Source organism: Hemiscyllium ocellatum, chromosome 9 (genome assembly GCF_020745735.1).
Source record: "Hemiscyllium ocellatum isolate sHemOce1 chromosome 9, sHemOce1.pat.X.cur, whole genome shotgun sequence".
NCBI classification, from domain to species: Eukaryota; Metazoa; Chordata; class Chondrichthyes; order Orectolobiformes; family Hemiscylliidae; genus Hemiscyllium; species Hemiscyllium ocellatum.
Window position 1 is genome coordinate 98,274,370 of NC_083409.1, and position 285,286 is coordinate 98,559,655.

The 285,286-nt window shown below is 40.9% G+C and overlaps 1 protein-coding gene across 1 annotated transcript; it reads right to left on the minus strand.

Moving 5' to 3' along the window:
* Window positions 1–39,502: 39,502 nt before the first annotated feature.
* Window positions 39,503–231,507, minus strand: hfm1 (helicase for meiosis 1). Its single transcript, XM_060829604.1, has 33 exons — window positions 231,418–231,507; window positions 229,117–229,217; window positions 195,218–195,453; window positions 183,124–183,171; window positions 182,494–182,564; window positions 178,542–178,674; window positions 170,871–171,022; window positions 168,456–168,533; window positions 168,101–168,259; window positions 167,798–167,998; window positions 167,616–167,704; window positions 163,853–163,896; window positions 163,655–163,756; window positions 162,234–162,379; window positions 157,104–157,198; window positions 147,536–147,669; window positions 142,298–142,345; window positions 120,999–121,079; window positions 120,794–120,885; window positions 103,628–103,734; window positions 77,718–77,765; window positions 74,317–74,414; window positions 73,628–73,762; window positions 65,158–65,243; window positions 62,881–62,964; window positions 62,418–62,575; window positions 58,925–59,028; window positions 50,235–50,396; window positions 44,783–44,872; window positions 42,127–42,254; window positions 41,960–42,042; window positions 41,762–41,868; window positions 39,503–39,789 (listed from the first exon to the last, which is right to left on the minus strand). The coding sequence occupies exons 1-33, from the start codon at window positions 231,505–231,507 to the stop codon at window positions 39,503–39,505; spliced, it is 3,777 nt and encodes a 1,258-aa protein (XP_060685587.1).
* Window positions 231,508–285,286: the final 53,779 nt, after the last annotated feature.

Consider the following 285,286-nt stretch of genomic DNA (forward strand, 5'->3'; position numbering starts at 1 on the left):
GGGTAGAGCAGGGACAGGAATGGTTATTGCAGGTTCCAGGATTTAGATGTTTCAGTAAGAACAGAGAGGATGGTAAAAGAGAGGGTGGTGCGGCATTGTTAATCAAGGACAGTGTTATGGTTGCAGCAAAGATGTTTGAAGATTCATCTAACGAGATAGTATGGGTTCAGGCAGGAAAAAGGAAAGGAGAGGTCACCCTCTGGGGAGTTTTCTGTAGGCCTCTGAATAGTTCCAGAGATGTACAAAAAAGGATTGCAAAGATGATTTTGGATAGGAGCGAGAATGACAGGATAGTTGTTATGGGGTCTTCAACTTTTCAAATATTGACTGGGAATACTATAGTTCAAGTACTTTAGATAGACCAGTTTTTGTTCAATGTGTGCAGGAGGGTTTCCTGACACAGTATGTAGACAGGCCAACAAGGGGCGATGCTGTATTGGATTTGGTACTGGGTCATGAACCCAGCCAGGTGTTAGATTTGGAGGTAGGTGAGCACTTTGGTGATAGTGACCACAATTCAGTTATGTTTACTTTAGTGATGGAAAGATAAAGGTATATGCCACAGGGCAAGAGTTATAGCTGGGGGAAAGGCAATAATGATGTGATTAGGCAAGATTTGAGATGCATAGGATGGTGAAGGAGACTGCAGGGGATGGGCACAATTGAAATGTGGTGTTTATTCAAGGAACAGCTACTGCGGATCCTTGATAAGTAGGTACCTGTCAGGTGGGGAGGAAGTGGTCGAGCACGGGAGCCGTGGTTTACTAAGGAAGTTGAATCTCTTGTCAAGAGGAAGAAGAAGGCTTCTGTTAGGATGAGATGTGATGGCTCAGTTGGGGCACTTGAGAGTTAAAATTTAGCCAGGAAAGACCTAAAGAGAGAGCTAAGAAGAGCCAAGAGGGGACATGAGAAATCATTGGCAAATAGGATCAAGGAAAACCCCAAAGCTTTCTATCAGTATATCAAGAATAAAAGAATGACCAGACTAAGATTTGGGCCAATCAAGGGATTGTTGTGTGTGGAGTCAGACAAGGTAGAGGAAGTGCTAAATGAATACTTTTTGTCAGTATTGACACTAGTAAAAGACAATGTTGTCGAGGAGAATACTAAGGTACAGGCTACTAGACTAGATGGGATTGAGGTTCACAAGGAGGAGGTGTTAGCAATTCTGGAAAGTGTAAAAATAGATAAGTCCCCTGGGCCAGATGGGATTTATCCTAGGATTCTCTGGGAAGCCAGGGAGGAGATTGCAGAGTCTTCGACTTTGATCTTTATATCATCATTGTCGACAAGAATAGTGCCAGAAGACTGGAGGATAGCAAATGTTGTTCCCTTGTTCAAGAAGGGGAGTAGAGACAATGATGGTAATTATAGACCAGTGAGCCTTACTTCGGTTGTGAGTAAAGTGTTGGAAAGGATTATAAGAGATAGGAATTAAAATGATCTCAAAAGGAATAAGTTAGTTAGGGATAATCAACACTGTTTTGTGAAGTGTAGGTCGTGCCTCACAAACTTTATTGAGTTCTTTGAGAAGATGACTAACAGGTAGATGAGGGTAAAGCAGTTGATGTGGTATATATGGATTTTGGTAAGGCATTTGATAAGGTTCCCTATGGTAGGCCATTGCACAAAATACAGAGGTATGGGTTGAGGGTGATTTAGCGGTTTGGATCAGAAATTGACTTACTGAAAGAAGACAGTTACTAGTGGTGCACTGCAAGGATCTGTTTTGAGTCCACTATTGTTTGTCATTTTTATAAATGATCTGAATTTGCAAGTGACACTAAGGTCAGTAGAGTTGTGTATAGTGATGAAGGAATTTGCAGGTTACAGGGGGATATAGATAAGCTGCAGAACTGGGCTGAGAGGTGGTAAATGGAGTTTAATGCAGAAAAGTGTGAGATGATTCACTTTGGAAGGACTAACAGAAATGCAGAGCACTGGACTAATGGTAAGAGTCTTGGTAGTGTAGATGAGCAGAGAGCTCTCAGAGTCCAGGTACATAGATCCTTGAAAGTTGCCACCCAGGTTGACAGGGTTGTTAAGAAAACATACAGTGTGTTAGCTTTTATTAGTAGAGGGATTGAGTTTTGGGACCATGAGGTCATGCTGCAGCTGTACAAAACTCTGGTGCAATTGCACTTGGAGTATTGCATACCGTTCTGGTCACCACATTGTAGGAAGGATGCAGAAGCTTTGGAAAAGGTTCAGAGGAGATTTACGAGGATGTTGCCTGGTGTGGAGGGAAGGTCTTACGAGGAAAGGCTGAGGGGCTTGAGGCTGTTTTCATCAGAGAGAAGAAGGTTGAGAGGTGACTTAATTGAGACATATAAGATAATCAGAGGGTTAGATAGGGTGAACAGTGGGAGCCTGTTTCTTTCGATGGTGATGGCTAGCACAACAGGACATTTAAATTGAGGGGTGATAGATATAGGACAGATGTCAGAGGTAGTTTCTTTACTTAGAGAGTAGTAGGGTTGTGGAACAGCCTGCCTGCAACAGTAGTAGACTCGCCAACTTTAAGGCCATTTAAATGGTCATTGGATAGACATATGGATGAGAATGGAACAGTGCAGTCGATGGGCTTCAGATTGGTTTCACATGGTGGCACAACATTGAGGGCCGAAGGGCTTGGAATGTATTGTAATGTTCTATGTTCTATGTTGTAATGTTCTAACTCCATCATCACTTCTCATTACCTCCTTAAAAATAAAAGGCATGAAGTCAAACTTCTGTGAACAAATCCTTGCTGTTTATCTTTGATCTATGCTTCATTAATGTAAAGTATATATTATCCCTCAGAATTTTTCCAAGAACATTCCCATCACCAGGTTAGGCTGACTAGTCTGTCATTACTCAGGTTATCCAACTTCAAATGACAATCGAACTTTATTGGTCCTCCTGCCCTCCACCTGTAGCTCGAGAAATTTGTAAAAAAGATATTCAGAGTCTCCATCATTTCCTCCTTAATTATCTCTTACTGGTATGAGATATATTTCAACTGGACCGAGTGGTTAATTCACTTGTAAAGACCATAAATGCCTTCATTTCCATTGTGTGCCATTACCATCCATCATTTCACTCTCCTTGCTCAATGCCTTCTTTTATCTCCCTTTACATGAAAACAGGCATAAGGGACTTGATTTTCAAACTGGGATCGGGGAATACAAGCTGGAATGTTGTCTATCCCCGAGTGCAGTGTCTATGTCACTTATTCATTGTTATCTTCAACTGCAACTTCTCTGATTGGGGTGACCTCAACATCCCATTAGTGACATGGAGTTCAATGAGGAACTGAAGGCTGTGGATAAGCCTGAAAGGTAGATGGCTGCCATGATGGGACTTGTTGATCCTTTATAGAATCGAAGGAGCAAGAGAGCAGGGGCAGGTGGCCACATGGTACAGAAAATTGGCCAAATGGTAAACGAAAGAGTATAGAGGGTGGTGAATCTGTGGAACTCATTGCCATAGAAGGCTGCAGAGGCCAAGTCATTAAGTGTAGTTAAGACCGAGATAGGTAAGCTCTTGATTAATAAGAGGATCAAGGAATGTGTGGAGAAGCAAAAGAATGGAGTTGAGAAACATGTCAGCCATTTTCCATCACAAATGGATGTAAATGGATGTCCAATATTCCGAAAGCATCTCTGCTGTACAGGGCTGGAAATTGATCACAAACAGTTATAATGCACAATGTTGTTGTGAAATACCTCTTTGTTTTGGGAGGAGTTGTAAAACATGGTTTTAGAGTATCTGCAGTTTAATCAGTAGGCCGAAAGCCAAACAAAATCAAACCAGGAAGCTTACTAGCCAACAGAGTAAATTATCAAGAACTGGTGAAGGATAATTCTGCTTTTAATGCTGTTCGTGAAAAATTATTTGGCTATTTTCTGGAAGCAAATAATGTTCATCCAGCACTAATCACCGGATGTGCTTAATTAACATACACAAAGAATTTAATCATTTTTTATTATCGGCACTAAATTACAGAGTTTTGGCAATGTAATTATGAAACTAAGATTGCAAAGAATATTAGTAACATTGGGCAGAATCTTGTATTGGGGGTCTAGGTCCAGAGGTAGGCCTGAAAGTAGGATTTACCTCTACTCAGGGACAGTTCAGGTTTTCACATGCGAACAACAGGATTTCAGCTCATTGTACAGGTCGGTGTGTTTGTGTGTAAGTACAATGATGAATCTGATGGAGAGGCAAGAAATTCTTTTTGCCGCCATGACCTTCTTGGCCGAAGATCTACTTGCTGTATTTAAGGGCCACCCAGACAGGCATTCAGTTACTGCAAGGGAGACCACGCAGACTGTCTTGGTCAACTCCTCCCCAAGAGTACTCAAGCCAGGGTAGAACCTGGCCTTGTCATTTAGTGATACCTTGCTAAAGGTTCTGCATCAGGATGTCAAGAAAGACTGCAGGGAATAATTTCGGCTTTCATAACATTGAATGGACTGTATCAGTTTAAAGTCAAGAGTGTGGTGCTGGAAAAGCACAGCAGGTCAGGCAGCATCCGAGGAGTAGGAGAATCAGATGCTGCCTGAGCTGCTGTGCTTTTCCAGCACCACACTCTCGACTCTGATCCAGCAACTGCAGTCCCCACTTTCTCCCTGTAACAGTTTAAAGTCGTGCCATTTGTTATGAAAAATGCACCAGCCACGTTTCAGAGGCTAACCAATAAGGTCATTGACGGTTTACCAAATTGTGTAGTTTATATTGACGATGTGGTGATTTTTAGTCACACATGGAAGGAACATTTGTAATGTTTATTGAACTTGTTCGATCTACTTCAAAAGGCAGGCTTGATGATAAACCTGGCTAAAAGTGAATTTGCCAAAGACCAAGTCACCTTTGTGAGCCATGTTATTGGACATGGAGAAATGGCCCATGAATGCAAAAACAAAGGTAACTGGGGAGTTTTCCATACCATTGACAAAAAAAAAGCAATACTACAATTCCTGGGATTGAGTGGATTTTATCAAAAACGTCATTTTTTCAGCAGTCTATTTGGGAATTTAAAACAGTGGGAATGGAGGTTAGGGCAGTTGAATGTTCCTCCTGCAGTATGTGGGAGTACACCCAACTCCAGCTCCTTGGGAACCGTGTTAGGGAACTGGAGCTGGAGCTGGATGAACTTCAGATCATTTGGGAGGCGGAGGGGATTATTGAGAGGGGTTATAGGGAGGTAGTTACTCCACAACCACGTGAAGAAGGTAGATGGATTATTGTCAGGAGTAGAAAAGGGAACTGACAGGCAGTGCAGGGATCTCCTGTGGTGGTTCCCTCAACAAGTATTTGGTTTTGGATACAGTTGTGGGGGACAAATCTGCAGGGGATGGGAAACTGAATTGTAGATCCAGTGTACAGGAGGTTGAGGGTAGTGAGGTCAGGGATAGGTTTTCGACGTTTCGAGCATAAGCCCTTCATCAGGAATAAGAGAGAGAGAGCCAAGCCGGCTGAGATAAAAGGTAGGGAGGAGGGACTAGGGGGAGGGGCGATGGAGGTGGGATAGGTGGAAGGAGGTCAAGGTGAGGGTGATAGGCCGGAGTGGGGTGGGGGCGGAGAGGTCAGGAAGAGGATTGCAGGTTAGGAGGGCGGTGCTGAGTTGAGGGAACCGACTGAGACAAGGTGGGGGGAGGGGAAATGAGGAAGCTGGAGAAATCTGAATTCATACCTTGTGGTTGGAGGGTTCCCAGGCGGAAGATGAGGCGCTCCTCCTCCAGCCGTCGTGTAGTTGTGTTCTGCCGGTGGAGGAGTCCAAGGACCTGCATGTCCTTGGTGGAGTGGGAGGGGGAGTTAAAGTGTTGAGCCACGGGGTGATTGGGTTGGTTGGTTCGGGCGGCCCAGAGGTGTTCTCTGAAGCGTTCCGCAAGTAAGCGGCCTGTCTCACCAATATAGAGGAGGCCACATCGGGTGCAGCGGATGCAATAGATGATGTGTGTGGAGGTACAGGTGAACTTGTGGCGGATATGGAAGGATCCCTTGGGGCCTTGGAGGGAAGTGAGTGTGGAGGTGTGGGCGCAAGTTTTACATTTCCTGCGGTTGCAGGGGAAGGTGCCGGGGGTGGAGGTTGGGTTGGTGGGGGGTGTGGTTCTGACAAGGGAGTCACGAAGGGAGTGGTCCTTGCGGAACGCTGATAGGGGAGGGGAGGGAAATATATCCTTGGTGGTGGGGTCCGTTTGGAGGTGGCGGAAATGGCGGCGGATAATACGTTGTATGCGCAGGTTGGTGGGGTGGTAGGTGAGAACCAGTGGGGTTCTGTCTTGGTGGCGGTTGGAGGAGCGGGGCTCAAGGGCGGAGGAGCGGGAAGTGGAGGAGATGCGGTGGAGGGCATCGTCGATCACGTCTGGGGGGAATCTGCGGTCCTTGAAGAAGGAGGCCATCTGGGTTGTGCGGTGTTGGAATTGGTCCTCCTGGGAGCAGATGCGGCGGAGACGAAGGAATTGGGAATATGGGATGGCGTTTTTACAGGGGGCAGGGTGGGAGGAGGTGTAGTCCAGGTAGCTGTGGGAGTCAGTCGGTTTATAATAGATGTCTGTGTTGAGTCGGTCGCCCGAGATAGAAATGGAAAGGTCTAGGAAGGGGAGGGAGGAGTCTGAGACAGTCCAGGTGAATTTCAGGTCGGGATGGAAGGTGTTAGTAAAGTTGATGAACTGTTCAACCTCCTCGTGGGAGCACGAGGCAGCGCCGATACAGTCATCGATGTAGCGGAGGAAAAGGTGGGGGGTGGTGCCAGTGTAGTTGCGGAAGATGGACTGTTCCACATATCCTACGAAGAGGCAGGCATAGCTGGGGCCCATGCGGGTGCCCATGGCAACTCCTTTAGTTTGGAGGAAGTGGGAGGATTGAAAAGAGAAGTTATTCAGGGTGAGGACCAGTCGACTGACTGAACTGGTCCTCACCCTGAATAACTTCTCTTTTCAATCCTCCCACTTCCTCCAAACTAAAGGAGTTGCCATGGGCACCCGCATGGGCCCCAGCTATGCCTGCCTCTTCGTAGGATATGTGGAACAGTCCATCTTCCGCAACTACACTGGCACCACCCCCCACCTTTTCCTCCGCTACATCGATGACTGTATCGGCGCTGCCTCGTGCTCCCACGAGGAGGTTGAACAGTTCATCAACTTTACTAACACCTTCCATCCCGACCTGAAATTCACCTGGACTGTCTCAGACTCCTCCCTCCCCTTCCTAGACCTTTCCATTTCTATCTCGGGCGACCGACTCAACACAGACATCTATTATAAACCGACTGACTCCCACAGCTACCTGGACTACACCTCCTCCCACCCTGCCCCCTGTAAAAACGCCATCCCATATTCCCAATTCCTTCGTCTCCGCCGCATCTGCTCCCAGGAGGACCAATTCCAACACCGCACAACCCAGATGGCCTCCTTCTTCAAGGACCGCAGATTCCCCCCAGACGTGATCGACGATGCCCTCCACCGCATCTCCTCCACTTCCCGCTCCTCCGCCCTTGAGCCCCGCTCCTCCAACCGCCACCAAGACAGAACCCCACTGGTTCTCACCTACCACCCCACCAACCTGTGCATACAACGTATTATCCGCCGCCATTTCCGCCACCTCCAAACGGACCCCACCACCAAGGATATATTTCCCTCCCCTCCCCTATCAGCGTTCCGCAAGGACCACTCCCTTCGTGACTCCCTTGTCAGATCCACACCCCCCACCAACCCAACCTCCACCCCCGGCACCTTCCCCTGCAACCGCAGGAAATGTAAAACTTGCGCCCACACCTCCACACTCACTTCCCTCCAAGGCCCCAAGGGATCCTTCCATATCCGCCACAAGTTCACCTGTACCTCCACACACATCATCTATTGCATCCGCTGCACCCGATGTGGCCTCCTCTATATTGGTGAGACAGGCCGCTTACTTGCGGAACGCTTCAGAGAACACCTCTGGGCCGCCCGAACCAACCAACCCAATCACCCCGTGGCTCAACACTTTAACTCCCCCTCCCACTCCACCAAGGACATGCAGGTCCTTGGACTCCTCCACCGGCAGAACACAACTACACGACGGCTGGAGGAGGAGCGCCTCATCTTCCGCCTGGGAACCCTCCAACCACAAGGTATGAATTCAGATTTCTCCAGCTTCCTCATTTCCCCTCCCCCCACCTTGTCTCAGTCGGTTCCCTCAACTCAGCACCGCCCTCCTAACCTGCAATCCTCTTCCTGACCTCTCCGCCCCCACCCCACTCCGGCCTATCACCCTCACCTTGACCTCCTTCCACCTATCCCACCTCCATCGCCCCTCCCCCTAGTCCCTCCTCCCTACCTTTTATCTCAGCCGGCTTGGCTCTCTCTCTCTTATTCCTGATGAAGGGCTTATGCTCGAAACGTCGAATTCTCTATTCCTGAGATGCTGCCTAACCTGCTGTGCTTTGACCAGCAACACATTTGCAGCTGTGATCTCCAGCATCTGCAGACCTCATTTTTTACTCAGGGATAGGTTTACAAAGTAATGAGAGGGCAGCGGCAATCAGGATGTTAATTTGAAATGTGTGTACTTCAATGCCAGGAGTATCTGGAATAAGGTGGGTGAACTTGCAGTATGGATTGGTACCTGGGATTTCAATGTTGTGGCCATTTAGAGACATGGGTAGAGGAAGGACAGGAATGTTGTTGTGGATTCCAGGAATTAGATGTTTCAGCAAGAACAGAAATGATGGTAAAAGGGGGTGGTGTGGCATTGTTAATCAAGGGTAGTATTACAGCAGCTGAGAGAACATTTGAGGACTCATCCGCTGAGGTAGTTTGGGTTGACGTTAGAAACAGGAAAGGAAAGGTCACCCTGTTGGGAGTTTTCTATAGGCCTCCGAATTGTTCCAGGGATGTAGGGGAAAGGATAGCAAAGATGATTCTTGATAGGAGTGAAAGTAACAGAGTAGTTGATTATGGGGGCCATTAACTTCCCAAATATTGACTGGGAATACTATAATTCAAGTAGTTTAGATGGGCCAGTTTTTGTTCAATGAGTGCAGGAGGGTTCCTGACACGGTCTGTAGACAGGCCAACAAGAGGTGAGACCACATTGGATGTGATACAGGGGAATGAACCAGGCCAGGTATTAGATTTGGAGGTAGGTGAGCACTTTAGCAATAGTGACCATAATTTGATTATATTTACAATAGCAATGGGCAGGGATAGGTATTTACTGCAGGGAAGGAGGTATAACTGGAGGAAATTATGATGGGATGAGGCAAGATTTAGGATGCACAGGATGGGGAAGTAAACTGCAGGGGATGGACATACTTGAAATGTGGAGCTTATAGAACATTACAGCGCAGTACAGGCCCTTCGGCCCTCGATGTTGCACCGACCTGTCATACCAATCTGACACCCATCTAACCTACACTATTCTATTCAAGGAACAGCTACCGTGGGCCCTTGATAAGTTTACAGGCAAAAGTGAGGACTGCAGATGCTGGAAACCAGAGTTTAGATTAGAGTGGTGCTGATGAAGGCTTTTGCCCGAAATGTTGATTTTCCTGCTCCTTGGATGCTGCCTGACCTGCTGTGCTTTTCCAGCATCACTCTGACCAAAACCTTGATAAATGTATACCTATCAGGCAGGGAGGGAGTTGTTGACAAAGGGAGCCATGGTTTACGAAAGAAGTTGAAGCTCTTGTCAAGAGGAAGAAGAAAGTTCATGTGAAAATGAGGCGTGAAGGCTCAGTTAGGGGGCTTGAGAGTTATAAGTTAGCCAGAAAAGATCTAAAGAGAGGGCTAAGAAGAGCCAGAGGGGACATGAGAAGTTGTTGGCAGATAGGAGCGAGGAAAACCTTAAGGCCTTCTATAGGTATGTCAGGAATAAAAGAATGACTAGAGTAAGATTAGGGCCAATCAAAGATAGTAGTGGAAAATTGTATGTGGAATCTGTGGGCATGGGGAAGCGCTTAATGAATAATTTTCATTAATATTCACATTGGAAAAGGGCAATGTTAGTGAGAATACAGAGATACAGGCGACAAGATTAGATAGGATTGAGGTCAACAAAGAGGAGATTTTAGTAATTCTGAAAGATCTGAAAATAGATAAGATCCCTGTGCCAGATGGGATTTATCCTCGGATTCTCTGAGAAGCCAGGAGGAGATTGTAGAGCCTTTGACTTTGATCTTTATGTCATCATTGGCAACAGGAGTTGTGCCAGAAGACTGGAGGATAGCAAAGTTGTTCCTTTGTTTAAGACAACCCTGGTAAATATAGGCCAGTGAGCCTTACTTCAGTTGTGGGTAAGGTGTTGGAAAAGGTGATAAGAGATAGGATTTATAATCAGCTGGAAAGGAATAATTTGATAGGGATAGTCAACACGGTTTTGTGAAGGGTAGATCATTCCTCATTAACCTTATTGAGTTCTTTGAGAAGGCGACAAAACAGCTGGATGAAGTGGTTGATGTGGTGTATGTGGACTTCAGTAAGGCATTTGATAAGGTTCCACACAGTAGGCTATTGCACAAAATACAGAGTTTCGGGATTGAAGGTGATTTAGTGGTTTGGATCAGAAATTGGCTTACTGAAAGAAGACAGAGGGTGATGGTTGATGGGAGCTCCTGGAGCTCAGTTACCAGTGGTGTGTCACTGCTGTTTGTCATTTTTATAAATGATCTGGAAGTGGAATAAAAGGATGGGTTAGTAAATTTGTGGATGATACTAAGATAGGCAGAGTTATGGATAGTGCCGAAGGATGCTGTGGGTTACAGAGGGACATAGATAAGATGCAGAGCTGGGCTGAGAAGTGCTAAATGGAGTTTAATGCAGAAAAGTGTGAGGTAGCTCATTTTGGAAGAAGTAACAGGGATGCAGAGTACTGGGCTAATGGTAAAATTCTTGGCAGTGTAGATGAACAGAAAAATCTTGGTGCCCTGGTGCATAAATCCCTGAGAGTTGCCACCCAGATTGGTAGGGTTGTTAAGAAGGCATGTGGTGTGTTGGCAAATATTGGTCGGGGGATTGAGTTTCAGAGCCACAAGATCATGCTTCAACTGTACAAGACACTGGTACGGCTGCACATGGAGTATTGTGTGCAATTCTGGCGACTGGATTACAGGAAGGATGTGGCAGCTTTGGAAAGGGTTCAGAGGAGATTTACTGGGATGTTGCCTAGTAAGGAGGGAAGGTCTTATGAGGAAAGGCTGAGGGAACTGAGGCTGTTTTCACTGGAGGGAAGAAGGTTGTATAAGATAATCAGAGGGTTGGATAGAGTGGACTGTGAGAGCCTTTTTCCTCAGATGGTGAAGGCTAGCATGAGGGGACATAGCTTTAAATTGAGGGGTGATAGACTTAGGATAGATATTAGAGGTAGTTTCTTCACTCAGAGTAGTAGGGGGATGGAACAGCCTGCCTGCAACAGAAGTAGACTCACCGACGTTAAGGGCATTTAAATGGGCATTGGACATACATATGGATAATAACGGAATGGTGTAGGTAAAATGGGCATCAGATTATTTTCACAGGTTGGAGCAACATCAAAGGCTGAAGGGCTTGTACTGCACTGTAACATTCTATGTTCTCTGTTGTATGTTCCTATCAAATTTTAGCAGTGTGGCTGCTCCACTCACTGAATTGCTAAAGAAAGGCAAGAGGTGGATAGCAGACTGTCAGAAGGCATTTGACAGTCGGAAAGCTGGTGTTAACCCCTGCCCTAGTGTTAGCCATTCTAATTACACAAACCCATTCAATGTGGCTATTGATGCGGGTGATGTGGGTGTCGGTGCTGTGCTTTTGCAGAAAGATGACGAGATGATAGAAAAACCTATTGGGTATTTGTCCAGGAAACTGAACATTCATCAGCAGAAAAATTCAACAGATGAGAACGAAACTTTGAACTTGGTGTTGGCATTGCAACATTTCAATATTTACGTTCCCAGTAATCTAAATTGATCATAACCCATTGGAGTAATTCAAGGACAAAAAGGCCATGCAAATTAGGTGGGGCTTTTTGTTACAGCCATTCAATCTGAAAATTGTGTATGTGGCAGGACGAGAAAACATGATTGCAGATGTATTGTTGAGACTTGAATGAAAAACAGAGGCGTTAGTTAGCAGAAGTGAAACAGACTGAAACAAAATGTAGTAGTGAATGTTTACATGATTATTGTCAATGTAATGTAATGTGTTGTAGTGTACTAACAATTTAAGATTGAGGGGCTTTAAAATGAAGCCATCTTTGGATATTGATGGTTCATTTTCTTTAAGGGGGTAGGTGTGATGATGCTGCTCCTTTAACAATGTTATGTTGTCCTTGTTTTTTTTCCAGAGAGGTTTAAAAAACACAGGCTCTGAAAAGTCTAAGTTTGAAGGGTTTTATGGCCAATTTGATTATAGCTAACAGATACTGCCCCAGGCAACAGGTTTTCAAGGTTTTAGAGGGAAAAAAACACTTGTACAATAAAAAGGGAGTGTCCAGTTCTCCCAGCTCAACTTTTCTCTGGTTTGGTTTTTTTTGGCAGTCTGGCAGTTTTGAAGCTGCTGGACCCACAGAAGCAGGTCTATGCTGACCTTCCCTCTCTCTGACATCTCTCCTGTAAGAACCTGTGTTTTATTTTACCTTTTGCACCAAGGGGTGTTTCTGGGGATTGTTGCAAGTATTGGGAACAGCATCATTAAGTTGGCATAATCTGTTGGTTTTCGGATAGGTTAAATTATTCTGTATTCTGTTTTCTTTTGCTTTGTGTTTCATTCAGTAATCTTGTAAATAGATTCTGTTTTGTTTAAAGCAAAGTGGTTTGACCAGCTTCATCCCTTCTGGAATATCCACATTACACCTGCTTAAAACAACTAGCAAAGTTTGGGTCTGGGCTACTTTCTTGAAATATTTTGATGGGATCTGGCCTGGTCCATAACACCTACCATTCAATACAATCACAGCTGATTGAACACTTCGATGCCTTTCACTTACCCCATCATCTCTTTTTTTGGACACCCCTTCTCTTTGCCCCACATCCAGAATAACAACATCCACTCTGGATAATACTATTGTCAATTATCATATCATCAACAAATGTCTTAATCATCTCTGTTATATTTAAGTTAAAAATCACTGAAAATCAAGGGAGTCAGCATTGAGCCCAACACAACACCAACTGGAGGTACAAGCACAGTTTTCCCAATCTCTCTTCATTAGGTAGTCCTGCCATTCTGGGAACATGTCTGGTGAATCTTCGTTACTCGCCCTCTATGGAAATAATATCTTTCCTTAATTAAGGAGACTAAAACTGTATGTTGTATTCCAGATGCAGTCTAATCAAGCTCCTCTTGCAACATGTATGAGGTGAGGGATGCCATGGTCGTCCCTGCTGATTACACTTGCAGGAAGTGCACCCATCTCCAGCTCCTCCAAGACCGTGTTAGGGAACTGGAGCTGGAGTTGGATGAACTTAGGATCATTCGGGAGGCAGAGGGGGGTCATAGATCGGAGCTTTAGGGAAGTAGTAACTCCAAAGATTGTAGACAGATAGGTGACAGTGAGGGGGACTGGGAGGAAGCAGGCAGTGCAGAGACCCCCTGCAGCCATTCCCCTCAAGAACAAGTATACCGTTTTGGATACTTGTGGGGGGGACGACTTACCAGGGATAAGCAATGGGGTTCAGGCCTCTGGCAGGGAGCCTATCCCCATTGCTTAGAAGGGAAGGGTGGAGAAGAGCAGAGCAATAGTTATTGGAGACTCGATAGTTCGGGGCACAGATAGGCGGTTTTGTGAGGGCAAGAGAGACTCACGTTTGGTATGTTGCCTCCCAGGTGCAAGGGTACGTGATGTCTCTGATCATGTTTTCCAGGTCCTTAAGGGGGAGGGGGAGCAGCCCGAAGTCGTGGTCCACATTGGCACCAACGACATAGGTAGGAAGAGGGATGACGATGTTAGACAGGCTTTCAAGGAGCTAGGTTGGAAGCTCAGAGTTAGAACAAACAGAGTTGTTGTCTCTGGTTTGTTACCCCTGCCACGTGATAGAGAGTCAAGGAATAGGGAGAGAGAGCAGTTAAATGCATGGCTACAGGGATGGTGCAGGAGGGAGGGATTCCAGTTTCTGGATAACTGGGGTTCTTTCTGGGGAAGGTGGGACCTCTATAAACATAATGGTCTACACCTGAACCTGAGGGGCACCAGTATCCTTGGGGGGAGGTTTGCTAGTGCTCTTTCAGGAGGTTTAAACTAACTCTGCAGGGGCATGGGAACCTAGACTGTAGTTTTAGGGTGCAGGACCTGGAGTGTAGGGAGGTTAGGAACATGGCATCAATCTTGAAGGAGGGTGCCTGTAAACAGGAAGGTGGCTTGAAGTGTGTATACTTCAATGCGAGAAGTATACGAAATAAGGTAGGTGAACTTGCAGCGTGGGTTGGTACTTGGGAGTTCGATGTTGTGGCTATTACGAAGACATGGGTAGAACAGGGACAAGATTGGTTGTTGCAGGTTCCAGGGTTTAAATGTTTTAGTAGGGTCAGAGGTGGGAGTAAAAGAGGGGGAGGTGTGGCATTGCTTGTCAAAGATAGTATTACAGCAGTGGAAAGGACGATGGAGGAAGACTCGCCATCTGAGGTAGTTTGGGCTGAGCTTAGAAATAGGAAAGGTAAGGTCACCCTGTCAGGAGTTTTCTACAGGCCTCCTAATAGTCCTAGAGACGTAGAAGAAAGGATTGCGAGGATGATTCAGGAGAAGAGTGAAAGTAATAGGGTGGTTGTTATGGGGGACTTTAACTTTCCAGATATTGACTGGGAAAGCTATAGCTCGAGTACGTTAGATGGGTCGGTGTTTGCCCAATGTGTGCAGGAGGGTTTCCTGACACAATATGTAGACAGGCCAACAAGAGGTGAGGCCATACTGGATTTGGTTCTGGGTAACGAACCAGGCCAGGTGTTAGAATTGGAGGTAGGTGAGCACTTTGGGGACAGTGACCACAATTCAGTGACTTTTACTCTAGTGATGGAGAGGGATAAGTGTGCACTACAGGGCAAGAATTATAGCTAGGGGCAGGGAAATTATGATGCGGTGAGGCATGACTTAGGATGCGTGGCTTGGAAAAGTAGGCTTCAAGGGAAGGGTGCAATCGATATGTGGAGCTTGTTCAAGGAACAACTACAGAGTGTCCTTGATAAGTATGTACCTGTCAGGCAGGGAGGAAAGAGTCATGTGAGGGAGCCGTGGTTTAATAAGGAATTGGAATCCCTTCTTAAAGGGAAGAGGGCGGCCTATGTAAAGATGAGGCGTGAACGTTTAATTGGGGCGATTGAGAGTTATAAGGTAGCCAGGAAGGATCTAAAGAGAGAGCTAAGAGCAGCAAGGTGGGGACATGAAAAGTCCTTGGTTGATAGGATTAGGGAAAACCCAAAGGCTTTCTATAGGTATGTCAAGAATAAAAGGATGACTAGGGTAAGAATAGGTCCCGTCAAGGATAGTAGTGGGAAGTTGCGTGTGGAGGCTGAAGAAATTGGGGAGACACTGAATGAATACTTTTCATCAGTTTTCACTCAGGAACAGGACATTGTTGCCGATGTGAATATTGAGTCACAATTAATTAGAATGGATGGCTTTGAGATATGTAGGGAAGAGGTGTTGGAAATTCTGGAAAGGGTGAATGTAGATAAGTCCCCTGGGCCTGATGGCATTTATCCTAGGATTCTCTGGGAAGCAATGGAGTTCAATGTAGCTAAATGTGAAGTCATTCACTTTGGTAGGAGTAACAAGAAGATGGAGTACTGGGCTAATTGTCGGATACTTGGTAGTGTGGATGAGCAGAGGGATGTTGGTGTCCATGTACACAGATCTCTGAAAGTTGCCACCCAGGTAAATAGTGCTGTGAAGAAGGCATATGGTGTACTGGCTTTTATTGGTAGAGGAAGTGAGTTCCAGTTTTGGTTGCCATACTATAGGAAGGATGTGGAGGCACTGGAACGGGTGCAGAGGAGGTTTACCAGGATGTTGCCTGGTATGGTAGGAAGATCATATGAGGAAAGGCTGAGGCACTTGGGGCTATTTTCATTGGAGAAAAGAAGGTTTAGGGGTGACTTGATAGAGGTGTACAAGATGATTAGGGGTTTAGATAGGGTTGACCATGAGAACCTTTTTCCACGTGTGGAGTCAGATATTACAAGGGGGCATAGCTTTAAATTAAGGGGTGGTAGGTATAGGACAGATGTTAGGGGTAAGTTCTTTACTCAGCGAGTCGTGAGTTCATGGAATGCCCTGCCAGTAACAGTGGTGGACTCTCCCTCTTTATGGGCATTTAAACAGGCATTGGATAGACATATGGAGGAAAGTGGGCTAGTGTAGGTTAGGTGGGCTTGGATCGGCGCAACATCGAGGGCCGAAGGGCCTGTACTGCGCTGTATTTTTCTATGTTCTATGTTCTATACAACTGAAGTAAGACTTCACTATATTAGTATGCAAATCCATAAAGGAGGCCCTAGCATCCTGATGAGATGACCTGGACAGAGGTGATAGCTTAGATCTGTATGTGAGATGTGCACTTTGGAAAGAATTTGGTAAGGTCCTGAGGAGTGTTGTGAAACAGAGGCACTTAGGAATACAAATACATTGTTCTTTGAAAGCAGCACCACAGATGGACAGGGTGGTGAAGAAGGCATTTAGTATGCTGGCCTTGATTGATCGGGGCATTGACTATAGCTGTTGGGACGTTATGTTGCTGTTGTATTAGTCATTGGTGTGACCACACTTGGTGAAGGGCTTATGCTCGAAACGTCGAATTCTCTATTCCTGAGATGCTGCCCAACCTGCTGTGCTTTGACCAGCAACACATTTGCAGCTACAGCTTTGGTCACCCTGTAATAGGAAAGACATAGTTGAGCTGGAACGAGTGCAAAGAAGATTTTTGAGGATGTTGCTGGAATGAGTCGGCCTGAGTTATAGGGAGATGCCAGGGTAGGACTCTATTCCTTGGAACTTAGGAGAATGAGAGGTGATCTTATTGAGGTGCATGAAATCATGAGAGGCACAAATAGGATGAATGCATATTTTTTTTTCCCAGGCTGGGGAATTGAAAACTCGAGGGCATAGGTTCAAGGTGAGAGGGGAAAGATTTAAGAACAATCTGAGGGAAAACTTCTTCATGCAGAGAGTAATGTCTATGTGAAATGGGCTGCCAGAGAAAGTGGTTGAGGCAGGTACAACAGCAACATTTTAAAAACATTTGGATAGGTATATGGCAGGGAAGAGTTTTAGAGGGATATGGACCAAATGCAGGCAATTGGAACTAGCTGAGTGAGTACAATGGTCAGCATGGACCAGCTTGGGCCAAAGGGCAAGTTTCCATGCTATATTACTCTTTGACTCTATGGCTCCTTGATTCTATCTGTACTTGGGTTCCCCACAACCTGGATCAAGTGGATGAACAACCTGCTTCATTCTGCAAAGGTAACCACTATCATTATGATCCAGCAATACTGAAAGAACGGTGATATATTTCCAAGTCAGGATGGTGAGTGGCTGGGAGGGGAACTTGCAGGTTTTTCCCTGTCTGTTTTACTGTCTGTCTGTGTGCGTGTAAGGAGATGTTTCTAAGGGAATCAGAGTTTTAAATTATAGTGCTGTATGTCAACAGTTTATAAAGGTTTACTTGTATCTGGAGTCTAATTACTTGGAATAAATGTTATTTCCAATTTAGCCCATGTTTTCTATTTACTGGGTCTCAAAATGTAGCTAATTGATGACTTATTCTAAAAATCTTATTTTAAGATCTTTAACTTTTGTAAAAATTCCAGGAATAGTGGGGCTTGATGCCCAGGGCACTCCCACAGTGGGTCATGATGGCAGTGATGTCTGCAATTTCTGTTTTGAGCTCACTCTCAGCTTCGCTATCGCCCATGGTTTCCTCGATCTTGTGCCAACACATCCTGGTCTGAGTTCTTGTGCCTGCTCTTGCTGCTCCTGTGTTCTTCTTTGTTTTAATTGCCTTCACAGGACATGGGTGTCACTGGCTAGGCCAGTATTTATTGACCATCCCTAATTGCCCAGAAAGCATTTTAGAGTCAACCACATTGCTATGGGTCTGGAGTCATACATTGGCCAGTCCAGGTAAGGATGGCAGATTTCATTTCCCGAGGCCATTAGTGAACCAAATGAGATTTTCCTACAATCATCAACAGTTTCGTGGTCATCATTAACTTCTCAATCCCAGGTTTGTTATTATTGAATTTAAGTTGTACCATCTACCATGGCAAGCTTTGAACCTGGGTCTGCGGATCATTAGCTAGGGTCTCTGGATTAATAGTCCAATGATAATACTGCAGGCCGCCACCTCCCCACCTCCCCTCCATACTGCAGCCAGAAGAAGGCCAGGGTTGCTCTGGGCCATGGCTGGATTCAGGCGACCTGTGAGTAGGGTTTATTGATCCAAACAGTGTTTATTTAAGGTTTATTCTTTATCCTGTTAAGCTTTCACCTAGCAAATGTCCTTCCCAGGCTCATTCTCCACAATTTCTGGAAACCCAGACATCTATCATCAGAGTACTGTTAAAACAATGGCTGGGGCCTTACTGTGATCTTTGGCTGATAGTTAACATGTTTCCCAAGAGTGGGTGAGCTGCTAGCTTTTTACATTGTCTCTCTCAAAACCAGAAATGGGTAATTTTGCTCCTTGTTCCAGAGTCCTTGCATTTTAACTTCTGTCATGACCCTAACTGACCCATTTTTGGGAGTTAAGGTTCAATGCAGCCTCTCACCATCTCTCCTACCAAGGTCTCTAAAATATGTATACTTTTCAATTAGATCTCCTCATATTCTTCAAAATGCAATTGGTCATTATTCTTGATTTTTCTTCACAGAACATGCCCTCCATCCTGGAAATATAATGAACTTTCATTGCACCCTGTTTAAGGCAAGTAGATCCTTCCTCAGTGACGAAAGATAAACATGCAAAATTAATTTTTGTAAACCTTACTAAATACACAAATATCCTCATTTTTCAAGAAAGCCACTGTGGAGTTAAATAAGCAGCAGCTGTCGGGCAAAACAATCAAAGTCTACAATGATTATAAAGCAGACAACTTTCCAGTTTAGCAGCTAAACATATAAAACCCTTACAAGTCAGTTGCGGGCCACATACAAAAAACATTACACTTATCATAAATAATAAAATGAGGAAAATAAACAATTAAAAACTTATATTTAATGGTGCCAAGAATTGAAAAACATAAGAAATTTGAGTAAGTATTGAGCTTCCATGCAGTATAACCATTTTAACCTTTGTACTGTCCCATGTCTGGTTGAAATCCTGATATCACGGCTTTGTCTCAGCACTCCAGAAGAAACTGTAGGGAAACTTAGAAAATAAAGCTCTTGGCCCTTGGAGGCAGTGCAAGGATAAAATGGAATATTGGACAGGAAAAACCCACTGCTTACTGCAGCTTTTACAATTTAACCTAATTTGTTTCATTTCCTGAAGGATGTTGTTAACCAAAGGTAAAATTCCCACAAAGAGATGACTCTGAAATGACCCTGACCCAGAAAAGTAATTGAGACCCAAAAGAAACACATATGGGTAAAAGCTACTCGACTATTTGAATCTCACTCTTCTATTGGCTAGAACGTCAAGTAATGAAGTTGGTATGCAAACTTGTTTCATTGTGCACTATTTTAAAACAGGAATTTACTTCTGTAAAAGCAATATAAGAGACATCTTGCAGGATTGCATTAGAAAATTATTCAAGTATAATATCAATTGAAAATTCAATTCTCTAGCTGGAGAATACTGAACTTACAAAAAATTTCTTACAGGTCAGATTACATTTTGATAGAAAAAAAATCATCCTCAGGTAAAGTACAAAAACTTAAGCATAGTTGAGTAAAAGCTTACTTACCCTCAATCACAAATATTTTTTCATTCCACAAAAAATAGTGGTGATGCTCAAGTTCATTGCACAATACTACAGTTTATATCACATTTCCAATAATTGAAATCCATCTGTCAGTAATATTCACACTACACAGGGGCCAGGCATTAACCATTGCCACTTGATGTTCAACATAATTGCCATTGCAGAATCCACACTATCAACATCCTGGGGTTTGTCTTTGACAAGAAATATAAATGGATCAGTAATATAAATATTATCTATGCATGAGCAGGTCAGAGGATGGAAGTAGTGGGGCATATAACTCATCGCCTATCCACCATCTGCAAGGCACAAGTCAGGAATGTAGTGGAATTCTCCCCACTTGCCTGGATGATGCCTGGAATCAACCACACTGAAAAAGAGTTCAGCACCATTCCAGGCAAACTAGACCGCTTGATTGGGACCTAGTCTAACAGTTTTATTCAATTCTGATGCCCAGTGGTAGTAATGGGACACATCTGCAAGTTAAGCAGTGAAGCCTCATGAAGATTCCTTCAGCAGTAACTTTCAAACCCGTCAAATCCATCACCGAGGACAAGGGCAGCGGATTCAGAGGGACACCACCAACGGGAAGATTGACTCCACATTACAACTTACACACAAGCATAAATAGAAATTGCTGGAAAATCTCAGCAGGTCTGGAAGCATTTATGGAGAGAAAACTGAGTTAATGTTTCAGGTCCAGTAACCCCTCTGCTTCACATCCTCCACACATCTTGATTTGGAACTATTTTGCCATTCCTTCACTTGAAATCCTGGAATTCCATTTTAACAGTATCAGAATATTCTCCCTGACTTCAACTTTATGAACATTAAAATAACAAGGAATATCTGGAGGTCAGGTATTTTGGCAAACCACTGAATATTTGCGATCCTTCTGTGTGTTGTTCTCTGAAGCATGTTGTTGTAATACATTCCAACAATGCAGAACAATAAAGCTTTCTTTTTAAAAATATTGGAATAGTACTTCTATAGCAACTGTTGCAATGCCAAAAGAAGATGAATTGCTGCACTCTGCAAAAGGAAGTGGCACTGTATAGTCGTTCATAGGAGCATTAAGCAGTGTAACTGTAAAACTGCACATAGATATCAGATAGGAAGATCACATGTAAGCCTTAGCAGCAGATAGAATATATGGACTGAAGTGTGTCAGCCACTTTACATTGTGAATTGATATGTTCTAATCAATCTGTTCAGGAAAGTTATTGCATACCTAGAGCAAGTGGGACTTGAATTTGGGTCTCCTGTCTCAGGGTAGAGTCACTACCACCATACCATGAGCCCTTATGTTTTGAGTATTGTATCAGTTGTAGGTCATCACAGTCATTAGTCACTGACTGGGTAGGACTGAAGAGTAGTTGTTGACATGCATGCTCAGAAACCATTCATGCACCCACTGAGATGATATACCCTTCCATATGAGTACAGCAGAAAAATTCAATGGGCCGAATGGTCTAATTCTGCTTCTATAACTTATGGCTTACATCACAGACATGGGTCCAGAGTTGATGGAAGTTTAAGAGTTGAGGTTCCTGGAGCAATGGAGAAGTTGAGGCCAATGGCTGAGCCCCTTGCAAGTGACACATCTCTGGATCTGGGCTGAAGGAACCTGTTGGAAATGCAGAGAAAGCCATGCACCCCAGGTCTCTCCCAAGGTGGCCTTCCATTCCACGTTCCCACTCCAAGTGACCTCATCACCTCCAGCAAATTAAACCAATGAGTATTAACCTGCACATGTGCAGAAAACTCTCAGGAGACAGGGCCCCTCTTGACCTCAGAGCAGCAGAGGATGCTCATTAAAGTCAACAAGGCAGAGCAGTCAATAGGTTGCCTCCACTTTGGGTGTCAGTCTTGGGTTGTGCCCGGATGTGCACAAAAAAGAAAGAAATATTAAAGTCACATCAGTGGCACAGGTATACATAATCATGGTATACATAAATCTCATTTGTAAATTGTGCTTCATTTATGTATGTTGTTGTTTGTTTCTAGTTGCTACAATAATGATGTACATGGATAATGATATTTCATTTTGTTCACTATCATTCTCAGTAGATATATGCCTTTGATGAACCATTTATTGGTGCCACATCCTCAGCAGTGACATCTGAGTTTTCTGCTATGTGCCATACTAAATATCAGATATCATTTGAGAATTGTAGGCGTGGGAACCCATAAACTAATCCTTAGGGTTGTGTTCACCCCATTTTCATTCCTGTGAGGCTGTTTCCTCTTGCTGCTCTGCTGTTTATTGTACTTGGCCAATGGCCAGATGCTAGTTAGGAAAAGTTAATATTTATTTGTCTCTACCAAGACAGAGATCAATGAAAACATTTCAGGGATCAATCTGTTCAGCATAGTGTGTGAAGCTTTTTGTTCATCCCTGATCACTTCAGCTAATGGGCAGCCATGTAAAGTAGCATCAAAACACCCCTAACCTCCCTCAACTCACTATGGGGAGACATATCACATTGACAAGGCCATATCTACACACTCTCCTTTAAGACACAACTCTGCTTTCTCCATCACCCTTGAGAAACATACAAGAGGCCCTTGACCTGCCATCACAGACATACTACCCATCCCCTCATCAACAATGACATCCATCCATGAAGTTCTAAACCAACATGTCATTGCTGTCCCTCACCCAGATCCCATGGAGCTTCATAGCCCCTCCCTCACTCCCACCATCCCTGACTCAACCAACATGATGCCCTTTTGCTCAAACTTCATTGCAGCTCCTGACCTTGCTGAGATCTTTATATAATAATGCTGTATGGAGTATAACTGCTGTCCAGTCCTCTTCACCACAGAGGGAAGAGTACATTTTAGGATGATTCTTAACTAGTTGAATCATTACTATTAGTGTTTATCTAATGTTGGCCAATGGAGCACACCAGTAACTCCATCCATGTTGAAAAGCCCTGCTCTCAAGTTGACTATTCACTATTAACAAAGAACTGTGATCTCTGCTAGTGATGAGAAAGATGCTCACCCACTTCCTATCTGCCCTGTCACCCACCAACCATCCTCCTATATCACTGGACCCCATTATAATAACTGTCCACATTGCTGCTCTTCCTCCTGAGCCTACACCTATCACTATTCCCAAGTCCACTTACACTGAGCCCCTGCATTGTCAAAGCCATCTGATCTGCCATCTTTGGAGAGATCCCCATTTTCTGCATGATGCTGTACTCCCATGTTAATGTGTCGTCCACCTGACATTACTAGGTAAAAACAATGACTGCAGATGCTGGAAACCAGATTCTGGATCAGTGGTGCTAGAAGAGCACAGCAGTTCAGGCAGCATCCAACGAGCAGCGAAATCAACGTTTTGGGCAAAAGCCCTTCATCAGGAATCACCTGACATTACTGTCATTTTCCCATCTGCTTCTCACTACCCTCAGTTTAATCCCCAGTAGTCCATCAACCCTGCTCTTCAGGTTCAATCCTCAACCACGATCCTTGCCTGTGAAACCCCTCTCACACATATCAGTACCACTCTCATTATCTAAAATCCTTCGATCCTTCCTTGGTTAGCACGCCTTTCTTCCCTCGACAGACTTCCACTCTTGGCTAACCTGTGCCCAGTCTCTGAACCCCATGTACCTGCCGCCACCTGATCTCAATCATGTTGTGGCAAAGATGCCCACTACCAAAAGAGGCCAAAACAATAGCTGCTCATTACAAAGTCCAGAAAGGTGACTACCATGCCTGGTGCACACCACCTATATGCAGTTGTGCATCTGAAGGTACAGACTGCTTGGTTATGAAAGACATAATTGGAAAGGGAAACTTTATTCTTGGTGAGCTGGCTTTCTGGTGACTATGCAAAACATAGCAAATACAGACATAAGGGCTTCCTGATGCTTTTCATGGGGAAGCTTTAGAGTTTGGAATCATAATTTCAAACTTTCATCCTGTCATCATAATTCTGATTTTGGGCCTCTTGTGCAATTTTTAATTTTTCTCCCTCATTCCAGCCTTCTTCCCACCTTCAGCAACAGCATAAGACTCTGCTCCCGGGGTTGACCCAAAAAAAATCTTAAAAGAATTTTATCCTTCTCAAATTTTCATTGAAACTTCGAATTGGAGTTGGGCTTTGATGAAAACACGCTCCAGCTGTGTACACTGCAAAAGCAATATTATTTTAGAAAAAGTAAAATAAACTTCCTAGCGGTTATCCTCTTGGGTAATCAAAACTTCACCGCTCTTTTGCAAGCCTTCTACATTGAAACCATGAGTTGAAAATTATGAACAATGGTGCAAAAACAATGTTCAGAGCCAATAAAAACAAGGAATGCCAGAAATGCAAAGAAAACCAACAGCATCGGGAAAAATACAGGTTGAAGTTTTGGGTTTTGTCAAAACTGGATTTCACCTGGAACATTAACTCATCTTCCTCTTTAAAATGCTGTTTTATTTCAGATTTATAGCATTTCAAAAATGTCTGCTTTTATATTATTGAATCAAATTTGAAATGGTAGATGAAATAACTCCATGAAGTCCGGTATCCCGTCACCAAGTCACCCTTTATTTACGTATGGATAGTATATGACACTGACCCAACCAGCTCAGAGTGAACAGAACCCCTTACACCCCTGTTTATAAGTGTCATCCAGGACTCCCTGGATTGGACCAGATTAACAGCCCCAATCAGGGAACTTATCTTCAATGAGATTCACTTGGCTGACCTCGTTACAATCATGACAGTATCGATTCTAAAGGTTTAAGGAATGCAGGATAAATATTTGGGAGGCTACTACCATCTTAAAATCAATTGACATAACTCCCACCTTAACTGTTGCATTTTGAGTAAAACTTCTCTTGCTAATTCCGCAGTAATTTTAGGATTAAGCAACGATTGAGCAAAGATTAAGCAGGATTAAGCAAAGATTGAAGATCTGAAAGCAACTGAATTATAGTGTTACATCATGTACAGACTCTACATAACAGGATGATTTTGCAGTTTATTGGTTTTCTACGATAATCAGTATTTTACTGCTAAGAGAAATTAAATTATATCTCATATAGTTATGTGCATTTTTCTTCCTTCCTTCCTTTAAGAGAAATAGCGAGTTCACGCCAACTACTTCCCCAAATGTTCATTTCTGATTCTTATTTGTGAATGATTCATGGTAGAGAGGATGAAGGTGAGTTACACAGGATACCACTTACTAACTGAAGGCCTTGGACAAGGGTAAATGGCTGGAGAAAATTCCAGAAATAGGGTGGGGCAAAGTAAAGATGGATTTATATTTGTGCCTCCTTAATGTCCTGAGGAGGTTGGTGGTTCTTGAACTGCTGCAATCCTTGGGCTGTTGGGACATCCATGGGGGCTGTTCAAGAGTCAAGTGTAGCTTTATTTGTCATTTCTACTATATATAACTGATACAGTAAAAACAAGACAGTATTCCTCCAGGAATAAGGTGCTACATGGACAGCACAAACTACACGATCATATGCAAGGTGGCATAAAGTACATAAGAAATAAAAAACATACAAGACAGCACAGTAATTTCTGAGATGTTAAGACAATAGACACAGTAGTGTACAAATTACACTGTAATAAAAGAATGATCATTAATAAAACATTGTTCTAGCAGCAATTCAAAGTCGTGCAAAGAGTTTCAGATGGAATAGAGTCTGATCATAAGTGTTAAGTAGCGTGATGGCTCAGGGGAAGAAACTGTTGCACAGTCTGGCTGTGAAAGACCAAATGTTCTGGTGTCTTCTGCCAGATGGCAGGAGGGAGAAAAGTTTGAGTGAGGGATGTATGGGGTCTTCCACAATGCTCTATCCTTTTGGATGTAGCTTGTGGTGTAAATCCATGTGTTAGGTTTGGATTTTCAAGATTTTGACTCAGTGACACATGATAGTGAGTGGCTTGGAGGAGAACTTGCACGTGGTGGTATTCCCACACATCTGATGCCTTTGTCTTTCCAGGTGAGAAATGCAGTGGGTTTGGAAGATGTCATGTAATGAGCAAAGATGAATTTCTGCAGTGTACCTTGTAGGATGGTGTGCACTGCTGCCACTCTGCATTGATGGTGGAGGGAGTGAATGTTGAAGATGACAGTTTGGACTGCTTTTTCTTGAACTGTGTCAGGCATCTTTGTTGTCATTGGAGCTGCTCTCAATCAGACAAGTGGAGAATACTTCATGATATTTGACTTGTGCCTTGTAGATGGTGAATAGGCTTCGGAGAGACAGGAGGTAGGTTAGGCACTGTTATATTCCTCACCTCTAACTTGCTCCCATAGCCACAATATTAATATGGGTTGGCCTGATGAAGGGCTTATGCCCAAAACATCGAATTTCCTGTTCCTTGGATGCTGCCTGACCTGCTGCGCTTTTCCAGCAACACATTTTCAGCTCTGTACGGTTTTTGGTCAACAGTAATCCTCATGATGTTGATAATGGGGACTCACTTCTGCTAATGGAATTGAACATCAAGGGCAAGAATTATATTCTCTCTTTTTGGAGATGATCGTTGTCTGGCACTTGTATGGCACAATTCTTACTTGATACTTATCATCTCAAGTGAGGATATTGTCAAGGTCTTGCTGCATATGGAATGGACTGCTTCAGTACAGTATCTGATGAGTCTAGAATGGTGTTGAACATCTTGCAGTGAAACCTCACTCTTCTGACCATATGATGGAAGGAAGGTCATTGGTGATACAGTTCAGGATTGTTGGACCTAAGACACTACTCTGAAGAACCATGGGGCTCTTTTGGTGTAGTGGTAGTGTCCTTACCTCTGACCCAGGAGACCTAGGTTCAAGCCCTATCTGCTCCAGAGCAAGTTTAATGACATCTCAAATCTGGTTGATTAGCAAATATTTACTTGAGGGAATTCCTGCGGAAATAATTGACTTCATCCACAACCATCTTCCCTTGTGCTAGGTATGATTTTAACCAGAAACATAAGATTTTGGGGCGCATTTAGGCCATTCAGCCAATCAAGACTGCTCTGCCATTCAATCATGGCTGATATTTCTCAAATTGATTCTCCTGTCTTCTCCCCATAAACTTTGATACTCTTACCAATTACGAACAAATTTTCTCGGTCTTAAATATCTTCAATGACTGGGCCTCCACAGCCGTTTTTCGTAATGAGTTCCACAAATTCACTACCTTCTGGCTGAAGAAATTCCTCGTCTCAATTCTAAATGATCATCCCTTCACTCTGAGGCGAGGCACTTGGGTCCTAGTATCCGAGAAGCATCTTCTCTACATCCATTCTATCCAGACTTCTTAGAATTCTGTTAATTCTCAATCAGGTCCCTCCTCATCCTTCTAAACTCTGAGCACAGACACAAAGACCTCAACAGCATCTTATATGACAAGCCCTTCATCCTCAGGATCATACTTGTAAACCTCACCTGGAGCCCCCTCCAAGGCCAGCAGGTCCTTCCTTTTTTACAGGGCCCAAAACTGCTCACAATATTCTACATATGGTCTGACCAGAGCTTTATACAATCTCAACAGTACATCTCTGCTCTGTATTCTAACCCTCCTGAAATGAATGCTAAAATTGCACTCGGCTTCCTAACTGCCAACTGAACCTGCATGCTAACCTTAAGAGGATCTCTAACTAAGACTCCCAAGACTCTTTATGTTTCAGATTGCCAAAGCCTTCCCCCAAGTTGAATTCCACTGCCACTTCTTTGCCAATTTATCCAAGCTCTTCTGCAGCTTCCCTACTTCCTCAACACTACCTGTCACTCCACCTATCTTTATGTGATCTACAAACTTAGCAACAATGTCTTCAGTTTGTTCATCCAAATTGTTAATGTATAACGTGAATAGTTGTAGTCCACATCACTGACCCCTGCAGAACTCCACTAGGCACCGGCTGACATCCCGAGAAAGATTCCTTTATCCTGCTCTCTGCCTTCTACCAGTCAGCCAATCTTCAATCCATGTCAGTATCTTGCCCCTAACACCATGGGCTCTTATCTTATTTTGCACTGTCCTTATCAAAGACTTCTGGAAATCTAAGTCTATCACATCTGCTGGCTCTGCTTTTCTAACTTGTTCATTATCTCAAAGAATTCAAATAGATTTGTAACCTCCCCTTGATGAAGCCATGCTGCTCTACCCTATTTTACTATGTATTTCCAAGTCCTCACCAATCTCATGCTTAATAGTGTTACAACACGGGGTAAGCCCTTCTGCTTAATTGACGAGCAATACAGAAAAGCTTTATACCATGCAGTAATCTGAAAAAAATTTGAGTGGCCAAGAAATATTTAAAGTAAAAATCAACAACTTTATTTCTTAAAGTATAACAGAGAATAATTAACTAACAACTATTTACATCTCCTTCCTCTAACCTACCTTTTACCTTCACCTTCCACAATTCTAGTCCAATAAAACTCTCAATTAAGATTTACAAAGCAAAACTTCTTATCTCAAAACCAGGCAGCTTTCGGTTCTTCTTTTCTTCTCCTTGGGGATTCTGCTTTACAGGTTATTGGTCGATAAAGGCGCCCTTAAGAGATATATCATCCAGGCGGTCTTTACATGCTGGTGGCTTGACAGTTCTCCTCTCAATTGTTCAATTCAAGCATTGGATGTGTCATTGGCTTTTAAGATTGTCAATATACTTAATTCAAACTAGATTGGAGATGGATATTTTGGGGTATAATTTAAATTGATTGGCTGATTTGTTTTTGTTTTTGTCTCCAGGCAACCAGTTAATTGAGTTGTTTGACCAAATGTTACATTATATCTTTGTTCAGAACACTTGGTGCTGTCAGGTAAGTTTTGTTAGCTTTTAACTCTCTTGAAAGGTACAGTACACCCATATCTTCATAACAATAGTGAACACTAAAATCACACCAACAATCGAGGTCAGGCTAACTGACCGATTGTTTCCTGTCTTCTGACTCCCTCCCTTCATAAACAGGGATGTTACATTAACAACTTTGTCCTCTATTACTCTCCCTGACTCCAGTGATTCTTGAAAGATCACTACCAATGTTTCCACAAATACCTCAGCTGGCTCCTTCAAAACCCTGGGATATAGTCCTTCTAGTTCAGGTAATTTATCTACCTTTCAGCTTCCCCAGCACCTTAGTGATGACCACTACATTTATCTCAACCCCCAACTCTCTTGAAGTTCTGGCATGCTACTGGTATCTTCCATCATGAAGATTGATGCAAAATACCTATTCATTTCCTCCATCATTTTTTGTTCACCAGTACTACTTCTTGAGTCTTATTTTCTAGTGGTCCAATGTTTACTCTTGCATCGTGTTTACCTTTTATATATTGAAAAACAACTTTTGCAATCTTCTTTTATATTACTAACTAGCTTACCCTCATGTTTCAACTTTTCTCCCTTTTTTTAGATGTTCTCTGCTGGGTTTTTAAAGGCTTCCCAATCCTTTGGACTCCCAGTAATCTTCACCATATTGCATGCTTTTTCTTTTGCTTTCATGCTGTCCCTGACTTCTGTTATCAACGATAGTTGCCTCATCCTCCCCTTAGCATGTTTCTTTGTCCTTGGAATGAATTTCTACTGTGCCTCCTGAATTATCATGAGAAACTCTTGCCATTGCTCCTCCATGGTCTTCCCTGCCAGGCTTGCATTCTACTCAACTCAGGCAGCTCCTTCCCCATGTCTATGTAGTGCCTTTATTCATGTTTTTACTCAATTGTAATACCTTTGATTCCAGATTCTACCTTTCAAATTGCAGGGTAAATTCTATCATATTGTGGTCACAGTCCCAGACGGGTTCCTTCACTTTAAGCTTCATTACACATCTGAAATCCAGAACTGCCTGTTCCCTTGTGGGCTCAATCACAAACTGCTCCAAAACAAAATCTCAGATATCCCACAAATTCCTGTTCATGGATCCACTACCAACTGATTTTTCCCAGTCTATCTACATATTGAAGTCCCCATGATTATTGTAATAGTGTCTGTCTTACATGCCTTTCCATCTCCTGATTTATTTTCTGCCCCACATCCTGAGGGGCCTGTAAATATCTTGCACCAGGGATTTTTCCCCTTTGTGGTTCCTCAACTCTGTCCTCATGGATTCTACACTCTTAGACTCTATATCATTTCTTGCTATTGATTTAATTTCATCTCTTACTAGACTACTCCCTTTGGCCATTTCCCCGTCTTTTGATGGGACACATATCCTTGAATATTTAGTTCCCAGCCTTGAGCCCCTTGCAGCCAGTCTGTGATGCCCACAAAACCTCCAATTTCAATCTGTGCTACAAGCTCATTTACCATGTATTGCACACAGCACATATTTACATACAATACCCTCAGTCCTGCACTGACCACTCTCCTTCTCATAGTTGTCCCCTTATCTGCTGTGCCTAAAGTTAGACTTCTGACCTTTTCCATACTTTATGTCCTATTACTTGTTCTGGAAACTTTAATAACCTCTCTGACCTCCAGTATCTGCAATTCTCTCTTTCACTTAGACCCTCCCCTCCTTTAACTAGTTTAAAATCCTTGTGACCATTCTATTTATCCTTTCCATACAGATCCTGGTTCAGGTGGAGCCTGTCCAATCCTGACATCAGTGCCACAAGAAATGGAACCCTTCTTTCCTGCACCATTCTTTTGAGCTTTGACTCAGTTTTGAGTTATTAATCTCAGAACCAGCAACAAAAAAGAAAACTATATAAATAAAAAAAGGAAGTGTAAGTGAGGGTAACATTATTTAGTGTAAGATATTGGTGGATAGAAAACAATGGAGGACAATGAGGAAGCAGTATTGTGCATGCAGGACTGAGCATGGGATAGGTTGTGGGTGGAGGAATTTTGGGCAGGTTAGAACCCAAAACCATTGAGGATAGTGCTTGAGAGCAAAGAGAAAACAGGTGATGATAGGATTTTTACTTTGCTGGCTTGTGTAGAAAGTGAAACTGTTGTGTGTAGTATACAAGTCATGAAAATGTCCCCAGAATTCCCATGATGAACAAACATTGCATGTAACTGATTCATATAGTTTGAAAATATGTGCTCAGTGGTTCCAGTCATTGTGATTTGATTCTCTAACTAAATCAATTACTATCAGCTGTGACAGTAATAGCACTGTTAAAATTGGCCCTCAAATCCTCTGGTCGAAGGTAAAAAAGTCTAATAATCAGTGCTTTTGCTTCAAATCTTCTAATCTTTGCTTTAAGTGAACCCCAACTATCCAGAAATTAAGTGTATGTAGAATTCGGATGAGGACTACATTGGATTCAGCTGTGACCCCCTAGGAGAATGTCAGTTAGCGTTCTGTGCCACTCATACATGGCAAACAGTTACTTGAGTAAAGTACTTTGTCAGGGTGCCTAGAACTTGTGCAACCAACACCCTCTAGAGAGGGGTAGAACTAAGGGACACAGGCAGAGAAAAAATTCCTTAAAAAAAGCCAATTTCCAATAAAGAGCATCTGCAGCAATTATAGTATTATCTAGTCCAATGACTCAAATAAACAAACTGAGACTATATACTGGACCTTTGTAGGAACACACAACTTTATTCATACAAACAATCACATCTATGGAAATTGGTTTCATATTCCATTCAAATTACTATCGGTAAGATGAAGTAACTGGGCTATAATAATTAAATAATCAACTCTTTAAAAAAACTTGTAAACAACTGTTGTCTATTTAATATGTGTATGGAAATTTCCTCCTCATCTTAGCTTCTTTCATGCCATACACAATCACTATTCTACATTTGCAAAGGATGGTGAGCTGTTGAGATCTTGAGCTTCTAATAAAATTACTTATTAATTAGTCAACAGGAACAACTATGGCCAATTCAATATTGTCCAACGAATATGCATACTCAAGTTAGCCAGCAGCTAAGTTTGTTAACTCAGGGAAATACTTTACACCGTCAGTTAAACATGAGGTGAATCCTGGGTCTCAACCATGAATTCATTTAACAAAAGCAAAACACTACAGCTGCTGGAAATTCAAAATTAGAACAAAAGATAGTTGCAAATATGCACCAGGTCAGTCAGCCTCTGTGGGGCAAGAAATAGAGTTGACGTTCAGGTCATTGATCTTTCATAAGGACTGGAAAGAGCTGCAACTGGCAGGGAAAAGAAGGGGAGGGTTGTAGCATTAAAAATGGGAAGGTCTGTGATACAGTGGTTTGCAGTGTCACATCTTTCCTGTCTTTCCTGTCCTCCCCTGCTAAGTATTTCCAACAGTTCTGTTATTGTATTAGATATTTATGTAAAGTTGATCATTCACAAAACAGAGCTGAGACCGTTTTTAATTGTAAAGAAATATAATCGCATTTCTTGACAGCAAATCATATTGGTTCAGCTCTGAAATTCAAACATGGAATACCAGAAAACACTTAACATCTTCATCCAGTACTATTTTATGAGAAGTCCTAATGTATCAAAACAATCAAGATTAACATCTCTGTTTAAATGACAAGGAGAGAACGTGTAGATATTTTAACATTGCCCACTAGAATCCTAGGACATCAGTTCAGATGGATCATACTTAGTGATTTGCTTTAAACATCAAATAAAACCAATTTCTATTATAATGAGCAAAAGATTCATACAAAAATTGTCATTTATATACCGTTTGTAAATCATTTTCGATCTGGCATTATGTAACCAAACAGTTAGCAAACTGAGAACATTTGCAATTTGTTGATGGATTGCCGATATGTTCATTGTACCACAAGTACATGGAATTTAAAATATACCATCAAAAATGCCAAGCAGAGCATCACATTCTTCCTCGGAAGCATGTCTGAAATAGACAAAATTGCAGTCAAATAGAAATAATCTATAGCGTACACAACAAAATAAGTAACTTAAGATTTATCATAAAATATTGATGTTTGCATTTTCACCATGTAAAATCCTGAAGTTCAGAAATACATGCTCTCACCTGGATTCTCTTTCAGTGCTTGTACCATCCTGACGGAAACAATCCAAAGGTCCAATGCTTTTGAAACACTTCACTGTGTTTAGTTCAGAAGTTGCAGAGTTCAATCCAGAAGATGCAGAGTTCAGTCCTTCCTCAGAACCTTGCACAACATTTGAGTTCCAAGTTCCAAGAATTTTAGGCTGCAATATAAATTGACCAATTTTCAAAAATATCCCAAGGACAATGTCTTTGTTTTTTAATTAGTTATGCATACAATCAAGGCATATTTTATAATTTACTTAAAAATAAGAGAACAGAATATTATGAGAATTTAGCTATCAGAATGTTTAAATACCATAAAAAACTTGCTGCATTTCCCTTGTGCTAAATGCTGTTTAATGTCCTGCAGTATTGAAATTGCAACATTTAATGCCATTGTATAAACAATGGGAATTTATGTCCCTCTATTACAGTGGATGTTTTAAATTATCAACTTCAAACAGGCTTAAAACCCTGCTAAAGTAAAGATGGGTTGAAATACTTATACCTCTTAGTATCATAAAAGTAACTTCAAAGCACATGCTGTTCCGAACATATTTTATTATATAAGATATGGAATATACAACGGCTCAGTGGTTAGCACTGTCACCTCACAGCGCCAGGGACCCGGGTTTGATTCCAGCCTCAGGTGACTGTGTGGAGTTTACATATTCTCCCCGTGTCTGTGTGGGTTTCCTCTGGGTGCTCCAGTTTCTTCTCAAAATCCAAATATGTGCAGATTAGGTGAATTAGAAATTGCCCACAGTGTACAGGAATGTGTAGGTTAGGGGCAAATGTGGAGCAATAGGGTAGGGGAATGGGTTTGGATGGGATACTCTTCAGAGACAGTGTGGACTTGTTTGGCTGAAGGGCCTATTTCCACACTGTAGGGATTCTATTCTGTTCTGTTCTATATTTTTATCTTCAATATTGATAACACATTACTTAAAAAAAGTACAGATTTTATGTTGAACTTATGCTGGCATTAGTACGAATTTAACACTGAATTTAGCAGAGAAGCACACTTTTTTTTACCAGTTGAAATACACAAACTCTGAAAATGCTGCACTAAATTCCTTGCCAAGAATTGATAAAGGTATCAGATTCTTAACCAGCAAATTTGAGAGACAGTTCTGAGACTAAAACTTGAAACCTTCCAAAAATATTTGCTTGTTATACGTGATAAACGTCTTTATGTTACTACAGTGTACTTACTTTTCCTTGCACTGTTGAATTAAATGACAATTTAGAATTCAAGGAACTAGGCTGTTCTCTTGTTGGCAGACATCCAACACTAAGAACAAGGAAAATAAGTTGAGCAAAAACTATTCATTACTTACAGCAGCAACATCAAATTATTAGAATTTGGAGTTTATATCAAAAAGCAAGACAATGTTTTAAAAATGAGCACTTATGATGTTCTTAATTATAATGTTATTCTTAGGGTGAGCTGTATTTGAGAGAACATTGTTTTAAACACCTTATAACAACTTATTTATAGTTGTTAGACTATGAGGAGGTGATGGCATAGTGTATTGTCACTAGACTGTTCATCCAAAATCACAGATAATGTGGAGACCATCTCGGACACCTCCCTCACCTTCCTGGACATCTCCATATCCGTCAATGGTGACCGACTCAACACAGACATCTTCTACAAATCCACTGACTCCCACAGCTACCTGGACTACACCTCCTCCCACCCTACCTCCCATAAAAATGCTATCCCTTATTCCCAATTCCTTTGTCTCTGCTGCATCTGCTTCCAGGAGGACGAATTTCACACAGAACACACAAGATGGCCTCCTTCTTCAAAGACTGCAATTTCCCCTCACACGTGGTCGATGATGTCCTACAGCGCATCTCAACCACTTCCTGCACCTCCACCATCGAACCTCACCCCTCCAACCGCAACAAGGATAGAACACCCCTTGTCCTCACCTTCCACCCCACCAATCTCCATACACATCACATCATCCTCCGCCATTTCTGCCACCTACAAAACAGACCCCACCACCAGAGAGGTATTTCCATTCCCACCTCGATCCACATTCTGAAAGACCATTCCCTCCTTCCCAAAGGAGCCTTCCACATAGAGTCATAGAGATGTACAGCATGGAAACAGGCCCTTCAGTCCAACCCGTCTACGCCGACCAGATATCCCAACCCAATCTAGTCCCACCTGCCAGCACCCGGCCCATATCCCTCCAAACCCTTCCTATTCATATACCCGCCCAAATGCCTCTTAAATGTTGCAATTGTGCCAGCCTCCACCACATCCTCTGGCAGCTTATTCCATACACTTACCACCCTCTGCATGAAAAAGTTGCCCCTTAGGTCTCTTTTATACCTTTCCCCTCTCACCCTAAACCTATGCCCTCAGGTTCTGGACTCCCCGACCCCAGGGAAAAGACTTTATCTATTTATCCTATCCATGCCCCTCATTATTTTGTAAACCTCTATAAGGACACCCCTTATCCTCTGACGCTCCAGGGAAAACAGCCCCAGCCTGTTCAGCCTCTCCCTGTATCTCAGATCCTCCAATTCTGGCAAAATCCTTGTAAATCTTTTCTGAACCCTTTCAAGTTTCACAACATCTTTCCGATAGGAAGAGACCAGAATTGCACGCAATATTCCAACAGTGGCCTAACCAATGTCCTGTACAGCTGCAACATGACCTCCCAACTCCTGCACTCAATACTCTGACCAGTAAAAGAAAGGATACCAAACGCCTTCTTCACTATCCTATCTACTCCACTTTCAAGGAGCTATGAACCTGCACTCCAAGGTGTCTTTGTTCAGCAACACTCCCTAGGACCTTACCATTAAGTGCATAAGTCCTGCTAAGATTTGCTTTCCCAAAATGCAGCACCTTGCATTTATCTGAATTCAAACTCCATCTGCCACTTCTCAGCCCATTGGCCCATCTGGTCAAGATCCTGTTGTAATCTGAGGTAACCCTCTTCGCTGTCATCTATCAGAATTTTACCTTCACTTCCACACATGTCATTTACTGTATCAGTTGCTCCCGATGCGGTCTCCTCTACACTGGGGAGACAGGACGCCTACTCACAGGGTGCTTCAGAGAACATCTCCAGGACACCCGCATCAACTAAATCCACCGCCCCGTGGCCAAACATTTCAACTCCCCCTCCCACTCTACCAAGGACATATAGATCCTGGGCCTCCTCCATCGCCACATCCTTGGGACCCTCCAACCTCATGGCATCAACGTGGATTTCACAAGTTTCCTCATTTCCCCTTCCCCCCACCTTATCCCAGTTTCAACCTCCCAAAGTTGACCACGTCCTCATGACCTGTTCTACTTGTCCATCTTCCTTCCTACCTATCCACTCCATCCTCTTCTTTGACCTATCACCATTACCCCCACCTCCACCTATCTATTGCTCTCTCAGCTACCTTCCTCCCGACCCATCTGCCTCCCATTTTTAAGAAAAGCTCAAGATGGCGCCGGATATGGTTGACTCCTTGCCAGCTCCTGCATGCAGATACAAGTTTCCTATTTCCTACAATTGTTTTACACTCTTTAAAGTTAATAGCATGATTTTTAAAAAAATACTAATAACTTTGTTTTAGCTACCCTATTGTTCTTAGAATACTGAATAGACTCACAAACTCTTAACATTCACCTGTACCTGTGTTTTTGTTTTTGCTGCTGTTTTCCTATTATTTACTTAGCTATGCTACTTAACAATGTGATCTGCCTGTATTGCCTCCAATCCTCTTCCTTTGTGCTCGGCATAACTGCAACTTGTGAAAAAAACTTTCCTCTCAATTCTCACAAGATTTCTACGTACCAGAAATCTTAGATGTCATTTTATTCTAAATACTGCCTACAGGTTAGGGGCATTCAGACTTAACTCACCATTGGCTTTTGGTTATTTTGTCTATCTTTGTACCAAGGATGTAATGAGATCTAGAGCTAGGAGAAGCTTGGTAGTCCTGGTGGAAACCAAACTGAGCACTGGTTTGCAGGTTATTGATGAGTAATGCTGCCTGGTGGCACCATCAATTACACTTTCTACCACTTAGTCGATGATTGAATGTAGACTGATGGGACAGGCAATATTTCACTTTGTCAGGTCGAGCCAGAGTTGCTGCTGTACTGGAACTGCTTGGTTAAGGATGTGACTACTGCTGGGGAATTCAGTACTCAGCTGGGATGTTGTCAAGCGGAAAATATGGAATTTCAAAAGGACAGAAACAAGTTGGTGGAGTAGGCAGACAAGCAACATATGACACCATTTGGGGAAGTATCCAGTGCTCTCAACCATTTCTTGATATTGCGAAGAGACCTCAGGAAGACACCAAAATAAACCATTCTCTAAGAACTTCCAGGTGAATATGGGAACATTCACATCAAACTTTCAACATTATTTTAAAAGAACATTCATGTATTATTTCACACTTGACACTCTGGTCGGAGATATCTTTACCAGAAACTGAGTTGTTAAAATATCAAAATCTTAACATAAATTTAAGAGATTTTGAGACATCCTGGGTGGTTAAGCAGTAGCACCCAAAAATGACTGGGAAGAATTTACTGCCCCATTCTCAGGGTCAGTGAGTTCAATAGCACTCTGACAAAGAATTCAGAATAGATTGTTGCATGGTTGTTTAAAGCAAGTTCACAGTTAAGTGGATATTTAAGATGGAGTCCTTTGAAAGCCATCACAAAAAAAGTTCAAAGATAAGCAGTTATTTATGTTGTGGTGTTGGAAGAAGTACACAAAAGTACACACAGGTTTCTATTTCACTTGCCATACAGAGAACAGATACCTTCACCACTCTTTCAAACTATCTTTCTACTGGTCCAGAGGCAGCAGCCAAATACTGAAGTGAGCTGGAACTACAAAATTGCACAAGACAGTTTATTTATTTATTGCCTGCAACTTGCTGTCCCTACATTATCAAAGTTAGGCTCTCAAAATGGATCTTTTTTCCATTATCACTGTAGATTAGCTGCAGTGACTATTAGCCAGTGTGGAAAAAAACAAACTTGGAAAATTTTCACACAGACTGAAAATCTACACCATTTATCTTAAAATAGGGAACAAAAGAATTTGAGATAAATATGTTAAACATAGATACAATAACATTGTTCCTAGGCTCCCATCATGTCAAGAATAATCACATTGTAAAGCTCACCTTTTATGTTTGTCGTTCATTATTTGGTTTTGAAACTTGTTCAAAGGACATTCAGACAACTGATTGTACTCTGTTAAGTTTGGATATATGCCAAAAAAAGAATCAGTTTAGATAATACAAAATTGAACACTTTTAGATTTGATTGACTTTTTAATCATTCCCAAGTATATAAAAGTTACTTCTCTGAGCAAAAATGCTGAACTTTTAATGTTGCCTCTTAGAAATTATAATACTTGTTTATCAGAATGCAAAAGCATTCAAACATTACAATTTTGAAACAAAGCCAATTAAAGCTGACTTCAAAATCCACTACATGGAGAAAGAAATATTTCTAAGTTTGGTAAGTTTCTTATTATTTGCATATTAATTTAAAATAGGATGAAATTGAGAACATTGCAAGTGTGGTGTTTTCAAGAAATGTCCTCCTGTCGACCATGGCTCCATTGGTAGCATTCTCAACTCTGAGTCACAAGGTTCCAGCTCAAATCCCACTTCAGACCTGGACCTGAAAAATCAAGGCTGATACTCATTGCAGTGCTAAGAGAGAGCTACACTGTGAAAGGTGCTATCTTTCAGATGAGAGTTTAAGTACTTAGGCTTATCTGCCTCATTGGTTGGTTGGAAAGAACCCATGGTATTATTTTGAAAAAGGGCAGTGAATTATCCCCAGTCTCCAAACGAATACTTACCCGTCAATCAACTTCATAAGAAACAAGTCATCTGGCTGTTATAACTTCTGTTTGTGAGAGATTGCTGTACAAAACACTGACTCTCATGTTTCCTACATTATAATAGTGGCCATACTTCAATAATATCTTGGCTGTAAAGCACTTTGAGACATCTGGTGGTTGTGAAAAATGCATTTAAATTCAATACTCTCTCTTTCAGCCAATCAAAAGAATTGTACAGATATATTTAGAGACACACAATAAAAGAATATCAGCAATACATATGGGACAGCTCTCAAGGCTGGAGGTTTATACCAAGTGGGAATATTGCAGAATATTGCACTGGCAGTGTGAGTCCAAATGGATGTTGCACTGCTGCTTGCTTGTTTTGGATCTTGGAATTTTAGCCAGCTTCTGCATGGAGTTGGCTGAAATATAAATCCTGAGGAGGAATCAAAAGGACAGGTTGGTTTTCTTTTGCTGCTGTGAAGATCTTAGAAAAGGATGCAATTTTGGATTTCCCTCCAATAGTCCTTTTAAAGACCATATGTTAAGCCTTTCAACAGCTGGAGAAAGTAGAATTGGATACATTTGCTTCATCTGCCCATTCCTCCTATACAAGATCCTACACCAGGCCCCGATTTCAACATTTATTGGACCTACGACTGCTTTCACACTCTTGTCAGTTAAGTGGCCATTGAATGGTATAATTAAAATTTGAGTCGGACAAGGAAATGATTGTATCATTGTATCAATGTACAATTTGATTTTCCTCTGCTCATCACCATTTTTTCAGGCAAGAAAAGATGACTGGCAGTTGAAAAGTTTTGTTACTATCAATCAAAACTTCCAATCACTGAAATTTCATGAAGAGATTAACTATTGCTTAAGAGATTTGAAAAGAATAGAATAATTCAAAAGATCAGCATAAATACCTGTTTGATAATGTTCATTAATGTTAATTTCCTCTGAACAAATAGAATTGCTTGCATTTACTAACTTCTCATCATCAAAGTCATTCCATAAGTCATCTCCTAGGTCAAAATTCACATTCATCTCTTCTGGTGACCAATAGTCACTCTCATTTGCATCAGTAGAGTTGAAACTGAAAGATTCTACAGAAGTTTCGTGTGATGGAAACACAGTTGAATTCTGTTGTGAAGAAGCTGCAGGATATTTTCAGAAAAAATTATTTAAATAATTTTGACAAAATATTTTATAGAAAATGGTCTTCTCCACACCACATGCCAATCACCAACTAAGATAGTGAAAGTTTCTTCTGGACTTTCATTTGTGTCAGCCTTGAATTGTCTGCTGTATGTGTGAATGCTAAACCCTCAACTCTGGGCTGAAATAACTGGCAATGTCTAGGTGCTTTAGCTAATTTCAGCAGCTTGTGAGTTCAAATCTGCTCCAGTGAAGTTCTGCACCAACCTGCTCCACTACCGTGACACCATAGTCACCATATTTATATCCATATACATCAAGGAAATCTGATTTTATAAGATGGAACAATCACAGAAAGTAACATCATTAGATAAGATCTCTTCACCATGAAAAATCACATCATTGAGGGAAGTTCATCAAGGGAATTACAGAGCTTAGTGTCTAAACACATAAAGACACTTCTAATGGCAGAAGAATTAAAATAAGAGATGCTCAAGAAATAGGGCTGGAAACCCATATGTAAAGGGAGGGTGAAGCCATGAAGTGATTGAAAAACAAGGATAAAAATTTTAAAACTGATGTGTTGGTTGGCTATGTGTGGTAAAGACAAAAATATAACCCTACAGTATATTGGGAATGTTGTCCACAATTCACTGTGCTTACATTTGAATGTTACTGAATAGAAATATAAATGTTTGGTCAATTCCCTTGGTAACACTAAAGATTTCCTTTAAAAATCACGAATTATTCATTTTAAAGAAGATTATAAAGTATAGTCAGGGCAAACAACAAAGACCTTCCAAACAATCTAATGGATGATAATGTCATTGACATTGTATGGATATTTTAATCAATGTAAATAGCACTACACATTTCTAAATATCATACTGGTGCATACTAATCTAACACTATTACAATACTAAAATATCCTTCGTTCCTGCAAAGGGGTATTGCCCAAAACATTACTTTAGACTTTCTTTCCTTTTTAGATGGTGAATAATCTGCTGTACATTGAGCATTTTGGACACCATATTATGCAATTTAGTCTACATTTAGAATCCTTAATTGTTAATTAGATTAGAATAGATTACTTACAGTGTGGAAACAGGCCCTTCGGCCCAACAAGTCCACACCGACCCGCCGAAGCGCAACCCACCCCTTACCTAATACTACGGGCAATTTAGCATTGCCAATTCACCTGACCCGCACATCTTTGGATCGTGGGAGGAAACCGGAGCACCCGGAGGAAACCCACGCACACACAGGGAGAACGTGCAAACTCCACACAGTCAGTCGCCTGAGTCGGGAATTGAACCCGGGTCTCAAGCGCTGTGAGGCAGCAGTGCTAACCACTGTGCTAAAATTAGATCATTTGAACATTAACATATTGACGGTTAATGTTTTTATATTCTCTCTACTATTTCAATAACATCACATAACTATTCAAAAATAAACAGACCAAAACCTTTGTTAATATAATGCAGAAAAAAGTGTTATACAAATGAGGCAATTCCAAATAAAATGCTGAAGATCAAATGCAGAATATTGGAAGATTTGTTGTTGTCATTTTAAAATAAGGATGATGATGATGTTAAAAGCAAATTACTGCAGATGCTGGAATCTGAAACCAAAAGAGAAAATGCTGGAAAATCTCAGCAGGTCTGGCAGCATCTGTAAGGAGAGAAAAGAGCTGACCGTTTCGAGTCTAACTGACCCTTTGTCAAAGCTTTGATAAAGGGTCAGTTAGACTCGAAACGTCAGCTCTTTTCTCTCCTTACAGGTGCTGCCAGACATGATGATGATGTTGTCTCAAGCATTGTGTATTACTGTCAATGGCATAATAATATGTAAGCAGTACTATTGATATTGCTAACAATAACACTCAAACTTGAATCCCATTCTTGGACATACAAAGTAGGACTGAAGACAGAGATAGCAGAAGTGCAAAAGAAAATTCCCCAACTAACCCACCTTCATTGTAATATTGTGGCTGGTGTTTGTGACAGCTTCTTACGTTGATGTCTAAATTATTCTGGTTTTGTACCTGAGCTTCTGGATTGAGGTTTGTTTCATAGTACCTTGAAAGTAATTGAACATGAAAAATAATGTGATAAACCTTAATTCCAATCTCAAATGAAATAACATCATTGACTGTAAGTATTCCATTACCTAGGTAATGTTGACAATGGAGCTTTCTTTGTGTAAGCAAAGTGTTGAAGATTTACTGGCCCTATTTCATTCATTGTCTGTATCTATTAGACAAAATGCAATCCTTTCGTTAGTTACATCTTTGTAAAATGATATTTTGAATGTTTACTATGGTACAGTAAAGTTACCTTTAATCGTTTAATTGATGGAGCTGAAAAAGTCTCGCTTCTACTTTTAAGATCATTGAGATAGGAAGAAAAATTTGTTGTTGGTTGAGGTGTTGTGGAGCTCCTACCAACCAATACTCCAAATTTACCTAAAGAAAAGAAAATAAGATTTTAGTAGGAAACATCACTGTGGTTCTTATTTAACAGAAATCAGTTAATCTAAAAGACAACAAGTTGATCTAATCGAATATATTGAAATCCTAAGGAAAACAGGGGAAGAAATCATACATAACAAAAACAGAAGTTGCTGGAAAAGCTCAGCTGGTCTGGCAGCATCTATGAAGAGAAGTTAGAGTTTCGGGTACGTGATCCTTTCTCAGAATTGACAGTAATTAGGAAAATGTTGGTTTATATGCAGTTTATATGGGCGGCACGGTGGCTAGCACTGTTGCCTCACAGCGCCAGAAACCCGGGTTCAATTCCCGCCTCAAGCGACTGTCTGTGTGGAGTTTGCACATTCTCCCCGTGTCTGCGTGGGTTTCCTCCGGGTGCTCCGGTTTCCTCACACAATCCAAAAATGTGCAGGTTAGGTGAATTGGCTGTGCTAAATTGCCCATAGTGTTAGGTGAAGGGATAAATGTAGGGGAATGGGTCTGGGTGGGTTGCGCTTCGGTGTGTCGGTGTGGACTTGTTGGGCCGAAGGGCCTGTTTCCACATTGTAAGTATTCTAATCTAAAATAAGGTGGGGGAATAGGATAGAGTCCAAAGACAGAGAAGAAAAGTTGGACAAAGGAGTGGATAACGATCTGACTAGGAGGCTGAATAAGTGTTAATGGAGATTGTTAGTGGCTTACAATGGGTAGTATGTAATGGCAGACTATGTGATAACAATTGGTATGAGAGGTTGGAGGATAGGACATGGGAGAGTTCAAGCCCTAAAATTATTGAACTCAATATTGTGTCCAGAAGGCTACAGGGTCCCGAAATGGAAAATGAGGGGTGTTCTTCCAGTTTGCACTGAGCTTCGCTGGAGCACCGCAGCAAGACTGACACAGAGATGTTGGCCAAGGAGCAAGTGGTATGTTAAAGTGGCAGATAACTGGAAGCTCAGCATCATTTTTGTGGGCAGAACATAGGTGTTCTGCGAAGCAGTCAGCTTGTTTCCCCATGTAGAGGAGATCTTTTTGTGAGCAGGAAATGCAATAGACAAGATTGTGAGAAATGCAGGTAAAGGACTGCTTCACCTGGAAGGTATGTTTAGGCCCTTGGATACTGAGGAGGTAAGAGATAAATGGGCAGGTGCTACACCTTCAGCAATTACAGAGGAAGATGTCATGGGGCTGTGGGGTGGTGTTGGGGGTGAAGGAAGAGAGGGGTAGGCTGTCATGGAGGGACCGGTCTCTACGGAATGTGGACATGGGAGGGGAGAAGTGATGACATTCAGCTGGAGGTGGTGGAAATGGCAGCTGATGATATTCTGGATGTGGATGCTGGTTAGATGGTAAGCAAAGACAAGAAGAATCCTATCACTGTTGCAGGAGGAAGAGAGGAGCTAAAGGCAGAAGTGCGGGTGATGAGTTGGACACGGTTGAAAGTTCTGTCGATAACGGTGCTGGGGAATCATCGTTTGAGGAAGAAGGTGAATATTTTGGATGTTTCCTTGTTGAAGATGGCCTCACTGGGACAAATGCGATGGAGATAGATTAACTGGGAGAAATCATAGTCTTGATAGTAACTTGGATTGGCAGTTAGATATACAGACACTGAAATAGCTGATATATTTTGCAATATTAACTGTATGACTCCTAGGAAATTTGAGCTCCTCTGAAGCCTCACTCAAATTCCTCAATAAAACTTGTCGGAAGTGGCAACTGGCTGTCAAAAGCAATGCCAAGTCGTAGGAGGCTGGGAACTAAATTTTATGGCTCTCAACTAAGTTTTAGAATATGGAGATTTTGGGGGCAGGAAGAAGAAACCAAACTCAGGAGAGAATAAGGTGCATTTCTCAGCTTCCTTCGGCAACTGTTTTAACACAAAGCAAATTGGCGTGCAGGCAAGGTTATTAGTACTTTAAGGTGAATTTCCTGCTCCCTATGGCCCAGGGTAAAAATAGTACCAAGCATTTATGGATTACACTAAAATGGAAATAGAGTCATAGAGATGTACAGCGTGGAAACAGACCCTTTGGTCCAACCCGTCCATGCCGGCCAGATATCCTAACCCAATCTAGTCCCACCTGCCAGCACCTGACCTATATCCCTCTAAACCCTTCCTCTTCATATACCTATCCAAATGCCTTTTAAATGTTTGTATCAGCCTCCACTACTTCCTCTATCTTTCCCCTCTCACCCTAAATCTATGCCCTCTAGTTCTGGACTCCCCGACCCCAGGGAAAAGACTTTGCCTATTTATCCTATCCATGCCCCTCATGATTTTGTAAACCTCTATAAGTTCACCCCTCAGCCTCCGACACTCCAGGGAAAACGGCCCCAGCCTGTTGAGTCTCTCCCTATAGCTCAGATCCTCCAACCCTGGCAACATCCTTGTAAATCTTTTCTGAACCCTTTCAAGTTTCACAACATCTTTCCAATAGTGATGAAATATTTGACAAAATATGTGTTAAAACATTTTAAAACTTAATTAAATAAATTGCCAATGTTGGTTTATTAGCACTTACAACATTCATGACCACACTTGTCTTTATTTTTGCAGTAATGATTACAATGTCTTTTTCCAGGTTCTGTGTAGCTTCGTTCATTGGTAGAACCTGAATTTACAATGTAAGACACAATGGGGATAAAGAAGCAGTATGTGAAACTTATCTTCAAATATCAATTGTTTATTTTAAGAAATTTTAAACAGAACCATTGCACTAGCACAAACCTAGAAAGTATTGAAGGTTATTTGCTGAAATGAAATTGCAATATGCTGACATTTTACTGTTAAGATGTTTTGTTATATAATTGATTAAAAAGGCTGCCAGCATCATTAAAAACCCATCACATCTTGGTAATGATCTCCTACAATTTCATCCATCAGGCAGAAGATTCAGTAGCCTGAACAACTTCTTCCCAGCTATCATTAGAGTGATGAATGAACTCTCTAGTCTCAAACAATGCTGATCTTGCTGAGGCTGATCTCGTCTAGTACATGCCCTGTGCAATGTAACCTGTATGCCTCGATATCTTTTTGCTCTGTACACCCTTGCTAACTATGATCGCATAAACAAATATTTTCTCTGTACCTTGGTACACATGACAATATATCAATCATTCAGCATTCCAGAGTCCCTTTTTGCTCTCTGATTAATTGGTTAGGAAGTGGGTGGAAGGAAAAAAGTGGCAACTATAAAGCTATCAGTTTAAATTAATTGTGGGGACAATCTCCAGGAAAGAGACTGAGCACTTAGTCAACTATAAACAGATCAAACACAACACAAATTTGTAAAGCTGATCAATCCAGAAGATTTTTTGAGGCAGTCACAGCATGGTTGATAGTGTGGTTTCAATTAATGATGTCTATTTGATCTTTTATAATTTATTTGATAACATTCTACAAAGAGATTATAATAAAAAAATTAAAATGCTCAGAATTGGAAGCATTATTGAGTTGTTGGATGGCAATTAAAAGTGAAAGGTAAAAGATAGGGATAAAGGGGGCATTCTCTAACCGGAAGATGTGACGAGTGGTGGTATTCTCCAAGGATTTGAACTGTGGCCTGAGCTTTATAACTTACATATAGCAATGATTTAAATGAAAGAATAAGGAATTATATGCCCAAGTTTGCAGGTGAAATAAAGTTAGCAGGTACAGTAAGTTGTGCAGACAGGAGTCGAATAGAACATAAATTGAGAGTCCTAAACTACGATGGGGAAGTTCAATGTTGGAAATGTATCATTAGTTATTTTGGTTCAGGGCTGAAGAAGGGCTCATGCTCGAAATGTCGATTCTCTTGCTCCTTGGATGCTGCTTGACCTGCTGCACTTTTCCAGCAACACATTTTCAGCTCTGATCTCCAGCATCTGCAGTCCTCACTTTCTCCTATTTTGGTTCAGGGAAAATATTCAAAATATTTTCTTCAGAACAGACAAAGAGCTATGGAGGAGCGAACGGATTTCAGAGTACACTAAAAATTAAGGCGCAGGTTTAAAAGTCAATGAAAAAAAATCATCAGTGATCTCAGACAGAATCATAGAATTACAGACCATAAAAGGATGCCATTTGGCCCATTGTGCATGCATAGATATTTGAAAGAAGTATGGAATGGGCACATTACATTTTCTACATAATCCTGAAAGTTTTTATTTTTTAGGACATGTATTAAATCTGCTTCTATATCCTTGCACACAATGCCTTCCAGACCATAACAACAACCTAAAATTTTCTCTTCACTGTTATGGACTAGGTCAGATCACTCAAAACCTTCTTAAGCAGGCAGCCCAGGTCGTAACTTTGCTATTTGTTTTGCTAAGTGTACAGTGAAAATTACCTGGAGTAAGTTAGCTAGGTTGACTACCAGGATTTAAAACAGAGAAACATTTATTCACAAAATTATGGGATGAAACACAAAGAACAGAATATTGAATATCTATTGAACTCAGTCTTATCCAAACTAGACTTAATTATGTTGTTCTCAAAATACACAACAGTCCCAATAAACAAACCCCTTAAACACAGAGCAAAAATGGGACAAAGACTTACAGGGCGAAGTCAGAAGGGCAGAAGAAGAGAGAGTATAGCAGCCTGTTTCCACACAGCCCACAGCTGAACTGACTCAAACAAGACTTTAGCTTCCAGGACTGACCACTCCCCTTTCATTATACAGGTTACTCCTAAAACATGAAAGCTTTGGCCTCAAGTCTCATCTGTTTATGTATCAACAAAAAGGCCTCTCAGTAAACCCTTTCATCTCCATACCAAACCAGTTGTTTCGGAGCCCGGACTGTTTTACGACCCCTCTGAAAAAAACCAAGGACACAGTATCCTTGAGTAAAGGTACAGCTTTTAGAATAAAGAACCAGCTTTGCAGCATCACCCCTTTGGCTTTTAGGGAATTAGATACCCACCTGGTTATGGATCTTCTTTTCAATGTTTCTTCCTGTGTAATCGTATAAAATCACTTAAAATTTTGAACATCTTAAAAATCTTTTAAATTTTCCCTTAATCTATCTTCTCTAAAAATAATCCCAACTTTGAGTATATCCATATAACTGAATAATAATGAGTTGGAATACAAAAGCACTAAATAATGCATCAGTAGCTCAGGAGCTTTATTAGACACTATCTGGAATACTATCCAGAATTCAGTACATTTTACCTTGGAGGAAGTCCAGCACTAATTTGCCAGAATGATTTGGTAACAGGTTATTAAATAATTTGTACAGTTAGGTAGTAATATGCATACGCTAAGTAGATTTTTTTTGCTGGGTATTTGTGGAATTAGGACATTGCGTCTTTGGAGGAGAACAAGAGACAGCTTTTGGGATTTGCTGTGGTACTTAGGTGGCTAATTGAGAAACAATTGGGTTTTCTGCTGCTCTTAATCTATTACGATAAAGTAAATTTAGGAATAGTTGAAATGTAGTGGAAAAATCCTACTTTGTACTTCTTAATTTCAAGGTTAAAAAAGGAGGTACATATCCACAGATGACATTTTTCTCGACCTCACAACGGCAGGGTTTGAATTGTAGCATACTTGAGGTGTGTATTTCCTGCCAGTCAGTAGTGATCATTTGACCACTAAATTGGAGTTTAATGTGGAGGCATCATCGTGAAGTAAACATAAGTGATACTCTTAATCACATCTTTCCAACAGACAGAATTGGATATAATTTGTGGTGTTTCTATTTAATTAACTAAATTTGAAGTAAATTAATTTATGCTTGCTCACCCTCACTTAACTGCACTTAACTGGAGGTCCGAGCAGTATCTCACGGCAAGCTTTGAATTCATTTTTAGTGAGTACAATTGGGCAATCCAAGATGCACCATTGCTAGATGTGGGCTTACAACTTCCAGCGTGGCCATTTCTCTAGACTGTGTTGAGAGTATTATGATGTGTACTTTAAATCCTTAAATCATAAGACTCAACTGCCCAGTGCAAAATTAATAAATAATTCTCCTCAGTATGTGTGTCTGAACAGATGGAACAAAGGGGCTGAAAATCTATAAGCTGCGATCTGAAAGTGCATTCACCTCCCCAGAGTTAGTGGTAAGCCTGGCAACAAGCTATCATGGAAATATCCAGGCCTACCTCCCTGATTCAATTTAGCTTATGATAAGGAGATCAAAGAAAATAATATTGAAGGAAAAAGAAACCCTGTGGTGATAGGCTGTTTTGGTGATGAGATGGTAATCTAATGATAATGCCAAAGTAATTCAGTTCTGGTCATACCCATTTCACCATTGTGAAAAGTGAGTGTAATGACTGTGCAGGGGAGGTCTTGTCTCACAAGTTTGATTTTTTTTTCAGAAAGTGACGAAGATAATTGAGGGTAGGGCAATGTATGTTGTTTATGTGGACTTTACTAAAGCATTTGACAAGGTCCTTCATTATAGGCTGATCTAGAAGATTAAGTCAAGTGGGATCAACAATGAGTTGGTAAATTGGATACAAAATTGGTTTGGTTACAGAAGATAGAGCGTAGTTGCAGAGGGGTGTTTTTCTGACTGGAGGTCTATGACCAGTGGTGATCTGCAAGGATCAGTGCTGTGACCTCTGTTGTTTGTAATATATATGAATGATTTGGATGAAAATGAAAACAGTTGGACGAGTAGACTTTCAGATGACACAAAAATTGGTGGATTTGTGGATACTGGGGAAGGTGGTTAAAGGATAAAGCACGACATACAGTGGAACCTCGATTATCCAGCATTCGATTATCTGAATATTGGATTATCTGGCAAGATTGCAATGTTCCGGTGCTGAGCTAAACTATGTTATCCGGCATTTGATTATCTGGAATTCAATTAACCGGACAAAATACTCCCCACCCATGTCCTTCAGATAATTGAGGTTCCTCTGTACAGTTGTAAAGTTTGGTGAAGAAACAGGAGATGGTGTTTAATCTGGACAATTCTGATGTGATGCATTTTGGAGAGCAAATTTGAGAGCAAAGTAAACAGTAAATGGCAGAGCCATTAGGAATATTAATACACAGAGGGATTTTGGGATACGATTACAAGTAGATAAGATGGTAAAGAAGGCATATGACATGCTTACCTTCATTAGTCAGGGCATTGAATATAACAGTCGGGAAGTCATGTTGCAGCTCTATAAAACTTTAATTCGATAACATTTGGAGTATTACATGTAATTCTGGTCACCACACTACAGGAAAGATGTGGAGGCTTTGGTGGAGGGCGTAAAAGATGTTTACCAGGATGTTGCCTGAATTAGAGTGCATTACCTATAAGGAGAGGTTGGACAAAGATGGATTATTTCCGCTAGAGTATTGGAGGCTGAGGGACAACCTGATGCAAGTATATAAAACTTTGAGTGGCATGCATAGGATGAAAATAGAAATACTAAGGGACACAGATTTAAAGTGAGAGGGGGAAAGATGTGTGAGACAAGTTATTTTATGCAGAGGGTGGTAGGAATGTGCTGCCAGATGAGGTGGTAGAAGCAGGGACGATTGTAACATTTAAGAGGTATTTAGACAGACACATGGAGAGGCATGGAATAGAGGGATACGGACTATTGCAGGCAGATAGGATTCATTTAGAATTACATCCTGGTCGACGCAGACATATTGGGCTGAAGGGACTGTACCTGTGCTATATTTTTCTATGTTCTTGAATTATATTTCCCTCTGCCAGATAAAACGTAGCTGCCTTCACTCTTTGGAATGCTCTTATAAGCATTGCTCCAGATGTCTCCAGGCAACAAAGAGAAAGTAACTATTAAACAACTTCAATGACTCAAATGGAGAACATACTAACTGTTCAAAAAATTAATTATTAGCACAGTTTTGAAGGAATAATTCTCTGCAGAGTCTTGTCAACAGACAATCCTGCTCTCAGCCCTCGCAACCCGAACAATTAGACATAAAAGGATATCCTCCCCGCCATAGAAATTCATTATTTATATCATTTTTACAATGATTCAAAGAATTAATCAAAACATACCCTGAACTGCATTAATAGTGGGAAACATTAATGGACTTGCTGTCCTTTTCTGTTTAGCTGATTGCGACTGCTGTAGATCAGACTTTTCATGAATAATATGAGTTCCAAACCTCTTTGGCCCTGAATAAAAGACTGAATACTTCTGCTGAATGTCCAAACCAACTAGATGGAAAATTGAAAACAAATGAAAACAGTGTCAACAGTCACAAACAGGAATTAGATAAATTAGATGCAACATCTGGAAATGTCCCAACTCCTAATTCTTGTCTCAAAGATGAAAATCCAGCCTCATTCCATAACATCTCTTTGACATCTCCATACTTTGCAATTTTACAGGGTCAATATATTACTGTGGGCAACATATTCGGGTTCTGTTCTTAACGTTGACAATTCTGGAGGCATAAGTTCCTTTAGTAATGCTTTAGAGGACTTGACGGGGTGAATACTGACAAGCTGTTTCCCTTGACTGGAAAATCTAGAACTGGGATTCAAAGTCTCAGGATGAACCATTTAGGATTGAGATTAGGAGAAACTTTTTCAGTTAAGGATTTGTAGAGTTTTCTATCTCAGAGAACTGTGGGATTGTTCAATCATTGAATAGATTCGATTGAGACTGATAGATTTCAGACACTAATAAATTCAAGAGATTGAGAGTTGGGTATGTGGAATTGAAGTGGAAGATTAGTGACAATTTTTTGAAAGGTACAGGAGGTTTGATGGGTCAAATGGTCTACTCCTGCTATGATTTATCATGTTGTTATGGACCAATGAGTTATGTGACAAATGTCCCAAGATTTTTGTTTTGTTTACAATAAGTAGGATTCCTTGCACCTAATTGAAAAAGAACAAAAGATTTTTGTTGTTTCCAATTAAAAAAAGTCTTAACTGAAGATATAATTATGGTATTTTAAAAATCTGATTTATCAGTGCTTATATATAACTACTTCTAATTTGGCAGCTTTTGCATTTTTTCTAGATGTTTTTAAAATCATGAGAAGTATGGATACAGTAAGTAGACAAAGTCTTTTCCCTGGGGTGGGGGAGTCCAGACCTAGAGGGCACAGGTTTAAGGTGAGAGGGAAAAGATTTTAAAGGGATCTTCGGGACAACTTTCTTATGCAAAGGATGTTCTATGTATGGAATGAACTGCCAGAGGAAGTGGTGGAGGCTGGTGCAATTACAATATTTAAAAGGCATTTGGATGAGTATATGAATAGGAAGGTTTTCGAGGGAGATGGGCCAAGTGCTGGCAAATGGGACTAGATTAATTTAGGATATCTAGTGGACATGGGTGAGTTGGACTGAAAGATCTGTTTCCCTGTTGCACATCTCTATGACTCTATGACTCTATAAGTACAGCAGAAATTGAATAGAATAGATTCCATTTAAAGCATCCTCCTATTAAAAGCAGGATTAATTTTCATCTTTGTCAACGCTATCACTGGTAATTTGTGCTGAAAGCCAAAGTTTGTAGAATGAACATCCCTATGATATTACACTATTTTGTTGAGCACAAGTGAATTGCTCTAAGAAGAACTGCATGCAATGCAAAAGGCATGCCGATAATTGATGGAAATAGCATTTTGCTTCGTAACTACCCAGTTCTGATTTCATATGTTAACCAGGAATCAAGTGTATTTATTATCCTTCACTTTTTATTACACATTCTAGAAAGCAAAATAAATGATTCATATATACAAATGGGATTAAGGTTGAAACTGAAATATTAAAAAGAAATTTTACAAACTTTCTTTAAAAAGTTGAATTGTTTTACCTAATGGAGAAATTCAACATTTCACCAATATGAAATCAGTTTCAGAAACAAAGATTTTAGATAAGTAATTTTGAACTTAGCGTGCCTTTAATAGACCAGTTATGCCTCATTTAACATGGCATAACTTTTTACAGTCAGACAAACAGCATAATAGGGCAAATTCTCATCAGTTCAGTGATTTCAGTTTGGTTGAAATGTGTAGGGTATGCACCCTTTAGAGAAGCACAGACTTTTGGACAGCAACTTCTGCATTTTCATGTTTAACTGGCAAAGTTAAAAAATCATAGAACACCAGGTTATAGTCCAACAGGTTTATTTGGAAGCACTAGCTTTTGGACCGCTGCTCCTTCATCAGGTAGCTTTGGAACAGGATCATAAGAGACAGAATTTATAGCAAAAGATGACAGTGTCATACAACTAAAATGATATATTGAACAAACCTAGATTGCTATTAAGTCTTTAATATTTTAGAATGGGTTGCAGGTTTTGCTTCATCAATATGTAAATCCCAGAACTTCTTTTAAGTCAAATTTAAGACAGCTTAAGGTTTTCTAAAAGAAAAGGTGACATCTCAGCTCAGACAATGCATTGAAGGTATGAGGTTAGATCTGTCTGTGTCCCAATCTTGAGTCAGACTGATTCTATTTCCAAAGTAGGAATTTATAAAATATTACATGGATTGACTACCTACATTGTTTGAGCTGAGATGTCACTTTTTTTTATAAAGCCTTGAGTCTGAAAGCTGGTATTTCCAAATAAACTTGTCGCACTATAACCTGGTGTTGTGTGATTTTAACTTTGTCACCCCAGTCTAATAGCGGCACCCCCACATCACAGATTGGCAAAAACCTGGAGTTCTGTTCATCTTTTTTATGACTCATTTTAACTTGAGTATGGACATAAAAACTCCACAGATTTTATTTTGGAATTATTCTTTTCTCTTTAAATGGTTTAACTCTCTTTTTATGCTGCAGCATATGTCACTGGGAATCTGGGTTAGGAACATAGCAGAGTTAGAAGGACAAGTAAAATTCCTGATCTAAACACTTTCTGACAGGAGAAAGGAAATTTGACTCAAAGAATTGGATTTTTTAGTCCTATTGAGTGTGCGCATGCGACAAGTGGGCTCAGAATATCAAGCCACCAACCAGGAAGTCAACAACCAGACGATTATCACAGTGGTTGCACAGAGAGAATTAATTCAGTTTCCCTAAAGACCTATCAAGACCTATTCTCAGAAGTCACCTGAAACTCTCAGTCTTTCAGGGACTAGGGTAACAGCTGGGATTCCATTTCCTGGTAATAGATCAGGTGCTCAGAGCTCCAGGCAAACTTCAAAGCTCATCACATGAACCTGTTTCAGTTGCAGCTGCAGAACATGCTTTGAAGGATTCCTTCTCTTCAATTATTGGTTGCTAAGGACTGTTTTTATTTGAAGGCATAAATATTTGTAGCTCATGTGCCGATTTCTGTAGTTGTGGGTACGTTCACCTGGGAAGTTGATTTACAGATGTTTTGTCCCCTATCTCGGTGGTATCTTCAGTCCTTTGGAACCTCCTGTGAAGCTCTGTTGTATTGTGTCTTCTGGAACTTATTTAGTTCCGTTCCTGCTTCCGGTTGTTTGTTGTCGTGGTTGGTACATTGGGTCTAGGTCCATAGAGTCTGTGAATGAGTGCCTTGTTTCTAGAAATTCTCTGGCTGTCCTCTGCTTAGCTTGTCCTGTGGTTGTTGTGTTGTCCCAATCAAATTTGTGGTCCTTGTCATCTGTGTCTATGGCTACCAGGGACAGCTAGTCATGGCGTTTAATGGCTAGTTGGTGTTTCTGGATGTGGTTTGCTCATTGTCAGTCAGTTGGTCCTATATAGTGTTTTGTGTAGTCTTTACATAGAATCTTGTAAATTACATTAGCCTTGTGCATGATGGGTGTAGGGTCTTTTGCTCTGGTGAGTTGTTGTCTGAGTGTGGCTGTCAGTTTATGGGTTGTCATGAATCTGAGTGGGCAGAGAAGTCTGGCTGTTAGTTCTGAGATGTTTTTTATATAAGGTAGTATGGCTCGTGTGTTGGGTTGTGGCACGTCCTTGTTGCATTGTTTGTTAAGCATCTGCAGATATAGTTCAGGATCTGGTCTATTCAACAATCAAATATATGAACAGATCAATGGGACACCTATGGGCTCACTCATCTCCAGGATGGTAGCAAAAGCAGTTATGCAAAGTGGGAACAAACTACCCTCCCACAAACCCAAACTTTGGATCAGATATGTGGGTGACATTTTTGTAATTATTAAGAGATCAGAGATCCAGAACATGTATCAGATTATCAACACCACATTCACAGGGATCAAATTTATGAGAAAGGAGGAAATCAACAGCAAACTCCCATTCCTGGATGTGATGGTGGGTAGGACACAGAATGGTGAATGCACTACAAGAGTGTACACAAAAGCCACACACACACGGACCAGATCCTAATCTACAAATTCAACTACCCGAATACACACAAGAGAAGCTGCATTAGGACCCTGTTCAAAAGAGATACAACACACTGCAGCACTTCTGATCTGCACCTCTACATAGCTTTCACCAAGTAGGGCAGCACGGTGGCTCAGTGGTTAGCACTGCTGCCTTACAGCACCAGGGTCCCAAGTTCGATTCCACCCTTGGGTGACTGTTTGTGTGTGGAGTTTGCACATTCTCCCTGTGTCTGTGCAGGTTTCCTCCCACAATCACAAAGATGTGCAGGCTAGGTGAACTGGCCATGCTAAATTGCCCATAGTGTTAGGTGCATTAGACAGAGGGAAATGGGTCTGGGTGGGTTACTCTGGGGAATCTATAGTGTGGACTGGTTGGGCTGAAGGGCCTATTTCCACACTGTAGGGAATCTAATCTAAACGGATATTCCCAGCAACTTCAACCGCAGATGCCTAACAGCCAAACAATGCAACGAGAACTATGGTCATGCTAAATTGCACATAGTGATAGGTGCATTAGTAAGGAGTAGGGGAATGGGTCTGGGTGGGTTACTCTTCGGAGGGATGGTGTGGACTCGTTGGGCTGGAAGGGCCTATTTCCACACTGTAGGGAATCTAATCTTCCCAGCTCAGCAAACATAGCCACAACTACAGTAAACCATAAATTGGTGGAGAGAGATGCCTCAAAATTCCACCCTTCCCTTACCTGAAAAAGGAGCATGCACTTTCTTCAATGCTGAAGGGCCTATTATTGGTCCTCCAGTAATGCGAGCTTGCCTTAATTAGGTGGCAAGTCTTTCCTCCAGCCACTCATTGTCAAATTGGGGTCACAGAATACAGCAGGAAAACAGATCCTTTGGTTCAACTCGTCCATGCCCACCAGATATCCTAAATTAATCCAGTCTCATCTGCCAGCACTTGGCCCATATCCGTCTAAACCCTTCCAAGTTATATAACCGTCCAAATGCCTTTGAAGTGTTGTAATTGGCCCAAGTCTCCTCTGGCAGCTCATTCCAAACACGCTCCACCCTGTGCATAAAAATATTGCCCTTTAGGTCCTTTTTAAATTTGCCACTCTCACCCTAAACCTATGCCCTCTAGTTCTGGACTCCACCACTGTAGGGAAAAGACCTTGTCTATTTACTCTGTCCATGCCCTTCATTATTTTATAAACCTCCATAACCTTGAATTGAATTGAATTGAATTTATTGTCACGTGTACCGAGGCACAGTGAAAAGCTTTGTCTTGTGAGCAGTACAGGCAGATCACAGAGTTAAGTAGCATAGATAGTACATAATAGGTAAACAGCGACGAAAAGAAAAACACAGGTAAAGGCGAATGTTAAGAGTTTGTGAGTCCATTCAGTATTCTAACAACAGTCGGGTGGAAACTGTTATGAAACCGGCTGGTGCATGTGTTCAGGCTTCTGTATCTTCTCCCCAATGGTAGAGGTTGTAGAAAAACATTGCCAGGGTGGGATGGATCTTTGAGATTGCTGGCAGCCTTTTCTTGACAGCGGGCCTGGTAGATGGATTCTGTCAATGAGAGGTTGGCCTTTGTGATTGTCCAGGCCGAGTTCACCACTTTCTGTAACCATCTCTGATCTTGAATGATACAGTTGCCATACCAGGTAGTGATACATCCAGATAGAATGCTCTAGATGGCACACCTATAAAAGTTTGCAAGGGCATTCACCACCATGCCAAATTTCCTCAGCTGTCTGAGGAAGATGAGACATTGTTGCATCCACATGAAGAGTTCAAGAAAGCTTGTTGTGGATGATGCTCCCAGGAGCTTGACACTCTCCACTCGTTCCACCTCTGTGCTGTTAATGTGTCGAGAGGCATGAGTAACATTCCGCAAAAAATCCTTGGTTTTGCCAACACTGAGAGCTAGGTTCTTCTCAGTGCACTATTTTTCCATGTCTTCCACCTCCCACCTGTAGTCTGTTTTGTCGTCATCGAGATTCGACTGACTATGGTGGTGTCATCAGCGAACTTGTAAATTGATTAGTCTGGTATCTGGTGATGCAGTCATGGGTATACAGTGACTACAGTAGGGGGCTGAGTATACACCCTTGAAGGGCTCCAGTGTGGAGTGTTAGTGAGGATGAAATATTGTCCCCAATCTTCACTGATTGTGGCCTGTAGGTCAGGAAACTGAGGATCCAGTTGCAGAGAGTGAGGCTCAGCCTCCAACACGCCAGCCTATTCAGCCTGTCCCTATAGCTCAAATCCCCCAATCCCAGCAATATCCTTGTAAATCTTTTCAGAATTCTTTCAAGTTTCACAACATCCATCCTATGGGAGGGAGACCAGAACTGCACACAATATTCCAAAAGTAGCCTAACCAATATCCTGTTCAGCCACAACATGACCTCCTAACTCATATACTCAATGTTCTGACCAACAAAGCCAAGCATACCAAAAGCCTTCCTCATTACCCTAACTACCTGCAACTCTACATTCAAGGAACTATGAAGCTGCACCCCAAGGTCTCTTTGTTCGACAACACTCCCCATGATCTTACCAGTAAGTGTATAAATCCTGTCCTGATTTGCCTTTCCAAAATGCAGCGCTTCACATTTATCTAAATTAAACTCCATCTGCCACTCACAGATTGGCCCATCTAATCAAAATCCCGCTGTATTCTGAGGTAACCTTCTTCGCTGTCCACTACACTGCCAATTTTGATGTCACTTGCAAACTTACTAACTATACCTCCTATGTTTACATCAAAATCATTTATATAAATGATGAAAAGCAGTGGACCCCAGTACCGATCCTTGCGGTGCACTGGTCAGTCTGAAAAGCAACCCTCCACCATCACCCTCTGTCTTCTACCTTCGAGCCACTTCTGTATCCAAATGGCTAGCTGTCCCCGTATTACATGTCATCTAACCTAGTTAACGAGTCTACCATGGGGAACCTTGTCAAATACCTTACTAAAGTCCATGCAGGTCAATCACTGCTGAGTAATTATTTCCACAACAGTGGAAGGTTCTGATGTCAGGGTCCAACAGGGCACAATCCTGTCAAGGTCAGCACATAATTTTATTTCTCCTGGCTAAAAATCTTAAGGATGTTCTTAATGCTCATGTCAGCCAGGTGTCAAGTGGGAGCACTCACTGCGAAGTCATAGGGTATGGCTAAAATCCAACTCCAAGACATGGGCAATTCAGAAGAAGTGCTACACAGTCAGTGGGGCTCTCCTTTTACTGATATACCCATTCTTGGTTTGTGAACATCGAAGGCATGTCCAACATTTATTGCTGACCCCTCATTGCCCTCAAGAAGGCTGTGGTTAGTTTGACTTATGAGTGGACAATTTCCATGTCATCAACTAGTCTGTGCCATAGCCATTAGGCTAGTGTGGGGCACAAGTCTTTAGTACTACTGCTAGCATGTTGTCAGGGCTCATAGACATTTGTATCCAATGTTATCTGCAGTTTCTTCCTATCATGTGCAACATTCAATGAAATGCTAAATGAAGCATGGTCTGCCTTTGCAAGTAGATGTAGAAGATCCCCTAGCACAGCTTTGAAGAACAGCATGGGAGTTATCGCTTGTGACCTGGCCAATATTTATTGATCAACTTCAAAAAAGGCTTTCCTGGTCACTACCTCATTTCTGTTTGTTTATTCACTCACGGATGTGGGTCAGCATTTAATGCCTAGTTGTCCTAAATAAGGTGGTGATGAGGTGCATTCTTGTACCAGTGCAAGTTGTATAGGTACAATCACAAATTTTTAAACTTGATACAACTAAGTGATTTGCCATACCACTTTAGGGGGCAATTATGAGTCAACTACATTGCTGTGGTTCTAGAATCACAGTTAAGGATGGCATTTTTTTTTCCCAAAAGAACATCAGTGAGTCAGATGTTCGCAATGATTTGATGGCAATCATCAACATTTTAATTCCAGATTATGACTGAATCTAAAATCTACCATGGTAGGATTTGAACCTAGTCCCCAGAAAGTTGGTCTCTGGATTACCAGTCTAGCAACTGTCTAGGCTATTGGTTCCCGTTATCGTGTTTTGGAATGTTCTGAAGTTGTGAAAAGTGCCAGAAATGTAAGCTAGTAACTTTTCTTGTATGTTCTGAAGTTATTTTGTTGCTGATGCAGGTCTTCATCTTTAGATTTTAAGAAACAGAGATTGCAAACTTTCCAGAATGCATTAAAAAAAGATGCATGGAATAATGTGAAACAGCTAAACAAAGGCAAAACTGGTCAGAAGAATAACTGCAGAAACTGAACTACTCGAGGTAATGACATACAATTTACAACTGTCAGTATTATATTAAACAGAGCTCTTTTATAAACTGGTAAAGGAGATATCACAGCAGTTGGAAACTGTCAAAGGGTTCTGTCCTCAGTTGTTGAAATTGTTGTTCTTTAAATATAGATTAAAAAATTACACTGACAGCATAAACTTGACTTACCATATTCAGAACTTATAAGATTAACACTTAATTCTTCACCTTTGAAGGCCCTTTTAACTTCAATTTTCTTCATCCAGCTTCCTGATTTCAGCAGGGCTGAATCTCTAATGATAGGACAAAATCAGGATTAGTACCCTGGTGCATTATTCAGAAGTGCACTAATCGAATTGGTGCTTAGGTATTTAGAACAGAAATATTCTTTTCTCATTTCTTGGCTTGGATCATGAAGGAGAATCTCACTTCACATTGGGTGAGACAGCATCTGAATTTCCTGCATATGCTTGGAGTGTCTTAACTGTTTCTTCCCCACCTGATTCATACATGTGGTATTTAAGGGTCTGGGGCTCCTGGATGATAATGGTAATAGCCCAAAAAGACAGGATCTGCTGGAAGCCTACTCTGACTCTACTCTACCACTTGAATGTCTTTGTAAAATTCCCAGGCTGTTCCAAGGGCTTCTTAAGCACATCAATTATAACACTTCAATCACATTAGCAATGCTCACAGCTCTTCTAATCTTACTGCAACATTGGTAGAATTTCCCGAAAACAACAAATGCTGAAGATCACAGCATGGCCAACAGCATCCATTGAGAGAAAGCAAGCTAACGTTCCAAGGCTAGATGACTTTTCATCAGAGCTCTGATGAAGAATCGTTTCGACTTGAAATACTAGTTGTTTTTTTTCCCATGGATGCTGTCTGACCCGCTGTGATCTCCAGCACTTGTTATTTTCAATACAGATTCTAGCATCTGCTGTAATTTGCTTCTACATTGGTAGAATTTCCTATTCTGTGAGATAGGATTACCATCATGTTGCAGCCTTTCAGGAGACTGCTCTGCAAACTATATGACATCTCAGTTCAGGAGATTGCTGCAATTGTTTGTGCTTTTCCAGCACCAACTCTTGACTCTGATCTCCAGCATCTGCAGTCCTCACTTTCTCCTGCAATTGTTTATGGTCCAGTTGATATTAGCCCAGCAACAGCATGGATTCTACACTGGGGTATTCATGGAAATAAAATTATTCTTGGCTGTGGTAACTACTAAAAAGCCCACAGGGATTCACAATTAATCTCCCTATGGAGCTCATTGAGTGTGAGTTCCCTTGATTCCAGGCAGCTGCCTGCCCAGCTGGAACTCATTGCCTGAATCCCTTACAAAGGAGACCCTCTTCTCTGCTAATTGCCCTTCTTCTGCAGTAATGTTTGTGTCTAGGTATTATTGGAGAAGGTGATGCTCTCAATACCTTTAGAGATGAGTGGGCACCATGGGGCACAGTGCTTTATATCACCCTGCAACTTCATTTTGATTTAGTCCCTTTTTGTGCTCCCTGGCCCCTTTCTCATTTTTGATGCTTTTTTTAAATTCAGGATGTGAGTGTCAATGACTGGGTCAGCATTTGTTGCTCATCCCTCATTGTCCAGAGGGCAGCTGAGAGTCAATTACATTGTTGTGGGTGTGCAACAATATTTAAGCCAGACCAGGTAAGGCTGGAAGATTTCCTTCCCTGAAGGATGTTAGTGAACCAAATTGGTTCTTTTCTGGCAATTGACAACTGTTTCATGATCAAAAAATGAAGTGCTGGAAAAGTGTAGCATCCAAGAAGCTTATGCTTGTTGACTGTCCTCCTAAGATGCTGCCTGAGCTTTTCCACTATCTGGGTGTTTTACTGGTGGTGGTGGTTAGTAGTTAACAAAACAGTCATGGGGATTTGGTGGTGGGAAGGTTGTTCAGTTGTGTGTGATAGCATTTCTAAGTATGAAAACAATAAGGCAGACCCTATTCCCAATGGAGAGCTCTTTATGTGGGACCTGGGTGAAGGATGAAGCTGTCCCTTTTATAATAGCAGATTTTTGTTCTTCATGGATTGTCATCCCAACTATTTATTTTGTGGTGCTGAGGAGACTGTGGATCAAATGTATTTTGGTTTCATTCCCTGTTCAGTTATTTGAAACATTTTTTTTTATTATTGTGTTTTTGTTTGCACGTCAGCCCTATGCTCCTGATCTTTTTGGGTATCCGGTGTGGTCAGATCGGAGGACCTCCTTGTGGGTCTGCTCCTGTGCCTGACTAGACTTGCTATAAATAGCTCCACGTGGTGAGGTATGAAGGCCAACTGTCTGCATCTCTTCCATGATTACATTGGTGCCTGGGTTTGCCTGGAGAGGGAGCACACAGCATCCATTAATGCTCTCAATGTCTTGAGAGGTGGGCACCATGGGAGATGCATTTATTTCCCCCTCCAACTCCATTTTGAGTTAGTTCCTCCTCAATCTCCCAACACAATCTCACTTTTAATGGTTTGCATTGCCCAGAACAGGCTTTGCATGTAAACTTCTAATTGGATGCATGGGTGATTACTGGTGGTGGTGGTTTATAGTTAAAAACAAAACCAAAGTCATGGAGATATGGTGATTTCATGGAAGTGATGAAATTTTGCATGAGAACACTTCCAGATATAAAAAAGACAGATCCGGTGCCTGTAACTTTGCAATTAAATACCTAATTGGCTGCATAGGTAATTTAGTTATTGGATCAGTTAGTGGAAAAAAAAATCAGTGATCTGATGGCGGGAAAGTCATTCAATTGTGTATAATCAATGGTCTCGAAAGTAAAGCAGACCCTATTCCCTATTTTGGATATGAAAGAAAATGAATGGGTCTAGAGAACTGTCTGTCCTGGGATGGCATTAGCCTCTGTACATCATGAGTAGTGGTGGTATTTTGGTGTGCAACAATAAATTTCCAGATGGGTTTCCTGAGTTATTAAGGCTTAATACAGTTATTAAAAGTAATATAATATTTCTACATTCCATAGTTTTGCTCTCCTCAAGCCACATACATCTACCAACCAAAAAGTTAAATATAATGATCATGTTCAGACCTAAACTGAGCAATTTAGTCAATAGGAAAACAATAATATTGTCAACTTAAAAACAGGTCAGCAGCAAAATATTTTGTGAATCATCTTTTCAGGATCAGTGGGCAAATTCAAAGCCACTGACATATTTTTATTCCCCTCAATTTCAGCACTAACATCTTTTTGTGGGATTATTCTACCATTGCAGTCTTCTGCTACCTAATGCATCTGCACTAGTATCCCAAAGCTCTGGACGAAATATCATGCTGTACTACATTGCCATTTGCTAGTGGCCCCAAAAATGGAATTTTGCCTGAATAAGATTAATAATTCTAAATCCAAATCATCAGTGTCATCACATAAGGGTTAATTATTTCAGCTCACGCAGTAAAACAGGTCTGATGCACAACCAAGGGGAATTCAGACTGATTTCTTGGATGGGATTACTGCATATGTATTAAAAAAATCGAGAAATGGTTTCTGACAAAAAAACAGGTAGTTTTAATACCAATGTAGATTGAATGCAGACACACAGTTGAGGTTTTAAACCTGACAAATAAGTTTTGAAAAATTAACTATTTCCATTTGCAAGCTTCCAGATGATGCTGCACCTTAATAGATTTAGATACTTGCGTGATTTTTTGTTTATAAACAACTTGGTTGTCTGCATCTCCTATGATTAGAGAAACGTGGTGATTGTCAGGTGCTGTTCTCTTTTCCCATAGTTGTTGGTAATTTGTTAAGGTAATTTTCACAATGATTTCTGCCACTGAATCATGGTATCTTGCAAGCTTCAAAAGAAAAAAAAATCCAAATTAATGAATGCATAATCTATTTTCTAATAATCAAAGAGCTTAAAAACATCAATGAAGGAAATATTCTATTTGTGATTTGTAGCATTATTTTAAACACGAAGAATACTTGATTTAACTATCATGAATCATCAAAAGTTTTCCTTGTATAAAGAATTTAAGTCATAAATAATTACAATTATAACAAGCAAAAATATGAACAAATCACTTTTTTCTTGTAAATACTATTGGGCATCCATTTGACTACAAAGGAAATCCCACAGTACCAATAATCCAAAGATTACCTGTTCAACACTGAGTTCATACTTTGGGAGATGAAGAACAGATTCTCTTATTTGGTTTCCAAAAGGAGGATGTCTGTTTACAATCTACAAAAATAACAATGACCATGATTCTCCCCTTTCATAGAACCTTTATGTATTGACTATAATGCAATAAAAAGTATTTGAATCTAAACTGAGTCATTGTGTAAAAATGTGACAAATATTTCAACACATGGTAAACAGATCTATACAGTGTGGTGAAAATATACTCAATCTCATCCTCACCAGTCTGCCTGTTGCATACACACCTGTCCACAGTGCCCACCCCAGAGAGCTTGTAGAGACAAAGTCATGTCTTCACATTGACAACCTCTCTATTTTGAGCACTACCACTGAGCCAAACGTGATAGATTTTAATCAGATGCAGCAAGTCAGGATTGGGTATCATGTTGCATCACAGCGTATCAGGAACAGCAGAATTATGGTCCAATAAATTCTGCAATCTCATGACCCAGCATATCCTTCCTCTACCATTATCATTAAGCCAGGAGATCAACTCTGTTTCAATGAAAAGCACAGGAGCGCATGCCAGGAACAGCACTGGGCAAACCTAAAATGAGAGGTCACCCTGATGAAGCTATAAAACAGGACAATTTATATGCCAAACAGCATAAGCAACAAGTAATAAGCAAGGCTAAGCAAATCCACAAACAACAGACCTAGTCTAAGCTTTGCAGTCCTGCCACATACAGTTGTGAACGGTGGTGGGCAATTGAACAGCTGATTGGAGGAGGAAACGGCTTCACATGTATCCCCACTCCCAATAACATGGGAGCTCTCCAATTCAGTGCAAAGCACTAGGATGAAGCATTTACAATAATCTTCAGCTACAATGACAAGTGAAAGAGCCATTTCAGCTTCCTCCAGAGGTTCCAAGCATCACAAATGTCAGTTTTCAGGGAATTTGATTCATTGTACTTATCAAGAAATGGCTGAAGATATTGGATACTGCAAAGGCTATGGGCATCAAACAACATTCTGGCAATAACATTGAAGACATGTGCTTCACAACTCTCTATTCTCCAAGCTAATCTGTTGAAGTACAGCCACAACACTGGCATCTACCCAACTATGTAGAAACTTGTCCAGGTATGTCCTGTGCATAAAAAGGAGGACAAATCCAACCCAACTAATTGTTGCCCTTTTGATCACCAGTAAAGTTATAGAAAGTGTCATCAACAGTCTGATCAAGCATTATTTGCTTGGTAATAATCTGAAGCTCACTGAAGCTCAGAGTATTATGCAAGGACCATTAAACTCCTGACTTCATTAAAGCCATAGTTCATACATTGACAAATTAGCTCACTTCCAAGGTATGGTATGAGTGACTGCCCTTGACATTGGAAAATATCATTAGTGTCGCATTAAAAAACCTAGCAAAATTAAAGTCAATGCAAATCAGGAAAAAATCTCCCTGGTTGAAGTCATACTTGGTACAAAGGGAAATGTGGGATGTCAGTCATCTCAGTTCCAGGAAATGTCTGCAAGAATTCTTCAGGGTAGTGTCCAGAGTCGAACCATTATCAGCTGCTTCATCAATGACCTTCCTTCCTTTATAAGGTCAGAAGTTAGTTCGCCGTTGATTACACAATGTTCAGTACCATTTGTGATTCCTCAAATATTTAAGAGGTCCAAATGCAGCAAGACCTGGACAATACCCAGGTTTGGGCCAAAATTGGCAAGTAACATGTGCATCATACAAGTATCAGGAAATGTTCATCTCCACTAAGCAGGAATCTAACTATTACCTCTTGACATTCAATGGCATGTGGAGTCATGGTGGTGTGGTTGTAATGCCATCTGACAAGCAATCTAGAGGATTAGGCATGGGTTCAACTCCCACTATGACAGGTGGTGAAACCAGGTTCAATAAAAATGTAAAATCTGTGAAATTTATTGCCACAAGAGGCTATGGAGGCCAAAACTGTGAGTGTATTTAAGACAGAGATAGACAACTTCTTGCTTAGCGAGGGGATCAAGGAGTATGGGGAGAAGGCAGGGGAATGGGGGTGGCTGACTTGATGGGCTGAATGGTGTAATTCTGCTCCTATATTTTATGGTCTTATTCCATAAACAGGACTTAATGATGCTTCATGAAACTTGTAATAACCAAATAATACCCGAGAGACAAATGATCAGAAACACACGGAGCAAGAGGAAAAATGATAAAAGATGCACAGAACATTCCATGAAAAAATGTTATGGAAGATTTATTAATATGGATTAATAAATTAATACCAGCTCTAATTCTCTTGCATTTGTGTCTTCTATCTTCTGGAATGTAGTAAGGCCTGCATTTACCATCGCATTGGACAAAGTAGGACCTGTAAATAGAATGACAATGGGGAATTACATTGTACATCTCATTTAAACTTTAGTAATGTTTTAGATGATAAAATCTATATGATACATTAATAATCAGGGGTACATTTTACAAGACTTTGAAGGGAACAGGAGTGAGTATAAGTGAAGGATAGTGTTCACAGAAGATTAATTCCTCTGGATATGTACTTTGAATACAGGACTACGAAATATTTAAAATGTGTGTTGATCTTTACTTGAAGCATCAATATTGATGGGTTCCAGGTGTTGTCCATATGTTTATTGTTGTCAACCAAGGAACTTGTACTTAGAATGCTTCGGGTATGTGAGGCTAAAGGTAAGGGCTGGTGGTGGTTGTGGAATGAAATAATTTGAAATAAGAAATCAGTCCTTGAATAATTTACTGCAGATTTTGAAATGAAATCTTTTTTTGCAATAGGCAAAGCAGCAAGCTGTGAAAGTTATAACATTTAGGGAACCGAATGTTCCAATGTGTTGCTACATTTGAATGCTACTGAGTAATAAATTTTAGGCAGCTTGATGGAGGTAGTCAGAGGAGAAGATTGCTACCTTCAGGCTGCTAGTCAGTCAAATATTTGGTGCACCAAGAAGAGACTTTATCTCGAAAAGGTGGTACTGCAATAGGCTCTGAGTCATTTGGACTTGGAAAATTTGGGAAGCTGGAAAGTGCACCTAAGTATTCTGATGAGGGAACAAGAAAAACCCTGGGATCAGTGGGCATCTTAAAAGAATTAAAAGTGCCAGTAATAGTTCAGTGTAACTCAGAGCAAGGATGAAGATACACACAAATTATTTTTGCTTTGTGAAGTTGAGAAACATTGGAACTTTAAGAAATGCGAGGACAGCACCAGTTTGGTGAAGCTAGTTGAAAAAGCTGGAGTTGTGCCAGTGAGTAGGTGCTTGATGTGTAGTACACCTCTGGGGAAGAGGAAGAAACAGCCAGATTCTGAACAATCTTTGAGGAAGTTCTGAAATTAGTTCTTCAACAGTAAAGAATTGGAATTCCTTGCAAAGGTTGTAATGACTAGGTGAGGAATGAATTGGCTCTCCTGTTTTAACCCCCTGGGTTTGTTGCAACAAAATGTTAAATTAATTTTATCATACAAGTTAATTAAAATGGAGTCACGAGATTATAATTAAGGAGTCACTTACAAAGTTTTTTTGTGAAAGCAAGAAATTTTAGTATTTATTAACCCTGAGAAACACACATCATCCAACAAACTTAACAGTTGTAAAGTTTAAAAGGGGAGAGAGTGTCTAATACAATAGGAAGACAAAGAGTATGCAGATTAAAAAGTTCTTAGAGTCTTCAGGTTGATACAGTGGAATCTGAGCCTACAGCTATTTAATTGGTGTCCTATATGCTCAGCAGCAGTGAAATTTGTAGAATTCTTGATTTCTCAGTGAATGGATATTTTTCCAATTTGAGGATGTGACAAAACACGTTGATGAAGGTAGAGAAGTTGATGTGGTGTACATGGATTTTAGCAAGGCATTTGATAAGGTTCCCTATGGTAGGCTCATTCAGAAAGTAAGGATGCACGGGATGCAGGGAAACCTGTCTGTCTGGATACAGAATTGGCTGGCCCATGAAAGACAGAGGGCTGTGTTAGATGGACAGTATTCAGCTTGGAGCTCGGTGACCAGTGGTGTTCCGCAGGGATCAGTTTTAGGACCTCTGCTCTGAGTGAATTTTATAAATGACTTGGATGAGGAAGTGGAAGGGTGGGTTAGTAAGTTTGCTGATGGCACAAAGGTTGGTGCAGTTGTGGATAGTGTGGAGGGCTGCAACGAGATATTAACAGGATGCAGAACTGGGTTGATAAGTGGTAGGTGGAGTTCAAGGTGGAGTGTAAAGACATTCACTTTGGAAGATTGAATTTGCATGTAGAATACAGGGTTAAAGGCAGGATTCTTGGCGGTGTGGAGGAACAGAGGGATCTTGGGGTCCACGTCCATCGATCTCTCAAAGATGCCACCCGAGTTCATAGGCTATTAAGAAGGTGTATGCTGTGTTGGCTTTCATTAGCAGGGAAATTCAGTTTAAGAGCCGCGACATTATGCTGCATTTCTATAGAGTCCTGGTTGGACCACATTTGAAATATTATGTACAGTTCTGGTTGCCTAATTGTAGGAAAGATGTGGAAGCTTTAGAGAGGGTGCAGAGAAGATTTACCAGGATGTTGCCTGGACTGGAGGGCATATCTTATGAAGAAAGGTTGAAGGATCGAGGGCTTTTCATCTTCGGAGTGAAGAAGGATGAGCAGTGACTCGATAGAGGTATACGAGATGTTGAGAGGCATAGATAGAATGGATAAGCCAGAGACTTTTTCCCATAGCAGCAATGTCTATCATGAAGAGGCATAATTTTAAGGTAAATGGAGGAAGGTTTAGGGGAGATGTCTGAGGTAGGTTCTTTACATTGAGAGTGGTGGGTGCATGGCATGCACTACCAGCTGTTGTTGTAGAGTTAGATACATTAGGGATATTTAAGTGATTCTTGGACAGGCACATTGAAGTTAGTAGAATGAGAGGAATGTAGGTCAGTCTGATCTTAGAGTAGGATGAAAGGCCAGCATCGGGGGCCTGTGCTGTAGTGTTCTATGTTCCTCTGTTCTATCACTCATAATGAGCATCTGTAAACAAAATGTGTATGCCTGGAAGCTCAGGATTGATGGAAGAATAATTACAATCTTACAAACTAAATATTAAGAATTATGAAATGACTGCATTAACATCAAAACTAATGCAACTTGGATTTAATAATGTCTGTCTGGAGAGTAAGTAGCTAAATAATCTGAGGCCTTCGACTAACTTGAATTTCTCCTTGAGAAATTTGTAATCAAATGTTATCACTTATACAAGCCCATGTTCTGAAAAGTCTGACCTGCAGAAGAATTAAACTGTTAATTTCTATTCAAGAGGACGTGAAATTGGAATAGTTCCTGGTCTACGCTGGGAAATGTGCCATTTACTGCCTTAAAAGGCATCATAGTTCTTGCCAGCTCCCGCAGAGGTAACAGATTACCTTTCTTAAGAGAGATGTGTGTTCCAGTGGAGCCAGAAAATTGAAGAAATTTAAATTTAAGTTGCCTCCTTTCCAGATTTTTTTTGATTGTTATATGGAATGGCGTGTGGCCTTTAGCTGGAATTAGTACGTGGGCCTCTAGCCTCTCACTCATTTGTTAATGGACTGAGGCTTAATTATTTACTCTGTTCCGACATTTCTGTGCAGTACCAATAGAATCCCACCATTGTTAGAAGCAAGATCATTCAGCTGAGATATAAACTGATCTCTTATTCCATTGCTATATGCCATTTTTAGCAAATGTACAGAAGTTGAAGGACTTGAGTTTTTCCGATGTCCTGGTAAACATTTCTTCTTAACTATCATCAGGAATTAAATTAACTACAATTTATCATGATATTGCCACACTGAAATTGTGTGTCCGTTTGTCTATGTCACTAAAGAGGTTATAATTTACATTAATGTGAAATGCTTTAAATGTCTCAAGAATATCAAAGACAATTGTAGAAAAAAAACTATTCATAACTGTATGATGAGACATTGTGGATGGGGCAAAATCTTATTTGAAAAATAATCTGCTGTGACAGGGGTTCTGAGCAAGGATGCTGCTGTACAGTGGTTGAAGCAAAATAAAAAATTGTGTAGAAACAGAAAGAGTCTCATTGATCATTGTTCAGGCCCAGCCCAGATGTTTAAAAGTTCCTTGGCATCCACATCTTTTAACTTCTCTAACAAAATCCTGAAATATCGGCAGGTACCTTGCGAAGTGAAGAAGTTAATGATAACTTTTGTATTGTCCTTCAGGGTGAAGGAGTTCAGAACTATTAGTTGCGTTATTGGAGTTAGCGAATAATGGAAGTAAACACTGAATACTTTAAGTCTGACAAGCTACGTCCTTTGTGCCTTGCCAAAGGTGGACAGGATCTTTGGTTAGGTGGTGAGTTACTTGTTGCACAATTCCCAGCCTCTGACCTACTCTTATGGCTACAGAATCTATATACTGCTCCGATTTGGTTTCTGATCAGTGGTAACTACCAGGATGTTGATAGCTAGGGATTCTGTGATGTCATATCATTGAATGTCATGGGGAGATGGTTACATTCTCTGTGTCTGGTTATGGTCATTGATTGGCAATGTGTGGCACAAATGGTCATTTCCAGTTATCAGATCACGCTGAATGATGTCCAAGTCTTGCTATATGGACATGGAGAATTTCAGTATCTGAGTAACTGTGAATGGAATGGAATATTGTGCAATTAACAATGAAAGCCTCCACTTCCGACCTTATGTTGGTGGGAAGATCACTGATGAAACAGTTGAAGTTGGTTAGGCCTACAATACCACATACGCAGGGCTGATTATAACTCCCAGTAAAGAATCTTCCGGATTCCCATCAACCTGAATATCGCTAGGAATCCTTGATGCCATATTTGCTCTTTGTTATAAAATAAATCACTCTCACTCTCTCGCTTCAGCTTGATGTTTGCTCATGTTTGGACAAAACAAGGCTGTAATGAGGTCGAGAGCACAGTGGCTCTGGCAGATCCCAAATGAGCATCAGTGAGTAGGTTATTACTATGGGAGTGCACTACATAGGCCTCTCAATAACACTTTTCATCACTTGACCAATGATCAAGAACAGACTAATGGAAAGCAATAATGAGTTGGATTAATTTTTGTTCTGCATTTTTGAAGATAGATCCTTGCTGAGGGGTTTTCTACATTGTCAAGTAAATATCAATATTGTAGCGATATTGGAACAGTTCTGCTATGGTATGGCTAATTCTCAACATAAATCTTTAATACTATGTTAGGATATTCTCAAACTTTACATCCTTATTAGTATCCAGTGTCCAGTGTTTCTTGATGTCTCATGAAATAAATCCAATTGGCTAAAAACTGGTATCTTTGATTTCTCATTGAAGATAGGTGCAATTGCTTCAGCTTTGATTCTTATATCGATGTTCTGGGATCCCTCATCATTGAGAATGGATATATTGGAGTCTCCTCTGCCTGTCAATTGTTTAATATTCACCATTTCCCAAATTGGTATGGCAGGACCATACCATTCATGGAATGCTTACAGGATGGCTTTTTGGAACAGCTTGTCATGGAGCCCACAAGGGAGCAGGCTATTCTGGACCTAGTGCTTTGCAAGAACCAGACTCTATAAAAGATCTTAAAGTAAGGGAACCCTGAGGAAGTAGCGATCATAATATGGTAGAGTTCAGTCTGGAGTTTGAAAGAGAGAAGGCAAAATCGGATGTAATGGTGTTACAGTTAAATAAAGGTAATTATGAGGGCATGAGAGAGGAACTGACAAAAATAGACTGGAAGCAGAGGCTAACCGGGAAGACAGTAGAGCAAAAATGGCAGGTGTCTGTGGGTATAATTGAGGACACTATACAGAGGTTCATCCCCAAGAAAAGAAAGATTATCCGGGGAGGGATCAGACAACCATGGCTGACAAAGGAAGTCAGGAAATGTATTCAAGAAAAAGAGAGATCCTATAAAGTGGCCAAGAATAGTGGGAAATCAGAAGATTGGGAAGGCTACAAAAACAAACAGAGGATAACAAAGAGTGTAATAAGAAATGAGAGGATCAAATATGAAGGTAGGCTAGCCAGTAATATTAGAAATGATAGTAAAAGTTTCTTTCAGTACATAAGAAACAAACGACAGGCAAAAGTAGACATTGGGCCACTTCAAACTGATGCAGGAAGCCTAGTGATGGGAGATAAGGAAATAGCAGGAGAACTTAACAAGTACTTTGCGTCAGTTTTCACAGTGGAAGACATGAGTAATATCGCAATAATTAAAGAGAGTCAGGGGGCTGAATTGAGTATGGTTGCCATTACAAAAGAGATAGTGCTAGAAAAGTTAAAAAGTCTTAAAATTGATAAATTTCCTGGCCCCGATGGGATACACCCTAGAGTTCTGAGAGAGGTGGCTGAGGAAATAGTGGAGGCATTGGTTGAAATCTTTCAAGAGTCACTGGAGTCAGGAAAGGTCCCGGATGATTGGAAGATGGCTGTTGTAACCCCCTTGTTCAAGAAAGGATCAAGACAAAAGATGGAAAATTATAGGCCAATTAGCTTAACCTCGGTTGTTGGTAAAATTCTAGAATCCATCATTGAGGATGAGGTTTCTAAATTCTTAGAAGAGCAGAGTCTGATTAGAACAAGTCAACATGGATTTAGTAAGGGGAGGTCATGTCTGACAAACCTGTTGGAATTCTTTGAAGAGGTGACAAGTACGTTAGACCAGGGAAACCCAGTGGATGTGGTCTATCTAGACTTTCAAAAGGCCGTTGATAAGGTGCCACACGGGAGGCTGCTGAGCAAGGTGAGGGCCCATGGTGTTCGAGGTGAGCTGCTGGGATGGATTGAGGATTGGCTGTCTAACAGAAGGCAGAGAGTTGGGATAAAAGGTTCTTTTTCGGAATGGCAGCCAGTGATGAACGGTGTCCCGCAGGGTTCAGTGTTGGGGCCACAGCTATTCACATTATATATTAATGATTTGGATGAAGGGACTGGGGGAATTCTAGCGGAGTTTGCAGATGATATGAAGTTAGGTGGACAGGCAGGTAGTACTGAGGAAGTGGGGAGGCTACAGAAGGATCTAGACAGTTTGGGAGAGTGGTCCAGGAAATGGCTGATGGAATTCAATGTGAGCAAGTGTGAGGTCTTGCATTTTGGCAAAAAGAATAAAAGCCTAGACTACTTTCTAAATGGTGAGAAATTTAGTAAAGCCAAACTACAAAGGGATCTGGGAATGCTAGTCGAGGATTCTCTAAAGGTAAACATCCAGGTTGAGTCTGTGATTAAGAAAGCGAATGCAATGTTGTCATTTATCTCAAGAGGGTTGTAATATAAAAGCAGAGATGTGCTACTGAGACTTTATAAAGCTCTGGTTAGGCCCCATTTGGAGTACTGTGTTCAGTTTTGGTCCCCACACCTCAGGAAGGACATACTGGCACTGGAACGTGTCCAGCGGAGATTCACACAGATGATCCCTGGATTGGTAGGTCTAACATATGAGGAACGGCTGAGGATCCAGGGATTGTATTCATTGGAGTTTAGAAGATTAAGGGGAGACTTAATAGAGACGTACAAGATAATACATGGCTTGGAAAGGGTGGACGCTAGGAAATTGTTTCCATTAGGCGAGGAGACTAGGACCCGTGGACACAGCCTTAGAATTAGAGGGGGTCAATTCAGAACAGAAATGCGGAGACATTTCTTCAGCCAGAGAATGGTGGGCCTGTGGAATTCATTGCCACGGAGTGCAGTGGAGGCCAGGACGCTAAATGTCTTCAAGGCCGAGATTGTTAGATTCTTGATGTCTCGAGGAATTAAGGGCTACGGGGAGAATGCTGGTAAGTGGAGTTGAAATGCCCATCAGCCATGATTGAATAGCGGAGTGGACTCGATGGGCCGAATGGCCTTACTTCCACTCCTATGTCTTATGGTCGTATGGACCATGGAGCTTAGGTCTGGTCCTTTGGTTTTGGGATCACTTAGCTCTTTTTATTGCATATGCTTCTGCTTTTTGACATGGAAAGAATTCTGTGTTGAAACTTCACCTGGTGCTACTCCTGGCATGCTTTACTGCTTCTTCACTAAACCCCTTGGTCTGATGGCAATGATAGAGTGAGGGATATGCTCGGTGGTAAGGTTACAGAGTTGGCTGGGTGGGTGGTTTGCTAAGCAGTATGTGGCTAATAGCATACATTCAATTCCTAAGGATTGTCCTTCTCAACTTCTCCCCTTGCCTGACATATGGTGACCCTGAGGTTAAATCACCACCAGTTATCTCTCTCTTATGACAGAACACTCCATGGTCTTTGTTCCTTTTGACATTTTTTGCAGCTGTTTTGTACAACTGAATGGTTTCCAAGGTTGTTTCAGGGAGCAGTTAAGAGTTAACTGCATTATTGTGGGTCTGGACAACATTGTTGTTAGCCAACTAGATGGGCATTTATGACAATTTATGATAATTTCATTGTCAGCATTAGTGGGTCTAGTTGTCAATTACAAATTTAAAGAATTTTTAACTTATTGATTATTTGCATTTAAATTCCACTAACTGTAATGGTAGGATTCAAACCTATGAGTTCAGTCTTTAGCCTATATATATGGATTTCCAGTCCAGGGATATCTTATTCTTATTTGTTCACAGGATGTTAGTGTTGCTGGTCGGTCAGCATTTAATTGTTCATCCCTCATTAATTACCACCATGCCATTGTCTCCCCTTATGAAATACATACTATAAATCATCAAAAGAATAATATCAAATAGCCATCCTAAAAAGATTTGATGTACTGATACTCTTACCAATCTTCTCAAGTTGTCTGGAGATATATATAGAGTTCTCCCAAAGTTTAGCCCTAAAACATTTGGCTAAGATCACTGCATTCAATAGTGCCATAAAGTTCTGTTTTTCTTGTTGCATAAGCAATTCCGAAAGGCCTATTGATTAAATGTTACAGAAGATTGAGTTAGAAGACAAAGTTCCCTTCTGATAAACTTAAAATTCTATCAATCATAATACTGTCAGTTGCAAGAATGCAGAAAAGAAATTTATTTTTCATTTTGAATATCTAATTTTTACTTACACTGGACAATCATTTAGAGCTAGTAAATGAACTTATTCAATGAAGAAAAATGACCTAGTTTAAAAGATTGCTATTTAAAAGTCATCTAGGAGAAAGTGAGGACTGCAGATGCTGGAGATTAGAGCTTAAAAATGTGTTGCTGGAAAGGGCTTATGCCCGAAATGTCGATTCTCCTGTTCCTTTGATGCTGCTTGACCTGCTGCGCTTTTCCAGTAACACATTTTTAAGTATTTAAAAGTCATCACTAACTTGGACATTTTCATTATATTTTGTATAACACCAGTTTTACTAATTACTTTTTCTGCTTAATGATATGAAATTCCAATATTTTTGTGTTTAATCTCTATTCATTCAGCTAGTAGGACAAATGCCATGCATTGCTGAAAGTAATATTTCATTTTTACATACATTTTGTAACTCTCACACCACACTTAAAAATCTTGGCTATGTCTTGAGTCAATGTAAATTCTTGAACTGGAATGCATCCTAGTTGGGCTTGAATTAGGCTGTAAAAGAGGAAGCATATTCTATACACAGTAGAAATTTAAAAAAGGCATTTTAAAAGGATACAAGTATAATAGTCAAACAATAACAATGTACACCATGCACTCTAAAGAAGTCACTGAACTCAAATTCAGTTTCTTTTTCTGCAAATACTGCAAGACCTGCAGAGATTTTTTTATTAACTCACAAGATGTGGGCTTCTCTGGCAAGGCCAGCATTTACTGCCCAACAATAGTTGCCCAGTTAAGTGTCAACCACATTGCTGTAGGTCTGGAGTCACATGTAGGCCAGACCAGGTTGACAGATTTCCTTCCATAAAGGACATTAGTGAACCAGATGGGATTTTCTGAAAATCATCAATTGTTTCATGGTCATCATTCAAATTCAATCAAATTTGGCTGTATCAAATTCAAATTCCATTGTCTGCCATGGTGGTATTCGAACCCGGGTCCCCAGAACATTAGCTGAGGCTCTGGATTAGTAGTCTATCAATAATACAGATAGTTCCTCTATAACCAGATGGTTGCGTTCTTGTGCAACCCCGCATTATAGAAAAATCGCACTTTAGAAACAGTGTTGACAATGTGATTGCATTATAGCCAACACATGTTTTAAAAGCTCACGCTATAGAAACATTGTCCCCAATTTGTCAATCGGATTACAGCAAATTTGCATTAACAGAACACACTTTATAGCACGACGAACTGTACCAGGAGGGCATTGCCTTCATAGTGGCGGTGTTGACATCGGAGTCCGGAGTCTAAAGCATGGCAGCAGCTGGGCCAGCAGGACTTTGATGGTCAGTGGAGGAAAAGCTGACAAGCCTGTTGGCAGTCAGCTACGAGGTGGGTGGTGAGCACGAAGTATGGTTGGTGAAAAAGTGACTGGCGAGCCCAGATGTTATTCACTGGCAAAGTGGATGGCGACCCTGGATGGCGATAGGTGGTGAGGCTGTTTGCAAACCGGGATGTTGTTTGCCGGCGATGCAGATGGCACGCCTGAATGACAGTCGGTGGACAGACTCAGCCCAGTGCTGGGGAGAGTGAGCCCTCATGAAAAAAGGCCAGCATGGACCGATTGCAGGCACATGGCTTTAGAAGGATCGTATTGTTGAACTTTTAATAGTTTTCTATATTTTTCTGTTCCATACTGAGAAGGATTGCAATGTTGAACTTTTAACTCATTTCTTTCCTTTTTCTACTTTGTACTGAAAATTTTGTACCTGAGATGGTGCTGGGAATGGTGACTTTGTACACTTTTCACTGTACTCCAATACTTGCGTACTTGAATATATGTGACAATAATCTAATTCTAATTTGTTTTCATTTAGTTTTTCCACCCATTTGTTTTTATTCCATATCTTTAGCATCTGCAGCATTCTGCTTTCACTAGAATACGTTGCTGACTGAATGGGAGATTTTAATAATTTATTCAGTAAGTATATGGTTCTTGAATTTACAGATTCCTGCTGGCCCCAACTGCTGCCATGCTCTGGACTTCGATGCATTTGCCGCAAAGCCTTGTGGTATTATTGCTAGATTATTAATCCAGGAAGTCAGCTAATGTTCTGGCGACCAAGGTTCAAATCCCACCATGGCAGGTGGTGGAATTTCTATTTAATAAAGATGACTTGAATTTGATGGAAACCACTGTTGATTGTGATTATGTGCAGCCTTGACTTATTTCATTTATAAAGCCAATATAAACAGAAAGTTACCAACTTAAAAGTGTTTTTGTAATTTTGCATGAATAATCCACTATTGGTTCCTCATTGAAAGAATATTTCAAGTCTCATCAAGTATAATATCAACATTATAGATTTCTTTTAAACCAATTAATCATTAGGTTAATTAACCTTCTATTTCTTTCATACTTTTGTAACTAGGTAAAGAAATTTGATGCTTTTGTTGTTTAGTGAGAATTTAAGTGTCTTTCCCACTGCTCATTTCAAAGTCAAAGTTACATCTTAATCACCCAATATGGAATTGCAAAAAATTGAGGTACACATCCCTTTAGAACTAAACCAGACTATGAGTAAAGGCGAGATGTTTCCTGATGTTCTTGATGGAAAAATTATAGGAACAATTATTCATGGGCTGCCTGCATTGACTCTTATGCTTGGTTCATAGGAGTGAAGCTCTGGAAACACAGTGGACTGTTTTGTTTTTGCAATGCAAAGAATCAAAAATTAAAGTTCCACCAAAGAACAAATAAATACAGACTTATTACACATTTTGATTTGATACACCAATTACAAGGATAAATCATTAACAGATAAATTTATAGGGTTGATCCTTGTTTGAGTACTTTCAATGAGATTGCTTCATTAAGAAATTAGCCTTATTATATACCTGGTAATGAATAGAAATATTGAATTTGGCAGGAATTCAACAAAAAAATACAAAAATCAGATCTGGCATTTCAAAGAATGGTGTTGCAATGAGAAATACTGACAATGCCAGAAATTACATAAATAAAGTGCTGAAAATACAAAGCAAAGAATTGAGAATTGATATTTAGATAAGGCACATCCAAAAGACCATAAAGTGGGCTAAAACATGTGGTCACCATTTTTTGCTGGGGATGGGACAGTGCAGGAGAAAGGAGTCAATGTAATAGGGGACAGGATAGGGTGGGGTATGCTGACAGTGGAAACAAATCAATTACAAAGAAGGATATTGTCTCAGAGCAGACATGGCTGGGAATTTATTCGAGGGTTAGTAGGATTTTCAGCTAGCGGAAAAAAAACTCATTTGGATTTTGGACCCATGAGCATTTTGAAAATATTTCTTTTCAGGTATTTTTTCATGATAAGGATTGTAGTTAAGAGATCAGAAACCCAAGTTTTGGATATATGGTTAGCTTTCGTTGCAACTAATAGCCTCCCTGTTCTGCAGATGCATAAGAAGCTACAGTTGTGATGCATACAGCTTCCAGTGATATTGTAGCTCAATAAGTTGCCTTGTATCTGGTTAGATCAAGTCACTGGCTGTCACGTCCAGATTTCAGTCTGCCACGGAAGATGGGAAACTAAATTGACAGTTCACCAAGAAACTGCCGTGAATTAAATCCACCATAATATATCCTCTGACTGACTATAGGCATTGACACAAGTTGCCAGTTTGGTCCAAATCTTACATTGTCAACTGACAACTTTAAGCTGAAAGCCTAAAGTGGTAATTTTTAAGACAGTAGATATGGCAATTTTGAATTCAAGTAAGTGATTTAATAGGTTGTGAACATTTATATCTAAACAATATGATTAAAGTTGTTCGTAAAGCAAACATAATTTTAGGGTGTCTTACCAATTTACTTTCATTTCATTTGTTTTTACCTTTCCTTCTAAAGGGAACCTGTTTTAATTGAATCAAAGGAAATGTTAGTAAAGCCATGGGACAGTTTTTTATAATTACAAAATGTCAATTGACCATGGGGAGACATGACTACAGACTATTATAGAAAGCTAGAATGGTTTCAGCACAGAAGGAGGGCATTCAGTTCAGCATGCAGCAGAAATTTAGGTGATCCTACTCCCTCATCGTTTTCTCGTAGCCCTGTTCATCTTCTTTCTTTTGGGTATTCATCCAATTGCCTTTCAAACACCACGATTGAATTACTTGCTTCATATTCTCATGCAGTGCATTCCAGATGCCAACAATTGAATGCATATATTGCCATTGCCTCTTTTGCCAATTACCTTGAGTTGCTGTCCTCTTGTTCTCAACTCATCTGTCAACAAATATAGTTTCTCCCAACAAATATAGTTTCTCCCTATATATTTTGCAGAAATTATTTGTGATTTTGAACACCCTCAAACAGATCTCCTCAAAACCTTCTATTCACTGAAGAGAACAACCAATCTATTGAAATAACTGGACCTTCATCCCTGAATAAATTCCTGAAGGCTTTGCTGCACACACTCGAAAACTTCCTATCCTTTCTAAAGTGTTGCATCTAAAATTGGATAATATCTCAGTTGAGGACAAATTAGTTGTTTCATAATGTTCAACATAGCACAAGGTACCAGAAGAATGGGGATTTTCAAACATCACACGATTGTTCAAACAAGGTTATAAGGTTAAAACCCATAAATAAAGACATCATTATAACTTTAGTAATGGGGAAGCTTCTTGGAACTATCATTTCCGATAGAAGTTATATGGAAAAGGTGGTTTGCTTAATTAGAATCAAGTAAAAAGTGAGGTCTGCAGATGCTGGAGATCAGAGCTGAAAATGTGTTGCTGGTTAAAGCACAGCAGGTTAGGCAGCATCCAAGGAACAGGAAATTCGATGTTTCAGGCCAGAGCCCTTCATCAGGAATTAAAACAGAAATTGTGCTTAACTAACTTGCTGGAGTTTTTTGAAGAGGTAACAGAAATGTCAATGAGAGCACTATTTACAAGGATTGTAAAAAGGCATTCGATACCCGGTCACATCTGGGAAGAGTGTGACCTCCTCAAGAGGGACTGTCTTCACCCAAACAGTGATGGGGACCAATATTTAGTGGGTGTTTTGCTAGCTCTATTGGGTGGACTTTAAACTAGCTTGGCAGGGGAATGGGAGTCAGAAAGCTTGGCACTGGAAAAGCGCAGCAGGTCAGGCAGCACCCGAGGAGCAGGTGAATTGATGTTTCGGGCATAAGCCCGTTATCAGAATGGGAACCCAAGGGGAGGCTCTGAGTTAGCTAGAGTGGATGAGGGCATAAGGAAAAATATAATCAAGATGGTAAATACAAAGCAAGCAGCAGCTGAGCAGTGTAGCACTAAGGTGAGTGGAAACCAGGTACTGACAGAAAAAGTGAGAATGTTTGAAAACAAAGCTTCTTCTGGTAGGGGTGCTAAGTTTCAAAAAGCAGATATATATACTAGCATGACGATACTTTACCTGAATGCTCATAGCATTCAAAACAATTGGTTGATTGCAGCGGTGAAAGGGTTAGCTTTTGAGGAGTGATTGAGTACACTGGGACTATACTCATTGGAATTTAGAAGAGTGGAGTGGGATCTTATAGACACATATAACATTTTGAAGGAAATAAATAAGATAGAAGCAGGGAGGTTATTCCCACTGGCGGGTGAAACTAGAATCAGGGGACATATTCTCAAAATAAGAGGGGGTAGATTTAGGACTGAATTGAGGAGGAACTTCTTCACCCAAGTGATTCTGAAACTATGGACTTCCCTGCCCAATGAAATAGTTGAGGCTACCTCACTGAATGTATTTAAAGCAAAAGTAGATAGATTTTTGAACAGTAAGGGGATTAAGGGTTATGGTGAGCAGATGGGTAAGTGGAGCTGAGTCCACAAAAAGAGAAGCCATAATCTTATTAAATGGTGTAGCAGGCTCAACAGGTTACATGACTTACTTCTCCTCTGGTTTCTTATATTCTTATGTTCACACAACAGACATGCAAGAAAATCATGGAAGCAATGTGGATAAAAATTGAATGAGTAGTGGAACAGGAGGTAATGGTTAATAAATGTTTTTTCAGGCTGAAGGAAGGTTTGTCAGGGAGTTCACAGGGTTGGTACTGGAATTCCAGAATTATGACCTAGCTTGAGTGAAGGAACGATGATATATTTCCAAGTCAGGATGGTGAGTGGTTTGGAAGGGAACTTGCAGATGGTGGTGTTCCCATGTATCTGCTGCCTTTGACTTTCTGGATGGATGTAGTCATGGGTTTGCAAGGTACTATGAATTTCTGCAGTGCAAGTTGTAGGTAATACACACTGCTGCTGCTAAACATCGGTGATGGATGGAGAGGATACTTGTGATGTGCTGCCAATCAAGTGATTTATTTTGTTCTGAATGGTGTCAATTTTTTTAAAACATTGTTGGAGCTACACTTAGCAATAATCTGCTCAGTGATGCTCAGTTTGCGTTCTGCCAGGGCCACTCAGCTCCTGACCTCTTAACTGCCTTGGTTCAACCATGGACAAAAGAGCTGAATTCCAGAGGTGAGGTGAAATTGACAGCCCTTGATATCAAGGTTGCATTCAACTGAGTGTGGCATCAAGCATCCCAAGCAAACTTGGAATCAATAGGGATTGGGGCTAAATCTCTATTGGTTGCAATCTACCTAGCGCATAGGAAGATGGTTGAGGTTGTTGGTGGTCAGTCACCACAGTTCCAGAACGTCTCTGCAGGAGTTCATTAAGGTCATGTCCTAACCATCTTCAGCTACTCCATCAATGATCTTTCCTCATCATAAAGTCTGAAATGGAGATGTTTGCCAATGACTGCACAATGTCCAGCACCATTTGCAACTCCTCAGATACTGAAGTTGTCCGTGATCAAATGTAACAAGATATGTACAATATCAAGGCTTGGGCCGACAAGTGGCAAATAGCAGTTGTACCATAGATACCAAACAATGACCATTTCCAATCAGAGACAATGTAATCACTACCCCTTGAAATTCAATGGTGTTACCATCACTGGACATTGAAATTCCCCACCCAGAGTACATTTGCACTCTTGCAATCATCAGTGCTTCCTCCAAGTATCATTCAACATGGAAGAGTACCGATTCATTAGCCGAGGGCGAAAGATACATGGTAATCAGCAGGAGGTTTGCTTGCCAATATTTAACATTGAAGCCATGAGACTTCATTGAGTCCAGAGTCAATGCTGAGGACTTACCGGGCAACTTCCTCCTGACTGTATAAAAAAGTGCTGCCACCTCTGCTGGGTCTGTCCTGCAGTGAGACAGGACATATCCAGGGATGGTGATGGCAGTGTCTGGGTCATTTCATTGTCTGCCAGGTATGATTCTGTGAGTATGACTATATTAGGCTGTTGCTTGACTAGTCCATGAGACAGGGAGCAAGTGAGGACTGCAGATGCTAAAGATCAGAGTCGAAAAGTGTGGCTCTGGAAAAGCACAGCAGGTCAGGCAGCATCCAAGGAGCAGGAGAGTTGACCTTTCCGGCATAAGCCCTTGATGAAGATGATCCTGCTCCTTGGATGCAGCCTGACCTGCCGTGCTTTTCCAGAGCCACGTTTTTTGACTAGTCTATGAGACAGCTCTCCCAATTTTGGCACTATCCCCCAGATGTTAGCAAGGGGAACCTTCAGGGTCAACAGGACTGTTACTTACATTGTCTTTTCTAGTCCCTAAGTTGCTGCCAGCTGATCGTCCAGTTCCATGTCTTTGTTGAGACTTCATAAGCAATTGATACAACTGAATGACCTGCGAGGCCATTTCAGAGACCAGTTAAGAATCAACTACTTTGCTGCGGCTCTGGAGGCACGTATAGGCCAAACTAGGTGTGGAATGGTAGATTTTCCTCCCTGAAGGACACTATAGAGTATCACAGCATGGGAAGAGATCATTTACTCCAACTTGTCGACACTGACCATGTTTCCCAAACTAAACTAGTCCCTTTTACCTGCATTTATTCCATATCCTGTTAAACCTGTCCTAATGATGTACCTATCCAAACATCTTTTAAAGGTTTTAATTCTATCTGCATCTACCACTTTCTCAGTGACTCATTCCAAGTACAAACCACTGTGTGAAAACATTGCTACTCAGTCTCTTTTAAATCATTCCCCCACTCACCTTAAAATTATGCCTTCTTGTTTTGAACTCTCCAACCCTCATGAAAAGACCTTTGCTATTTACCTTATCTATGATTTGGAGATACAGTGTTGGACATGGGGCGTACAAAGTTAAAAATCACACAACACCAGGTTATAGTCCAGCAGGTTTAATTGGAAGCACACTAGCTTTCGAAGCGACGCTCCTTCATCAATCACCTGATGAAGGAGCATTGCTCCGAAAGCTAGTGTGTTTCCAAGTAAACCTGTTGGACTATAACCTGGTGTTGTGTGATTTTTAACTTTGTACACCTTATCTATGGCCTTCATGATGTCATAAACTTCTGTAAGGCACCCTTCAACTTCTTACACTCCAGTGAAAAAAAGTCCCAGCTTATCCAGTCTCTTCCTCAAACTCTCCAGTCCCGGTAACACTCTTGTGAATCTTTTCTGCACCCTGTCCAGTTTAATAATATGCTTCCTATAGCAAGGCAACCAGAACTGTACACAATACTCCACAAGCGGCCTCACTAATGTCCTGTACAGCTGCAACATGACGTCCCAACTCCTATCTTCAAGGCACTGATCAATATAGGCAAACATACCAAATGCCCTCTTCACCAGCTCTGTCTACCTGCAACACCATTTTCAAGGAATTATGTACCTGCACCCCGAGATCTCTCTATTCTACAACTCTTCCCAGGGCCCTACCATTACCTGTGTAAGTCCTGTCCTTGTTTGTCTTACCAAAATGCAACACATTGCATTTATCTAAATTAAACTCCACTGCCACTCCTCAGCCCAACTGATCAAGATCCCTTTGTATTTTTAAATAACCTTCCTCACTATCTACTATACCACCAATTTTGGTATCATCCACAAACTTACTAACCATGCTTCCTATATTCTCATCCAAATTGTTTAGATAAATGACAAACAATCGTGAACTCAGCACTGATCCTTGCAGAACACTGCTGGTCACAGACCTCCAGTCTGAAAAACAACCGTCTACTACCACCCTCTGTATCCTACTGCCAAGCCAATTTTGTATCCAACTGACAAGCTCTACTGTGCAGAATCTTGTCAAAGGTCTCACTAAAGTCTGTGTAGACAATGTCTACTGCTCTGCCCTCATCTATCTTCTTGGTCATATCCACAAAAATGTCAATCAAATTTGACAGACGCGATTTCCCATGCACAAAGCCATGCTGATGATCCCTAATTGGTCCTTGCCTTTCCAAATTCATGTAGATCCTGTCTCTCAAAATCCCCTCCAACAACTTACCACTGACATCAGACTCACCGGTCTATAGTCCCTAGGACTCTCCTTGCTCCTTTCTCCTTCTTTCCTAAATAAAGGTACATTCACCATCTTCTAGTCTTCTGGCATCCAACCCGTGGCTCTAGATGATATACATATCTCTGCTAGGCAATTGCTTCCCTAGCATCCCACAATGTCCAACAATACACTTGATTAGATCCTGAAGATTTATCTATCTATCTGCTTTTTTAAGAGCTTCGGCACCTCCTCTTTTGTTTTGCAGACAGTTTACAAAACATCAATATTTATTTCCCCAAGTTCTCTTTCTCCATGTCTTTCTCCAATTTTTTTTTGTAACTCTCCCATGTCCTATGGTTCCATACGTAGATGACCTCATTGAAATCTAAGGGGCCCTATTCTCTCTATAGTTGCTCTGCTGCCCTTAATATACTTGTTGAATCTCTTTGGATTATCCTTAACCTTATCTGCACAGACTATCTCATATACCCTTTTATCCCATGATTTCCCTCTTAAGAATGCTCCTACTTCCCTTTATACTCTTCAAGAGATTCACTTGATCCCAGTTGTCTACATTTAACATATGCCTCCTTCTTTTTCTTGATCAGAGTTTCAATATTTCCATTCATCCATTGTTCCCCATTCCTACCAGTCTTCTCTTTCACTCGAAAAGGAATATACTGCCTCTGATCTCTCGATATATCACTTATGAAAGTCTCCCACTTGCCTGTTGTCATTAGTGTGCCTGATGGATTTTTCTAGATTAGAGTGGTGCTGGAAAAGCACAGCAGGTCAGGCAGCATCCAAGGAGTAAGAAAAGCAACGTTTCGGGCAAAAGCCCTTCATCAGGACTGAAGCCTTCAGTCCTTCACACCTTCAGTCCTGATGAAGGGCTTTTGCCCAAAATGTCAATTTTCCTACTCCTCGGATGTTGTCTGACCTACTGTGCTTTTCCAGCACCACTCGAATCTCGACTCTGATTTGAGCATCTGCAGTCCTCACTTTTACCTAGTTGGATTTTTCTGACAATCGACAATGGTTTCATGGTCAGAAGTAGATTCTTAATTCAAGATTTTTTTTGTTGAATTTAAATTTCACCACATTAGCTGATTTTCTGGATTAACAATCTAGCAAATATACCATTAAGCCATTGCCTCCCACCTGCATCCACAAGCATCCATTCCCTCCACCAGTGATGCTCAGTAGCAGTAGTGTGTACAGTACAATATACAAGATACACTGCAGAAATTCACCAATGATCCTTCGACAGCATTTTCCAAGCCCATGATCATTTCCATTTAGAAGGCCAAAGGCCACAGATACGTGGGAACACCAATACCTGAACATCCCCAACAAGCCACTCACAATCCTGACCTGGGAATATATCACATTCTTCACTTTCACTGGGTTAAAATCCTGGAATTCCCTTCCTAAGGGTATTGTCGGTGAACCAACAGCACATGGATTGCAGCAGTTCAAGAAGGCAGCTCACCACCATCCTCTCAAGGGCAAGTCGATACAGGCAATAAATGCTGACCAGCCAGAAATGCTCATACCCCATGAATGAAAAATAAATGGCAGTGGTCCTGGTATTTATCCACGGGGAAACCCAATGTACTATCTTCCTCTAGTCTGAAAAACAGCTATTTACCACCACTTACCATTTCCCTTCACTCAGCCAACATCATCAATCCTGTTCTCTCATCAGAAAATGAAATCAAACTTAAAAAAGTGAAAATCTATGATTACATTCTGGAAAGTGGATTTTAAAAGGCTTGCTCAGTCAGCCAAAATATCAAGTTCTTAAGATCTGCATCCTGTATTCACACTGCACATAATCTTGACCATGGAATAGCTTAAGTCATTCTGCATGCCCACCTAAAATAGACAATAACTCTCAAAAACCTTTTCCAGAGCCATTTCCAAAACAGATTTGATAAGATTGTAATTACAATTGAGAAGTAATTCATATGATATAAAAGCTGTGGACATTTGTCTAAGGCTTGCAAAAATGAAACCAATGAATCTTAAAGGAATTTCTGGATATTATTTCAAAAATCAAAGTTTACTTATTGACACATAGTGCTTGGGAGGTAGGGTCTTCCTCACAAATCTGCTTTAACACTGCAGGCTGCTTGTCCCACCTTCTAATAATTCCTAGCCCCACCAGGGTCTTGTGCTGCCTTTGCACTGCACTGCTTCACCTGCTTTAATTGATGCATTGTCTCCTTGGGAACAAATGCCATCTGTAGAACATTGATCATATCCTTATAATACAGGAGTACTGCTGCTGTGTGGTTCTGTTTAACATCAGTTTTGGTAAAGTAGATTGTATATCTGCTAGGTTCAAACCTGACACTGGGAGGAACCATATTCTCGGCTCTAGTGAAACAAAATGTAGTACATTGTGACAATTGCAGGGTCAGTGTCAGTGAAAGATTACTAATTGAGTTGAATGGTGGAGCAGAGTTGTTGAACCGAATTGGCCTACTCTGTTCCCACACCTTATGATTTTGTAGCACTTTTTGTCAAGATGTCACTTTCACCAGATCACAAGACCCTTGCTTTTTTTTTCTCATTTCCCCTTTCAACACTATGTTGCATAATTTTGCATTTGAAATCTTAGAAATAAAGTTCAAAAACTGGACAAAAACTGTACTGTTTGGTGGTTTTTTGACCATTGCATATGCAATGGGATGAAGAGTCTTTTTCTGTGCAGTAGATCTCTATGACTTTAAAACACCATTTAATAAAGTAGTCAGAAACTGAGTACAATGAATTCCATATTGCATAAAATATGAAACCTAACCTCATTCTATATAAAACAGACTGCAATTGATTATATATTTTTTTCTCTTTCAAAGGTCAACCATATATCAAAGCAGTGAACGAGACTCCAAACTTTCCAATATGTGTCAGATTAGTTTTTAGGAGTTTGTAATAAATACCAAATGGCATGTTCTCAAAACTTGTAAAATCTCAATTAAATTGTTTTTTCAAACTCCATCTGGAGATTCCTCTGCAAGCCAGCATGGGTATCAGGAACGTTTTTATTCCAGATTTAACAACATTGCAAAAATCAACTGCTGCGATGATGGTCCACATTCACTTCATCTGCCAAGATCTTAACTTTCAATGAAAAATCATCCTTGCCTAATCAGAAAATAGTTCAACATAAGGTGGCCACCACTCTCTCTCCATGGATGCTGCCTGACCCACTGTGATCTCCAGCATTTGTTGGTTTCAATTCAGTTTGTTTAGTCTTGTTGGCCCTTTTGAGGAGCAATCTGGTTATTCCAACTCTTTTCTCATGTCCCTGCAATTATTTTCCTTTGAATACTTATCCAATTTTGTTTTGAAGAATATCAGGCAGTGCATTATGAATGTATATTGTTTAGGATATTTTTTCCCCAAATCATTTGATTCTTCTGCCGTTCATCTTGGATTGTGCCCTCTAGTTATTAAGCTGTCAGCCATTGGAAATAATTTCTCTCAATAACTCTAATTAAATCCTTCATGATTTTAAACACCACTATTATGTCTCTTTCGAGCAACGAACACTAAGAGAACAACTTCAGCTTCTCCACCCTACTTATGTAACTAATTTGTCATCTTCCAAACAATCTACCATCTCTCTAAATGTCTTGGTGAGGAAAATAAATGTGCTCTGGCCAAGATGACTCAAAAATGGGTGGGGAGGGCAAGTGGTGAGGATGACACAAAAGATGTATACTGAATAGACTGTGTCTTTTTATTTTTCTGTATTTTTAATGGTGGACTGAAACGAGAAAATGGCTTTTAAAACCAATTATTGCTGAAGGATTGCGGCATGCTTTTAAAAGTAAATAACCTGTCAGTCATTGTAAATACTGTTCACACAGCTGCTGTTTGTGTAGTTGTATAGTTTGTGAAATAACTTCTCAGAGGTGTGCATCCCATCACCAAGTCACCCTCTATTTATATGTGGAGAGTCTTCAACACTGATCCCTCAAGCCAGCTGCCAGAAAGAACAGGATGTCTGACAGTCCTGTTCTTTTTGCTTTCTTTTTTTTTCTTTTTCTTTCTTTTATTAACCCCCACACTACTACATAACTGCGGTAGTGCTTATTTTTTCCCCAGCACCCATGTTGTGTGTGTGCAGGTGTGAGACACAGTGAGAGACACAAGGTGTATGAATTTTTATTCAATTTCCACCACCAGGAAAAAAGGAAACACCCGAGTGGCCAGTGACAAGCAGTGCCCTTCACAAAAGGCAATGCTGTGTGATCAAACAGTGAAGGGGAGGGCAGGGATTAAAACAAAATAGAGTTGGAGGCGCAATAATGCACTCCACTAACTGCGGCGCCCACCTCTCCCTGAAAAACTCCAGGGTGTTGGTGGAGACTGCGTGCTCCTTCTCCAAGGACACCTGGGCTCTAACATAAACACAGAAGAGGGGCAGGCAGTCGGCCCTAATGACCCCCTCCACGGCCCGCTGTCTGGACCTGTTTATGGCCAGTTTGGCCAGGCCCAGGAGCAGACCCACGAGGAGGTCTTCAGACCTGCCCTCCCTCCTTTGTACCGAGTGCCCGAAGATCAGGAGCGTGGGACTGAAGTGCAACCAAAAGCAGAGGAGGAGGTTTTTAAGAAAATCAAAAAGAAAGTGCAAATGCCCACACCCAATATACACATGGTCCACGGACTCCACAGTGCCACAGAACAAGATAGTCCTGTTCTTATCTGTCAGCCAGGGCACCCTGATTGGAAGAGATTAACAGCCAAATCAGGAGACCCATTTTCTATGAGGTCCACTTGGCTGATCTCATTACAATCATTACAGCTTGCAGACAAATTGAAGCTGAAAGGTTGTCCACAAATGGAGCTTTGGTTGGTAACGAGTACAAAGAATAAAGAAAATTACAGCACAGGAATAGGCCCTTCAGCCCTCCAAGCCTGCGCTAATCCAGATCCCCTATCTAAACCTGTCAACTATTTCCCAATGATATGTATTCCTCTGCTCCCTGCCCATTCTGTATCTGTCTAGATACATCTTAAATGACGCTATCGTGTCCACTTCTACAACCTCTGCTGGCAACATGTTCCAGGCATCCATCACCCTCTGCATAAAGAACTTTTCAGGCATATCTCCTTTCAACTTTTCCCCTCTCACCTTGAACACGTGTACCTGTAGTAATTGAGTCCTCCACTCTGGGAAAAAGCTTCTTGACATCCACCTTCAGAAATGAGATAACAAGAATCCAGAGAAAGTATATTCCTGTCAGGGTGAAAGGGAAGGCTGGTAGGTTAAGGGAATGCTGGATGACTAAAGAAATTGAGGGTTTTGTTAAGAAAAAAAGGGAGCACATGTCAGGTATAGACAGGATAGATCAAGTGAATCCTCAGAAGGGTATAAAGGAAGTAGGAGTATACTTAAGAGGGAGATCAGGAGGGCAAAACAGGGACATGAGATAGATTTGGCAAATAGAATTAAGGAGAATCCAAAGTGTTTTTACAAATATATTAAGGACAAAAGGGTAACTAGGGAGAGAATAGGGCCCCATAAAGATCAGCAAGGCAGCCTTTGTGTGGAGCCACAGAAAATGGGGGAGATACTAAATGGTTATTTTGCATCAATATTTACTGTGGAAAAGGATATGGAAGATATAGACTGTAGGGAAATAGATGGTGACATCTTGCAAAATGTCCATATTACAGAGAAGGAAGTGCTAGATGTCTTGAAACGGTTAAAATTGGATAACTTCCCAGGACCTGATCAGGTGTACCCGAGAACTCTGTGGGAAGCTAGAAAAGTGATTGCTGGGCCTCTTGCTGAGATATTTGTATCATCGATAGTCAGAGGTGAGGTGCCGGAAGACTGGAGGTTGGCAAACGTGGTGCCACTGTTTAAGAAGGGCGGTAAAGACAAGCCAGGGAACTATAGACCGGTGAGCCTGACCTCGGTGGTGGGCACGTTGTTGGAGGGAATCCTGAGGTACAGGATGTACAAGTATTTGGAAATACTGATGAAGGGCTCTGGCCCGAAACGTCGAATTTCCTGTTCCTTGGATGCTGCCTAACCTGCTGTGCTTTAACCAGCAACACATTTTCAGCTCCGATCTCCAGCATCTGCAGACCTCACTTTTTACTCAAGTATTTGGAAAGGCAAGGACTGAATAGGGATAGTCAACATAGCTTTGTGCATGGGAAATCATATCTCACAAACTTGATTGAGTTTTTTGAAGACGTAACAAAGTCGATTGATGAGGGCAGAGCAGTAAATGTGATCTATATGGATTCAGTAAGGCGTTTGACAAGGTTCCCCATGGGAGACTGATTAGCAAGGTTAGATCTCATGAAATACAGGGAGAACTAGCCATTTAGATACAGAACTGGCTCAAAGGAGAAGACAGAGGGTGATGGTGGAAGGTTGTTTTTCAAACTGGAGGCCTGTGACCAGGGGAGTGTCACAAGGATTGGTGCTGGGCCCTCTACGTTTTGTCATTTACATAAATGATTTGGATGCGGGCATAAGAGGTACAGTTAGTAAGTTTGCAGATGACACCAAAATTGGAGGTGTAGTGGACAGCGAAGAGGGTTACCTCAGATTACAACAGGATTTGGACCAGATGGACCAATGGGCTGAGAAGTGGCAGATGGAGTTTAATTCAGATAAATGTGAGGTGCTGCATTTTGGGAAAGTAAATCTTAGCAGGACTTATACACTTAATGGCAAGGTCTTAGGGAGTGTTGCTGAACAAAGAGACCTTGGAGTGCAGGTTCATAGCTCCTTGAAAGTGGAGTCGCAGGTAGATAGAATAGTGAAGAAGGTGTTTGGTATGATCAGAGTATTGAGTACAGGAGTTGGGAGGTCATGTTGCGGCTGTACAGGACATTGGTTAGACCACTGATGGAAATTTGCATGCAATTCTGGTCTCCTTCCTATCGGAAAGATGTTGTGAAACTTGAAAGGGTTCAGAAAAGATTTACAAGGATGTTGCCAGGGTTGGAGGAACTGAGCTACAGGGAGAGGCTGAACAGGCTGGGTCTGTTTTCCCTACAGTGTCAGAGGCTGAGGGGTATGGATAGGATAAATAGACAAAGTCTTTTCTCTGGGGTTGGGGAGTCCAGAACTAGAGGGCATAGGTCTAGGGTGAGAGGGGAAAGATATAAAAGAGACCTAAGGGGCAACGTTTTCACACAGAGGGTGGTACGTGTATGGAATGAGCTGCCAGAGGATGTAGTGGAGGCTGGTACAATTGCAACATTTAAGAGGCATTTAGATGGGTATATGAAAAGGAAGGGTTTGGAGGGATATGGGCCAGGTGCTGGCAGGTGGGACTAGATTGGGTTGGAACATCTGGTCGGCATAGACGGGTTGGACCGAAGGGTCTGTTTCCATGATGTACATCTCTATGACTCTACGACTCTTTTGATTTAGTAGAGCTCAATCAGGTTTGACCATTCCCTTCCCCCCACCAAACCAATCTCCGTCTTTCTAAAGAAAATAATCCTAATCTATTTAACCTCTCTTCACAGCGAGTGCCCTCCATATCAGGCAACATTCTGGTGAACCTCCTCTGCATCCTCTCCAAAGCATCCACATCCTTTTGGTAATGTGGCAACCAGAATTGTATGTAGTACTCCAAATATGGCCGAACCAAAGTCCTAAACAACAGTAACATGACCTGCCAACTCTCAATACCCTGCCCGATGAAGGAAAGCATGCCATATGCCTTCTTGACCACTCTATTGACCTGCATTCCCACCTTCAGGGTACAATGGACCTGAACATCCAGATCTGTCTGTACATCAATTTTCCCCAGAGCTTTTCATTTACTTTATAGTTCTCTCTTGAATGGGATCTTCCATAATGCTTCACCTCGCATTTGCCTGGAATGAACTCCATCAGCCATTTATCTGCCCAACTCTCCAATCTATCTATATTCTGCTGCATTCTCTGACAGTCTCCTTCACTATCTGCTACTCCACCAATCTTAGTGTCATCTGCAAACTTGCAAATCAGACCACCTATACCTTCTTCCAGATCATGTATGTATTTCACAAACAAAGGTGGTCCTAGCACAGATCCCTGCGGAATATGTCTGGTCACAGTTCTCCACTTCGAGAAACTCCCTTCCATTACTACTCTCTGTCTCCTGTTGCCCAGCCAGTTCTTTATCCATCTAGCTAGTACACCCTGGACCCCATGCAACTTCACTTTCTCTATCAGTCTACAAACGCCTTACTAAAGTTCACGTACATGACATCTACAGCCCTTCCCTCATCAATCAACTTTGTCACCTCCTCAAAGAATTCGATCAAGTTGGTAAGACATGACCTTCTCTGCACAAAACAATGTTGCTTATCACTTATAAGCCCATTTTCTTCCAAATGTAAATAGATCCTACCCCTCATTATCTTTTCCCACAGCTTCCCTAGCACTGATGTCAGACTTACTGGTCTATAATTACCTGGATTATCCTTGCTACCCTTCTTAAACATGGGGATAACATTAGCAATTCTCCAGTCCTCTGGGACCTCACCCATGTTCAAAGATGCTGCAAAGATATGTTAAGGCCCTACCTATTTCCTCTCTCCCTTCTCTCAATAACCTGGGATAGATCCCATCTGGACCTGGGGACTTATCAACCTTAATGCTTTTTAGAACAGCCAACACTTCCTCCCTCCTTATGCCAACTCGACCTAGAGTAATCAAACACCTATCCCTAACCTCAACACACGTCATGTCCCTCTCTTCAGTGAATACTGACACAAAATACTCATTAAGAATCTCTCTCATTTTCTCTGACTCGATGCATAACTTCTCTCCTTTGTCCTTGAGTTGGCTAACCCTTGCTCCAGTTACCCTCTTGCTCCTTATACATGAATAAAAGGCTTTGGGATTTTCCTTAACCCAGTTTGCTAAAGATATTTCATGACCCCTTTTAGCCCTCTTAATTCCTCGTTTCAGATTGGTCCTACTTTCCCCATATTCTTCCAAAACTTTGTCTGTTTTCAGTCACCTAGACCTTATGAATGCTTCCTTTTTCCTCTTAGCTAGTCTCATAATTTCACCTGTTATCCATAGTTCCCTAATCTTGCCATTTCTATCCCTCACTTTCACAGTGACATGTCTATCTTGCACTCTAATCAACCTCTCTTTAAAAGCCTTCCACATATCAAATGTGGATTTACTATCAAACAGATACTCCCAATCTACATTTCCCAACTCCTATTGAATTTTGCTTTCGTTGGCCTTTCTCCAGTTTGGCACTCTTCCTTCAGGACCACTCTCGTCTTTGTCGATGGGATTCTAAAACTTACGAAATTGTGATCATTATTCCCAAAGTAATCCCCTACTGAAACTTCAACCACCTGGCCGGGCTCATTCCCCAACGCTAGGCCCAGTGTGGCCCCTTCCTGATTCAGACTATTTACATACTGCTCTATAAACCCTCTTGGATGCTCCTTACAAATTCTGCTCCACCTAAACTTCTAACACTAAGTGAATCATGCCAATGTTGGGAAAACTAAAATCTCCCACCCTGTTGCTCCGACATCTTCCCATAAACTGTCGACATATTTGTACCTCTATTTCATACTCACTGTTGGGCGGACTGTAGTAAAGCTCCAACATTGTTACTGCACTCTTCCTATTTCTGAGCTCGGCCCACATTGCCTTACTGCTTGAGTCCTCTATAGTGCCCTTCTTCAACACAGCTGTGATATCCTCTCTGACCAGTAATGCAACTCCTCCACCTGTTTTACCTCCATCTTTATTCTGCCTGAAACATCCATATCCTGGGATATAAAGTTGCCAATCTTGCCCTTCCCTCAACCAAGTCTCAGTAATAGCAATAACATCATACTCCCAGGTACTAATCCAAGTACTAAGTTCATCTGTCTTACCTACTACACTTCTCACATTAAAACAAATGCACCTCAGACCACCTGTCTTTTTTGCGTTCACCTGTTCCCTGCCTACTCTTCCCCTTAGTCACACTGACTTCATTATCTAGTTCCTTTTAGGCTTCAGTTACTACCTCCTTACTGTCCACTAACCTCCTCATTTGATTCCATCCCCCGCCACATTAGTTTAAACCCTCCCCAAGAGTATTAGCAAAAGCACCTCTGAGGACATTGGTTCTAGTCTTGCCCAGGTGTCGACCGTCCAATCTGTAATAGTCCCACTTTCCCCCGGAACCAGTCCCAATGTCCCAAAAATCTGAACCCCTCCCTCCTGCACCATCTCTCAAGCCACTCATTCATTCTACCTATTCTTTCATTTCTACTCTGATTAGTACATGGCACTGGTAGCAATCCTGAGATTGCTGCCCTTGGGGTCCTACTTTTTAATTTGGCACTAAACTGCCTAAATTTTGCTTGTCAGACCTCATCCCATTTATTACCGATATCATTAGTGCCTATAGGCACAACAACAGCTGGCTGTTCATCACTGCACCCCCCTACCCTTTCAGAATATCCTGCAGCTGATCTGAGACATCACTGACCTGGGAGGCAAGATACCATTCTGGAGTCTCATTTTCGACCACAGAACTGCCTATCTACTCCCCTTACAATTGAATCCCCTATGACTGTAGCCTTTCCACACTTTTTTCTGCTCTTCGGTATGGCAGAGCCAGCCATAGTGCCATGAACCTAGCTACTGCTGCCTTCCCCCAGTGAGCCATCCCAATCAACAGTATCTAAAATGGTATACCTGTTTTGGATGGAGATGACTGCAGGGGACACCTGCACTGCCTTCCTGCCCTTTCTCTGCCTTTTGGTCAGCCATCCCCTTTCTCCCTCAGCAATCCTAATTTGCGGTGTGACCAAATCGCTAAACATGATATCCAAAACCTCCTCAGCATCGTGGATGCTCCAAAGTGAGTCCATCCGCAGCTCCAGAGGTGTCATGTGGTCTAACAAGAGCTGCAGCTGGACACACTTCTGGCAAGTGAAGGCATCAAGGACATCAGCCGCATCGCTGAACTCCCATATTGACCAAGAGTAGCATAACACGGGTCTGGGATTTCCTGCCATTTTGACTCTTAAGCTTAACTTAGTCCAACTACAATATCAAATAATAGATAAATGAAATGAAAAAAAAATTACCAATCACACTACTTGCCAGCACATGATAAAAAAGAAAAAGAAAATCCTTACCTTATCAACACACCACAGAGCTTTGTTTTTGTTTGGAGGAGGAGGGTGGGTGGGAGACACTACACATGTTGTGTCTCGGTATTAGCCACTGCCCAAATATATTAGTTCCCTCACCCTCCCAGAGCACAATTTGACCACTCCCACTTAGCTCCACTGCTGAAATCAGGGCCCAACGTCCCAATGTTAAGTATTTATAGCCTTTACTCATCTTCCCATAGCGCAATTTGACCGCTCCCACTTAGCTCCGCTGCTGAAATGCTGAGTAGGAAATTGATCTGTGGCTAGTTATAAAGTCATAGAGTCATACAGCATGGAAACAAACCCTTCAGGCCAACTTGTCCACATTGACCATGTTCCCAAACTAGACTAGTCCCACATGCCTGCATTTGTCCCATATCCTTCTAAACCCTTCCTATTCATATGCTTATCTGGATGTCCTTTAAATGTGGTAACTATACCTGCATTGACTGCTTCCTCTGGCAGCTCATACACCACTAACTGCTCTCTGTGTAAAAATGTTGTCTCTCATGTCCTTTTAAACCTTCCTCCTTTCACCTTAAAAATATGCCCTTAGTTTTGAATACCCCCACCTTAGGGAAAAGGCCTTTGCTATTCACCTTACCTGTGCCCCTCATGAATTTATAAACCTGTATAAGGTCAACTGTCAACCTCCTATGCTCCAGTGAAAAAAGGTCCCAGATTATCAGCCTATTTTTATAACTCAAACCCTCTATTCCCAGCAACATCCTGGTAAATCTTTTCAGAACCCTCTCTAGTTTAATAATATCCTTCTGAGAACAGGGAGAACAGAACTGCACACAGTGCTCCAGAAAAGGCCTCACCAACGTCCAGAACAACCTCATCATGATGTCCCAACTCCGATAAATCCATGGTCTCAGCAATGAAGGCAAGTGTGCTAAACACCATCTTAACCACCCTGTCCACCTGTGAAACAAATTTTAAAGAATTATGTACATGAACCCTGAGGTCTCTCTGTTCTACAATATGACCCAGGGCCCCGCCATTAATTGTCTAAGTTCTGCCCTTGTTTATTTTACCAAAATGCAGTACGTCACATTTATCCAAATTAAACTCCACTTGCCACTCCTCAGCCTACTGACTCAATTGATCAAGATCCCTTTGTAATTATAGATAACCTTCTTCACTGTCCACTATACACAGATTTTGGTGTCATCCGCAAAATTACTAATCATGCCTCCTACATTCTTATCCAAGTCATCTATATAAATGATAAACAAAATGGATCAGTATTGATCCCTGTGAAACATTGCTGGTCACAAGTCTCTAGTGTGAAAAAGAGCCCTCCACCACCACCACCCTGTTTCCAATGGAAAGCAATTTTGTATTCAATTGGCAAACTCACCCTGAATCCCGTGTGATCGAACTTCACTATTTAGTCTACCATGCAGAACCTCATCAAAGGTTTCATTAAAGTCCAAGTAAACAATGCCTCTACACTCAATTTTTTTGGTTACTTTCTCAAAAAATTCAATCAAGCTTGTGAGACATAATTTGCCTTGCACAAAGCCATGTTGACTATTCCTGATGAAGGGCTTATGCCTGAAACGTCGAATTTCCTATTCCTTGGATGCTGCCTGACCTGCTGTGCTTTAACCAGCAACACATTTTCAACTGTGATCTCCAGCATCTGCAGACCTCATTTTTTATCCCAAATCATTCCTTATCTCTCTAAATGCATGTAAACCTTATCTTTCAGAATCACCTCCAACAACTTATACGCCACCAATGTCAGGCTCACTGACTTCTTTTTACAGTCTTTCTGAAATAAAGGCACCACAGTAGCCACTCTGCAGTTCTCCAGCACCATACCTGTGATTATAGGTAGTGAAAATATTTCTGCTAAGGTCCACGCAATTTCCTTCCTAACTTCCCATAAGGTCCTGGGATACGCTTGATCAGGTCCTGGATATTTATCTACCATTATGCTTTCTAAGACCACCAGCACCTCCTCTTCTGTCACATGAACTGTTTTCAAAGCATCAATATTTATTTCCTTGACTTCTCTAGCCTCCACTTCTTTCTCCACAGTAAAAACTGTTGCTAAATATTCATTTAAAATCTCTCCCATCTCTTGAGGTTCAATACAAAGACAATCTCACAGATCTTTCAGGGGCCCTACTCTCTCTCTCTCTCTCTCTCTCTCTAGATGCTCTTTTGCTTTTAATGTACTTGTAGAATCTCTTTGGCTTATCCTTAACATTATCTGCCAAGACTATCCCATATCCCCTCGGCCTTCCTGATTTCACTCTTACAAATGTCCCTACACTCTTTATGCTCTTCAAGAGATTCATTTGATCCCCGTTGTCTAAATATAAATATGATCCTTTTTGTATTCTTGACGAAAACCTCAATATCTTTATTCATCAATTGTTCCTTATTCTTACTGGCCTTACCTTTCACTCTAACACTAATAGAATGCATCTGAATTCTCATCATCACAATTTTGAAAGCCTCTCCCACTTATCAGTCGTCCCTTTACCTCTGAACAGTCTACTCCCATTGATTTTTGAAAGCTCTTGATCTATGAAAGTTCTCATACTATTAAAATTTACCTTACTCCAATTAAGAACTTTAACTGAAAAGCTTCACCTGATGAAGGAACAGCGCTCTGAAAGTTTGTCGTTTCAACTAAACCTGTTGGACCATAACCTGGTGTCATGTGAGTTCTGGCGTTATCAACCCCAGTCCCACACCGGCATTTTGACATCATATTTTAAAATTAATAGAATCGTAGTCCTAGTCTTAAAGTGTTCTCCTACTAACACTATTGTCACTTGCCCTTCCTTAATTCCCAAGAGGTCAAGTTTTGTTCCTTATCTAGTAGGAACATTCACATATTAATAAAAATAAATTTCTTGAACACATTTATAAATTTACAAACATTTACAAACTTTTAACACTATGGCAGTCCCAGTCAGTGTTTGGAAAATTAAAATCCGTTACTATGACAATCCTATCGTTCTTATATATCTGAGATCTTTGCACATGTTTGCTTCTCAATTTTTCTCTGACTATTGGGGAGCCTGTAGTACAATCCCATCAAGGTGATCATCCCTTTCTTATGTTTAATTTCAACCCATAATTTTCACTGCATGGTCCCTCAGAAATATCCTCTTTAATTACAGCAGTAATGTTCACCTTAATCAAAAGCATCACTCCTCCTACTCTCATCTCCCTTTCTATCCTTCTTATAGCATTTGAAACTTGGAACAGTGAGCTGCCAGTCCTGTCCTTCCCTCAGCCAAGTTTCTGTAACAGCTATGACATCATCCTGCTCCCCTTATTTAAAGGAAGATATACTGACACAATAAGCAGTCCAGAGAAGGTTCACTAGTTAGATCCTGAGTATGGAGGAGATTTTCTTAAGAGGCAAAGGTTTGGTCTGTACTCACTGGAGTGTAGAAGAAAGAGAGATGAAATTATTAAAATATAATCAAGATTTTCAGGAGCTTGGCAGGGTAGATGCTGAGAGGTTGTTTCCCTTGTGGGAGAACCTAGGCCCAAATTGCACAATCTCAGAGTAAGGGGTGTTCCATTTCAGACAAAGATGAGGAGGAATAAAAACAGAAAATGCTAGAAAAATAGCAGGTTTAAAACCTTAATGATGTACATTAAAAGCAAACTGTTCATTTTATAACTAGTTCATGAAGCTACAATAACAGAAATTGTTAGGTCTGGCAGCATCTGTGGATAGAAATTAAGAGTTCATATTTAGGTCCAGTGATCCTTCTTCAGAACACAGTACAGAACAGAAGCTGCCAGACTTGCTGAGTTTTTCCAGCAATTTATGTTACTATTTCTGTTTCTGAAACAAATGCACAGAGGCCAGTATCCCATCACCAAGTCACCTTTTATTTGCATATCATAGAGTCATGGAGTTGGACAGTATGGAAACAGGTCCTTCGGTCCAGCTCGTCCATGCTGATCAGACATATTAAATAAATCTAGTCCCATTTGCCAGCACTCGGCTCACATCTTCTGAACCTATTCTATTCATGTACCTATCCAGATGCCTTTTAAATGTTGTAATTGTACGAGCCACCACTACATCGTCTGGCAGCTCATTCCGCACACACACCACCCTTTGCATGTAAAAGGTGCCCCTTAGGTCTCTTTTAAACCTTTCCCCTCTCATCTTAAACCAAGCCCTCTGGTTTTGGACTCACCCATCCCAGGGTAAAACCTTGTCTATTTACCCTTTTCATGCCCCTCATGATTTTATAAACTTCTATAAAGTCACCCCTAAGCCTCTGACACTCCAGGGAAAATAGTTCCAGCCTATTCAGCCTCTCCCTTTTGCTCAAACCTCCAACCCTGGCAACATCCTTGTAAAACTTTTCTGATCCCTTTCAAGTCTCACAATATTTTTCCTACAGCAAGGAGATCAGAGTTGCATGCAGTACTCCAAAAGTGGCCTAACCAATGTCCTGTACAGTTGCAACATGACCTCCCAACTCCTGGACTCAATGAACTGATCAATAAAGGCAATCATACCAAATGCCTTCTTCACGTTCCTGTCTACTTGGGACTCCACTTTCAATGAACTATGACCCTGCACTCCAAGGTCTCTTTGTTCAGCAACACTCCCCACTACCTTACCATTAAGTGTATAAGTCCTGCTAAGATTTGCTTTTCCAAAATGCAGCACCTCACATTTATCTCAATTAAACTCCATCTCCCACTCCTCAGCCTATTGATCCATCTGATCAAGGTCCCGTTGCGCTCTAGGGTAATCTTCTTTGTTGTCCACTCCACTGCCAATTTTGGTGTCATCTTACTAACCATAACTCATTTATCTATGTGACAAAAAGCAGTGGACCCAGCACTGAACCTTGTGGTACACCACTGGTCACAGGCCTCCAGTTTGAAAAGCAGCCCTGACATCTGTCATTTACCTTCGAGCCAGTTCTGTATCCAATGGCTAGTTCTCCCTGTATACCATGCAATCTAACCTTGCTAACCAGTCTACCACGAGGAACCTTGTTGAACGCCTTGGTGAAATCCATATAGATTACGTCCACCACTCTGTCCTCAACAATCCTCTTTGTTACTTCTTCAAAAACTCAATCAAACTCAATAGTGAGACATGATTTCCCATGCACAAAGCCTTGGTGACTCTTCCTAATCAGTCCTTGCCTTTCCAAATACATGTAAATCCTGTTCCTAAGGATTGTCTCCAACAACTTTCCCACCACCAATGTCAGGCTCACTAGTCAATAGTTCCCTAGCTTTTCCTTATCACCTTTCTTAAATAGTAGCACCACATCAGCCAACTTCCAATCTTCTGGCACCTCATTTGTGGTTATCGATTTGCAAAGTACACCAGCTGTAGACAGCCAGCTCAGAGTTGGTCTCTGGAAAGAGGAGATTTGAATCTCCTGTTTATTTCTTGAATTGGGTTGAATTTCTTCTGCCCAGCATCCACCCATTTCTTCAGCTTTTCTATGCTAATCTTGAAGTCTGTTATAATTCTCCTTACTATTAATTGTATTTCCAAATTTAGATTCATTGGAAAATTGTTACGTATCAAAATTAAAACATTACAAAACTGCCAAAGTTAAAGGCAACAATGAAACAGTTATTATAAAGTTCATGGAATTCCATCTAAAAGCAGAATGGTGTGTTGTTTCCCTGGTGCCAGGATCAAGGATGCCTTAGAGAGGGTGCAGAATGTCCTCATGGGGGAGAGGGGCCAGCAGGAGGTCATTGTCCACATTGGAACCAATGACATTGGAAGGGAAAAGGTTGAGACTCTGAAGGGAGATTACAGAGAGTTAGCCAGAAATTTATAAAGGAGGTCCTCAAGGGTAGTAATATCTGGATTACTCCCAGTGCTAGAGCTAGTGAGGGCAGGAATAGGAGGATAGATTAATGCATGGCTGAAGAGCTGGTGTATGGGAGAATATTTCACATTTTTGGATCATTGGAATCTCTTTTGAGGTATAAGTGACCTGTACAAGAAGGACGGATTGCACCTAAATTGGAAGGGGACTAATGTACTGGCAGGGAAATTTGCTGGGACTGCTTGGGAGGATTTAAACTAGTAAGGTGGGGGGGGGGATGCTGCTGGGACCCAGGGAGATAGTGAGGGAAGAGATCGATCTGAGACTGGTACAGCTGAGAACAGAAGCGGGTCAAACAGTCAGGGCAGGCAGGGACAAGGTAGGATGAATAAATTAAACTGCATTTATTTCAATGTAAGGGGCCTAACAGGGAAGGCAGATTAACTCAGTGCATGGTTAGGAACATGGGACTGGGATATCATAGCAATTACTGAAACATGGCTCAGGGATGGGCAGGACTGGCAGCTTAATGTTCCAGGATACAAATGCTACAGAAAGGATAGAAAAGGAGGCAAGAGAGGAGGGGGAGTGGTATTTTGATAAGGGATAGCATTACAGCTGTGCTAAGGGAGGATATTCCCAGAAATACATCCAGGGAAGTTATTTGGGTGGAACTGAGAAATAAGAAAGGGATAATCACCTTATTGGGATTGTATTATAGACCCCCCCCCCAAATAGTCAGAGGGAAATTGAGAAACAGACTTGTAAGGAGATCTCAGCTATCAGTAAGAATAATAGGATAGTTATGGTAGGGGATTTTAACTTTCCAAACATTAACTGGAACTGCCATAGTATTAAAGGTTTAGATGGCGCGGAATTTCTTAAGTGTGTACAAGACAATTTTTTGATTCAGTATGTGGATGTACCTACTAGAGAAGGTGCAAAACTTGACCTTCTCTTGGGAAATAAGGCAGGGCAGGTGACTGAGGTGTCAGTGGGGGAGCACTTTGGGCCCAGCGACCATAATTCTATTCAATTTAAAATAGTGATAGAAAAGGATAGACCAGATCTAAAAGTTGAAGTTCTAAATTAGAGAAAGGCCAATTTTGACGGTGTTAGGCAAGAAATTTCGAAAGCTGACTGGAGGCAAATGTTTGCAGATAAAGGGACGGCTGGAAAATGGGATGCCTTCAGAAATGAGATAACAAGAATCCAGAGAAAGTATATTCTTGTCAGGGTGAAAGGGAGGCTGGTAGGTATAGGGAATGCTGGATGACTAAAGATATTGAGGATTTGGTTAAGAAAAAGAAGGAAGCACATGTCAGCTATAGACAAGATAGATCGAGTGAATTCTCAGAAGAGTATAAAGAAAGTAGGAGTATACTTAACAGGAAAATCAGGAGGGCAAAACGGGGACATGAGATAGCTTTGGCAAATAGAATTAAGGAGAATCCAAAGGATGTTTATAAATATATTAAGGACAAAAGGGTAACTAGGGAGAGAATAGAGCCCCTCAAAGATCAGCAAGGCGGCCTTTGTGTGGAACCACAGAAAATGGGGGAGATAATAAATTAATATTTTGCATCAGTATTTCCTGTGGAAAAGGATATGGAAGATATAGACTGCAGGGAAATAGATGGTGACATTTTGCAAAATGTCCAGATTACAGAGGAGGAAGTGCTAGATGTCTTGAAACGGTTAAAAGTGGATAATTCCCCAGGGCCTGATCAGGTGTACCCAAGGACCCTGTGGGAAGCTAGAGAAGTGATTGCTGGGCCTCTTGCTGAGATATTTGTATCATCGATAGTCACAGGTGTAGTGCCAGAAAACTGGAGGTTGGCAAATGTGGTGCCACTGTTTAAGAAGGGCGGTAAAGACAAGCAAGGGAACTATAGACCAGTGAGCCTGATCTCGGTGGTGGGTAAGTTGTTGGAGGGAATTCTGAGGTACAGGATGTACATGTATTTGGAAAGGCAAGGTATGATTCGGGATAGTCAATATGGCTTTGTGCATGTGAAATCATGTCTCACAAAGTTGATTGAGTTTTTCGAAGACGTAACAAAGAAGATTGATGAGGGCAGAGCAGTAGATGTGATCTATATGGACCTCAGCAAGGCGTTTGACAAGGTTTCCCCAGGGGTGACTGATTAGCAACATTAGATCTCATGGAATACAGGGAGAACCAGCCATTTAGATACAGATCTAGCTCAAAGGTAGAAGATAGAGGGTGGTGGTGGAGGGTTGTTTTTCAAACTGGAGGCCTGTGACCAGTGGCGTGCCACAAGGATTGGTACTGGGCCCTCTACGTTTTGTCATTTACATAAATGATTTGGATGTGAGCATAAGAGGTACAATTAGTAAGTTTGCAGATGACACCAAAATTGGAGGTGTAGTGGACAGCGAAGAGGGTTACCTCAGATTACAACAGGATCTGGACCAGATGGGCCAATGGGCTGAGAAGTGGCAGATGGAGTTTAAATCAGATAAATGCGAGGTACTGCATTTTGGGAAAGCAAATCTTAGCAGGACTTATACACTTAATGGTAAGGTCCTAGGAAGTGTTGCTGAACAAAGAGACCTTGGAGTGCAGGATCATAGCTCCTTGAATGTGTAGTTACAGGTAAATAGGATAGTGAAGAAGGTGTTTGGTATGCTTTCCTTCATTGGTCATAGTATTGAGTACAGGAGTTAGGAGGTCATGTTGCGGCACTACAGGACATTGGTTAGGCTACTGTTTGAATATTGCGTGCAATTCTGGTCTCCTTCCTATCGGAAAGATGTTGTGAAACTTGAAAGGGTTCTGAAAAGATTTACAAGGATGTTACCAGGTTTGGAGAATCTGAGCTACAGGGAGAGGCTGAACAGGCTGGGGCTGTTTTCCCTGGAGCGTCGGAGGCTGAGGGGTGACGTTATAGAGGTTTACAAAATTATGAGGGGCATGGATAGGATAAATAGACAAAGTCTTTTCCTTGGGGTCAGGGAGTCTAGAACTAGAGGGCATAGGTATAGGGTGAGAGGGGAAAGATATAAAAGAGACCTAAGAGGCAGAGGGTGGTACGTGTATGGAATGAGCTGCCAGAGGATGTGGTGGAGGCTGGTACAATTGCAACATTTAAGAGGCATTTGGATGGGTATATGAATAGGAAGGGTTTGGAGGGATATGTGCCGGGTGCTGGCAGGTGGGACTAGATTGGGTTGGGACATCTGGTCGGCATAGACAGTTGGACCGAAGGGTCTGTTTCCATGCTGTACATCTCTATGACTCTATGAGAGATGATAAAGGTGTTTAACTACCTCAGAAGCAATAGTCAACATCATCTAGTGGTAATTCTCTTATTCACAGGTCAAAAGCTTCTTTCTCATTTCCTGTTAAATTGCACATTTGTAAACTTGCAGTACTTGCAAGTAACATGGTTAGCATTACCTGATGGTAGTTCTATTCTTGTCTTTATTCAGTGTGTTAAGAATCTTCTTTTCGTTCACCCTGAGTTGAACATCAGTAAATTCCTTGCAATTGCAGATTAATCTTACCTGTCAAATCAAGTATAATGTGAAATATTAAATATTTAGAAATGAACTCTGAACAAATTTCCAAGCCAAATGATGATGTTCATGAAGCTAGAGGATATGGGTGAGATCTTAAATGAATAGATTTCACCTATATTCACAGAGGAGAAATACATTGTAATCAGGGATTTCAGGTGGGCTGGTGAGATTTGAGAACATGTTAAGATTAATAAGGTGGAGGTATTAGATATTTTAGTAGGTATGAAGATGCATAAATTCTGAGGACCTGATGAGATGTACCCCAGGCTGCTGTGGGAGGCAAGGGAGGAACATAGAACATAGAACATTACAGCGCAGTACTGGACCTTCAACCCTCGATGTTGCGCTGACCTGTCATCTAACCTACACTATTCCATATACGTCCATATGCTTGTCCAATGATGACTTAAATGTATTTAAAGTTGGCGAATCTACTACCGTTGCAGGTAAAGCATTCTATACCCTTACTCCTCTCTGAGTAAAGAAACTACCTCTGACATCTGTCCTATATCTATCATCAGTCAATTTAAAGCTATGCCCTCTCGTGCTCGCCGTCACCATACTTGGAAAAAGGCTCTCCCTGTCCACCCTATCTAACCCTCTGATTATCTTATATGTCTCTATTGTATCACCTCTCAACCTTCTTCTCTCTAACGAAAATAGCCTCAAGTCCCTCAGCCTTTCCTCATAAGACCTTCCCTCCATACCAGGCAACATCCTAGTAAATCTCCTCTGCACCCTTTCCAAAGCTTCCACATCCTTCGTATAATGCGGTGACCAGAACTATACACAATACTCCAAGTGCGGCCGCACCTGAGTTTTGTACAGCTGTAGCATAACCTCATGGTTCCGGAACTCGATCCCTCTAGAATAAAAGCGAAATCACTGTATGCCTTCTTAACAACCCTGTCAACCTGGGTGGCAACTTTCAAGGATCTGTGTACCTGGACACCGAGATCTCTCTGCTCATCTACACTACCAAGAATCTTATCAGTAGCCCAGAACTTTGCATTCCGGTTACTCCAACCGAGGCAAAGCACCTCACACTTGTTCGCGTTAAACTGTATTTGCCACCTCTCAGCCCAGCTCTGCAGCTTATCTATGTCTCTCTGTAACCTACAACATCCTTTGTCACTATCCACAATTCCACCGACCTTTGTGTCGTCTGCAAATTTACTAACCCACCCTTCTACGCCCTCATCCAGGTCGTTTATAAAAATGATGAACAGCAGTGAACCTAACACCGACCCTTGTGATACACCACTGGTAACTGGACTCCAGGATGAACATTTCCCATCAACTACCACCCTCTGTCTTCTTACAGCAAGCCAATTACTGATCCAAACTGCTATATCTCCCACAATCCCATTCTTCAGCATTTTGGACAATAGCCTACTGTGGGGAACCTTATTGAACACCTTGCTAAAATCCATATACACCACACCAACCGGTTTACTCTCATCTACCTGTTTGGTCACCTTCTTAAAGAACTCAATAAGTTTTGTGAGGCACGAACTACCCTTCATAAAACTGTGCTGACTATCCCTAATCAAATTATGCTTTTCTAGATGATTATAAATCCTATCTCTTATAACCTTTTCCAACACTTTACCAACAACTGAAGCAAAGCTCACTGGTCTATAATTACCTGGGGTGTCCCTACTCCCCTTCTTGAACAGGGGAACCACATTTGCTATCCTCCAGTCTTCTGGCACTATTCCTGTAGACAATGACGATTTAAAGATCAATGCCAAAGGCTCGGCAATCTCCTCCCTGGCTTCCCAGAGGATCCTAGGATAAATCCCATCTGGCCCAGGGGACTTATCTATTTTCACACTCTGCAGGATTTCTAATACCTCTTCCTTGTGAACCTCAATCACACCTAGTCTAGTAGCCAGTATTCTCCTCGACAACATTGTCATTTTCTAGAGTGAATACTGTCAAAAAATATTCATTAAGTGCTTCCCCTATCTCCTCTGACTCCACACACAACTTACCACTACTATCCTTGATTGGCTCTAATCTTACTCTCGTCATTGAGATTGATGAGGGCTGTGGCACAAATATTGAGTACTTTGCTGGCCAAAAATAAAGTGCCAAATGATTGAAGAATAGCTAATGTGGTTCTTTTGTTCAAGAAGGGAAGCTCAAATTAGATTAGATTCCCTACAGTGTGGAAACAGGCCCTTCGGCCCAACTAGTCCACACCGACCCTCCGAAGAGTAATCCACCCAGACCCATTTCTCTCTGACTAATGCACCTGACACTATGGGCAATTTAGCATGGCTAATTCACCTGACCTGCACATCTTTGAACTGTGGGAGGAAACCGGACCACCCAGAGGAAACCCTACAGACACGGGGAGAATGTGCAAACTCCACACAGTCACCTGAGGCTGGAATCGACTACAGGCACGGGGAGAATGTGCAAACTCCACACAGACAGTCACCTGAGGCTGGGACCCTGATGTTATGAGGCAGCAATGCTAACCACTGAGCCACTGTGTCGATAGGCCAGGTCACTACAGATTAATTAGTTTGATGTTAGTGGTAGGGAAATTATTGAAACAATTCTGAGGGAGAGGGTTAATCAACACTTGGCCAAAGTGAGGACTGCAGATGCTGGAGATCAGAGTCAAGATTAGAGTGGTGCTGGAAAAGCACAGCAGGTCAGGCAGCATCCGAGGAACAGAAAAATCAACGTTGCAGGCAGGAGTCCTTCATCAGGAATGAGCTAATTCATGATGAAGGGCTCCTGCCCGAAAAGTCAATTTTCCTGCTCCTCGGATTCTGCCTGACATACTGTGCTTTTCCAGCACCACTCTAATCTTAATCAACACTTGGAAAGACAATAATTGATCAGGGACAGTCAGTATGAATTTGCTGGATAGAGATCTTGTTTGACTAAGTTAGTTGTATTTTTTTGAAACGTAGACTAAATATATTGATGAGGGTAATGCATTTGATCTGGTTTACATGGACTTTATAATACCTTTGACAAGGTCCCACATGGAAGGTTGGTCCAAAAGAAGAGCCCATGGGATCCAGGCAAGTTGGCAAATTAGATTCAAAATTGCTTGTATATGGGAGGCAAGGGTGATGGTGGAGAACTGTTATTGTGATTCATTTTGTGACTGTTAGTGTATCACAGGGATCGGCGCTGGGACCCTTGCTGTTTGTTATGTATATTAGCAACTTGGAGATGAATGTAGAAAATATAATTAGTAAATTTGCAGATGACATGAAAATTGGTGGTGTTCATAGTAAGGAGGATGGTCTCAGGTTGCAGTCTGATATTGATTAGCTGATAAATTGGACAGAGCAATGGCAAATTGAATTTAATTCTGATAACAGTGAGGTGACACATTTTGGGAGTTCTACGAAGAGAAGGATATACACAATGAAAGATAGGTGTCCAGGAAGTACTGAGGAACAAAGGGATGTTAGTGTAGAAGTCCATAGCATCAGGATAGGTCAACAGAGTGGCAAAGAATTCACAGGATACTTGCCTTTGTTAGCTACAGTAAGGAAGAGCAAATAATCCTTGTTACAACTTTATAAAATGTCGGTTAGGTCAGAGAGTGTGCAGAGGAAATTCACCACAATGTTGCCTGGGATGAAAAGTCTTAGTTTATGGGGAGAGACTGGACAAGCTGGGTTTGTTTTCCTTGGAGCAGCGGAGGCTGAGGGGGTAACTGATTGAGGGATACAAAATAATGAGGGACATAGAACATGAGAATCTTTTCCAGATGGCAGACATGTTGAAGACCAGAGGGCACATATTAAGATTAAGAGTTTAGAGGATATCTGAGAAAAACCTTTTTCACCCAGAATGTGGTAAACATATGAATACGCTGCCTGAGAGAGTGTGGAGGCAGGTAATCTCATAATATTTCGGAAGCATCTGTGTAAGCACTTAAAATGTCAGGGCATAGCAGGCAACGCACCAAGTGCAGAAAAATGGAATTAGTGTAATTTGTTGGGTGGTATAGACATGTTGGCCAAAGGGCCTGCTTCTGTGCTGTCCGACTCTATGGTAGCTGAAAGATGTTAATTTTTCATAGGTGACTCATAACACAGGAATTGGTTCAAAAGGTATAAACACCTCAAAGTGAATTGCATCAAATATGAAATCTATTGGGATGTTCATGGAGCATATAGTAAATGGAGTTTAAATTTAGATCAGTCATGGAAAAATTGAATGATAGATCAAGCTCCACAGGCCCAATAGCCTTGCTACAGTTCATATGCTGTTTAATCAATGGTCACTTGGCTGCATAGAACTTAAGTGTTGCTGAGAAAAAGAGACACAAATCTGTTCAAGCTTTTCATCTCATATCATTAGGACTGACACAATAATATCATAGTTTAAAGGTAGTAACACATTATACTGTATGAGAAAAAGGTGAAGATTAATTGGCAAGTTGACTGATTAGGAGACAGTGAGGTCTGCAGATTCTGGAGATTAGAGTTGAGAGTGTGTTGCTGGAAAAGCACAGCAGGTCAGGCAGCATCTGAGGAGCAGAAAAAACTACGTTTCGGGTCAGAGTCCTTCATCAGGAATGAGGCTGGGAGCTTTGGGGTGGAGAGATAAATGGGAGGGGGTGTAGTTGGGGAGAAGGTAGCTGAGAGTGCAATAGGTGGATGGAGTGTGGGTCAAGGTGAGAGGTCGGAGAGGAAGATGGAGCAGATGGGTGGGAAGGAAGATTGACAGGTGAGACAGGTCATGAGGGTGGTCCTGAGCTGGAACGTTAGAACTGGGGTAAAGTGGGGGGAGGGGAAATGAGAAAACTGGTGAAGTCCATATTGATGCCCTGGGGTTGAAGGGTTCCGAGGCAGAAGATAAGGCATTCTTCCTCCAGGTGTTGGGTGGTGAGGGAGTGGCAATGGAAGAGGCCCAGAACCTACATATCCTTGGCAGAATGGGAGGGGGAGTTGAAATGTTCAACCACGGGGCGGTGGGATTGGTTGGTGCAGGTGTCCCGGAGATGTTCTCTAAAGCCCTCTGCGAGAAGGTGTCCAGTCTGCCCAATGATAGAGGAGACAGCATTGGGTGCGATGAATACAATAAATGACGTGTGGAAGTGCATGTGAAACTTCGATGGATCTGGAAGGTTCCTTTGGGGCCTTGGACAGAGGTAATGGGGGAGGTGTGGGTGCAGGTTTTATAATTTCTGCGGTCGCTGCGGGAGTGCTAGGAGGCGAGGGTGGCTTGTTAGAGGGAGTGGACCTGACCAGGTGGTCGTGGAGGGAACAGTCTTTGCAGAAAGCGGATAGGGATGGGGGAGAAATATATCCGTGATGGTGGGGTCCATTTGAAGTGACGGAAATGTCAGCCGATGATGTGATTTATGCAGAGGTTGGTGGGGTGGAAGGTAAAGACCGGGGTGTTCTTTCCTTGTTGCGGTTGGAGGTGGGGTTCGAGTGCGGAGATGCAAGATGTGGATGAGATGTGTTGGAGGGCATCTCCAACCAAGTGGGAGGGGAAATTTCAGTCCTTAAAGAAGGAGGCCATCTGGTGTGTTCTGTGGTGGAACTGGTCCACCTGAGAGCAGATGCGGCAGAGGCGGAGCAATTATGCATACGGGATAGCATTTTTGCAAGAGGTAGGGTGGGAGGTGTAATCCAGGTAGCTGTGGGAGTCGGTGGGTTTGTAAAAAATGTCAATGTTAGGTCGGTCCTCATGGATGGAGATGGAGATGTCTAGGAAGGGGAGGGAGGTGTCAAAGATGGTCCAGCTAAATTTAAGCTCGGTATGGAATGTGTTGGTGAAGTTGATGAACTGTTTGACCTCCTCGTGGGAGCACAAGGTGGCGCCAATGTAGCAGAGGAATGTAGGGGAGTGGTGCCGGTGTAACTCCCGAAGACGGGCTGTTCTACGTAGATGACAAAAAGACAGGTATAGCTGGGGCCCATGCAGGTGCCCATGGCTACTCCTTTTGTCTGGAGGAAGTGGGAGGATTGGAAGGAGAAACTGTTGAGGGTGAGGAGCAGTTCAGTCAAATGAATAAGGGTGTCAATGGAAGGGTACTGGTGGGGACATTGCTAGAGGAAGAAACGGAGGGTTTGGAGGTCGTGGTCATGGGCGATGGTGGTGTAGAGGGACTGGATGTCCATGGTGAAGATGAGGCATCGGGGCCGGGGAAACGGAAGTCTTGGTGGAGGTGGAGGGTGTGTTGGTATCCCAAACGTATATGGGGAGTTCCTGGAACTGGGAGGAGAGCACAGTATCAAGGTAGGTGGAGATGAGGTTGGTGGGGCAGGAGCAGGCTGAGACAATACGTCGGCCAGGGTAGTCAGGCTTGTGGATCTTGGGTAGGAGGTAGAATCGGGCGGTGCAGGGTTCCTGAACTATGAGGTTGGAAGCTGTAGGTGGGAGATCGCCTGAGGTGATGAGGTTGTGTATGGTCTGGGAGATGATGGTTTGGTGATGGGGTGTGAGGTCATGTTGGGGGGTGCAGTAGGAGTAGGTATCTTTGAGTTGGCGCCTGGCTTCAGCGATGTAGAGGTCAGTGCACCAAACTACCACTGCACTCCCTTTGTTCGCTGGTTTGATGGCGAGGTTGAAGTTGAAGTGGAGGGCTGCACTTTGTGAGGGTGAGAGTGTGTTGCTGGAAAAGTTGGGGAGTTGAAATGTTCAACCACGGGGTGGTGGGGTTAGTTGGTGCTGGTGTCCCGGAGATGTTCTCCAAAACGCTCTGCGAGAAGGAATCCAGTCTGCCCAATGTAGAGGAAACCGCATTGGGAGCGATGGATACAATAAATGACATGTGTGGAAGTGCAGGTGAAACTTTGAAAGGGTCCTTTGGGGCCTTGATAGGAGGGAAGGATGGAGGTATGGGCGCAGTCGACTAATCGGACAACTGATTAGTCAAGTGTTGCTATGGAGACTGAATCAGGGAAATATACTTCCCCCATTATATAAGACTATATATAGACTATCTAAACTTAACTGCCGTCATTAGATTGTTATACCCTAGACCTGCAAGGACTTTCATGGTTTTAAAAAGGAAGAAAGTGGACTTAAATGGATTAAACTTCCCGAGACTTGTGTGGAATAAGCAAAACTGTCTGCATTCAAATTGTCTTTTTTATTGAAAGACATCAAAACTAGGCTGAGTCAACATCAAGAAATTTACAACTCCTGTTTAATTCACAAATGTATTAGAACTTTATATGTTAGGAGGTTAAAGGTTCACTTGCCAGTTAGATAGCTTGGAAAAAATGTGGATCTTGACTCTGGAATCCACTGTGAACCATATTTCAATAGCAGCTTTTGAGCAACACAGCAGAAGAAAAAGAAAATTGTGACAATACGTGCTTGAAAACTCACTCTCCTTTCCTGCTTCTCTCATCATCTCAGAATACAGCACCAATGAAAACCCAAATTGGGAAACAAGCATTTACTAAGAACTCAAAGATACTTCAGATTCTGCTCCTGCTATGACCATAAGAAACAGGAATAGGACTTGACTATTCAGTTCAATTCTGTGCCGCCATTCTACAAAATCATGGCTGTTCTTTCCAGGCCTCAACTCCTATGTTCTTTGTTCTTTTGTTCCTCTTACTGTGGTAAGGTCAATAATTAACTAACTATGGCCTCAGGTTTAAAACCTAACAACTCAAAGATTATAAAGACTTTTGAATTGTGTAGCCTTAATCTGCCCTGTCTATATCTGTCACTCTTTTCTTTAAACTTATTATCTGCTCTTGATGTCAGGTTCTTATAATTTTTCTGAAAATGTGTTGCTGGTTAAAGCACAGCAGGTTAGGCAGCATCCAAGGAACAGGAAATTCAGCTGCCTTGGATGCCGCCTAACCTGCTGTGCTTTAACCAGCAACACATTTTCAGCTCTGATCTCCAGCATCTGCAGATCTCACTTTTTACTCTTATAATTTTTCTTCAGGTTAGTGGTTAATAAAATTTCTCTTTCTTTCATACAAGAAAATCTTCATAATTGGTTTCTTCCATTTCTAACAAACTATGTTTAAATTGAAATGTGCTAGCTTTGTGCTAAAAATTAAAAATATTCATTGCAACCGACAGAATGGAGATCAAAAACAGGAGAACAGATTCTCCTTCCTCAGCTGGTTGAACCATCCTATTGTAATGCAAATTAGCACTTGCTCAACAATTCAGAGTGTGTTCAGAATTACACTCACAAATAATTTAGAAGTTTCTGTCACATTTGCAATGTGGTTCATGCTGACCATATTCATATGCAGCGACCTATTCTTAGCAGAAGAAAAGAAAATGTCCAGGCATTGCACTTTTTAAAATTAAAAAATGCATAGTGTCCATTCTTAATTGGAATGCCTCGATCAGAGTAAACATGCAAACCAATTAACACCCTTTTCTCACTCAGCATAAATTGTTGCTCCCTTTGAAATTTGATACTTTGCATCTGTATTCGAAGAGTACAAGACAAAGACCTCCAACAGCATGTATCATTTTTGGCAATACTAATGTTAAATTAGAGATGTTTATCAACAACTGTACTATACAGGATATTGGTGAGACAACACTTAAGTTTTGTATACAATTTGGTACCCTTGTTAAGCAGGGGTTTTCTTGCATTACAGCAAGTCCAGATAACATTCATCAGGTTGACTCCTCGAATGAAAGGTTGTCTTATGAGCAAATTGGGCCCATATTCTTTTAAGAAATGAGAGTTAATCTTACTGAAATATGCAAAATTGTGACAGCTGTTTGACAAATTGGATGCTGTGAGGATGTTCACTTGTGGGGGAATCTTGAACTTGAAGCACAGTTTCAGAATAAAGGGTGTCTCATTTAAAAATAGATGAGAATAATCTATTCTCAAGAGGTGTGGATCTTAGGAATTCTTTGCTCCAGTAAGCAGTCAAGCTGGATCACTGAATATCTTACACAGGTAAAATGAGTTGAGACAATCATCCAATTGGCCATGATCTTATTAAATGGTAGTGCAGACTAGAGGGGCTGAGTAGCCTACTTCTCGTCCTATTTCTCGGAATTTCGACCAAATAACAATGTTAAAGCATTGCTATTTGAATATTCATTAATTGCAGACCTACATTATTCTTAAAATGGTGGAAAACAAGTAGGTATAGAACATAGAAGAACATAAACATTACAGCGCAGTATTGGCCATTTGGCCCACGATGTTGCGCTGACCTGTGAAACAAATCTGCAGCCCCTCTAACCTACACTATTCCATTCTCATCCATATGCCTATCCAATGACCATTCAAATGCCTTTAAATTTGGCGAGCCTACTTCTGTTGCAGGCAGTGCGTTCCACACCCCTACTACTCTTTGAGTGAAGAAACTACCTCTGACATCTGTCCTATATTTATCATCCCTCAATTTAAAGCTATGTTCCCTCATACTAGCCATCACCATCCGAGGAAAAAGGCTCTCACTGTCCACTCGATCTAACCCTCTCCTTATCTTATATGTCTTAATTAAGTCACCACTCAACCTTCTTCTGCCTAACGAAACCTGCTTCATGTCCATCAGCCTTTCATCTGAAGACCTTCCCTCCATACCAGACAACATCCTAGTTAATCTCCTCTGAACCCTTTCCAAGACTTCCACATCCTTCCTATAAAGCGGTGACCAGAACTGTACACAACACTCCAAGTGCAGCCACACCAGAGTTTTGTACAGCTGCAGCATGACCTCATGCTTCCAAATGCCTCTACCAATAAAAGCTAACACATGTGCGCCTTCTTAACAACCCCATCAACCTGGGTGGGAACTTTCAACTATCTATGTACATAGACACCAAGATCTCTCTGTTCATCTACAATACCAAGAATTGTCCAGTACTCTGTTACTCCTTCTAAAGTGAATCATTTCACACTTTTCCGCATGAAATTCCATTTGTCACCTCTCAGCCCAGCTCTGCATTAGTATCTTGCAAACTGCTTCTGATTTTACACAAGAAGTAAGCTAACAATAAATTATTTTAATTTTCCAAAACAATTGGAAATTGGGGACTATTTTACACAAAGCAGTACACAGGCAGTAACAACTATGGCCCAAATCTCAGAAGCATCAGTTATTGCCAGATTGCCACTCTGCTGCTACTTTTTCTCATTATGAATGAGCTCTGCTTTTCATGCTGTGACTTCCAGTCTTAGCTTTTTCAGAAATATAAAGAAAACTTTAAACCAAAGTTCTTCTTTTAGCTTTGGATCATGAAGCAAAGACAAGCCATACCTGCTTTTTACAGTATTAACTGCTGTATACTCACTAACACATTGTAAAGCTTTGGGATTTTAGAACATAGAACAGTACAGCACAGAACAGGCCCTTCAGCCCACGATGTTGTGCCATTGATCCTCATGTAAGGTAAACTTAATGTATGAACCCTCAAATTTCTGTGACTATATGCATGTCCAGCAGTCTCTTAAATGTCCCCAATGACCTCGCTTCCACAACTGCTGCTGGCAACGCATTCCATGCTCTCACAACTCTCTGCATAAAGAACCCGCCTCTGACACCCCCTCTATATTTTCTGCCAAACAGCTTAAAACTATGACCCCTCATGTTAACAATTTCTGCTCTGGAAAAAAGTCTCTGGCTATCAACTCTATCTATGTCTCTCAATATCTTGTACACCTCAATTAGGTCCCCTCTCTTTCATAATTTTTCCAATGAAAAAAGTCCGAGCTCAGTCAACCTCTCTTCGTAAGATAAGCCCTCCATTCCAGGCAGCATCCTGGTAAACCTCCTCTGAACCCTCTCCAAAGCATCCACATCTTTCCTATAATAGGGCGACCATAACTGCACACAGTATTCCAAGTGCGGTCAAACCAAAGTTTTATAGAGCTCCAACAAGATCTCACGGCTCTTAAACTTAATCCCCCTGTTAATGAAAGCCAAAACACCATATGCTTTTTTAACAACCCTGTCCACCTGGGTGGAAATTTTAAGGGATCTATGTACCTGCACACCAAGATCTCACTGTTTCTCCACACTGCCAAGAATCGTGTCTTTAATCCTGTACTCAACTTTCAAGTTCGACCTTCCAAAATGCATCACTTCGTAATTATCCAGGTTGAACTCCATCTGCCACCTCTAAGCCCATCTCTGCATCCTGTCAATGTTATACTGCAGCCTACAACAGCCCTCTATACTGTCAACGACACCTCCAACCTTTGTGTCGTCTGCAAGCTTGCTAACCCATTCTTCAATCTCCTCGTCCAAGTCATTAATAAAAATTACAAAGAGTAGTGGCCTAAGAACAGAGCCCTGTGGAACGCCACTCACCACTGACTTCCAGGCAGAATGCTTTCCTTCCACTACCACTCGCTGTCTTCTGTCGACCAGTCAACTCTGTATCCAGTTAGCTAAATTTCCCTGTATCCCATTCTTCCTGACCTTCTGAATGAACCTACCATGGGGAACCTTATCAAATGCCTTGCTGAAGTCCATATACTCCACGTCCACCGTTCGACCCTCATCAACTTGTCTAGTAACATCCTCAAAGGACTCAATAAGATTTGTAAGGCATGACCTGCCCCTCACAAAGCCATGCTGATTGCATTTAATCAATCCATGCTCTTCCAGATGGTCATAAATCCTATTCCTCAGAATCCTTTCTAACACCTTGCAGACGACAGACGTGAGACTGACTGGTCTGTAATTTCTGGTGATTTCCCTGAAGAGAGGCATTACATTTTCCTTCCTCCAGTCCTCAGGTACAACTCTGGTGGAGAGTGAGGATGCAAAGATCTTTGCAAGCGGCGAAATAATCACATTTCTCGCTTCCCAAAGCAGCCGAGGACAAATCTGGTCTGGCCCTGGCGACTTGTCAATCTTAATGTTTGTCAAAATTTTCAGCACATCAGCTTCCTCAATCTCTATCTGTTCCAGCACACTTACCTGCTCCTCAATGGTGTCATTCACGACAAGGTCCTTTTCTTCAGTAAAGACAGAAGCAAAGAACTGCTTTTAAAACACCTTTTCAACGCAGTTGTGAATTAATGAATGATTGATCGAACGGGTGAGCGTATAATTTATAAGTCAATAGGGCAGGTGAAAGAAGTGAGTTAGGCAGTAAGTTGAATGAAGTATGTGGGTAAGCTGGCAGCTGGGCAGGATGGCAAGTGGGCTAGCGTCAAGCAATATCAAGGGCCTGTTCTGTGCTGTAAGACTCTTAAGTTGAGTGATATCATCAGTTTAGGGCTAATCAAGTTGCTTCAGTGGGGCACTCAAAGGATTGGGGCCAGTGAGGTAATTGGGCTGAGCCACAATGGGCCTGGGGCAGGGTCTTCAGGAGTTACAATCGTATGGTGGAGTCTAATTGGATTGGAGGTGGATCATGGCATAATTCAGGTGGTTGAGTGATTGGTCAAGGGGGTAAGATTGTGGTGAGGGGCAAGGAGGGGGGGTAAATAGTCACCCAGGAGTTAAACTTGGATATTTCCTGTGTAACTATCCAGTTAAGTAAGCCAAAACAATTTAAGCTTTAACAGTCAGTGCACTGAGCACTGACATACATCTCTGGCTGCATACCTGGTCTCCAAGTATCTGAAAACAAAGATCTGGGCTGTGTGTGTACAAAGTATGTTCAAATTGGCACATTCAACTCAACCTCTATTCAAATATAATATTAAATGTTGTATTTCCTTCTTGTAATAGTTTCTCTATTTTCAAACCTGAACTTAAAGGCACCATAATCATTCTCCCTTTTAAGATTATACTTTAATAACTTGGTAAGCATTACGTTGAAACTTTGTTCTTGACAGCTGGTAGGGAATCCCTTTTACCACTCAATTCTAATCAATTTTTCCATTGCAGTTTCTCTAGGCGTTTTAACAATGTATATTTACTGACATCACTATGTCATTGCTTCTATGACTTTCCTCTCTTATTTCTATGAAGCTAGAATCACTATAAACTACTTTCATCTCAAACTTACTCTATGGGGATAAGGGAAGATTGTCCTGAATCTCTACACAAGTACACTGAATGGCCTAAGACTAAGTACAAATTTACTATTTGTGGATCAGAGGATACATCTGGAAAGGGATCTGTAAAACTTTCTTTCTTTTAACTTAACAGATGAAAAATCGACTGGGTTCTTTATCTGGGTTTATTAGGTCATTTCAGAGGGCAGTTAAGAGTTCACTAAACTGCTGTAAATTTGGAGTCACACATCGGAGTCATAGTCATAGAGTCATTGTGTCCCATCCTAGGACAGGGTGCAGGCAGGGTTGTGATCCCATTAGAATGATAACCCACCAGGGGAAGTAGTCCATTTTTGGAAGGGTGTTGATCCGGAATGTGTGCCTGCGGGGAGACTTCCAAGCCTGGCAGCCCTGGATTTGGAAGGGCAAGACTTCAGTTGCTTTGCCATGGATGGGTCAAGGTGCAGACAGGATTGTGACCTTGTTAGAATGATATACCAGCAGAGGACGTTTCCTTTCCCAAAAACTTTGGGGAAAAAAAGTCAAAACAACAGCAGTTTAAAAGGGAGAAGAGCAGATAAAGAAAGCGACAGTGAGGACAGTGCAGGAGACAGAGAGAGAGAGAGAGAGAGAGAGATCCTGCACAGTTACCGCCTATGCTGTTTGAATTCGTGTATCGCTGGACATCAGAGTGCATCTGGGAAAATTAACAAACAGTGAATTTCACAACTAATCTTGGAGGAACTGTTGGGTGAAGTTCACAGCACAGAATCAGATAAGTTAATTGTTGTTTTAAGTCTGTCCAAGAGAAAGGCTGCAGTAGTGAGTATAGTGGATTCTTTCTTGATTACATGTTTTTGCAGATAAGTCTCTTGATTAAACTTAAAATATAAGCCATAGCTATTAATTTAACCTGGGGCAGTTTTTATAGAGGAATAAGATGGTACTACTTTCTGGGTCTGTAGATTGTGAAGAAGCAAAAAATGGCCTTTGCAGTGATATGTACTTCTTGTCAGATGTGGGAGTTTAAAGGTTACTGCGGATTATATCTGTCATAAATACTGTTGGATGCGAATCTTATCAGATCGAGTAGATCGGTTGGAGGGACAGAAGCGATGAGGAATTTGCCACTGCAACAGTATGTGGTGGATGGCAGTTATAGGAAGGGGGGGGGAAGTCTCAGATACAGTCACATAGATGGGTTAACTCCAGGAAGGGTGAGAGAGGTAGGCAGCTAGTGCAGGAGTCTTTTGTGGATATACCCATTTCAAACAGGTATGCTGTTTTGGAAAATGTAGGAGGTGATGGATTCTCAGGGGAACGTAGCATGAACAGTCAAGTTTCTGGTATTGAGACTGGCTCTAATGCAACGAGGGGTACATGGGCTTTCAAGAGATCAATTGTGTTAGGGGATTCTGTAGTCAGAGATACAGACAGACATTTCTGTGGCTAGCAGAGAAAAAGCAAAATTTTGTGTTGTTTCCCTGGTGCCAGGAACAAGGATGCCTTAGAGAGGGTGCAGAATGTTTTCACGGGGGAGAGGGGCCAGCAGGAGGTCATTATTCACATTGGAACCAATGCCATTGGAAGGGAAAAGTTGAGACTCTGAAGGGAGATTATAGAGAGTTAGGCAGAAATTTAAAAAGGAAGTCCTCAAGGGTAGTAATATCTGGATTACTCCCAGTGCCATGAGCTAGTGAGGACAGGAATAGCAGGATAGAGCAGATGAATGCATGGCTGAGGAGCTGGTTTATGGGAGAAGGATTCACATTTTTGGATCATTGGAATCTCTTTTGAGGTAGAAGTGACCTGTACAAGAAGGACGGATTGCACCTAAATCGGAAGGGGGCGATATACTGGCAGGGAAATCTGCTAGAACTGCTTGGGAGGATTTAAACTCTTAAGATGGGGGGGTGGGACCCAGGGAGATAGTGAGGAAAGAAATCGATCTCAGATTTGTACAGCTGAGAACAAAGTGGGTCAAACAGTCAGGGCAGGCAGTGACAAAGTAGGACTAATAAATTAAACTGCATTTATTTCAATGCAAGGACCTAACAGGGAAGGCAGATGAACTCAGGACATAGTTAGGAACATGGGACTGGGATATCATAGCAATTACAGAAACATGGCTCAGGGATGGGCAGGACTGGCAGCTTAATGTTCCAGGATACAAATGCTACAGTAAGGATAGAAAGGTAGGCAAGAGAGGAAGGGGAGTGGCATTTTTGATAAGGGATAGCATTACAGCTGTGCTGAGGGAGGAGATTCCCAGAAATACATCCAGGGAAGTTATTTGGGTGGAACTGAGAAATAAGAAAGGGATGATCACTTCATTGAGATTGTATTCTAGACCCCCCCAATAGTCAGAGGGAAATTGAGAAACAAACTTGTAAAGAGATCTCAGCTATCTGTAAGAATAATAGGATAGTTATGGTAGGAGATTTTAACTTTCCAAACATCGATTGGGACTGCTATAGTGTTAAAGGTTTAGATGGCGTGGAATTTCTTAAATGTGTACAAGACAATTTCTTGATTCAGTATGTGGATGTACCAACTAGAGAAGGTGCAAAACTTGACCTACTCTTGGGAAATAAGGCAGGGCAGGTGACTGAGGTGTCAGTGGGGGAGCACTTTGGGGCCAGCGACAATAATTCTATTTATTTTAAAATAGCAAGGTTAGATCTCATGGAATACAGGGAGAACTAGCCATTTGGATACAGAACTGGCTCAAAGGTAGAAGACAGAGGGTGGTGGTGGAAGGTTGTTTTTCAGACTGGAGGCCTGTGACCAGTGGAGTGCCACAATGATCAGTGCTGGGCCCTCTACATTTTGTCATTTACTTAAATGATTTGGATGCGAGCACAAGAGGTACAGTTAGTAAGTTTGCAGATGACACCAAAATTGGAGGTGTAGTGGACAGCGAAGAGGGTTACCTCAGATTACAACAGGATCTGGACCAGATGGACCAAGGGCTGAGAAGTGGCAGATGGAGTTTAAATCAGATAAATGCGAGGTGCTGCATTTTGGGAAAGCAAATCTTAGCAGGACTTATACACTTAATGGTAAGGTCCTAGGAAGTGTTGCTGAACAAAGAGACCTTGGAGTGCAGGTTCATAGCTCCTTAAAAGTGGATTCGCAGGTAGATAGGATAGTGAAGAAGGCGTTTGGTATGCTTTTCTTTATTGGTCAGAGTATTGAGTACAGGAGTTGTTAGGTCATGTTATGGCTGTACAGGACATTGGTTAGGCCACTGTTGGAATATTACATGCAATTCTGGTCTCCTTTCTATCGGAAAGATGTTGTGAAACTTGAAGAGGTTCAGAAAAGATTCACAAGGATGTTGCCAGGGTTCGAGAATCTGAGCTACAGGGAGAGGCTGAACAGGCTGGGGCTGTTTTCCCAGGAACGTCGGAGGCTGAGGGGTGACCTTATAGAGGTTTACAAAATTATGATGGGCATGGATAGGATAAATAGACAAAGTCTTTTCCCTGGGTTGGGGGAGTCCAGAACGAGAGGGCATAGCTTTCGGGTAAGAGGGGAAAAGATATAAAAGAGACCTAAGGGGCAACTTTTTCACGCAGAGGGTGGTATGTGTATGGAATGAGCTGCCAAAGGAAGTGGAGGAGGCTGGTACAATTGCAACATTTAAGAGGTACTTGGATGGGTATATGAATAGGAAGGGTTTGGAGGGATATGGGTCGGGTGATGGCAGGTGGGACTAGATTGGGTTGGGATATCTGGTCAGCATGGACGGGTTGGACCAAAGGGTCTGTTTCCATGCTGTACATCTCTACGACTCTAAATATTAGTGAACCAGTTGTATTTGTCATACAGTAGTTTCACAGTCACCATTAACTGAATTTAAATTTTGAAATTCGTTTTTGTTCATTGAAGGGGCTTTGCTGGCTTGGTGGGACTTGGAACTCATGCATCCAGATTATTTTGCCAAACCTCTGAATTGTTAGCCGACTTCAGTTATCAATGTGCTCCCCTACCCAAATAATCACAGTAAGTCTATTTTCGATACTGTGAAATTATTTACGTTTTCCAGATCCACCTAGAAATTTAAAATGAGCAATTTGAAATAGGTGCATCATCATTTTTGGATCTGAAATTAAAACTTTCATTGAGTTATCAAGTTACCAGTTCATTTAAAGTTTCGCTTCCAGTGACCAAGTAGAAAAGTTTCATTGTGTCGAAAGCAATGCAATAACGAGCCATTAGTCTCCCAGTTTCTATTAAATATAAAGGAAAAGCTTTAACATATTACAATATCAATAATAAATACTGTTATGATATTTTTAATTAAAACAAAATTTTATTAGAAATTTTGGAATGATATTTTCACCTGTTGGCTTGAAATTGATCTCTTCATCCATTTTTATCAAACCAATAGAAGACAAAGCATGTAAATTCTTCAAGCATAATTCTGTTTTAGAATAAAAACTGTCTTTAATTATACATGATTAATCATTAGTAATATATTACAATTTATCTATTTTTATTAGTACATGAATCTTAGGTAAACACTACCAATAAATCTGTCTTTGAAATAGAACCCTCAAAAATCCACAGGCTGCATCAGAAGACCTTGGCAGAGATATTTCCATTTGGAATGCTTATTTAGAATTCAGACAAATGCCACCTACTCAGTTCCAACCCAAGACTTGTCTTCCATTAATTTCAACAGCTTAAAAGTTTGGGTATAAGTGTGCTCACTGTTCTTGTTATGCATGTGAGAACGCTCCAAAGCAAAACACATATTGATAAAATCAAATTATAAAGTTATTGTAATTAAAATAACTGCAATGTACAATTTCTGCCCACAATGCTGACTTGCGCTTTAAATTCGCCTTTGATGTTGTTAATTGTATATTAAAAATTGTGCCACACAAAGGAAAAATCAGATATTGGACAATAATACTCGAGTGTCCTTATTATAAACTATATCAAAACATATGGAAAGTGTGGATCAAAAAGAGGAGTGTAAATAGCTCATTGTAAATTTGCACTTCTCGTCTGTCATCAATACCACAGCTTGTTGTGATAAAAACATAAGAACATATGAACTCATGGCAGCAGTAGGCAATTTCACCACTCATGCCTCCTCTGTCATTTAATACGATCACAGCTCATCCCATCTTGGCCTCAATTCCATTTTCCTGCCTGCTGTTCATTACCTTTCAACCCATTACTAATCAAAAATCTGTCCTTAAACCTCCATCTTTAAACTTACTCAATGTCCTGGCATCCACTGTACGCTGGGGTACCTAATTACACAGATTAACCAATCTTTGAGAGAAGTAATTTCTTTTCATCTCTGTTTGACCTATAGTTTCAGATTGCTCTATGAAAGAACATCCTCTCTACATCTACCTTGTCAATTGCCTTTCTCATTTTATATACCTAGTTTAGATCTCCTCTCATTCTTCTGAACTTCAGACAGTATTGGTCTAAACTGCTCAATCTCTCCCATAAGACAATCCCCTCATTTCTGGAATCAATCTAGCAAACCTCTTCTGACGACTTCCAAGGGAAATACATCCAAAACTATACACAATACTGCAGGTGTGATGTTACTAATGCCTTGCACAGATGCACCAACAATTCGCTACTTTTACACCCTATTCCTTTTGCAATAAATGCCAATATTCCATTTGCTTTCCTTATTACCTGTTGTGCTTGCATACTAGTTTTCAGTGCTGCATGCACAAGATACCCTGTTAATCATGAAGTGTGGACATTGAGTATAAAGGTCTAAACCAACTTCAAGTTGTCATTTAGCTTTCTTCTAGTGCCAGATCAGGTATGATTTCAGAAACAGAACACATTTACATTGTAGACAAAAAAAACGGAATCTGTGTTTGGACAATGAGATCTAATAGATTCTGGGAAAAAATGTAAGATTTATAAAGATATTTTGAATCACTGCATTCTTGTTGTGGAGTCGGACTGAAGTGAAATTGGCTTAAAACTGTGTTATGGGCTAGACTATAACATGGACCAAAATATATATTCCATTGGTCAAATTACTTTATGTTAATTTATTCAAATGCCATAGTTAACAACAAAAGAAAGGGGAACTTGGAATAATAATTGGAAAACTTAACAGAATAATAGATTATTTTACTACTAAACAGTAACCTTTCCAATGTAGTAATATCCCATAAACACACCCTTGGCAAAAAGACAAATTCAGAAAACAGATTGTCTTATATGCAACTCTAATTCAGGCGAAAAAAACATTAAAACAATTTCGTGAGAGAAAGAACTCCAGTTTTCAGCTATAAAGAGAGATATGGCAGCTTTTTCACAACCCCAGCAGCTTCTGTTGAATGCTAAAACTACAAGTCCTAGTTCTGTGGGTCGGAGCTTGGCCACACCATGCAGGCTGCTGCTATTGTTCCAAATTTGGAAAAAAAAACCCAAGGCTTCACAAGCTCTTTACTTTCTCACAGATTACTTACCACATCTTGTTCAAACTCTCTCTTAAAAGTAACCATGCCAAAATAACCTCTTCAAGCCATAGTATTGCCACAACTGATATATGTTGTTCTGTGAATAAAGTTTTCATCACACTTAGCAGCCTCAATTAGTGCCAGATGATTTTGAGAATCATAATTTTGAAATGAATATTTAACTTATTTGTGCTTGATCTTCATTTTGCTGACAGGATAGAAATGAAAAAACTAATTCTGAGAAAATTCTGAGCATAGTATTCAGAGCATGTTAATTAGTTATTATTTAAGACTAAAGATATCCAAATGTTGGGCACAGAGTGATTAAGTACCACAAGCACTTATAAAGATAAACTTTCCAAAGAAAACAAAAGATAAACATTCCAGGAATTACATTTTAGTTCAATGAGATTTCAGTTACTGTTTTTAGTTTTACAGTTCACGTTTGAGGGCTTTCTTTTGGTTTACTTGCCCGTTTGATTATTGTTTGCACAAGAGTTGAGATGAAATCCTCCAGTTTTATCTTTCTCTGAGTACTGATCAAGCCAGCAATCTATGACTGGTAACATACATGAAACTGACAGTTCCAAAAGCTGCTCAGTGGTAACATATAATTTTGTATGGCAATTGGGGAAAGGCTTATTGCAAGGTTTTCAACAGGTCATTCAGGACAGTTTTTGGTTTGCTGAACAGGAGTTCAAAGCAGCCAGTTAGAAACTGAAGATCAGTAAGTGTGAAGAAGGCAGACAGTAGACTCCAAAATTAGGAGTGTTAGGAGTCTGTGCAGGAAAGATTGATTCAGTCCCAAGAGTAGATGGAACTCAGTTCAGATTTGTGGAGTTATGAAGTGGGTAGGTGCTGCAGTCAGGTCTTAGGAAATGTTCTGGAAGTTGTAGGGGCTCACAAGAAACTGTGTGCCACTAATGGGTTAGTATAGTTCAAAAGCCCATAAGCACTACTTGCTGGATGCAACTGAGCAAGGTTAGATTTCAGGGAAAATACAGAACAGAGTTCAGCAGGGGCTGAATTGAGCTGAGGGAGAAAAGCTGTGTATATGTCAATGTGTCAATACTGGAGTGTAGCTTATGAAGTCCAGAGGAGTACTGATCAAGGAAAACACTCACTCAGGCAATCTATGGCAAGACAATTCTTGAGCGGGGCTTCAAGGCCAGATCAGCAAAAGTAAAGAATTATAATGCCTTTTAAAATTCAATGAAATTTGCTGACCCATGAGTTGTTACCATCTACGAGAATTGCTGAGAGATCTGTGGGATCACATTTGCTATTTGGTGTGTGCTGTTTGATCACAGTATATTACCCATGTGAAATAATTCCACAGAGACCAGTTTTCTGTCACCAAGTCACCATTTATTTACACATGAACATTCCTTGAATCTAGTATTGAAAGGAATTGAATTGAATTAAATTTATTGTCACATGTACCAAGGCACAGTGAAAAGCTTTGTCTTGTGAGCAATACAGGCAGATCACATATTTAAGTAAGTAAATATCAGGTAGACAGCGGCAAAAACAAAAACACAGGTACAGGCAAATGTTAAGAGTTTCTGAGTCCATTCAGTATTCTAACAACAGTAGGGTAGAAAATATTTTGAAATCAGCTGGTGTGTGTGTTCAGGCTTCTGTACCTTCTCCCCGATGGTAGAGGTTGGAGAAAACCATTGCCAGGGTGGGATGAATCTTTGAGAACGTTGGTGGCCTTTACTTGACTCGGCCTGGTAGATGGATTCCATAGATGGGAGGTTGGCCTTTGCGATTGTCAGGGCCGAGTTCACCACTCTCTGTAACCACCTCTGATCTTGAATGGTACAGTTGCCATACCAGGTAGTTATACATCTAGACAGAATGCTCTCGATGGCACACCTCTAAAAGTTGGCAAGGGTATTTGCCATCATGCCAAATTTCCTCAGCTGCCTGAAGAAGATGTTGTTTGGCCTTTGTAACTAGGGCGTCCGCACAAAGAGTCCATGCCTCACTCAGAGTCAGCTCTCAGAGTATTGGTACGTTTGGCACTCCTCTTTTTATATGTCAGTGAGGGCTCCCTGCTTGTATCAGATTAATAGCCCCAATCAGGAAACTCATATTCTCTAAAGTCCAGCTGGTTGACCATGGTACAATCACTAATTCCACCACCTTCTCAGTCCAACGACATAGGCTGGTCCTTTATCTTGGAGAGCCTCCTGGGGCATTTTAGCATCAAGTCAGAATCTTCTGACTTGGCATCTGATATGGGCAATATGTAACACACAGGAGTTTGCCTCTTGTGCAAGGAACACCTTGGTAGAATTTCATACTCTTCTTCAAGGGGCAAAGGTGTTGAGGCAGCTACATCCTTATGCCCATCTCAGATTCTGATGACTGGCATGAGAGGGGGTGCAGAGGAGGTTTACTAGGTTGATTCTGGAGTTGTGAGGTTGGCTTATGAGGACAGACTGAGTAGGCTGTGATTATATTCATTGGAATTTAGAAGAATGAGGGGGATCTTATAGAAACATAAAATTATGAAGGGAATAGATAAGATAGATGTAGAGAGGATTTTCCACTGGCAGATGAAACTAGGACAAGAGGGAACAGCATAAACATTAGGGAGAGAAAACTTAGGACTGAATTGAGAAGGAAATTCTTCACCCAAAATGCTGTGAATCTCTGGAACTCCCTGCTCAGCGAAGTCGTTGACTCTACTTTAGGAAATGGTTTTAAAGTTAAGATAGATTTTTTTGACCAATAAAAGAATTAAGAGTTATGTTGCGAGGGTGAGTAAGTGGAGCTGAGACCATGAAAAGATCAGCCATGATCTTACTGAATGGCGGAGCTGGCTTGAAGGATTAAATGCTCCAAGTTCTTATGTATATTTATGACTCATCAACTCTTGATGAGGACGGTGAACCCATGGGTTCCAGCAGCCTTTCCAAGGGGTAGGGCACATTTTGCTCCTGTATTGTTTGTGAATTTGCAGTTTTCATGTGACCCATGTGCTTATTCAGGACTGCCGCACCTACCTGAACTTTATACGTCACTGGTCCTGACCTCACATCTACAATGACTAAGAACTTTGAACTCATGAAAGGACATGCATAGTCAAAATGCAACTTGGTCCAAGGCTTACCCATTTATTCCCATGGATGTGTGGGAGCTGCTAGTGGTAACTTCTGTCCATGTTGGCGCTCTTGGCACTACCCACCAACACAGCTATGTCTGCATCCAGGCCTGGCCGACACACATAACTACTCAACAACATTTTGGAGATCCTTGTCTGGCCCTGGTGGAATTCAGAATCTAGATTAGAGCGGTGCTGGAAAAGCACAGCAGGTCAGGCAGCATTCAAGGAGCAAGAAAATTGACATTTCAGGCAAAAGCCCTTCATTCGATGCTGCCTGACCTGCTGTGCTTTTCCAGCACATCTCTAATCTAGACTCTGAATTCCAGCATCTGTAGTCCTCACTTTTGCCTGGTGGAATTCAGACAGTATTTGATGGCAACCTTTGCCCAGGACAATCACTCTTGCTCCCAGTATCAATACATCGAGCTCTACTGTGATCTGGTCTCTCTGGGTCCAAACAGGTTTCAGTTCTAGTCGTGATGGCCCTTTCATTTCTCCATCACAACCAGTTGTTTCAGTTTTGAATGACTGGATCTTTCTGCGTACAAAGTCTGATATTGTTATCTGTGACTGGGAGCATTTCCAGAAAATTAAATTCTGCGAAGTCACAGATTCATTCACCAAGCTGGTGTGTTTTCCTGCAGATATTTCATCACCTCATTAGGTGACATCGTTACTGCATCTTCAATAAAGTGTTGATGGTCTGTCCAGCCTAGTATTTCTGTGTCCCTGTTTTATGGACTTCTGGTTCTGTGTCTGAATCGTTCGTATTCGGGGTCCAGTTCAATATGTTTTGTTATGGACCAGGCCAGGCCCCCTCAAAACATTTCAGTAAAGTAGCCCAGATACTAACTTTGCTATTTGTTTTAACCAGATGTAAAGTGGATATTGCAGGAGTGATGCAGCTGTCCCAATCACTTCGCTTGAAACAAAATTAGTGTGGACATGTTGGGCTAAAGGGCCTGTTTCCACACTGTCGGGAATCTAATCAAATCTAATCTAAAACAGAAGTTATTTATAAGATTATCAAACGAAACACAAACAAAAGACAACAGAATATAGAATAACAACCTATCCAAAAACCCAACAGATTATTCCAACTTAGTGACGCTGTTCCAAATGATTGCAACAATTCCCATCAACACCCCTTGGCAAAAAAGGTAAAATCAAATACAGGGTCTCACAGGAGAAATGCTAGAGAGAGGAAGCATCAGGACGGATCTGCTTCTTGGACCTAGCAGCTTCCCAACTGACTGCTTGCCAAAACCAAGCCAAACCAGAGAAAAGCTGAGCTACGAGAACTGGCCACATTCTACGAATGCTTTTTTAAACTTGAAAACCTTTTGCCTGAGGCAGTGTCTATTAGCTGTAATCAAATTGGCCCTAAAAAGCTTTAAACCTAGACCTCCTGGAGTCTCTCTGGACTCCTCTGGAAAAGCAATTACCTTGTTAAAGGAGCAGCATCATCACACCTCCCACCTTAAAAAACATGAACCATCAATATGCAAAGATAGCTCCATTTTAAAACCCCTTAATCTTAAATTCTTAATACACTACAACATCCATATATATTACATTGACAATAATCATGCAAACATGCACTACTACATTTTGTATCAGTATGTTTTATCCCGCCATCAATTACCTCCATTTCTCATTCAAGTCTCAACAATGCATCAGTAATCATGTTTTCCTGTCCTGCCATATGCACAATTTTCAAATTGAATAGCTGTATCAACATGCTTCATTGAAAGTCTGACATTTTTATCATTAAGTTACTTCACAATGGGTTATGATCAGCGGATATGATTGTCTCAGACACATAACTGGTAAAATAAACACTGAAATGTAAAGCCAACATCAAGTTCAAAGTCTCCTTCCCAACTGTCGGATATTTCTGCTGATGAATGTTCAATTTCATGGAGAAATACCCAATAGATCTATTTACTCATTGTCTTCTGGTAAGAGGACAGCACCGACACCCACATCACTCAAATTGATAGTCACTTTGAATGGCTTTGTGTAATTAGGCATGGCTAATACTAGGGCAGGGGTTAACACAGCTTTCAGACTGTCAAACACCTTCTGACAGTTCACTGTCCACTGAAACGTCTTGCCTTTCTTTCGCGATTCAGTGAGTGAAGCAGACACACTGTATAATTTGGAATGAATTTTCAATAAAATCCAAGGAATCATAGTACTGTTTTTTTTTTAATGAGACACTCTCTGATAACTTTGTTTTTGCATTCCGAGGGCCCATTTGTCCATGTCCAATAATATGGCCCAGGAAGATGAAATAGGCTTTGTCAAATTCACTTTTAGCCAGGTTTATCACCAAGCCTGCCTCCTGAAGTCAATCAAACAATTCTGATAAATGTTGCAAATATTCCTTCCATGTGTAACTAAGAATCACCACGTCATCAATACAAACTACACAATTTGGTAATACGGCAATGACGTTATTGATAAGTCTCTTAAAAGTGGCTGGTGTATCTTTCATACCAAACGCCGTGACTTTAAACTGATACAGTCCATTTGGAGTTACGAAAGCTGAAATTGTCTTTCGCTCTTTTGGACAAAGGTACCTGCCAGTGACCTCTGAACAAGTCCAACTTAGTTACTTGTCCCATCTTTGCAACACAGTCTTCCAAATGCAGAATCAGATATGCAATGTCTTTGAAACTATATTGACTTTGCAATAGTCCACACATAACCACTGGGTACCATCTGGTTTTGGCACCATTACTATACCTGAGCTCCAGTCACTGTAACCTACTTCAATTCTATCGCCTGGGAGCATGTGTTCAATCTACTTTTGACCTGTGCCAACTTTAGAGGGTTATACAATTAAGGATGTTGCTTACTCGGAACAGCATCGCCTATGTCTACATCTTGCATAATTAGATTAGTACTTCCCAGCTTATTTCCACATATCTCCCCATGTGACAGTAATAACTCTTTCAGGTCATTTAAATTTTCCTTTGAAAGGTGACTCAATAATTTATCCCAATTTTTGACAACTTCCTCATTGTCAAATTTAATTTGAGGGATGTCCAATTCAAAATCCTCTGAACTTGATTCTTCTCTCTGCGTTGCAACCAATAACACAGTCTACTTGGCTTTCCTTCCCTGTCAAAATATCATTTGAGTATATTCACAGAACACTCTGCAAGATTTCTTTCTGTCTGCAGTCTTGATCAAATAGTTCACCTCAATTTCCTTTCAACTTGATAAGGTCCACTAAACCTTGCTTTCAAAGGTTCACCAATCATTGGAAGTTACACTAACATTTTATCTCTAAAAGCAAAATTGCAAGTTTTTGATCTCTTGTCGGCTTCCTGTTTCATTATATGCCGTGATACTTTTAAATGCTGTCTAGCCAACTCCCCTGCTCTATTTAATTGTTCCCTAAAATTTGACACAGAGTCCAAATATGTGGTCTCTGGATTATGACTTTGAGTAATTCTTTTACAATCCTATTAGCTGTCATGCTGCGTAATGGTACAGCCTCTGGAAATCTAGAGGACACATCCATTATTGTTAAAAAAAATACGGATTCCCACCTATTGTTTTAGGTAGGGGTCCTATACAATCAATTAAGACTCTTGTAAAAGGTTCCTCATCTGCAGGAATAGGTATTAAAAGTGCGAATTTTATTGCAGTCTGTGGTTTTCCATAGGTCTGGCAAAATTCAACTACATCCTTGTGACGCTTGCACAAACACGTGTAAGTCTATGGGGTGAAGACTATGGGGTAAAAAGCTCACACTCTGCAGGCAGTCAATGCAGGCAGTCAATCCATGTAACATTTTAAACATTACTACTTTGGAAATAGAACCAGTCTGACTCAAGATTGGGATACAGACAGACTCTAACCTCACACCTTTAATAGACTGTCACCTTTTTAAAAATAAAACCTTAAGTTACTTCCAGAATGTGATGTAAAAGAAGTCCCGTGATTTACATACTAACGAACTGAAATCTGCAGTCCATTCTAAAAGATGAAAGACTTAACAGCAATCTCAGTTGGTTCAATGTATCATTTCAGCTGTATCATTTTGCTGTAAATTCAATGTCTTATGATCCTGCTCGACAGCTATCAGATGAAAGAGCATCGCTCCGAAAGCTAGTGCATCCAAATAAACCTGTTGGACCTGGTGTTCTGTAATTTTTAACTTTGTCCACCTCCACATCCTGAACATATTTAAACAGTTTCTGACCAGGCCTTTGGCTACCATGGGTTTGATCATCCTCACTCTCTTCCTCACTAAGTTTATCTTCAGCCTTCATTTCCATCCCTTTAAGCTGACTTTCCTGTTTAAGTGCTAATTTCTGAAGTTCAAACTCCCTCTCTTTCTTCATTTTCTCTCAACTGTCTCTTTTCTCTCTCTTTTTCTTTTTGTTCGCTCAAGCAATTTGTTCTTTCCCCCTTTCCTCTGCTCTTAATCATAATTCAAACCATTTCATTTCTGTTGCCCTTTCCTTCTCTTTTGCCTCAGGTTGCTTCATTTTCAATTGAACTTTAGCCATCTCTAAAGACTCTGATGGCACTTCTCACAAATTTAAATGTTGAACTATTGCTGTAATTATCCCTCCTTGTCTTATGGAAGGAGGCAGCCACAAACCCCAGCTTGTCTGCTAATTCCAGCAGCTTTGCCTTATTCACCTTTTGTAAAACTCCCAAAGTTACTACTTCCCTCCCCTGAAAACTCTTGGTGACTGAAAGAGCCATTGCTATCCCAAGCACTGTTTAAATCTACCAAAATTAACACCCAGAACAAAAGACACTAACACCTGCCACTCACAGCCTTTGAGTCCAACACCCTAGTTAGTGGGCGGCACGGTGGCACGGTGGTTAGCACTGCTGCCTCTCAGCGCCTGAGACCCGGGTTCAATTCCCGACTCAGGCGACAGACTGTGTGGAGTTTGCACATTCTCCCCGTGTCTGCGTGGGTTTCCTCCGGGTGCTCCGGTTTCCTCCCACAGTCCAAAGATGTGCGGGTCAGGTGAATTGGCCATACTAAATTGCCCGTAGTGTTAGGTAAGGGGTATGGGTGGGTTGCGCTTCGGCGGGTCGGTGTGGACTTGTTGGGCCGAAGGGCCTGTTTCCACACTGTAAGTCTAATCTAATCTAATCTAAAACCCTAATCCCAATTTGGAACTATAGAACAAATCCTGGACAAGCCCCCAATCCTGGACAAGCCCCCAATGGACTAAGCCAGACCCCTCAAATGTTTTAAGAAAGTAGCCAGGATGCTAACTTTGCTAGTTGTTTTAATCAGGTGTAAAGTAGATATTCCAGGAGTGGTGCAGCTGGCCAAACTGCTTAGTTTTAAACAAAACAAAATTTATTTGCAAGATTACTGAATGAAACACAACCAAGAGAGAACCAAATATAGAAAAACTTAACTTATCCAAAAACCCAACAGATTATCCCAACTTAATGATGCTGTTCCAAACACGTGCAACAATCCCCATAAACACCTCTTGGAAATAAAGGTAAAATCAAACAATCAAACATAGAGTTTTACAGAAGAGATGTCAGAAAGAGGGAGAATCAGCATGAATTTGCTTCTTTGGGTCCCGCAGCTTCCCAACTGACCTTTTGCTAAAACCAAACCAAACCAAACGAGAGTAAAGCTGAGCTGGGAAAACTGGCCACTTCCTTCTCATTGTACAATGATTTATTTTTCTAAAACTTGAAAGTCTTTTTCCTGAGGCAGTATGTGTCAGCTATAATCAAACTGACCCTAAAACCCTTCAAACTTACACCTCCTGGAGTCTCTGAGTTTATGATCCCTCTGAAAAAAAGGACAACATAACCTTGTTAAAAGAGTATCATCAACACAGTTTATTGATCAGTTCCAGTTGGAGTACCGGGCTTCAAGGAATTTTCTCAAGTGTCCCCATTTTGTCTGTGATGGAATGGTTACATTGTCCCATTTGAATTTGTGTTCTTTGTTATCTGTGTGGTTAGAAATGAGGGAGTATTGGTTATGTCTGGCAGTGGCAAGTCGCACAGTAAGGGTATCTTGTAGATAACGTTTGTCCTGTTGGATGTGGGTGTTGGGTCTTTCACCTTTGTGAGGTGCTGGTAAAAGGTGTTCACTGGTTTGTGGGGTCACTAAGATTCCTAGGGGTCTGAGTAGTTGGGTAATCATTTCTAATATGTCTTTGATGTACAGCATGGTGACTATCATGTCTGGTTGTGTGGTGTTTTCTCCTGTAGGTTTGTTACCTAAGTATTGGATGATAGTCCTCTTGGGGTATCCATTTCATTTAAATCCCTTGAACAGGTGTTTCTGTTCTGCATTCTGGAGTTCTGGGTTGCTGCGGTGTGTCCTTGCCGGTTTGAATAATGTTTTAATGAAGCTTCACTTGTGGGTGCTGGGGTGGTTGCTCTTGCAGTTCAGTTTCATCAGAATCCCCTGCAGGAGATCCAAGGTGACGGCGATCCAGCAAGTCTGAGTCTATATTGCTCTGCCCAAGACTCAGGCAAAGTAGGCTGCCTACCTCCATCACACCTGCCAAACCATTCAAAATAGCTTTTATTCAATACAGTTAGTCATTTTGCATCAAACTTGAGTAGTTTGGTGCTTTGTTAATGACTAAGGGAAAGAATGTCCACAGCTTGCAGCAGGCAGGAGCCCCTCCCCCACCCTCCCCAGCTGCAGCAGAGGTGTCCACAGCCGCCCGAGGGAACTTACCTACAGTGGCGAGCCTTGTTGCTGTAATTACCAAGCTGGAAGAGAAGATCGACATCTTCATAGAGGAGTCCAGAAGCAGGTGGGAATCGCTCTCGGTCGCGCTGCAAAAGCACTACCGAGATATTGAAAAAATCAAACATCGAGTTGGAGGGGTGTAGCTAAAGGTTGCGACCTCTGAGGCTGCTGCAGAATCGGCCGTGGGTCGGGCCCAGACACTTGCCGTAGAAGATCACATCGACGACCTCGAGAATCGGGGTCATCGAAAAAATACTTGTTTGCTGGGCCTTCCCGAACGGGAAGAGGAAGGCTAGCCTGCAGTGTTTTTGGAGCAGTGGCTCCCTCAGATGTTGAAGCTGGAGGCTGGATCAGGCCAGGTGCAGGTAGAATGGGCCCACCGGGTTGCAATACGCAGGCCCGGTCCTGTTCCGGCTTCAGTGTTATAGAGAGAAGCAAATGCTCCTGGAAGCCTCCAGAACCTTCAGGAAAGATCCCCAGGTCATGACATATAAGGGATCTAGTATTATGCTGTTTCAGGATTTTTTCCCCAGCTTTGGTCCGTCTAAGGGACTTAAACATTCAGTAATTCTTGCATTACGAGTGACACTGCATTTTAACCACGAAGGATCCGTCTATAACTTCGGATTGCTGGAGAAGGCCAAGGAATTTTTGGACTCTCTTAAATAGACTGTAAGAATTAATCTGAGTGGTTAATAATGCTGTTCTGACCCGCCCCCTCCCCCTCCCCCCACCACCAGTTTACCCTTTTTTTCCCCTTATTTCCTTGACTGTTTAATATCATCTCTGGGGGGTAGGGATGGGGGGCTTATTTGTTCTCCACTATGCAATTTCCTTTTTTTATATAGGCCGGGCGGTTTAGTTGATTCAGGTGAGGGGAGTGGTGTTTGCTTTGTCCTACCTTATTTCTTTCTTTTAAAATAGGGTTTTTTCCTTTCTTTTTTGGGGTTATTACACTTAGTTATTACCTGTTCAGGCTGTAACATTATAGTTAATACTTAGTATTATCGTTACTAAATGTATCTAGTTGTTGGTATGGGTGGGGGAACTAGGGTACTCATGGCTAACTTTAGCTTTATAGTACACTTGAATTTTTCTATTTTATTATGGGGTGCCTGGGTCGAAGGTGGGGCACTGGTTGGGAGAGGATACAATGGGTTTTCAGATAGGAAGTGATGTCCCTGGAAGGAAGGGGGAAAATCTCCTTTTAAGTATTTTTTTATTTAGAAAGTTTTTTACTACATTGTGAGAGTGTATTAAAGAGTCTCTATCTTTATGAATTTTCTATGGTCAATGCCTGGGGTGTTTTAGATGGGGTTCTTCCTCCCGGTGGTCTCGGACTTGCCTGGACGATTATGGTTAGTCATTCGATTAAATGGTGCACCCAAGACCATAAGACCATAAGACATAGAAGTGGGAGTAAGGCCATTCGGCCCATCGAGTCCACTCCGCCATTCAATCATGGCTGATGGTCATTTCAACTCCACTTACCAGCATTCTCCCCGTAGCCCTTAATTCCTCGAGACAACAAGAATCTATCAATCTCGGCCTTGAAGACATTTAGCGTCCCAGCCTCCACTGCACTCTACGACAATGAATTCCATAGGCCCACCAACCTCTGGCTGAAGAAATGTCTCCGCATTTCTGTTCTGAATTGACCCCCTCTAATTCTAAGGCTGTGTCCACGGGTCCTAGTCTCCTCGCCTAATGGAAACAATTTCCTAGCGTCCACCCTTTCCAAGCCATGTATTATCTTGTACGTCTCTATTAAGTCTCCCCTTAATCTTCTAAACTCCAATGAATATAATCCCAGGATCCTCAGCCGTTCCTCATATGTTAGTCCTGCCATTCCAGGGATCATCTGTGTGAATCTCCGCTGGACACGTTCCAGTGCCAGTATGTCCTTCCTGAGGTGTGGGGACCAAAACTGGACACAGTACTCCAAATGGGGCCTAACCAGAGCTTTATAAAGTCTCAGTAGCACATCTCTGCTTTTATATTCCAACCCTCTTGAGATAAGAGACAACATTGCATTCGCTTTCTTAATCACGGACTCAACCTGCATGTTTACCTTTAGAGAATCCTCGACTAGCACTCTCAGATCCCTTTGTACTTTGGCTTTACTAATTTTCTCACCATTTAGAAAGTAGTCTATACTTTTATTCTTTTTGCCAAAGTGCAAGACCTCACACTTGCTCACGTTAAATTCCATCAGCCATTTCCTGGACCACTCTCCCAACCTGTCTAGATCCTTCTGTAGCCTCACCACTTCCTCAGTACTACCTGCCTGTCCACCTAACTTCGTATCATCGGCAAACTTCGCTAGAAAGCCCCCAGTCCCCTCATCCAAATCATTAATATATAATGCGAATAGCTGTGGCCTCAATACTGAACCCTGCGGGACATCACTCGTCACCGGCTGCCATTCTGAAAAAGAACCTTTTATCCCAACTCTCTGCCTTCTGTTAGACAGCCAATCCTCAATCCATCCCAGCAGCACACCTCGAACACCATGGGCCCTCACCTTGCTCAGCAGCCTCCCGTGTGGCACCTTATCAAAGGCCTTTTGGAAGTCTAGATAGACCACATCCACTGGGTTTCCCTGGTCTAACCTACTTGTCACCTCTTCAAAGAATTCCAACAGGTTTGTCAGGCATGACCTCCCCTTACTAAATCCATGTTGACTTGTTCTAATCAGACTCTGCTCTTCCAGGAATTTAGAAACCTCATCCTTAATGATGGATTCTAGAATTTTACCAACAACCGAGGTTAAGCTAATTGGCCTATAATTTTCCATCTTTTGTCTTGATCCTTTCTTGAACAAGGGGGTTACAACAGCCATCTTCCAATCATCTGGGACCTTTCCTGACTCCAGTGACTCTTGAAAGATCTCAGCTAATGCCTCCGCTATTTCCTCAGCCACCTCTCTCAGAACTCTAGGGTGTTTCCCATCAGGGCCAGGAGATTTATCAATTTTAAGACTTTTTAACTTTTCTAGCACTATCTCTTTCGTAACGGCAACCATACTCAACTCAGCCCCGTGACTCCCTTTAATTGTTGGGATATTACTCATGTCTTCCACTGTGAAAACTGACGCAAAGTACCTGGAATGTCAAGGGGAGTAATTCACTAATCAAAAGGAAGAAAATATGATCAAACCTCAAAAAAGAAAGGGTTGATATAGCTCTCTTACAGGAGACATATTTACTGGATAAAGAACACTTGAAATTGTAACAGGGCGGATTTGATCAGGCCTCCTTTTCATCCTTCAGTTCAAAACGTAGGGGAGTAGTTATTCTCATTCGGAAGAACCTCCCTTTCAAAATCTGAAGTCAGATAAAAGATGAATCTGAACGGTATATACTGATTAAAGCCTTCCTAAATGGAGAGGAATATGGAATCTTGCATCTTTATTGTCCCCCCACATCCTTTCAAATTTATAATGGAAGCATTCTCCAAACTGATGGCTCTCGGGGCTTGTTACACAATTATAGGAGGGGATTTTAATTGCATTATGGACCCGGAGATAGACAGAATACGCAAGAGTACTGCAGATATATCCCCCAGATCCAGGCAATTGGTGGATTTGAATAAAGAGCTAGGATTAGTAGATGTGTGGAGGTCCCTCCACCTGCAAGGCAGAGCCTTCTCTTTTCATTCTAATCCACATAAGTGTCACACTAGAATTGATTTGTTTTTTGCCCCCTCAACCTTTTCGAATTCCATATTATCCTGCAAAATAGGTAATATAATAATTTCTGATCATGCTGCAGTGTATATGGAGGTCAAGACCAGGAACAATGAGACGGCCCCCTGACATTGGCATATGGACTCTTTCTTGATGAAGGATAGTAAATTCGTAAAATATTTCTCTCAAGAATTCAAAACGTTTTTGGAAATTAATTCAGGTACGACTAGTAACCCGTCGATGATGTAGGAGACCATTAAGGCTTATGCGCGGGGTCTGATCATTTCATACTCGGCGACCCAGAAAGAACAAAAGGGAGAACAACAACATCTACTCGAGGCTCGCTTAAAGGCAGCTGAGACAGCGTATGTTAATAGGCCCTCTGTTGCTAAATTACAAAGGATTACGGCCCTTAGGACAGCCATGAATACCACGCTTACCCAAACAGCAAAGGGGGAAATATTATTTGCAAAGCAAAGATTATATGAATATGGCGATAAGCCTGGTAGATACCTAACGTTTCTCGCAAGGAAAGAAAGGCCCCTCAAGCTATCACGTCCATCAGGGAAAGTGCTGGTACTTTTACTCATGATCATAAAAGGATCAACATAATCTTCAGAAAGTTTTACTTCGATTTGTATAAATCGCAGGATTGTGAAGATAGAGCCGGGAAGATGCAGTCCTTTTTTAAAAGCCTGGCCTTTCTGGACTTAACCCTGGAACAGGTGTCGGTCCTGAATACTCCCCTAACAACCCAGGAAGTACTTGACGCAATCAGGCAGCTTCAGAGTGGTAAAACATCTGGTCCATATGGATTTCAGGTTGAATTCTACAAAGAGTTTACCGGAGTATTAGCTGGTCCCCTTATGGACATGCAACTACTCATATAGTCAGGGCTGCCTCCTGCCTTCATTGAGAGAAGTGAATATTTCTCTCATCCTCAAAAAAGGAAAGGACCCAGAAGATTGCGCATCATACAGACCAATTTCTTTGCTAAATGTAGATTTTAAAATTCTTTCTAAAACATTAGCATTGAGACTGGAGAGGGTACTGCCATATATCATAAAAGAGGACCAGACGGGGTTTATTAAGGGTAAAAACAATGACTGCAGATGCTGGAAACCAGATTCTGGATCAGTGGTGCTGGAAGAGCACAGCAGTTCAGGCAGCATCCAACGAGCAGCGAAATCGACGTTTCGGGCAAAAGCCCTTCATTAGGAATAAAGGCAGTGAGCTGGAAGCATGGAGAGATAAGCTAGAGGAGGGTGGGGTGGGGAGAGAGTAGCATAGAGTACAATGGGTGATGGGGTTTATTAAGGGTCGTAGATCATGTAATAATATTAGAAGGGTTTTGAATGTGATTCAAGTCTGTCATCAGGAAAGAATACCGGGAATAGTAGTCTCGTTGGATGCAGTGAAGGCATTTGATAGGGTTGAATGGTCATACATGTTCTATACACTGGAAGGGTTTGGCGTTGGAGAGGTCTTTGCTAAATGGGTCTCAACATTGTATAATGACCCCAAAGCAGCCGTGATCACCAATGGTTTAGGCTCAGATAGCTTCAGTATAGGTCGGGGCTGCCGTCAGGGATGTCCTCTCTCAATGTTACTATTTACGCTAGTAATTGAGCCACGAGTTCTAATATAACAGCCCTGAGGTTTGCATGGGTAAACATAAAATTACCCTTTACGTAGATGATGTTCTCCTTTTTCTTAGTAATCCTTTGATGTCTGTGCCTCGCCTGATCCAAGTTATTAATTTATTTAGTGCATTCTCAGGTTACAAAATTAATTCCTCAAAATCAGAGGCCATGCCGATGGGTGGCCTCGCTAGTATGTCCCAATTATTGGACGGATCTCATTTTCCCTTTCGGTGGTCTCTGGAGGGTTTTTTATATTTAGGTATTTTTATCACCTCAGTCTTCGGTCAGCTGTACAAGGTCAATTTTGTGCATCTACTGGAAAGGATAAGGCAGGACCTTCAATGATGGGGGGATCTTCCAATTTCTTGGCGAGGTAGAATAGCTCTAATTAAAATGAATGTCTTGCCCCAGCTCTTATACCCTATGAGAATGCTCCCAGTGATGCTGCTGAGGCCGGCACTGTGCAAATTATATGGTTGGCTTGGTTCTTTCATCTGGAATCATGGACGGCCCATCATTAAGTTAAAGAAGCTACAGCTTCCACAAGCAAGGGGAGGGCTGGATTTTCCAGTGTTTAGGAAGTGTCAGCTGAGTTCTCTACTAAGCTACATAGCCAATTGGGTCTCGTCTGACCCGCAATCAATCTGGCTGGACATCGAGGCTTCTCAAGCAAAGTGTCCTTTTATTAACCTCTTATGTTTAGATCAGATGAAAGTCATTATGGACCATTGTAAAAACCCTGTCGTATTAAACACAATTAAAGCCTGGAAGATAATGCGGTAAAACAAGGGTAATTCACATAAAACCTCCCCTTATACGCCTATAGTGGGGGCTTGGGGTTTTCAACCGAGACTCACAGATGCCACATTTAAATCCTGGGGGTCCAGGGGTATCTCCTGTTTAGGGGATCTGTTTGATGAGGGGGTCATGATATCTTTTGAATAGCTGCACCAGAAATTTGGACTACCTAATGGAGACCTCTTTTGATACTTCCAAATCCGAGATTACATATAGAGGAAGACTAGTACGTTATTAGATAGCCTTTATAAATCAGATAGGGAACGAAGAGTGTTGTGGCCAATGGGTGTACCCTCAGTCAGCACTCTCTATTATTTATGACAGAAAAAAGTTTCGGAAGACATGGAATGTTTGCTTAGAACATGGGATCAGGAATTGGGGTTGGAAATATCTACAGAAATGTGGGACGACATCTGGGAAAATGCCAGAAAAATCTCCATCTGTAATAGAACCCAAGCCATTCAGTTAAAGATACTCCATAGGACTCATATAACACCAGAACGATTGGCAAAATTTAGGGCAGGAGCATCTCCAATGTGTCCCAAATGTAAAATAGAGGTGGGCACTCTCACACACTGCTTATGGACATGCCATAAGATCCACAAATACAGGGTCAGAGTAACAAATGCTTTGACAGAAATCTTGGGAGCAGAAATTAGAGTAGATCCAGTATCTCTTCTCCTGGGCTTTTTGAGCATGCCTTCCCTGGATGTGCACGGGAGGAAATTATTTTCCATCCTCTTCTTTTGTGCAAGGAAAAATATCTTAGTAAACTGGATAGCTGAGGGCCCTCCAGGACTTCCGAATTGGTGTAGGTTGGTTATGGAATGTATTCCCCTTGACTTCCTTACAAATATGGTGCACTAAAAAACTGAATTATTCTATAAAATATGGCAGCCCTTCCTGAATTATATAGATACAGATATTTCAGCAATTTTGTCAAGGGTTTTCATCTACTTGCGGTGACGGTTCTGACTGGTCCGGGGGCCCTTGGGGGAGGAATCCCGCATAAATACGGGTTTTATTACGACTTGATGTTAATTCGTTCCGAGCATGTACTTAATATTTAATTACTATGCTATCCTTTTTCATCTTTTGAGTAATGTAAGATATTTTATTATACGCTCTGGTTAGTTGTAGGTTAGATTAGTAGTTAGTTGAGTTTTGTTTTCTCCTTTTTTTAATCTCTTCCTTTTGTCTGTTAGGTTTTGGTTATCATATATTTAATATTTAATTGTATATTAATGTTCGTATTTGTGTGTATTATTTTGTAAGTTTGTAAAAACATGTTAAATTTTCAATAAAATATCTATTAAAAAAAATCCCCTGCAACTCATATGCTCCACTTGCCGATCTTCCATTGATAAAGCCAGAGGTGACACCTGTTTGAAATCCAGTTGAGCTTCAGCTAATAGACGGTTTTGCATAGTTACATCATTAATCCCACATATCAAACAGCATCTAAGCATCTCATTAATGGTTAAACCGAAGTCACCGGCTTCTGCCAGTTGTCTTAACCTAGTCAAAAATCCCGATATGGATTCCCCTGGTTCTCGAACTGCCAAGGAAAAACTATAGGTTCTCAGAATTAGAGGAGGCTTGGGATCACAATATTCTGAACTATGTCTACCAATTCTTGAAAGGTTTTAGTATCTGGTGCCTCAGGGAAACATTGCAGCTCCACAGGCTGTCAGGAAAATTACTCGTTGCTTTTTGACTGCCATAACGTCATTTGCGCACAAAAGATAATGCATTCTTTCCACATACTGGTTACAGTCCTCGACAGCAGGGTTGAATGAGTCAAGCTTCCCAAACAAAGGCATGATGTAAGATATGTTCACCGCAACTCAAAGTTGATTGTTGTGAGTGAGTTTCTGCAGGAATGTACTTTACTCATTGCCACTAATATAACTCCACAGAAGCCAGTATCCTGACACCAAGTAACCATTTATTTATACATGAACAGTCCTTGACCGTAGCACTGCTTCATTCAGAGTCAGCTCTTTGACATTGCCCTTTTCATCTGTCAGCTGGGGCTCCTTGATTGTACCAGGCTAACAGCCCCAATCAGGGAACTCATATTCTGTGAGGTCCAGCTGGATGACCTCATTACAATCACTACACCATGTTTGCCACATATTAACTCTGGATATTAAGAATAAGTTGTACTTGTATTGCAGATTATATCACTGTTCCAATTTATACAATAAAGTATTGCTATTTGTCCAAAAATGTAGATTCTTATGGGTTTACCCTTCCATTAAATCTGCTGCATCTCACCTTTTGTCAACATCTAAAAATAAGTTATAGGTCCCCAATCTGACCATAACATAAACTTGGCAATCTGGTTCAGGATCTTATCAGAATATCATAGCGACTTCAGGGACACTATGTCTTGATTAATCAGGACTAAGGCAGATTTAATGTTGCAATTTACAATAGGTCGAGTATTAAATAAAAGATTGTGTTTGGTTCAGGAATTCTCAGAGGATTTTGGAGTTTTCCAATATATATTTCTGGTGCACACAATGCTTGCTGAAAACCAAATGCTTGATGGAAAAAAACAAAAGTTGGTGTGTACTTAAGCCTCCTGCTAGGTGCCAGGAAATGACACAATCAGCTATTGTGATATATAAGAAAGGACTTGCATTTATATACTTCCCTTCATGACCTCAGGATGTCCCAAAGCATTTCACAGCCATTGAAATAACTTCAAATTATAGTCATTATTAGAGGGAAGGAAGCATAGTTCCTCACTACTGCACTGAAGTGTCAACCAGGTTAGAGATTCAAATTTCTGGAATGGGACTTGAATCCATAACCTGACTTAGTGATGAGTGCTTCCACTGAGCCAAGCCTGTTATCAACAAACCATATCAAAATCACATTCAACCATTTTAGAAAAAACTCACATGCATAAAAATGGGCTGACTTTCATTTCTATCAACTAGTTAAGTGAGCACACCCTATTGCAATAAATAATAGAAATGCTGAAAACAACAGGATACATTTCTTGATTGGTTAAGGAACTACAGGTGTATGGATAGAACTCTGACTGAAATGCAAAGCAAAATTGGACAGATGTAACTGGCAGCTGATCCAATATCATCAGGTGTGTATCCTTAAGTTGGAAGTGATATTTGTTTCACACACCTAAAATTGATAAACAGCTTTTTATTATACTTTTCAATAGGAAAGAAAGGATTAAATGTAATCTGTACCTTGTAGCTTGGCTTCAATTCCAGCTCTACCTTGTCCAGTAGAAAAACCTCAGAAAAACATATAATTGTTATTGTTGAAATCATTACATTCTTTGTTCATATCTATTCCATAAGAATAAGGATCATAGTCATAAGCAATAGTAGTAGAATGTTCAGTTTGTATTAAAATTAATAACTATAAGACCATATGTAAAATCTACTGGGATTAATATTGGTCAGTTAACAGAAGCCAAGGCGTCACTTATCCTGAGAGTCACCAGACAGGGAAAACATCCTATCTATCTTAACAAAAATAATTTAACACCTTCTGTAAATGTGCGTCCTTAACTGTGATTATGGTTATATTAATCTCCCCAACTCCATTGTATAAAAAACCCACCACTAGACCAAAGTGCAAAAAAAAGTTGTATTTAAAGAGTCAACAAATAAGAGGTAGAATTTATATATTTGTGAAGTTTTGTGCTCATCACAGTCAGAATCATTTGTACAGCAAAATGGAATACTTTTGCTTATTTTGTACCTCCTATCAAAAGTCCTAGATCCAGTATACCAGCATGACGAGAAAATTCCTGCTGACAGTCATAAAATAGACCAGTTGAAACTTTAAAATTAGATCTCCTCTCTACCAGACTGAAATCTTCCATTTCTCACAAAATGCATTTTTATTAACTTACTAAAATGCTATATTAGAGGAGTAGGCCACTCATTTCAACAAGGAGAAAGTGAGGACTACAGGTGCTGGAGATCAGAGCTGAAAAATGTGATGCTGGAAACGTGCAGCTGGTCAGGCAGCATCCAAGGAGCAGGAGAATCAATGTTTCGGGCATAAGTCCTTCTTCAGGATTGTGCTCAGATACTCTCTAAGCTTAATGCACTAACAAGGTGTTAGTATCTAAATTGATTGACACTGTTGCCTCCTGCACTCCCTCTGTTGCTTTTGAGGCCTCAGAACTCCCTTCCCCAGAGGTGTCTTCTGTCAGAGCAGCCCACATCCCGCTGGTAACTGCAGGACACAAGAGATGTGTTACAGCCATTGGTTAGAAGTGTTGTGCAATGAACAAGACTGACAGAGTGGTAACCTTATAGAGGTTTATAAAATCATGAGGGGCATAAATAAGGTGAACATCAAAAGTCTTTTGCCTCGGGCAGGGGAGTTCAAAACTAGGGGGCACATTTTAAGGAGAGAGAAGAAAGATTTAAAAGGGACCTGAGGGGCAATCTTTACACACAGAGGGAGGTTTGTATGTGGAATGAACTGCCTGAGGCAGTGGTAGATACAGGTAGCTACTACATTTAAGAGAGATTTGGACAGCAACATAAATAAGAGAGGTTTAGAGAGATATAGACAAAATGCCAACAATTGGGTCTAGTTTAGTTTGGGAAACTTGGTTGGCATTGACTAATTGGACCAAAGGGTCTGTTCCCATGCTGTATGACTCTATGATAATGACATTTTCAGGGAAATGAAGAGCTGCACATACTCAATTGCTGGGAATGTCTCTGCATCTCTGCAGGAGTTGTCCCACTCTTCTCTTGCAAGGGCTCCGATCCTCTCCAAATGTCAGGCACCTCAACCCATATGGGCTTGTACTGCCCTGTTATGGATTGTCTTCTTCTGTAATGAGAGAAAGGCAATGATTGAGTGATGTGGGTGACACAGCTATTCGTGCTGGTGCATATGGAAGAAAGGTGGTGAGGTGTTCCTAGTAAGTGAGGAGGCAGCACCCAGGACATGTTTGGCTACTGGTGTTGGACATTGGAGTGGATAAGATCACGTGAAGGAAGATGCTACAGGCAACAGTGGGAAGGCAGTGTCGCAGCAGAGATAGATGATTGTGAGATGATAAACAGAAATATGGCATTCACCTTGGCCTAACAGAGAAGTTCTCTGACTTTTAATAGCTATTCTTCTGCACTGTGGAGATGGCACTGACTCAAGTGGCAACCTCAGTTCAAATTGCCAGGATCTGGTTATGCAGCATTGTCTGTTGGTCCTCAAGGAAAATGCCTCTTCTCCTTTGCACCACCCTGTCCACTAGGACTTCCGAGTCTCTGTTGGAGAATCATGGCACTGTCTTCCCCTTTTCAGCCATGTTCTGATGCAGTCCATTAACAAGCAGGACAGCTTTGGAATGCCAGCACATGTCCTGATGCACAGCAGCCTTTCAAATATGGCACAGGCGCAAGGGATGCCAGTTTTACAGTGGATATCTACTAAGATATGAGTTATTCTGGGAATCGTGCATGGTAAAGAATGGGGCTGGGAATAGAAGTGAGTGATAGCATGGGATATGGCAGGTAATTAATGCAAAAAATCATTTGTTAAATATGGTGAATTTACTCAACCTTGTGGTAAAAAAAGCTCTAAAAACTAACTATAAGTTGGACTTAGCCAAAAATTGAAGATTAATTCCCATATCTATTGGACATAATTCTTCAGGGTAGGATTTACATGCATTTGGAAAAGCATGCCCCAATTAAGGACAGTCAGCATGGATTTGTATGGGGAAGACCATGTTTTATCAACTCAATTGAATTTTTTGAGGAGGCGACAAAGGTGATTCATGACAGTAAAGCAGTGGATGTTGTTTACATGAATTTTAATAATGCTTTCGACAAGGTCCCTAATGGTAGGTTCATCCAGAAGATTAAGATGCATGGTAACTTGGCTGTGTGGATTGAGAATTGCCTTGCCAACAGAAGGCAGAGAGTAGTAGTGGAAGTGTGTTTTTATTTGGTTGGAGGTCCATGTCCAGTGGTGTTCTGCAGAGACCTCTGCTGTTTGTTGTATATATAAATGACTTGGATGAAAATGTAGATGGGTTGATTAGTACATTTGTAGATGATACAAGGATTGGTGTAGGTGTGAATAGTGTAGAAAGATGTCAAAGGATGGAACAGAATATAGATCAATTGCAGATATGGATCTATATCTGTAATGGCAGTTGGAGTCTAATCTGAGTAAGTAGCTCAGTTGCCTGGGCAGCTGGTTTATGATGCAGAATGTTAACAACAGTGTGAGCTCAGTTCCTGCACTGGCTAAAGTTACCATAGAAGATTTTTCTTCTCAACTTCTCCTCACCCTGAGGCATGATGACTATCACGAGTTGTATCACACTGATTACAGAGCAGCCCTATAGTCTGGTAAGACTATGATAACTGTACGTTTACTTATGTCTTCTTGAAGCCTCCCCGCATCCTCTTGCAACTTACATTCATACCCATTTTGGTGTCATCCACAAATCTGGAAATATTACAATGTCCCCACTTCCAAATCATTTGATCAGATTAGATTAGATTAGATTACTTACAGAGTGGAAACAGGCCCTTCGACCCAACAAGTCCACACCGATCTGCCAAAGTGCAAACCACCCAGACCCATTCCTCTAAATTTACCCCTGCCCCTAACACTACGGGCAATTTAGCATGGCCAATTCACCTAACCTGCACATTTTTGGACTGTGGGAGGAAACCGGAGCACCCAGAGGAAACCTACGCAGACACGGGGAGAATGTGCAAACTCCACACAGTCAGTCGCCTGAGGCAGGAATTGAACCCGGGTCTTTGGCGCTGTGAGGCCGCATGCTAACCACTGTGCCACCGTGCCACCCACATTAATACAGATCGTCAATAGTTGGGGACCTGGCATAGATCTTTGCAGAATCCCATTTGTAATAGTGTGCCATCCTGACAGTGATCTTACCACTGCTTTCAAGTACTTTCCCCCAATCCCAAGAGCTCTAATTTCATTAATTCACCACTGCATAGAATCACTACAGTGTAGAAACAGACCATTTGGCTCAACAAGTCCACACCAACCCTCCGAACAGTATCCCACCCAGATCCATTTGCTTACCCCTATTATTCTACATTTCCCCTGACTTCACTGAGCCTACACATCCCTGATCACTATGAGCAATTTAGCATGGCCAATTCACTAACCTGCACATCTTTGGGCTGTGGGAGGAAACCCATGTAGATACAGGGAGAATGTGCAAACTCTACACAGACAGTTGCCCGAGGCTAGAATCGAACTTGGGTCCCTGGTGCTGTGAGGCAGCAGTGCTGACCACTGAGCCATGGTGCCATTGTCCTATTCTTCACTGTAATTCCTTCTGTTCCATTTGCAATAGGCCTATATATATCCTTGCTGTAGTCTTTCCTTTCATATACCAATAGAAGCTTTTATAGGTCACCTTCTGTTCCCAGGAGAAAGTGAGGATTGCAGATGCTGGAGATCAGACTCAAAAGTGGGATGCTGGAAAAGCACAGCAGGTGTTTGGTTGTTTGGATGAAGGGCTAATGCCCAAAATGTGGATTCTCCTGCTCCCCGGATGCTGCCTGACCTGCTGTGCTTTTCTAGCACCCCATGCCCATCTTCTGATCCCAGTTAGCATGGATTCATAATGGTTTTTTTAGACTATAAGACATAGGAGCAGAAATTAGGCCATTCAACCCATCTGCCATTCAATCATGGCTGATATTTCTCAACCCTATTCTCCCACTTTCTCTCCATAGCCTTTGGTCCCCTTGATAGTCAAGAACATATCTATCTCAGTCTGAAATAGACACAATGACCAGGCCTCCACAGCCCCTGACCAAAGTGGTTTCTCATTATCTCTGTTCTAAAAGGTCTTCCCTTTACTCTAAGGCTGTACCCTTAGGTCCCTGTCTATGCCACCCATGTAACCAGCTTCCCAATATCTACTACGACCAGGCCATTCAGTATTCTCTATGTTTCAATTAGATCCCCCCACATCCTTTTAAACTCCATTGAGTATAGAAGCGGAGTCCTCAAACATACCTCGTATATTAAGCTTTTTATTCCTGGGACTATTCTCGTGAACCTCCTCTGAACACGTTCCAAGTTCAGTACATCCTTCCAGAGATATAGGGCCCAAAACTCCACACAATACTCTGAATGTGGTCCGACCAGGATGGTCCAAATGTGGTCCTCATCAGTTCTACAGTCCTTCTTTGTTAGGTCCCAAATATCTCCCAATCCTCAGTGTTAACACCATTTCTGGCATTTTCATAAGCCACTCCTTTGAGAGGAAGTTTATGTACATCTATTACAAACTAAACTGAAATTTCCTAAACTCATTGTGTATTGGATCATGACAACTGGCAGAAACAGAACTTTTATCTTATCAATCTGGAAGAGATATGAATAAAAATCTAACTGTGAAAAATAATGTTGTAAGCTGAGGTGCAACTTTAGGAAGCTTTCATTCTTACCATAGTGGTTTGGATTTTTAAAAGCTCTTATGTAAAGAAATGTTGATCGTATCCACTCCAAAGCAACATTGACATCAGTGATTGTATTCAGTATTATTTCAGCATTCAAATGTTCAACAAGATGCTTGTGTAAACTGTGAACAGAAACAAGTACAAGACCTCAAAATACATAATCCTTAAAACTTGTTTACTAACATTCCAGATTAAACCTTGGGAATTACGGTTCATTTTGAAAATCTGAAATTGTCACATAGATATATAGGTACAATGATTTATCAAAATTATATGCATTTCCAGTCAATTCAATCACATTAATCTACAACAGCACAGTCAATTTTCTGTCAACTTTCTATATCTCATTATTTATTCAATCTTTTGATGAAGGTTCCTAGTCACTGTTGAGTCTTTTCCATCAAAACATTGTTTTGCAAAATATTACAATAACACAGTTTAATTACATTGCAATTTTTCTGCTTATTTCCTTCCTCATTGATGAGACAAGCTCTCAGTGGCATTACTCACAGTCAGTTGGAGAACAAACTAGGAGGTGAAACACTGTGTAAGTCCATCTCCGAACACAATGGGTGGGAAATTAATCAGTACCAGGATGAATAACACCAAGGCCTTGCTTATGAAACTGGATTAAGCCCGAGGTAATAGATCTCTACCACTAAGTAATACAAGGAGTATGAATTGTGAGGCAAGACAGAAATAGTGTTTTTCAATATGGATTAGAGAGTTCCAAGAGGTGATCTTATGACCTACAAGGTTATTGCGATGGTAAATTAAAGTATGGGAGTAGAATTAGGAGACACAAGTTCAAATGGCTAAATTATAATCTTAGAATTGATATCAGAAAAATAAATTCATACACGAAGTGACCAACATGATACATAAGTTTCCAGAAAGTAGAAAAGCAGTTGGGCAGAACTGGATGAGTAGTAAAGTTTCTCAAATTACTCAGAGTGTTGGCTGGGAATGCAAGGCCATTAATACTGTGTTTCCCACAACCAATTAATGTTCTCACTGAATTATGGTGAGACTTCAAGCAATCCCATTCTGGAGGCAATCCCACCTGAGAGAGCTGACAATATCAACTGCATTGTCTACTTGTCAGAAGGATGTATAGTCCCAGCATGGGGAGAATTGACTGGAACATGAAAAGGGGGAAATGACTCCTTTCCCTCTTCGAGAACTCAGCAGCATGACTTTTTAAAATTCATTCATAGGATATGGACATCATGGACTAGGTCATTGTATCCTCTTTGGCCATAGGTGAGGTCCCAGAGGATGGAGAATAGCCAATGTTGTCCCATTGTTTGAGAAGTGCGGCAGGGATAATCCTGGAAAGTACAGGCTTTTGAGCCTCACGTCAGTGGTAGGGAAATTATTGGAAATGATTCTCAGGGACAAGATCTATATGCATTTCAAAGCAAATGGATTTATTAGCAGTCGACAGTGTGGCTTTGTGCCTCATGAATTTGACTGAGTTTTTTGAGGCAGTGATGTAGATGATCCATGAGGGAAATGCAGTTGATATTGTCAACTTGGACTTCAGTAAAGCCTTTGACAAGGTCCGTCATGGTAGACAGGTACAAAAAGTGAAGTCACAGGTACCAAAGTGAACTGGCAAGATGGATATAGAACTGCCTTAGTCGTGGGGGATGGAGGGTGGCAGTGGAAGGATGCTTTTTGGAATGGAGGGTTGTAATTAGTGGTGTTCCCCAGGGATCAGTGCTGGAACCTCTGCTATTTGTGGTCTACATACATGATTTGGAGGAAAATGTTCTAGTCTAATTAGTAAGTTTGTGGATGATATAAAGACTAGTGGAGTTGCGGATAGCGAGGAGGATTGCCAAAGGATACAGCAGGATATAGATCAGTTGGAGGTGTGGGCAGAAAAATTGCAGATAGAGTTTAATCTGGATAAGTATGAGGTGATGCATTTTGGAAGGTCAAGTACAGGTGGAAATTATACAGTCAATGGCAGAACCCTTAGGACTATTGATATGCAGAGGGATCTGGGTATGCAGATCTACAGATCACTGAAGATGGCAGTACAGGTAGATAAGGTTGTAAAAAACGGCCTATGGCATGCTTACCTTCATTGGAAGGGGCATTGAGTACAAGGACAGATAAGGTTTGCTACAGCTTTCGAGAACTTTAGTTAGGCTACACTTGGAATATTGCATACAGTTCTGGTCAGCATACTAATGCTTTGGAGAGGGTACGGAAAAGGTTTACCAGTATGTTGCCTGGTGTGGGAGATTTTAGCTATGAAGAAAGTTTGGATAGACTGAGTTTGTTTCCACTGGAACATTGTGAAAGTCATGGAGAGGGTGAAAAGTATTAGGCTTTTTTCCAGGGTGGAGGGGTCAATTACTAGGAGACACAGGTTCAAGGCGGAGCGGGAGAAGTTTAAAAGAGATGTGAGAGGCAAGTTTTTCACACAAATGATGGTGGGTATTTGGAACGCACTGCTACAGGAAGTGGTGGAAGCAGTTACAGCATTCAAGAAACACCTGGACAAATACATGAAGAGGAAAGGAATAAAGGGGTATGGATCCTGTAAGTGAAAACAGGAACATGTGTCGGTGCAGGTTTGGAGGGTTGAAGTGTCTGTTCCCGTGCTGTATTGTTTTTGTTATTTGTTCTAGTTCTGAGAGGGCAGCTAAAAGTCAGCCACATTGTTGTGGATCTGGAGTCACATATAGGACAGACCAAGTAAAGATGACAGTTTCCTTCCTTCAGGGACATTAGTGACACACACACACTCCTGTACTCAAAGCACTGGTCTCAAAATTGAAGACAGGTAAAAAGCAGCCTTTTAGTGGTCATAATTGGACTTCTAAGAGTCTCTATTAGAGGGAGGGGCAGAAGTACTAGGCCTCTGCTAAACAGAGAAAAGGGATCCCTTTTCTATGTTTAGCAGAGGAAAAGTCACTGAGGGAATTTTACAGGTGTCTTTGCCTGCAAGCCCTCTGGCGGCGACCTTTAAATTTCTGATTTGGAGATGCTGGTGTTAGACTGGGGTGTACAAAGTTAAAAATCACACAACATCAGGTTATAGTCCAATAGGTTTATCAGAAGCACTAGGTTTCGGAGCGCTGCTCCTTGATCAGATGGTTGTCATAACCACCTGATGAAGGAGCAGTGCTCCGAAAGCTAATGCTCCAATTAAACCAGTTGGACTATAATCTGGTGCTGTGTAATTTTTAACTCAAAATTTCTGCACCTGAACTCATTCATTTTTCATTTCTCCACTCATTGGACATAGGCATCGCTGACTGGCCAGCATTTACTTTCTGTTCCTAGCTGTCCTTGAAAGTAGCAGTGAACTGCCTTCTTGAACCACTGCAGTTCATGTGCCTTAGATAGAACCACAATGCCAATATGGAGGGAATTCCATGATTTTGACCCAGCAACAGTGAAGAAGTACTGATATATTTCCAAGTCAGGATGGTTAGTAGCTTTGAGGAGAACTTGCAGGTGATGGTGTTCCAATCTATTTGTTGCCCTTGTCCTCCTAGGTGGAAGTGATAATGGGTTTGGAAGATGCAGTCTAAGGAGCCTTAGTGACTTTCTGCAGTGCATCTTCTAAATAGTACACACTGCTGCTACTGAGCATCATTGGTGGAAGTAGTGCATCTTTGTGGTTATAGTACCAAACAAGTGGGTTGTTTTGTCCTGGAGAGTGTCAAGCTTCTTGAGTGTCTTTGGAGCTCACTCGTTTAAGCAGGTGGGGAGTATTCCATCACACTTCTGACTTGTAGATGGTGAACAGGCTTTTGGGAAGTCAGGAGATGAGTTATTTGTTGCTGGATTCTTAACCTCTAACTTGCTCTTGCAGTCACTGTATTTATATGCCAGGTTCAGTTGAGTTTCTGGTCCAGAATGTTGATAGTGTGGGATTCAGTGATAGTCACAACACTGAATGCCAAAGGGCAGTGGTTAGATAGTCTCATGGAAGGGGGTGGGGTATCCTTTGTTTAAGGGCACTCACTGCCTGGTTGAGGGACACAACATTGGGAACTATAGCCAAACACCAGCCCTTACTGCTCATCTCCAAACCCTCTCCCTGCAACCCCTAGCAGTGTTGGTAACAGCAACAGCCTCCCCAGGTGCTTGCTATTTAAGAGAGCTGATGGACTCAAATTTGTCATATATAAAAGTAGCTGGGATTTCTGTCCCTAGGGTTCTAACTTGTGTAAAAGGTTTGTTGTCCACACTTAGGCATACTGGGACCCTTCTTAGAGAGTGCAACACAGGTCTCTTGCTGGCTCTTTATCAGCAGACAAGACCCCCAATACTTCCATTAATGGAACTAATCCACATTAAAAATCCTAAATCACAGATAAATTGTTTGTGCAGAAAAAAATCATTAAATGGTTACAGCCCATCAGTCATTGTGGTCATTGAAGAACAATTTAGATAGCCCCACTCTCCTATCCTCTCCCTATTTTCTTGCATTTACAGAATCATAGAATAATAGATGTAAATCCAAAACTGTGTAGCAATTTCGGGCAACACAGAAGCGGGGAGCAAGCAGTGGAACCTGGGAAAAACAGCTAAAATGGACAGAGCAGCCACCTTGTGTTGCCCTCCTCTGCTATGTCGATACGGCCCGAGCAAGTCTGGACGTTCGGGCAACACAGAAGCGGGGAGCAAGCAGTGGAACCTGGGAAAAACAGCTAAAATGGACAGAGCAGCCGCCATGTGTTGCCCTCCTCTGCTATGTCGATACGGTCCGAGCAAGTCTGGACGTATCGAAGGGGCAACTGTAGCAATTTCGAGCAACACAGAAGCAGGGAGCAAGCAGTGGAACCTGGGAAAAGCAGCTAAAATGGACAGAGCAGCCACCTTTTTCTGAAAGCTTGACATGATTTCCCAGCAGGCTCAGCTGGCTGCTATCTCTGTGCCTGTACAAAAGAGAGCCCAGCCCCCAAGGTGTTCTGGCAGGAATCGGCCAGCCACCTAAGTGTATTGGAGGGGGGAAGTGGCCACTATGCAGGCCTGATAAGCCAACAAAGCCTGGAGTCACGATGTCTGGGCTAGGCTCAGGAGAACAGAAGAGAGCCATTAGCACCTCCGTGTTAGCAAACGGAGAGATTATGAAACAATGGACACAGCCACGGAGGTCATTTTCACCTGCACAGTAGGGAGGTGGAAAACACATCGGACATTGCCAGTGCCCTGGGGGCATTTCCAGACTATAACTGCAGAGGTACCTGGGCTCTCTAAAAACAGGGGCTCTCCTGACTGCTGGAACAGATCTCTCTCTCCCTCTCTCTTCGCTGGCTGCTGGGACAAGTCTGCTGTTCACCCTCGCACTCAATTTCAAGCCTGGCTGTAGGTTTCTTACCCAGAAGCGTGGCGTTTTCGGAGAACCATATCAGTGGTTGAGGCTTTGTGGGAAAGGAGGTTCTCCACTGTCATAGTTATAAGCATTGCTAACTTGTGTAAAGTAAGGCCTTACATTGTGTGCGTTAGCATCTTGTTCCCATAGTCATAGTAGACTGTATAGTGTCTAATGTTTGTCTTTCTTACGGGTTCTGGTGGGTGTTGATAATAAAATGGTGTTGGACTGTCGCTCTGCGTCTTGTTTGCTCCATTGCACCCTCACCACGGACCTCTGGTAAAGTCACGGTGTTTGAAAAGGCCTTGCCATAATTCCGGAGTCGAGAATCTAGGGTTTTTCCTGGGACACCTCGAAGCCGTCCACTCAGGACTGGGTCTGGTCAGGCATAAACAGCCCAGTCCTTTTCTCTCTTCCGGGGAAACTGCCCGAGTGGGTAGACAACGGGGTGGCCATTGAACCACTGACGGAAGGGAGAATCGCCTGAGTATTGGTGGCAGTGGGTTACCTGGGTGATATAAGGGTCAGACTTGCTGTGCAGCCTGCAGCAGTTTTGACTCAGCGCTCGCCCCAGAGGGAATCCCATAGTGTGGGATTTCCCCGGTTCCTAGAACCAGCTGGTGCGAGACACGCGCAGGTGGCCACCCTGTCAGATACCAACTCAGCGCGGAGTAAAGCAGGAACAGGACCCGCTACAACTGTTTAGGCTAATTTATGCCTTTGGTAACATTGTGTAGTGTATCATTGACCTCCACATAGTCTATCTTCATCTACGTGAAGAAAACATTAATTACATATTCTATCACTGTAACCTGCATTTCCTATAGCTAATCCACCTAGCCTGCACATCCCTGGAAACTGTGGGCAATTTAACATGACCAATACACCTAACCTTCACACCTTTGGACTGTGGGAGGAAACTGGACCATCAGGGGAAAACTCATGCAGACACAGGGAGAACGTGCAAACTCCACACAGACAATCACCCGAGGTGGAATTGTATCCAGGTCCCTGCTGCTGTGAGAGACCTGAGCCAATGCACCACCAATGCAGGATGCATAGTGGGATAGTTATTGGCAGGCAGAAAGCATTTGTCATCGACAACTAGTCACCCCATCACTGACCAATCTTATTTCTGGATAAATCTCCCTTTGCACACAGTTTGACTGTATTAACCTCTTCCACTGCTTGAACAAACAATAATGTAAGTAACACAACTTGCACCGGTTATGTGCTTTTAAACAGTTCAGTAATCCCTTCCCCAATCCTTGGTTTTCAACACAGTCCTTTCCCATTTCAGTTCACAATCAAAAATATGTAAAATAAAGAAGGTACAGTCTGCACAGCTTCAATACAGTCCCACAGGATAATGACTACCTCGATCAGATCATTGCTCAGTGGATACTGTGCAAACTCATGAATGGGCCTGAGGACACCATTTTCAATCCTAAAAAGTGCTCTACCTTATTACTCTGGAAGGGTAAGACCATAAGGCTTTAAAATATAGGAGCAGACTTCGGATATTCAGCCCCTCTAGCTTGCTTTCCCATTCCATCATGGCTTTAATGTTTCTCAAGCCTATTATACTGTCTTCTCCCCATAATCCTTGATTTCCTTACTAATCAAGAACTTATCTATCTCTGCACTCAATCACGTGGCCTCCACAGACTTCTGCAGCAATGAGTTCCACAGATTTACCACACATTGGCTGAAGAAATTCCTCCTCATTCCTTCAGTCTAAGGCTATGCCTTTGGATCCTAGTATCTCCTGCAATTGGAAACATCTTCTCCACATCTATATTCTCCATGGCAACTTCTCAACCACAGTGGAGTTCACTGGCCAACATATCAGCATTCTTGTAACTTACAATATAAATTGTTGTTCCCTTTAACATTTGACATTCTTGCAATACTGGCCTGTTGACTGTAAGATGAAAACCCAAAACAGTATTGGTCTCGTGGTGTTATTGCGAGACTAATACAGAAACTCAGCTAATGTTTCTAATCTGGGGATCTGGGTTTGCATCCCATTGTGATGGATGATGGAATTTGAATAGAATAAAGAATCTGGAATTAAGGGTCTAATGGTGAACCATGAATCTATTGTCAATTGTTAGAAACACCCATCCAGTTCACTAATTCCTTTTGGGAAGGAAATCTGACATCCTTACTTGATCTGGACTACATGTGACTCCAGACTCACAGCAATGCAGTTACCTCTTAACTGGTCTCTGGGTAATTAGGGATGGGCACTAAATGCTGGCCCAGCCTGAGATGCCCAATTTCCATGAGTGAATTTTTTTAAAAAATGGCTAGTAGGTACATTCAGGAAAGAAGTATGTTCGTTTTCATTCTTTTAAAATAATTTTGATAGCTTTCATAACAAATGCTGATGTCACAATGAGCTGATATTAACCTCCTTCCCTTCACCAAGATGGCAGGAAAGTCAGGTGCAGGATGGTTAAAATTTTAAAATGACTTTTGGAGCTGTTGAAAAAACATATGCTTAGATTCCATACTGGGGATGAATCACCGGACCTGAAGCGTTACTCTTTACAGTTGCTGCCAGGGCTGCTTAGATTCTATTCTGAGGAAGAGTCATCGGACCTGAAACGTTAACTCTGATTCCTCTTCATAGTTGCTGCCAGACCTGCTGAGCATTTCCAGCAACTTCTGGTTTTTTTACTGACTTATAGCAGTTCCTTTTGTTTTTATATGTTTAGATTGATTTGATAGCATTCTGGAAGGAGTCTGCAACATTCTTTCAAAAAAAATAGAATCATTGCTTTTTCGGTGTTTTCCTCACCAACCTGCTCAGAGATGTAATTACACACCTCTAGACAAGGTGGGACTTGAGCCTGAACCTCTTGGTTCAGAAGTAGGAATCCTACCACTGTCCCATTTCAGCCCTCTATTGTCATTTTTAAACATTTTAAAAAATGTTTTTATTTAATGTATTTTTCTACTCAATCTGTTCAAAGATGTTATTATTTGAACCCAGGCTTCTTGGTCCCCTTTGTCATTTTTATTCCAACTTTATCAACACTTTCATGTGCAGGACAGTTTCAGTCCTTATGATGACCATCTACTTATTTACATGCTAAACATAATCTTTGTGATCCCTATGACTTCAGTTTAAAAACTACATACTTTATACAACGTTGTTTATTTTAAGAATAGTGTTAACCACAAGACAATCTTTTTATGCATGAATCAGGAGCCACAAGTGAGGCACCCTAAGCTACCATTATACTTACTATCAAATCAGTTCATTGAGGCTTCTTTATTTATTTTGATGCAATGAATCATCTCCTATCAGCAATGTAAATGGCATACCATTTAGTTAGACAAGCAGGAGTTTGGAAGAACACAACAAGCCAGGCAGCATCAGGAGGTAGAGAAGTTAACATTTCGGGACTGTAACCCTTCTTCGGGACTGACCATTTAATTAGTCAGTTAGCTTATGTGTGTGCTTAATTCTGATTATTACTTGTTTCTGATGATTGGCTTGCTTAGTTTGTTGGCAATGCTATGTTAAAATGAAGTACAGCTGAAAGCAAAGCATGAATAGCTCAATGATTACAATTATCACCAAGTGAAATCTTTTGAGAAATGCATTTACATCTGACAGTCTGAGAAAACAGCACTTCTTTTTAGATTAGATTACTTACAGTGTGGAAACAGACCCTTCGGCCCAACAAGTCCACGCCGACCCGCCAAAGTGCAACCCACCTAACCCTTACCTAACACTACGGGCAATTTAGCATGGCCAATTTACCTGACCCGCACATCTTTGGACTGTGGGAGGAAACCGGAGCACTCGGAGGAAACCCACGCAGACACGGGGAGAACGTGCAAACTCCACACAGTCAGTCGCCTGAGGCGGGAATTGAACCCAGGTCTCTAGCGCTGTGAGGCAGCAGTGCTAACCACTGTGTCACCGTGCCGCCCACTTGAAGAATCCAAATCAAAAGAAAACATTTTCAGCTTTTCATTCTCTATTTGCCTTCATATACATCTTGTTCAAACTCCTCGCCACCGTAACCCAAAAAAAGTTGAACTCTACATAACATCAATAGATGAACCCTGCAATCATTCATCCGCCTAAAATCTGTACACAGAGAAATGTGTTCAAACAATAGTAGCACTGTACTTAAAACTGTGCCTGCATGCTTTCTGCATATACAATTTAAATCCATCCTATTTGAATACCTGCTCTCAATGGTATGTACTCCATCTAACATCTGCGTGTACTTGTCCTTAGTTTGGGTCCTTGTCATGATAGCTACTGTGGCTGTTGTGTCAAACTAAAAGAAATTACAAAATATTCAAGAATTTAGAACATGCTTTTACATTCACACATATTGTAAGTTGTATAGGCCTACATTATCCTAATCTCACCTCAATAGGACATATGTACTACCCATTGTCTTAACTCTGCCATGATTTCAGCCCAGCTTTCTTGGTTGGGGTTATTAGGTATTAACAGTGAGATTCTAGCCAATCCAAGAGTCGAAAATTTTGTTGGAAGTATAACTGAGGATTTGTTCATGTGATCTTGATCATGAAATATCTGATGTAACATTTGACATGACTAGAACTGTAAATTATTTTAAAATCTTCTGTAGGATTCACAAGATTTACTATATATTCAAATTTTGGGCCACCTTCTCCATGAGCACTAGTATTTCTGTAAATTTTTGCACTGTGACTCTTCCATAGTTGTTTCTAAAAAAGCAGCAGCATGAGAGTTTCACAAAATTTTTCATTGTGCCTCAGTATCATTTCCTCAAATATTTCCTCTGTCAGAATTAACTTTCCATATAAAATAAAAAGCACTCTTTGGATGCTTAAGAAGGATCAATATGTTTCAATACAAGGCAGATCAAATTGATTCAAAGCATGTTATCTGGAGCCGTCATTACCAAATTCATAATTCAACACAGGCAGAAGAATAACATGTAATTTTTCAGAAAGCAGAATTGTAATTGAACTGCTCTGACTCCCCAATAAGCTAACAGCACTGTACAAACAGTTTTGCCAAATCCTCTTGAATCAGACTGGATTGCTATCAGTGTAAAACATAAGTATAACAATAATTTTTCAATGACATTAAATCAATACTGTCTCTTGGCAGATCTGCTAAGAACAGGTCTTGAGGTTACAGAAGTTAAGGAATGAAAAATAGAGACTCAAAACAAAATAGTTTGAGGACTAATTTGTGATCCTCTATTATGGTTTTTAAATTTATCTATCAAGAGATGTGCAAAATGTGGTTCTGGAAATGTGCAGGCATGAATCATCAGTCAAAAGTAATTTCATTCAAGACTGCTGGTCACAGTGTTAGGCAGATCCACCCTCAGTTCCAGAAGACTCTCATTTAATCCAGATGGTTGGCAGTCTTTATCAGTCCTTATCTTTCCCATTTTCACACTCATACCCCAATACACTCAATAATGACTTTCATTTCATTCAATGTCATTTATAACTGGGAGTTTTCTGGATCAATTCTGAATAGTCTGTGGTGCAGGATATATCAGACCAGTAGACTATCACATGGTCATTTTGAAATTAAACATTTTAATCCTCAGCCGTTCATCTTATGTAAGGCCTACATTTCCAGGGATCATCCGTGTGAATCTGCGCTGGACACACTCCAGTGCCAGTGTGTCCTTCCTGAGGTGTGCAGCCCAAAATTGGACACAGTATTCCAAATGGGGCCTAACTGGAGCTTTATAGAGTCTCAGAAGCATATTCCTGCTTTTGTATTCCAACCCTCTTGAGATAAATGACAACATTACATTTGTTTTCTTAATCACGGATTCACCCTGCAAGTTAATCTTCAGAGAATCCTGGACTAGCACTCCCAGATCCCTTTGTACTTTGGCTTTAGGAATTTCTCACCGTTTAGAAAATAGTCCATGCTTGTATTCTTTTTTCCAAAATGCAAGATCTCGCATTTGCTCGCATTGAATTTCATCAACCATTTTCTGGGCCACTCCTAAACTGTCTAAATCTTTCTGCAGCCTCCTCAGTATGACCTGCCTGTCCACCTAACTTCGTATCATCAGCAAACTTCACCAGAATGCCCCCAGTCCCTTCATCCAGATCATTAATATATAAAGTGAACAGCTGCGGACCCAACACTGAACCCTCCGTGACACCACTTGTCACCAGCTACTATTCCGAAAAAGAACCTTTTATCCTAAATCTCTGCCTTCTGTTGGACAGTCAATTCTCAATCCATGCTAGGAGCTCACATCGAAAACCATGGGCCCTCACCTTACTCAGCAGCCTCCTGTGAGGTACCTCATCAAAGCCTTTTGGAAGTCTAGATAGATAACATCCACTGGGTTTCCCTGGTCTAACCTACTTGTTACCTCTTCAAAGAATTCTAACAGGTTTGTCAGGCACGACCTCCCCTTAGTAAATCCATGCTGACTTGTTCTAATCCAACCCTGCACTTCCAAGAATTTAGAAATCTCATCCTTAATGATGGATTCTAGAATTTTGCCAACAACCGAGGTGAGGTTATTTGGCCTATAATTTTCCATCTTTTGTCTTGATCCTTTTTTTGAACAAGGGGGTTACAACAGTGATTTTCCAATCATCTGGGACTTTCCCTGACACCAGTGACTATTGAAAGATCACACCTAATGCCTCCACTCTTTCCTAAGCCACCTCCCTCAGAACTCGAGGATGTAGCCCATTGGGGCAGGAGATTTATCAATTTTTAGACATCTTAGCTTTTCTAGCACTTTCTCTTTTCTAACGGCTGCCATACTCCACTCTGCCCCTTGACTCTCCTTTAATTGTTGGGAGATTACTCATGTCTTCCACTGTGATGACTGACACACAGTATTTATTAAGTTCTTCAGCTATTTCTTTATATCCCATCAATTTGGAGCAGCCCAATGTCTACTTTTGCCTCTTGCTTGTTTCTTGTATATTGAAAAAAACTTTTACTATCCTTTCTAATATTACTGGCTAGCCTACCTTCATACTTGATCTTCTCCTTCCTTATTTCTCTCTTTCTTATCCTCTGTTTGTTTTTGTGGCCTTCCCAATCTTCTGATTTACCAGTGCTCTTGGCCACTTTCTAGGCTCTCACTTTTTCTTTGATACATTTCCTGACTTTCTTTGTCAGCCATGCCTGTCTAATCAACCCCTCCTCCACCCCCACCCCCAACACATCCCACCGCCCCCCTGGATAATCTTTCTTTTCTTTGGGATGAACCGCTGCACTGTCGTCAATTACACCCAGACACTCCTGCCATTGTAGCTCGACTGCCTTCCCACTAGGCTCTGCTTTCGGACAATTTTCGTCAGTTCCCCTCTCATGTAATTACCTTTATTTAACTGTAACACTATTACATCTAATTTTGCCTTCTTTCTTTCAAACTGCAAACTGAACTCTACCATATTATGATTGCTGCCTCCTGAATGTTGCCTCTTCTAGTCTGGCTCATTACATTGCCCTAATTCCAGAAAAGCCTGCTCTCTTGTGGGCTCTATCACAAGCTGTTCCAAAAAGCCATCCTGTAAGCATTCCATGAATTCCATTTCTTTGGATCCACCGGCAACATCATTCACCCAGTCCATTTTCATATTGAAGTCCCCCATGATCACCTTGACCTTGCCTTTCTGACGTGCCCTATCTATTTCCTGGTACAACTTGCACCCCTGGTCCTGATCACTGCTGGGAGGACTGTATGTAACTCCCCTAATGGTTGTTTTTTGCCTTTGTGGTTCCTCAACTCTACCCACACAGACTTTCATCATCTGACCCCATTGCATTCAGTGCCATAGATTTAATTTCATTCTTAACTAACAAGGCAAACCCACCCCCTCTGCCCACCTCCCTGTCTTTTCAATAAGTTGTAAATCCTTGGACGTTTAAATGCCAGTCCTGAAACCCCTGCAATCATGTCGCTGTGATACCTACCATATCATAATCATTCATGATGATTTGTACCGTTAATTCATCTACTTTGTTATGAATATTACGAGCGTTCAGGTAAAGTGCCTTAATGCTAACTTTCTTATCATAATTAAAGATATTGGAAATCATAAGATGTCCTAAGTTATCCTTCCTTTTTGCTGCATTCCTAGTCTGCCTTGAGCTTAAACCCACCTGCACACATATCCAGCTGCTTATCTTTCCATTTAACTCCATTCTCCCTGTCGCTTTCACTTTCCCTTACCCCCCAACTCAGAAATTTAAAGTCCTACTGACTACCCTATTTATCCTTTTCACTAAAATACTGGTTCCAGATTGGTTCAGTTGGAGACCATCCCAACAGTACAGATCCCTTGGTTCCAAAACTGATGCCAATGCCCCATGAAATGGAATCCCTCCTACCCACACACATCCTTAGCCACGTGTTTACTTCCCTAACTTTCTTATCCCTATGCCAATTGGCACATTGCTCGGGCAGTAATCCGGAGATAATGACCCTTGAGGACCTGTAGTTCAACCAGTTCCTCCACCCTAGCTTTGCCTATGTTGTTAGTCCCAAAGTGGACCACAACAATTGGATCCTCCCCCTTTCACTTCAATATCCTTTCAAGCCGGTCGGAGATATCCTGCACCCTGGCACTGAGCAGGTAATACACCATGCGGGACTCCCGATCCTGCTTGCATAGGATACTATCTGTCCCCCTAATTATAGAATCCCCTATAACAACTACTTGTCTTTTTGCTCCCCCCAAATACATTCTTAAGTAATTCCTTAAATTTGAATTCTAACCTCTTGGAGGTAAAGGCTAACATTAGTTTTTTCTTTGCAGTTTGTATGTTATATTAGCTTCGAGGAAAAAGTGAGGTCTGCAGATGCTGGAGATCAGAGCTGAAAATGTGTTGCTGGTTAAAGCGCAGCAGGTCAGGCAGCATCCAAGGAACAGGAAATTCGACGTTTCGAGCATAAGCCTTATGCCCGAAACATTGAATTTCCTGTTCCTTGGATGCTGCCTGACCTGCTGCGCTTTAACCAGCAACACATTTTCAGCATGTTATATTAGCTGTAAGTGATTGATTTATTTGGATCAGAAATCCATTTGCTTCACCATAGCTTTAGTTGCTCCCATTAAAAATATACAATATTTTTCACTTCCGAAGTCCAAATTAGATAATTACAACCTTTCCCTACTGAAATTACTATCTGTCTATAATTCTTTATAACCTCCTCCTCTCATTCATTCAATTTTGTTGTCTGCAAACTTGGACAAAAAACTATCTACTCTTTCATCCAAGTGATCTACATCTATGTTGTTGCCCCAGCATCGATCAACGAAGCGCATATCACATTTGTTGCATGACTTCTATCATTTTCTATCGTCTACCTGAGGTCGACCAGCTCGGCCCATCATTTGAAGTATATCAGTTTCACTGTATTCTTGAAACATTCCTCCTGCGTAATGCATTGTCGATTTAATTACCACTAAATGGGCTGGTAAATTTACTCCCATAGCCAAAGTGCTAGTAGTAACTGTAACATAATATTATTGAAAAACATTGTCAGTCAATGCTTCAAAACTAATTAAAACTATTTTGGTGCAGATAGCAGCTCTGATTCACCTAACACCCCTATCTCAGAGCTGGATCAGAGCACCTGCTGCTAATTGTCATCTCCTGGGCTAATAAGAGCATTCATGGCACAAACCATCAGTGTGACTGGTGCTCACATTGGAAGGCAGAGATACAAAAAGAATGCAGCCACAAGCCTGAGAGTGCCTTGTTTAATATTCAACCAAACTATCAAAATTCAAATATAATTGTATCTTGGACGTCACCCAAATACATTTGGTGTGCTACCAAATGGTGTTGTTCCCAAGACGGTGGGGAGTGGGGGGTACATCAGGTGCCATTAACCAGGGTCTGCTGTGCACAGGTTGGGACTGGGGCTGCTGTGCTTCGGTTGGGAACCTGGAGTTCAATCCAGAAGCAACACTGGGGCCCCTGATTTCTATTCCTGGCTCTGGTTGCACCTGTACATGTTCCACAGGCAACTTGCTCAATTGCAGATTTTTTAGGCTTCCTGAATCATCGGCAGTCTTGCCCAAATTCCTGGATGAGGAAAGAACAGAAAAGGGAACAATCCACAATTGTCAACTGTCTTGTGTATTTGCAATAAAATTAACTTGCACTACTGTTAGATGGACCACAACACATCGGGGAAACTAGTGTGGAACAGGCCAAACCCCCGTTCTATTGAAGGAAATCCAATTACTGTGAAAGACTGAACAAAATTTGTTGAACTTCTCATGAGCATACGCATGGTCCTCATGGCTATGTTAGGCTGCCCAAACACCTTAGAAACAATTCATCATAATTTAGCGTTGGACATTTGTAGGACATTGAATTTTAGGACATTGGGTTGCGCTATGTAGTACTCATTTATCTGATCCATTCATGTTATGAAATATACTTATGAAACCTAAATATTTGCCTGACAGTGTGTATTCAGTGCCATGTATAGTTTTTGAACAGTAGAAAGTCACATGGCAGCAAATGATATATTTTGGCAGATGGTGCTCAGAGTAAGAATCTCTGTTGCAATCTTTGGGTCTTGCTATCACTGTCCAAGATACTGGGCACATAAAGGTCCATATCATAGTGAACATGATGATTATTTCCTTGCTTCATTGGTAATCATTGGTCTGAAACTGAGGTAATGTAAAAACCAGAAAATATGAAATCAGTTTAACCTGGTTGAGTAAAGAAAACAACATGAAAGCCTAAAGATGACAGAAATATAACTTACAAAGTACTGGTACATCTCCTGCAGTGAAAGCAGCTTCAGTCGCTTTTCTATCGGATACATCCATACCAGCATGATGATAACCAACTCCATATATTAACAGATCTATTAAAATTCATGCAAAATTTCACTTGAAATTATTGATTTTTTAAAATATATATAATTTCTTTGACTCAACCATTCAAAATATAAATTTCTTACCTCTAAGCTTTGAATCCTTTATTGAGTTTGTATATTTTTGCAACCTGTTGAAATTAAAAACATTGGACGTATGAATAAATTTAGAAAATTATTTAAACCAAAGAAAAGTCTTTTTTTTTCAAATTCATGATTATTACATCTTCAATTGTATAAATTACGGTGCAGAGAAAGACACATTCGTTTTACTCATCTACAGTGTGCAAGATAGAAAAGGTAGAATCTGCTATGATTCCAGCTGATGTTATTATGAGACTAGTCAGACTCCCAGACTGAAATCTGGCTTGATAAATCATATACTTTTTAAAATTTAACAAAGTGAAACACTGAAACAGAAACACACAATGTTGCATACCTGGTTTTAACAACAAAACAGAAGTTTATTACACAAATGAAAAGATCATAACATAGAATAAAGCAAGCTATAACACAATTTGAAAGATTTTGAAACAGTAAAATCCCATCTATTCCAATGTAATCAATGCAATCCACACCCCCTCAAAACATTTCGGGGAATGTAGCCTGGGCCCTAATTCAGTGAGTGAAACAGCCACACTGCTAAAAATTGGTACACATTTTCAATAAAATCCACTCAATCCCAGGAATCATAGTACTGCTCTTTTTTGTCAATGGTATGAGGAAGTCCACAATTACCTTTGTTTTTGCATTCCGTGGGACGATTTGTCCATGTCCAATAACATGGCCCAGGAAGATCACTTGGGCTTTGGCAAATTCATTTTTAGCCAGGTTTATTACTCAACCTGCCTCCTGAAGTCAATTGAACAAATCTGATATATGTTGCAAATGTTCATTCCATGTGTGACTAAAAATCATCAGCATATCAATATATACAACACAATTGGGAAATCCAGCAATGACCTTATTGGTTAGTCTCTGAAATGTGGCTGGCACATTCTTCACACTAAATAGCATGAGTTTAAATTGATATAGTCTATTTGGCATTACGAAAGCCAAATTGTCTTTGCTCTTTCAGACAAAGATACCTGCCAGTATCCTCTGAGCAAGTTCAACTCAGAAATATAAGTTGCTTGTCCCACCTTTTCAATAGTCTTCCAAATGCGGAATTGGATATGCATCAGTCTTTGTAACTACACTGACTTTGCAATAGTCCACACGTAACCATTGGGTACCATCTGGTATTGGCACCATTACAATGGGTGAGCTCCAGTCACTGTAACTCAATTTGATTATATAATCCCTACAGAATTCCTACAGTGTGTAAAGAGGCCCTTTGGCCCAACAAGTCCACACTGACTCTCCGAAGAGCAACCCACCCAGACCCATTCCCCTACCCCATTACTCTACATTTTACCTCTGATTATTGCACCTAACCCACACATCACTGATGACTATGGGCAATTTAACAGCGCAAATTTACCCAATTAGCACATCTTTGGAATGTGGGAGGAAACCGGAGCACCCGGAAGAAATCCACGCAGATACGGGGAGAATGTGCAAACCCCACACAGAGACTGGAATCGAATCTGAGTCCCTGGCACTGTGAGGCAGCAGTGCTAACCACTGAGCCACCATGCTGCCCAAGGTGCAATCTTGGAGCATGCATTCAATCTCCTCTTGAACCTGCGCCAACTTTCAAGGGTTATACCATGAAAGATGTTGCTTAATCGGAACAGCATCTCCTATATCTATATCATGCATAATTAGGTTAGTACTTCCCAGTTTATTTCCAAACATCATCCCATGCTAAAGTAATAACTTTCAGGTCATTTCGATTTTCTTTGGAAGGTAACTCAATAATTTATCCCAATTTTTGCCAACTTCCGCATTGTCCAATTTAATTTGAGGAATGTCCAATTCAGAATCCTCTGAACTTGGTTCTTCCCTCTGTGTTGTAACCAATAACACGTTCTTCTCTTGCTTTCCTTCCCTGTCAAAATACCTTTTGCACCTATTACATGACACACTCTGTGAGATGTCTTTCTGTCTGGAGTCCTTACCAAATAGTACACCCTACTCAATTTCATTTTGACTTGATAAGGTCCACTCAACCTTGTTTTTAAATGGTCACCAATCACTGGAAGTAACACTAACACTTTATCCCCAATAAGAAAATTGTGAGTTTTTGATTTTTTGTCTGCTTCCTGTTTCAATGGATGCTGTGATACTTTTAATTGCTGTCTAGCCAACTCCTCCACTCTATTTAATCGTTCTCGAAAATTTGACACATAGTCCAAATACGTGGTCTCTAAATTATGACTTACCAATTTCTCCTTAATCATTTTTAGCGGTCCTCTCACTTCACACCCAAAAACTAATTCAAATGGACTGAATTGAGTCGATTTATTTGGTGCATCTCTGATTGCAAAAAGTATAAGCAGAATTACCTTATCCCAATCATCTGGATAGTCTTGACTATAAGCCCTCAACATGGTCTTTAATGTCTGATGCACCTTTCTAGCGCTCCCTATGACTCTGGATGGTACACAGTAATTTTGAATTATTTTATTTCTAAGCTGTCCATAACTTCTGTGAATAATTTTGATGTAAAGTTTGACCCTTAATCTGATTGCATCTCTGTGGGTATCTCGTGAAAAATTTGAGTAATTCCTCTCCAATCCTTTTAGTCATGATATTGCATAATGGAATGGCCTCTGGAAATCTTTAAGCAAAACATACTTACCCTACAGTTAAAATACAAACAAAAGAATTAAGAATTGGTATAACTTTAACTCTATTGGAAAACTCAACAGAATAATAGATTACTTAACTACTAAACAGCAACTGTTCTAATATAGTAACATCCCATAAACACTCCTTTGGCAAAGGCAAATTCAGTAAAAGAGATTGTCTCATACATAGTGTTTCTCCAGTTCAGGAGGAAAGAACACCAAAAGAAAATTCCAGTGGAGAGAGACAACTCCAGTTTTTTGATGTGGCCCAAAGAGGTGCAACCATCTCCACAGCCAACTTTAAAACCCCAACAAGTACTGAAAGTCAGACTAAAACCCTAGTTCTGTGGAAGCCTGACTCTATTCATTCATGCTGCTTCTACTGTTCCAACTTAAAAAAAAAACCCAAAGTCTCAAAGTTGTTTACTTTATTGGCTTCAAACAGAGAGCTCATCAGCCATGGCTCAAAACCTTTCTTCAAAAGCAGGGTAAAATACATACAGACCAAAACTCACATGCCACTAGTTCAAAATCCAACCTCATATAAATCATATTTATATATAAATCACACACTTCACATCATACATCACATTGTCGGGAGTTAAAGAATAATCAACCTGACCAACAATAGCTTTTCCATTTAAAATTTGTGCATGATCTTCCTCATCCCATTACATTTTTTAAAAAGCTTATTTCAATGCAAAATGCACCCTCATAAGCAAAAAGAAAACTTAAAAGCACAGCTGTTTCCAGAAAAAGTTGCTGAAACAAATCACTCGCTCTAAAGTAGTTTATCTATATTACCTGTCATTAAAATACTAGATGTAGGAATAGTTATTGTGATAGTAAGTAAATATTTGCCTTAAGTTCTGATCATGCCAGTTTCTTTTGACTACTTAACATATTTTGATATTATGAACAACTAGTCCCAAAATATAGCCCAGAGTTATTAGAAGGTGACTTTAGTATATCTGTATTTATTTACAATTTTAGTACATCAAAATGTTTCAGTGTTGTATTAAAGTTCAAAATTTTTTCCAAGTTCAAAAATTTGTAAGTTCACTGTACTAAACTTCAAGTCTTTGCTTCAATATGATTCAGGAGAAAAATACTACCTTTGCTTATGATCTGGGGTCATGACGAATTTGGCATCCTTTGCAAGTACGGATGCAGCCTGTTGCACACCTTTCCTTGTAGCACAAAACTGAAAGTTTGAAAAAAACACACTTTCAAAACCACATTTAAAAACTGTACCTTGAAGATAATGGAAGTGAATCAGATTTAAAATAATAAATACCACCAGAGCAGGTTTCTGCTCAGAATATGTCTGTATAATGTTAGCCATTTTGTAATTAAGTGATAGGTCAAACTTGAATTCAGTTTGAGTACTGGAGCAAGGAAATCCAAGTACAACTTTGCGGAGCTTTACTGGTCGAAAGCTTTCATCTATCTTCGTGGCAGTTCCTGGTCCTTTTCCATCTGATAACCATTCTGCAATCTTAGGAAGTAGAACAAAAGATGCACAAATACAAACTGTTCATGGACATCAAGTAAAATTTCAGCACATTAATTTTATCTGATGTGATGTGGATAAACTTACATCCTCAACATTAGGAATTGTTGCAGAAACTGCTACAAATCTCAGTGCCTTATCATTGAACTGATTAAACATACGTGAGACAGCTAACTGAGCTGTTTTCATTCTGCTGACTACAACTTCAAGAGTTGCACCACGACATTCATCTTTCACAACATGTACCTAGAATTATAAACACTTGTTATTTGAAAATGCATAAGTAGTCCTAAAAATTTAATGGAAACAAATAACATGCATTATCTTTAAAATATATTTGCATTTTGAATGTCCAAAGTTCCTTCGAAGTTAAAAACATTGTTAATCAAATCAAAAGAGAGTGAACTATAATTTCACAATATAGACATGATTTAGCCCTTACCTCATCAATAAGGAAAAGTCTCACAAGCTGTACTAATGAATTATCTCTCCATTTTCTCGTCATGGTGTCCCATTTTTCCTTAAAAATAATTTACAATCTGAACACAAATGGCCAAACACATGACTAGACAAAGTGCACTTCTTATAACTTTTGAAAGGAAAACTGATAAACTTCTTGGAGTAAATTTAATTTTGTCAAATGGGTGCAAACAAGTGAATGCTCCACTTCAGCTTCCTCACGAAGTCCCCAGCATTACAGATGCTAGTCTCCCACCAATACAATTCTTGACATCATGTGGAGTAAAATGGCTGGGCCCTGACAACATTGTGGCAATTGTAATGAACTCTTGTGCTCCAGAACTAGTTGCGACCCCAGTAAAGTTGTACCAGTCCAAGTAGAATGATGACATTTTTTAAGGCAAAGTGGAAAGTTTCCCATGTATGCACTGTCCACCAAAAGCAGGCCACACTACCAGAAGGTTGTGGAGGGTTTGGAGAGGGTTACAGAAATGGTTTACCAGGATTTGTCTGGTTTGGAGAGTGTTAGCTATGAAGAGAGATTTGACAAACTTGATTTTTTTTCGCAGCTGCTCTCCATTCAACCTGTCCATAACCTTCATAATCTTACACACCTCAATCATGTGATGATTAAGAGTAGATTGGGATTGGTCAGGTTGAAGGCCTTCTTGACCACCTTATCCACTTGTGTGACTACTTTCAGGGAACTGTGGACCTGTACACTTAGGTCCCTCTCTATGTTATTAAGGATTCTGCCATTTACTTTACACTTCCCTCTTGCATTAGATATCCCAAAATGCATCATCTTGCTTTTGTCCAAATTAAACTCCATATGTCATTGGTCTGCCCAAGTCTCTAGCCTATCTACATCCAGTTGTATCCTCTGCCAATCCTCTTCACTATCCATAGCTCCCCCGATCTTTGTCATTGCAAACTTACTAATCAGGCTAGCAATTTTCTGCTCCAACTATTTCTATATATTACAAACAACAGGGGTACCAGCACTGATCCCACTGGTCACAGGTCTCCTGTCAGAAAAACAACCTTCCACCATTATTATCTATCTTCTTTGACTATCCATCTTGCCAGCTTATTGTGGATCCCATGTGAATACACCTATCAGCATAGCATGAAGGACCTTGTCAAAGGCCTTGTTAAAGTCCATATAGATAATATCTACCACCCTATCTTCACCTTTGTCACTTCCTCAAAAATCTCAATCAGGTTTGTGAGACATGACCTTCTTTGCACAAAGCCATGCTGCCTATCACTAATAAGTCTATATTTTTCCAAGTATGAGTAAATCCTATCCCTAAAGATTTTCTCCAATAATTTCTCTACCTCTGATGTAAGGATCACCAGCCTGTAATTTCCTGGATTACCTTGTTGCCCTTCTTAAACAAAGTAAAAATGCCAGATATTCTCCAGTGCTCTGGGACCTCTGCTGTAGCTAAAAAGGATACAAAGAGTTCATACAAGGTCACAGCGACTTCCTCACTTGTTTCCTTCTCAGATAGATCTCATTAGGTCCTGAGGACTTGTCTACCTTAATTTTTTTTTTAAAAACACCCAACACTGCTTCCTTTTATATGTTGACATGACATAGAATATCAATATGCCCCTCTTGAGATTCATCATCCATCATGTTCTTCTCCTTTGTGAAGACTGATGAAAAATATTTATTAAGAACATAAGCCACTTCCTCTGGCTCCACACATATATTCCCTCCTATGTCTTTGAGTTGTCCCATTATTTCCTTAACTACACTTCTGCTCCTTAGATATGTATAAGACACCTTGGGATTTTCCTCATTCCTGTCTGCTTAAGATTTTTCATGGCCCCTTTTAGTTCTCCTCATTTCTTTTTTTTTGAGTTCTTACCTGCTATCTTTGTATTCTTTGAGGGCTCTGTCTGCTGTTAATTTCCTAAATCATTTTTATGTCTTTTTCTTTTTGATTAAGCTCTCAATTTCTCTGGTCATCCAAGGTTCCCAATTCTTGCCATCATTTTCTGTCATTTTTAGAGGGACATGCTGGTCCTAAACTCTAATCGACTGGTCTTTTAAAAAATTCCCACATGCCAGACATGGATTTATCCTCAAACAATCACCACCAATCTACATTACCCAGTTCCTGCCTAATATTGTGGTAATGAGCCTTCCCACCCAGTTTAGTACTTTCACGAAAGGACTACTCTTATCCTTATAGAGAGTAACTTAAAGCTAACAGAATTATGATCCAAAAATACTCTCCCTTGAAACTTCTATCACCTGTCCAGGCTCATTCCCCAATACCTGGTCTAGTCTGGCCTTTTCCTTAATTGGACTGCAGCATGCATCACATTTCACATTTTATAAAATTTCATACAATTTATTGAGTTGTTCAGGACAGATACCTACGGGAGTAGTTATGATAATATGAGTGTCCTGAATTTCAAAATAGTCATCCATCTCTGTGTCTCCAGTTAGCTCTTTACAGTTCAGTCCAATAGGTCCAAACTTTTCTTTCCAATCTTCATTTCGCTGATTACATAAAGCTTTGATTGGAGCCACTAAGAAAACAAAAGATTTCATCAGATACTATAAAGAAGAGTCATGGAAACAAATTGGACAAGTTTCCTGTAAAATTAATACAAAATACACAATAAGCTTATTGCTCACTATATTATTCTACCCAATTTGTATTATTCTTCAAATTACATATTTTACCCTACCTCTAACAAGTGGCAAAGGGGGCAAGTTAATTACAAATAGGTTTATGAAAATTGTCCTAAATTGTCAGAGCAAGTACAGTAAATTATTTCAATGTTTGTTAAAAATAACATTTCACCTCAAACTAGTAAAAACAATAAGCTCAAATCAAAAGGTCAAGTTCTTGATATCAGTCAAATAGTTAAACAGTAATAATTGGTAGAAACTATGTAGGTTTTGACTCATAAAACAAGTTGAAAAATATGTTGCTGGAAAAGCGCAGCAGGTCAGGCAGCATCCAAGGAGCAGGAGAATCGGCGTTTCGGGCATAAGCCCTTCCTCAAGTTGTCCAGCTCAGCTTATGAGTCATGTAGTGGTGCCTAACAGAAGGGGAAAGTATGTCCTTAAAATGGGAAACAGTGACACATAAGCAAAATTTCACCTTCTGAAAATGACATCAATTTCAGTTTGCTTAAGTCGATTTGGCAACTTAAGAATTATTTAACCGATTGATTAAACATGGATGCCACCAGACTGCGTTCCTCAACAAGCTTAATTGAGTTTTTAATGTATGTTATTTTGATAATAGCTACTGACCAAATTATGATAGGTAACATTCATGTTGGTCAATAACTCTTTATTTGGGTCTTGAAACTGTGTTATTTCTTATCGGTACACAAACAGAAGTATTTGTTCAAATACTCTATTTTATTTTAATTGCAACTTTTTCTAGTTTAGAATAAATCTTTCAATATCACTTAAAATAGTGATTGAAGATCTGGGCAAGTGCAATAAGATGCATGCTAATCCTGCACAGCAAGATTTAAAATCCTTCATTATGTTTACAAGTTTGTGTTTTCCATACATACATGTAACAATATATCCAGACAAACATGTAACAATATATAAATCAATTATCCTGATAGAAAGTTTAGTTGAGGAATAAATAAAATTGGAAATATTTAATTTCTTTTGCAGTTTGAAGTGATGGAATAAATGTAACCAAAGAGCTCTGTTTATTGGGAAATAAATTCCTAGTAAGAATCATTTATAGTTACAGTGATTGTGGTAGAAAAGTGCTTTGCATTGTTCCAAGCACCAAACTTTAGCTGAGATGTTAAACTGAGGCGCAGCTGGCAGTTCAGGTGGACTTAAAGACTTTTAAGATGGAGTTATTCTACTCTCAGGGGCATTTCTCAATCAACTAATTGTTCAACTAAAATTATCCATTAATTCAACCCAATGTAAATACGATGGCTCCATGTTTTCAAATTACACAAAGCTGTCTGTGAGTTGTGTGCAGACATGCTTCAATGTGATTTTTTTTCAAGTTGAATGAGTGTGCGCATGCACAGCAGATGAAGTAGCGTGGATAAATTTAAGATTATCCAAAATAAAAACCATAAGAATTGTGAATGCAGTAAATCAGAAACGAAAACAAAAATTGTTGGAAAAGCTCAGCAGGTCTGGCGACATCTGTGGAGAGAAATCAGAGTTAACATTTCGGGTTGAGTCACCCTTCCTCCAAGTTCTGAAGAATCACAGAATCCTTACAGTGTGGAAGCAGGCCACTCAGCCCATTGAGTCCACATTGCTACTCTCCAAACAGATATCGTCCCCAGAACTTTCCCCCACTCCATCCCTGCATTTCCTATCACCAATCCACCGAGGCAGCACACCCCTGGACACTATGGCAATTTAGCATGGCCAATCCACCTCGCCTGCACATCTTTTGGACTGTAGGAGGAAACCACAGCATCCAGCAGAAACCCACACAAACAAAGTGAGAATGAGCAAACTCCACACAGTCACCCAAGAGTGAAATTGAACCTGGATCCCTGGTGGTGTGAGACAGCAGTGATAATCACTGAGCCACTGGGCTACCCACAGCAGGATCACTCAGCTTGAAACAATAACTCTGAATCCTCTCTACAGATGCTTCCAGACCTGCTGAGCTTTTCCAGCAATTTCTGTTTTTGTTTGAGATTATCTATGTTGGTAGCAAAAGCAGCAAAGAAGATAATTATCTGAATTCTGACAGACTGGGGAAGGAGGAGGTGCAAAACAGACCGAAGTGGCCTTGTACACCAGTAGCTGGGACTAAGCATCCAAGTGCAACAGGTGGTGAAGAAGGCAAATGGCATGTTGGCCTTCGTAGCATGAGGATTCAAATACAGGAGCAGGGATATCTTCCTGCAATTGCACAGAGCTTTGTGAGACCACATTGGATGTGTTGTGTTTCTGCTTTCCTTATCTGAGGAAGGATGTTCTGGCTGTAGAGGGAATGCAATAAAGGTTTACTAGACTGATTTGTGGGATGACAGGACTAAGAGATTGGATTGGTTTACATATTAACGATCTAGATGATGGAACTGAAGGCATTCTAACTACGTATGCAGATGATACAAAGATAGGTAGAGGGACAGGTAGCATTGAGGAGGCGGGAGGCTACAGAAGGATTTGGACAAGTTAGGAGGTTGGGCAAAGACATGGCAGATGGAGTACAATGTGGGAAAGTAAGAGGTCATGTACTTTGGTAGGAAGAATAGAGGACTATTTTTTGAATGGGGAGAAAATTCAGAAGTCTGAAGTGCAAGAGACTTGGGCGTTTTAGTCCAGGATCCTCTCAAGGTAAACTTGCAGGTTGAATCAGTTGTTCGGAAGGCAAATGCAATAATGGCATTTATTTTAAGAGGGCTTGAATGTACAAGCAGGGATGTACTTCTGAGGGTCTGTAAGGCTCTGGTCAGATCACATTTGGAGTATTTTGAGCAGTTTTGGGCATCATATCTCAGGAAGGATATATTGGCTCTGGAGCATCTTCAGAGGAGGTTCACGAGAATAGTCCCAGGAATGAAAAGGAACATTTGGTGACTCTGGCTTTATACTCAATGGAATTTAGAAGGATTAAGGCGGGATCTGATTGAAACATACAGAATATTGAATGGCCTGGACAGAGTGGATATTGGGAAAATGTTTCCATTTGTAGAAGAGACGAGGGCACAGCCTTAAAAGAAAGTGGGTGGCACGGTGGCACAGTGGTTAGCACTGCCGCCTCACAGCACCAGAGACTGGGGTTCAATTCCAGCCTCAGGTGACTGACTGTGTGGAGTTTGCACATTCTCCCCATGTCTGCGTGGGTTTCTGCCAGGTGCTCCGGTTTCCTCCCACAGTCCAAAAATGTGCGGTTTAAGTGAATTGGCCATGTTAAATTGTCCATAGTGTTAGGGGTAACATGCAGGAGAATGGGTCTGGGTGGGTTGAGCGTTGTGTGGACTTGTTGGGCTAAAGGGCCTGTTTCCACACTGTAAGTAATCTAATCTGAAAAAAACCTTTTAGAGATAATGAGAAACTTCTTCAGTCAGAGAGTGGTGAATCTATGGAATTCATTGCTACAGAAGACTGGGGATGCCAGGTCATTGAGTGCATTTAAGACTGAAATAGGTAGGTTCTTGATTGTCAAGGGGATAAAGGGTTATGGCGGGAAAATAGAAGAATGGGATTGAGAAACTTATCATCCATGATTGAATGGCAGAGCAGACTTGATGGGCTGAATAGCCTAAGTTCTGCTCCTATGTCTTATGGTTAGGACTATATTTCAAAGGGAATTGACAGACTGCTGGGTGCTCTGTTTTATAGAGGTTTACAAGATCATGAGAAGCATGAATAGGGTAAACAGGCAAAGTCTTTTCCCTGAGGTGGGAAAGTCCAGAACTAGAGGGCATAGATTTAGGGCGTGGGGGAAAAATTTAAAAGAGACCTAAGGGGCAACTTTCTCAAGCAGAGAATGGTGCATGTATGGAATGAGCTGCCAGAGGAAGTAGTGGAGGCTGGTACAATTACAACATTTAAAAGGTATCTGGATGGGTACATGAATAGGAAGGGATATGAGCCAAGTGTTGGAAAAAGGGAGTAGATGAGATTAAGATATCTGGTTGCCATGGACGAGTTGGACTGAAGGGTCTGTTTCCATGCTGTACATTTCGATGATTTTATGACATGGTTCAATCCTGCTACACCTGACTATACCTTACAACCTGAGGGTTTCTCAGTGCACCGATTGGACTGCTTGGCATCCTTGGGCAAGGCCACGGGCTGTGGAGTTTGTCTCCTAATCAACTATTCCTGCTGCTCATACGTGGCGACCTGGTGAGTTACTGCTCCCCAGACTAGAATAGTTTACAGTAAAGTGCTGTCCCTATTCTCAGCTGTGCGAATTCATCTCCACTATCCTGACAGTTGTGTACATTTCACCCCATGCAGAAGTGAAGAGTGCACTTGAAGAAGTATACAACGCTCTAAACAATATATAGACAGGAGCGTTTGTTCATCGTAGCCAGTGACTTCAACCAGACCAACCTCAAGAATGTGTTACCAAAATACCATCAACATGTTTCCTGTCCCACCAGAGGTCTGAACATTGCTATACAACCATCAGAGATGCCTACCGTTCCATTCACCCATCTGCATTTTGGAAACTCAGATCGTAACACAGTACTCCTCCTCCCAGCATACAAGTAGAAATTGAAACATGAAGACCCAGAACAGAAAGTAGTGCAGTGCTTGTCTGAGATAATAGAAGGGCTTCTACGGAACTGCTTAGGGTCAGTGGATGAGTCCATATTCAAGAACTCAGCAACCAACCTAAATGAACATGCCAATATCATGACAGACTTCATTAATAAGTATGTAGCAGACTGTGTGCCTAAGAAGTTAATCCCAATGTTCCCCAACTGGAAATCATGTATGATGCCGGAGACCCATTCCTTATTAAGTCTAGGTCTGAGGCATACAAGTCAAGCAATCCTGACCTATACTGGAAATGTAGGTACAAGCTTCAAAATGCCATTAGAGATGCCAAGAGGCAATACCAGCTTTGAGACTCAGATCAAGCACACAGACACCAATCATTTGCGTGACTTGCATGACATAATGAGCTACAAAGCAAATTTGAACAGAATTGTAGGCAACACTATATCCCTACCTGCTAAGTTCAATGCATTCTATGTTCGCTTTGAAAGAAGGTCAGTGAAACGATGCCACCTATCCCAACAGCCTCAGATACATGTGTACTCATGGTCACTGCCTTGGATTGGCCTTCTTTAAATTGAACTCACAGAAAGTGACTGGCCCGGATGGAGTCACAGCAATTAGATTCTGTGTAGACCAGCTTGCAGGAATATTCGCAGACATCTTTAACCTTTCCTTACTATGATCTGAAGTCCTCACCTGCTTCAAGAATACAACAATTATCCTAGTGCCAAAGAAAAATCATTCAGTGTGTCTCAAAGACTATCGCCCAGTGGCTCTGGCCTCCATAATTATGAAGTGTTTCAAGAGATTAGTCATATCTCGTTTCAAATCAGCCTACCAAATTGCCTTGATCCTTGTAATTCACCTACTGATGCAATAGGTCCATAGCAGACACCATTTCTCTGATCCTACACTCAACCCTGCAATATCTGATAACAAGGATACCTATGTTAGGCTCCCACTTATTGCCTACAGTTCCACCTTCAATACCATAATTCCAAATAAACTCATCTTTAAACTCTGAGACCTAAGTGCCGGCTTCCCCCTCTGTAACTGGATCCTCAACTTCCTGACCCATAGACTGCAATCAGTAAGCATAGGCGACCACACCTCCTTCATCATAATCCTCAATACCAGTGCCCCACAAGGCTGCATAATCAGCCCCCTACTATACTTCTTAAACACTCACAACTGTGTGTCCAAAATTTGCTCCAACCCCATTTACAAGTTTGCAGATGACACCATTGTTATAGATCAGATCTCAAACAACAGTGACTCACAATACAGGAGAGAGACTGAGTGTTGAATATAGCACTCAGAGAGAGCCATAGCACAAAGACAACAATCTCTCCATCAATGTCAAAACAAAAGTGTGGTAATTGATTTCAGGAAGCAGAGTGGATGGCACGCTCCTGTCTGCATCATTTCTGCTGAGGTGGACATGGTCAACAGCATCAAGTTCCTGAGAGTGATAATCATCAACAATCTGTCCTGGTCAACCAACATCAACACAACGATCAAGAAAGCACAATAATGCTTGTACATCTTCAGGAGGCTAAGGAAATTTGGCATGCCCACAAGTCTCTTCCCAATTTTTACAGATGCACCATAGAAAACATCCTACCTGGATGCATCACAGCATGATATCTCAAATGCTGTTCCCAAGATCACCAGAGTTGTGAACACAACCAAATCCATCATGCAAGCCAGCCTTCCATCTGTTGATTCCATCTATACTTGCCATTGTCTCAGGAAAGCAACCAACATAATCAAAGATCCCTCCACCTAGTTATACTCTTATCCACCCACTTCCATCAGGTAGAAAATGTATAAGTTTGTATGCATATACAAACAGATTCAAAAACAGCATCTTCCCTGCTTTTGTCAGATGTTTGAATGGGCCTCTCAAATGTTAATTCTGATCTCTCTTTTTGCACCTTCTCTGCAACTGTGACAATATATTCTGCATGCTGCTCTACTACCCTGATGCACTTTGTATGATACCATCTGTCTGTATCGCATGCAAAACACTACTTTTCACTGTATCTTGATACGTGACAACAGTAAATCAATCAATATATTCACTTGAGTTCAGAAGAATGAGGGGAATCTCACAGAAACACAGGAAGGATAGTTCTGATGACTGTGGAGTCCAGAACCAGGGGTGCTGGTATAAGGATTTAGGGCTGATATGAGGAAAAATGTTTTCACCCAGAGAGTAGTGAGCCTGTGGAATCCTCTGCCACAGAAAGCAGTTGAGGCCAAAACGTTGAATGTCTTCAAGAAGTTAGACATAGTTCTTAGGGCTAAAGGGATCAGAGGATAGAGAGAGAAAGCAGGAATGGGGTACTGCCATGATCATATTGAAAGGCAGAGCAGACTTGAAGGTCTGAATAGCCTACTCCTGCTCCCGTTTTTATGTTTCTATGTAGCATGATTAGTGGCAACTTCCAGTGCAGAAAGTTGGTACAACATCAATCTACAAGACAGTCCCTATATTTCACAATAATCTGTGTGAATTCAGAATTATTTGACTCATTAAGTAATGTGCTTTATCAATGCAAAGTATTCTTCTCCCTTGGGGTAGTTAAAATACTGATTTGATTGTATTGCTGCTGAGTGAGTCTTACTTACAAATCTTAATGTACAAATCACCACTGTTATAGAAAACATTTTATTAATAGGTTCAGTTATAAATAGCTAGTTGATAGATTAATAATTGATAAATTAATAATTGAAAATATACCAATCTACTTTTTTGTGTATTGATTTTCTGAAGTTGTAATGGAAACGAAACATTCTGCTTTAGATGAAAAAAAAATCCATTGATCTTTACATTAAACTTACTGTATACAATTTTTATATTAGACCATGGCTTTGGAACTTGCATCAGTAATCTGACAATGGCGAGTTCAAATAGTACAGTCTTTCCAGAACCAGTTGGGGAACAAATCACAAAGTTCTTCTCTGTGTAAAGAAGCTAAAAAGAATTCATAAAAATTGGATCTAATTGATAAAATGGCTAAGACAAGGATCTTTCACAACATTTTACACAACTTCAACATTTAGATTTTGAGCAGCTTATTCCTACTGTCAGTGTTTTTTTTCCCTCTGTCAGTGGCAAGGTGCCCAGGCATCAAGTTCAAATATCGTGCCACAGGATGATAGGATATAAAGTTGGGCCCCACAGTTCATTTCTTCCCCATTCTATCTTATGGATTATCTGTCTTCAGATTTCAACAAAACAAACATTAAAATAAGAAAAAAAATCGGAACGCCTTTGAGGGAATAATATTAAGAGTACAAGATGAATGAATAAGAAAGAGAACAAATAAACACAACCCCAAATAGATGAAGAAGTGAAAGTAAATTGTTCTCTGTAAGACCTGAAGGAAGAAAGGGAACAGATTCACTAATATGAATATAGAGAGATACAGAGAAAGATTAAAGACATAGAATTTAGTAAAAATTTAGTAAAATTAAATTCAGTCAGTTTAGGTTGTATCCATTACTAGACCTGAATCTGAGAGTCAATGCATCATGCAAGAATAAACGCATCATGGTTATCCTCTGGGTATTAATGAACAAACTTACATTGTGATCAGGAAATTTAGAAATGATATCCTTCCACTTCATGTGTGCAGTTGATTGCAGGTGTAACACTAATGGTTTCCAAAATTTCACTGACAACATGGAATAAGTACAGCAAAGATAACAGGTGCCAACAATGGCCCAGCAATAATGATAAAGAGCTATTTTTCAGAACTCTATAGGTGGCTAGGGAAGTGATTGCTGGGCATCTTGCTGAGATATTTGTATCATCGATAGTCACGGTGAGGTGCTGGAAGACTGGAGGTTGGCTAATGTGGTGCCACTGTTTAAGAAAGGTGATAAGGACAAGCCAGAGAACTATAGACCAGTGAGCCTGATGTCAGTGGTGGGCAAGTTGTTGGAAGAAATCTTGAGGGATGGGATGTGGTATTTAGAAAGGCAAGGACTTTGTGAGTGGGAAATCATGTCTCACAAACTTGATTGAATTTTTTGAAGAAGTAACAAAGAGGATTGATGAAGGCAGAGTGGTAGATGCCATCTATATGGACTTCAGTAAGGTGTTTGACAAGGTTTCCCATGGGAGCAAGGTTGGATCTCACGGAATACATGGAGAACTAGCCATTTGGATACAGAACTGGCTCAAAGGGAGAAGATACAGGGTGGTGGTTGAGGATTGTATATCAGACTGGAAGCCTGTGACCAGTGGAGTGCCACAAGGATCAGTGCTGGGTCCACTACTTTTTGTCATTTACATAAATGATTTGGATGTGAGCATAAAATGTACAGTTAGTAAGCTTGCAGATGATACCAAAATTGGAGGTGTAGTGGACAGCGAAGAAGGTTATCTCAGATTACAACAGGATCTTGATCAGATGGGTCAATAGGCTGAAAAGTGGCAGATGAGTTTAATTCAAATAAATGCGAGGTGCTGCATTTTGAGAAAGCAAATCTTAGCAGGACTTATTCACTTAATGGTAAGGTCAGAAGGAATGTTGCTGAACAAAGAGACTTTGGAGTGCAAGTTCATAGCTCCTTGAAAGTGGAATGCAGGTAGATAGGATAGTGAAGAAGGTATTTGGTATGCTTTTCTTTATTGGTCAGAGTATTGAGTACTGGAGTTGGGAGGTCATGTTGCAGCTGTACAGGACATTGGTTAGACCACTGTTGGAATATTGTGTGCAATTCTGGTGTCCTTCCCATCGGAAAAATGTTGTGAAACTTGAAAGGGATCAGAAAAGATTTATAAGGATGTTGCCAGGGTTGGAGGATTTGAGCGAGAGGGAGAGGCTGAACAGGCTTTGGTCTGTTTTCCCTGAAGCATCAGAGGCTGAGGGGGTGACCTTATAGAGGTTTACAAAATTATGACGGTAATGGATAAGATAAATAGACAAATTCTTTTCCCTGGGGTCGGGGAGTCCAGAACTAGAGGGCATAGGTTTAAGGTGAGAGGGGAAAGATATAGAAGAGACCTAAGGGGCAACTTTTTCACGCAGACAATGGTACATGTATGGAATGAGCTGCCAGAGGAAGTGGTGGAGGCTAGTACAATTGCAACATTTAAAAGGCATTTGGATGGATACATGAATAGGAAGGATTTGGAGGGATATGGGCCAGTTGCTGGCAGGTGGGACTAGACTGGGTTGGGATATCTGGTCACCATAGAAGGGTTTGACCGAAGGGTCTGTTTCCATGCTATATGACTCTATGAACTGGTTGCGTCCTTACCATGCTGTTCCAGCACAAATACAAAACTGACAATGTGGAAAATGGTCCCAAAAGGCAAGACAAACTCAGTCTAGTGAATTATCTTTACCAATGCAATAGTCTATCCTCCATCATCAAAATTATGGTTACAGTTCTGAAATGTTAACTGCAGTTCTTACTCCGCCTGTGCAACCAGACCTGCAAAACATTTTCAGCATTTTCTGCTTTTATATCAACATCCTGGGATTATGATTAATCAAAACGCAACTGGATCAACTCCAGAAATGTCACATCAACTCAGAAGTTAGGTATTTTGACAAGTGGCTTACCTCGCAGCTACTACACTGCTTACAAGGCACAAGACAGGAGCATGATGAAATTCCTTTCACTTACCTGGGTGAACGCAGCTGCACCAAAAATTCAAAAATCTTAACATCATCTGGACCAATCATTCCACTTCATTAATAGCTAACCTGCCACTTTAAACATATACTATCAGAGCACCATGGCTGCAGTGTGCATCTCTGCAGGGTGCACTGTGCATCTCTCCAAGGCATGACCTATTCTCCAGGAAAAGGGCAGCTAATGGACAAGAACGCCACCATATTCAAGCTCCCCTCCCAAGTCGCACATTGTCCTGCTTGGACAGTTATTGCTCGTTACTTATCATTGTTGGGTCAAAATCCTTAAAGTCTCTTTAATCAGCTGTGGCAGAGCATTCACCACTTGGAATGAAGCAGTTCAAGTAGGCAGTTCAGTATCACCTTCTTGAGCGCAACAAGAGATGGATAATAAATACTAGCCTTGCTAGTGACACTCAAAGACAGAGAATGCATTATTTTTAAAATTTGGCTCATGGATTTAATTTTCTTTTCTATGTCAGCATGTATAATCTGATGCTCATAATTCTGATATTTAGCTTCTTCCACTTTACTTGCTCCATCCTTCTTCATATTTAGCGTCTGTACAATGCTTTTGGGATCATAAATAACAACTACTTGGTTTCACCTCCATGTATGCCCTGCACAGCCTTTCTTTGACTATCTGTGACCTCCCGTCATGTTAATTGTTTCCTTTGCTGAGAATCATCCTCAATCATTGAAAGTGATTCCAGAGTAGTAATTAGTGACTACAAGGCCTGTAGTGATAAAGTCTGCTGTTTGAAATTACTGTTAAATCCATATCTCACAATCACTGCATACTCTACAGCTTTTTATTAGCAAACTTTACATCATTTATGCAGTTAAGTAATTTGTAAGCTGCTTAAGGGGTGTTAAAAGATTAATTTGTCAGAGTGTTGTAATGGATGACTTTTTAAATTCACATTAATTATATTTTTCTCAGAAATCTTGTTTTCAAATTATGTATGTTTGCAATGCTGTTACTGAGTTGTTACATTCTGCAAAATATTCTGTCCAACACCCATTTAGCTATTAGAGTTACACTTCCCTTTCTGCTTCTCCCACATATAGTCATAAATTTTCTAACAAGCCTTTAATTTGAAGAAAGGCACCATTATTAGACTATCAATTACAGTACATACATCATCTAATGCTTTTGATTGTATGTAGTTGAAGTAAGGAAATTCTTTGAAAACGTTTCTGAATTGTACAGCTTTATAAAAACTGGTTAAGGATTAAGCCAAAACCATTTCAATTTCTTTACTTAGCAATTAACATACTGTTACAAATTTAACAACTGAAAGTTGTGTACTTTCTGATTAAATTTTCGACATTGGTAATTTTTAATACCAATAAACATATTTAAAATAAAGTTATAACATGTGCAGCTCCTGCCATCTAGTGGTAATGTCCTCTCCTAGAACTAGGGTAATTGTCTCGTTCAGTACAGTTAGAGGTGAATAGCTTTCCTCACAGCTTGAGTCATCAAGATTGCTCTCAAGCAATTTGTAATCTTTTAATGTAATTTTTGGAATGGGTCAACATGAATTTTTTCATCTTATTAGCACATCACATTACAATAATTACGTAATTCAGTCTTCTTACAGTTGTTATACATGTTTTGCTTCACAAAGAAATAAAACTTTGAACAAAATGCTAAGCCTACGTTTATTTCAACTCAGAGGCAGAGTTACTTAAACAACTATTTTGAAAAATTAATCACTTTCAACTTATTAAAGTAGGAATAGAGTCCACAATTACTGAAAGGATACGAATTTCAGTAACTGCCCTCAATGTTCCTGAACTCCTTCCAGTTGCATCTACAAAATAAAGAAAATTAAAAATGTATAACGAAACAGCAACTTACATTTACATTGCATTTTAACAGTAAGCATCCCATTTACATTCATGATCAATTAAACATCTGACTCTGAGCCACTGAAGGAGATTAGGGCAAAAATAACAAAATTTGAAATGACAAAACCTTGATCAAGGAAGTGGGTTTTAGGAGTACATTAAAAGGAAGAAAGAGAGGTAAGAGGCAATTCATTTTAGAGGGAACCCCAGAGCTTCAGGGTCCAGTTGAAAGCACAGCTACCAATGGTGACATACTTAAAATTGGATAGATTCAAGAAGCTAATTTATAGGAGAACAGAGATTTTAGAGCTGTTAGGTTGAAAGACGTTCAAAAATAAGGAGAAGCAAGGCCATAAAGGGACTTAAACGAGGATGAGAATGTTTAAATTAAAAAATTTAAGTAGGAACCAAGGCAGTTAAGTGAATACAGGGGAAATCAGTGAGCAAGACTCAGTGTAATTTTGAAAACAGGCAGCAGAGTTTGGAATAATTTAAGTTTGCAGAAGGTGGAACTAAGTTGAAGTTGAGAGAAAAACAAAGGTTTCAGGAATAAACAAACCAATTTGCAGGTAAAGTCAGACAATGTTATGGGGGTGGAAACAGATGATCTTAAAGGTGATGCGGTTGGAGTTCATTTCAGAATTAAACATGACACCAAGATTGTGAACTGTCTGGTTCATCCACAGACAGTTGCCTGTGAGCAGGATGATCAGTGGCAAGGGACCAAAGCCAATAGTTACTGTCTTCCCAATGTTTAGCCATGATGTGGACGTGCTGGTGTTGGACTGGGCAGGATAAGGTTAAAAGTCACACAATAGCAGGTTATAGTCCAATAGGTTTATTTGGAAGTACTTGCTTTCACAGCACTGCTCCTTCATGAGTTAACTAGTGAGGCAGGATCATAAGACATAGAATTTATAGCAAAAGATCAGTGTCATCCAATTAAAACGATATATTGAACAAACCTAGATTGCTGTTTTGTTCAATATAAATTTTAGTTGCATGATACTGTGATTTTTTTGCAATAAATTCTGTGTCTTATGACCCTGCTCCACTAGTTACCTGACAAAGGAGGAGCGCTCTGAAAGCTAGTACTTCCAAATAAACCTGTTGGACTATAGCCTGGTGTTGTGTGATTTTTAACTTTTTCCAATGTTTAGTGAGAATCAGAAAGTCATAGAGATATACACCACGGAAACAGGTCCTTTGGCCCAACTAGTCAGCGAAGAAGATGACCTCAGATTACAACAGGATCTTGATCAGATGGGCCAATGGGCTCCGGAGTGGCAGATGGAGCTTAATTTAGATAAATACGAGGTGCTGCATTTTGGGAAAGTAAAGCTTAGCAGGACTTATACATTTAATAGTAAGGTCCTAGGGAGTTTTGCTGAACAAAGAGACCTTGGAGTGCAGGTTCATAGCTCCTTGAAAGTAGAGTCACAGATTGATATGATTGTGAAGAAGGCATTTGTATGCTTTAGTTTATTGGTCAGAGTACTGAGTATAGGAGTTGGGAGGTTATGTTGCGGTTGTACAGGATGTTGGCTGGACCACTGTTGGAATATTGCATACAATTCTGGTCTCCATCCCCTCGGAAGGATGTTGTGAAACTTGAAAGGGTTCAGAAAAGATTTACAAGGATGTTGCCAGGGTTGGAGGATTTGAGTGAGAGGAAGAGGTTGAATAGGCTGGGGCTGTTTTCACTGGAGCATTGGAGGCTGAGGAGTGACCTTATAGAGGTTCATAAAATCATGAAGGGCATGGATAGGACAAATAGACAAAGTCTTTTCCCTGGGGTGAGAAAGTCCTGAACTAGAGGGCATAGGTTTAGGGTGAGAGGGGAAAGATTTAAAAGAGACATTAGGGGCAACTTTTTCACACAGAAAGTGGTACATGTATGGAATGAGCTGCCAGAGGAAGTGGTGGAGGCTAGTACAATTGCAACATTTAAAAGGCATCTGGATGGGTATATGAAGAGGAAGGGTTTAGAGTATATGGGCTGGGCACTGGCAAGTGGTACTAGATTAGGATGGGATATCTGGTTAGCACTGACAAGTTGGACCGAAGGGTCTGTTTCCTTGCTGTACATCTCTATGACTCTCGATCATGCCAACGATAGATCCTAAACTAATCTAGTCCTATTTGCCAGCACTTGGCCCATATCCCTCTCAATCCATCCTATTCATATATCCATCCAGATGCCTTTTAAATATTGTAAATGTACCAGCTTTCACCACTTCCTCTGGCAGCTCATTCCATAAATGCACCACTCTCTGCATGAAAAAGGTGCACTTTAGGTTCCTTTTAAATCTTTCCCCTCTCACCCTAAACCTATGGCCTCTGATTTTGGTCTCCCCAATCCAGGAGAAAAGACTCTGCCTATTTACCTTATTCATGCCCTTCATGATTTTATAAGCCTCCATAAGGTCACCCCTCAGCCTCCGATGACCCAGGGAAAACAGCCTCTCCCTATAACTCAAACCCTCCAACCCTTACAACATCTTTGTAAATCTTTCCTGAATCCTTTCAAGTTATAACATCCTTCCTATAGGAGGGAGACCAGAATTGCATGCAGTAATCCAAAAGTGGCCTAATCAATGTCCTGTACAGCCACAACATGACCTCCCAACTACTATACTCAATGTTCTGACCAATGAAGGGAAGCATACCAAAGGTCTGCATTTATCCAGCACACACTAATGCACAAGCATTATTATTATAGCAATCGCAAGTCAGTTGGTGAAGTATGAAACTAGGCATGAATACTTTTTTATGCGGTGAGTTTATTCACAGAATACAGAATGACACATAACGACTCCCTACTAAGTCCCAACAATGTCTCTTAATAGATATTTTCTAACCAACCTGTTCAGAAATTTTATTACAACCTCTGGCGTAGGTGGGAGTTGAACCCAGGTCTCTTGGGTAAAAGCTAGAAACACTACAACTGCACCACAAGACCCCTCAGTCTCTCTTTATATCATTTTAAAATAAATAATGAAACTGATTCAAACCAGATTGAACAAATTTAACAGGTGGCAGCCTCTCAGATGATGGAACTTAATGCCTTTTCCAAGAAATGACATTTTTAATAGGCAGTACTCTCTCAAATAACGTACTAGTAATTCAGTCTTAGTTTTTATGTTCAATAACTGGAGTTGGAATTAAATCTAGAACTGTGTGAATCATAAACAAGTGTACCACCAAATAAACTACAGCTTATTTTCTAAATGATCTTAATCAACCTTTTCAGACATGTCATGACACACTTTCAGGGCATGTGGGACCTAAAGATTCAGAGCTAGGGACATTACTACAGTGCTGCAGAAGCGTTGGATTCTTTCTTTATACTATTTTAAATAAACTGATTAAACCAAATTGATGCAGATGGCAGCTCCTTCAAGGTGAAGTCACAAAGGCAATTTTATGAAAATTTATATCAAAATTTCATTTTTGGGGTTATTGATTTACCTCAGCCACTGTGCCACCCACTAGTTGTGGAAGTTTTGAAGCATGCCAAAGGACACTGCTGCATCAAGGACATCTAAGTATGAACATAGAAGGGGAGAAATGAAGAAGGAGGGCTCTTCATGGTAACCGCTGCTGGAATGGGTATTGAACCCATGCTGTTCATACCATAGAGGGAGGAAATGGCTGAGTGATATTCTCAATGGACTGTTAATCCAGAATCCTACGACAACAGATAGTGGAATTTGAATTCAATACAAATCTGTAAATAAGTCAAATGGTGACCATGAATCCATTGTCGATTGTCAGGAAAGAAAGTCCTATCTAATGCCCTTCGGGGAAGAAAACTACCACCCTTACCTGATCTGGCCTATATGTAATTCCAGACTCACAGGAATGTGGTTGAGTCTTAATTGCCCTAGGGATGGGCAATAAGTGCTGCCAGCAATGCCCTCATCCCATGTTTGAACTAAAGAAGGTTCTGTATTGCAAACTAGCCAACTGAGCTAAAGTGACACTTACAATCCAAAAATGGCTAGATAATGTGTGATCTTTAATATTAACCACAGTACTGAAGATAAATAGCTTCCAAATAGTGATATAGAATTTTTTATGACTACGTGTGAGGAAAGACAGCGTTTCAGCACTGAACATTCCCTCTGTACTATAATAGCATGTCACTTCTGATTTTTGCACCACAGTCATGGAGTGGGATTTAAACCAAGAACCTTTTGACTTAAAGATAAAATGCCAACAACTGTGAGACAGCCAGTTCAAGAAGAACAAGAAAGGGTCATTTATTACATTTTACTTGCATGTTACTTGTGAACTTGGTCAGGGCCATTTCAGTACTATGATGAAGAACCAAGAAAACGTTTTTTTCCACAAATGTATTCTCTTCTTCACCCAATTTCTTCTTTTATTTTAGAGGGTTGGCTCCTCGGTGCATTTTCACATGTGCTCAAGGCCACAATTAATTTACTGGAATAATTTACAGAATTATTTTTGCGCAAGAGGAGGCCATCTAGTTCTAATCTCTGACATTTCCCACATATTCCTGGACACCATTACTATCTAATAACCATACAATGTCCTCTTAATTTCTCAATTGAACCTGTCTCCACCAAATATTCCAGGCATGTGACTATGACTAAGAAACTATTTTTTGTTTGAGCTTTACAGTATGTGTTGATGGCACTATTCAGCTGTGAATGTGTTCAGTATTATTATAAGCCAATTGTCACGCAGAATTGTTTTCTCACAAGGATTGTTGCAAAATGATTTCTGGCTCTGGCTATTTTTTCCTCTTCCCAGCATGACTCAGATCTATTTTGGCGCCGTCCTTTGAGTCCTACCTCCTACTTGTTCCTGCCACCAAGACAGAAATGGTTTAATGTACAAACCAAATATTCAACTTCATAGAAAGAAAAGTTCTGAGGATGCTGAAAATTGGAAATAAAAATAGTAATGCTAAACTTGCTTTGTCAATGTGCCAATGCTACCAGACATGTTGAATATTTCCAGCATTTCCTATTTTCATTTAAACTTTTTATCACTATTGTGACTTAGTTAAATACTATTTGAAATAAGTAGAAGTGTCCATCTTTTGGTATTCTTTTACAAGGGCACCATCACTGGCAATGGCAGCATTCCTTGTTCAACTCTTAATGTCCTTGATTAAGGTGAGTGTAAGCTATCTTTATCAAGCACTCCAGTCTAATCATGTGTCAGTGTGGTGACAGAGTTGATGGAAGGGAGTTCCAGGTCTTTAATCCATAATTCCTAGTAATCCATTGCATTGTATGTCATTTTAATTTCCACCTTGTGAATCACAATTCTGGTGCAAGACTTTATTCATTTTTTATCACAATAACCACAGAGATAATTATGCAAGGCAATCATATACATGTTTATTTACAAAATGGCCATAATTGAATTTCATTGTGTGATGTACTTAAAGCCCCAAGAGAAATAAGGTCCGATATAAATGCAGGCTAATTCCTTTGATCTAGATTTATATGAGCACATACTGAAATATAAACCATACTGAAAACCAAGTGGTGGAACATGTAACATTCAATGCCAAGTTCCAGTTTTTATTCTTGCTCATAATTGGGAAGGTTAAAGCACAAAAATATGAGTTGAACTTGATTACTAACATTTGCAAATCATTATGAAGTGCTTCACTAATCTTTGAGAAACAGCATTTTGATTGGTTAAAGTATTATTTATGTTGAAACTTCCAGAGTTTTCATTATTCACTAGTGGGACATGGTCATCACTGGCTGGCCAACATTTAGTGATTGTCCCTACTTGCCCTTGAACTGAGTGGCTTACTAAGCTGTTTGAGAGGGCAGTTGAGAATCAACCAAATTGCTGTGGGTCTGGAGTCACATGTCAGTCAGAACAAGTGAGAATGGCAGATTTCCTTCCTTGAAGGACATTAGTGAGCCCGTTGGGCTATTCTGACGATTGTCAATGGTTTCATGGCCATGAGTAGATTCTTAATTCTAAATATCTTTTTTTTAATTGAATTCAGAATTCTACTGTAGTGGGATTCCATCCCAGGTCCCCAGAACATTAGCTGAGTTATTAGGTTAATAGTCGAGCAATAATACCACTCGGCCATTGCCTCCCCTATAATGAGTTAGCTATTCATGCAAGATCCCCATCCCAGACAATTCCCTGCCACTCAATTGTCAATTCAGTTCACTTCCTTCAAATTTCATGTTATGATCAAGCTTCCTTACCACTTGGTATGTCATGAATCCTCTTTCTACATTAAATAACCAAAACTCTGTTTCCTTCTGTTCCAACTTCATGCAATTACAGGTATTAAATTCTTGTGGTCTTGCTTTTTCAGTGACAGTTTACCGGGACTATCACTGGTTGATCACAGAAGAAATAACCTCTGCAGCACATCATGCTAGTGCAAAATGAAATTAAACAAAAAGAATTGTCTGGAGTGGATCATGTAATGGCAGGAAAAACTGGGATTTGCAAATTCCATTAGTTCTATTTGGAAAAAAAAGGAAAACTTGATGGTCTGTCACTGAATCTTTTGGATTTCTTCCTTCAGCAGTAATTTTAGGTACCTGCTCCCCAGCCTCCCATTCTTCCCTGACCATCCAAACAGAATCAAATGATTGTAGTTTCCTGGGCCCTGGAAGCCAACCAGTTTCTCAATCTTCTGCCTACTAGTCATCCCACGCGACTACCAGGAGAGAAGATTTGGTAGAATCAACTTGTTAATGTCAATGCTAGGGGAGAAAGGTTACCAGTAAGTTGTTTTCATTTTCTTTTTGATTCGAAATAATCCAAAGCCTAATAAAAATTCTAAAGGAATTATCTCCATCTGGAGAGGGAAGATTTGATCAGGAATAGTCAGCTTGGCTTTGTCAGAGGAAGATCATGTCTAACAAAGTTGGCTAAATTTTTTGAGGAGGTGACCAAGTCTGTAGATAAGTCGAGAGTGGTTTATGTAATTTATATGGACTTCAGCAAGGCCTTTGGCAAGGTTCCACATGGGAGACTGACAAAAAATGTCAAAGCATATGGGATCTAGTGTAATTTGGCACGTTGGAGTCAGAATTAGCTTAGTGGCAGGAAACAGAGGGTAGTCCTTTTTTGCTCAAACAAGGAAGATAAAAATTTAGGTGGTGAATAATAACTACATTTGTGAATGACACAATGAATGGCTGGATTGTTGAAAGTGAGGAAGAAGGTCTTAGGTTACAGAAAAACATAAACAGATTGGTCAAATGAGATTAGATTAGATTACTTACAGTGTGGAAACAGGCCCTTCGGCCCAACAAGTCCACACCGACCCGCCGAAGCGCAACCCACCCATACCCCTACATATACCCCTTACCTAACACTACGGGCAATTTAGCATGGCCAATTCACCTGACCCGCACATCTTTGTGACTGTGGGAGGAAACCGGAGCACCCGGAGGAAACCCACGCAGACACGGGGAGAACGTGCAAACTCCACACAGTCAGTTGCCTGAGGCGGGAATTGAACCCAGGTCCCTGGCGCTGTGAGGCAGCAGTGCTAACCACTGTGCCACCGTGCCACCGTGAGGGGCAGATGGAATTTAACCCTGATAAGTGTGAGGTCATAGAGTCATAGAGATGTATAGCATGGAAACAGACCCTTCGGTACAACCCGTCCATGCCGATCAGATATCCCAAACCAGTCTAGTCCCACCTGCCAGCACCCAGCCCATATCCCTCCAAACCCTTCCTATTCATCTACCCATCCAGATGCCTTTTAAATGTTGCAATTGTACTAGCCTTCACCACTTCCTCTGGCAACTCATTCTATCTACATACCACCCTCTGAATGAAAACGTTGCCCCTTAGGTCTCTTTTATATCTTTCTCCTCTCACACTAAACCCATGCCCTCTAGTACTGGATTCCCCCACCCAAGGAAGAAACTTTGTCTATTTATTGTACCCATGCCCCTCAATGATCGTATAAATCTCTATAAGGTCATCCCCCAGCCTCCAACACTCCAGGGAAAACAGCCCCAGCCTATTCAATCTCTCGCTATAGCTCAAATCCTCCAACACTGTAAATCTTTTCTGAACCCTTTTAAGTTTCACAACATCCTTCTAATAGAAAGGAGACCAGAATTGCATGCAACATTTCAAAAGTAGCCTAACCAATGTCCCGTACAGCCGCAACATGATCCCAACACAGGAAAGCATACCAAAAGCCTTCTTCACTATCCTATCTATCTGCGACTCCACTTTCTAGTCGCAAGTGGACTGTGAGCCTGCACTCCAAGGTCTCTTTGTTCAGCAACACTCCTTAGGACCTTACCATTCAGTGTATAAGTCCTGCTAAGATTTGCTTTCCCAAAATGCAGCACCTCACATTGATCTAAATTAAACTCCATCTGCCACTTCTCAGCCCATTAGCCCATTTGATCAAGACCCTGTTATAATCTGAGGTAACCTTCTTTGATGCCCATGACATCTCCAAATTTGGTGTCATCTGCAAACTTACTAAGTATACCTCTTATGCTCTCATCCAAATTATTTATATAAATGATGAAAAGTAGTGGGCCCAGCACAGATCCTTGTGGCACTCCACTGGTCACAGTCCTCTAGTCTGAAAAACGACCTTCCATCACTATCCTCTGTCTTCTGCCTTTGAACCAGTTCTGTATCCAAATGGCGAGTTCTCCCTATATTCCATGAGATCTAACCTAACCAGTCTCCCATGGGGAACATTGTCAAATGCCTTACTGAAGCCCATATAGATGAAGTCCCGCACTCTGTCTTCCTTGTGCCGAGATCAAGATGTCAGAGAGAGCGTGCAGAATGTTCTCAAGGAGGAGAGGGACCAGAGGAGGTCATTGTATACATTGGGACCAATGACATAGGAAGGGAAAAGGATGAGATTCTGAAGGGGGAATATAGAAAATTAGGCAGGAATTTAAAAAGGAGATCCTCAAGAGTAGTAATATCTGGATTATTCCCGATGCTACGAGCTAGTGAGGATAGGAATGAGAGGATAGAGCAGATAAAAGCATGACTGAGGAACTGGTGTATGGGAGAAAGATTCACATTTTTGGATTATTGGAATCTCTTCTGGGGTAAAAGTGACCTGTACAAGAAGGACAGATTGCACCTGAATTGGAAGGGTACTAATATACTGGTAGGAAAATTTGCGACAACTGCTTGGGAGGATTTAAACTAGTAAGGTGGGGGGTGGGACCCAGGGAGATAGTGAGGAAAGACATCAATCTGAGACTGGTAGTGTTGAGAACAGAAATGAGTCAAACAGTCAGGGCAGGCAGGGACAAGGTAGGACTAATAAATTAAACTGCATTTATTTCATAGCAAAAGGCTAACAGGGCAGGCAGATGAACTCAGGCATGATTAGGAACATGGGACTGGGATATCATAGTAATTACAGAAACATGGCTCAGGGATGGACAGGACTGGCAGCTTAATGTTCCAGGATACGAATGCCACAGGAAAGACAGAAAGTGAGGCACGAGAGGAGGGGGAATGGCATTTTTGATAAGGGATAGCATGACAGCTGTACTGAGGGAGGATATTCCTGGAAATACATCTAGGCAAGTTATTTGGGTGGAACTGAAAAATAAGAAAGGGATGATCACCTTATTGGGATTGTATTACAGACCCCCTAATAGTCAGAGGGAAATTGAGAAACAAATTTGTAAGGAGATTTCAGTTATCTCTAAGAATAATATGGTGGTTATATTAGGGGATTTTTAACTTTCCAAATATAGACTGGGACTGCCTTAGTGTTAAGGGTGTAGATGGAGAGGAATTTAAGTGTGTATAAAAAAAATTTCTGATTCAGTATGTGGAAGTACCTACTAGAGAAGGTGTAAAACTAGGCCTACTCTTAGCAAATAAGGCAGGGAAGGTGACTGAGGTGTCAGTGGGGAAGCACTTTGAGGCCAGCAACCATAATTCTAATAATTTATAAAATAGTGATGGAAAAGGATAGACCAGATCTAAAAGTTGAAGTTCTAAACTAGAGGAAAGCTAATTTTGATGGTATAAGGCAAGAACTTTCGAAAGCTGATTGGGGACAGATGTTTGCAGTTCAAGGGACGCCACGGTGGCTCAGTGGTTAGCACAGCTGCCTCACAGCTCCAGAGACCTGGGTTCAATTCCCGTCTCAGGCGACTCTCTGTGTGGAGTTTGCACATTCTTCCGTGTCTGCGTGGGTTTCCTCCGGGTGCTCCGGTTTCTTCCCACAATCCGAAAAATGTGCAGTTTAGGTGAATTGGCCATGCTAAATTGCCCATAGTGTTAGGTGTAGGGGAATGGGTCTGGGTGGGTCGCGCTTCGGTGGGTCGGTGTTGGGCCGAAGGGCCTGTTTCCACACTGTAAGTAATCTAAAAAAAGTAATTTAAAAAAATGGAAAGCCTTCAGAAATGAGATAATGAGCGTACAGAGACAGTATATTCCTGTTAGGGTGAAAGGAAAACCTGGTAGGTGTAGGGAATGCTGGATGACTAAAGAAATTGAGGATTTGATTAAGAAAAAGAAGGAAGCATATATCAAGTATAGACAAAATAGATCGAATGAATCTTTAGAAGAGTGTAAAGGCACTAGGAGTATACTTAAAATGGGAACCAGGTGGGCAAAAAGGGGACATGAAATTGCTCTGGCAAATCGAGTAAGGAGGATCCAATGGGTTTTTACAAATTAATGATAAAAGGGTAACTAGGGAGAGATTAGGGCCCCTCAAAGATCAACAAGGCGGCCTTTGTGTGGAGCCGCAGAAAATGGGGGAGATACTAAACGAGTATTAGTTTGGAAGAAGTAACTAGACAAGGGAGTATTCAGTGAATGGTAGGACACTACAAAGCTCAGAGGAACAAAAGGATCTTTGGGTAATTGTCCACAAATCCCTGAAGGTGGCAAAGTAGATTAATAAAGTATTTAAGAAGGTATATGGGGACACTTGCTTTTATCAGTCAAGGCACACGTAATAAGAATAGGAAGGTCATATTGAAACTATACACAGCTTTAGTTGGGCCACAGCAAGAATACTGTGTGCAGTTCTGGTCACTACACTATAGGATTACATTGAAGGGGGTGCAAATCAAATTCAGCAGTTTTGTTTCCTAGGAAAGATTATCTTCTCTATGAAGGGAAGTTGGATAAGCTTGGGTTGTTTTGAGAAGGTTGAAGGTAAACCTGTCAGAAGTGTATAAGCTTATTAGGGCTATAGGCAATGTAGATAGAAAGCAGCTGTTCCCCTTAATTGAAGGGTCACTAACAAGGAGACACACTTCTAAGGTGGAAGGCAGGATGCTTAGAGAGGACTTGAAAAAAATCTTTTTCATCAGGAGGGTGGTGGGGGTCTGGAATACTCTGCCTGGGAGAGTAGTTGAGACGGGTAACCTCACAACCTTTAAAAAGTAATTGAATGAGCACTTGAAATGTCATAACATTCGATGTTATGGGCCTGGTGCTCAAAAGTGGGCGAGTATAGATTTAACATAACTTGGAGATACAGACTTGATGGACTGAATGACTGCTCTGTACAGACATTTCTATGATTCTAAAAACAATTTGTCTAGATATGCCAAAGAAACTCTGAAGCACTCTGCCTATTGAAAAGGTTTCTCATTCTCCATGAAATGCTGCAGTAGGTACCCCATTACCAAACTGAATTTGTATGGGCACACACACCAATAATCTAATTTAGACCCAACTAGCATAATAAACTAATCACTATCAGTGAAACTAGGATCATGATTGGAGTAGACTAGCAGGGACAATCCTATTACCAACATCATCAGGTGGAGTGAATAGTCTTGAAAAGAATTGAAAGCTTTAAAGACACTAAATTAAATATAAATGATTAATCTAGTTCAATGTTTCCAGTTTAAACCATGAAGGACTGGGGGATCTTTTCAGCATCCAGTGTCAATCATACATTTCCCCTGAAATTATACCATTATTTTGTTATGCTCTCTTAATAATTTACAAAGGTTGAAATACTTGTCCAATTATACTGACTTTAACAATTTCCCTTACCTTTTACATTTAGTGCTTGCGACATCATTGGAAGCACATGTGCTTTTTTCAGAGATCGAGTATCATTATGATCTTTCTGTTTGGTATTGTCTCTCAAACCATTCTCAGTATGTTTTTCAGCAATATCTCTAAAATCACAGTTTTCATCTTGTGATGGGGAATTTGCAGAAAAAGGTGAGCAGTTAAAAATTGCGAGATTATTTAGAGTTTTGGTTGGCATCGGCATTTTAAATAATCTACAGAAAGACAGAAAATGACTTTAAAAGTACAATGTATTTCAGATCTTACGAAATATTATTTTGTTTCAAACAGTGAGTACAATTAAGTTATTTATCACACGACTTAAAATACCAACAAAACAGTTTCAAGCATTTCAGCAGGCTTTTGATGCTTAAGTTTAAAATATCCATGGTAAAAACGTGGCCTTAGTACTTTAAATGAAAATCAGACATTAAATGGGGCCTGGAAGTAGGCTGGAGGGTGAAAGGGAAATTATTTACAGATGGAAACTCCAGAAACAAAGATTTCCTTAAATCCTAAATTATATGTACACATTTTTTCAACAGTATCCCACCTGACAGATCGACAAGCTGTGTGATTGTCATGAAACAAAGTGGTTAGAGAGTGGATATTAAACATGTCTGACATTATAAGTGAGGATGTGTGCATGGCATTCAGTTGATCAAGGGGCAATTGGAAATGGGGGAGGGTGGGACATTGTATGGGAAACAGTCGAACATCATTAGGGATGGTCAGACTGTCCCAATGCTCTAATCACAATGTGGTGAGCTTGTGCATGTGAAGAAACACTCCTGCTCCATCTATAGCAGCAAGTAGTGTAATAAAGGCAATAAGCCCATTCATTAAACGATGTTGACTTTGCCTGGTTACCTTGAACTTTTCTAGAACAAGAGGTCGTAGTTTTAAGATAAAGGGTAGCAGTTTTAAAACAGAAATGAGGAGATATTACTTCTCTCAAAGTGTGTGGAATTCACTACCCAGAATATGATGGATGCCAAGACATTGATTAACTTTAAGGAGAAGATAGGCAGATTTTTAATTACTAATAGGTTGAAGGGTTACGGACAGTGGGCAGGAATGTGGAGTTGAGGCCAAGATGGGATCAGCCATGATTGTGTCAAGTGTCAAATGTCAAAGCAGTCTTGAGGACACAAAGATGTAATTTGATCTTCATTTTGAAATCATACATTCTGTGCTTGTGTGGGAGGAACTTTAAGTTCACCATCAGGTCCAAAAATTATGAAGCAACATTTTCTTTAAATGTAGCTTGACCAGTTGTAAAGGGATTGGACTTGCCACCTATTGTTCCCACCCACTCCACCAGATCCCACTTAATAATTCTCCATGGAGTGTAAAAATAGGACAAGATGTAAAATGATCAGCTGCTCCAACCTCGACAGCTGGGTTAAGTCAGGATTAAAATATCTCATCTTGACTGGCTGATATACCGATTTGGACATTTCATCTAAACTAAGTTTGTTTGCAATCAGTCACATCTATGCTTGATATACACTTTCTGATCAAAACCTCTTGCATCTGGAAATTTGATTGTTGAAAGGTACAAATATTGTCAAGTCTCAGCATAGAAAAACATTGGAACTTTTGCATAATACAAAATGGAAAAGATTACCTTTTTCTGAACAAAGACGGACCACTTTCATCCTTCGCCTCAGCTTTATGATGTGAAGTAGTAAGACAATTCAAATTATCAAATGTCTCTTCATGTTGATGTCTGCTGTGACCTTTACTGTTGTCATTTAACAGGGTAGTTGAAAGAACAGAATTGTCATTTCTGAACCTAAGCTGAGATTGATCTTTTAGGGAGTTATTTAACGGTATTTCAAATGTTTTATGTTTGATGGGGGCATGCATATATTGGCAATCAAAAACCATTTGTGATTGGCATTCATCTTCAGCTTTCTTCTTTAAAGGAGGCACAAACCTCCTTCTTTGTGACTGATGGATGCCTGCAACAACAAAAATGAGCAAGACATACTGACTGACAGGGTAAACTGACTGACTCAGGCAGAGTCAAAAAGATTTTACAGAATAAAAAAATACAAAATGCAAAATTAGTCAATAGTAAAATTTTTAAAAATTAATGAATACACAGAGTTTTGGTGCAAGTGCAGTGAATTTTCTTTGATCAGTATATAATAGTTAAGCAACAACAAATAAGTGTTAGTAGGTAACACTTCTTCTCACATAATTATGATTCAGGTCCAATCTTTAACGATTAACTCAATAGAGCTTCAACTGATTATTCTAAGAGAAAATGTGGCAGAAGTAGAATTCATAATAGTTTACACATCCATGAAAAATTAATTTTTCCAGGTTTCCATGAAGGGGGCAGGGAAATGAGAGCACAGGAATGCTGCTTCTGAAAGTTGGTTCAGCTTTCATGGATGTACTGTCCCACACTGTAAAAGTTTACAATTCTATCATTCCCTTTTCTTATACACAGTAAAATATACAAAGAATGGATTTGCAAACAATTTCAGATTCCAAAACAAAAATCTGTATTACTCTGGATTTATTCTTTCTTCATATTTTTTCAAAATAAAAAGAAATTCTCAGAATTTCTTTACTTATATTCTTTCATTTCTCTTTATGTTTCATGTTTTTTTTAACCTTCAGCTTTTAGGAACAAGAGTAGGACACTCAACCCATCAAGCCTCCCTTGCCATTCTAGATTGCAGTTTATTATTTTCCCAATAACACCTTCCTGTACTTGCATATTCTTATTGTCATAAGTCTCCAGAGGTCTACTGAGTTCAATCTTGAAATTGCTCAATGATAGATTCCATAGCCTTCATGAGCAGAGAATTCGAAACTTTGTTCATCTTCTGAGTAAAGAAAATCCTCTTATCAAAGTCTTAAATAGTGGTTATTGAGTTACCAGCAATGGAAAATATCCTATCCAGATCCATCCTGTTGGACCTGGTCCGAATTTTGTAAGTTTTAATAAAATTGACTTTCTTTATTTGAAACTCATAAGCATAGAAAGGCCAATTTCCTCAATTTCTCCTCTGGACATAGACTCATAGAGTCGTAGAGATGTACAGCTTGGAAACAGACCTCTCGGTCCAACTTGTCCGTACCGACCAGATATCCCAACCCAGTCTAGTCCCACCTGCCAGCACCTGGCCCATATCCCTCCAAACCCTTCCTATTCATATACCCATCCAAGTGCCTGTTAAATGTTGCAATTGTACCAGCCTCCAGCACATCCTCTGGCAGCTCATTCCATACACGTCCCACCCTCTGTGTGAAAAAGTTGCCCCTTAGGTCTCTTTCCCCTCTCACCCTAAACCTATACCCTTTAGTTCTGGACTCTCCAACCCCAGGGAAAAGACTTTGCCTATTTACCCTATCCATGCCCCTCATAATTTTGTAAACCTCTATAAGATCACCCCTCAGCCTTCGATGCACCAGAGAAAACAGCCCCAGTCTGTTCAGCCTCTCCCTATAGCTCAGATCCTCCAACCCTGGCAACATCCTTGCAAATCTTTTCTGAACCCTTTCAAGTTTCACAGCATCTTTCCGATAGGAAGGAGACCAGAATTGCACGCAATATTCCAACAGTGGCCTAACCAATATCCTGTACAGCCTCAATATGACCTCCCAACTCCTGTACTCAATATTCTAACCAATAAAGGAAAGCATACCAAACACCTTTTTCACTATCCTATCTACCTGCGACTCCACTTTCAAGGAGCTATGAACCTGTGCTCCAAGATCTCTTTGTTCAGCAACACTCCCAAGAACCTTCCCATTAAGTGTCGAAGTCCTACTGAAATTTGCTTTCCCAAAATGCAGCACCTTGCATTTATGTAAATTAAACTCCATGTGCCACTCCTCTACCCATTGGCCCATGTGATCAAGATCCCATTGTACTCTGAGGTAACCTCCTTCACTGGCCACAACACTTCCAATTTTGGTGTCATATGCAAACTTACTAACTGTACCTCTTATGCTTACATCCAAATCATTTTTATAAATGACCAAAAGTAGTGGACCCAGCACTGATCCTTGTGGCACTCCACTGGTCACAGGCCTTCAGTCCGAAAACAACCCTCAACCACCACCCTCTGTCTTCTACCTTTGAGCCAGCTCTGTATCCAAATGGCTAGTTCTCCCTGTGTTCCATGAGATCTAACCTTGCTAACCAGTCTCCTCATAGGGACAGGATGTACATGTATTTGAAAGGCAAGGACTGATTAGGTATAGTTAACATGGCATTGTGCGTGGGAAATCATGTCTCATAAACTTGATTGAGTTTTTTGAAGAATTAACAAAAGGGATTGATGAGGGCAGAGCAGTAGATGTGATCTACGTAGACTTCAGTAAGGCGTTTGACAAGGTTTCCCATGGGAGACTGGCTATCATGGTTAGATCTCACAGAATACAGGGAGAACTAGCCATTTGGATACAGAACTTGCTCAAAGGTAGAAGACAGAGGACGGTGGTGGAAGGTTGTTTTTCAGATTGGAGGCCTGTGACCAGTGGAGTGTCACAAGGATCAGTGCTCGGTCCACTAGTTTTTATCATTTATATAAATGACTTGGATGTGAGCATAAGAGGTATTATCAGTAAGTTTACAGATGACACCAAAATTGGAGGTGTAGAGGACAGCAAAGAAGGTTACCTCAGATTACTACAGGATCTTGATACTACCCTAGTGTTAAGGGTTGAGATGGAAAGGAATTTGTTAAGTGTGTACAAGACAATTTTCTAATTCAGTATGTGAATGTATCTACTAGAGAAGATGCAAAACTTGATTTACTCTTGGGAAATAAGGCAGGGCAGGTGAATGAGATGTCAGTGGGGGAGCACTTTGGGGCCAGCGACCATAATTCTATTAGATTTAAAATAATGATGGAAAAGGATAGATCAGGTCTAAAAGTTGAAGTTCTAAATTGGAGAAAGGCCAATTTTGACGGTATTAGGCAAGAACTTTTGAAAGCTGATTGGGGGCAGATGTTCACAAGTAAAGGGACAGCTGGAAAATGGGAAGCCTTCAGAAATGAGATAACGAGAATCCAGAGAAAGTATATTCCTGTTAGGGTGAAAGGAAAAGCTGATAGGTATAGCGAATGCTAGATGACTAAAGAAATTGAGGGTTTGGTTAAGAAAAAGAAGGAAGCATATGGAAGGTATAGACAGGATAGATCGAGTGAATCCTTAGAAGAGTATAAAGGAAGTGGGAGTATACTTAAGAGGGAAATCAGGAGGGCAAAAAGTGGACATGAGATAGCTCTGGCAAATAGAATTAAGGAGAATCCAAAGAGTTTTTACAAATACATTAAAGACAAAAGGGTAACTTGGTAGAGAATAGGGCCTCTCAAAGATCAGCAAGACGGCATTTGTGTGGAGCTGCAGAAAATGGGGGATACTAAATGAGTATTTTGCATCAGTATTTACAGTGGAAAAGGAGATGGAAGATATAGACTGTAGGGAAATAGATGGTGACATCTTGCAAAATGTCCAGATTACAGATGAGGAAGTACTGGATGTCTTGAAACGGTTAAAGGTGGATAAATCCCAAGGACCTGATCAGGTATACCTGAGAACTCTGTGGGAAGCTGGAGAAGTGATTGCTGGGTCTCTTGCTGAGATATTTGTAACATTGATACCCACAGGTGAGGTGCCAGAAGACTAGAGGTTGGCTAAATGGTGCCACTGTTTAAGAAGGATGGTAAGGACAAGCCAGGGAACTATAGACCAGTGAGCCTGACCTTGGTGGTGGGCAAGTTGTTGGAGGGAATCCTGAGGGACAGGATGTACATGTATTTGGAAAGGCAAGGACTGATTAGGGATAGTCAACATGTTTTTGTGCGTGGGAAATGATGTCTCACAAACTTGATTTAGTTTTTTAAGGAAGTAACAAAGAAGATTAATGAGGGCAGAGCAGTAGGTGTGATCTATATGGATTTCAGTAAGGTGTATGGCAAGGTTCCCCATGGGAGACTGATTAGCAAAGTTAGATCTCATGGAATAAAGGGAGAACTAGCCATTTGGATACAGAACTGGCTCAAAGGTAGAAGACTGGCTCAAAGGTGGTGGTGGAGGGTTATTTTTCAGACTGGAGGCCTATGACCAGTGGAGTGCCACAAGGATCAATGCTGGGTCCTCTACTTTTTTGTAATTTACATAAATGATTTGGATGCGAGCACAAGAGGTACAGTTAGTAAGTTTGCAGATGACACCAAAATTGGAGGTGTAGTGGATAGCGAAGAGGGTTACCTCAGATTACAACAGGATCTGGACCAGATGAGCCAATGGGCTGAGAAGTGGCTGATGAAGTTTAAATTAGATAAATGCGAGGTGCTGCATTTAGGGAAAGGAAATCTTAGCAGGACTTATACATTTAATGGCAAGACCCTCGGGAGTGTTGCTGAACAAAGAGACCTTGGAGTGCAGGTCATAGCTCCTTAAAAGTGGAGAAAGAATAGTGAAGAAGGCTCTTGGTATACTTTCCTTTATTGGTCAGAGTATTGAGTACAGGCGTTAGGAGGTCATGTTGAGGCTGTACAGGACATTGTTTCGGCCACTGTTGGAATATTGCGTGCAATTCTGGTCTCCTACCTATCGGAAAGATGCTGTGAAACCTGAAAGGGTTCAGAAAAGATTTACAAGGATGTTGCCAGGGTTGGAGGATTTGAGCTACAGGGAGAGGCTGAACAGGCTAAGGCCATTTTCCCTGGAACGTCGGAGGCTGAGGGGTGATCTTATAGAGGTTTAGTTATGAGGGGCATGGTTAGCATAAATAGACAAAGTGTTCTCCCTGGGGTGGGGGAGTCCAGAACTAGAGGGCATAGGTTTAGGGTGCAAGGGGAAAGATATAAAAGAGACCTAAGGGGCAACATTTTCACGCAGAGGGTGGTACGTGTATGGAATGAGCTGCCAGAGGATGTGGAGGAGGCTAGTTGCAACATTTATGCCTCCCATGGGGAACCTTGTTGAACGCCTTACTGAAGTCCATATAGATCACGTCCACCGCTCTGCCCTCATCAATCCTCTTGTTACTTCTTCAAAAAGCTCAATCAAGTTTGAGAGACTTTATTTCCCACGCACAAAGCCATGTTGACTATCCCTAATCAGTGCTTGCCTTTCCACTCTCTCAGGATTCTGTCTGCTAACTTTTAGTGATTCATGAACAATGAAAGTCAGATGTCTTCAGACATTTGCACTCTCTAATATCTGACCATTTATGAAATATTATTCCTTTGTTTTATTTCTCCCAGAGAGTAACTGTACAATTACATTATACTTCATCTGTCATGTTCTAGTCCATTCACCTAGCCTTGCCCAAGTCCTCCTGAAGCTTTGTTGTATCCTCCTCACAACTCATATTCTCACCTAGTTTGGAATCATCAGTAAATTTGGAAATATCACAATTGATCCCCACATCCAAATAACTTCATATTCTCTGCTTTCTCTCTATTAACCAATTCTTAATACATAACATTACTCTCCCCAAAAACCACAAATTTTACTTACTAACCAGTTTTGTGGCATCTTATCAAAAGTTTTCTGAAATTCCAAATACATTGCATCAATTAGTTCCTCTTCTCTAAAATCCCATATTGTCAAACAATAATTTTAATCTCCACTAAATTACTCCAATAACTTTTCTCTTACCTATTTACCTTCAAACATTTGCACATATTTCTTCCTTGACAATCAATTGGATATATTTTAAAATTATAAATTTTCCCTATAAAGCAGATGGGATATACAAAAACGAATTCATAAGCTGAAGAGTGATAAGGTATTGCAGAAAGAACAGAAAAAGTGAAACCATAATAAGAAAAGGCAGTGATCCACAAATATATTGCTAAACAAAGTTGAACTGTATCAAGCCATAATGTTCACTTTCCATTACATTTTCATCATACCTTCATGCTGCAGGGAAGATTTAACAAGGATCTGCTGCTGTTAAGCAGAAGGTGCAATATTGAGTATGCAGACTGATATGCTTTATTCACAGCAGGATGAAATTTCCGGTCAGAAAAAATGCCAGTCTGCAATAGTGGCCATCAAAATCTCCTAAGGCTCCTAAAATTATTCAAGTAGGTCTCATTGATTTTATGATTTTCTACCTACTTCCCCACTGGCAAAAGCGTTTCCCATTGGAACTCGCTCTGTAGTAAGTGTACTGTTTAGTCTTTTGGATAAAGCTGATAAAATGGGAATATTCCTGCTAAATCTTTGATTAGAACGTTTTACGTCTTACATTATTAATATTGTTGTTTGGTTTTGACATTGTACAGTTGCACTGCTTTTCCAAGTGTTACTTTGTTTGAAAATTAACATGGTAGAAATTAGTTTGGGAGTTCCAAGCACATTCCGAAATTTGGAAGAAGGCAAAGCAAATCTTGAAGGGACAAGAAATGCAAATATAAAGAACATTTGCATCATGCACACAATCGTCTGAGCTTCGAATGAGGAAGAGACCTCTGTGGCAACTTTACTTCACAAAGTAGATCTTCACATAGATATACCATTTACTGGGATGGCAATGTTTAAATAACTCGTCTGTAACACTCATTGATGTATATGAAACTTGCAGCATTTGGATCCTTTAAGCCATCAACCATATAGTTATAAATCAAATCAATTAATTAGCTGTCTATAGATGCATTAAATAGATGGTGCTTTGAGTAGATGGTGGATTTATCTCTTCTCCCATGAAAATCAGGAAACAGCAAAAGAAGGTACACAATGTTTTCCAGACACCAGGTTTCTATGATTGGGCACTATCATAGTTTTAACACATGTATCATACGAACAGTTGAGCTTGACTGCCACATCTTGAATGTCAAAGCATACTGCTTTTCTTTGAAGAAGATGCCTTTATGTGACAAACAGGATAACCCTTCTTTACACCACCACACAAAATAATAGGCATAGCTTGTCAGGCATTAAACAATGAAGTCAAATGCTGCACCACTTCAACACTTTTGCACACGATCCATTTTACTCTTCCAAAATTCCTGTCACTTCATTTTGAAATTTTATGAAGGCTGAAATAACATTATTTCTCAATAAGCAACAACTTATTTCAAATGCACACATCCATTCAGTCAACTAATCAAAGTTTATACACACCTACAATTAGCTACTGTGAAACCAAAAATATACTGCAAGCTTGTGTCAATTGTTCAAAGGAGCTGATCCTACAAAATTACGGAATATTTCAGCGTGCTGCAAGCAAGATTGATGAAGCAATCAGGCATATGCAGCACAGATTTTGCTGGAAATGCAAAAAACCAAAGCTTGCACATAGATACTGTCCCCCATGGAACTTTAACCCATGAATTGGAACAGATATAAAATACCAAATACACAGTAACATGAATTTGCAAATGCGTTGGAGGTGACAGTACATCACTATATATTGCACTTCATCACCATACATTTAATTGGCTACTCATAAAAGCAAAATTAGAGTGAGGACTGCCTTGATGAGAAGTGAAGAGATTCCTCATTATATTGGTCATAACCAAACAGCATCTTTGTAGTAATGCTGGTACTCAAATACCTGCACAGTAGTTTGTGTATATTTATTGATGTTCCATTCATTCATCAAGGCTTTTTGGAAAGTGTTTATTTATTAAAATATGAGACCGTTATTATTTAATTAATTCCAATCATTCTCTGTAATTTTCTTCAATTTCATCTAACCCAAAAAGTCAGTTAAATTATGATAAATGTTAGTGCATGTAATTAGATCTGGCCTTTGAGCAAATTGTGGATATACTTACAAATTAAGCACAGAAATACCATTTAGCCCTCCAAGTTTGCTCCACCATTCAATAAGATTATCACTGATTTGTTTTAACTAATGCAGTCCTGTCTACTTCCAATAGACTTCATTTCATTGCCTAACTAAAATGTATCTACTCCATCTTTTAAAAAGAGGCACACTGTTCCAAAGTCACATAATCCTCAAAAAAGAATTCTCCTAATCTCTGTGCTAAACTAATATTAATGCAGTACTCCCTGGTTATGGGCTCACTCACAACAGTAATCATCATTTCCAGATTCATCTTGTCAGGACTTTAGAGTCTTATATACTTCAATTAAGTTACCCTTTATTCTTCTATGTGAAAACAAGTCTAGTCTGCTCATTGTTTCCTTTTAAGACAACGTACGCATCCAGATATCGATGTAGTAAGCCTCCTTTGAACTGCCCTGAATGTAATTACACCCTTCCTTAAATACAGAGATGAAAACTGCACACAGTATACAAGATGTAGTCTTGCCAATGTCCTGAAGCATAATATCCCTACATTTATGCTCAATTCCTTTAAAAATAAAGGATGGTATTTCATTAGTCCCCTTAATTAAAAAACAAAACAATTGAACTGCAGATGCTGGAAATCAGAAACAAAAATAATTCTGAAGAGTCACTGGACCCGTTAACTTGATTTCTCTCCACAGATGCTATTAGATTTGCTGAGTTTTTCCAGCAGTTTCTGCTTTTGTTTTTGTCTTTTTAATTACTTGCTTTTACTGCATGCTACTTTTTGTGACTCATGTATAATGACATCTAGGTCACTCTGCACCTTGGAATTCTACACTAATTCTCCACTGACATAATGATTAGATTCCCTACTGTGTGGAATCAGGTCCTTCAGCCCAACCAGTCCACACCGACCCTCTGAAGAGCAACCCACCCAGACCCATTTCCCTCTGACTAATGCACCTAACACTATGGGCAATTTAGAATGGCCAATTCACCTAACTTGCACGCGTTTGGATTTACTCTTTTTTTTAATTCTTCCTGCAAAAGTGAATATTTTCATATTCTCCCACATTATACTTCATTTACCAGATATCTGCCCACTTACTCCAACCATTTATATCAAACTGTAACTTTCTTATGTCTTCCTTTACATCATCTGCAAATTTAGCAATCAGGCCTTCACTTGCCCCTCATCTAATCCAATTATATAAATTATGAAAGTTTGAGTACCCAGCACAGACCCCTGCGGCATCCCACTTGTTACATCCTGCCAATATAAAGACCAATATTTGCATACTCCCTTGTCTTCCAGCCAATTTTCTATCCATGCAGATATGCTGTCTCCTACACCTTGTCCTTCTACTTTATACAATAGCCTGTCATGAGGTACCTTGCCAAATACATCTGAAAATCCAACTATAATAAGCCACCAGGTTCCCTTTTATGCACTTTGCACATTAAATCTTCAGACGCCAATAAATTGGTAAAACATGATTTTTCTTCCACAAAACCATGTTGACTCTTTCTGAATACTGTGAATTTTTATAAGTGTCCAGCTATGACCTCCTTAATGATTGACTCGAACACCGTCCTTGATGTAGAGCTGACTGACCTATGGTTTCCTGTACTCTGCCTCCCTTCCTTCTTGAATAGAGGTTCTCTACTTTCTACAATGATGGAACCTTTCCGGAACCTAGTGAATAACATGATTATTGGTATGACAATTAAGCCTTAGGAATTTAGCACGTTGTTTAAAAAGGCATTGGCTGATCGACAATGCTGGGGCCATGATTTACAATTAAGTGACAAATGTTCGTGCAGAAAATTATACAAGGTTAGAATGCCATACCCATGTTTCCTCCAAAAAGTATAAGTGTGATAAATTTTCTGAGAATTGACAAATTGATAGGGATTGCTGGTACCTAACAAAAGTAAAATGCCATCTACTCTAATCCTATACATTATAAAATGTGAGCATTGTGTTGTTTCAAGAATAGAGGCAAAATGTATTCAGGCTGTGCTCAGGTTTCAGCGAAACAGTTCACTATATTATGGTAGTAAAATGCTAAAACATTGGGGAATCTCGATTCAGCAACCATAGATTGTCAGCCTTGGTCCCATTTTCCAGTCACTTGGGGCAACTGCCACAACATAAAATAGCACAGGAAGCACAGCAATTAATTGTAACTGTCTTGATATTAATTCTGTTAAACTAGAAAATACAAATGTAGAGACTTTGGTGCAAAAATGTACACATATACTGTAATATACAAGTGAGAAACTGATGAGAACTTCCAAAAGCAATTTAAAGGCAAAGCAATAATGAAGACTGATTCAGAAATGAAAGTCTAAAGAAAATACTGTAAATGTAAATCTGAACTAAGAACTATAAAACCAGAAAATTCACAAGAGGTTTGGCAGTACCTGGAAATATAAATTACTAAAGAGGCTATAGAATTTTTAAGTGGAAACATATTGTCAAAATGCTTTGATGAAAAATCTCTGAAACATTAGATATTTTTATTTAATGCACCAATCAACCTTGTGTATTACAGAAACTGAAATGGACAAGCCATGAAAATAGTATGGTTACAAAAGCAAATCAGAGGTTAGAAACCTGACTTAAGTAACTCACCACCAAATTTTCACAAATTGTGGAACATGGAGTCACAGAGTCATTGAGGTGTACAGCATGGAAACAGACCCTTTGGTCCAATTTATCCATGCCGACCAGATATGCTAACACAATCTAGAACCTGGCCGATATCCCTCCAAACTGTTCCTATTCATTTACCCATCCAGATGCCTTTTACAATTGTACTAGCCTCGACCACTTCCTCTGGAAGCTCATTCCATACATGTACTACCCTCTGCATGAAAAAATTGCCCCTTAGGTCTCTTTTATATTGTTTCCTTCTCACCCCAAACCTATGCCTTCTGGCTCTGGACTCCCACACTCCATGCCTCTCATAATTTTATAAACCTCTATCAGGTCACCCCTCAGCCTCCGAGACTCCAGGGAAAACAGTCCAGACTATTCAACCTCTCCCTCTCACTCAAATCCTCCAACCCTGGCAACATCCTTGTAAATCTTTTCTGAACCCTTTCAGGTTTCACAGCATCTTTCTGATAGGAAGGAGACCAGAATTACTCACAATATTCCAACAGTGGCCTAACCAATGACCTCAACATGACCTCCCAAACTCCTGTACTCAATACTCTGACCAATAAAGGAAAGCATACCAAACATCTTCTTCATTATCCTATCTACCTGTGACTCCACTTTCAAGGAACTATGAACCTGCACTGCAAGGTCTCTTTATTCAGCAACACTCCCGAGGACCTTACCATTAAGTATATAAGTCCTGCTAAGATTTGCTTTCTCAAAATGCAGCACCTCACATTTATCTGAATTAAACTCCATCTGCCACTTCTCAGCCCATTGGCCCCTCTGGTCAAGATCCTGTTGTAATCTGAGGTAACGCTCTTTGCTGTCCACTACACCTCCAATTTTGGTATCATCTGGAATCTTCCTAACTGTACCTCTTATGCTCGCATCCAAATCATTTATATAAATGACAAAAAGCAGAGGACCCGCACCGATCCTTGTGGCACTCCATTGGTCACAGGCCTCTAGTCTGAAAAACAATCCTCCACCACCACCCTCTGTCTTCTACCTTTGAGCCAGTTCTGTATCCCAATGGCTAGTTCTCCCTTTGTTCCATGAGATCTAACCTTGCTAATCAGTCTCACATGGGGAATCTTATCGAACGCCTTACTGAAGTCCATATAGATCCCAACTACAGCTCTGCCCTCATTAATCCTCTTTGTTATTTCTTCAAAAAACTCAATCAAGTTTGTGAGACATGATTTCCATGCACAAAGACATGTTGACTATCCCTAAAGTCCTTGCCTTTCCAAATATATATACCTCCTGCCCCTCAGGATTCCCTCCAACAACTTGCCCACCACTGATGTCAGGCTCACTGGTCTATAGTTCCCTAGTTTGTCCTTACCGCCCTTCTTAAACAGTGGCCCCACATTAGCCAACCTCCAGTCTTCCAGCACCTCACCTGTGACTATTGATGATACAAATATCTCAGCAAGAGGCCCAGCAATCACTTCTCTAGCTTCCCACAGAGCTCTAGGGTACACCTGATCAAGTCCTGGGGATTTATCCACCTTTACTCATTTCAAGACATCCAGCACTTCCTCCTCTGTAATACAGACATTTTGCAAGATGTCACCATCTATTTCCCTACAATCTATATTTTCCATATCGTTTTCCACAGTAAAAACTGAGACAAAATACTCATTTACTATCCCCACCATTTTCTGCAGCTCCACACAAAGGCCGTCTTGCTGATCTTTGAGGGGCCTTATTCTCTTCCTAGTTACTCATTTGTCCTTAATGTATTTGTAAAAACTCTTTGGATTCTCTTTAATTCTATTTGCCAAAGTTATCTCATGTCCCCTTTTTGCCCTCCTGATTTCCCTCTTAAGTATACTCCCACTTCCTTTATACTCTTCTAAGGATTCACTCGATCTATCCTGTCGATACTTTACATATGCTTCCTTCTTTTTCTTAACCAAACTCTCAATTTCTTTAATCATCCAGTATTCCCTATACCTACCAGCCTTTCCTTTCACCCTAACAGGAATATACTTTCTCTGGATTCTCGTTATCTCATTTCTGAAGGCTTCCCATTTTCCAGCCGTCCCTTTACCTGCGAACATCTGCCCCCAATCAGCTTTCAAAAGTTCTTGCCTAATACCGTCAAAATTGGCCTTTCTCCAATTTAGAATTATATCTTTTAGATCTGGTCTATTCTTTTCCATCATTATTTTAAATCTAATAGAATTATGGTCGCTGGCCCCAAAGTGTTCCCCCACTGACACCTCAGTCACCTGCCCTACCTTATTTCCCAAGAGTAGGTCAAGGTTTGCACCTTCTCTGGTAGGTACATCCACATCCTGAATCAGAAAATTGTCTTGTACACACTTAACACATTTCTCTCCATCTAAACCCTTAAAACTATGGCAGTGCCAGTCTATGTTTGGAAAGTTAGAATCCCCTACCATAAACAGTATTATTCTTACAGATACCTGAGATCTCCTTACAAGTTTGTTTCTAAATTTCCCTCTGACAATTAGGGGGTCTATAATACAATCCCAATAAGGTGATCATCCCTTTCTTATTTCTCAGTTCCAGGGATATCTTCCCTCAGTACAGCTGTCATGATATCCCTTATCAAAAATGCCACTCCCCCTCCTCTCTTGCCTTCCTTTCTCTCCTTCCCGTAGCATTTGTATCCTGGAACATTAAGCTGCCAGTCCTGTCCATCTCTGCATCATGTTTCTGTAATTGCTATGATATCCCAGTCCCATGTTCCTAACCATGCCCTGATTTCATCTGCCTTCCCTTTTGGGGCCCTTGCATTGAAATAAATGCAGTTTAATTTATCAGTCCTACCTTGTTCTCTGCTTTGTCCCTGCCTGCCCTGACTGTTTGACTTGCCTCTGTTCTCAACTGTACCAGTCTCAGATTGATCTCTTTCCTCACCATCTCCCTGGGTCCCCAGCACCACCATACTAGTTTCCTTCGTGCACCAAATGGATTGTAGCAGTTCAAGAAGGTGGCATATTTTTAAAAAAATTTTGCATAGGATATGACTGTCACTGGTCGGGCCAGCATTTGTTGCCCATCCCTAAGTATCAACCATATTGCTGTGGGTCTGATGGCACAAGTTGGCCAGACCAGGTAATGACAGCAATCCCTTACATAAAGGACATTCATGAACTAGGACAATTAACAATGGTTTCATAGTCATCATTATACTGCTAAGTTCACGAATTTCTTGAACTCAAATTCCACCATCTACCATTTGAACCTAGCCCAGCTAGCAAAGCCTGCATCCCATGAATGAATAAAAAACAAATTAGCTTTGATTTTGAAGTTCAACAAATCTGATAGCATTTTTACAAATAAGAAGATAAATTCGTATACAGTTTGCAATGTTATATTGAAATTACTTTAAAAGAAAAGCACACTCTTATTTTGTGGTCTTGCTTCAAAGGTCCAACATCCATAGAATCATATGTCATGGAAATGGTCCAACTGGTCCACAGTGGCCTTGTTCCGAAATCAAACTAGTCCTATTTGCCTGTGTTTGGCCCAAATTCAACATCTTTATACTCACAATAGCAATTTGTGTTTACATAACTCCTTTAACAAAATAAAACAGCCAAGAGCACCTTGCCAAAGGGATCTTAAAAAGTAACACCAAGTCACAAAAGATGACCAAAACCTGGTCAAGTAGGTGGGTTTTAAAGAGCAACCTAAAGGAGGAAATGAGAATTAGAGAAGTAGAAGAGTTTAGCCAAGGAATTTCAGAACTTTAAACCCAGGCAGTTAAATGCAGAACAGACTATGATGAAGCAATTAAGGTAGAATTTGATGAGTGCAGATAACTTGGGCATTCTCAGGCTGGAGGTTGTTCCAAAGTTCAAGGAGGCAAGCCCATGGACAGCTTTGAAAACAAGTTGAGAATTTTAAAATCCAGGCATTGCTTAATTAGGAGTCAATGGGAACAGGTGAACACAGAAGTAATGAATGTCATTCAGAACACAAGCAGCAGAGTTTCATAGGACATAGAACATTATAGTGCAGTACAGGCCCATCAGCCTTCAATGTTGTGCCGACCTGTGAAAATATCTATCATAAATCTATCACCCCTCGATTTAAAGTTAAGTAATTTAAAGTTTCCTTGTAAGACCTCCCTTCCATACCAGATAACATCCTAGTAAATCTCCTCTGAACTCTTTCCAAAGCTTCCACATCCTTCCCATAATGCAGTCACTAGAACTGCACACAATACTCCAGGTGCAGCCGTACAAGTGTTTTGTGCAGCTGAAGCATGACCTTGTGGCTCCAAAGTTCAATCCCCCTATCAATATACGCCAACACACCATATGCCTTCTTTCCAACTCTATCAACCTGGGTGGCAACTTTCAGGAATTTATGCACCTGGATATGAACATCTTTGCATTCATCTACACTGCCAAAAATTTTACCATTAGCCCAGGACTCTGCATTCCTGTTAATTATTCTGAAGTGAACTACCTCACACTTTTCTTCATTAAACTCCATTTGCCACTTCTCAGCCCAGCTCTGCATCTTATCTATGTCCCTCTTATCCACAACATCCTTCGGCACTATCTACAACTCTGCCGACCTTAGTGTCAATCGCAAATTTACTTACCCATCCTTTTACGCCCACATCCAGATCATTTCTAAAAATGACAAACAGCAGTGGCCCCAAAACTGATCCTTGTGGCACACCATTGGTAACTGACCTCTAGGATGAACATTTCCCATCAATCACCACCCTCTGTCTTCTTTCAGCTAGCCAATTTCTGATTCAAACCGCTAAATCACCTTCAATCCTGAAACTCAGTATTTTGTGCAATATCCTATTGTGTGGAACCTTAACAAATGCCTTACTGAAGTCTATATACACCAAATCAACCGCTTTATCTTCATCCACCTGTTTTGTCAACCCTCTTGAAGAACTCATTAAGGTTAGTGAGGCACGTCCTACCCTTCACAAACCATGTTGACTATCCCTAATCAAATTAGTCTTTTTCGGATGATTATAAATCCTGTCTCTTTTAACCATTTCCAACATCTTACCCACAACTAAAGTAAGGATCACTGGCCTATAATTACCAATACTCCGTCGATAATGATGACATAAAATTTGAAGCCAAAGGCTCTGCAATCTCCTCACTTGTTTCCCAGAGAATCTGAAGATACTTAACTTTGCAAGGGCCTAAAACACTGGATATTGACCAAGACTGCATTTGGGCAGTAACCCAGAGTATAAAAAACACACGAGGAAATGTTTCAACAGGAAGTGAGCTGAGGCACAGCAGAGTTAGAACATAGAACAATACAGCACAGAACAAACCTTTCGGCCCGCAATGTTGTGCCAACCTATGAACTAATCTAAGCTCATCCTCCTACATTATCCCATCATCATCCATGTGCTTATCAAGCAGCATCTGCTCAGCAATAATATGCTGTGAGAAGCCTAGTTTGGATTCTGTAGAGCCACTCAGCTCCTAACCTCATGACAGACTTAGTTCAAAAATGGACAAAAGAGCTGAATTCCAAAAGTGAGGTGAGTGTGACAGCCATTGACATCAAGGCCGCAATTAACTGAGTGTGGCATCAAATCCTTTCAAAACTGGAATTAACGGGTATCAGGGGAAAATTCTCCACTGGTTGGAGTCATACCTGGCACACAAGAAGATAGTCACAGTTGTTAGAGGTCAGTCATCTCAGGTCTAGGACAACTCTGCAGCAATTCCACAGAATAGTGTCCTAGGCTCAAATATCTTCAGCTGCTTCATCAATGACATTTCCTCTATGGTAAGATCAGAAGTGGAGATGTTCACTGATGATTGCATGGTGTTCAGCATTATTTTTGACTCCTCAGATACTAAAGCTGTCCACATTCAATATAACAAAATATGAATAATAACGTTCTGCAAATTTGCCACATCCAGTCATGAATGGTGGCGGACTATTAAACAACTCACTGGACAAGGCAGCTCCACAAATATCCCCATCCTCAATGATGGAAGAGTCCAAAACATCAGTGCCTTCTCCTCCTCTTCTATTAAGTTCTTTAATTGTTCGCCACTATTCACAACTGGATATGGCAGGACTGCAGAACGTACATCTGATCCATTGGCTGTGGGATCCCTGTAACTATCATTTGCTGCTTATGCTGGCTGGCATGCAAGGAATCCTGTTTGGTAACTTCACCACATTGACACCTTATTTTTAGGTAGGCCTGGGTTCCTTAAAGATCAATGTGGCCCTCCATGTGTGGAACCACGGCAGATGGGTGAGATACTAAATGAATATTTTGCATCAATATTTATTGTGGAGAAGGATATGGAAGCAAGGGAACATAGGAAAATAAACAATGATGCCTTGGAAAGAGTTAACTTTACAGAAGAGGAGGTGCTGGAGATCTTAAAACATATCAAGGTAGGTAAGTTCCCGAAATCTGATCAGGTCAACTGCCAGTTGGATACAAACTTGGCTTTACGGTAGGAGACAGAGAGTGGCGGTGGAGGGTTGTTTTCAGACTGGACGGCAGTCATCAGTGGTGTTCCATAGGGATTGGTACTGGATCCACTTTTGTTGTCATTTACATAAATGATTTGGATGAGAATATAGGAGGCATGGTTAGTAAGTTGTGAATGACATCAAAATTGGCAGTATAGTGGATGTTGGAAAGATTATCTAAGTTTACAAAGAGATCTTGAACAATTGGGTGAATAGGCTGAGGACTACCAGATGGAGTTTAATATGGATAAATGTGAGGTTTTGTATTTTTGTAAAACAAACAAGGGCCCTAGGCTGTGTTGTAGATCAGAGAGACCAAGGGGTTCAGGTACTTAATTCTGCGAAATTTGCGTCACAGGTAGACAGGGTAGTTGAGAAGGTGTTTCACATGCTTGCCATCACTGCTCAGACCTTTTGAGTATAGAAGTTGGGACTGTCATGTTGAGGTTGTACAGGATGTTTGTGAGGCCGCTTCTGGAATACTTCATGCAATTCTGGTCACCCTATTATAGGAAGGGTATTATTAAATTTGAGAGGGTTCTGAAAAGATTTATCAGGACGTTGCCAGGAATGGAGGGTTTGAGTTATAAAGCTAGGCTGGGACTTGTTTCACTGGAGTGTAGGAGGGACATAGATAAGGTGAATAGAATTGATCTTTTCCCTTGGGTAGACAGTTCAAAACTAAAGGGCATATTTTAAAGGTGAGAGGATAAAGATTTAAAAAGATGATAAGGAACAACATTTTTACACAAAGAATGGTTCATATATGAAATGAAGTGCCAGAAGAAGTGGTGGAATAAGATACATTTACAATATTTAAAAGACATCTGGATAAGTACATGACTAGGAATGGTTTGGAGGGTATGGGCCAAATGCAAGCAAGTGAGACCAGTTTGGTTTTTGAACATGGTCAGCATGGACAAGTTGGACCAAAAGGTATGTTTCCATGTTATATGACTCTAGCTGTTTCCCAAAACTTTGTAGGAAGCTAGGGAAAAGATTGATGGGCCTCTTGCTGAGATATTTGTGTTATGGATAGCCATGGATGAGGTGCTAGGAGACTAGAGGGTGGTTAATGTGATATTGTTGTTGCAGAAAGGCTGTAAGGAAAAGCCAGAGAACTATTGACTGGTGAACCTTACATAAGTGGTGGGTAAATTGTTTGAGGGGATTCTAAGGGACAGGACTTACATGCATTTGGAAAAGCAACATGGCTTTGTGCATGGGAAATAAGTTTTTTGAAGAGGTGGCAAAGAAGCCTGACGAAGGCAGAGCAGTAGTAGTTGTCTATGTGGACTTCAGCAAAGCATTTAGAGATATAGAGTCACGGAGATGTACAGCACGGAAACAAACCCTTCGGTCCAACCTGTCCACGTTGACCAGATATCAAAACCCAATCTAGTCCCACCTGACAGCACCCAGCCCATATCCCTCCAAACCTTTCCTATTCATATACCCATCCAAATGCCTCTTAAATCTTGCAATTGTACCAGCCTCCACCACATCCTCTGGCAGCTCATTCTATATATGTACCACCCTCTGCGTGAAAATGTTGCCCCTTAGGTCTCTTTTATATCTTTCCCCTCTCACCCTAAACCTATGCCCTTTAGTTTTGGACTCCCCGACCCCAGGGGAAAGACTTTGCCTGTTTATCCTATCCATGCCCTTTTTAATTTTGTAAACCTCCATAAGGTCACCCCTCAGCCTCCGATTCTCCAGGGAAAACAAGCCCAGCCTGTTCAGCCTCTCCCTATAGCTCAAATCCTCCAACCCTGGCAACATCCTTGTAAATCTTTTCTGAACCCTTTCAAGTTTCACAACATCTTTCGATAGGAAGGAGACCAGAATTGCACGCAATATTCCAACTGTGGCCAAACCAATGTCCTGTACAGCCGCAACATGACCTCCCAACTCCTGTACTCAATACTCTGATCAATAAAGGAAAGCATACCAAACATCTTCTTCACTATCCTATCTACCTGCGACTCCACTTTCAAGGAGCTATGAACCTGCACTGCAAGGTCTCTTTGTTGAGCAACACTCCCGAGGACTTTACCATTAAGTGTATAAGTCCTGCTAAGATTTGCTTTCCACAAAATGCAGCACCTCGCATTTATTTGAATTAAACTCCATCTGCCACTTCTCAGCCCATTGGCTCATCTGTTCCAGATCCTGCTGTAATCTGAGGTAACCCTCCAATTTTGGTATCATCTGCAAACTTACTAACTGTACCTCTTATGCTCGCATCCAAATCATTTATGTAAATGACAAAAGGTAGAGGACCCAGCATCGATTCTTGTGGCACTCCATTGGTCACAGGCCTCCAGTCTGAAAAACAACCCTCCACCACTACCCTCTATGTTCTACCTTTGAGCCAGTTCTGTATCCAAATGGTTATCCCTTTATTCCGTGATATCTAAACTTGCTAATCAGTCTTCCGTGGGGAACCTTGTCGAACGCCTTACTGAAGTCCATATGGATCACATCTACTGCTCTGCCCTCATCAATCTTCTTTGATAAATGTGAGATACTGCACTTTGGTAATGTAAACCAAGGCAGGATGTTTACACTTAATGGTACAGTCCTGGAGAGTGCTGCCAAACACAGAGACCTTGGGATGCAGGTGCATAGTTCTTTGAAAGTAGAGTTGTAGATTGACAGACTGGTGAAGAAGGTCTTTAGCATGCTTGTCTTCATTGGTCAGAACATTTGACAAAGTTCCACATGGTAAACTGGTTAGTAATGTTAGATCACATGGGATCCAGGAGAGCTAGCCAAATGGATAGAAAATTCGCTGGAGGCAGGAGACAGGGTTTTGGTTAAGAATTGCTTTTCGGGTGAGAGGCTTGTGACCAGTAGTGTGCCACAAGGATTGGTGCTGGGTCTTCTGCTATTCATCACTTATATGAATGACTCGGATTAAAAAAAGGAGACATGGTTAGTAAGTTTGCAGATGACATCAAAATAGGTGGTATAGTGGATAGTGAAGAAGATTATTTCAGAGTACAATGGGACTTTGATCAGATGGGCCAATGGGCCAAGGAGTGGTGATTGGAGTTTAATTTAGATAAATATGAGATACTGCACTTTGGTAATGTAAACCAGGGCAGGACGTTTACACTTAATGGTACAGCCCTGGAGAGTGCTGCCAAACACAGAGACCTTTGGATGCAGGTGCAGAGTTCTTTGAAAGTGGAGATATAGGTTGACAGACTGGTGAAGAAGGTCTTTGGCATGCTTGTCTTCATTGGTCAGAACACTGAGTAGGGGATTTGGAATGTCATGTTGCAGCCATACAGAACATTGATGAGGCCACTTTTAGAATACAGCATGCAATTCTGGTTGTCCTCCTATAGGAAAGATGTTGTTAAATTTGAGATGGTACAGAAAAGCTTTACAGCAATGTTGCCAGGACTGGAAGGTTTGAGTTATACGGAGAGGCTGAATAGACTGAGGCTTTTTTCCCTCCGAACCATCAGAGGCTGATGGGTGAACCTATAGAGGTTTTTAAAATCATAAGGTCCATGTATAGGATGAATAGCCAAGGTCTTTTTCCTCGGTTGGGGGAGTCCAAAACTAGGGGGCATAGGTTTAAGTTAAGATGGGAAAGATTTAAAATTGACCTGAGGGGTAACATTTTCATGCAGAGGATGATGTGTGTATGGAATAAGCTGCCAGAGGAAGTACTGGTAAGCATAGTTATAACATTTAAAAGGCATCTTGATTTTTACATTTAGAGGGATATGTGCTGAATGCTAGCAAATTGGAATAGCTCAGATTGGAGAGAAGGGTGTGTTTCCATGCTGCATGGTTCTATTACTCTGGTGGTGTTGCCCCTGGCATGGCCTCCTGCACTGTCCATTGAGCCAGGATTGATCCTGTGGCTTGATGGAAATAGTTGAGTAAGGGAAATGCTGGCTATGAGTTTGCAGATTGTTAAGGGCCCATATATCCTCATGAATGCCTAATCTTGAGTTGCTAGGTCTGTTCAAAGCTTATCCATTTAGCACAGTGATAGGTGCTACAAACAACCATGGAGGATGTTCTCATTGTGAAGGCGGGATTTCATCACCACAAAGACTGTGCAGTGGTCACTCTTATCAATATTGGCATGGACAGGTGCACCCTGCACCTGCAGATTGGTAAGGATGAGGTCCAATATGTTTTTTGCCTCTAGTTGGTCCCTCACCAATTTTGCAGACACAGTCTAGTATCTATGTCCTTTCAAACACGACCAGCTCAATTAGTAGTGCTATTGCTGAGCCACTCTTGGTGGTAGTCTTAGAAATCCCCCACCCAGAGTACATTTTGTGCTCTTGCCATCTTCAGACATTCCTCCAAGCGTTGTTCAATATGGAGAAGCACTGACTTAGCAGCTGAGGGAGAATGGTATATGGTTATTAGTAAGAGGTTTGCTTGCCCACATTTATCCCGAAGCCACGAGCCTTCATGGAGTCCAGCGTCAATGCTGAGGACTTCTAGGGCAACTTCCTCCCAATTGTGTATCAATCTGCTGCCACTTCTGCCAGTGGGACAAGACATATCCAGGGAGGGTGATAGTGGTGTCTGAGACATTATCTGTCAGGTACAATTCTGAGAGTATGACTATGTTAGGCTGTTGTTTGACTCTAGACTGAAAGACAGCTCTTGCAATTTTGGCAGTAGCCCCCAGATGTTAGCAAGGAGGACTTTGCATCGACAGAGCTAATTCTGCCATTGTCTTTTCCGGTGCCCAGATCATTGCCAGAAGCCAGATATGAAAATGTGATCCTGGAAAAGCGCAGCAGGTCAGGCAGCATCCAAAGAGCAGATGAATCGATGTTTCGGGCTTGAGCCCTTCTTCAGGCTCATGCCCGAAACGTCGATTCTCCTGCTCTTTGTATGCTGCCTGATCTGCTGCGCTTTTCCAGCAACACATTTTCCTCTCTGATCTGCAGTCCTCACTTTCTCCTCCAGGTGTCAGATATGCCAGGTGGTCCATCCATTTTCATGTCTTTGTTAAGACTTCAACATGACTGATACAAGTGAGTAACTTACTCAGACTTTTCAGAGGGCAGTTAAGAGTCAACCACATTGTTGTGGCTCTGGAGTCACATGTATGACAGGGCAGATGAGGTTTGCAGATTTCCATCCCTGAAGGACAATTGAATGTTTTTTCCTGACAATCGACAATGATTATATGGTCATCAGTAGATTCTTAATTCCAGATATTTTAATTGAGTTTAAGTCTTTCCACCTGCCATGGTAGGATTCGAACCCAGGTCCACAGAATATTAGCTGAGTTTCTGGATTAATAATCTAACAATAGTTCCACTAGACAATCGCCTCCCCTTATTCCAGCTATAGGATCAAATTGATGTTTGAATGATTGGCTTTCATGACTTCTGCTCCAAAATGGTCAAAGAATATGAGATTAACACCGCAAAATGATTAATAAAATAAGTAAAGTAAAACAAGAGGAAAAAACCTATAGAAGTGGTTAAAAATCCTTTAAAATAGTTTCACACGTGAACAAAAATTGTTTGAAATGTTAAACTAATACCTGAAGATCTTAATCTTTCAAGATCTCTCTGTAAGTCATGAGCTGCAGGCATTTCAGAAATGGATGGAGCCGGAGCTATCTTCCAACTTGTCTTTTCTTGATTAATAAGTTTCCTGTCACAGTATTAGAACATATTTTTTAGCTTAGTGTGTCACATACATAACTTTATACAATATAAAATATCTGTACATCTGCTTACCCAGAGATAAAAAGTGAATTTGATTAACAGTTAAGACAAATGACTCTCTATTTAAATATTTCTTGAACCCTGATATCATCAAGGAAGAGCTTTTTGGTATGTGAAGTACTCAAAACTGGAACTATGTTCATTGCTGATCTTCAGATTCTCTGCAATGAATGTTGTATACGTAGATTATTATGGGGTATTTTTTCATTTCTTTGGACTCACACATCTTAGACAAGTAAAAGCGTAAAAGAATGAAGGGAGCCATTGACTACAATAGAATTTTTAGAACTAAAGAATCCCTATATTGTTGAAATAGGCTATTTGCCCAACAAGTCAACACCAACCCATTCCCCTACCCTATTACTCTACATTTACCCCAGACTAATGCATCTAACTTACATATCCTTGAACACTATGGGCAATTTAGCATGGCCAATTCACCTAAGCTGCACGTTGTTGGATTGTGGGAGGAAACTAGAGCATCCAGAGAAAACCCATGCAGGCAAAGGGAGAATGTGTAAATTCCATACAGACAGTTGCCTGAGGCTGGAATTGAACCTACGTCCCTGGTGCTGTGAGGCAGCAGTGATAACCGCTGCCACTGTGCTACCCCTCCAATGTCCATGACCACCTTGGTACCGATATCTTCCGAGGTCATCAATATAATTTTATGCTAACTTCTTTATATGAAACTAATCTCATTGCATGGAAGCAGGAGGAAACATCTCATACTCAGATAACAAACTAAGAGCAGGAAAAGGCTAATCTTGAACTCAATACAGTTTTAGTTCAATCATGGACAAGGAATGAGTGTGAGTGCCCTAGATGTTAAGGCTACATTTTATCGAGTATGGCATCAAGGATCCCGAGGAAAACTGGAGTCAGTGGGAAACTCTCTACTTGGCATAAAAGAGGACGATGGTGGTTGTTGAAGATCAGACATGTCAGCTCCAGGACATCTGGGCGTGGGTTCCCCTAAGTAGTATCTTCATCTCAACCATCTTCAGCTGCTTCATCAATAATGCCCCATCATAATGATAGAAGTGAGATGTTTCTTGATGATTCACTCTACAGGTACTGAAGCAATTCACATCCAAATGCAGGAAATAACAGACAGTATCCAGTTTTGGGTTGAGAAATGGTGAGTAATATTTGCACTACACAATGACTATCTCCAACAAGAAAGAATCTAACCACGGTCCTTTGACAAATTTGATTGCATTGCTACCACTAAATCCTTCACTATTAATATTCTTGGGGAATGCCACTGGACTAACCATATAAATATATATAACTTTACATATAAATACTGCAGCACAAGAAAAGGTTGAAGACTAGGAATCTTGCAGCAAATAACCCACCTCCTGATACCCAAAGCCTGTTTAGCATCTACAAGCCACAAATCAAGAGTGTGATAGAATACTCCCCATCTGCCTGGATGAGTGTAGCTCCAAAAACACTCAAGGTATTAACACCATCTAGGACAAAGCAACGCACTTAATTGTTTGCAGATATGCTACTATTTAGTCCCTTTACCAGTGACACTCAGCAGTAGTGCTTACTGTTTACAAAACACATTGCAACCATTCATCAAGGGACCTCAGTCAGTACCTTCCAAACCAAAGACCACTACCATCCAGAAAAACAAGGTCAGCAGACACATAGAAATACCACCTCCCGCAAGTTGCCCTCCAAGCAAGTCACCATTTGGACTTAGAAATATAGCACCATTCCTTTAGTCACTAGGTTAAAATCCTGGAATTCCCTCATCATGAATCTACCTACATTAAACAATGGGCAGCAGTTCAAGAAGGCAGCTCACCACCACCTGCTTAAAAACAATGAAGGAGGGACAACAGATGATGTTTCAGTCAGTGAAGTCTACACCCCACAATTGAATAAAAATAACTTGTCCTTTCAAGACAGCGTTGCCACTCAATAAAATCATGTTCGAACTGATTACTCCACATTCCTGCCCTTCACATCCATGTTTATCAAGACATCCTACCTCTGCCTTAAAAATATTCAAGCATTCACCTCCACCACCTTTTAAAGGGAGTTCCAAAGAGTCATGATTCTCTGAAAAAAATAATCCTTATCATCTTAAATGGGCAATCCCCAAATTTAAATCCTCCACAATAGGAAACATATTCCCACAGCCACCCTGTGAAAACGTATCAGGATCTTGCATGTTTTAATCAATAATCTCTAAACTCCAATGGATACAAATTTTTCCTGATCTGGTTTTCCTTGTACAACAACCAACTCATTCCAGGTATTAGTCAGGTAAAATTTCTCTGAACTACCTCCAATGTACTTTTATCTTTTCTTTACATAAGGTGACCAAAACTGGATACAGCACTCCAGGTGAGGTCCACCCATTCCCTAACTAACTGAAACAGACCATACCTACTTTGGAGTATTCAATTTCCTTCACAATAAATGAGAACATGGCATGGTGGCACAGTGACTAGCACTGCTGCTTCACAGCACAAGAGACCCGGGTTCATTTCCCGCCTCAGGCAACTGTCTATGTGGAGTTTACACATTCTCCCGTATCTGCGTGGGTTTGCTCCCACAGTCCAAAAATGTGCAGGTTAGGTGAATTGGCCATGCTAAATTGTCCATAGTGTTAGGTGAAGGGGTAAATGTTGGTGTGGACTTGTTGGGCCGAAAGGTCTGTTTCCATACTGTAAGTAATCTAAACATTTAATTAATTTTTCTAATTATTTTGTAGAACAAAATGTTGCGAATCGTATACTGGAGACACCCAGATCGCTCTGCATATCTGAAATCTGTGATCTCTTATCATTTAGATCGTATGCTTTTTTTAATTCTTCCTGCCAAATGGACAATTTCACATTTGTGAGACATATGGCCATTCACTTAACCATTCTTTATCCCTCTGTTGTCTCATGACCTCTTCGCAGCTTGCCAAAGGCACTATCATTTTAACAAGCGCAAATGCTATCACAGATGGTGAGACCCAAGGCCTCACCATCGATAATTCCTTAAACAAATTTAATGATGAAAGTAACTCCTAATCTAACTATACATTTTTCCCAAAAGTTAATCATATTTTCAACTAGATCAGTCAAATATTGCTGTCTATCTATCTTCATGTCAGCAGCAAATTTGGCAATTATACCTTGAGTCCTTTCATCCAAGTCATTCAAATGAATTGTAAAAACAAAAGCTGAGACCTCAGCAGTGATCTCTGTGGCACATCACTCATTATATCTTTCCAACCAGATACATTTATGCCTGCTGTTTCCTGTTCATTAACTGATCTCTTAAAATGCCAAAACGCTACCCAATGCATAACCAATCTTTAATGGTCATCTTCTCAAATACTTCCCTGGTTCTCCTTTATTCATGGTACATGTTATTTACTCAAAGAATCTCAATAAATAGTTTAAGCATTTTTTTTCATAAAGTTATCCTTTTAAGTACCCTGTTATAATTTAACATTTACAAACATTTTCCCTATGACAAGTGTTATCACTGGTCTGTAGTTTCTTACTTTCTGTCTTCCCCCAAATTGAATATGTCAACACACTTCACGGACACATAGTACTCTCTTTTATATCATCTTCTACAAAGACATCTTGCTCCAAAGGGAAACGTTTTCATCGCTAATGCCTTGCCATTACAATGTGTATATGTTTAAAATCATTTTGATGTGGACTAATACCTGGATCACAGCTATTGATCCTTCCCTCATGAAACTGAAAGGTCCTTCATCAGCACCTCACTTATTGACTCTCCTATGTCTCTTTACATTTAAACCATCTACTAGTCTGCCACATTAAAGATGCTATCTCAATTAAGACAACGGCTTTTAATGTGATATTCATAGAATGAATAAATTAGCAAAGGTGCCATTATTTAAAAAGGACCAAAGTTATCAACGTTTTATGAGACTCAAGCTCTTACCATTGATAAATGGCCAGCACGGTGGCACAGTGGTTAGCACTGCTGCCTCACAGCGCCAGATACCCGGTTTCAGTTCCCGCCTCAGGTGACTGTCTGTGTGGAGTTTGCACATTCTCGTGTCTGCGTGGGTTTCCTCCGAGTGCTCCGGTTTCCTCCCACAGTCCAAAAGTGTGCAGATTAGGTGAATTGGCCATGCTAAATTGCCCGTAGTGTTAGGTGAAGGGGTAAATGTAGGGGAATGGGTCTGGGTGGGTCGCGCTTTGGCGGGTCGGTGTGGACTTGTTGGGCCAAAGGGGCTGTTTCCACACTGTAAGTAATCTAATAAATAAATCCAGTAAGATCATAAGATAAAGGAGCAGAATTAGGTCATTTGGCTCATCGAGTCTACTGTGCCACTCCATCATGGCTAATGTTTCTCAACCCCATTCTCCCCATAACCCTTGATCCCCTTACTAATCAATAATCTCTTCTTAGATACAAACATTGACTTGGCCTCCACAACTCTCTGCAGCAATGAATTAAAGAGATTAACCACCCTCTGGCTGAAGAAATTCCTCCTCACCTCAGTTCTGAAGAGTCATCCCTTCACTCTGAGACTGTGCCCTCGATTCCTAGTCACTCTTGTGAGTGGAAACATCTTCTCCACATCCACTCTAGTGAGGTGTCTCAGTATTATGCAAGTTTCAATCAGATTCCCCCTATCCTTCTAAACTCCAATGAGTACAGACCCAGAGCCCTGAAACATTTCTCATATGACAAGTTCTTCATCCCAAGGATAATTCTTGCAAGCCTCCTCTGGACCTCTCCAAAGCCAGCACGTTTCCTTAGATACAGGGCCCAAAACTGCTCACAATATTCCAGTTGTGGTCTGAGCAGAGTCTTATACAATCATAGCAGAACATCTCTGTTCTTGTATTCTAGTCCTCTCAAAATGAATGTCAACATTGCATTTGCCTTCCTAACTGCCAACCTAATTTGCATGTTATCCTTAACCTTGTTCACAACCTAAACAAGACTCCTAAGTCCATTTGTGCTTCTGATTTCCAAAGTCTTCCCCCATTTATAAAAGTCTATTCTTCCGATCAAAATGCATAAGCAAGCACTTTCCGTCACTAAATTCCATCTGTCGCTTTTTGCCCATTTGCCCAGCATGTTCAAGTCCCTGCTTGCTCCATCTATTTTTGAGTTATATGCAAACTTAGCAACAATGCCCTCAATTCATTCATCTAGAACATTAACATATAATGTGAATAGTTGTGATCTCAACACAGACTCCTGTGAAATTTCACCATCACTGACTCCCATCATGAAAAAGAACTCTCTGTCTTCTGGCCTGTCAGCCAATCTTTTATACATGTCAGTAATTTGAACCTAACACCATAGGCTCTTATTTAACAGCCTCCTGTGCACCTTGTCAAAGGCCTTCTGGAAATCCAAGTAGATGACACCCACTGGCTCTCCTTCGTCTAACTTGCTTATCACTTTTTCAAAAACTTCTACCAAATTTGTCAGACATGACCTCCCCTTGACAAAGCTGTGTTGACTCAGCCTTATTTTACCATGGTCGAAATATGTGGTGCTGGAAAAGCATAGCAGGTCAGGCAGCATCGAGGAACAGAAGAATTGACGTTCCAGACATAAGTCCTTCATCAAGAGCGTGGTGAGGAAGAGGGCTGAGGTTAAATGGGAGGGTATGGGTGGGGCTGTAGAGCAGGTAGCTGGGAAGGTGATAGGTAGATGGAGGGAGGGGTTGCTCTTTCGTTGTCCCAGCTAACTTCCCTCCAGCCCCACCCCCACCCTCCCATTTAATCTCAGCCCTCTTCCTCACTTCAATCCTGATGAAAGACTTATGCCCAAAATGTCGATTCTCCTGCTTCTCAGATGCTGCCTGACCTGCTGTGCTTTTCCAGCACCATACCTTTTGGCACTGATCTCCAGCATCTGCAGTCCTCACTTTCTCCTTTTGTTTCCATGCACTCCCAAATACTCAGCAATCTCATCTTTAATAATGCACTCTGAAGTCTTACCAACAACCAAGGTCAGGCTAACCAGCCTTAGTTTCCTGTCTTCTGCTTTCTGCCTTTCTTAAACAGGGATGTTACATTAGCCATTTTCCAGTCTCTAGCACCTTCCTTGACTCCAGTAATTCATGAATTATCTCCATGGATGCCTCTACTATCTTCTTCAGAACCTGGAAGTTTAGTCCATCTCGTCTGAGTGATTTATCCACCATCAGACATTTAAGCTTCCCCAGCACTTTCTCCTTAAGTGATGGCCACTACAATCACCTGTATCTACACTCACTTTCCCACCCCACCTCCCCACCCAACATCTCTTGAAGTCCTGGTTTTCCTGGTGCCTTCAAGTGCGAAAATTGATGCAAAGTAACCATTCAGTTACTCCATTTGCTCCAGCATCATTTTCCAGTGATTCAATTCCCACCCTTGCCTCTCTCTTACCTTTTAGATATCTAAAATATACTTTCATAAAAAGAGCTTGTTCAGATTAATCAGGATAAAAGTACTTACTTCAGAATGTGATGTGGTGTCTAGAGCTGCCTAAGAGATTTATAACTACAACCATCAACATATTGGGATTGTGCTTGAAGTTTTGAGAAGATTTGTAGATCAGGTTGAGGTTCTGAATATAGGTTTTCTTGCTGAGCTGGAAGGTTTATTTCCAGATGTTTCGTCACTCTACTAGGTAACATTTTCAGTGGGCCTCCAGGCAAAGCAGTGTTGATAATTCATTGTACTTCAACTTAACACAGAGTGAGACTTCTAAAATTGTGGCCTCTGCTCCCAAGTTGGGTCGAGAAATGAAATTTTGGGGCTGCAGTTGCAGAAGTGCTATTTGGCCACTGATCATTTGTTATTATGACATATGGCAATCATTGGCCAACTGCCCATGCCAGAATCAATTAAGTTTAAGGGTCACTGGACTCCAAACATTAAATCTGCTTTCTCTCCACAGATGCTACTACGTGCTGCTGAATTTCTCCTACAATTTCTGATTTTGTGGCAATTATGTTTTTCCTTCCTTTTTTGCCTACCGTGTGTCCTGGACGATTCAGCTGGAGACGGTAGGAGGCTGCTCTACCTGATGAGTTTAACATGGCTGCAAATTGTTCTTCCATCGGCCCCATTCCATCACAATTCTGTTGGTGTCCACTCCACAATACAGTCTAGCTGCAAATGGCTCCTTCCTTTTCCTCACTCCCAATTCCTTAAATCTTGCTGCAAATAGCTTCTTTACCTTGTGAGTTAGAGATGGCATATGCCAGTACGTGTGAAAGAGTGAGAGTGAGATAAAGAGTAAGCAGGTGAGAACGTGATAGACAGATATGGTGAGTAAATCGGTGATAGAAAGAGAGAATGTGAATGTGAGAAAGCAAGTCTGTGTGAGAGTGTAAATGAGTTAGATGGAATGTAAGTGACTGAGTATTACATGACACCAACAACTGCTCACAAACTAAACTCCCCAACATACTCTACCCTCGTAGTTTTGATTTGAGATCCCAACAATATCGATTTTTCCAAATAGAGTCATAGGGGAGCAAAGGTTTGGGTAGCACTCATGGAGAATTGGAGTGATATTGAATGTTCAATCCTTCAAGTTCATGCCATTATCTGTACAGCAATCTAGTCAGTTACATTCCCACATTCTATACCTGCAGCTCTGTGTTTATTTTTCTCAAGTTTCCACCCAGTTTCCTTTTGAAATCAGGATGATAGGAACAAGTACAGCAAGACTCCTAAACTGCAACATCATCTGGAAATTAAGTTCCATCAAAACATAACAAAACAAACTCATCGACAATGATTTAAATTATCAGATCATCTGTTTTTACACCTGGTTGTCAAGGAAGGAAAGTAAAAAAAACACAATGGAACTGCAAACTATTTGCCTTGAATACCTTGTCACAATTTGGCATTTTCACTATAACGAGCCTATACACGCTATTCTTTGATAGATGAAACTGGAGTGTGGCAATCAAAGTAGCATTCTTTCAGCAATTTTTATTGATTTGAATGAAGTGTAGCTGTTATAATGATCTTATCACTATTTTGGTGAGATGAAGTGACAGAATAGTGCAAAAGTCCTCAAGAATCATACATGGCAAAAGTAATTTAGTCACTGTTGCCACAATTTCTTTTGGATTTCTGTGTTGCAAACTATGACAGAAATGTAACATTTCAACTGCAAGCCTCCAAGAAATTTTGAGCCAATACTTACTCATCCTATGCAGTAAAGAAAGTTCCTGTTCTCTTTTAGTTAAAGGACATCTCAACTACTGCAGCAACTCCATCTTTTACCCCAGAACAAATATGCAGATGATCAAATGATTTCGCACCTTTATGTTTATCATGTTAGAACTTGAGCATATCAGGTTAGTCAGTTTATGAAAATTTCAATATTCCATTGTTTTGTTTGATAATTATTTTTAATTAATGCATATTTCTTATCTATAATTCAGCCTCAAAAATATTAATATAAAACTGCTAACCCTCTTTTTATGAAGAGTGATACTGTCATCATAATTTCTCCAAGTATGCTTATAGGTTAATTGAGAAATAATAAAATGCTTCTCCCAACAGCTGAAAAATTTACATTTATATAGTTAATCAAGTCTAAAATATGTCAAAATGCTTCACCTATCACAAATCATTTAAAGGTGGAGGGCAGTTTGTTATGTGCACAAATACAGCAACAAAAATCAAATAGTCATTAAAGGGCTGGGAAACATATATGTATTCTGGACATAAAGCAAAGATGTTAACTACTAGTGGACCCAATGATAGAAGTGTATAAAAAACAATTTTACAAGCATATTTCAGGCTGCTACTGTTATGGTTAATAATTTTCTATTTCCATTACTTTACATCATAATGCAGCTTACATTTTCCATGTAATAAAAATAATTATTAAAATTTAATGTGCCATTTGAAAACACTAAAAATAGAATATGCTGTAGGCATATATGATCAAATGCAAACTCCATTTGCAATGATAACTTGACTGGTTTTCTAAGGAGCCTGGTCAATGTCAATTTTGTCAGTATTTATCACGTCTCAATAGGAACAAGTACAGTAATTCTCCTAAAGTGCAATATCATCTGGAAATTAAGTTCCATCAAAACATAACAAAACACACTTGTCGACAATGATTTAATTTATCAGATCATCTGTTTTTGCACCTGGTTACAAAACTGAAGCAAACCAAAATCAAAGTAATTTGAGACTTTGGGAGGTTTGATCAATCAGGAGTGCAGACCAAGACGAAGCACCTTTATATAGTAAAACACAAAATAACATACACTTCCTCAGATGAAGGCTTTTCAAAAAACAAAGCATCCAAAGGTAGCAAACAATCCTCTTCAAGCTCGAGCATCTTGCATAAGAGACCACTTTTCTTTAGCTAATAACAACATAAACAAAAGACAACAGTACTCAGTGAAATAATCATATAAATCCAAACAGAAAATACATAATGTTATACAATTATACAACAGCCAAAAAGAGAATTTGTTTGAACGTCAAGCTGTCTTTTATATTTTCAGATGATAATGAGACTGCATTTCCAGAATTTCCTGTTTCCATTTCATATTTCCTGCTCCTACAGGTACATTGTTTACAAAAAAAGACTTGGCAATCTTTAATTAAATGGAACAGCACTGCAATTATGTTATGGTTATTGAGAACTTGTCGTGGGAAAGGTACTACTGCTGTGGTAAAGTCAGAAACAATTTTTTCAACATTGCATTTATAATATACCACATGGAACCAAACCATTAACGTGGAATCAGATGAGTTGATCAGTTTGCAGTCAATTGTGGATTTGAATTCTAAACAAAATCAATTAAACCTGTGTGGTTGGTGTGGTGAGGGGAGGAAACAGGTGAGGTATTATCAAACTTGCTACCCTATAACCTGTTCCCCTACTGGACCTGACCTGCACGGTATGTTTTAAATAATGTTTGAAATGAAAAAGAAAACTACTTCACCTTTTCAGGGCAACTAGGGATAAACAATGAATATTGCCTTGACAATATTGCGGCCAAATAAGCAAAACAATGCTACAGGAACAATACTTTGTCCCACACAGCACAATTACAACACAAAACCTCCACAACAGCCTTCTAATCCCAAAATAACTAAATCCTTAGCTGCATGCAGTCAAAGTATGACATTCAGATGCACAAACTCTAGGGTTGACGACTTTCATTAAATGTGTTTGCATTGGTTTCATCAGATGGCCTTCAATAAGTCCACCCTGTAATTGTGCACCATGTTCCCATACAAGTTGGAAATAAAGAAATATGTTTGGCCCAGTATTATAGAGTTTGAGAGGTGGGGGGGAGCTGGAGAGAGGGTGGATCTGAAAATTCAGATTCTTCTGACATTTCTGGAACAACAAAATCAAGATGTATGCCCAACTGATAGGATTGGATACCTGTCAGGTAGGCTTTTGCAACAGATGTGTCAGCCAGGATCAGGAGTTTTCTTGACATCACACGGAATGGCAGATGACAAGACAGTAAATAGTCTAGTTTGGAGACCAAGTAATAGGCATAGATGGTTGCGGCAGAGAAGGGCAATGATCACTGAGCTGAGGAAAAAGAAAATCAGTGTCACAGGGAGCCCTAGCCAATCACTTAGAGAAAGAAATAGGTTTGCCTGGATAAAGCACTCCTCCTCCTCCTCCTGGCTCACAAGCATAACTGATAAGTACTCATCTTTCTCCAGATGCTAGGTTTCCCATAGCCTGGGAAAAGAATTGGGTCTGTGAGTCAAACTGAGAGAGATAAAATAAGCAGTCTCATGAAAATACAAAGAGGTACAGAACCTCAAAACTGTCTCTTGAGACTTATATCTGTAACAGATTTTCGTGGGTTGTTAGGTGGTTTTAGTTGTGAGCAGTATGGGTCAAGCTGAGTTGTGCAACGTGGAGAGTCCATAGATTCTAAGTTTGGAAGCAGGCCATTCAGCCCCTCAGGTCCACATCAAACCTCCAAAGGGTATCCCTCCCAGACACAAACCTCTACCCTATCCCCAAATTCCTGCATTACCCATGGCTAACCTACCTAGCCTGCGCATCCCTGGATGTTATGTGCAATTCAGTATGGCCAATCCACTTCCTTGCACATCTTTGGTCTGGGCCAAGGAAAGTCTAGAGTGTGGTGCTGGAAAAGAAACAGCAGGTCAGGCTGCATCCTGCTCCTCGGGTGTTCCCTGACCGGCTGTGCTTTTCCAGCACCACATTCTGGACTCTGATCTCCAGCATCTGCAGTCCTTACTTTCTCCATGGGATAAAGCAGCCCACGAAGCTAGTAACTGAACCTCAGCAGCACCTATGCCAAATTGCTTAAACTCTTTTTAAAATTCCATAAAATTCATACTGCCAAGGGTTGCTTGCAAAAATGTCCAGGAGATTAATGTTTCAATCCTGGAGACTGCAGGACGATTCAAGAGATTGGCAAATCCGCAAGATTGATTTTAAAATGCCTTCCCTGTCAATGATAACAGCCTGGCTTTAAACTTTCAAACTCCTCCCCTCTGTTCATAAACAGGTCACTGAATGAAATGCGCCTCAGCATTAATCAGCCGACTCAGATTACCCGTTTTCCGGGATTTGAAAGAATAAACAAAATTCTTTCCTCGCACTTGGCGGGCTCTTCAGTTCGGCGCCTCTCGACGACCCTGGCCATTCAGGGCACCTGAAGCCCACGTGATCGCCCCGCAGCGCGTGAATTCCACCGGCTCCCGCACACGCGACCTGGGCAGAGAGAGCACGAGGATGGCAATGGAATAACGGTCCTCGGGAGGGCCAGTGGAAAAGGGAAGGGGAGTGAGTGGGAGGGAAAGGGCTGAGAGGGGAAATGAAATTCGCAAATAGTCGTTCTTACAAAAGGGGTCTGTATTTCAATGTTGCATTTGCAATCCCCCTTTCAGTTTACGCAGCTGCAGCTTTCTTCCCATTATCTGATAGCCAAGCATCTAGAATTCTCGCTCAAACAGCAAAAAACATCAAAGACAGTTCACTATTTTTATAAAGTTCCAGAAGGAGATTGTGACCGTCTCTTCACTAGTGCAGACACTTCGTGGGCAGTGTACAGTGGCACACAGAACCCAGGTGTGTATGAAGGATCTTCTCATCACCAGCCAAGTCATAGAGATGTACAGCACGGAAACAAACCCTTCGGTCCAACCCGTTCATACCGACCAGATATCCCAACCCAATCTAGTCCCACCTGCCAGCACCCGGCCCATATCAATCCAAACTCTTCCTATTCATATACCCTTCCAGATGCCTTTTAAATGTTGCAATTGTACCAGCCTCCACCACTTCCTCTGGCAGCTCATTCCATACATGTACCACCCTGTGTGTGGAAAAGTTACCCCTTAGGTCTCTTTTGTATCTTTCCCCTCTCACTCTAAACCTATGCCCTGTAGTTATCCTTACCCATTGATTTATCTATTCAACGTGCAGACTTAAATCTGATATGACAATTGTACGATCCTTCCTGTATGCCTCCCTTATATCCCAATTTATACTTTGTTCTACATTGAGGCAACTCCTTGGATGACTCCCACTCCTTTCTTTATATCTTGGTGCTTATTGGAAAGTTCCTGTGATGTGGCATTTAACCAAAAGACTTTGACAGGAAGAAAGTGAGGACTGCAGATGCTGGACATCAGAGTAGAGAGTGTGGTGCTGAAAAAGCACAGCAGGTCAGGCAGCATCCGAGGAGCAGGAGAATCGTTATTTCAGGCATAAGCCCTTCACCAGGAATGAGGCTTATAAGCCGAGGGGGTGGAGAAATAAATGGGAGGGGGCATTAGGGCTGGTGGGGGGGGGGGAAGATAGCTGAGAGTGTGATGAAGGTGTGGTAATGGTGATAGGTCAGAAGGAGGGTGGAGTGGATAGGTAGGAAGGAAGATGGACAGGTCATGAGGGTGGTGCTGAGTTAGAAGGTTGGATCTGGGATAAGGTGGGGAGAGGCATTCTTCCTCCAGGCGTTGGGTGATTAGAGTTTGGCAATGGAGGACGCCCAGCACCTGCATTTCCTTGGCGGAGTGGGAGGGGAAGTTAAAGTGTTCGGCCATGGGGCAGTGGGGTCGCTTCATGTATGTATCCTGGAGATGTTCTCTGAAGCGTTCTGCAAGTAGGCATCCTGTGTCCCTAGTGTGGAGGAAATCGCATTGGGGACAACAGATACAGTAAATGACGTGTGGAAATGCAGGTAAATCCATGACGAATGTGGAAGGTTTCTTTGGGGCCTTGGACGGAGATGAGGGGGGAGGTGTGGGCATAAGTTTTGCAATTCTTGCGGTGAAAGGGGAAGATGCCGGGAAAGTGGGTTGGTGGGGAGCTACGGAGGAATGGTCTTTTTATCTGTGGTGGCGGCATCCGGTTGTAGGTGGCGGAAATGGTGGAGGATAATACGATGTATCCAGAGGTGAGTGGGGTGGAAGGTGAGGACCGGAGGGTTCTGTCCTTGTTGCAGTTGGAGGGGTGGGGTTCGATGACGGAGGTGCGGGAAATGGCTGAGATGCACTGGAGGGCATCATAGACCACATGGGAGGGGAAATTGCAATATTTGAAGAGGAAGGTCTTCTGGTGTGTCCTGTGGTGGGACCAGATGCGATGGAGGTGGAGGAACCGACTCCCACAACTACCTGGAAACTCACTGCCTCCCACAGCTACATGGAAATCCACCGACTCCCAGAGCTACCTGGACAACAGCTCCTCCCACCCTGCCTCTTATAAAAACACTATCCCTTATTCCCAATGTCTTCGCCTCCGTCGCTTCTGCTCCCAGGAGAACCAGTTCCTGAAACCAGAACGTTTCAGAGAACATCTTTGGGACACATGCACGAAGCAACCCCATTGCCCCATGGCCGAACATTTTAATTCCCCCTCCCACTCTGCCAGGGACATGCAGGTGAATGGTCTCCTCCATTGCCAAACCCTAACCACCCGATGCCTAGAGGAAGAATGCCTTATCTTCTGCCTTGGGACCCTCCAACCTCAAGGGATTAATGTGGATTTCATCAGTTTCCTCATTTCCCCTCCCCACCTTATCCCAGATCCAACCTACTAACTCAGCGCTGCCCTCATGACCTGTTCTATCTGTCCATCTTCCTTCCTACCTATCTGCTCCATCCTCCTCTCTGATCTATCACTATTACCCCCATCTTCATCCACCTATTGCACTCTCAACTTCCTTCCCCCCCAGCACCATCACCTCTCATTTATCTCTCTACCTCCTTGGCTCACAAGCCTCATTCCTGATGAAGGGTTATGCCTGAAATGTTGATTCTCCTGCTCCTCTGATGCTGCCTGACCTGCTGTGCTTTTCCAGCACCATACCCTCAACAACTGACTTTGACAGTCTGCTCAGAGAACCACCCAATAGGATCCATCCTTTCCTTTTCCTGAAAGGAAACTATATGCTGACCGGTTCCTGATGGACTTGTTGGCAAAGGTATTTTTCTTTGCAATTTTTACCATGAAAGACATGTTGTATGGAACCATGCAACTACTTGGATCATCTGCAGCACTGAAGCCAGACCTGTCCTTCACAAAACCACTGACAGGTCAACCTCAGTACGCAGTGACAGTTGGTGTTTGCCTACCGAGTGTCGACACATAAGTTGATGCAGCCATTCAAAAATGTGGCCAAGAGGCTGAAGGTGGCATTGGATATATACTTCCCCCATTTATTCAGGGCTTTTTACATGGTGACCCTGCAGACATGCTCCATCTTAGACTTCCAGATGAAGTGGAAGGTGGCTCGAGTGACTGCAGTGGCACAGGCTCAGGGAATGGGCCACACCACACTACACCATGTGCAAAAATACTGACAGTACATCACAGCTGATGATCAAGTTTTTAACTGCAGTGGAGAAGGGGTGGTGCTCCCATCTGCCCAGTTTCTGCCTTACCTTGGCGATATGCTGCTCTCAAATGTTTGTGCATGCTCCAGCCCCAGGCAATCTGTCCTGACGATGAAGGGAATAAAGGATCAGTCGACCTAATTTCCAAAAAAACATGGCCTCACTTTTGTCTCAATTTACCTTGGCTCCCAAGGCAAGGTTGAACTGATTATAGATGCTTATGAGTCTGTGCAATGACAGCAGATTTGCACAAAAAAATGGCAACATCATCCATGTGCAGAAGGCTTTGACCTGCAGGCCACCCCTGCCTGGAATTGTTACCACTGTTAGGCTTGCATCCTTCCTGATGGATTCAGCAAATGGTTTTATACAACAAGCAAACAAGGCAGCAGAGAGAGGGCAGTTCTGCCTGACTCCAGATCTAACTGAAAACTTTCTGATTCACACCCATTGATTGAGACTGCAGTACTGATATTGGTGTAGAGCAATCGGATCCAGTTCTGGATTTCTTCTCCAAAGCCCATGTCGGTGTGCAATAATGTGTCAAAGGCCTTCTCCTGTCAAGGCTAATCAGGCAGGCATCTATCCCCATTGTCCTGTGTATAGGTGATCATATCTCTGAGGAGAACAAGGCTGTTAAAGATCTTCCTGCCCATTTCAGCACAGGCTTGGTTGGGATGAATCACTGATCAGGGAGAAAGTGAGGTCTGCAGATGCTGGAGATCAGAGCTGAAAATGTGTTGCTGGAAAAGCGCAGCAGGTCAGGCAGCATCCAAGGAACAGGAAATTCGACGTTTCGGGCATAAGCTTATGCCCGAAACGTCGAATTTCCTGTTCCTTGGATGCTGCCTGACCTGCTGCGCTTTTCCAGCAACACATTTTCAGCATGAATCACTGATCCCAGAATAGAACTGACTTGGTGACGATGACCATGGACAGGATTTTTAATCTACATTCAGCAGTGAGACTGATTGCTGATTTCTGATTTCCTACTTCTCCTCCTTCTGCTTGTAGATGAAGCCCTTCCTCATGGATTCGAACATGCCACTGGGAAGAAGCATACTGTTGCACACTTCCAGCAGGTCTTGACAATCAAATCCCAAAGAACTGAATACAGCACAGCTGGTAAGCCATAGCTCCCTGGGAGTTTTACTCTTCTCAAAGAATTCAAGACCTCTAGTTAGCTCATTGAAGGATAACGGCTGGTCCAGATTCTCCTGTAAGATCTCTGTAATAGAGGATAGAAAAGACTAGGAGGCCATGCTGTCTGGATGTCGAGTCATACAATTGGGTATCTTCCTTGATAGTGACAGGTTCTGCATGCTTTCCTGGAGTTTTGACAGTTTTTCCTGTCTCTCTCTCTCTCTGTCTCTCTCTGTCTCACCTTCTGGACATCTATGAGGATGATGAACCTCTTGATGTTCTCCTCGATTGTTTTCTCAGCAGTTCACTGGAGGCCCAAAGAGAGGTTGTACAGTTCTCCAATCTTTGTAATTCCTTTTGAGCTCCTTAATGTTTCCTGGGGTCAAAAGTTTCACATTTAGCCTCCATGCTGCATTTCCGGCTCACTGGTCAACCTGCATGTGACAGTTGGTCAGCAGGAGACAGTGGTCAGAGAATACTGACTTGATGTCAGTGGATCTGATTGAGAATATTAGGAACACAAACAGGAAATCTATCCTGGAATGGATAGACCTGTCTGGCCATCACCAGGTATATCTATGCTGCACTCTGTCTGCAGGGGTGCTGAAGAGTTTGGTGTCTAACTGTTTCCATCAGGAATCTGGGTGTGGTGTCCAGTGTGCTGTCAAACCCTCTAGATCATCCAGCCACATTGATGATGCAGTTGAAGTCTCTGACCAGAACAACCGGCCTGGATGTCTTTAGCAGCAGTGGGAGCTGTTGCAGGATGGCCAGGCACTCGCTCTTTACCATTAGGGTGCACATGTTATGTAATCTCAGGGAAGCATTTCTGTACATACTGTCTGCTACAAGGAATGCTTTTAATTTCAGAGATGATGAAGTTGCATCCTCACAGCAGAACACCCAAGCTGGAGGAACAGCAGTTGTTACCCCTGACCAAATCATAGGCCCACAAGCTTGATCATTTCCTGGAATCACTGAGGTGTAGTATCCCAAACTCATGCAGAAACAGGAGGTCTGCTTTGACATTGAGCCAGATAAGCCAATGTGGAGACATTGCATGACAGCTTTTACATTGCGCACGTCTATGCTGGAAAGTGTCAAACCTATTTTAAGGGTTTTAGATCACCATGTCCAATACATGTTTAAGTATGGCCCTAAGCAGTGCAGTTTTAATTTCCCTGTTCTACATTACATTATCTAAAGCTATTCTGTTTTCACTTGTTTACATACATAGACTGCCACTCTGAATCCAAGCTCCTCTATTTTGCTGACTGCTTCCTGCTCTCTTTGTCCAGCTCCTGAATTTTCCAATCGCTACTACCCATTTGTTCTTCCCTATAGTATGGGCAGGATTTGAGCTGCTCCCAGGAGTAGACAATGGAACTTAACTGGGAGAAAAGCCAAAATTCAGAATCCCAGAGTGGAATGAACTTTCACAATGAAGTTGGCCAAAACATTAAAGGCAGTTAAGCTTGTAAGGTGGCAAACATTGAGTAATCCTTTTGCATTCTTATTAAAATGCCAGCATTAAGTTCCCCTTCCCAATTAGGTTTTTCACGAGCAAGCAATGTGAGTGTTCAGATACTTGACTGCATATACAAGGCATACATCTGATGAGGTAGATTTCTTGCTTGACTTTGGGGGAGCCATTGTTTGCCCCCATTGAGAAACATTCATCAATGTTTGAAATCAGATGGTTGTAATATAAATTGTATGCGTCATAGGAATGACCAAAGGAGGGAAGCTGGAGTGTAATGAATGTAGGCTGCAGAGATTGGTCAAGAATGAATGTCTGTCCAGTGTAGAGGCAAATTGATTGGAAAGGGTGTAAGTGCAAGAATGTTTATCTCTGCATTCATCCACTCTGAAAGCTCGAGTGATAGTCTTGTCATTGCAGGAATGAATGCTTTTGATTTGCCCTTTAAATATAGAGCAAGGACTTTTGACTCCATGAATTGAGTATCAGTAGTGTTCATGATTTTCTGCACAATCAGCTCCAGTAGCTGTTTTATCTATGCAAAATGAGCTGAGCTGAGCATGATTGCTGGACAAAATCGGATTCATCTGATATGAAACACATGCTTTTTCATCCCATTAGTCAACAGACTAAAGAATGGAAGATTTGGACCATTGTCTTTTCCTTTCACAATAATTGATACCACTCTGCCAGTTTACACATAGCCCCCTTTGGCTCTTCCCAATAGTGAGAATGTAGCTGCTTAAGCAGATCCAACAGTGGAAGGTTTCACCTCTTTCATCTGGTGGCTGAGGTGGAACAGAACATCCTACACATATTTTCAACTAATGTTAAGACTCCAACATGTGCAATCATCCTCCAATGTAGGCTGAACTCACCATTTACCAAATGTGAGAGATTGTGAGAGTATCCAATTTTGGTAGGAAGAATGAAATAAAGAACATTATTTAAATAGATGGAGATTGTAGAATGCTGGAATACTGAATGATCTACATGAGTCACAAATTAAGGTTTACCAAGTGATCAGGAAGAAAAATGGAATAATGGCTTTTATTGTAAGAGGAATGCAGTACCAAATTAGGGAAGTCTTACTGCAATGAGCATAGGGTATTGGTATGAACACAGAGAGTACTGTGCACAGTTTTGATCTCCATCTTTAAACACAGATATGTTTGGATTGGACAATGTCCAAAGAATAGTCACTTGGCTGATTCCTGGAATGAAGCAATTATCTTACGAGGAAAGGTTGAAGAGGTTGCATCCATATTTGTTGGAATTTAGAAAAAAGGAGATAGCTGATTGAACAGTTAAGATTCTGAGAGGACTTCACAGGCAAGATATTAAGAGGTTGTTTGTCCTCGTGGCGGAGACTAGATTTAGGAGGCACCGTTTCAAAATAAGGGGTTTCCCATTTAAGATGGAGATGATGGATTTCTTCTATCATGGCATAATTAATTTTTGATATTTTTCACCCCAGACAGTTGAGGCTGCACCATTGAATATAGTCAAGACTGAGTTAGACAGATTGTTAATCTAAATCAAAGGTTTGGACGACCTTGACTACTTGCTGTCACTTACATAACTTTTCCAGCTCCTGTATCTCAATATATGCAACACTAATCCATGCTTAACTTACCCCAGATAGCAATTTCTCCCCTTCTTTCCTGACTGATCTCCTTAATTCTATTGAACAAACAATAACCTATCTGAAATTCTCCTGTTTATATCCTTTCTTGCATGATTTCCCACTCATCTGTTATCTGCTAAATGTACTAACACCTATTGGCACAACACTTCTTAACAATATTTTAATAAATGATTAAACTTAACAGTGCACAATGTTAAAGACAAATATTCATGATTTAATTCTTAAAATGAATATTAATGCTTGGTTTACATTAAAATTACCCAAAATTCTTTTTTCTTTTGACTAATATAATCCATTATTTACAAAAGTGAACTGTTGTTCATTTGCAACCAGAGACATTTTGCTGACAATTCAAAGCCTGCCTGAACGTGACTGCACTGGCTTTCGTACTGTTAAGTATTGACTTCTATTGCTATATCAAATCAAAAGACTCAGTGATAGCATGCCTGAAAATTTATAATTCTTCACAGTTATTAGGAATTTTGAAAAATTCTTTAATGGGTTGGATGCATTGCCGGCTGAACCAGGATTTATTGCCGATCCATAATTGCTCTTGAGAATCAGATAGTGAGTTGGTTTAAGTACACCCACAATGCTGTTAGGGAGGGAGTTCCAGGATTTTGACCCAAATTATGGATGAAGTTGGGTTTCATTTTTTGCAATTCAATCAAATTCTGGTTTGTTCTGCAGAAGGGTCACTGGACTCAAAGCATTAGTTCTGCTTTCTCTCCACAGATGCTGCCAGACCTACTGAGTTGTTTCTAGCAATTTCTGATTTTGTTACTGATTTCCGGCATCTGCAGTCCTTTTGTTTTCTTCTTGTAGTTTAGGCACTTGTTTTATCACCTAATCCATCTTTTTATGATGATCATCTGAAAAAAAAGTGTTTTTACCTGCCCAAAATATGTTGGCAGGAGCTGAAAAGTTAATATTATTTTATTCTTATGTTTACATACAATTTTTACTGTACAGAAAGAGGCCTTTCAGCCCATTGATTCTACACCAATCCTCCAAACAGCATCTCACCACACTCACCATGGTTAACCTACCTAGCTTGCATATCTCTGGACACTATGGGGTAATTTAGCATGGCTGGTCCACTTAACCTGCATATCGTTGGACTGTGGGAGGAAACGCATACAGACGTGGGGATAATGTATAAACAGTTAGTCATCCAAAGTTGGAATTGAACCCAGGTCCCTGGCACTGTGAGGCAGCTGTGCTGACCACTGCACCATCGTGCTGCTCCTCTTAAACTATTTGCTGATTAGTTATTGAATATGCACAAAGCCATTTTCAGTTTAATAACTGGATCAATTTATTAACCTGGGCCTTTTTTTCTTCAAATGTAATGTAAAAGTTAAATGCATTAATAAGACTACAGCCTACATTTTCTGAGCACAGGTTGGTAACAGGGGTGAAACATGCTATTCACTTTCCTTCCATTGAGATTAATGGATAGTAATTTGCAAATAGCAGGTCTGTGATTTTCCGATATAGTCTGTCTCAGCAGCAGATGAGGATCCCTGCTGCCAGCATGTACCAGGAAAATGACTTCCTAGTGTACCTTAAGTGCAAAGAAGATCTAAATGCACATGACATAGCATTACAGTACAGGGGGAAAAGAAGCGGCAGATATTTCATTGATGGGATTGTAGACTGACAAAAGGAGGAGCCTGGATTAGAGGTTGTCTTCCTAGAGGTTTCCATTTTCAAATGAGATGTTCAACATAAACGATGTCCTGATATTTACCAGCATCCTGGCCAATATTTGCCCCTCAATCAACATTGCAGTTGTGGAACTTGTTATATGCATATTGGATTCTAGGTTACCGACAACAGTGACTATGCTTAAACAAAAGAATTAAATGGCTGTAAAGCACTTTGGAATTTCTTGAGATCATGAAAGGCTTGATAGAAATCCAGGTCATTCTTTCTGAATATGCACACTTATTTGGCTAATTCTAACATCTTTTAAGATGAACTTCCATCAATTTACTCCTGAGGGCATCCTTATCTCCCTATGGAAATGAATGGGTTTCATGGGGCATAAATTTGTACGTCAGTCAGATTCTTTTGGGAACTTGTTTATTACCTGATGGATCTATGAACTCTCATCCACAGTGACCAACTGAAATTCCTCTGAAATTCTCCAGATTCCTCTTTTTGCCTGTCAACAATCCCATCAATGAAATAGCTGCCATTTTCTTCCCTAAAGTATAAAGATGTGGTATGTGCATTTAGATCTTATTTATGCTTAAAATAACACTGGAGAGTCATTTACAAGGTCCAGTGAGCAGTTTTGGACCCCCTTTCTAAACAAGGATGTTCTAGCATTGAAGGGCAGCTACAGGAGGTTTACAAGAATGATCCCGGGGTTGAAGGGCTTGGTGTTTGAGGAGTGACTGAGAACTCTGGGTCTGTGCTTATTAGAGTTAGACAAATGAGGTAGGATCTGCTTGAACAGCATAGAATTCTGAGGCTGGATAGAGTGGATGTGGAGGAGATGCTTTTGTTAGTAGAAGTATCCAGGACCCGAGGGTACAGCCTTAGAGTGAAGGAATGACCATTTAGAACTGAGATGAGGAGGAATTTCTTCAGCCAGAGGGTGGTTAATTGGTGGATCTCATTGCTGCAGAAGATTGTGGAAGCCAGGTCATTGAATGGATTTAATACAGAGATAACTAGGTTTGTGATTGGTAAGAGGATCAAGAATTATGCAGAGAAGGCAGGAGAATGAGGTTGAGAAATATCAGCCATGATCGAATGGTGGAGATGGCTTAGTGCTGAATAGCCTAATTCTGCTTCGATATTTATGGTCTTATATTCCAAACTTCTGCTCAGTTTCCAACGTTCTGTAAAGCAGCTGCAGTGTTGTGAATATGGTGTAGTCAATTGCCTTTGCAGATTTTAAAAGCAGACCTGCCATCCCAAAATAGTTTTCCATTCACTCATGAACATATTCAACTTAAATCTGAAAGTTGCCAGGTTCCAACTGACTTCCTGAGATTTTAAATTTTTAATTTGTCACATGTACTGACATCCACCCACGATGGAAGGATAAAATCCTCTCTGCCTGTGTTTTTCAGATGATGTTGCTGAGGACCAGGGTGCAGGTGAAAAATAGGTGGAGGCTAAGGATAGATTCCTTTGAGGCATCAAAGGTTTCATTCTTCATGGCACTCACTAAAACCTCCCTCTTTGAGCAAGCTTTTGATCATTAGCCCTAATATTTCCTTGTGTGGTTTGAAGTCAAACTTTGTTTGATAAAGCTTCAGTGAAATACCTTGGAATATTTTACAATGTTGGGCGTGCTGTATAAATACAAGTTGTTGATGTTGTCAAGGCTCACAAATAAATAATGAATAACTAAATGAGGTGTCAGAGGGCAATTACTGCCCAAAAAGGTGGGAGCAAGAGCATTTTTAGGAGAGTAGGAGGTACATACAAGAAAGAACATTTGAAAATGTTAGAATAATTGAAGCTGAGAGTACAGTAAGAGAGACCACTCAGATGGCACTTTGAAGGAGATGTGTAATTAACCCCATACCCTACTCTTTCCTCGTTGTCCCTCAAAAATGTTTTCCTTTTGTAATATTTGTCCAGTTCCCTTTTGAAAGTTATTATTCAATCTGCTTCCCCCATTCTTTCAAACGGTACTTGTGTTCCAGTTTAGAGCAACTTGCTGTATTGTAACAATTCTTTTAATCCATCCTTATTCTTGTGCCAGTTACCTTAATATTTATCATCTGATTACTCATCCTCTTGCCAATGAAGCTGTCTCTCCATATTTACTTTATCAAGATCTCCCAGATTTAGAACATCTTGAGTAAAAATCTCTCTTTAACCTTCTTTGATCTAAGGAGAACAATCCTAGCCTCTCTTGCCTCTCCACTTAACAGAAACCAGATTGTGGTGCTGCAATTCTCCGTTTCATGACAGCCATTGGGTTGTTTGAGAAAGAAGAAACAATTATTGTAAATCTAATAACGTTTTTCAATGCAAGTTTGTAAAAGTTGAAAATAGAAGCTGATCTATGTAAAGATAAGTTTTTTTCTTGTTGGTTTATTTTGGTAATACTATTTGGCACAATGTGATTTACATATAATGATCTAATTAATTTGATGAAGTGGGCAGAAAGAATGAATGAAAACGTTTGGTGGGTAATTTCAGACTTGTGTGGTGAATGTTTCTAGTCTCAGATGAACCAGAAAAGAGAAGGACGTATGCCTAAAAAAACAATAAATTCCCAAAGCTGGATGACCTTGCATTATGTGCTTCCTACTTTTGAAGTTAGCATTAACACTTTTAATCCACTTTTATCAGTGCTTGCAAAGGTAAGGTGAACAAAGGTGACATTGGCAAGCATTTCAAAACCAACATAATAAAGAAAAATAGTCATATTAATAGGAAAATATCGAATGCTCTTTCACTATTGAACATGGGCGGCACGGTGGCACAGTGGTTAGCACTGCTGCCTCACAGAGCCTGTAGACCTGGGTTCAATTCCCGACTCAGGCGACTGACTGTGTGGAGTTTGCACGTTCTCCCCGTGTCTGTGTGGGTTTCCTCCGGGTGCTCCGGTTTCCTCCCACAGTCCAAAGATGTGCGGGTCAGGTGAATTGGCCAAGCTAAATTGCCCGTAGTGTTAGGTAAGGGGTAAATGTAGGGGTATGGGTGGGTTGCGCTTCGGCGGGTCGGTGTGGACTTGTTGGGCCGAAGGGCCTGTTTCCACACTGTAAGTCTAATCATCTAATCATGATTCCCATATTTTATATACTTACCATGTAAAATATATTTGGTTTTCAGTGTTTATTACTGCTCATGGGTTTTCACTTTCTGCTGTCCAGAAAGTTACATTGTTGGACATAAGTAATAGAATCATAGAACAACTATTTGTAAACAGTTGTAAACCCTGTGGAAGACAATTGAGTTTTAAGTGAGTTAAAATCCCACTGTCAATCCTCTGAAAAGACTATAACATGAAATACGAGAACAAATACCAGTTTGCAAATAAAGAAGTTTTAATTGCTGTGGACAAACTTGTTCTGTGGACAGGATTGTGGTGTTGTGAGAATTTGTCTGTGCAGAGGACTGCAGATATATTCTAATCAAACCTGTTCAGAAATGTTATTACACACCTCCGGGACAGGTGGGACTTGAACTCAGGCCTCCTTGGTCTGCCCCATTATCTGTTCTGTCATGGCCTCAGACATGACATCGTATAATAGTCATCGGCCATAGTCACAGAGGGAAGCCCTTGTACTCCAGTATCCATCCTTGTAAGGCATGTAGTCCCTTAAATGCAGTAGGGAGATGAAAGTTCTCAAGGATTTAGGCATCGTGGCAACTTGCAGGGAACCTGAAGCAGACTTTTAGGATGTGCTACTGATGATCACAGATTGCATGTACATTGATGGACTGGAGCCCTTTTTAATTGATACGCTCAGCTGTATTATGGTCTGGGTCTCTCAATGCCTTGTGTATAGAGTCTTGTGTATTTTTGGTCTGGGGAAGTCAGCAATGCTAGTGAAGTCTGGTCTGCAGCATCGACGTGGTCATGAGGAAATGACATGAAGCCATGTGATCTGCCGCAAATTGTATTGGTAGCAGCCTTGGAAGGAGCCAGTTGCATAAAATTTCAATCCATCTGTCACCTTGATGACCTCTGGGATAGAACGGCTACCCACTTCTTAATGTCTCAAGTCCTACTTCAGTGGTTGGCATAATTCTACAACAACATCCTAGGGCACTGTGCCTCACTCATCTGGAGGAAATGGCATTGAGTCTGAAAGACTAGGCTTTGTCGTACCTCCTGCACATCCTGAGGAGCACTACAGCTCTGATCTATTCATGTGGAGGCTGTTCAACATCAGCTGGAGGTTGCTGCTGGCCCTGGGCTTAATGGCAAACTTGTTCCTACTCTTTGAGGGTCAGTTAGACTCGAAACGTCAGCTCTTTTCTCTCCTTACAGATGCTACCAGACCTGCTGAGATTTTCCAGCATTTTCTCTTTTGTTCATCCTCCATTTCTTTGTAGCATCACAACAATAATGATAATCACTCCTGCTGTGGCTGGATCCATGCAATGAACTTGCGTGGGGAACATATGAAACAGAACAAGTCCTTTATAATGTGAGCAGTCAGCATTCACATCACTCACAACTGACGCATCACAACACTCCTCCAATACTGTGGAACATGAAGCACTTAGACAAAGAGGGCCATGGAATGCCTCAACGTAAAACTTTGACATTGCACCTTATTTCACTGATACAGCACCAGTCATGTTGCAGAGAGACAGGGGAGATTGTAAATGTTGAATTAGTACTGAGATCTTGTTCTCCCAACCCCACATCACTCAAGAAAGATATTATTGCATATAAAAGCATGTGGAGAACTTACAGTTCAAGGTTATGGGAAATCAGTTCTATACTTCTGCGTAACCTATGAATATTGCATTAGCTTTGTGCTTTGTGGCCTGTAGGTGCCAATTTTAAGGTTTCCTGTTATCACAGTTGCTTCGCAGAGATAACAATCCTCAATCTACAATGACCACTGACATGGTCGAGATGACTTGACACATTTCACTTGCACAATGATAATGATTACAAATCACTTTGACCTGTACTCTGCAAGTGCATGATTGATTAAACTGCCACTTGAAGGGCATCCAATGTTTCACTCTTGGAGTCCACATATGAGAAAAAAACTGAGTCTGCCTACTTTGGGTATGTTAGTTTATAGTTAGGAATCCTCAGAACATCAAAGGCAATGCTGGTCATGCATGGCAACACAAGTCATAGACTCAGCCTGGTAATTGAGGGGTCCCCTGAATCTCCATGACTACTTCTACCTGGACCTCTCTGGTCAGCCCTGACTTCTGTTTCCCTACTTGTTGTGATATACCACCTGAATGTATGACTGTAAATTCAATCCTTACCCCCGAACCCATCACTATAGTTTAGTCCTGCCCACCTTTGTGATACACAGTCCTCCTCTGAAACCATTGTGTTTGTGACCACCGATAAGCTCCCAGTTCTGCAGCATCCTAGTTCCTTCCATGGTAAAAACAATGACTGCAGATGCTGGAAACCAGATTTTAGAGTAGAGTGGTGCTGGAAAAGCACAGCAGTTCAGGCTGCATCTGAGGAGCAGGAAAATCCGACGTTTTGGGCAAAAGCCCTTCATCAGGAATACTGCTGTGCTTTTCCAGCACTACTCTACTCCAGAACCTAGTTCCTTCCATGCACTAACAACCCCACCTTACATGTTTTCCCCCTTCACTGTCCTTGTCCTTTTGCAATCCAGGTTTCCACCTCCAATCCCTAGCACTGAGTTTCCCAACCTTCCTTTGAGACCAATGTTCCCTGGTCTCCCCTGACCTTTATTCTGCTGACTCACTGTGACCTATTCCACTGACCGACTTGGATGGACAGCCATGACTGACTAGATCCTAAATTGTTCTCTGTGTAGATCCCTGACTGATGAACCATGAATCCTTTACTAGCACTGAACCTGCAGCCTGACCATGGTCCACTCTCTAAATTGCTGTGAGACAGATTCCCTGAACCTCACCGTTCTAAGTGGACAACTGATCATGCCCAAGCCCTTGGATTGTGAGCAGATATGCCCTTGACTGTTTGATTTAGAATACACTGACAGATGTCAGCACCCCTTGACTTGTCTTGAGGAATTTGAGACATGACCCTTTCATAGGTGCAGTTGCAGTGTTTTACCATATAACCTGTCAGCACTTGCAATAGGTATGAGATATAACACGGTACCTTAGAGTAATATGTCCACTTAATGACTCATGACAAGCATTGTCAAGTTGCCTGGCTTTGTGCCCATGCTAAACAGCAAAGCAAAGCATAAATCCTGTGAGTTTTTAAGGTGTGGCTGAGGGGGAAAAGTGCCAAAAGACAGAGAAAGGCAAGGCAGGAGTGATGTAAGCATTAAAATAGACTCAAAGTGAGTAAGTGTTAAGAGATCAAGTGAGGAGTCCTGACATGCAACCTGGCCCAGTACATAAGTTGGGTGCCTGTTCCTGTGTGCAAAACATCCCTGCAGCAATATTGAAATAAAAGGTGCCAGTGTAGCATTTAAGTGCAGAACCGTACTGTAAGTGGATCGGACATGTGCCATAATGCCACAGTAAGGGCAGGATATGTTACATGCTAAGGTCTGTGGATGTCAGGTGTGTTGCTGCCTGGCCTGCTGTGCTTTGACCAGCAACACATTTGCAGCTGTGTATGGATGCTGCCCATGGAGATTGTGCTGTTGGGTGTCTCTTAGATGGAGATCCATAGGAGTAAGCAGCAAGCTGGTATTGCAACATAACTGCTCAGACATTCACGTCAGGAATTCTTAGTATTTGGTTTCTATATGATGGATAAGGGAATGAGAAACTTCAGACAAATGATTTGAGATTCCATAAAAATGAGGCTGTTAATGAGTGATAAGCTATACAGAAAGGACATCTCATTATTCAACACTTGATTTGAAAATGGGAGTATTTGCTCTTGATATTGACATGTCCTTACTGGATAACTCATGTGATTTTTTTTCCTAATTTTATCACCATAATCTTTAGTTGTTCAGGAGGTGGGGGAATATTCCATCCTAAAAGTTCTTTTCAGACAGCACATTGTAATCTGAAGCAAAAAACAGAAATTGCTGGAAAAACTGAGCAGGTCTGGCAGCACCTGTGGCGAAAGAGCAGAGTTAACGTTTTGAGTCTAGTGACTCTTCTTCAGAACTGATAGCTGGGAAAAGGTGGTAAATATGCTAAAGACAGAAGATGACAGGGAAAAGGAGTAAGTGGATGGGTGACCAGAGAGTGAGAATAAGACAGTTGAGCAGACGAAAGAATGGATGATAGAAAGCCAGGGAAGTAGAAACACTAATAATGGTGATCAGAAGTAGGTGAAAATGGGTTGGCTGAGCCTAGAACAACTTATGTCCTGACAGGACTTGGTGTATGGGGGTGAGCAAAGGACATGGAAGACTATGTTCAGTTCTAAAATGATTGAACTCAATATTTACCCCTGAAGGCTGTAAGGTCCCCAGGTGCAAAATGAGGTGCTGTTCCTCCAGTTTGCGTTGAACCTTGGTGGGCCACTGCAGCAAGCCTGAGACAGAGATGCTGGCCAGGGAATCCTTGGTTGAGGATAAAGGCGGACATTTCTGAGGCTCCCATGTGGAAAGTGGCATCATCACGACACATGCAATGGATAAGAAGAAACTGGGAGAAAGAAATGGCCCCTTTACAGAAAACAGGGTGTGACGATGTATATTCTGGGTAACTGTGGGAGTCATTGGGATTGTAGTGGATATAATCTAATTTTCTTTTGAAGAATGGCTGAAACAAGTGTGAGGTGTCAGTATATTAGTTTCCCAGTAATGTTAACTGAAAGTGAGTCTGACGAATGATTGAAAGGTAAAGTAGATATGTTGACATGATAGAAAAGTGAAGTAGATATATTAACATGCGTCACGTCCTTACCAAAATAAAAGAAGACACTGTCACTTCCAAATAGAAGCAGGATCAGGTATAAACTATTCTAAGAACTAGAGACTTAAGAATCAAAGACTGAGGAGGAGTTGAATAATCTCTTAAAATTTTAAGGTCTAAATTTATGAAAACGATGGCCTCTTAAATGCTTTTGTTTCATGGTCAGGCTTTGATATAGTTAGAAAGGTTTAAAATATTTTAAATGTAATTTAACATTATATGCAAGATCACAAAAAAATTCTACTTGGCGATTCCTAATTTAGTGCTTGCATTTAAATTGTTGAATTGTGCTAACGTATCAAGCATGTTTACATTCCTCCTCTTAACAGGAATTAAAATTTCTGAAAGTAACGTTCTTTTGAGATAAATGTCAGAAGCCTTGAAGAAATCCTGGGAAAAATTTTATTTCCAGAAGTAGGTCCTGAACTAGGGAGCCTTGTTTGAAAATTAGGAGTTAACCTTGGAAGGCAATCGCAGCTGAATTGTTGAATATAGTTAAGGCAAAAGTAAACAGATTCTGTGAGACAAGAAAATCAAAGGTTAACAAAGGTAAATGGGGAGGTGGAAGAGAAAACAAAAATAGTGGACAAAGTGTTGCGTCCGCATTTTGGAAAATCAGACCACAATTTTGTTCTCCTCCTTCTGGCTTACAAGCAGAAATTGAAGTGGGAGGACCAATTACAGAAAATAGTGTAGTGTTGATCTGAGGAAACTGAAGGGCTATTATGGGACTGCTTAGAGTTGTCAAGAACTCAGTGGCTAACCTAAATAAGCATGCCACTACTATTACGGACTTCATTAGTAAGTGCATAGATGATTATATGCCAAAGAAGTTAATCTGAACATTCCCTAATTGGAAACCATGGATAAACTGGTAGATCCACTCCCTACTGAAGTTCAGGTTTCAGGCGTTCAAGTCAGGCAACCCTGACCTATATAGGAAATCCAGGTAAGACCTATGAAAGGTCATGAGGAATATCAAGAGGCAATACCAAATTAAGCTCGAGACCCAGACTAACCACATGGATACTCTTCGTTTGTGGCAAGGCTTACATGACACAATGGCCTGCCAAGTGAAGTCAAACAGAATTGCAGGCAATAATACATCCCTACCTGATGAGTTCAATGTATTCTATTCTCCCTTTGAATAGAAGGGCAGTAAAATGACATCACTTGCCCCATCAGCCTTTGATGCAACTGTACCCTCAGTCACTACTGCAGGCATTTAAGTGACTAGCATAAATGGAGTCCCTGGCTGTGCACTCAGATCCAGTGACGGGAGTACTTGGAAACATCTTTAACCTCTCCTTATTACAATCTGAATTCCCTACCTACTTCAAGAAGACCACAAGCATTCCAGTGCCAAAGGAAACTCATGTAGCATACTTCAATGACTTCAGCCTGATGGATCTGACCTCCATAATTATGAAGTGTTTTGAGAGGTTAGTCATGGCTTACATCAACTCCCGCTTCCCAGACTGCCTTGATCTGTTGCAATTCACCTACTGGTGCAACAGGTCCTTGGCAGGTACCATCTCTCTGGCCCTAAACTCTTCCGGAACATCTGGACATCAAGAATACCTATGTCAGGCTCCTACCTATTGACTACAGCTCTGCCGTCAACACCATAATTACAACAAACTTATCTCCAAGCTTTGGGATCTAGGTCTCTGCTCCCCTCTCTGTATCTGGATTCTCAATTTTCTGACAAACAGACTGCAGTCAGTCAGGATAGGTGACAACACCTCCTTTACCATAATCCTCAACATTGGTACCCGGCAAGGCTGCATGCTCAGCTCCCTACTCTACTTCTTGTACACTCATGACTGTGTGGCCAGATTCTGCACCAATTCTATTCGTAAATTTGCCGACAATACCACTATTACAGGTTCAATCTCAAACAACAGCGAAACAGAGTACAGGAAGGAGATAGAGTGCTTAATGGCATGGTGTAAGGACAGTATCAATGTCTACCAGTTTCAGTAAAGTGAATGAGCTTGTCATTGACTTCAGGAAGCTCAGTGAGGGGCACGCCCCTTGTCTGCATCAGTGGTACTGTAGTGGAGATGGTTGAGAGCATCACATTTCTGGGAGTCATGATCACCAACAATCTGTCCTGGTCCACCACGTTGACACTATGGTCAAGAAAACGCTTCATCAAGAACCTAAGGAAATTGGGCAGGTCCATAAAGACTCTTACATATTTTTATCATTGTACCATAAAAAGCATCCTATCTGGATGCATCACAGTGTGACGTGGCAGCTGCTGTTCCCAAAACTGGAAGAAACTACAGAGAGTTTGACCACAGTCCAGTCCATCACTCAAACCAACCTCTTATGCATTGCCCTCATCTATACTTCCCACTGTCTCAGGAAAGCAACCAACAATGTCAAAGGCCTAGTGGTATTATCACTGGACTGTGAATCCAGAGACCCAGATAATGTTCTGAGGACCCAGGGTCAAATCCTGCCATTGCAGATGGTGGAATTTGAATTCAATAAAAATCTGGAATTAAGAGTCTAATGGTGACTATGAATCCATTGCTGATTGTTGGAAAAACCTGTCTGGCTCACTCATGTTCTTTAGGGAAGGAAATTGCCATCATTACCTGGTCTGGCCTTTGTTTGACTCCAGACCCACAGCAATGTGGTTGACATTGAACTATGCTCTGGGCAATAAATGCTGACCTAGCCAGCGATGTTCTCATTCTGTGAATGAGTAGAAACAATCAAAGACCCCGCCCACCCCAATTATACTCTCTTCCACCCACTTCCACCGGTAGAAGATATAAAAGTTGTATATATTTAAGAACAGCTTCTTCCCCACTGTTATCATATTTTTGAATGTATCTGTTCAATGTTAATAATTATCTTTCTTCGCGCCTTCTCAGCAGTTGTAACATTGTATGCTGCAATCTGTACTTATATGGCACGATCTACTTGTAAAGTATGTAAAACAACACTTTTCACTGTACCTCAGTACACATGACAGCAATAAATCAATCCAAATCAAAGTAAAGGAGAAATAGTGAGGAACTTGACTGCAGGCACCAGCTACATTCCTAACTGTCAATGGGAGAAGTTTGTCAATATTGTGAAAACGTGAACATTATGGTAATGAATACAGCTGTGCAGGATCTATTTAGTAAGGGGGTTTGTGAAAGAAATCACACAGAGGTGGATGAGATGCTTCATAAAATCCTAGCAGACCAACCAAATTATAAATTAACCCCTGCCTTGGCAGAGTAGTCCATACGAAGTACTCAGTGCAAATGGTTGGGAGCTACAGTCCATATCAGTTGTTTTACAGGAGAGATCCAAAACTTATTTTGCTAAGTATTTGGAAGGCACTAAAATTAGCTCCATCTCCTTTTCCGAGCATTACAGTACCCTACATGCAGGAGTAGGGCATTCATTAAGGCTGAAGTTCGAGAACTTTGACAATATCGTACAAAGCCATCGGGAATTGATTTTAATTCTAGGGATATGTTATATTACAAAACAGAAGGTCAGGAAGGGTGGGATGGTATGGGAAAGTTATAAGTAGTTATGAAAAAACAGTAATTGTCCAGCATAGCAATCAGACTGTTGAGACACATTGCTTAAGATTAATTGGCACTGATTGGCACTGAATCAGAAAAAACCTTAGGAAGTGATGAAACACATGTTTTGGACAATTAGGAACGCCAGATTACAGCAGACAAAGAGCTGCCTGAATATGGAAGGCAATACAGAAATGTAGGACAAGGCTTTTTGCCCCAGAGGACAACAGGTGGAAGCTGACACCAAAGTAACATATACAGGTATACCAGAAGAGGTCAGTGAAGGAAACTTTGCCACCATTATAGGGAGAGCAATGAAAGCCACCAGTAAATACAAATATTGCCTAACTGTATAAAATGAGGGGCAGGAGATGAGATCCATGTGTTGGCAAAATGGGGTAAAGTTATAGAAGGCCAGAAAATGCAGTACGAGTTCTGAATGTGGATCTGGAAGTTAACTTGTCCCTTTGGAAAAAGATCGTGATCAAAAGAAAAGGAGATGCTGTCATCGAGAGTGAGATCTAGAAGTAAGAGGTCATAGTTTGACAAAAACAAGGACCATGGAACAGGTTAAGAATACCAGGAGAAGTATAAACCCTTATAATGGCAAAAGTTTTGTGTCTACAAGCAAATTATGAGACAAGTTGAAAAAGGATACCTTGAAAAGAATTTGTGTATACACTGAGTTATCAGATAGGGACAGCAAGCTTTATCATACATATGGGTACAGAAGAAATGCTCCCTCATGGGACATTTAAGGTTAAAGACAGACTAGTGGTTTAGGGTTTGCATAAAAAGTTAGTGATCATGATAGCAGAATGGATTCCCCTACTGCAGGAAACACAGTTTTAAGATCTTCTTAGCTCTTTTAGCAAAATATTCCTGGGGAATATAAATTGATTACTGTAAAATTGTATTTTTGAAGCCACCTAAAGAGGAAGATGATATAGGAATGAAGCTATGGAAATTAAACAAATATAGTTATGGGTGAACTAATACAGTGAGGATGTGGTATTTAATCTACCTTGCTGCAAGTAGTTGCATTCAGTTTAAAGCAGAATATCACAAAGAGAAACTGACAGAAGTCTTCATGTAGTGCGTCAATGGTATTGTCTGTGGAGATTTTCTGAACAATTCAAGCAATGTGTGGTTGATAACATTTTTAAAAATCAGTTTAAGATTCATAATTAACTTTCAGGGCCTTTAAAATTAAATAGGATTAGTCATCAAGCAGAATACGTTGGGTGTGACTTTGGATCAACTATGTTACTTAGAGTTCAATCACATTCCAATATTAGGGCCAGATCCTTAAAGAAAGATGAGGCAGCATCCAAGATAGAAAAAGATCAGTTAAGAAGTTTGATTGCATCAGTTGAACTGATTGTATAATTGGATGACCAGGCTTCACATACCTATCTTCAGATGAATATTCTAAAATCGAGAGTGTGGTGCTGGAAAAGCACAGCAGGTCAGGCAGCATCCGAGGAGCAGGAGAATCAATGTTTTGGGCATAAGCCCTTCATCAAGAATATGGCTCATTCCTGATGAAGGGCTTATGCCCAAAACATTGATTCTCCTGCTCCTCAGATGCTGCCTGACTTGCTGTGCTTTTCCAGCATCACACTTGCAACTCTGATCTCCAGTGTCTGCAGTCCTTACTTTCTCCTAGTTGAATATTCTAAAATCAGGGTTCATCAGATTCTTAATAGGAAAGCATAATAAATGTGCTCATTGATCTGGGAAGCCAAGAAAATAAAAGGAGTTTTAAACGCACCTTTAGCTGTTGAAGCATTGCCATGAGCACAATCAATAGGTATGGAGGTGTACTTGTCCAATATTCTGAAGGAAATCTTATATAAGGGGCAATCTGAGAAAAAAAAGTCCCATAAAATGTTGATCAATCGCTTCAGAACAATTTCATTTTAAGAAGGATGTCACAGAGAATTGAGAATTTACCTTACTAGTGCGAACAAAACATTGTGAAGGAAATAGATTTTTAAAACAAAATGGGTTGATGCATGTCACCAATTGTCAGACATTATTTCTGCAAAGATAAATCCTTTCCCTAGGAGATTATTAGATCTCTTGAAGAGGGATGTCTTGTGTTATGATATGAACATGGAATATTCAGATTCGATGAATATTAATCGAAGATTGAGCATCAGGTTTTTCTTTAATTTCTTTATAGTTATTTTCAACACGTGATTTTTCTTTAAAACTTGGAGAATATGTGACCTGTTAATGGCTGGTTGTATTGTAATGTGTGATAAAGAAGAAATACATTTTATTTCTTTGATTAGTTTTGGAAAGATTATTATGTAATTATGAATTTAAAAAAGGTAATCTGTTAATGTCTAGTTAATCACATTATTAAATTTACCTCATTTAAGGTTAGGAAGAAACAAATAGTGGTAATTGACTGAAAACAAACACACACACACATTTTGGATCCATGTCGACACATTGCAGGTGAGACCGGAAATATGTTGCAACTTCCCAGCCTGAAGAAGAGTTACACCTGACTTCTCCACCTCCTGATGCTGCCTGGCTTGCCGTGTTCTTCCAGCTTCCTGCTTGTCTACCTTTCCCAAAAGGCCATCATAGATGGAGAGATCAAACACCAGATCTGTTGCACCAATTCAGTCTTCAACAAACAAGTATTTGACAACAAAGACTTGCAGGGGAGATTTTTTAAAAATTATTCATGCAATGTGGCTGACTGAGCCAGCTAATCTTGCCCATCCGTAGATTTTGGTCATTTGGACACAATGTCAACTCCACTGAAATTTATTTTGTAGGAGTTTTATCTAAATGCTTGTGCAGTTGTATTCAATGACACTTGTATATGTTTAATGGTTGTCCTATTGAATCCGGAAAATGCAGTTGATTGATTTTCTCTTGAACTCTTATGTGTTGCTAATACACAGTCATTCTCAAGTGTGGTGATGCAAAATGCTCTGTACACTCCTGCTTTTCTTAACTCACACAAAAGTCTTTGTTGTCAAATACTTGTATGTTGAAGACTGAATTGGTGCAACAGATCTGGTGTTTGATCTCTCCATCTACGATGGCCTTTTGAAAAAGGTAGACAAGCAGGAAGCTGGAAGAACATGGCAAGCCAGGCAGCATCAGGAGGTGGAGAAGTCAGGTGTAACTCTTCTTCAGGCTGGGAAGTTGCATAATAAGGGAAGTTGCAACATATTTCAGGTTTCACCTGCAATGTGTCAACATGGATCCAAAACAGTTGTGTGTGTGTGTGTTTTTTCAGTCAATTAATAACCACCATTTGTTTCTTCCTAACCTTAAATGAAGTAAATTTAATAATGTGATTAACTAGACATTAACAGATTATCTTCTTTAAATTCATAATTACATAATAATCTTTCCAAAACTAATCAAAGAAATAAAATGTATTTCTTCTTTATCACACATTATAATACAACCAGCCATTAACAGGTCACATATTCTCTAAGTTTTAAAGAAAAATCACATGTTGAAAATAACTATAAAGAAATTAAAGAAAAACCTGATGCTCAATCTTCGATTAATATTCATCGAATCTGAATATTTTCAACACTCAAGAAGCTGGCATTCTAATAAAAGACAATGCAAATGCTTCAAAGACTTTCCTGAGCTCCCTTGAAACACCGACATACATAACTGTGAAGAACTTGTTACTAATCATTCAGAATAGAGACAACCTATCCATCAACTCTGAGTCACCCATCCACAAGACCATAAGATGTAGGAGCAGAATTAGGCCATTAGGGCCATCGAGTCTACTCCGTCATTTGATCATGGCTAATATGTTTTACAACCCATTCTCCTGTCCCCATAACCTTTGAACCCCTTACTAATGTCTTAATGATGAGGCAGTGTGATGACAGCGAGGGAATTAAAGGGAAGCAAATCTTGTACTCTTGATGTGACTACCTGTGGGAGATCCTGTACGGTGGACCGAATGTTATACAAGTTTAGACTCAGCTTATTTAGTCACATGAAGACCCATGGCAGAAACCCATGGCTCTGAGTGAATGTAATCTTTGAATCAAGGGTCAGCTGATGATGAAAGGCTAGCCTTGAAGAACAAGACAGTGGTAATGTCAACGGACTAATAATTTTGAGGTTCAGACAGCTGAGTTCCTTGATAAGCATTTTGCTAAAACTTTTGGAGGATTTAAATTATTTTGGTTGGGGTGTAGGAACAAAGAAATAACATCAGGTTCATAGAATAATAGGAGACATAGCAGCAGAATAAAGAACAGTGACTTAATTGGTGGTATCAGAGTAAGAGAGAAAGAAACAAAGTCTTAAGTCAGGGTTGCTATGCAAGTATGTGTCTGCATAGAATTAAAACATTGGTGAATTACAGGTGCAGATTGCCTTGTGGAAATATGTTATTGCTCAAACAAAGATCTCACTGAAAGAAGGGCAGGACTGGGTGTTAAATATCCTTGGTACAAGGTTTTCAAGAAAGACAAGAAAAGGAGAAATGTGTGTGTGTGTGTGTATGGGGAGGGGGGTGGTATCAATTGAGGAGATCTTTTGCAGTGCTGGAGAAAGATAATACCCTGAGAAGTTGAGGATAGAGTGAATTTGGCTATAGCTAAGGGACAAAAAAGGTGCAATTAAATTGCTCAATAGAGGCCACCTACTTGTGGGAAGGATATAGAGGAATACATTTCAAGAAATCACAAAGAATATGGAGTAATTATAGTCAAGGACTTTAATTACCCAATACAGACTGAAATAGTATTAGTGTAAAGGACTAGTGAAGGGCAGGAGTTCCTGCAGTATGTTCAGAAAAATTTTCTACAGCAGTGTGTTTCCAATCTAACAAGAAAGGATGAGCTGTTTTACCAAATCTTGGGAAGAGGTGAGTCAAGTAGGTCAAGAGTCAGTAGGAAACCGTGCAATCCCACTGAAGAATTACTCCAATTTCACTTCAAAATTACTTATTCAACAGACAGGCTCAGAATAATTTCCATTCAACAACTTTCTGCCAGAAATACACAGACAGGTTAACTCACTGATATTTCCTCACTGAATTCTATGAAAAGCTTAAAGCACTTTCCAGTGTTGCATTTTTGGACTGTAAAAACAGCTTAAGGCTTTTTTCAATCCTGATAGTATAGAAACTACCAAAAGAAAACTGTCCTTCTGTTGCCATGAAACTTCATCTTCTTCTGAACTGAATATATCTGTGGCCTAAAAATATTCAAAGTTATCTGTAAGAGACAGTTTTGTCTTCCACAAAAATTTCCTCTTATTATTAGTTCCACTTTATTTTAACAATAATATTTTTACACTAAAAACACAAGATTTTCATAACAATCATATTTTACCCAAGTGCATTTCAGTCATGATTTACATTTTCTTTCATATTCACTCTTGACAAACCATCCACTGTAGAAACATAATGGTGATGGTCTTTTCCTGTATCATGAATGATTTTCAAATTACATGGGTCTCACATTAAATTTAAAGAAAAATTTAAATTCTTGTGATGGAAATATTTCAAGAAAGTGAAATGGTTATGATCTGTATCAAAGGTCTCTACAGAATTGATGGATATGGAGACTTCAGTTTGCTGTAGAAACAACATCAAACTCAGTGTTTCTCCACTGTTGAGTATTTCTATTGACAGGAATTTAATTTTCTAGCAATAATAGCCTTGTGGTTTGATTTGCATCTTGGCCTCCTGTAACAATATTGCGCCAGTACTGACAATACTGGCATCAATCTAATAATTTAAATTGGTGCTGGAGTAAGCCATTTGGCTACTGAAGCCTTAACATTCAGTTAAATGGCTTATCACAATTTGGTGTTGCAAAAACTGGTGTGGTAGTTAGCACAGCTTCAAAGTGCCTTTCAAAGACACTGTAGCATTCTTCTGTTCATTCAAACTGCTTGCCTTTTTTAAAAAACAGCTTGTCAAAGGATCCACTATGGTGAAGGACTTCAGAATGCCCTTCACATAAGTATGCCACAATAAGTGACTTCCAGGTGCTGTGACTCAGTTAAATAATATCATTGTCCACAACAAGATCATTTGTTTCTCTGGATTAAGCCTGAAAAGATATTGTACAGAAAACACATACCAACGTTGATGTTATGTATTTGTCTTGGCCTATTTATACTGTGGGAGAAAAAAATAAACCCCTCTGCCTGCCCATGACTTGTTCACAGAAACCATGTCTGTTCTTAGCTAAACAGAGCATACCCATAATACCTCAACTTGACCACAACTAGCTCAAGAACTAAACAGAAAAACAAGATATTACCTAAACAGTTTCCAGACTGAAGGAATACACTCCTTAGATGATCTGATAACAGGCTTCTTATCTCACAATAGCCTCACCGCTCCTGCAGCCCCAAGAGCATCCCCAGTCTCCTCAGGTACTGATGCCCCATAAAGCCTACCTAGACTGAGTGGCACCCATATACCTGACAAGAATGCACACCACCCTGCAGATCCATTGAAATCAGGATACTGGTCGTTAGCACTTGCTCTAGCGTGGAACGGAACCTCCTGTTACAATTATTACCTGATTGCTACTACAGGCCAACCGATTGTTTTCCATTGAATTTAATTTAATTCATATTGTCTTGTAATTAACACTACACTACTGTAACACTATAAAAACTGTCTATATCTGCAGCTTGGGGAAGAGGATCCTTGACTTAGCTTTGCAAAGTGTCGTTCTAGACCAGTCATGTCAATTTTTCTTCCCCAATATATCCTGAGAAATAAACCAGTATTCGTCAATTTCACAAGGTCTGTAAGTGGCCACTATTTGTAATTGAATGATTCTCCGACATATTAAATTGATTTATAAGTCTGAATTGGCCTTTGTAAGTCACTTTGATAGTTATCTGGAAGATTTCCTAATATTCTGTCTAACTTTTAAACACCTCTGTATTATCCAATCTGATTACTGGATGGTCAATTTTGAACTTTCGATTTCTAATACATTCTTGAATTGTTCTCACATTTTTATTTCATTCATTATTTCTTTCATCTTAGTCAGTGCACTTCTCCCCAGACTATCCTTCCTGTCAAAGCATTGCTTTAACATACTAATATCAGTGAGTTTTAAGAAGATTTGTAGCTCAGGTTGATGTCCTGGATGTAGATTGGCTCGCTGAGCTAAAAGGTTCATTTTCAGATGTTTTGTCACCATACTAAGTAATATCTTCAGTGAGCCTCCGGACAAAGCACTGCTGATGTTTCCTGCTTTCTATTTATATGTTTGGATTTCTTGAAACTTTGGAACTCTATCAACACACACATTGACTTGGACACCATTTACCACCCCCTGAGAAAAATAACAGGAAATTACATAACCACAGGAAATGACATCAATGCAGGAAATGACATCGCCAACCCAAAGACATCCAAACATATAAATAGAAAGCAAGAAACATTAGCAGTTCTTTGTCTGGAGGCTCACTAAAGATGTTACCTAGTATGGTGACAATAAGTTTGAAAATGAACCTTCCAGCTCAGTGAGCAAACCTACATACATACTAGTATTACACACTCGCTGATTTTTCATCCTGTCTCGAGTACTCATTACATGATGACTGTAAAGCTCTTCCCAAAGATCAGAAGCGATAGGATCTGAATTGACAGTATGTTTGCGATTCCTACTGGTGAAGGGAACTGTGGAAGCAAATCTCCTCCCAGCGATTGGGTCAGTGACAGCAGAAAAAAACTGCAGACTGCAGCTAGGCCCATGTGCTTGCTTTGGAGGCTGAGCATTCCATACTCCTTTATTGAGATGGGACTTTAAGATCTGGATGCTTTCCTTTCTTTAGATCTGGACATTTTTCTTTCCTTTTGGCTCTGTTTCTTTTATTTCTCCTGTTTGTTTTTTATTCTGGTTTTTGTGATGAGGTTGGCACTGGAAAATGATGACTTTGTACACTTTTTACTGTACTCCTGTATTCCTATACTTGAAACATGTCAATAAAATATAATTTTAATTTAAAAAAAAATTCTAGTCACTAAGTTTCTTTTTGATTTGATGTGGTCAAGTGATTCTTATTTCTAATGGTTTCTCAGGTAACAATAATGCCTTGTTTGCGGCATCAAAATTCCAAACATTTTTATCTGCTCTATTTTTTTATTGTTTGTAGACATTTTTCAAATGCACTTTGGCTAACTCACACACTTTGCTTAGTTTTTTTTTCTCCCAGAAATTTGAATGATAGGTCAGAAATGTAGATTGAGTTCTGGTTTGGAAAATTATTTTTAATCAGTTTAAAGGGTCTTCTCAACTAATGTCTGAATATCAGTTCAAAAGAATTAATCTTGTTGACTTCTAATGCAAACAGTAACAGAGGAATTTCTTTATCCCAATCATGAGGTTATTCTTGACAATAAGCCCCAATCACAGCTTTAAAGTTGAAGCCATCTTTCTGTCAAGCCTCATTATTGCTGATGATTAGCTGAATATGTAATTTTTTTATTTCCATGTTCATGGATCATTTGAATACTTGTGACATAACATTTGAATGTTGATCTGTTTTTATTACCTTGAATAAGCTATAACTTGTAAAAACAATATTGGAACCAACTTTTCCACTACCTTTTTCTCTGGAATTTTACCCGAAAGCACTGCAATAATCTTGTTGAATAGTGGAGCAGACTCAATGGGCTGAATAGGCTACTTCTGTTCCCATGTCTTAAGGCTTCAGGAAATCCTGGTTTCAGGTAGAGATCCCACATAATCCATTAAGCTGCTGAACTATTTTTTGAAAGTTGGTATTAGAATTAAAGGTATAGCTTTAGTTAATGGCTGTGGTTTTCTTGCTACATGTCTGATAATATTGACCAACATCTTTATGAAATCCTGGCCAAGCCAATAAGTTTTAGTATTTTAGCCTGCATCTTCCTGATACCTAAGAGGAGTGACATTCAAACCTTGTGAGCTGCTCATAAAATTGAGTTATGATACTCAAATGGAATTACCACTTGATGGATTGCTACTCATTCCTCTTTGGCTGGTATTTGAAGTATTTTCCATTTTCTCACTAAAACTCAGTCTTTTAAAAAAACATTTCACAGGTATTGGTTTTGATTCAATTTCCCCAGAGGTTGATTGACCCAGCTGTCTCAATTCAGAATACATCTGCTGTATTTATGTTAAAGAAGTTAGTCTATACATTTCAGCTTTCTTTACATTTATCTCTTATATGTAAGTTTTCAAAAGTAATGACAGATAATCAAATTAGAAGTTGTCTTTGTTTTTCACAGATTGCTTCTCTTTCTGTTTAACTCTGTGAACTTGAGATCTAGTCACAAACCAATCAAGAAACAATCCTGGATGTTTCTCCTGTTGCATTTCAGTTCAGTTTATTCAGAACCTGATAGTCAACTTTTCTTTATCAATAAATAAGGAAGAATTGTCTTACTGTCTTGAACGAATTCCCCCTCCCTAATATGTTCAGAGGGCATACACACCACTTGTACTTCTTCCACAGTTTACTACCAATTTCCTTTTCTGAGGATCCCTTAAGAATCCCTACTACTGCAATACATTTCCCATTTAAATTTTGGCAATTAGCTTTTATATGTCCAGTCTTATTACAATACTAGTACATTATTTTTGCATATTATTTTCTTTACATAATTTTTAGGTTCTAACCTTCTTCCTTTATTATTGTAGAAACCTTTTGTTTGCTCCCTAAAACTAAAGTCTTTCCCATCCCTCGACTTTCTACTCCTGTAATTTTCTTGTTGATTCCCGTATGATTGTTTCCCCATATGTAGCAGTCTGGTTAGGTATCACAGGTATACACTTAAGCTGCTGCTTTTTGAACTTTTAATATTTATTTAAACACATCTAAATAAGTCTTAATGGTTTTGAGAATACTATTTCAAAATTCTTCCATAATCATGATTTCAATCAAATTCCCAAAACTTTTCTCTGACTTAATTGATGGAAATCATTGATCCCATAATATTTCTTTTTCCCTTGCAATTTCCACAAATGTCTGATCAGGTTTCTTTTTTAAAATTCTAATGTTTAATCTATAAACTTCAGGGGCAAGCATACAAGCATTGAGTATTGCTCTCTTAACAACTTCATAGCCTGAAGATTGCTTATCTGACAAACTAGTGCACACATTAATAGCTGTGTCCATCATGTCACTCTGTAATATTAAGGTCCAAACATCTTTTGGCGACTTCATCTCATCAGCTACCTTTTCAAACGAGCTGCAATATTTTGAACTCCATCCTCCATAAATTTAGGCACTATATTCAGATTTCTAGTTTAACTAAATACTCACCGCCTTATGTGCAAAAGTAGAGGAAGAAATCAGGAGGTTGGAAAGTGAAGGAATCAATAACTAATATATTTTGCAGAATGGGCAGTGCCAGTTGGTTTGCTTTTGTGGGGATTTTGAGTAAACAGTGAACCACTTCTTGCAGCTGGATAAATAACGAATCTCTTGGATGGGGACTTGTATGCAAAACTAGTGGGGTTGTGAGGGTGCAGGGTACTGTCCTTCACAAAGCTAGACATGCTCTGGTTCCCATGTCTGTACCAGAGCCTAGATCTTTCCTTGGGTTGGTAAATTATTATGGCAAATTTATATGTAATCTGCCCTCCATCTTGGCATTCTTACACCTGCAATTGAAGAAATGTCAGCCTTGGAAATGGTCATACAGCTATCATTATCAAAGGTGCTGACCCACTACGATCGCAAGCGAGATGTGGTGCTGACATGCGATGCCTCCCCATACAGTATCAGGGTAGTGTTGGCTCACTGGTGGCTCAACAGAGAGGAATGCTCCACAGCATATGTTTCCTGGACTTTGGTCGATGCTAAACACAAATATGCCCAAATACAATAGAGAAAGAAGTATTCTGAGGAACGGTCACTTGACCCGAAATGTTAACTCTGATTCTCTCCAGATGCTGCCAGACCTGTTGAGCTTTTCCAGCAATCTCTGTTTTGTTTTTGATTTATAGGATCTGTAGTTCTTTTTGGTTTTTGTTTACAGAAGGAAGGTTTTGTGGCCATCTTGAGTCTGAGAAGGTACCACCAGATCTTTTATGGGTGTAAATTTGTAATAGTAAGGGATCACGAACCCATGCTAGGTCTACGTAAAGAAGACAAAGCCATGCCACCCACAACTTCTGGTCAAATTCAGCGGTGGGGCCTTATTCTCACTGTGTATACTTACAAGTTGGAAAACCGTCTGGGAGGCCGTGGCAAATGCAGATGCCTTGAGCTGCCTCCCACGAGCAATACACCATGGGTGCTGCTTCCCCTGTAAGAATCCATTCTGGTTTTAAACTTTCTGCACACTCTTCTGGTCATTGCTGACAATATCCAACTGTGGACACAAAAAGATCCTGTTCTTGCAAAACTAAAACAGTTGGTGGTGATGGGAAAAACAAAAGGGTCATCACAACCAGAATTGAAACCTTTCTGGACCTGGCGAGACCAGACTACAATAGAGGACAGTGCATTATAATGGTGAGCGAGAGTGACTGTCCTGAGTAAATGTTGCTGCCAGATACTGGCTGAACTCTACCAGGGTTCCAAAATGAAGATGTTGGCAAGACATTATGTTTCGTAGCCAGGATTGTTTGCCAACTTAACCACGTTGGTGGTACAGTGCCCAGAGTGCCAACAAGGACAAACGTTACTGCCAGCAGTTCCCCCACGTTTATGGAAATGGCCTGGTAAATCCTAGAATTGGTTACGCATTGACAATGCAGGTCCTTTCATGGGCTTAATATTCTTGGTCATTGTAGATGCCCTTTCAAAGTGGTTGGACGTGCATAAAGTTCATTCGGCAAACTCAGGGATGAGAATTGAAAATCTGCAGGCATCATGGTTTCCTGGAAGTATTGGTCACAAACAATGGGACATCATTTCCCAGTAGGGATTTTGAGCATTTCCTAAAGTTGAATGGCATTTGGCAAGTTCGGACAGCTCCATATCATCCAATGGTCTGGTGGAAAGAGTAGTCCAAACTTTTAAGGCAGGCTTAAAAAAAAACCCACAGCTTCACTCAATACCAAACTGTCCCAGTTCTGTCACCCCTCACACAACTGCAGGGATAGCTTCAGTGAAGTTACTAATGAGGACAAGATTCTGCATTGGGTTAAACCTGATATCCCCAACTTGGAGCGAGAGCGAAATGGCATCAGAAATGCCAACGCTGGCCATATGCCTCATCTAAACAAGGGAGACAGTTTATTTCAGGAGACAAAGTTTGGTGTCGAAACCATGCAAATGACCCTGCATGGGTACGAGGTAAGATTGATGCGAGGTCAGGTCCCGTGACATACAAAGTTAAGGTAGGCTTTTTGAGTATGAGTTCCCTTGGCCTGCCCAACTGGAACTCATCACCTGAGCCCTTCATAAAGCAGACCCAGTGGAACAGTGATAGTGTCCCTACCACTAGACAAGAAAGGGTTCCAGTCCCATATGCTCCAGAGTTGTGTAATAACATCTCTGAACAGGTTGATTAGACAATAGGTTAGATTAAAAAAATTGTAATAAGAAAAAGACCGAGGCCTCGTTGTGGCATAGCGGTAGTCAGAGAAGCCCGGGTTCAGGTCCCACTTGCTCCAGAGGGGTATAGTAACATCTCTGAACAGGTTGTTTTGAAAAATAGATTAAAAGACTTTTTAAACAATTTAATAAAGCAGAACAGGATCAGCATGGTGGCTCAGTGGTGAACAAACATGTGGATCACATCAAAGCTGCTACCTCGCAAATGGGGCAGGAGCATCAGCTGGAAACACTGACAGAAACCCTGGGTTCTGCCCTTCTGTTTAGTGTCAAAGAAACCTCAGAGTCCAAGATGGATACAGTGGATGCTATCACCTCGATACCATTACTGCCTGAAGAAGAGGAGGTATTCCTTTTGAGATGCTCCAGATGCAAGAGATGGGCTATGGTCTGGTACATGCTGCCCCTATCCGAATCAGAATTGGAGGAATCGGGCCTGAGGTGAAAACATTCCAGGAGAAGCTCCAAGAGAAAGAAAAGGTTACATACTTGGATTTGGCAGGAGAGTGGGGTAGGGGGCAGGCAGTAGAGTGATTGGAACAAGGTTGCCCAGGTGGATCTCATTAAGTATAAGTTCCCTGATTGAGGCTGTGAACCTGAGGGAGTCCTGGCTGACAGGAGTCTCAGGAATTCTCCTCACCACTCAAGGAACTGGCTATGAGCAAGCTAGTTAGAATCCATGTACTGTGCAAAAAGGGTGACTGGGTGACAGGATACTGACCTCCATGGAATTATTTCATTCCCTTAGTACCACGATCATCTACCTGTTCCTTCCTCCGAGATTCTAAGATTTTGTCTTGTGAGGTCATGTTGTCTGAGTTCAGTCTCCATTTGAAGATCAAGTTTTTAAAAGTTCCATTTCTCTTTCCGATTTTATTTGTCTTTCTTTATTCCCACTTTCCAATTCAAGCTTTCTCTTCCGCTTTCTGTTTCTTTGTTTCTGTTTTGTTTCCTTTCTCTCGGTTTCTTCTAATACAAGTTTTCTCATTTTACTTTCTCCCTGTCTGCCTGAATCTTAGCTAATTCTAATGCTGAATCACCCCTTATTCTAATGCTAAATCTCATGCTTATCACATCCTGCTTTTATTTTTACCTTCAATTATCAGTTCTACCTTAGTATAGTCTTAGTCAAGGATTTAAAATTGTAATAACTCAGGAGGCCTGACTGGAAAGGAACATCATTGATTGTTGCACACTAAGGTTGGTGGAGTTGTGGATAGTGACGAAGGTTGTTGTAGGTTACATAGAGACATTGAAAAGCTGCAGAGCTGGGCTGAGAGGTGGCAAATGGAGTTTAATGTGAACAAGTGTGAGGTGATTCACTTTGGTTGGAGTAACCAGAATGTAAAGTACTGGGCTAATGGTAAGATTCTTGGTAGTGTAGATGAGCAGAGAGATCTCGGTGTCCAGGTACACAGATACTTGAAAGTTGCCACCCAGGTTGACAGGTTTGTTAAGAAGGCATACAGTGATTTAGCTTTTATTAATAGAGGGATCGAGTTCCGGAACTATGAGGTTATGCTACAGCTGTACAAAACTCTAGTGCAGCCGCACTTGGAGTATTGTGTACAGTTCTGGTCACCGCATTATACGAAGGATGTGGAAGCTTTGGAAAGGGTGCAGAGGAGATTTACTAGGATGTTGCCTGGTATGGAGGGAAGGTCTTACGAGGAAAGACTGAGGGACTTGAGGCTGTTTCATTAGAGAGAAGAAGGTTGAGCGGTGACTTAAGAGAGACATATAAGACAATCAGAGGGTTAGATAGGGTGGACAGGGAGAGCCTGTTTCCTTCGATGGTGATGGCATAGCTTTAAATTGAGGGGTGATAGATATAGGACAGATGTCAGAGGTAGTTTCTTTACTCAGAGAGTAGTAAGGGTATGGAATGCTTTGCCTGCAACAGTAGTAGATTCGCCAAGTTTAAGTACATTTAAGTCGTCATTAGACAAGCATATGGATGTACATGGAATAGTGTAGATTAGATGGGCTTTAGATTGGTATGACAGATTGGCGCAACATCGAGGGCCGAAGGGCCTGTACTGCGCTGTAATGTTCGACGTTCTATGTTCTATAATATGAAACCACTACTCGTAGCATGCATAACCCATTCCTGGGTCTGCTTTTGTTTAACATAAGCTATCAATTGTTACTCTATAATGTTTAACAATGAAATTTTCCTATCTTCAAATTAAACATCCATGTATCCAATTCACGTAGAATCATAGAATCCCGACAGTGCAGACAGAGGGTATTTGGCACTGTCTAGTCTGCAATGACCTACTGAAGAACACTATATCCAGTCTTGATGAAGGGCTTATGCCCGAAACGTCGAATTTCCTGTTCCCTGGATGCTGCCTGACCTGCTGCGCTTTTCCAGCAACACATTTTCAGCTCTGATCTCCAGCATCTGCAGACCTCACTTTCTCCTCCTATACCCAGACCTATCCACCCACCCTATCTCTGTAACCCCGCAATAACCCTGACTAATCCACCTAACCTGCACATCTCTAGACACTATGGGGCAATTTAGCATCGCCAATCCACCTAACCTTCATATGTAAGGACTGGGGAGGAAACTAGAGCATCGACAGAAACCCATACAGACATGACAAAACGTGCAAATTCAACACAGGTAGGTGCCAAATCTGGATTTGAACTGGTTCCCTGGTGCTGTGAGGCACTGAGCCACCATGCCGCCCCTGTTCTGCTTTATTAAATTGTTTAAAACTTCTTTTAATCTATTTTTCAAAACAACCTATTCAGAGATTTAACTTTACCCCTCTGGAGCAAGTGGGACTTGAACCCGGGTTTCCCTGACTACCACTATGCCACAAAGAGGCCTAGGTCTTTTTCTTATTACAATTTTCTTTAATGTAACCTATTGTCTAATCAACCTGTTCAATAATGTTATGACACAACTCTGGAGCATATGGGACTTGAATCCTTCCTTATCCAGTGGAAGGGACACTATCACTGTGCCACAAGAGTGCCCTAGGTCTGCTTTATAAAGGGCTCAGGTGATGAGTTCCAGCTGGGCAGGCCAAGGGAACTCATACTCAAAAAGCTCCACAGACCATAAGACCATAGGGACAACAGAAGAACCTCGATTATCCGGCAATTGATTATCCGAATATCAGATTATCTGGCAAGATGCAAGGTCCCGATGCTTGGCTAAATTATGTTATCCGGCATTCGATTATCCAGAATTCAATTAACGGAATGAAATACTCCCTGGTCTTGTCCTTCTGTTCCTCTGTATATTGGACAGGAAGATTAATTAATGATTTCCCATGTGGAGGTTATCACCAAAATGATTCACCATTATATTTTCTACTTCAGAATAGAACAACAATCATTAGCAACAATCATTTTGCAAGTCTAATAAATATACTTCCGTAGTGGTTGTGTTCGCCGAGCTGGAAGTTTTTGTTGCAAACGTTTTGTCCCCTGGCTAGGAGACATCATCAGTGCTCTGGAGCCTCCTGCGAAGCGCTTCTTTGATGTTTCTTCCGGCATTTATAGTGGTCTGTCCTTGCCGCTTCCGGGTGTCAGTTTCAGCTGTCCGCTGTAGTGATTGGTATATTGGGTCCAGGTCGATGTGTCTGTTGATGGAGTTTGTGGATGAATGCCATGCCTCTAGGAATTCCCTGGCTGTTCTCTGTCTGGCTTGCCCTATGATAGTAGTGTTTTCCCAGTCGAATTCATGTTGCTTGTTGTCTGAGTGTGTGGCTACTAGGGATAGCTGGTCGTGTCATTTCGTGGCTAGTTGGTGTTCATGTATGCGGATTGTTAGGGCAAACAGGAAGACAGCTAACAATCCGCATACATGAACACCAACTAGCCACGAAACGACACGACCAGCTATCCCTAGTAGCCACACACTCAGACAACAAGCAACATGAATTCGACTGGGAAAACACTACTATCATAGGGCAAGCCAGACAGAGAACAGCCAGGGAATTCCTAGAGGCATGGCATTCATCCACAAACCCCATCAACAGACACATCGACCTGGACCCAATATACCAATCACTACAGCGGACAGCTGAAACTGACACCCGGAAGCGGCAAGGACAGACCACTATAAATGCCGGAAGAAACATCAAAGAAGCGCTTCGCAGGAGGCTCCAGAGCACTGATGATGTCTCCTAGCCAGGGGATGAAACGTTTGCAACAAAAACTTCCAGCTCGGCGAACAGAACCACTACAACAAGCACCCGAGCTACAAATCTTCGCACAAACTTTGAAATATACTTCCATACAACTTCTGTTTTCATCTCTAATACTTCCACATAATAGTTTTTTTTAAGACTCACAGATCCTTCTTAAGTTCAGTGGATTTCCGTCCAGCCCGGAGCCCTACTTTGTTATGATCCCAGCTGATGGTCAAACTAGACAAGACAAGTCAGATTTCAGAAGCAAACCTGGTTTAACAGATTGTAAATTTTATAATGCAATTTGGTTACTGCAATGGTCAGTCACTTAAGATTTTCAGACAAAGTTGTAAATGTACTTTTAACAAAAGAGCATAAGTTTGTTGCACAAAATTTAAATAAACAAATCTATGATAAACACATTTGAAAGATCCTGTCATAAACAACAAAAGGAAATTCAACCTTCTTTTCCAGCAAAGCCTTTTACAAACACTCAACCCCAGTGAAGAATCTCTCCTAACTTCTTACTCAACTGACAAGGTTACAAGCCTCTCCTTTTGATGTCTTTTGCACATTCACTAGATGTGGTTCTCTCCATTTCTCCCAGAGACACAAAGACCTATAGAAAATGTTCTACCTCATGGAATAAAAGAAACAGTAACAAAATGATTATGAAATTGGATGAGTGATAAGAAACAGAAAGTAGATGTTGTTGCATTTTTTTTTGGGTTGGAGGAACTTATGTAGGAAAATTACCCAGGGACTTCTATTTTTCCAGTTATATATCATGAACATGAAACAGTGCAGATTTAAAGTAATTGAGAAAGGAAATGAAGATGACATTAGAAGAAGAATTTCCTGCATGGAGTGGTATGGAGTGCACTGCCTGAGAGTCATGGAGGCAGGTTCATTTGAAACATTAAAAAAGAAATTAGATTTATATGAAAATAAGAGAATGCACAAGGAAAAAGCTGGAGAGTGGAACTAAGTGAATTGCTCATTCGGAAAATTGGTGTAGAAAAGATGGGCCCAATGGCCTCCTCTGTACTGTAACAATTCTATGATTCTTTGAATATATCACATTGGCAGAATGCAATATCTGTTCCAGAATGGTGGTTAACATGGGTCAATATATTTTCTGAGCAAGTGCCATAGAACCATGGAAAATAATTTACATTTTATCCTTTCACTGACACCTTGCATAGGTGTAGCCTGTGTCTGTCATCACTCCGACAGATCTTTTTCTCAGCCAAGACTACAGTAATCTAATCTTTTGTTTGCCTTATCCCGGAGAAACATATTCACTAACTCTCCAAAGCTGGCTACTGTTAAGGCAATTTAATCATCATTTTACTTTCTCAAGTAAAACAAAGTCTCACACTAATCTCTCAACAGTACCCTTAGACATGGTTGCTGTGCACCAGTACACAGATTATTATGCTGAGGGAGGGAATACAGCAAAAAATATGTAAGGACTTTTCTCTATATCACTGTAAATATTTTAATAGAAATTAAGTTTATGGCATATATATTGTAATATATACCAGATGAAAATGAAGACTTCTGAAAATTGAAGCCCAACAATCGTAGAATATTGGTCAAAACTTTCCTCATACTCATGGAATTAGAGCTTGAACTAATTGAACTGTTGTTTTCACTCTTACTTCCATGTTCATAGCTGACATGAATGTTGATGCAAATAATTTCATAGACAAATATTTGATCCTTCTAAATGGGACCAGCTCTTTTATTTTTTAACTCTTTATTGACTTTCGTTTTGTGCCTATATTAGATTAATTTAGGCATTCTCATGGGAATCAAACCTCAGAAGAAGTATGAAGTGGCAAATCAATTTTATAGTGCTGTAGCCGAACTGTGGATCCCTGTGTTTTCAAATGCATTTCCGTATCGGGAGTTTAGGATCCCTGAATTTATCTTTTAAAAATAACACATACATCTTATTTTGCATTGTTCAATCCTTGGTTGAATGCCATATTCTATACGTTTCCTTTTTAAACACTGAAACCCTCCTCCAAATTCAATGGCACTGACATCATGGTTACTCCAAACACTGTGATGTCACTGGCATGTTTTAAGCTCTGGTCTTGTCACAATGAAGTGTTGCAACAGGCAAGTGCATATACATTAGAGGTGAACTGTTCATTTTATATTTGAGTCCAGTAATAAAATTACAATAACAGCAATTGATCACATCTTTGAAACAGGAAGGACATGATCTCAGACCTCCTTGTCGAGAGGTGAGGACTACCACCACATCACAAGAGCTTTTTGACTAACTTAGGGTACTTAAATAGCAAATTCAACTTTCTGCAATGGTGAAAACCCCCCCACAAAAATTGTAAACTAAACAGGGAGACGTTGAGGAACAAAATATAACTAACTGCAATATAAACAAATTGAAGAAATTAAATCAAAGATCTTCTTGTCAACATTTAATAAAGCTTTAATAAAAGTCTGGAAGATAGGTTCAAATCATCCAGTTTTTAAGTGATGCTGTCAGTTGTCCATGACAAATCCTGTAATTTGACTGGTACGAGGGGTCATAGTTTTAAGATATTAGGAGAAAGGTATAGAGGGGTTCTTTATGCAGAGAGTGGTGAATGCATGGAATGCGTTGCCAGCAGTGGTGGTGAAAGCAGAGTCATTAGGGACATTTAAGCGACTGGTGGACATGCACATGGATAGCAGTGAATGGAGAGGTGCGTAGGTTAAGTTATTTTATTTTACATTAGGATTAACCCTCGGCACAACTTCGTGGGCCAAAGGGCCTGTTCTGTGCTGTACATTTCTACGTTCTATGTAAGAACTCTGCCCTGATTGACATAGTATTGCAATAATGTGGAAATTATTTCCTTTAACTGTGCTACAATTTACATTCTTTTAGCTGCTTGGGGGACAATGCTAGATTAGCTGATTTGTGACACATTGCTACAATTATTTGCTCACTTGTGCCTTGCTTGCTAGGCTGACTTATGTCATTATATAGAGTTTCTAATGATCTTGAACTTGCATCAAGAAGTCTCCTGAGTCATTAATGTAGCCTCAAAAATAATTGTGCTGTGTATATACAAGAGCACCTTCCCTGTGTTGGTTGTACATGTGCTTACATTGCAAAATTAACTTTTGTGAATTTATGCCCTTTTGTTACCTATTTGCAAACAAATTTTTAAAAATCTCTTAAAACTTGTTCTATGTTTTAATTCTTCATTAAATTCCCCAAAAAACTTCTGAGTTCTCAATTTTTCCGGGTCATTTTAATAACAATGATCTTCATCTCCAAAATAGCTCCATACAGCCAGTATCCCTTCACCAAGTCACCTTTTATTTACACATGAAGAGTCCTTGACACTGATCCAGCTCCCTCAGAGCCATCTCTCAAAGTGAACAGAACCTCTGACACTCCTGTTTTGTTTTTGCAGTAGTGCTTATATTTTCCCCAGCACCCATGTTCTGTGTGTGCAGGTGTGAGACACAGGTGTACAAATCTTCATTCAATTTCCACCACTAGAAAGAAATGAAACACCCAAGTGGCCAGTGACAAGCAGTGCCCTTCTCATCAGAGGACAATGCAGCATGATTAAACAGTGAAGCGGGGGGGATTACATTAAAACACTCCTGTTCATTTTTTTCTCTTTATTCAATTTCCACCACCAGGAAGAAAGGAAATACCCAAGTGGCCACTGACAAGCAGAGCCCTTCACATCAAAGGGCAATACTGCGTGATCAAACAGTGAAGGGGAGGGCACAGATTAAATCAATACACTCCTGTTCACTTTTCTTTCAAAATGGCACTTGTTGTTTACAAGTTATTTTTCTAATTTAACCTTTTATCTAATCAACATATTCAGTGGGAGTTTTTAAACTCTGGAGTAGGTGGGACTTGAACCTATGCTTTGCAGTTATAAGGGTAGGGAGTCTACCTCTGCATCACAAGAGCCCCCAAACATTCCTGTTCATGTTTGTCAGCCAGGGCTGCATGATTGGACCAGATTACCAGCCACAATTAGGTAACTATGATGTCCACCTGGCTGACCTTGTTACAATCACTACATCCTCCTTCTATAACTTATTTAGTTATACCTGGCAGCCTTCTGTTGCATGAGATGACTGTTTGCACATTGATGGTGAACACAATGTTAAACATTGCCTGGTTGCTCGAGTTACTGGGAATATGAACATCCTACAGTTCATCTAATAACATGGTCATTTATCAAGTCAAATACTTCTTAGTGATTCGCAAGTGATAATTTTTGCACAAGTGATCTTTTTATCCGTGACTTTAATACACTTTGTTTGTTCAGAACAAATGTTGGTGTACGATATGTGAAACTGTATGTGGTGATGGGATGGAAATCTTGATTAGTAAAGTGGAAACATGATGCAGTTTCTTTCAGACCTGAATGAGATAGTATCAATCTTTTGGTTTGAACAACTTTAATGTGAAGAATTACGAACATTTAATAAAATTCCTTTGTCAGGAATATCCTGTGGAAATATATAGCAGTAAAATGCAAGTCAAGTTGCTTTAACATTTACTTTATTAAACAGAAATATGGCAATCTTGGGGTGTGAAATAGAGCTACTAATCTGGAGGTTATGCCCATGGCATGTGGTGAAATTTAATTCAACAAATCTGGCTCAATAATATCCTTCAGGGAAGTAAATCTTCCATGCCTACCAGTCCTGTGTACATGTGATTCTTGGAGAAAGTGAGGACTGCAGGTGCTGGAGATCAGAGTTGAACAGTGTGGCGCTGCAGAAGCACAGCCTGTCAGGTAGCATCCGAGGAGCAGGAGAGTCAAAGTTTCAGGAATAAACCCTTCATCAGGAATGAGGCTTGTGGGCCAAAGGGGCTGAGAAATAAATGGGAGGGGAGTGGGGATTGGGATGAGGTAGCTGGAAATGTGATAGGTAGGTGAAGGTGGGGGCAAAAGTGATTTGTCGGAGTGGACGGTGGAACAAATAGGTGGGAAGCAAGATTGCCAGGTTGGATTGTTCAAGAGGGCAGTGCCAAGTTAGAAGGTTAGGACTAGGATATGTTGGGGGTGGGGGGAAAATGGGGAAACTGGTGAACCACACTGATTCCATGTAGTTGGAGGATCCCAAGGCGGAAGATGCGGCGTTCTTCCACCAGGCATCGGGTGGTTAGGGTTTGGCAATGGAGGAGGCCCAGGACCTGCAGGTACTTGCAGAGTGAGAGGGGGATTTTAAAGTGTTCAGCCACAGGGCAGTGGGGTTGGTCAGTGCGGGTGTCCCAGAGATATTCTCTGAAATGATCCACAAGTTGGTGTCCGGTCTTCCCAAAGTAGAGAAGACCTCAGCGGGTACTATGAATGCAGTAGATGACGTGTGGAAGTACAAGTAAATTTCTGTTGGATGGGGAAAGATCCTTCGGAGCCTTTGGTGGTGGGAGCTGTACGTAGGTGGTGGAAATGGGAAAGGATGATACAGTGTATCCAGAGGTTGGTGGGGTTGAAGGTGAAGACCAGGGAGGTTCTGTCCTTGTTGCGATTGGAGGCGTGGGGTTCAAGGGCGGAGTGCAGGAAGTGGAGATGTGTTGGAGGGCATTATCAACCATGTGGGAGGGGAAATTCTGGTCTTTGAAGGAGGCCATCGGGAATATTACACCAGAGATACATTTCCCTCCCCACCCCTATCAGCGTTTCAGAGAGACCATTCTGTCCGTGACTCTCTTGTCAGCTCCACGCCACCCAATCCACCTGACCCTCCCGGCACATTCCCTGCCATCGCAAAAAATGAAAAACATGTGCCCACACCTCCCCCCTCACCTCCATCCAAGACCCCAAAGGATCCTTCCAGATCTGACAGAAATTTACCTGTACTTCCACACACGTCATCTACTGCATCTGTTGCACACGATATGGTCTCCTCTACACTGGGAGATAGGACGCCAACTTGCGGATCGTTTCAGGGAACATCTCTGGGACACTTGCACTGACCAACCTCATCACCCTGTGGCTGAACACTTCATCTCCCCTCCCACTCCGCCAAAGACATGCAGCTCCTGGGCCAAACCCTAACCACCTGACAACTAGAAGAAGAACGCTTCATCTTCAAACTTGGGACTCTCCAAAGACAAGGGATCAATGTGGATTTCATCAGTTTCCCTATTTCCCTCCCCCACCTTATCCTAGTCCCATCCTTCCAACTTGCCACCGCCCTCTTGAATGGTCCAACCTGTCCATCTTCCTTCCCACCCATCTGCTCCACCTTCCTATCCAACCTATCATTTTCACCCTCACCTTCACCTATCTATCGCATTCCCACTGACCTTCTCCCCAGCTCCAGCTCCCCTCCCATTTATCTCTCAGCCCCCTTGGCCCACGAGCCTCATTCCTGATGAAGGGCTTATGCCTGAAACGTCGATTTTCCTGTTCCTCGGATGCTGCCTGACCAGCTGTGCTTTTCCAGCGCCACACTCTTCTACATGTGATTGTTGACATACTTGGACCAACTTGCCCTGTTCCCTATTTATGAATAGTTTGTACTACTTGTTAATCACTTTCTATTATGACAGCAATTACAATCTATTCCATGTTGCCTTCACAATGATTACAATGAGTAATAAAGCAAAATAGAATGGTTCAGTGCCAATATTGACATAATAATTACCATATGACAACGAACACGCTTTTAGCAGTTATATGTTTTCATTTTTTCACAGGGTGTGGATGCTGCTGGCTAGGCTAGCCTTTGCTACACAATCCCTAACTGCCCTTGAGAAGGGTGAGCCAGCTTCTTGAACAGCAGCAGTGCAGGTGTTGCAGGTACAAACAGTGCTTTTAGGGACATGAGTGGCACAAATGTTATTGCTACTTATCAGTTGATGCCTGAGTATTATCCAAATCTTGTTGCGGAGTGACATCGCCTGCATCAGTATCCAAGGAGTCATGAATGGGACTAAGCATTGCACAATCATCTGTGAACCTCCCCAGTTCTAACCTTATGATGGGGGGAAGTTGATTGGTGAAGCAGCAGAAGTTGGTTGTGACTAGGACACTATTCTGCAAAGATGCCCCATGGTTTAGTCGAAACAACCCCACCATATGCCTTCGTGCTAGATATGGCTCCAATAAATGGAGTTTCTACCCTGAAATCCACTAACTTCAGTTTTGATGGGAGTCGTTGATGCCATCCTTGGTTAAATGCTATTATACAGTCAAAGGTATTCCTCTCACCTCAACTCTGGCGTTCACATCTTAATGGATGGATCAAGGCTAAAATGGTCTTAACTGAACTCAAACTTAGCATTAGTAAGCAGGTTATTGACATGTGAGTGCTGATTGATAGCACTCACACTGACCACTTCAATCATTTTTCCAAACCTTGAGATGAGACTTATAAGACAACAATTGGCTGAATTGGATTTGTCCTGGTTTTTGTGAACAAATAGAGGTACTTGTGCATTTTTACTCTGAAGATATAAATTATTTATAATTTCTTCTAACTGTGCAAATTCCAAATATTATTACCACAAATACAAGAAGTCTGCTTCAAAGAAATTAAATTTTCACTTTGTGATGATATTACTATTTTATGCTTCAAAGCATTTTGAAGTCCTTCTCAAATTTGGCTGCCTGCACAAATTCATCACCATTCTCTACCATCTTCATAATGACATGCAAGCTGTGATCCTCACCATCAAAAACCAAGTAGGAATGCAAACTGAGGTCAATCAGGGCTGTGTCACTGCACCGATGTTCTTCTCCATCATCCTCACACAACACTCCAACCTATCTCCATGAAGCTCAATGTTGGAATGGAGCTAATCTACAGAATGAGTAGTATACTGTTCAACCTTCAACAACTCCAGGCCAGAACTGGGCCACCCCCATTTCTGTCATCAAGCTGCAGCATACAGACTATGAATATGTGTGCATATTCATAGGCCGAACTACAAACCATCATTGACTCAATCACTGAAAAGCATGAGAGAATGGGCCTCAAATAGAATATCTTGAAAACAAAGGATGTTTACCAGTCTACTCCTGCCACACAACACTTCTCATCAACCATGAAAATCATGGTGAGCGCCTGGACAGCATGGATCATTTCCCATATCTCAACAGCCTCCTCACTTGCGTAGAGACAATGACATCTAACATTGAACCCTACGCACCAATGCAGTTTTGCATATCTGAGGAAGTCTGAGACTTCAAACCCAGCATAAAGCTCGTGGTCAACAGAGGAGCTACAATCCCACTCTCCTGTAACCATCAGAAACATAGACCATGTACAGCAGACACCTCAAATCCCTGAAGAGTTATTAGCACTGCTGCCTTCGCAAAATCCTGCAAATCCATTGGCAGGATAGATGCAACAACATGAACATCCTTTTCCAGGCCAATATTGACAATATCAAGGCACTGGTCATGCACGGCCAGCTGCAATGGATGACCCACATGCCCAGCACAACTCTCTATAGTTTCTTGTGGTCTTGGAAGGACCAGTTGCCATATCATGCTGTGGTACATCCAGACAAGATGCTTTCTATGGTCTATCTATAAAAATTGGTAAGAGTCCCTGTGGACATGTCAAATTTCGTTCGCCTCCTGAGGAAGTAGAGATGTTGTTCTGCTTTCTTGACCGTCGTGTCAATGTGGGTGGACCATGGCAGATTGTTGGTGATCATCACTCCCAGGAACTTAATGCTCTTGACCATCTCCACCTTTGCACCATTGATGCAGACACGGGCATGCCATTCACTCCACTTCTTGAAGTCCATGACCAGCACCTTAGTTTTTCTGATATCGTTGGAGCAATTGTTGTCTTTACACCATGTTGTTGAGCACTCAATCTCTTTCCTGTATTAAGTCTTGTTTGAGATCTGACCTAAAACAGTGATATTGTCAGCAACTTGTGAATGGAATTGGGGTGGAATTTGGCCACACAGTTATGAGTGTATAAGGAATATTGTAGGGGACTGAGTATGCAGCCTTTTGGGGTATTAGTGTTGAGGATTATGGCAGAGGAGGTGTTGTCACCTATTCTTATGAATTATTCTTATGAATTGCAGAAGATGGGTCAGGAAGTTAAAGATCCAGATGGGGGAGACGACTCCGAGGGTTCGGTGTTTAGAGATGAGTTTGTTTGGAATTATAGTCATGGAGTCATAGAGGTGTACAGCATGGAAACAGACCCTTCAGTCCAACCTGTCCATGCCGACCAGATATCCCAACCCAATCTAGTCCCCTCTGCCAGCACCCAGCCCATATCCCTCCAAACCCTTCCTATTCATATACCCACCCAGATGCTTTTTAAAAGTTGCAATTGTACCAGCCTCCACCATATCCTCTGGCAGCTCATTCCATACATGTACCACTCTCTGCGTGAAAACCTTGCTCCTTAGGTCTCTTTTATATCTTTCCCCTCTCACCTTAAACCTATGCCCTCGAAGCTCTGGCCTCCCCGACCCCAGGGAAAAGACTTTGTCTATTTATCCTAACCATGCCCCTCATAATTTTGTAAACCTCTATAAGGTTATCCCTCGGTCTCCGACACTCCAGGGAAAACAGCCCCATCCTGTTCAGCCTCTCCCTGTAGCTCAAATCCTCCAACCCTGGCAACATCCTTGTAAATCTTTTCTGAACCCTTTCAAGTTTCACAACATCTTTCCGATAGAAAGGAGACCAGAATTGCACGTGAAAGTGGAACTGGAGTCAATAATTAGGAGCCTGATGTAGGTATCCTTGCTATTCAGATGTTCCACAGATGAGTATAGGGTCAGGGAGATGGCATCTGATGTGGACGTGTTGCGCTGATCAGCAAATTGCAAAGGATCAAGGCAATTTGATATGCTGGAGTTGATATTAGCCATGACTAATCTCTCAAAGCACTTCATAAATATGGAGGTCAGAGCCATGGGGTGATAGTCATTGAGGTACGCTGCATGATTTTTCTTTGCCACTTGGATGATGCTGGTCTTCTAAAAGAAAGTGGGGATGTAAGATCGTAGTAAGGAGAGGTTAAAGATGTCCGTGAATACTCCCGCCAACTGGTCAGCACAGGATCTGAGTACACAGCCAGAGGCTCTATTTGGGTCAGTTGTTTTCTATGGGTTCACTCTCAAGAAAGCCAGTCTAATGTCTGTGGCAATGACCGTGGGTAGAGATGCATTCAAGGCTGTTGAGTTAGATGACATTATTTCACTGACTATTCAGCCACTGCAGAATCCACCTCCCTGGAGTGGTTACATGTCATCCATGACTCTGAGGGCCTGTTGAAGAAGAAGAAGTTTCAAAGCACTGAAGTTTTTCTGTCAAACTCGGTGTAAGCACACAATCTATCATCTCAACAGATTTTAAAGATATGTAACACTTCCTGAAAGTTCCAACATTTTTTATGACAGGTAAAACTTTTACACAAATGTAGAAAATATGTAATAGTGGCAGCTTTACAGGCTGAAAAACATTATGCTGGTGGTTCTAAGATTGAAAAGTGGTAGTTGTGCCAACTGAGGTAAATGTGGCAGCAGGCAGACTGTAAAAAAAAACAAAGAGCACAACTTGCCAGTATTGAGTTTTGTTGATTATGTCAACAATACTAGCTGTGATAATGGTATTTATCCTGATATTTATTGTAGGTATTTCAATTATGACAGATTGACTGGTTGCTTAAACTGTGCAAAATTGTAAAGCATACACTTACACATATGGTAGATGAAGGTTACCCTAAATAGACAAGCAGGAGACGGGAATAACACAGTAAGCCAGGCAGCATGAGGAGGTGGAGAAGTCGGCATTTTGGGTGTAACCCTTCTTCGTGAGTCCTGAAGGGTTACACCCAAAACGTCGACTTCTTCACCTCCTGATGCTGCCTGGCTTGCTGTTTTCTTCCAGTCTCCTGCTGGTCTATTTTAGATCCCAGCATCTGCAGTTTTTTGGTCTTTAATGAAAGCAAGGAAATATTACACAAATAGTAAACAGTATATGTCAGCAGCACTAATAATTTTAAATCCGAGATTGATAGATTTTTCCTAGCACAAGATTCTAAGGAAAATATAACAAAGGTGGGTGATAGGAATTAATTCACAAAGCAGCCATATTCTCATTCAATAACAGAAGAGGCTCACAGGGTTACATACTTCTTTTCACTTGCTCTCTTCCAAAGATCCAAGACCCCAAACATGTATTTCAGGTGAAATTGAAATTTACCTGGACCTTTTTCAGTTTGGTATACTGTGTTTGCTGTTCACAATGCAGTCTTCTGTGCATGTTCATCCTCCATTCTCCTCCATCTCTGTCTTCAATGGAATCTTGAGAGAATATTATATCATGTTTTGTGCATTCATTTTACAATGTTCCTTATGTAACAATGATTTCAATAACTTCAGATCATAACCACTTTTCAAAAGGTAAGTGCTGGTAACATCTCTTCTGGTCCCATCTTTTGTTTCTTTACTTGTTTGATTACCACTCCATTTTGTTTAATTTCTTTTACCTTCTATCCTATCACAAACCTTTTCTTTGTTCTTCTCTCTGCTAGTGGTTTCTCATCCTGTTTTTGTTTTGTTGAAAACCTATTACATTGTTAGTTCTTTTGACGCGCAACATCAATTTGAGATGTTAACTGGTTCTCTCTCCACAAATGCAATTTGACTCAAATTTCTCTGGGTTTTTCTGTTATTTCACATTTCCAGCATCTCCCATTTTTGTTTTTTCTCCAGCTGCCTCTCTTCACTCATTGTATTCTCCATTCCAAAGCGAGGTCAGTCACTAGCTCTTACAGCCAATGACTTCATTCTGAAACCCAAACTGCTTTTTCCATTAATAAAGGCGAAATATTGTGACATCTGAAACAAACACAAAGAATGTGGGGAAATTCGGCAGGTTTGGCTGCATCTGAGTTTTTTTCCACTACCAAACTTTATGGTTCCTGACGATTGGTATTCTTTTGATAGTTTTTAACTTATCTCTATCTGAAGAGAGCTGTCTGGTCAAGATTCTGGCCACATTTTGGAGATTGATTTATATTTTAAAGTGTTTTTTGTCTTTATGTACTGTATTGTGCTTGCTACAATTTAAGATAGTAAAAGGCCTTGTTAAATACAACAAGACCTTACACAAGACAACAGGATACCCACTGGAAAGCCTCATTAACTGCCATGACATAAGGAAACCAAAGGTGGGCATAGCATTCTAGCTGAGGCCTAGGTAAGGACTTATACACAGACAGAGGCTTTATTTTATTACATAATTTTATTAAATAATTCACAGATGTCAGCATCGCTGAAAATAATTGTTTAAGTTTTCCTTGCCAATCCCTAATTGTTTGAGAGATATGACTTAATTTGAAAGGCAATTTTAGAGAATGGTTGAGAGTTAATCATATTAATATAGGTCTGGAGTCACTTATGGGTGAGACCAGATAAAGACAGAAGATTTTCTTCCCCAAACAACATTTGTGAAACATGGACATCATTAATGTTGCTAGCTTTTTATTTCAAATGTAATTATCTAACTAAATTTAAAATCTAGCTGCCATGGTGAGATTTGCATGCATATCTCAAGGTCATCAGTCCAAATCTCTGGATTACTGGTCTGGTCACGTAACCACAGTTGCCATTATACCTTATGAAGAGCTTTCATTTTTAATCCAAATGTTTTTTGCAAAGGATTATTCCAGTTTTGGGAAAAATGACCCTGTTCAATACACAGACTGTTGGTACCAGGGTCAAAAGCTTTCAGTTACTGAAGGTAAAATCACTGTAGTCCTATTAAACAGGTAGAGCTGCACTCTCATTAGAGACAGATAACTGGTCGTAGTTTAACAAGAGAGTCAACACACCTTGGGTGAGAGGAAAGGTTGAGGAGGAGAGTCTTTCACTGTAACATCAGCTGGTGCAGGAATTGAACCTATGTTGTAGCATCATCATCATTATCCAGCATTGCAAGTCAGCAGTCCAGCCAACTGATTCCGTATTTTAACTTCAATTACTAACAAGAAACCAACTCCACTAAATAGAGACATTGATCAACTTCTGTCTGCTCCAAACTGGCTTGGGAAACAAAGGCATTAACCTGTTTGAAAATCAAGGAGACAACGGAACTCTTGGGAGGCAGTTCACACATTGTACAAAATTCAAGATCAGGAGTTTCCATTGTCCCACAATACTAACTAGATGAGGGACGGGAAATCCAATATGGATTTAAACAGAGCTTTCTGCAAGCTGAGCATTGGGGTGGAGAGGCTGAGTGTTTATGGATATGATGTCAATCAAATAAGTTGCTTTGTTGCTGGATGGCATCAAGTTTCTTGAATGTTGTTGGTGCTGCATTCATCCAGTCAAATGGGGAGTATGCCATCACACTCCCAACTTGTGTTTTGTAAGATCAGACTTTGTGGAGTCATGGAATGAGTTACTTGCTGCAGGATTCTGTCCTCTGACCTGTACTTGGAGCCACAGTTATTTGTAGTGATTTGTACCATTTAGTTCCGAGTCAGTCATAATCCCCAGAAACTGATAGTGAGGAATTCAATGATTGTGAAGTCATTGAATGTCAAGAGCGATGGTTTGATTCTCCCTTTTTCAGGATATTCATTGCCTGGCACTTTTGTGGTGGCATTAATCTTAGTTTTTACTTGTCAGCCCAAACCTGAATTTTGTCCCAATCCTGTTGCCTTTGGACACGGATTCTTCAGTGTCTGAAGATTTGCAAATTGTGCAGAATATTGTGCAATCATCAGTGAACATCCCTATTCTGACCTTATGATATTGATGAAGCACCTGAAGATGGTTCGACCTAGGACACAATTACCCACTTTGTCAGAAAAATGTTTGTGTTATACCTGTACTGGAATAGCTTGAAGGAAATGGCAAATCTGGAGTATACTTCTTCAGTACTATTCGATAGTGATCTTGGGAGGAGGCAAGATGCATCATCTATTCAGCACTCCTGGCTGAAGATTGTTGCAAATGCTTTTGTCCTACTTTTACACAGATCTACCATTGTCGAAAATGGGGATATTTGTAGACCACAAGTTTTGTCTTGAAGTGGTTTTGTTTCGTAGCTTCACCAGATTAACACCTGATGTTCAATTAGGCCTGGTGCTACTTCAGCATTCTTCACTGAACCAGGCTTGATCTTAGTATTAGATTGGGGGGGTATGCCAGGCCATGAGGTTGCCATAAGTATTCTATTGCTGCTGTTGGTCCTCAGCGCCTCATTGGATGTCCAGACTTGATTTGAGAGATATATACAAAGTCCATTCCATTCAGCATGCTGTCAGTGTCATACCTTGTGATCAATGTGAAGGCAGGACATTGTCTCCATAATGGTTGTGCGTGGTCATTCTTCTCGATGTTGTCATGACAGATGCATGTACTGCATCGGTGTGAATGAGGTCAAGTATATTTTTCTCTCTTGTTGGTTCCGTCACCACCTGCCACAGATCGAGGATAGCAGCTATGTCCTTTCGAACTTGACCAGCTCGATTAGTAATGATGCTTCAAAGCCATTCTTGGGGATGGACTCTGAAATTGCCCGATCACAATACATTCTGAGCCATTGCCAATTTCAGTTTTTCCTCCAAGTGTTGTTCAACATGGAGCACTGATTTAGTATCAGAGGTGGGGACCTCTCGTGGTAATCAGTTGGAGCCTTCCTTGCCGATGTTTGACCTGATGCCATGAGACTTCACAAGGTCTGCTTTCAATATTGAGGACTCCTGGAGCAGCTCCTTCTTGACTGTATGCCACTGGGTTCAACCGCGGATGCATCTGTCCTGGTGGTGGGACAGAGATAATGATGGTGTTGTCTAGGACATTACATATAAGGTATGATTCTGTAAGTATGAACATGTCAGACTGATAGCTCTCCCAATTTTGACAGTAGCCCTTATATGTTGGTGAGAAGGACTTTGCAGGATCAAAGGGCCAATGTAATTTCTGGATGTTTTGGTTGACGCCAGGTTTTTTAAGTTTGAGGCAACAGAGTCCATTGCTAGCAGTACTTAAGAGTGAGCCACATTGCTGTGGATCTGTAGGCCAGACTAGGTTTTCTCTTTCTAAAGGATATTAGTGAACTAGATAAGATTTGATTCCAATGGTTTACTGGTCATCATTTTGATATTTATTGAATTCAAACTCCCCCATCTACTATTGTGAAATTTGAATCCAGGTCCCCGCAGTAAAATAACCTGGATTTCTGGATTACCAATCCAGTGACAAGAACATCAAATTCGCTTTCATGTTTTGAAAATTGAGGTAATGTTTACCTCATTTTGATAAATGCTTCAAAACATACAATGGAATTAGTGAGGCAGGCCCTAATTTTTCTAGCATGTTAAGTGTTCCTGATATATCCTTCTTTAAGTAGCCAAATAGTGCATACTTAATCATCCCTCTTGAATACTGACAACAAACTTCTGGGCCGAAAGGTATCCTATACTGTCTTAGCTCCCTCATTAAAAATAGGAACATTAGCCTTCTTCCAGTCGTTGGGGGAAGGAGGGTTGGTTAGGTTGGAAGAAGGGTGTTAGGAGAATCTGTTCCTGTTTCCTTGAGATCCACTAGAAGGACATCATTTCAACTATCTACTTATTTTATATCAAGATTTCTAATTCTGTCTAAAACAATATTTTAATCTGTTTTGATATTAACAATGTTAGTGACATAATTAAATTGGTTAAGCACCAACTTCAAAAGTGAGAACGATTGCAAGGTACTCTTTTAATGTTTTCGCCATACCAAAATCTGTTTCTTTATAGGCTATTTCAACAATTTGATATTAGTACTTGAAATCTTCATATTACAGATAAAACTTTTTTTCTCATTACTATAACAGTTGATCAAAATCTTCTTTTCCATTAAACTTTGTAGCTGCTTTTGGAATTGGAAATGTCCTTGAATTCACAGTGTTTTGTTTATATGAATTTCCATTTAAAATGGTGGTGCTGTCCTACGCAGCTGAAGCTTGGTCCATGCCCGTGGAGTCATCTGTTGCATTATTTCTGCTTGCATTATGTTCCAAGCAGCTAAGTATGAAAGCAATGTATCTCTTCGCTGAAAGAAAAATCATGTAAACAGTGGTATTGTTGAGTGGGATGTATACTATGTGAAGAAATGCAACCAAAACAATGGCTGAAAAAAAAAACCATTTTATTTGCAAAAGGTAAAGGACTATAATGATAAATGCCAAACAGATCAATGAAAATTATATGCGGGGAATGGAGTGGTGAAAGGTCGAGTTCTGGAATTTTGACAGGAATCATGCCTGAATTGTAAATAAGCAGTTAAATCGTTTGTCAACAATTTCCCAGGACGTGCTGTCCAGCACCAGCAGCCACAAAGCCAAGAGTCATGGAGTCAGCAGTACTCCGGTAAACACCTTCCGGAATATTAATTAAGATATTCTTTCCAAAGGCTTCTTTGTAAAACATCCATGCAACTGTTAAAGTAAATAACCGCACATTTGCAACGATCTTCCCATGTGTGATGACGAAAGATTGATTTGTTTTGAAAAGGCGCAATGGATGTTTATTTTTTTTCACTCCCCAACCGACAAAGTAAAATGTTAT

Bases quoted from the DNA above. Each gene is read 5' to 3' on its own strand.
- hfm1 (XM_060829604.1), bottom strand. From the start codon at position 231,507: ATGGCCAGGGTCGTCGAGAGGCGCCGAACTGAAGAGCCCGCCAAGTGC. The intron at 121,080-142,297 runs GTACAGATTACA...ATTCTAAAACAG, and splicing joins AATTGAAGCCAAGCTACAAG to AATTATGCTTGAAGAATTTA. The intron at 62,576-62,880 runs GTAATCTTTGGA...TTTCTTTTGAAG, and splicing joins ATGAACTCAGTGTTGAACAG to CTTGCAAGATACCATGATTC.